This window comes from Petromyzon marinus, chromosome 58 (genome assembly GCF_048934315.1).
Source record: "Petromyzon marinus isolate PM22_M1 ecotype Great Lakes invasive population chromosome 58, UKy_Petmar_22M1.pri1.0, whole genome shotgun sequence".
Lineage (NCBI taxonomy): Eukaryota > Metazoa > Chordata > Hyperoartia > Petromyzontiformes > Petromyzontidae > Petromyzon > Petromyzon marinus.
In genome coordinates, this window is record NC_133724.1 from 1,251,598 (window position 1) to 1,522,500 (window position 270,903).

The 270,903-nt window shown below is 55.7% G+C and overlaps 6 protein-coding genes across 17 annotated transcripts; 3 read left to right on the forward strand and 3 right to left on the reverse strand.

The window, feature by feature from the left end:
* Positions 1-12,353: 12,353 nt before the first annotated feature.
* On the forward strand, positions 12,354-37,718 carry LOC116955090 (eukaryotic peptide chain release factor GTP-binding subunit ERF3A-like). The gene is made up of 14 exons (XM_032976062.2): positions 12,354-12,627; positions 18,528-18,599; positions 20,215-20,562; positions 22,334-22,367; positions 23,636-23,713; positions 25,023-25,203; positions 25,971-26,125; positions 27,182-27,325; positions 29,879-29,972; positions 30,263-30,343; positions 31,777-31,950; positions 33,363-33,452; positions 34,013-34,181; positions 34,608-37,718. Exons 1-14 carry the CDS (start codon positions 12,498-12,500, stop codon positions 34,658-34,660), a joined length of 1,803 nt encoding a protein of 600 aa, XP_032831953.1. The 5' UTR covers positions 12,354-12,497; the 3' UTR covers positions 34,661-37,718.
* Positions 37,719-71,457: 33,739 nt separating this feature from the next.
* Positions 71,458-102,659, reverse strand: DGKE (diacylglycerol kinase epsilon). The gene is made up of 15 exons (XM_032976211.2): positions 102,521-102,659; positions 101,988-102,100; positions 97,237-97,336; positions 96,855-97,108; positions 96,101-96,379; positions 93,470-93,770; positions 91,604-91,729; positions 90,352-90,495; positions 86,915-87,072; positions 86,417-86,471; positions 84,105-84,218; positions 80,157-80,228; positions 79,727-79,854; positions 78,809-78,920; positions 71,458-77,801 (listed from the first exon to the last, which is right to left on the reverse strand). The coding sequence occupies exons 4-15, from the start codon at positions 97,058-97,060 to the stop codon at positions 77,508-77,510; spliced, it is 1,989 nt and encodes a 662-aa protein (XP_032832102.1). The 5' UTR covers positions 97,061-97,108; positions 97,237-97,336; positions 101,988-102,100; positions 102,521-102,659; the 3' UTR covers positions 71,458-77,507.
* On the forward strand, positions 102,603-127,201 carry LOC116955072 (uncharacterized). 3 transcript variants are annotated; one of them, XM_032976029.2, is made up of 15 exons: positions 102,603-102,619; positions 110,573-110,827; positions 113,654-113,788; positions 114,802-115,061; positions 115,323-115,443; positions 116,177-116,335; positions 116,620-116,732; positions 117,780-118,166; positions 118,998-119,112; positions 120,213-120,472; positions 121,719-121,917; positions 123,618-123,832; positions 124,888-124,938; positions 125,336-125,515; positions 126,078-127,201. In XM_032976029.2, exons 2-15 carry the CDS (start codon positions 110,776-110,778, stop codon positions 126,447-126,449), a joined length of 2,619 nt encoding a protein of 872 aa, XP_032831920.1. In that variant the 5' UTR covers positions 102,603-102,619; positions 110,573-110,775; the 3' UTR covers positions 126,450-127,201. The 3 variants fall into 3 exon arrangements, with proteins under 3 accessions (XP_032831920.1, XP_075908937.1, XP_075908935.1); XM_076052820.1 differs by lacking the exon at positions 102,603-102,619 and adding an exon at positions 113,043-113,142 and having other exon boundaries at positions 110,566-110,827; XM_076052822.1 differs by lacking the exon at positions 102,603-102,619 and having other exon boundaries at positions 110,553-110,827.
* Positions 126,642-194,301, reverse strand: LOC116955079 (rho GTPase-activating protein 44-like). Of its 6 annotated transcripts, XR_004404800.2 has the most exons (22): positions 193,274-194,301; positions 163,444-163,483; positions 161,097-161,201; positions 158,940-159,013; positions 154,282-154,393; positions 152,671-152,747; positions 152,089-152,203; positions 150,070-150,138; positions 148,544-148,625; positions 147,999-148,123; positions 147,124-147,232; positions 145,444-145,525; positions 145,209-145,289; positions 144,281-144,394; positions 143,831-143,919; positions 143,007-143,214; positions 136,415-136,609; positions 135,419-135,495; positions 133,899-134,345; positions 133,217-133,265; positions 130,573-130,607; positions 126,642-128,938 (listed from the first exon to the last, which is right to left on the reverse strand). XR_004404800.2 is itself a non-coding variant. In XM_032976042.2 (21 exons), exons 1-20 carry the CDS (start codon positions 193,327-193,329, stop codon positions 130,600-130,602), a joined length of 2,265 nt encoding a protein of 754 aa, XP_032831933.1. In that variant the 5' UTR covers positions 193,330-194,301; the 3' UTR covers positions 126,642-128,938; positions 130,573-130,599. The 6 variants fall into 6 exon arrangements, 4 of the variants coding, with proteins under 4 accessions (XP_032831933.1, XP_032831932.1, XP_032831934.1 ...); XR_012929748.1 differs by having other exon boundaries at positions 130,573-133,265; XM_032976042.2 differs by lacking the exon at positions 133,217-133,265.
* Positions 194,302-199,625: 5,324 nt separating this feature from the next.
* On the forward strand, positions 199,626-214,200 carry PIGA (phosphatidylinositol glycan anchor biosynthesis class A). 5 transcript variants are annotated; one of them, XM_076052824.1, is made up of 8 exons: positions 199,626-199,718; positions 204,270-204,739; positions 205,794-206,292; positions 206,976-207,108; positions 208,703-208,835; positions 210,023-210,229; positions 210,664-211,001; positions 211,068-214,200. In XM_076052824.1, the coding sequence occupies exons 1-8, from the start codon at positions 199,676-199,678 to the stop codon at positions 211,072-211,074; spliced, it is 1,830 nt and encodes a 609-aa protein (XP_075908939.1). In that variant the 5' UTR covers positions 199,626-199,675; the 3' UTR covers positions 211,075-214,200. The 5 variants fall into 5 exon arrangements, with proteins under 5 accessions (XP_075908939.1, XP_032832101.2, XP_075908940.1 ...); XM_032976210.2 differs by having other exon boundaries at positions 210,664-214,200; XM_076052825.1 differs by lacking the exon at positions 199,626-199,718 and adding an exon at positions 199,770-200,177 and having other exon boundaries at positions 210,664-214,200.
* A 2,319-nt stretch (positions 214,201-216,519) lies between these two features.
* On the reverse strand, positions 216,520-243,202 carry LOC116955196 (uncharacterized). Its single transcript, XM_076052785.1, has 6 exons — positions 242,966-243,202; positions 239,781-240,083; positions 238,819-238,983; positions 238,021-238,145; positions 236,301-237,153; positions 216,520-219,253 (listed from the first exon to the last, which is right to left on the reverse strand). The coding sequence occupies exons 1-6, from the start codon at positions 243,200-243,202 to the stop codon at positions 216,611-216,613; spliced, it is 4,326 nt and encodes a 1,441-aa protein (XP_075908900.1). The 3' UTR covers positions 216,520-216,610.
* Between the last annotated feature and the right edge of the window lie 27,701 nt (positions 243,203-270,903).

Consider the following 270,903-nt stretch of genomic DNA (forward strand, 5'->3'; position numbering starts at 1 on the left):
TGAGCGTCGCTCCTCCGCCCTCCGTTGTTGTTGGAGGGCGACTGCTTCCAACTGCTCAGTAGCGTCCTTCACGAGCCTCCTCCACAGAGGCCGATCTTGACACCGCTGGTACCAGTCATCGGCAAGTCCACTCAGCTCCACATCCCCCTGTACCACGTCACTCCATCTCTTCTCTAGCCCGTGCCGCGCCCGTTTAGTCCCCTCGATCTGGCCGGGCTACGTGAACCACCTTCTCAAACACCTTGATTGATAACCACACTCACCCTCTCTCACTCACGCACCCATTCACTCACCGTCTCTCACTAACCCACCCACTCACTCATTCACCCACTCACCCACCCACTAACCCACTCACCACCCACCCACCCACTCACCACCCACCTGCCCTACCCACTCACCACGCACCCACCCACCCATTCACTCACTTACCCACTCACCCACTCACCACCCACCTGCCCTACCCACTCACCACTCACCCACCCATTCACTCACTTACCCACTCACTCACTCACCCACCCACCAACTCACCCACTCACTCACTCACTCACCCACTCACTCACCCACCCACCCACTCACTCACCCACTCACTCATTCACCCACCTACCCACCCACTCACCACCCACCCACCCACCCATTCACTCACTTACCCACTCACTCACCCACCCACCAACTAACTCACTCACTCACCCACCCACTCACTCACTCACCCACCCACTCACTCAGTCACTCACCCACTCACTCATTCACCCACCTACCCACCCACTCACCACCCACCCACCCATTCACTCACTTACCCACTCACTCACTCACCCACCCAGTCAACCACCCACCCAATCACTCACTCACCCACCAACCCACCCACTCACTCGCTCACCCACTCACTCACTCACCCACCCACTCACCCACCCACCCACTCACCCACTCACTCACCCACCCACTCACCCACCCACCCCCTCACTCACCCACTCACCCACTCACCCACTCACCCACCCACTCACCCACCCACCCACGTGAAGTCTGTCGTCTTCCTCCACCTCTGTGCCCTCTCCGCTCTCCTCGGGGGCCCCACGGCTCCGCGCAAGGTAGCGCAGAAAGCCAAAAAGCACCGCTCCCCTCCTCCCCTGCCCGTGTCGCCCTCCACCCCACCGCCTCCTCCTCGCGTCACCACAGCCACCTGCAGCAGCAGCAGCCCGAGAGAGGTTCTGCGCTCTCTGCGGAGGGAGGCAGAGCGGTGGTGGTGGTGGAAGAGAGGTGACGAGGAGGGGTGGAGGAGTGGCCATGGGTGGGGGGTGGGGGGGTCCCTTAATTGAAGGGGCGAGTGGTGGTGGTACCAACGAAAGCTGCTACTGATGATGGTCTCTGTGTGTGTGTAACAGCACTTGCCCCAACAACCTGTTAAGGCTATAGAGGGATCTTTGTCTTTGTGTAAACCTATGGGGAGCGGTGGTCTAGTGGTTAGCGTTTTGCGCTACGAACCCGGCGACCTGAGTTCGATTCCCGCTCACCGCCACAAATATCGGTGACGATTATCTGAAGCTGTCCTGAGCCTCCTCCCCTAGGTCGACCCGGCCTCGAATGAGTACCTGGTGCGGTGTGTAGTAAACATCGTCACTGGGGAGACAAAGGCGGTCGGGGCGTGGTGCTGGCCACCCATCCCCTCGTGCGCCGTGCCGGCCTTTATAGGTGCTGCTAACAGCACTTGCCCCTACAGTCTGTTAAGGCTACACGGGGGATCTTTGTCGCTGGCTGGGTCACCGCATGCCCAGCCACCGCATGCCCGAGCAGCTCCTATTTGGCGGCATAGAGGGGGCTAAACGGGCTGGAGAAGAGATGGAGTGATGTGGTACAGGAGGACGTGGAGCTGAGTGGACTTGCCGATGACTGGTACCAGCGGTGTCAAGATCGGCCTCTGTGGAGGAGGCTCGTGAAGGACGCTACTGGGCAGTTGGAGGCAGTCGCCCTCCAACAACAACGGAGGGCGGAGGAGCGACGCTCACAACAACGAGCGGAGCGCCTGGTGCGGTGTGCAAACATCGCCACTGGAGAGACAAAGGCGGCCGGGCGTCTCCCCAGTGTTGCCGGCTGCAATCTGTGATTGACGTGGCCGGGTGGGTGGTTCAGGAGGGGGCTTGAGTCGTACAATAGCCGAGTGGGTGGGGTACACCGAGCCGGCAGCACTGAGAGTCTGGGTTCAAGCCCTGGGTCTGGGTGTCTCTCTCTCAAGGGGTTCACAGTGGCCGTGTCAGAGACACTGAGAGTCTGGGTTCAAGCCCTGGATCTGGGTGTCTCTCTCTCAAGGGGTTCATAGTGGCCGTGTCAGAGACACTGGCCTGGCAGCACTGAGGACCTGGGTTCAAGCCCTGGGTCTGGGTCTCTCTCTCTCAAGGCGTTCACAGTGGCCGTGTCAGGGACACTGAGGACCTGGGTTCAAGCCCTGGGTCTGGGTCTCTCTCTCAAGAGGTTCACAGTGGCCGTGTCAGAGACACTGTCCTGGCAGCACTGAGGACCTGGGTTCAAGTCCTGGGTCTGGGTCTCTCTCTCTCTCAAGGGGGTTCACAGTGGCCGTGTCAGAGACACTGACGACCTGGGTTCAAGCCCTGGGTCTGGGTGTCTCTCTCTCAAGGCGTTCACAGTGGCCGTGTCAGAGACACTGAGAGTCTGGGTTCAAGCCCTGGGTCTGGGTGTCTCTCTCTCAAGGGGTTCACAGTGGCCGTGTCAGAGACACTGGCCTGGCAGCACTGAGGACCTGGGTTCAAGCCCTGGGTTTGGGTCTCTCTCTCTCTCAAGGGGTTCACAGTGGCCGTGTCAGAGACACTGACGACCTGGGTTCAAGCCCTGGGTCTGGGTGTCTCTCAAGGGCGTTCACAATCGCAGCACTTGCCTCAGCAGTCTGCTGAAGGCCACGCTTGGTCTTGGGTGCGCCTCCGCTGGGCACGGTTCGGCTGGCGCACGGTGCCGAGAGAAACTTCCAGCGCTCTCACGGACACGCCGCACATCCTTCACACCGACCACAGCCCAGCGAGCGAACAAAATAAACCTCCAATTACGGAAGGGCGTCAATGGGGGGCAGGGGGGCCGGGGAGCAGGGGGGGAGGGGAGCAGGGGGGGAGGGGGGGAGGGGGGGCAGGGGGTTGGTGCCCATTCCAATTACGGGATGCCTGACGCGTGGATGCAATCCGCGCTCCCCCGGACCAAGCGGTCCCCGTGTCTCCCGAGTCAAGGGCTGATCGAGGGCGTGATTTAATTACGGGACTACAAAGGGGGGGTGGGGGTGAGAGGTGGGGGGGGGTGAGAGGTGTGGGTTGGGGGGTGAGAGGTGGGGGTGATAGGTGGGGGTGGGGGTGAGAGGTGGGGGTGATCGCAGCTGCAATCTGTGATTGACGTGGATGGGTGGGTGGGTCAGGAGGGGGCTTGAGTCGTACAATAGCCGAGTGGGTGGGGTACACCGAGCCGGCAGCACTGAGGACCTGGGTTCAAGCCCTGGGTCTGGGTGTCTCTCTCTCAAGGGGGTTCACAGTGGCCGTGTCAGAGACACTGAGAGCCTGGGTTCAAGCCCTGGGTCTGGGTGTCTCTCTCTCAAGGCGTTCACAGTGGCCGTGTCAGAGACACTGAGAGTCTGGGTTCAAGCCCTGGGTCTGGGTGTCTCTCTCTCAAGGGGTTCACAGTGGCCGTGTCAGAGACACTGAGGGTCTGGGTTCAAGCCCTGGGTCTGGGTGTCTCTCTCTCAAGGGGGTTCACAGTGGCCGTGTCAGAGACACTGAGAGTCTGGGTTCAAGCCCTGGGTCTGGGTGTCTCTCTCAAGGGGTTCACAGTGGCCGTATCAGAGACACTGAGAGTCTGGATTCAAGCCCTGGGTCTGGGTGTCTCTCTCAAGGGGTTCACAGTGGCCGTGTCAGAGACACTGAGAGTCTGGGTTCAAGCCCTGGGTCTGGGTGTCTCTCTCAAGGGGTTCACAGTGGCCGTGTCAGAGACACTGAGAGTCTGGGTTCAAGCCCTGGGTCTGGGTCTCTCTTTCAAGGGGGTTCACAATGGCCGTGTCAGAGACACTGAGAGTCTGGGTTCAAGCCCTGGGTCTGGGTCTCTCTCTCTCAAGGGGTTCACAGTGGCCGTGTCAGAGACACTGAGAGTCTGGATTCAAGCCCTGGGTCTGGGTGTCTCTCTCAAGGGGTTCACAGTGGCCGTGTCAGAGACACTGAGAGTCTGAGTTCAAGCCCTGGGTCTGGGTGTCTCTCTCTCAAGGGGTTCACAATCGCCGTGTCAGAGACACTGGCCTGGCACCACTGAGGACCTGGGTTCAAGCCCTGGGTCTGGGTGTCTCTCTCTCAAGGGGTTCACAGTGGCCGTGTCAGAGACACTGAGAGTCTGGGTTCAAGCCCTGGGTCTGGGTGTCTCTCTCTCAAAGGGGTTCACGGTGGCCGTGTCAGAGACACTGAGAGTCTGGGTTCTAGCCCTGGGTCTGGGTGTCTCTCTCTCTCAAGGGGTTCACAATCGCCGTGCCAGGGACACTGAGAGTCTGGGTTCTAGCCCTGGGTCTGGGTCTCTCTCAAGGGGTTCACAGTGGCCGTGTCAGGGACACTGAGAGTCTGGGTTCAAGCCCTGAGTCTGGGTGTCTCTCTCTCAGGGGGTTCACAGTGGCCGTGCCAGGGACACTGAGGACCTGGGTTCTAGCTCTGGGTCTGGGTGTCTCTCTCTCTCAAAGGGGTTCACGGTGGCCGTGTCAGAGACACTGAGAGTCTGGGTTCTAGCCCTGGGTCTGGGTGTCTCTCTCTCTTAAGGGGTTCACAATCGCCGTGCCAGGGACACTGAGAGTCTGGGTTCTAGCCCTGGGTCTGGGTCTCTCTCAAGGGGTTCACAGTGGCCGTGTCAGGGACACTGAGAGTCTGGGTTCAAGCCCTGAGTCTGGGTGTCTCTCTCTCAGGGGGTTCACAGTGGCCGTGCCAGGGACACTGAGGACCTGGGTTCTAGCCCTGGGTCTGGGTGTCTCTCTCTCTCAAGGGGTTCACAGTGGCCGTGTCAGAGACACTGAGAGTCTGGATTCAAGCCCTGGGTCTGGGTGTCTCTCTCAAGGGGTTCACAATCGTCGTGTCGCCACTGTCGTTGGCCATGGCCGGGGGGGGGGGTTAAACTCAGGTGGCCGGGTTGGTAGCGCGGTGCACTCACCGCTGCACCAGGCAGGGACGTTGACACCCGCGCACAAAGACAAAGATCCCCAGTGTAGCCTTACCATGCTATTGGGCCAAGTGCTGTTAGCGAGTCGTGGCGCCTATGAAGGCCGGCATGGCACACGACGGGGTGGGTGGCCAGCACCACGCCCGACCGCCTTTGTCTTACCAGTGCTGATGTCTACACATCGCACCAGGCAAGGCTGAGTCGACCTAGGGGAGGCCCATTTGAGACCATCACGGGTGTTGGTGGGCCGTGAGCGGGACTCGAACTCGGGTCGCTAGTTTCCGTAGCGCAGTGCGCTAACCGCTGCGCCACCGCTCGCCACACACACACAAAACACGTGAATGCACATAAAGACAAAGATCCCCCGTATAGCCTTAACAGACTGTTGGGGCAAGTGGGAGGCCCAGGACCGGTTCAAATAATATAATCGTCACTGGTGTTGGCCGTGAGCAGCGTAGCCCTAACCGCTGCACCACCGCTCCCCCCCCCACCCGCCCACACGGACAGACACAGCAGACAATGATCACCCATTTAGCCTTACAAACCGTCGGGGCAAGTGCACTTCACATGCACACAATTACCGCAAGACAAACACAAGCACACACACGCGGACACACATACGCACACACACACACAGATGCCCTGTATAGCCTTAACAGACTGTAGGGGCAAGCGCTGTTAGTGAGCACCTATGAAGGCCGACACGGCACACGAGGGGGTTGGGTCGCCAGCACTACGCCCGGCCGCCTTTGTCTCCCCAGCGGTGATATTTCCACACCGCACCAGGTACTCGTTTTAGGCTGAGTCGACCTAGGGGGAGGGCCAGGACCGGTTCACACAATATAATCGTCACCGGTGTTGACTGTGAGCGAGAATCGAACCCGGGTCGCCAGTTTTGGTAGCGCACCGTAGCGCTAACCACTACACCACCGCTCCCCTCCCATGTTCAGAAAGGGGGTTGGGGCCACTCCCACCGATGAGACATCAGCAGCGTGACCAGGGCCTCCACGCCATTTGAAACCACTGGGCTTTGACAGCAGCACGATCATGATGGGGGGGGGGGGGGGGTGTTTTCACTTGTGTATTGTCGGGGGCCTCACCAAAGGCCACCAGGGGCCGCACTACAGGCCACCAGGGGCCTCACTAAAGGCCAACAGGGGCCTCACTAAGGCCGCCAGGTGCCTCACTAAAGGCCACCAGGGGCCGCACCAAAGGCCACCAGGGGCCGCACTAAAGGCCGCCAGGTGCCTCACTAAAGGCCAACAGGGGCCTCACTAAAGGCCACCAGGGACCTCACTACAGGCCAACAGGGGCCTCACTAAAGGCCAACAGGGGCCTCACTAAGGCCGCCAGGTGCCTCACTAAAGGCCACCAGGGGCCGCACTAAAGGCCACCAGGGGCCGCACTACAGGCCGCCAGGTGCCTCACTAAAGGCCACCAGGGGCCTCACTAAAGGCCACCAGGGGCCTCACTAAAGGCCAACAGGGGCCTCACTAAAGGCCAACAGGGGCCTCACTAAGGCCGCCAGGTGCCTCACTAAAGGCCACCAGGGGCCGCACTAAAGGCCACCAGGGGCCTCACTAAAGGCCAACAGGGGCCTCACTAAAGGCCAACAGGGGCCTCACTAAGGCCGCCAGGTGCCTCACTAAAGGCCAACAGGGGCCTCACTAAAGGCCAACAGGGGCCTCACTAAAGGCCAACAGAGGCCTCACTAAAGGCCAACAGGGGCCTCACTAAAGGCCGCCAGGTGCCTCACTAAAGGCCGCCAGATGCCTCACTAAAGGCCACCAGGGATCTCACTAAAGGCCACCAGGTCCCGCACCAAAGGCCACCAGGGGCCTCACTAAAGGCCACCAGGGGCCACACTAAAAGCCACCAGGGGCCTCACTAAAGGCCACCAGGGGCCTCACTAAAGGCCAACAGGGGCCTCACTAAAGACCGCCAGGTGCTGCCAGTGTCCCGCGAGGCCTTGCAATGAGGAACACTGAGCTCTGGAGCAAAGCTTGTCTTATTTTCTTTTCGCTGGCTATGACGTCCTGGATTTGTGAGGCGTTGGATCTGCCTGGAACGGTGCAAGCAACACAATGTTGCCGTGGTGTGAACTCATTCGTAGATGCATCGAATATAACCAACGCATGAACACGCAGCCACACTGGCCATCTGCGAACGCTCCTGGACATCTGTGGAAAAGAGCTTTGTAGCTCATCGGATTCCTCCTGCAGTACAAATAATTATTCTGATCTGATATTCACAACGCGCGGACAAAACGCGCACACCGCGTACACGTACACAAACTAAACTATCTTCTGATTTACCAGGTGAACTGTGAGATCTTGTTCGGAGACGATCCTGCCACCCGCGATGATAGCTCATCACGATCGCAGTGGCTGATATCATCGTCGTCATCATCACCACCACCACGTGGGGCTTTATAGCAACAGCAGGAGCAGCCGAATAACCCAGACGCGTGTTGATTCTAAATGTGGTGGTGGAGGAGGAGGGCAAAAATTGGAGTGGAACTCCGGAGAAGGATCCAGGCTACGACCACCACGGGGAAGAGAGAGAGAGAGAACACACGGACTCCAAATATACAACGGCAGGCATCGATCGCCAGGGTCCGGCATCGAACTGGCGTTGTGTCCTGCGAGGCAGGCGAGGGGGGCTTAGCGTCTCTTCGCCACCACAACGCAGGCACGCGCACCAACAACCACCCGACAATCACCATTCATTCACTCAAACAACCACCCACCCACGAACATTCACCTACAACCACAACTCACACACCCACCATTCACTCGAAGAGCCAGTCACCCACTATTACCTCCACTCACACAACCACCCAGCAAACACCACTCACCCACAGACCACCAAAATACCCACAGCTCAACCTAACTACCCACCAGTCACTCAACCACCAACAAAGCACACGCAAACACCACTCGTTCACTCGAACGGCCAAACAACGAACCCACCCACCCAGAGCCACCCGTACACCCAGCCACCTCCACCCCTACACCCAGCCACCTCCACCCCTACACCCAGCCACCTCCACCCCTACACCCAGCCACCTCCACCCCTACACCCAGCCACCTCCACCCCTACACCCAGCCACCTCCACCCCTACACCCAGCCACCTCCCGTCAATTATGTGGCGAGTTCTGGCGACGGCCAATTAGGGATCGTTTTGTGCAGCCAGCGATAGCGCGCAGAGGAGACAAAGGGGCAATTATGGATGCGTTTGCGCCTTAAATGGCAATTTGTGGGGCATTTGTTAAGCATCGTCAGGCCTTGTGAGCAAGCCGTGTGTGTGTGTCTGTGTGTACACCACATATCGGTGCTTGCTAACAGCTGCGCTACGAACCCGGCGACCCGAGTTCGACTGTGTGAACCGGCGCTGGGCCTCCCCTCGGTCGATTGAGCCTCCAATGAGTACCCGGTGCGATGTGTAAAACATCGCCAGTGGGGAGACAAAGGCGGCCGTGCGTGGTGCTGGCCACCCACCCCCTCGTGTGCCGTACCGGCCTTCATAGGTGCTGTTTGCCTTTGTGTACACCTAGCCTGGCACAACCGCCGCGGTGCTGTGTGCGATGGGTTTGTGTGTATTGAGAGCGACGGGTGGCATTCGTGGTGAGCATACTTGCGAAACGAACGATCCGAGTTCGATTCGTGCTCACGACCAACGCCGGTGGCGTCAATCGGAACCTGTTCTGGACATCCCCGAGGTCGACTCGGCCTCAAATGACGACACCTGGTGCGGTGTGTAACAACGGGAGAGATAAAGGCGGCCGGGCGTAGTGCTTACGACCCATCCTCTCCCCCTCGTGTGTACCCGTGCCAGCCTCCGTAGGTTGCTCCTCGCCACTAACGGCACTTGCCCCGACGGTCAGCTAAGGCTGTACGGGAAGATATTTATTTTGCCTTTGGTGTCACTGTGAGAGGTGACGAGGCATCTCTATGGTGTCACGGTGGGTTTGACCCTGACGACGCCTGCTGCTGGATATTTGGAGTTTGCGGGTCTCTCTCTCTCTCTCCCAGTGGCCGCGTGGATTGTTCTCCGGGTCCCCCGGTGTTTCCCTCCCACATTTAGAATCAACATCGCCACGCTGTGATCAATTTCCACGTGGCGATAAGCCAACTGCGTTGGAGCCATCATTTGTGATGGCCTGGTCGCTTCTGAAAAAGAGCTGAAAAAAAAGGGCTCAGTGTCCACGTGATGATCAGCCACTTCTTTGAACGATCATTTGAGACCAGGTCGCTTCACAGCCCAGCGGGGGCCTTAACCTGGTAAAATATTTAAAATAAAAGGGTTTTTTGTTTATTCCCATGACTAATTAAACTTCCTCTCTGCTGGTTGGCACTCGGGCTCAGGTGAAAGGAAATCGTGGGAGGACCCAGGTGTGGCCGACGCAGTTGAGCCTCGGAGCCAAACTCCACCAGAATGTCGTTCGATCGCCACGTGCGAAATATAGTGAGGGCCTGCAAGGGCTCTACTACGCATTTGCACGCTATTGAGTCGCGACGTAGCTCAACACGGCGGCGTGCAGCGTCGTATCGACAAGGCTCGGTCATTGCAACTCGCCGCTCTACGGGACGTCTGGCAAGAACATGAACAAGCTGCAGCGCGTACACAACTCTCTTCTGGCACGTGTCGTGACGGGTACTCCAAGATCCCACCACGTGGTATTGATCCACCACCACCACGTGATGATGATCCACCACCACCACGTGATGATGATCCACCACCACCACGTGGTGATGATCCACCACCACATGATGATGATCCACCACCACGTGGTGATGATCCACCACCACGTGATGATGATCCACCACCACGTGGTGATGATCCACAAACCACCACCACGTGATGATGATCCACCACCACGTGATGATGATCCACCACCACGTGGTGATGATCCACAAACCACCACCACCACCACCACGTGATGATGATCCACCACCACGTGATGATGATCCACCACGTGATGATCCACCACCACGTGATGATGATCCACCACCACGTGATGATGATCCACCACCACCACGTGATGATGAACCACCACGTGATGATGATCCACCACCACCACGTGATGATGATCCACCACCACGTGGTGATGATCCACCACCACCACGTGATGATCCACCACCACCAAGTCGAAACGGTTTGCTGACGCTGCTACCACTGCTGCGTTGGCAGTGGTGCCACGGACACAGTCAACTACAATCTCGCTTTTATTGGCACAATGTTTACTTTTTTTGTTAGATGTGAACATGTACAATACTTGTATAACATAAGAAATATAAATCGCTTATAACTATAAAGTTGGCTGGATCTGGTCTTCACGTAAGCAACGAGCTTGCTCCATAATAGAGGTTTTTTTTTGTTAAATCGCGTAAGTATATCAATGTGTCGTTAAACCCGCCACCACCCGACACAGCCAACGAGTAAGGGGCCGTCCATAAATGACGTCACGCACCTGGGGGGGGGAGGGTCAGACATTTGTGACGATGTATGACGAGGGGGGGGTTTGAGAAATGTGACGTCACATCAAAATGCGCAACTTTAAATACATATAGGCGACACGTTCTACTTAATTAAATATACTTTTTAATAAATGTTTCTCCTACAACATCAGAGTACAGCGCCACATTAAATACGCACTACAATGACAATAGTTTAAAGCGATTTGAAGCATGGTTTATTTTTTTTTGGGGGGGGGGGGCAGATCTTTGTTACGTCATATTTGAGAGGGGGGGGGGGTCAAAAAATCGTCCAAAATCGCGTGACGTCATTTATGGACGGCCCCTAAGGGTTGTCACTTAAACAGAACGTGGCCAATTCGTCACTAGTACAGCACACCGGTTGTGTGTTGGAGCCAGACCACAACATTTACAGTCTGAGTACGACGTTTCGCCAGTAATTAGGGATGACATTGGTCGCGGAAGTCTGCTGCGTGTTACACTAACGAGGTAGCTGTTCAGAACGCGGAGAGCGCACGAGTGACATTTGTTGTGCATGACGTCATCTCCAGCGTGACGTATTTTTAACCATCTCAGAACGCAACCGGTCCCTCAGTTGCGCGTGAAGTCCGCCCAGTTATATGACGTCATGTTCCGATAGCAACGTGACGTCCCCACGTTTGTGACGTCGCTACGGTGGGCACGTCATTATGTAAACATCACCTCATGCTCATGTTCTGACGTCATTTCACAAGCCCAGTTGGCCTCAAGACGCAAAACTACACCCCCCCGTTAATGATGTCACGCCGCAAGCACCGCCTTTTCTGATGTCATTACGCATTACAACTTTTCTTAATGACGTCACGATGCCCCACTGTGATATGACGTTTCGACGTAAAAACCTCCGTCTCCCCAAATGACGTTTCTCAATGTTGCAAATGACGTTACAACATACGCGTTCCACCTTGCCGTGACGTCACGACGTAACGTTTTCTTCTCATCCGTGACAAGTACGCAAGCATCCCCGTTTCCGACGTCACGCCGCAAGAAAATTGTATATTAAGAACGTCACAACGCACCGTTGAGCGCACGCCCGTGACGTCACGACGCACCGATGAGCGCTCGCCCGTGACGTCACGACGCACCGATGAGCGCTCGCGCGTGACGTAACGACGCACCGATGAGCAATCGCGCGTGACGTAACGACAATCCATTTACCGCTTGCGCGTGACGTAATGCCGCACCGTCGAGCGCTCGTCCGTGACGTCGTGACGCAACCGTTGCCCGTTCTCGCGCCGACGTCACGAGCGCGCCATTCACTGCTGCACGCGTGACGTCATGTCCGCTCTCGCGTGACGTCACGACGCAAAGGCCTCGTCCACCTCCTCGCGCCTCCATTCCGGGCGCCCCACGCGGCCTCCTCGCTTCAGCTGCCCGCGAAACCCTCGCCTGGGACGACGACGACGACGAGGAGGAGGAGACGAGGAGGGTAGAGGGGGAGACGAGGAGGGTAGAGGGGGAGACGAGGAGGGTAGAGGGGGAGACGAGGAGGGTAGAGGGGGAGACGAGGAGGGTAGAGGGGGAGACGAGGAGGGTAGAGGGGGAGACGAGGAGGGTAGAGGGGGAAGACGAGGAGGGCTAGAGGGGCGAAGACGAGGAGGGTTGGAGGGGTGAAGACGAGGAGGGCTAGAGGGGTGAAGACGAGGAGGGTAGAGGGGGAGACGAGGAGGGTAGAGGGGGAAGACGAGGAGGGCTAGAGGGGTGAAGACGAGGAGGGCTAGAAGGGGGGAGACGAGGAGGGCTAGAGGGGTTGACGAGGAGGGTAGAGGGGTGAAGACGAGGAGGGCTAGAGGGGGGGGAGAGACGACCGCATGGAGAAGGCGATGGAGACGCAGGACTCTGCTCCCGACTGCTGGGACCAGGACGCGGAGTCCATGAACGCCGCGGTGACGAACCTCAACGTGAACGCAGCCGTCTTCGTGCCCTCCTTCCTCATGAGCGGTGCGCGCCTCTGTCCACTCGAGCCGGCACTTCGCGCTCCTCGCCCGCCGCGTTCCTCTCCCACGCGACGGGCCCCTGTGTCGTAGTTTAACGACGCGCACGGCCTTGTTCTAATCAACGACAATAACGAAGAACGGTACAAACAATACGCGTCGTTGCAACTTGGAGAGTGCCGTTTGGCGCCGGGCACACTCGGCGCTGGAGTCTTTGAACCCTCTCGGGGCATCTTCTGCACGGCAGCTGTTGTGTGTAGCGGTAGTAGTTGTTGTTGTAGTTGTTGTTGTTTAAACCCCGCCACGTTGAGCGATAGGAACGCGCAGCCAGCGAGGATAAAGGAGCCGATGAGCGTCGCCTCGCAACATTGCAACATTTGGGGGTTGGAATTCATCCAGCGGTGGATTGGCCGCTGGCTGATGATTGTAGTAACCGGCGTCCGAGGCGAGGAGCGGCAGCCGGGGGGAGATGGAGCGGTGGAAGTCGTGGCTGGAGAGCGCGGAGGGAAGGAGGGCGGCGGCCTTCATCCAGCAGTGGATAAGAAAGACGTGGTGGGGGGGTGGTTACAACGCGAACCCCGTCGTATGTAATCGGTAGTCCGCTTAGGCGCGCTCTCGCCCGTGATTGGCCTTCCGATGTCATGTGAGCCCCCTCCGAACCAATAGAGGCTCGCGCCGCGCCTAAGCGGACTGGGGAATGCAAACGGGCGTGTCGCAAGGCCGCAGGCTTTTTCCAAAAACGCGATCGCGTCTTTTAAAGTTTAAAACCTTTAGAAAGGTTAAACGCGCAGTACCGTGTGTGAGCGTGCGCGTTCACACGCTTGCACGAAAACGCCGTGAACGAGACTCTGAAGCTGTAGTTTTAAAAAAGTCACCAGCCGGCACGCGACTCGAATCCCCACGTGCAGCCCCCGGGGGATTCCAGGCTCTGTCCACTGCTCGTTTTTGGTTGATGCCTCTTGCCGTGTAGGGTCGGAGGTGCCTGTTAAAGGGGAGCGCACATTAAGGATGCACGTCCGGCCGCCTTTGTCTCCCCCGCGCGCCGTGCCGAGTCGACCGGCACTCGTTTAAGGCTGAGTCGACCTAAGAGTCGCGCTGGACTGAGCCGGACAACACGTGGCCGTGGTGAACGCGGACATTTGTTTAACTAGTGGGGGGGTTGGGGGGGGGCGCGGTCGTGAACCGTGGCCTGTCGTGGTACCATCACGTGTCCCACGTGATGGTGGCACCACGGACACACGCGTGCGAGCCTCTTGACTAAACCGTCGGGAATGCCCCCCACACCCCCACACATCAATCTCGCCTCAGGCGCACATTGGGGGGGGGGGGCCCTGCGTGGTGCAGCAATCATTCTGTGGGACCCCCGCTAACAAGGGCGCCACGGTGGCGAGGAGATGTTCACGACTTCGCTTGCTGTGCAGGAGGCTCGTGGGTTCGATCCCGACCCCGACGCCTCCTGTATATGTCTGGAGTTTGGATGTTCCCTCTCTTTACCCAGAGCCACGAGGATTTCTCTCCGGGTCCTCCGGTTTTTTTTTTCACCTCCGCATTTAGAATCAACATCACCACGCGTTTTCGAGTTTTTGGCCGCGATACGTTTCCACGTCGTGTGAAGTCGCTTGGTCGAGCGATGATTTGTGATGACCAGGTCGCTGCTGAAAAGGCCTTCTATTTCGATTGAAAGCTTTCGTGACTGCAAGGATTCATCTTCTTTGGTTCTTTCGGTAAAGTCACGTAGAATGAGAATAAAATAATAAATTGATAAAATAACACAATAAAATTCTCACGACGTTTCGGAGGACAGTGCTGTCCTACCAGACAGTCTCGTCCCTTCACCTGATGAAGGCCGCTTGTGTTGTGGCCGAAACGTCGTGAGAATATTGTGTTATTTTAGTTTATCAATTTATTATTTTATTCTCATTCTACGTGACTTTACCGAAAGAACCAAAGAAGATGAAGGCCTTCTATGTAGCTCGGTGGGGCCTAACCCGGTAAAATAAAAATCCATTGCAATCAGAAGGTGTTTTATCCTGGCCGATAAAGCTCTTTTTTTCACAGATGTCCAGGAGGGGCACGGGGTCAGAACGTTACAACAACGAACAATACAAAAAAACACGATAGGCGTGCAAAGTATACGAAGGGTAAACAAATCATTCGAGTTTTGTGTATATATTTTGAAAAACAATTTTTATCTTACCAGGTGTAGAACCCCCTTAGCTACGAACTTTTTTCTCAGCAGCGACTTGGCCACAAATGATAGCTCAACGAAGTGGCTTATCGTCGTACGTGGAAATGTGAAGCAGCCAAAACAAATTGAAGTAATCTCCACGTGCTGAAGGCATCACTGTGCCTGCTAACAAAGGTAAATGGGCTTGGGTAGGCTCCGTCAAGAGTAATTAGCACGGTTGGCTACGCACGGTGCGAAATAAGTTCTACATACAAAGCTACTAGACTACACAGTTATACACAACTATACACGCTACTATACACCACACTACTATACGCTACACAAAACACTTTATAACAAAACTCTACAGCACTACACTTTTACGCAACTAAACACTTCACTACTATACACCACGCTACTATATGCTACATTAAACACTATACACTGAACGACTATACACTACACTACTACACACTACTATACTACACACTACTATACACCACACTACTATATGCTACATTAAACACTATACACTGCACGACTATACACTACACTACTACACGCTACACTACTATACTACACACTACTATACACCACACTACTATATGCTACATTAAACACTATACACTGCACGACTATCTACTACACACTACACTACTATACTACACACTACTATACACCACACTACTATATGCTGTGCTAAATACTTTACACTACACTATACACCACTACTATACACCACACTACTGTACACCACACTACTGTACGCCATTAGCACGTTTGCCTACCCACTCCATCACCGTGTATGTTGAACTTCTTCTGCACCCTACATAGCCAACCCCGCTAAGCGGAGGGGCAGGGGCGAGGGTAACAAACGAAACAGAGGAAGCAGCTCTACAAGAAACGAGCTCGTCAATCTAGATGATGACGATTTAAAAGTGCACAGCTCCCAGCGGCATCCTAATATCGGACGGGAAGAGCGCTCCGTGGCTTGGGAGGGAGGGGGAGGCCACACTTCATCTAGCTGTGGATAAATCATGGTTGATGAGGCCGAACCGTGCACTCCCTTGCTGGCAACAAGCAGCCTAGCAGTCTGATAATTGTTTTTTTACCCTTTTATCTGGCAACAAAACTGACACCTTTTTTTTTGCAAGGAGTCATGTTTACATTGACCACAATACCTGCGGTCGGAACGCAAACAAAAAACAACAACTCTGATAATGTATGTGGCACTGTCCTTGAAATTGATTGGTCCACACCCGAGACAGCTTTCTTTAGAGCCTCGTCTCACACGTTGGTGTTGGACCAGAAGACGCCAAAAGGCGCACAACTCAAAGACAATGCACCATCATTGCGTTCCGACCGCAGGTTTTGTGGTCAATGTAAACATGACTCCTTGTAAAAAAAAAGGTGTCAGTTTTATTGCCAGATAAAAGGGTAAAAAAAAAACAATTATCATATTTTGTTACTGACAAATGAGGTTTCCAAGAGTCTAGCAGCCTGCCCAGCGGGACGCAAGACGGCCTGGACGGGCAGCACAGAGTGAGGGCGGCTGGCGGCGCCGGCGTGTTTACGCACAGCCCCCCGCGAACGTGTTGTGGTTGTTCCCACAATGACCCGCCTCTCGCGGCCCCCCCCCCCCGCCTCAATACTCTGCGGTGGTTATTTGTGGCGCTCGACTCGGCAAAGTGCGTGGGGTCAAGGTTGCCTTCGGGGGGGGGAGCCAAACGGACGCGAGTTGCGCGGGGCGGGCGGGCCGGGGCCGCGTGTCCGTCCACTGCTGGATGAGGGCCTGCCCACGCCGTGCCGGGGGCCGCGTGGTTCGTACTTGCGCGGGCTGCACAGCGCGGGGGGGGGGGAGGGGCTTCGTTGTTGGCCCGAGGGCGTAGCGGCAACGCGGTGCGGTCCGACGGTGCCGTCCCCTCGGTGCTGCCCAACACGTCGCCCCGCGGTAGCACCCTGTAGCAAGAGCATGGCGTGCGTGGCCATCGCCCGTCCGGGGACTGCCCGGGCTCAGGCCCTGCTGCTTGGCTTCTGAGATGTGGGCACGTTCAGGCGCGTTGGGGTGATTTGGTCGGGTCGAGTGGCGTTCAATTTTATCAACCTCGGAGGGCTAAGTATGATGGTATTGTAATCGTGATGATAATGATTATGAAGGTATTTTAACCATGATAATGATTATGAAGGTATTTTAATCATGATAATGATTATGAAGGTATTTTAACCATGATAATGATTATGAAGGTATTTTAATCATGATAATGATTATGAAGGTATTTTAATCATGATAATGATCATGCGATGATGATGGTGGTAATGGATATCATAATTACTTTCAGAAGAGAGAGTGGTAGTCATAGCTTGGGATTGAACCTATGGCGATGGTACCTCGGAGAGCACCACTGCCGTGACGACTCTCCGCACCCATCAAAAGCCGCAGCGGCCAACAAGTAACCTGCTTGATGTACTGTAAACAGCGGTAACTTTCACGTAACCACATTTAAACGTTCTGAGTCGCCCTCTGTCTCCCTGGCAGGGCACAAGGCGGTTGCTGTTGCAATAGAATTCCGTCGCGACGCTTCCAAGTTTGTTTGGTGGTGGCGGCGCGCACGTCGCTTGCGCAGAGCGCACGTCGAAGTGACGCTGGCGGGCCTGCGTGTAACATGCGCATAATCGCCCTGCGCCGAGTTTTGCAACCGGCGGCAAAACATTTCAGCATCGAGCGGTTGGCCAACGTTTTTACTCGGGAAGCGAAATCTCGGATCACACGTCGGTAGCACTCGGTCTTCTAGCTCTTCCGGGGACTCGCCCCCTGCCTGCCTCTCCCCTCTCATCTCACTTCACTCTCCTACCTCTCCCCTCTCATCTCACTTCACTCTCCTACCTCCCCTATAATCTCACTCCACTCCCCTCCACTCACTCTCCTACCTCTCCCCTCTCATCTCACTTCACTCCCCCTACCTCTCCCCTCTCCTACCTCTCCCCTCACTCTACTCCCCTCCACTCACTCTCCTACCTCTCCCCTCTTATCTCACTTCACTCCCCCTACCTCTCCCCTTTCATCTCACTTCTCTCCTACCTCCCCTATAATCTCACTCCACTCCCCTCCACTCACTCTCCTACCTCTCTCATCTCACTTCACTCTCCTACCTCTCCCCTCATTCTACTCCCCTCTACGCACTCTCCTACCTTTCCCCTCTCATCTCACTTCACTCTCCTACCTCTCCCCTCTCATCTCACTTCACTCTCTTACCTCTCCCCTCTCATCTCACTTCACTCTCCTACCTCTCCCCTCTCATCTCACTTCTCTCCTACCTCCCCTATAATCTCACTCCACTCCCCTCCACTCACTCTCCTACCTCTCCCCTCTCATCTCACTCTACTCCACTCTGTCTCTGCTCCCATCAAACCAAGGATTTCCATCGAATCTCTCGGTCGCTTCTTCTCCTCTGCTGCCCCCCAAAGTCTGGAAATCCCTTCCCCCCCCCCCCAGCCACCCGTGCTGTCGACTCCCCTGCCCCCTGTTCAAGTCCGAGACTCAACACCTTCCCTTGTCCTCTGCCCGTGGCCGAGACTCCGCCTCTCGTGGCCACACACTGCGTGTGCGGCCGGCTGGCCGGGCCGCTTGGTGCGTCTCGCACGTGTACGTCTGTACGTCGGGCTTGTTTGGCGCCGCGCGTAGCCAACTGTAGCTGCATGGGAGGTGTGACGAGCGCGTGATGACCGCGTGTGTCCTGCAGAGCCCTCGTCCGCGCCGCTCGTGGACAGCAAACCCAGAGCGCCCGAGCTGGACTCCAGCACAAAGACAGGAGGTGTCCACGCTCTCTCCCATTGTCATCCACGTATGCACGCTAATGATGATGATGCTGTTTATAATGCAGCTGCTAATACAGCTTGCTTCTACTACTGCTGCTGCTTACTGATACTGCTGTTTCTAATGCTGCTGCAGATGCCCTCCCATTGTCACCACGCATGCACGCTAATGATGATGCTGTTTATAATGCTGCTGCTGATACAGCTGCTTCTACTACTGCTGCTGCTTACTGATACTGCTGTTTCTAATACTGCTGCAGATGCGCTCCTATTGTCACCACGCATGCACGCTAATGATGATGCTCTTTATAATGCTGCTGATACAGCTGCTTCTACTACTACTACTGCTGCTGCTTACTGATACTGCTGTTTCTAATGCTGCTGCAGATGCGCTCCCATTGTCACTCCATACACATTCTGCTGATGATGCCGTTTCTACTGCTGCTGATACTGCCGTTTGCAATGCTGCTGCTGATGCAGATTCTACAGCACTCCCATTGTCACTGCACGCACTCTGATGATGATGATGATTCGACTGTTGCTGCCACTACGACGACTTGCTACTCTTGCAGCTGATGTTACTCTTTTTGCCGATGCTACTGCTGTTCTCTGCTGATGCTACTGTTTCCACTTTTGCTGATAATGCTGCTGATGCTCTTGCATGCTGATGCTGCTGCTCCTGCTGTTCTTACTGCTGTTGCGGTTGCTAATACTACTGCTGCCGATGTTGATAGCCATAATGTTGATGCCTCTGATGCACACGATGCCTCTGCTGCTGATGATGGCTTGGATGCTGATGCTTCTGCCTTTGCCACCGCTGTTGATGCTGTTGCTGACGATCGCTTTTACTACGAGTAATGCTTAGATGATCAGGAAACCAAGAAAAGAGTTACACTCACCGGGTCTTTAACGTCTCGCGAGTTCAAATGGCGCGTTCGACCCCCTTAGGCGACGAGCTGTCACAGAACCAGAATATTTAGTTACACCGGAAGAATCGATGGGCTACGAAGCTCTTTTTCACAGATGTCACAGGAGGAGAGAATGAGGCAAGAGAAGGGGGGCGGCTGTGTGCCTCAACGGAGTGATTGTACGTTTGTACGTTTTCTCAACAGTACGTAGCCAACAGTAGCCAATCGGAGATGCGCCGGTGCGGGGGAAGGACAGCAAACAAGACGCATCAATGACAATGAGTTCTAAAGAAACGAGTTTGTTAGTCTAGATTATGATGGTGGTGGTGATTTAAAAGTGTGCAGCTCCAGTGGCTCGCTCACGTCGGAAGGAAAGAGCCTTCCAGATACGGTGACCGTGAAACTTCTCTCGCACCGGCCTACGCGAGGCCCGAGAAGAAGCCCAGCGTCACGACCATTATTTAAAAGTGCACGGCTCCAGCAGTTTGAGCTTCCTCATTATCGGAAGGGGGAGCGTTCCAGACGGCCTGCGGAAACCGCAGTTGGCACGACGGTTTTTTTTACGCTCCTCGGCGAGGTCATCGTCACCACGCTTCGTGCCGGTGGAGGGCGGAGGAGATGTCCCCCCCCCCCCCCCCGGGGCCCGGCGCCGCTTGACCCCTCACGCGCGCGTCTGTGTGCCGACATTGCCGTGCGGCGTTCCCAGCGCCGCTGGAGAACGGAGAGCCCGAGTCTGCCGAGAGTTGGGAGGAGCGCGGCGAGCCGGAGCGACCGGACGGAGGAGGCGGCGGAGGAGGCGGCGGAGGGGGGGGCGGCCCCCCCTCGGACGAGCCCCCTCCTCCTCCTCCCCCCCAGGACGTGGGGGGGGGCGGCGAGGACGCGGGGGGGGCGGCACCCCCTCCGAGCGAGAGCCCGGGGGGCCCAGGGGGGGCGGAGGAGACCCCCGAGGAGGAGGAGGGGGACGGGGAGGGGGTCCCCGTCCCTGCGCCGGCGCCCAAGCCCTCGGAGGGGCCGCGCAAAGACCACGTGAACGTGGTGTTCATCGGCCACGTGGGTGAGTGGCGCGCACGGCTCCGCCCCGCCCACACCCCGCCGGGGCCGCCGCCGCCGGGGCGAGGGCGGTCGTCCCCGCTCGCTCAGTCCGCCGACTCGCGACGCGGCCTGGCCGAGCCGGGCCTTGGCACCGTCGCGGAGCCCCCCCTAGCCTGTTGATGATCTCGTGCTACGCTACTGAGCCCCACCCGGCCAAACACACAGAGACACATACACACACACATACACACGCATACACACGCATACACACGCATGCACACACATGCACACACGCATACACACACACGCATACGCACACACACGCATACACACACGCATACACGTATACACACGCATACGCACGCATACACACACATACACACACACGCATACACACGCATACACACAAAGACAAAGATCCCTCTATTGCCTTAACAGACTGTAGGGGCAAGTGCCGTTAGCGAGCACCTATGAAGGCCGGAACGGTACACGAGGGGGTGGGTGGTCAACACCGCGCCCGACCGCCTTACACATACACACACATACAGACACACATACATACACACCTATACACACATACACATACATACACATACAGACACACATACAGACACACCTATACAGACACACATACAGACATACAGACACACATACATACACACATACAGACACACATACACACATACAGACATACATACAGACACACATACAGACACACATACAGACACATACAGACATATACAGACACCTATACAGACACCTATACAGACACACATACATACACACACACACATACAGACACACATACAGACACACATACACATACAGACACACATACAGACACACATACAGACACACATACAGACACACATACATACAGACATACATACAGACACATATACAGACACGCATACAGAAACATACAGACACATATACAGACACACATACAGACACACATACAGACACACAGACACACATACACACATACACAGACACACATACACAGACACATACACAGACACACATACACAGACACACATACACAGACACACATAGATGCACACATACATACGCACATACATACGCACATACAGACGCACATACAGACGCACATACAGACGCACATACACGCACATATACAGACACACATACAGACACACATATACAGACACATACAGACACACATACAGACACACATACATGGACACATACAGACACACACAGACACACACACAGACACACACACACAGACACACACACAGACACACACACACACAGACACACAGACGCACACACAGACGCACACACATACGCTCACACATACGCACACACAGACGCACACACAGACGCACATACAGACGCACATACAGACGCACATACAGACGCACATACAGACGCACATACAGACGCACATACATGCACATACATGCACATATACATACACACATACAGACACATACAGACACACATACAGACACACATACACACACACATACACACACACAGACACACACACAGACACACACACACACACAGACACACACACACACAGACACACACACACACAGACACACACACAGACACACAGACACACACACAGACACACACACAGACACACATACATAAACACAAACAAACACATACATGCACACATACATACACGCATACTGATACGCGCGCGTATCAGTAATGAGTGGAAGCACACCGCCGGGTCGCAGGGGATGCGCTGTCACAGCTGCAGCGGCACCGCGCGTAACGTCACACCGCGTCGTGTCGTCCCCTCCCTTCCGTAGATGCTGGCAAGTCAACAATCGGAGGGCAGATCATGTGAGCGACCTTTTTTTTTTACTCTCTTTGTTTGTATTCAAGCAGGTTAAAGAAGCAACCAGGCGGTCACATGGATAGCCCAATGAGAAGCGGCTTATCACGTGGACATTGCTAGGGACCAAATACCCTGAACACGTGACAGTCATTCTAAATATGGAGGGGAAAACCCGGAGAAAAATCCACACAACCACAGGGAGAGAGAGAGAGAGAGAGACGCGCAAACTCCAAATATACAGCAGGTGTCAGGGTCAGGATGGAACCCACGACCTCCTGTGTAACCAGGCGAGATAGTTAACATCTCCTAGCCACCGTGATGATGATGAGAGAGAGACACGCAAACTCCAAATATACAGCAGGTGTCAGGGTCAGGATGGAATCCACGACCTCCTGTGTACCAGGCGAGGTAGTTAACATCTCCTAGCCACCATGATGATGATGATGAGAGACACTCAGACTCCAAATATACAGCAGCAGCAGAGTCGAACCCACGACCTCCTGTGTACCAGGCGAGGTAGTTAACATCTCCTAGCCACCGTGATGATGATGAGAGAGAGAGACACGCAAACTCCAAATATACAGCAGGTGTCAGGGTCAGGATGGAACCCACGACCTCCTGTGTACCAGGCGAGATAGTTAACATCTCCTAGCCACCACGGCGCCCTATGTAGATCGGCTTGTCCACTCGCACGTCGACAGGAGCGATATCGTGAGACTGAGGGATCGCCGTTGGCGTCCAGCAGTGGATAGGCCATGCTATACGTGGCTCATGTTGTATGCACCGTACGTAGCCAGCCGCACTAATCGGAGGTGGTGGGGGAAGGGCAACAAACTCAACACATAAAGCAGTTCCCAACAAACGAGTTTATCAATCTAGATGATGATGATGATTTTAAAGTGCACAGCTCCAGTGGCTTCCTAATATCGGAAGGGAAGAGCGTTCCGGACGGCCGCAGAAACGCTTCTGAAAACGCCGCGCGACTATGATGCGGTGACCGCCATCTTTGCTCGACGGTTGGTCAAATGCCGCTGCTGCGAGGGCGATCGGAGTCCGCGTGGCGACGGTTCATGCCGCCTAACGAGATCAGCAGCGAGGCGTCGTGGTTCAGTTGTGTCGAGCACTTTGTGTGTAATGAGTGCGACCTCGTAATGTATTCGTTCGCTGAGTGGAGAAGCCAGTGCAACCGGGGGGGGGGGGGTTTCCCGGAGGGCAGGATGTGGATGCCGATGGCGCTGTTAACGGTCGCCGCCGTGCTGCCCGCTCCGCGCAGGTACCTGACGGGCATGGTGGACAAGAGGACGCTGGAGAAGTACGAGCGGGAAGCGAAAGAGAAGAGCAGGGAGAGCTGGTGAGCTCTCGCTCCGCTGCACAACGACAACAGCAGCAGCAGCAGCAGCAACAGAATCGAACACGCGCACACACAGATACGCACGCCCGCGGACATGCAGACAGCGCACACGGACGCAGCAGACACAGATAGACACGACAGACACGCACACGACACACAGACGCACACACAGACGCACACACAGACGCACACACAGACGCAGCAGACACAACAGACACGCACACGACACACACACAACACAGACGCACACACACAGACGCACACACGCACACAACGCACAGATAAACACGCGCACACTCAAGGATACACTGGAACACAACAACAACCACCATTCGCCACTCAGTGGCAGTGGGACGTCACCACGCCGCTTGCGCCAGGCTAGGTGCACTCCGAGGCTACGTGGCCTCCGCAGCGAAGACAAAGGCAGAGATAGCCTTAACAGACTGTAGGGGCAAGTGCTGCTAGCGAGTCGCAGCACCTATGACAGCCAGCACGGCACACGAGGGGGTGGGTGGCCAGCACCACGCCCAGCCGCCTTTGTCTCCCGAGTGGAGATGTTTACACACCGCACCAGGTACTCATTTGAGGAGTTGACCTAGGGGAGGCGCTGGACTGGTTCAGATAATTATCAGTCGTGTTGGCCATGAGCGGTAATCGAATTTGAAGTGCAGCGTGCTAACCGCTACACCACTGAATAGCACGGTCGGTTACGTATGATGCGAAAGAGGTTCAACTTACATAAACGTTCGTGCGTGTGTTCGTGTCACCGCAGAAGTTAGCGCACCGTGCTACGAACCCACCGGCCGCGGGTTCGAATCCCACTGACGGCCAACAACAAGTGGCAAATGTGAACCGGTCGTGAGACCCTTAGATTGATTCGCCTGTAAATTAGTACCTGGTACCTGGTGCGCAAACAAAGACGGCCGGGAGCGGTTTCTGGCCACACCACTCCCTCGTGCGTCACGGTGGGGAGTCGGTCGACAGCGCTTATCTCGGCTACACGGGGAAGGAATCTATTCACTTATTTTCCACTGCACAACCGAGCCGTGCCGAGCCGAGGCCAGGAGGCACCGGGGTTGGTTGTTTTTGTCCACTGCAGTAGCCTAGCCGTGCCCGCTGCCGGCACGCGAGTCGTTAGCCGGGTGGCCTTTTGCGGCAAACGCATCGCGGGTTGGCTCCGGCCTCGGCTCTCCAAATCACCAGTGGGGAGAAATGAATCGCCACGTGTACGGCGAGGTGGCCTTGGCGCTGGCTCGGCTCGGACGTGCCGGTGGAAAAAAAAAAAAAAGTGTTCCCACGCGCGTGCCAGGTACCTGTCGTGGGCCCTGGACACGAACGTGGAGGAGCGCGAGAAGGGCAAGACGGTGGAGGTGGGGCGCGCCTACTTCGAGACGTCAAACAAACATTTCACGATCCTGGACGCGCCCGGCCACAAGAGCTTCGTGCCCAACATGATCGGCGGAGCGTCGCAGGCCGACCTCGCCGTGCTGGTACGCGAGAGAGAGGCCGGCGGCGGCGGCGGCCCTCGCTGGCTCTGTCCGCGGTTGCCCAGCGCGGGGCACCGAACGGGTTGAGGGATATCACCGGACACGAACCATGCCCGACCCACACCTGACCCGAACCAGATTCGAACCCACCCCGAACACGCCCCAAACCCAACCTAAACACGACCCAAACCCTACACAAACCCAACCTAAACCCACCTCGAACCCACCCCAAACCCAACCTAAACCCACCTCGAACCCACCCCAAGCCCAACCCAAACCCAACCTAAACCCAACCTAAACACGACCCAAACCCACCCCAAACCCAACCCAAACCCAACCTAAACCCAACCTAAACCCACCTCGAACCCACCCCAAACCCAACCCAAACCCAACCTAAACCCAACCTAAACACGACCCAAACCCGACACAAACCCAACCTAAACCCACCTCGAACCCACCCCAAACCCAACCCAAACCCAACCTAAACCCACCTCGAACCCACCCCAAACCCAACCCAAACCCAACCTAAACCCACCTCGAACACGCCCCAAACCCAACCTAAACCCAACCTAAACACGATCCGGACGCGAACCTAACCGGGAAATCAATCGGGCTGTCTTCCCTGTAATCCGGCGTAATCGATTCGCGAAAAATTACCACGGGGCAAATCGCCGACGGTCTGTGTGGTCCCTGTTGGTGACGAGCTCCCAACTCCTCCAACTCCCCCCCCCGCCCGCGCGTTGCTGCTGTACGCGTGACCCCACCCCCAGGTGATCTCGGCGCGGAAGGGAGAGTTTGAGACGGGCTTCGAGCGGGGCGGGCAGACGCGCGAGCACGCCATGCTCGCCAAGACGGCAGGCGTCAAACACCTTGTGGTGCTCATCAACAAGATGGACGACCCCACGGTGCACTGGAGCCAGGAGAGGTGAGTCGCAGTGCCTTGAGACTCGGCTGCAGGAGACCGTGTCTCGCAGTATTGAGACTCGATAGGAGTGTGTGTGATGTGGTGTGTGTGTGATGTGTGTGTGTGTGATGTGTGTGTGTGATGGGGAGCGATAGTGTAGCGGTTAGCGCGCAGCGCTATGTACCTGGCGACCCGGGTTCGATTCCCGCTCACGGCCAACACCAGTGACGATTATCTGAACCGGTCCCGGGCCTCCCCTAGGTCGACTCAGCCTCAAATGAGTACCTGGTGCGGTGTGTAAACATTGCCACTAGGGAGACAAAGGCGGTCGGGCGTGGTGCTGGCCACCCACCCCCTCGTGTACCGTTCCGGCCTTCATAGGTGCTCGCTAACAGCACTTGCCCCTACAGTCTGTTAAGGCTATACGGGGGATCTTTGTCTTTATTTTTGTTGTGTGTGTGATGTGGTGTGTGTGATGTGTGTGTGTGTGATGTGGTGTGTGTGATGTGGTTGGTGTGTGATGTGTGTGTGTGATGTGGTGTGTGTATGATGTGTGTGTGTGATGTGTGGTGGTGTGTGTATGATGTGTGTGTGTATAATGTAACGTGTGTATGGTGTGTGTGTATGATGTGGTGTGTGTATGGTGTGGTGTGTGTGTGATGTGGTGTGGTGGTGTGTGTATGGTGTGGTTTGTGTGTATGATGTGGTTTGTGTGTATGATGTGTGCATGTATTGTGTGTGTATGATGTGTGTGTATGGTGTGGTGTGTGTGTGATGTGTGTGTGTATGATGTGATGTGGTGTGTGTATGATGCGTGTGTGTATAATGTGATATATTTCATGTGCATGTATTGTGTGTGTGTGTATAATGTAACGTGTGTATGATGTGGTGTGTGTGTGATGTGGTGTGGTGGTTTGTTAATGGTGTGGTTTGTGTGTATGATGTGTGTGTGTATAATGTGATATGTTTCATGTGCATGTATTGTGTGTGTGGATAATGTAACATGTGTATGATGTGTGTGTGTATAATGTAATGCGTATAATGTGCATGTATTGTGTGTGTGTGCCGAGTGTCCAGGTATGAGGAGTGCAAGGAGAAGTTGGTTCCCTTCCTGCGCAAGGTCGGCTTCAACCCCAAGAAGGACATTCACTTCATGCCGTGCTCAGGCCTCACGGGGGCCAACCTCCGTGAGGCCTGCTCCTCCGTGTGCCCCTGGTACAGGTGAGGTCCTCACCACTCACTTCGGATTTGCACGATAGACTACGCACGGTGTGAAAGAAGTTGAACATACGTGCATACACTTAAGCGATTCGCTCACCCACCCACTCGTTCATTAATTCACTCGCTCACTCACTCACCCACCCACTCACGCATGAATTAATTCACTCGCTCACCCACTCACGCATGAATTAATTCACTCGCGCACCCACCAACTCACTCACGCATGAATTAAGTCACTCGCGCACCCACCCACTCACGCATGAATTAATTCACTCGCTCACTCACCCACTCACTCACGCATGAATTAATTCACTTGCTCACCCACCCACTCACTCGCGCATGAATTAATTCACTCGCTCACTCACCCACCCACTCACTCGCGCATTAATTAATTCAGAAATCAGAATCAGAATATTTATTTATCCTGGAGGAATCATGAGAGCCGTGAATCTCTTCACAGATGGTCCAGTGGCGGGCACGGGGTCAGAACGTCACAACAACTAACAGTACAAAAACACAATAGCAGTGCAAAGTATAGGAAATGTAAATAGATCACTTTAAAAAAATATACACACACAAATAAAACTCAACTTTATATTACCATATTTGGTAAGTCACGTACACAAGTTCAAAGAAAATAACAAAAACCTACGACGTTTCGATCGCAACACGAGCGGTCATCATCATCATCATCTTCTCTCTCTCTTATTCCAGCTTGATGACGACTGCTTACGTTGCGATGGAAACGTCGTCGTTTTTTTTGTTATTTTCTCTGAACCTATGTACGTGACGAAAGACCCAAGGAGTATGAATTCCTGCAGTCACGGAAGCATTAAATCGAGATTTTGGTTATGTCCAGCTAAAGCCAACTGAGCTATAAGCTTCTCATTCATAAGCGACATGGACACAAACATTGATAGCTCAACGAAGTGGCAAGTAATCTTAAACGTATACTCCAAACACGTGTTTCACATATTCACTCACTCACCTAGTCGCCCACTCGTTCACTCGTTCACTCACTCGTTCACCCACTCACCTAGTCGCCCACTCGTTCACTCATTCACTCACTCGTTCACTCACTCATTCACTCGTTTACCCACTCACCTAGTCGCCCACTCGTTCACTCATTCACTCACTCGTTCACTCACTCGTTCACTCACTCGTTCACTCACTCGTTCGCTCGTTCACCCACTCAGTTGCCCACTCGTTCACTCATTCACTCACTCGTTCACCCACTCACCTAGTCGCCCACTCGTTCACTCACTCACTCGTTCACTCGTTGACTCACTCGTTCACCCACTGACCTAGTCGCCCACTCGTTCACTCACTCGTTCACTCACTCATTCACTCGTTCGCTCGTTCACCCACTCACCTAGTTGCCCATTCACTCACTCGTTCACCCACTCACCTAGTCGCCTGTTCACTCACTCGTTCATTCACTCGTTCATTCACTCGTTCACTCATTCGTTCACTCACTCACTCATTCAGTGGTTTTCTTACCCCGTGCCCCTTCTGGACATCTGTTGCAAAAGAGCTTCATCGCACATCGGATTCCTCCTCCTGCAGTCGAAATCAAGATTCTGATTTGCGCACTCACCCCCCTCGCTCGCTCATTAATTCACTCAATCACTCACCCACCCATTAATTCACTCATTCAGTGATTGGCTCATACATTCACCTATTCACTCACTGCACGCACTTGGTGAGATCCTCGGCGCTCACTCGCTCATTCAATGATTTGCTTACTTGGTTTACTCATCAATTCATTATTCGCTCGCTATTCTCATTCACTCGTGCATTCATTCACTAATTCACATGAGGGGGCAATCAAACCACCTCCATTCACTTCATTAATTTGCTCAATTAATTTACTCATTCACTTCATCAGGGACACATTCCAACCTCCACACCATTCATTCACGCATTCAGTCCTTCGCGCATTCACTTGTTAGCATGTGCTGTGGTTATGGGGCCAACACCGGTGACGATCGTCTGAACCGGTCCAAAAGTATCTGTGTATGTATCGGAGGTGCGGGGGAGGCGAGTGAGTGGGCGGTCGTGGACCTCCCCGAGGTCGACTCGGCCTCAAATGAATAGCCTGGTGTAGCGGTGTGTAGTAGTAAACGTCGCCACTGGGGAGGCAAAGACGGCCGGGCGTGGTTGCTGTTCACCCACCCCCCTCGTGTGCCACAGCGCCGGCCTTCGTAGGTGCTACTCGCTTAACGGCCCTTGCCCCATCGGTCTGTTCAGGCTACACGGGGGTTCTTTGTATGTATGTATACTCTTTGGTTCTATTCGGTAAAGTCACATAGGTAACAAATAAAACAACAAAAATCACGACGTTTCGGCCACAACACAAGCGGCCTTCATCAGGTGAAGGGACCAGCGCTGTCCTCGAGATTTTTGTTGTTTTATTTTTTTACCTACGTGACTTTACCGAATAGAACCAAAGAGTACGGATCCTTGCAGTCACGAAAGCTTTAAATCTAGAATGCATGTATGTATGCGAGTGCGTGTGTATGACTAAGTGTGTGAGCGTGTTCCACACTGCAGCGGGCTGCCCTTCATCCCCTACCTGGAGAGCCTACCGTGCATGTACCGCTCGCCAGACGGACTCATCCGCATCCCCATCGTCGACAAGTACAAGGTAGCTACTACCTCACCAGTACCACCGCTGCCACCAACACCACGACCACCACCTGCAACACCAGTATGGCTGCCGCCACCAACACCACTACCGCCGCTGCCACAAACACCACGACCATCTCCACTACTACCACGACCACCGCAGCCGCCACCAGAACCACTGGCACCACCACCACGACCGCTACCACCAAGACCACCACTGCCGCGACCACCACCACCCGCTCTCGCTTGGCTCTGTTCTTCTGCCCACGAACGTCGAGACACCTCATGACGTCTCTCCTCGTCCCGCAGGACATGGGCACAGTGGTGCTGGGGAAGCTGGAGTCGGGCAGCATCGTCAAGGGGCAGCATCTCGTCATGATGCCCAATAAGGTGAGGCTCCTAAGATGAACAAAGACAAAGATCCCCCGTGTAGCCTGTAACAGACTGTTGGGGCAAGTGCTGTTAGCGAGTAGCACCTACAAAGACAAAGATCCCCCGTGTAGCCTGTAACAGACTGTTGGGGCAAGTGCTGTTAGCGAGTAGCACCCGTGAAGGCCGGCACGGCACACGAGGGGGTGGTGTGGCCTGGACCATGCCCGCGCACACACAAGGGATGCCACGGTGGCTATGAGATGTTAACTCCCTCGCCTGGTATACAGGAGGTTGTGGGTTTGATCGTGACCCTTTGACGCCTGCTGTATGTTTGGAGTTTGCGTGTCTCCCTGTGGGGGCGTGGATTATTCTCCAGGTCCTTCGGTTTTTCCCTCCACATTTAGAATCGATGTCACCACGCGCTCAGAGTATTTGACAGCGATACATGTTCACGTGATGAGCAGCCCACTTTCTTGAGCTATTGCTTGTGGCCAGGTCATCGCTGAGAAAGAGTGACGCAGCCCAGCGGGACTTGTTGGGTAAAATAAAAATAGTTTATAGTTTAGTTTTGAAGATGTACACACACACACACATATCTGTAAGTATATACGCACATGTACACCTTTAAACGCACACTCGTACAAACGCAAACACATATACACATGTGCAGTGTGCATATACACACACATGTAAACAAAGATCCACGGTATAGCCTTAACAGATCGTTGTGGCAAGTGCTGTTAGCGAAGAAGCACCTATGAAGGCCGGCACGGTACACGAGGGGGCGGGCGGTGATGTTTGTGCACCGCACCAGATACTCGTTTGAGGCCGACGTGACCTCAGCGAGGCCCAGGACATTTTCACTCAACTCCCACATCACTCTCTCCCTCTCTCTCACCATCTCCCCCCCCCCTTTCTCTCTGTGGCAGCACAACGTGGAGGTGCTGTCACCACTGTGAAATGATGTCACTCCCTCCCCCTCCATCTCCCTCTCTCTCTGTGACAGGACAACGTGAGGTGCTATCACCACTGTGGAATGATGTCACTCCCTCCCCCTCCATCTCCCTCTCTCTCTGTGACAGGACAACGTGGAGGTGCTGTCTACTGCACTGTGAAATGATGTCACTCCCTCCCCCTCCATCTCCCTCTCTCTCTGTGGCAGCACAACGTGGAGGTGCTGTCACCACTGTGGAATGATGTCACTCCCTCCCCCTCCATCTCCCTCTGTCTCTGACAGCACAACGTGGAGGTGCTGTCACCACTGTGGAATGATGTCACTCCCTCCCCCTCCATCTCCCTCTTTCTCTGGCAGCACAACGTGGAGGTGCTGTCACCACTGTGAAATGATGTCACTCCCTCCCCCTCCATCTCCCTCTCTCTGTGACAGCACAACGTGAGGTGCTGTCACCACTGTGAAATGATGTCACTCCCTCCCTCTCTCTCTCTGACAGCACAACGTGGAGGTGCTGTCCCTCCTATCGGACGAGGTGGAGACGGAGGCGGCGGGGCCCGGCGAGAACCTGAAGCTGAGGCTGAAAGGCATCGAGGAGGAGGAGATCCTGCCGGGCTTTGTGCTCTGCGACGCCGCCAACCTGTGTCACACGGGCTGCACCTTCGACGCGCAGGTGGGGTGGTCCACCTAGCCTGGCACGAGCGCCTGTTGAGGCGGCCCCCCGGCTGCCTCCGTCTCCCCAGCGGCGGTGTTCAAAGACCGCAGCGCTGGGTGCTCACGTTGAGGCTGAGTCACACACCGCCACTGGGTGCTCACGTTGAGGCTGAGTCACACACTGCTGGGCTCTTGCGTTGAGGCTGAGTCACACACTGCCACTGGGTGCTCACGTTGAGGCTGAGTCACACACCGCCACTGGGCTCTCGCGTTGAGGCTGAGTCACACACCGCCACTGGGTGCTCACGTTGAGGCTGAGTCACACACTGCTGGGCTCTTGCGTTGAGGCTGAGTCACACACTGCCACTGGGTGCTCACGTTGAGGCTGAGTCACACACCGCCACTGGGCTCTCGCGTTGAGGCTGAGTCACACACCGCCACTGGGTGCTCACGTTGAGGCTGAGTCACACACCACCACTGGGTGTTCGCGTTGAGGCTGAGTCACACACCGCCACTGGGTGCTCACGTTGAGGCTGAGTCACACACCGCCACTGGGCTCTCACGTTGAGGCTGAGTCACACACCGCCACTGGGTGCTCACGTTGAGGCTGAGTCACACACCGCCACTGGGCTCTCACGTTGAGGCTGAGTCACACACCGCCACTGGGTGCTCACGTTGAGGCTGAGTCACACACCGCCACTGGGCTCTCACGTTGAGGCTGAGTCACACCGCCACTGGGTGCTCACGTTGAGGCTGAGTCACACACCGCCACTGGGCTCTCACGTTGAGGCTGAGTCACACCGCCACTGGGTGCTCACGTTGAGGCTGAGTCACACACCGCTGGGTGCTCACGTTGAGGCTGAGTCACACCGCCACTGGGCGCTCACTTTGAGGCTGAGTCACACACTGCCACTGGGCGCTCGCGTTGAGGCCGAGTCGACCTAGGGGGCGACCGAGGACCGGTTCAGATCACCATCGCTCGTGGTGGCCGTGAGCCGAGGACCGGTTCGGTCCCGTGCCGTATTTATTTGCCGTTTGTACCAAGTGCCGTACCTCTCTGCGGAGTGCCGTGTACTGGCTTGTCTCGGCGTGCTGTCCCCTATTAGGTGGTCTGTGTGTGTCGGTGTGTGTCTTTACTTGTCTGTGTCAGAGCGGTAGCGGTTAGCGCACTGCGCTACGATCCCGGCGATCCGAGTTCGATCCCCTCCTCAAGGCCACCATCGGTGACGATTATCTGAACCGGTCCTGGGCCTCCCCTAGGTTGACCGAGCCTCAAACGAGTACCCGGTGCGGTGTGCAAACACTTCAGTGTCGGCCACCCATCCCGTGCCGGCCTTCATGGGCGGCGCTACCCGCTAACGGCACTTGCCGCAGCAGTTTTTCAAGTCTATACGGAGGATCTTTGTCTCTGTTGTGCTTCTTTGCCCACAGATCGTGATCATTGAACACAAGTCGATTATCTGCCCCGGCTACAACGCTGTCCTGCACATCCACACGTGCGTGGAGGAAGTACAGATCAAGGTGCGTGGGCGGGAGTGCGCGTCCACACAGCCGCGGGGCTGACACACAGCGGCAGACGCGGCAAGACGCAGGGGAGACGGGAACATTGCGGAAATGGCACTCGGTTTCGCTGCGCTCGGCCAGCCAGTCGCACTCCTCGTGAGCGAGCGGATGGGTGGGGGGAGCAGGCGCGCGGGTCGGTGGCGGTGGAGCGGGTGAGTGAGCGGGTTGGCGCACCAGCGGTTGAGCGAGTGAGTGAGCGGGTTGGGGCACCAGCGGTTGAGCGGGTGAGCTCGTGGATGGGAGAGCAGGAGGGTGGATTGGCGATTTAATGGTTCGGTGAGGGAGTGAGCGGTCGAGTAAGCGAGTAGTAGGTGGTCGAGTGGGCGGGTTGTCGCACGAGCGGTTGGTCGAGCGAGTGGGTCGAGCGGGGTCGGCGCGCGAGCGGGTTGGGTGAGCGAGTGAGCAAGCCTAGTGGGGGACAGTGAGCGGACGAGCGGGCGGGCGGGCGGGCGAGCCTCGTGGGACGGTGAGCGAGCGAGCGAGCGAGCGGCTATCGCTGTGCCCGCTGCGTGCCGCAGGCGTTGCTGTGCCTGGTGGACAAGAAGAGCGGTGAGAAGAGCCAGACGCGGCCGCGCTTCGTGAAGCAGGACCAGGTGTGCATCGCACGCCTCCGTGCCGTCGGTGCCATCTGCCTCGAGACCTTTAAGGACTTCCCCCAGATGGGGCGCTTCACCCTGCGTGACGAAGGTACCCGCCCATACCACCCCCACCCACCCACGCATCCACCCATACCACCCCACCCCCACCCACCCACGCACCCACCCAAGTACCCACCCACGCAGGGTGTTGGGAAGCGGTAGTGCAGCGGTTGGCACGCTGTGCCGCAAACCCGACAACCCGCATTTGATTCCCGCTCACGGCCATCACCAGCGCCAATTATCTTTACCGGTCCCCGGGGCCTCCCCCCTCGGTCGATTCGGCCCCAGACGAGCACCCGGTGCGGTGTGTCAACATCGCCGTGCCGGCCTCCGCAGGTGGCGAAACTCGCTCACAGCACTTGCCCCGACGGGATGTTGGGGCTTCAGGGGGATCTCCTCGCCTCCCTCCCCTCCTCCGTATCTCGCGTCTCCACCCGACATCTCCGCCCGCCCCCCCCCCCCCTCCACCACACAGGAAAAACCATCGCTATCGGCAAGGTCCTGAAGCTGGTGCAGGACAAGGAGTGACGAGCGGCCCTGGACGACGCCGACTTGCGCACACGACGGAGACAAAGCGACCGTACAACTCGACGCCGAAGCGGCCCGCACGGGCAGCCACGCTGGAGCGGCACGCTGGCGGCCCCGCCGTGGAGAAACCCCGACGCGCTCCAGCGCACGCTACACACCAGCTCCACACTCGCACGCTACACACCAGCTCCACACTCGCACGCTACACACCAGCTCCACACTCACACGCTACACACCAGCTCCACACTCACACGCTACACACCAGCTCCACACTCACACGCTACACACCAGCTCCACACGCACACATGGCACAGACAACCTGTGGGGGGTGGGGGGAGGGTGGGGGGGTGGGGGTGGAGGAATTAAATAAACGAGTGAAGGAGTGAATGTTCAGTCCCGCCTGCGAATCCCACGGCTGCTTGACCCGAGCTGGGTCGCATGCAACTCTCTGCGTAGCTTCGCGCGTGGACGTCTCTCTGCAACCGGGTCGCTTCCTGTCGGCGTGGAGGCACGGACTCGGCTCGCGGCGGATTGTACCGGTGAGGGGGGGGGGGGGGAGACCCCCCCCCCCCAGTCGCTCAACTGCGTGCTCGGACGCGGACAAAGCGGCCGCTGGGGACGAGAGCGAGTCGCCCGGCGATTACGAGAGGAGCGAACCGAGCCGTCGCCCGTGGGCTCGGCGGAGGAGTTGGGGCGGCGTGTCGGCTGTTGCCCGTGAATGTGGTCGAGACGACGCCACCTCCCCCCCCCCGCCTCGCTCCTCCCACCGCGGTCGACGCGGCGTGGGGAGGAGCGGGGGGGACGGGCCTTCATCCAGCAGCGGATTGACCCAAACAGGGCTGCGAAACGAATTCCTCGTCGGCGGTTCGTGCGGTCAAACAGAGGAGGCGCGAGAGCTTCGTCGACGCCGGTTACTGCCGCCAGCCGCAGCTACTCGTGCGGGGCGTCGGCGCGTTCCGCCTGCTCCCGGTCCCCCCCCGGTTCATCCGGCGAGCGACGCCGCCTTGGACGTCCGACGCTCGCCGTGACCGACGAGCTCCCGGCGGCGTCGCACGAAAGTGGCGACGGCGTGTGGGCGTCTCGACGGGCACGGCACAATCCGGGGGGCTCCCACCGCCACCCCCCCCCCCCCCCACCACGCCGATGAGCTTCTAAACGATTGCCCTGGAGCGCTGCTGAGGAGCCATAACGGGAGCGAACCCACGTGAGAGAGGCCAACTTGAATCTCGAGTCTGGCTCCCGGCTTCACGGCCTGAGTCAAAGCCGCCCCCACCCCCCCCCCCCTTTTTCCCACTGCACAACTGGGCCGTGCCGAGCCAAGCTGGCACGGGTCAGGGAGGCTCTGGTTTTTTTTTTGTTCCCCCACTGCAGAACCAGAGGCAAAGGTCACCATGGATCTGACTATTCAAGTTGGTGGGGAGGGCAGGTGGCTGTGGAAAGTCTCGGTAACCCGCGAAGCTCAACACATCGTGTTAGTTCAACACGTAGCAGCCTGTCGCGACCAATATCCATAATCGAGGTTTTTTGGGTTGGATCGCGTAAATATATAAACGTGTCGTTAAACCCGCCACCACCCGACACAGCCAACTAGTAAGGGTTGTGTCTTGGCTCTTCCCACACACAACCGGTTAGTGCTGTACTAGTGACGACTTGGCCACGTTCTGTTGACGTGACAACCCTTTACGAGTTGGCCGTGTCGGGTGGTGGCGGGCTTAACGACACAACTTTTACGCGACCTCACCCAAAACCCTTGATTATGAATACATTGCGGTTTTGACCCGCCTCTGCAGACTGGGACCGGACAATACAATTATTTTCAGTGGAACCAGCGTGCCGTGTTCGTCTCACCGTGTGCGTGCGTCCGTTCAACTTCGTTGGCACCGTACGTAGCCGGCCGTGCCGTGGGGAGGCGCTGCGGGACGGACGGCAAACCAAACGCAAAAAAAAGCAGTTCTCGGTCTCGGCGACGAGTTAAAAGTGCACATCTCTCCAGCGGCTCCTCATACCGTAGGGAAAAGAGCGTTCCAGACGGCCGCAGGGGCGCTTGTGACGCCGCCGCGTGACGATGCGCCGTCTCGTGGAGTACGAGACTATAGTACCGGGACTATATAGTACCGGGACTATATAGTGACGGCACTATATAGCTCCTGAACTATATAGTGACGGGACTATATAGTGCCGGGACTATATAGTGCCGGGAATATATAGTACCGGGACTATATAGCTCCTGAACTATATAGTGCCGGGACTATATAGTGACGGCACTATATAGTGCCGGGACTATATAGTGCCGGGAATATATAGTACCTGGACTATATAGTACGAGATGCACAAATCGATCCTACGCACAGATTTGAATCTAATCGATTCGGGCACCGCACCCCATGGAGCACGTGTTGTCAATCGTCATGGGCCCCGTGGTCTATCCACTGCTGGATGAAGACCACCACCCAGGGTCTATCCACTGCTGGATGAAGACCACCACCCAGGGTCTATCCACTGCTGGATGAAGACCACCACCCAGGGTCTATCCACTGCTGGATGAAGACCACCACCCAGGGTCTATCCACTGCTGGATGAAGGGCTCCACCACCCAGGGTCTATCCACTGCTGGATGAAGACCACCACCACCCAGGGTCTATCCACTGCTGGATGAAGACCACCACCACCCAGGGTCTATCCACTGCTGGATGAAGACCACCACCACCCAGGGTCTATCCACTGTTGGATGAAGACCACCACCCAGGGTCTATCCACTGCTGGATGAAGGGCTCCCCAAGCTACTGTGGTGGACAAACCTCACCTTGACGCACAGACGCGCACGACAGTAACGCGCGCCCTCTCCACCCACGCTGCGTGAGGAGTGGGGGTGAACCATCCCTGTAGATTCATGGGGAGGGGTTTCCACTGCACGACCGAGGCGTGCCAAGCCGGCTCGGCTCTGTAGATGCCAGATTGGTCCCCACTTTTCGCGCTGTAGAACCAAATCCGTGCCGCGAGAGAATCGGGAACAACGTTTGCTGGACGTTAATAAACCTGGGCTCCTGCTTGAACCCGATCCCGCAAGTCGGCTGTCTCCATCGGGGGGGGGGGGGGGGGCAGCCAGTGTCACCGCCTGGCTCGGCTCGGCAAATCGGGCAGCACGGGGCACCACGTGATGCCGGTGTCGCTTTGGGTTGAAGCGTCTTACTCTCTCCCTCTGCCCAGCCTCCCCTCAACCCACCTCCCTCCTCACCACCCTCCTCACCACCCTCCCCTCAACCCACCTCCCTCCTCACCACCCTCCCCTCCCCAGCCTCCTCTCAACCCTCCTCCATCCTCACCACCCTCCTCACCACCCTCCCCTCTCCCCACCTCCATCTCCCCTCCCTCCTCACCACCCTCTCCTCTCCCCACCCTCACCACCTACCTCTCCCCACCCTCCACTCTCCCCACCCTCCCCTCGACCCACCTCACCCTCCTCACCACCCTCCCCTCCCTCCTTACCACCCACCTCACCACCCTCCACTCTCCCCACCCTCCCCTCTCCCCACCCTCCTCACCACCCTCCCCTCCCCACCTCTCCCCTCCCCACCGCCGCGATGCCTTCCGTCAAGTCGCGTTGCTCCCAGGGCCACGGCCGCGGCACTCGACAGCATCCGGAACGCAGCACACAGATCTTAGTTGACGATACTAATTGTTGATGTTCATTTGGTGGTGGTGGTGATGAGGACATTGATACTCGCTCAGAAGCGCTCTCAAGTTTCATTTCTGTCCCCAGCCTCTTGCGGTTCCACGCGTTGCCAGCTGACCCCGTTGTTAAGATGACGGAATCGAGTGACTCGCACGACTCCAGCGAGTTGTCACCCACCTTGTTGTTATTGTTGTTGTCAGGGCAAAGACAAAAGATCCCCCACCCCCCGTGTAGCCTTGAACAGACCGTGGGGCAAGTGCTGTGAGTGGGAGCCAGCGATGCACACGACGGGGTGGGTATGCCAGCACCACGGCCACCCACCCACCCGCCTTTGTCTCCCCTGTGCTCTCGTTCTACAGACACCGCACCGGGTACTCGTTTAAGGCTCAGTCGACCTGGGGGGGAGGAGGCACACGACCGGTTCGAATATTCGCTGTCCGCTGTTTGGTTCGTGAGCGGGAATCGCAGTCGGGGCGTGCCGGGTTGGTAGCGCGCGGTGCGATCGCCTCCACCACGGCTCCCCACGATCATTCCGGCACTCACCTGCACACACACACACAGGATGCGTGTGCAGCGTTTCATGAATTCAGCCGTCCTCCGTGGTGCTGGTGGTGGTAGAGTGTGCGGGGAGCGGTGGTGCAGCGGTTAGCGCCACGAACCCGCCGCCACCCGAGTTCGATTCCCGCTCACGGCCAACGCCGGTGACGATTATCTACACCGGTCCTGGGCCTCCCCTAGGTCGGCTCGGCCTCAAATGAGTACCCGGAGCGGTGTACACAAAGATTGTCACTTGGGAGACAAAGGCGGCCGGGCGTGGTGCTGGGCCACCCACCCCCTCGCGTGCCGTGCCGGCCTTCACAGGTGCTGCTCGCTAACAGCACTTGCCCCAACAGTCTGTTACAGGCTACACGGGGGATCCTTGTGGCTTCCTTCGTGACGCAGAGGGCTACGTGACCACGTGGTGGTTGCTGCTCTGTGTGCACGTGACCCCTTCTCCCCAAGCGCCCCTCCCCCCCCCGGACTATGTGGGCCGACTTGCAAAGGTGTGGGGGGGTGGCGATGTGTGGGCGGGGGGGGGGGGGGGCTCACGTTCAATTTCATCGAAGGATCATTCCTGTAAAGGATTAAAAAAAACCCGAGCGTTGACCGAGGAATTAAACTTTGCTTTGTCGTTAAACCCGCCACCACTTTCGTGTTGGGCAACTGCCACGTGCACGTGACGTGCACGTGACGTGAACGTGACGTGCACGTCACGTGCAGGGCCGTCCATGGGCGGGTGCAGGCGGGGCCGCCCACTCCCTCGTGTGCCGTTCTGGCCTTCAAAGGTCGCCGCGCACTGCACTTGCCCCAACAGCCCGTTAAGGTTACACGGGGTATCTCTGTCTTTGGTGTGGTGAGGCCCCACTGAGCCCTTTGTCAGAAGCGACCTGCCTCTGGGACACTGAGACACCGGGACACTGAGACACTGCTAAGGATGTCCACGTGATAAGGCAACTTATCACGTGGACATCCTTAGCAGCAGGCACATAACTAAACGCGTGGTGAGGTCGATTGTAAATGTTGGGAGGGAAACACCACGCAACCACGAGGAGAGAGAGACACGAAAACTCCAAATATACAGCAGCAGCAGCAGGCGTCAATGGGTCTGGATCGAACCCACGACCTTCTGTGTACCAGGCGAGGTAGTTAACATCTCACCACGGAGAGAGACGCAAACTCCAAATATACAGCAGCAGCAGGCGTCAATGGGTCTGGATCGAACCCACGACCTTCGGTGTACCAGGCGAGGTAGTTAACATCTCACCACGGAGAGAGACGCAAACTTCAGATATACAGCAGGCGTCAGGGTCAGGATGGAACCCATGACCTCATGTGTACCAGGCGAGGTAGTTAACATCTAGCCACCGTGATGATGATGAGAGAGAGAGACGCAAACTCCAGATATACAGCAGGCGTCAATGGGTCTGGATCGAACCCACGACCTTCTGTGTACCAGGCGAGGTAGTTAACATCTCACCACGGAGAGAGACGCAAACTCCAAATATACAGCAGCAGCAGGCGTCAATGGGTCTGGATCGAACCCACGACCTTCGGTGTACCAGGCGAGGTAGTTAACATCTCACCACGGAGAGAGACGCAAACTTCAGATATACAGCAGGCGTCAGGGTCAGGATGGAACCCATGACCTCATGTGTACCAGGCGAGGTAGTTAACATCTAGCCACCGTGATGATGATGAGAGAGAGAGACGCAAACTCCAGATATACAGCAGGCGTCAATGGGTCAGGATCGAACCCACGACCTCGTGTGTACCAGGCGAGGTAGTTAACATCTCCTAGCCACCGTGATGATGATGATGAGAGAGAGACACTCAGACTCCAAATATACAGCAGGCGTCAGTGTCAGGATCGAACCCACGACCCCGTGTGTACCAGGCGAGGTAATTAACATCTCCTAGCCACCGTGATGATGATGAGAGAAAGACACTCAGACTCCAGATATACAGCAGCAGGCGTCAGTGTCAGGATCGAACCCACGACCTCCTGTGTACCAGGCGAGGTAGTCAACATCTCCTCGCCTTCCCCCCGTGTCTCCGCCCTGCAGGGCTTCTCTCTCGCGGCTGCCCCACGGCTGCCATGAATCTTTCATGATCCGGGCGGGGGCAGCTGACACCGAGAGGGGGGCGTGGGGGGGTGAGGGGGGGTGAGGGGGGGACGACACCGATAGCCGCACGCACGCGGCGTCTCTCTCGCTGTTGGACGTCAGTCGGGGTGCTCGTCGGGAGCTCCCGGGCGAAGTGGGGAGTGGGGAGGGAGGGAGGGAGACACCGATAGCGGCGCCCGCGGAGTCGGGGGGCTCCTGGGCGAGGGAGCAGCAGGAGGAGGAGGAGGTGGAAGCAGGAGGAGGTGGAAGCAGCAGCAGGAGGAGGTGGAAGCAGGAGGAGGGAGCAGCAGGAGGAGGTGGAGGAGGTGGAAGCAGCAGCAGCAGCAGGAGCATCATCATCATCCTCATCATCATCAGGAGGTGTCACCGCTCCGGGCCGCGCCGCGACAGGAGGCGAGCTGCGGGCAGCGGGACGCGGAGGAGGAGGACTGACACGGGGTTGTTGTTGTTGTGAGTGTTGTTGTGAGTGTTGTTGTTGTGTGTGTTGTTGTGTGTGTTGTTGTGTGTGTTGTTGTGAGTGTTGTGTTGTTGTGTGTGTTGTTGTGAGTGTTGTTGTTGTGAGTGTTGTGTGTGTTGTGTTGTTGTTGTGAGTGTTGTTGTGAGTGTTGTTGTTGTGAGTGTTGTGTGTGTTGTGAGTGTTATTGTGAGTGTTATAATTGTTGTTGTGAGTGTTGTTGTGAGTGTTGTGTGTGTTATTGTGAGTGTTGTTGTTGTGAGTGTTGTGTGTGTTGTTGTGTGTGTTGTGTTGTTGTGAGTGTTGTGTGTGTTGTTGTGTGTGTTGTTGTTGTGAGTGTTGTGTTGTGTGTGTTGTTGTTGTGAGTGTTGTGAGTGTTGTTGTTGTGTTGTGAGTGTTGTGTTGTGTGTGTTGTTGTTGTGAGTGTTGTTGTTGTGAGTGTTATTGTGTTGTGTGTGTTGTTGTGAGTGTTATAATTGTTGTTGTGAGTGTTGTTGTGTGTGTTGTTGTGTGTGTTGTGTGTGTTATAAGTGTTGTGAGTGTTGTTGTTTGTGAGTGTTGTGTGTTATAATTGTGAGTGTTGTGTTATAATTGTTGTTGTGAGTGTTGTTGTGAGTGTTGTTGTGTGTGTTGTGAGTGTTGTGTGTGTTGTGAGTGTTGTTGTGAGTGTTGTGTGTGTTGTGAGTGTTGTTGTGAGTGTTGTGTGTGTTGTTGTTGTGAGTGTTGTGTGTGTTATAAGTGTTGTTGTGAGTGGTGTTGTGAGTGTTGTTGTGTGTGTTGTGTGTGTTTTTGTTGTGAGTGTTGTTGTGTGTGTTGCTGTGTGCGTTGTGAGTGTTGTGTGTGTTATAAGTGTTGTTGTGAGTGTTGTGTTATAAGCGTTGTTGTTGTGAGTGTTGTTGTGTGTGTTGTGTGTTATAAGTGTTGTTGTGAGTTGTTGTGAGTGTTGTGTGTGTTATAAGTGTTGTTGTGAGTGTTGTTGTGTGTGTTGTTGTTGTGAGTGTTGTGTGTTATAATTGTTGTGAGTTGTTGTGAGTGTTGTTGTTGAGAGTGTTGTGTGTGTTGTTGTGAGTGTTGTGTTATAATTGTTGTGAGTGTTGTTGTTATGAGTGTTGTTGTGAGTGTTGTTGTGTGTTGTAAGTGTTGTTGTGAGTGTTGTGTGTTATAAGTGTTGTTGTTGTGAGTGTTGTTGTGTGTGTTATAAGTGTTGTTGTTGTAAGTGTTGTGCGTTATAAGTGTTGTTGTGAGTGTTGTTGTGTGTGTTGTTGTTGTGAGTGTTGTGTGTTATAATTGTTATGAGTTGTTGTGAGTGTTGTTGTTGAGAGTGTTGTGTGTGTTGTTGTTGTGAGTGTTGTGTTATAATTGTTGTGAGTGTTGTTGTTATGAGTGTTGTTGTGAGTGTTGTTGTGTGTTGTAAGTGTTGTTGTGAGTGTTCTGTGTGTTATAAGTGTTGTTGTGAGTGTTGTTGTATTATAAGTGTTGTTGTTGTTAGTGTTGTTGTGTGTGTTATAAGTGTTGTTGTTGTGAGTGTTGTTGTGTGTGTTATAAGTGTTGTTGTGTGTGTTATAAGTGTTGTTGTGAGTGTTGTTGTTGAGAGTGTTGTGTGTGTTGTTGTTGTGAGTGTTGTGTTATAATTGTTGTGAGTGTTGTTGTTATGAGTGTTGTTGTGAGTGTTTTTGTGTGTTGTAAGTGTTGTTGTGAGTGTTGTTGTGTGTTGTAAGTGTTGTTGTGAGTGTTGTTGTGTGTTGTAAGTGTTGTTGTGAGTGTTGCGTGTTATAAGTGTTGTTGTTGTGAGTGTTGTTGTGTGTGTTATAAGTGTTGTTGTGTGTGTTATAAGTGTTGTTGTGAGTGTTGTTGTTGAGAGTGTTGTGTGTGTTGTTGTTGTGAGTGTTGTGTTATAATTGTTGTGAGTGTTGTTGTTATGAGTGTTGTTGTGAGTGTTTTTGTGTGTTGTAAGTGTTGTTGTGAGTGTTGTTGTGTGTTGTAAGTGTTGTTGTGAGTGTTGTTGTGTGTTGTAAGTGTTGTTGTGAGTGTTGCGTGTTATAAGTGTTGTTGTTGTGAGTGTTGTTGTGTGTGTTATAAGTGTTGTTGTGTGTGTTATAAGTGTTGTTGTGAGTGTTGTTGTTGAGAGTGTTGTGTGTGTTGTTGTTGTGAGTGTTGTGTTATAATTGTTGTGAGTGTTGTTGTTATGAGTGTTGTTGTGAGTGTTTTTGTGTGTTGTAAGTGTTGTTGTGAGTGTTGTTGTGTGTTGTAAGTGTTGTTGTGAGTGTTGTTGTGTGTTGTAAGTGTTGTTGTGAGTGTTGCGTGTTATAAGTGTTGTTGTTGTGAGTGTTGTTGTGTGTGTTATAAGTGTTGTTGTGAGTGTTGTTGTTGAGAGTGTTGTGTGTGTTGTTGTTGTGAGTGTTGTGTTATAATTGTTGTGAGTGTTGTTGTTATGAGTGTTGTTGTGAGTGTTGTTGTGTGTGTTATAAGTGTTGTTGTGAGTGTTGTTGTTGAGAGTGTTGTGTGTGTTGTTGTTGTGAGTGTTGTGTTATAATTGTTGTGAGTGTTGTTGTTATGAGTGTTGTTGTGAGTGTTGTTGTGTGTTGTAAGTGTTGTTGTGAGTGTTGTTGTGTGTTGTAAGTGTTGTTGTGAGTGTTGTGTGTTATAAGTGTTGTTGTTGTTGTTGTGTGTTATAAGTGTTGTTGTTGTGAGTGTTGTTGTTGTGTGCACCGAGCATAGCACAAGCGCCGTGGTGATGTCACCGCCGCTTAGTGTCTCAGTGTCCCAGTGTCTCAGTGTCCCAGTGTGTCAGTGTCTCAGTGTGTCAGTGTCCCAGTGTCTCAGTGTCTCAGTGTGTCAGTGTCTCAGTGTGTCAGTGTCCCAGTGTCTCAGTGTCTCAGTGTGTCAGTGTCTCAGTGTGTCAGTGTGTCAGTGTGTCAGTGTCTCAGTGTCCCAGTGTCTCAGTGTCCCAGTGTGTCAATGTCCCAGTGTCTCAGTGTGTCAGTGTCCCAGTGTCTCAGTGTCCCAGTGTGTCAGTGTGTCAGTGTCTCAGTGTGTCAGTGTCCCAGTGTGTCAGTGTCCCAGTGTGTCAGTGTCCCAGTGTCCCAGTGTCTCAATGTGTCAGTGTCCTAGTGTGTCAGTGTCCCAGTGTCCCAGTGTCTCAATGTGTCAGTGTCCCAGTGTGTCAGTGTCCCAGTGTCCCAGTGTGTCAGTGTCCCAGTGTGTCAGTGTGTCAGTGTGTCAGTGTCTCAGTGTCTCAGTGTCCCAGTGTCCCAGTGTGTCAGTGTCCCAGTGTGTCAGTGTCCCAGTGTCCCAGTGTCTCAGTGTCCCTGTGTCTCAGTGTCTCAGTGTCCCAGTGTCCCAGTGTGTCAGTGTCCCAGTGTGTCAGTGTCCCAGTGTCCCAGTGTGTCAGTGTCCCAGTGTGTCAGTGTCCCAGTGTCCCAGTGTCTCAGTGTCTCAGTGTCCCAGTGTCTCAGTGTCCCAGTGTCCCAGTGTCTCAATGTGTCAGTGTCCCAGTGTGTCAGTGTCCCAGTGTCCCAGTGTGTCAGTGTCCCAGTGTGTCAGTGTGTCAGTGTGTCAGTGTCTCAGTGTCCCAGTGTCCCAGTGTGTCAGTGTCCCAGTGTGTCAGTGTCCCAGTGTCCCAGTGTCTCAGTGTCCCTGTGTCTCAGTGTCTCAGTGTCCCAGTGTCCCAGTGTGTCAGTGTCCCAGTGTCCCAGTGTCTCAGTGTCTCAGTGTCCCAGTGTCTCAGTGTCCCAGTGTGTCAGTGTCCCAGTGTGTCAGTGTGTCAGTGTCCCAGTGTGTCAGTGTCCCAGTGTCCCTGTGTCTCAGTGTCCCAGTGTCTCAGTGTGTCAGTGTCCCAGTGTCCCAGTGTCCCAGTGTGTCAGTGTCCCAGTGTCCCTGTGTCTCAGTGTCCAGGTGTCCCAGTGTCTCAATGTCCCAGTGTGTCAGTGTGTCAGTGTCCCAGTGTGTCAGTGTCCCAGTGTCCCAGTGTCTCAATGTGTCAGTGTCCCAGTGTGTCAGTGTGTCAGTGTCCCAGTGTGTCAGTGTCCCAGTGTCCCAGTGTCTCATTGTCTCAGTGTCCCAGTGTGTCAGTGTCTCAGTGTCCCAGTGTCTCAGTGTCCCAGTGTCCCAGTGTGTCAGTGTCCCAGTGTCCCAGTGTGTCAGTGTCTCAGTGTCCCAGTGTCTCAGTGTGTCAGTGTCCCAGTGTCCCAGTGTGTCAGTGTCTCAGTGTCCCAGTGTCCCAGTGTGTCAGTGTCCCAGTGTCCCAGTGTGTCAGTGTCCCAGTGTCCCAGTGTCTCAGTGTCTCAGTGTCCCAGTGTCTCAGTGTGAGTGTCCCAGTGTCTCAGTGTCCCAGTGTCTCAGTGTGTCAGTGTCCCAGTGTATCAGTGTCTCAGTGTCCCAATGTGTCAGTCTCCCAGTGTCTAAGTGTATCAGTGCCCCAGTGTGTCAGTGTCCCAGTGTGTCAGTGTCCCAGTGTGTCAGTGTGTCAGTGTCCCAGTGTGTCAGTGTCCCAGTGTCCCTGTGTCTCAGTGTCCAGGTGTCCCAGTGTCTCAATGTCCCAGTGTGTCAGTGTGTCAGTGTCCCAGTGTGTCAGTGTCCCAGTGTCCCAGTGTCTCAATGTGTCAGTGTCCCAGTGTGTCAGTGTCCCAGTGTGTCAGTGTCCCAGTGTGTCAGTGTCCCAGTGTGTCAGTGTCCCAGTGTGTCAGTGTCCCAGTGTGTCAGTGTGTCAGTGTCTCATTGTCTCAGTGTCCCAGTGTGTCAGTGTCTCAGTGTCCCAGTGTCTCAGTGTCTCAGTGTCCCAGTGTCCCAGTGTGTCAGTGTCCCAGTGTCCCAGTGTGTCAGTGTCTCAGTGTCCCAGTGTCTCAGTGTGTCAGTGTCCCAGTGTCCCAGTGTGTCAGTGTCTCAGTGTCCCAGTGTCTCAGTGTCTCAGTGTCCCAGTGTCCCAGTGTGTCAGTGTCCCAGTGTCCCAGTGTGTCAGTGTCCCAGTGTCCCAGTGTCTCAGTGTCTCAGTGTCCCAGTGTCTCAGTGTCTCATTGTCTCAGTGTCCCAGTGTGTCAGTGTCTCAGTGTCCCAGTGTCCCAGTGTGTCAGTGTCCCAGTGTCCCAGTGTCTCAGTGTCCCAGTGTCCCAGTGTCTCAGTGTGTCAGTATCCCAGTGTATCAGTGTCTCAGTGTCCCAATGTGTCAGTCTCCCAGTGTCTAAGTGTATCAGTGTCTAAGTGTATCAGTGCCCCAGTGTGTCAGTGTCCCAGTGTGTCAGTGTCCCAGTGTGTCAGTGTCCCAGTGTGTCAGTGTCCCAGTGTGTCAGTGTGTCAGTATGTCAGTGTCCCAGTGTGTCAGTGTCCCAGTGTGTCAGTGTCCCAGTGTCCCAGTGTGTCAGTGTCCCAGTGTGTCAGTGTCCCAGTGTGTCAGTGTGACAGTGTCTCAGTGTCCCAGTGTGTCAGTGTCCCAGTGTGTCAGTGTCTCAGTGTCCCAGTGTCTCAGTGTCTCAGTGTCCCAGTGTGTCAGTGTCTCAGTGTCCCAGTGTCTCAGTGTCCAAGTGTCTCAGTGTCCAGGCGACGCACCGACGCGTGGTGGAGGCTCACGACACATTTATAATTCATGCGATCCAACCCAAAAACCTTGACCATTAATAGCATTGGCCGCAAACGCCTGCTGCGTGTTAAACACAACAAAACGTCGATTCGCGTGTGTCTGTCCCCTGTGATGGGACTTTGTGGGATGAACGTTGAGATTTATAAGGGGCATCAGTGCCCTGCCTTATTAGACACCAACTCAGAGCTTAGTGGTCACCCCGTGCCCCTTGAAAATCTCAACGTCCATCCTAGAAAGTCTCATCGTGAAACGGCTGTAACGCTGTATGGACCCGAAGACTCTGTACAACAATACTGGGTAAAGCGTGTGTGTTGACACCGATGGTATAGTAGTGTATAGTGTAGTGTGTATAGTAGTGTAGTGTATAGTAGTGTATAGTGTAGTGTATAGTGTAGTGTGTATAGTGTCGTGTGTATAGTAGTGTATAGTGTAGTGTGTATAGTAGTGTAGTGTATAGTAGTGTATAGTGTAGTGTGTATAGTAGTGTAGTGTATAGTAGTGTATAGTGTAGTGTGTATAGTAGTGTATAGTGTAGTGTATAGTGTAGTGTGTATAGTAGTGTAGTGTATAGTAGTGTATAGTGTAGTGTATAGTAGTGTATAGTGGTGTAGTGTATAGTGTAGTGTATAGTAGTGTATAGTGTAGTGTATAGTAGTGTATAGTGGTGTAGTGTATAGTGGTGTAGTGTATAGTGTAGTGTATAGTGGTGTAGTGTATAGTAGTGTATAGTGTAGTGTATAGTGTAGTATATAGTAGTGTATAGTGATGTAGTGTATAGTGTAGCGTATAGTAGTGTCGTGTGTAGTAGTGTGGTGTGTAGTAGTGTAGTGTATAGTAGTGTAGTGTATAGTAGTGTAGTGTATAGTAGTGTAGTGTATAGTAGTGTAGTGTATAGTGGTGTAGTGTATAGTGTAGTGTATAGTGTAGTGTATAGTGTAGTGTATAGTAGTGTAGTGTTTGTGATAGCCATCACCGTGGTGAAGACCAGAGGGGTATGTTAATGTCGTCATTTTAGTTACAACGGATCACGTCAATCTGAGAGTTTGCAGGATGTACCTTGCTGCTGTTGTTGTTTGGGCTATTCACGCACAACCTCACGGTGACCCCGCCCCCCCCCGTGTCCACACAACCCACGGGTGCCCCCCCCCCCGTCCGTGTCCGTCCTCTGAAGGCATCGCGAGAGGTCAGTAGCCCAGGGGGTTGCTGACCTTCGAGTGGGGCAGGCGACGAGCCAGATGGCGGCGTGGTGGTGGTGGTGAGAGTGGTGGTGGTGGTGAGGGTGGTGGTGAGAGTGGTGGTGGTGAGAGTGGTGGTGGTGAGAGTGGTGGTGGTGGTGGTGGTGGTGAGAGTGGTGGTGAGAGTGGTGGTGGTGAGAGTGGTGGTGGTGAGAGTGGTGGTGGTGGTGAGGGTGGTGGTGAGAGTGGTGGTGGTGAGAGTGGTGGTGGTGGTGGTGGTGAGAGTGGTGGTGAGAGTGGTGGTGGTGGTGGTGGTGAGAGTGGTGGTGGTGAGAGTGGTGGTGGTGGTGAGGGTGGTGGTGAGAGTGGTGGTGGTGAGAGTGGTGGTGGTGGTGGTGGTGAGAGTGGTGGTGAGAGTGGTGGTGGTGGTGGTGGTGAGAGTGGTGGTGGTGAGAGTGGTGGTGGTGGTGAGGGTGGTGGTGAGAGTGGTGGTGAGAGTGGTGGTGGTGAGAGTGGTGGTGGTGGTGGTGAGAGTGGTGGTGGTGGTGAGAGTGGTGGTGGTGAGAGTGGTGGTGAGAGTGGTGGTGGTGAGGGTGGTGGTGAGAGTGGTGGTGGTGAGAGTGGTGGTGGTGAGGGTGGTGGTGGTGAGAGTGGTGGTGGTGGTGAGGGTGGTGGTGAGAGTGGTGGTGGTGAGAGTGGTGGTGGTGAGAGTGGTGGTGGTGGTGAGAGTGGTGGTGAGAGTGGTGGTGGTGGTGGTGGTGAGAGTGGTGGTGGTGAGAGTGGTGGTGGTGGTGAGGGTGGTGGTGAGAGTGGTGGTGAGAGTGGTGGTGGTGAGAGTGGTGGTGGTGGTGAGAGTGGTGGTGGTGAGAGTGGTGGTGAGAGTGGTGGTGGTGAGGGTGGTGGTGAGAGTGGTGGTGGTGAGAGTGGTGGTGGTGAGGGTGGTGGTGGTGAGAGTGGTGGTGGTGGTGAGGGTGGTGGTGAGGGTGGTGGTGGTGGTGAGGGTGGTGGTGAGGGTGGTGGTGGTGGTGGTGAGAGTGGTGGTGGTGGTGGTGAGGGTGGTGGTGGTGAGGGGTTCACCCACGATGGAGCCGGACGAGGCCCGCCGCTCTCCGGGCCTCCCTGCCCAGCGCCGTCTCCGCAGCCGCTCGGGCAGCGTCGCCTCCTCGGCCTGCGGCGGCGGCGGCGGCGGCCGCCCCGGCGGCAGCGCCAGGCCGGGCGGGGACGGCGGCCGGTGCCGGTCGGAGGCCGGCGGAAAAGAGATGTCGGGGTTTGAGGGTGGCGGCGGTCCGGTGGAGGGGGTCTCCGTGTCCCCGCGCGTAGCCCCCCACGCGCGAGTGGGGGGCTACGCGGCGCTGTCCGCGGTGCCGCCGGCGCGCCGCATCTCGCACGAGGAGGCGTTCGCGGTGGAACGCCGCCGGGAGGAGCGCCGCCGGCGAGTCAAGAGTCCTGCACGCGACGAACTCGAGAGGATGTTCGGCCGTGAGCGCAGGTGAGGTGGACACACACACACCTACATACACACACACACACCTACATACACACACACACACCTACATACACACACACACACACCTACATACACACACACACACACCTACATATACACACACACCTACATACACACACACACACCTACATACACACACACACCTACATACACACACACACACCTACATACACACACACACCTACATACACACACACACCTACATACACACAACAACAACAACCGCCATTCGCCACTAAGTGGTGGTGACGTCACCACGACGCTTGTGCCAGGCTATGTGCACCCTGAGGCCACGTGAAGTGTCGAACGCCCGCTGGCAGGAGGTCACGGGGCAGACCCAGCAGGTGCCACGGGTCGACTGACTGAGATGACTGGCTGATGCACCACCTGTGCCCCCTACTGTGCCAACCTGCTGTGCTTTAGCCACCCGGCGCTCCGCTCGCTGTTGTGAGCGTCGCTCCTCCGCCCTCCGTTGTTGTTGGAGGGCGACTGCCTCCAACTGCCCAGTAGCGTCCTTCACGAGCCTCCTGCACAGAGGCCGATCTTGACACCGCTGGTACCAGTCATTGGCAAGTCCACTCAGCTCCACGTCCTCCTGTACCACATCACTCCATCTCTTCTCTAGCCCGTGCCACGCCCGCTTAGCCCCCTCAATCCGGCCAAACAAAAGCTGTTTCGGCATGCGGTGGCTGGGCATGCGGGCTACATGACCCAGCCATCGCAGCCTTGCCTGCCGGAGGAGCTCACCGATGGGACCCTGCCCAGATCTTTCAAGAATTTGTGAGCTCCTCACACAATCCAGTCTGGTTAAACCCAGGATGGATCGTAGGCAGGCCAGCCTAAATGTTTCTAACCGGCGAAGATGTTCCATTAGGGGGGTCCACGTTTCGCAAGCGTAGAGAAGGGAGGGAATGACCGTGGCCGAAAAGACCTGAAGCTTAGTGCGGAGCGACAGACCAGGTAGCTTCCACACAGCGTTACGCAACCGATGAAAAGATATTGCCGCTCGGCTGATTCGGAGTGAGACCTCTGCTGTTAAACTGGAGCCAGTCATAAGCACACTGCCCAGGTATGGGAAACTCTCCACTCTCTCCACAACTGCCCCATCACCGATTTGGAGTTGTGGGGGTCGAGTGTCCGATGGTACAAAATACCCAGGCAGGTGCTTAGTTTTGGTGGGGCTGATGGTAAGGCCCCACCCCTTAGTGGCACGCTCCAGTCTCAGCAGCAGCGTCTCCAACTCCTCCTCTGACTGAGCAGCTATTACCAAATCATCAGCGTACATAACGTGGTTGAGCAATAGGGAGCCATCCCTTGACCGCACCCGGGCGTCGATCAGCCTCCCATTATATCTGTACCATATGGAGATTCCCCCGGTACAGCTATTGAAGGCTTCACGAACTACGTGGTCAAAATAAATGTTAAATAATGTGGGAGCCAGAGGACATCCCTGTCGCACCCCAAGGTTAACAGGGAATGGCTCTGACTCCCGGCCACGTAGTTTTACCCGGGCCCGCTCACCATCATGAAGGTCCTTAATGATCGTGAGCAGAGGGTCAGGTACTCCAAAAGCACGAAGAACAATCCAGAGCCCAGGCCTACTGATGGTATCATAGGCCTTGAGCAGGTCAATAAAGCAGAGATGTAAGTCTTCTTGGATTTCCCTATACCTCTGCTGTAGCAGACGGACATAACATATTACATCTGTGCAGGACCGCCCTTTCCTGAAACCGCATTGGGGCTCCACAAGCCTCTCCTTAGCGTGCTTGGTATGGCGAAGTTGAATAATCCTTGCCAGGACCTTTCCTGGCACACTGAGGAGTGAGATGCCCCTGTAGTTGTTACAGTCTGTGCGGTTCACCAGGTCATCCTTCCAATCCTGCGGAACCCATCCAGTGGTCCAGACTGTTGTTATGATGTCATGTAGGGCAGTCTGTGCACAAACGCCACCCTCCCTCAGCATTTCGCTTGGGGGATCATCTCTGCCCGGTGCCTTTCCTGGTCTCAGGCTCTGGATGGCCTTCAGTACTTCCTCAACAGATGGCACCTCAGCCAGCCACTCACAAGAGGTGACTTCTTCTTCCAATATTTGAGGCACCGCAGCCTCAGCAGGGTCATCCCCACTTTGTCCCACGATGTTTTCCAGGCTGAGGGATTTCCCCTCCCCCAAGACCTCATATAAATACTCAGCAAATCTGCAAACCTGTTCCTGGGGTCAGAGATTTGATCACTGTTCTTTCCTCTAATGATGGTAATAGGTGTTGGGCTGCAAGTTACTTTTTTGATGGAGTTAAATAGGGATTTGTGATCGCGGGCCACTGAGGCAGATTCCATCTCCTCAGCAATCCGCGACCACCACCCATCCTTGCAGCGCCTCACGACTCTCTGAACCTTCGAGCGAGGCTGCGGTAAGCCTCCTCATTCTCTGACGTGGCATGCTGTAGACGATTAGAGTGGGCCTGTTGCTTTTTCTCAGCCAGCCTGAACACCTCCTCTGTCAGCCAGGGTCTCTGGGGACGTCTGGACTATGTACCCAAAGCAGCCATTGCAGCTGCATGAGTCACAGTCCTAAACCTCGCCCATTCCCACTCGGCATCAGGAGGAGTGGGGGACGATGCCAACCCCAGCTGCAAGCGATGATGAAATTCTCGCTTGCAACTTTCATCAGCTAGCTGAGACCAGGCCACTGTGGGTTTGAATGGGATCCTGGGCGTACACCTACGCAAAGATCCCACGTATAGCCTTGAACAGACTGTTTGGGGCAAGTGCTGTTAGTGAGCGCCAATGGAGGCCGGAACGGTACACGAGGGGGCAAGTGTGGGGGCTACCGTCCCCCGCCATCACCGAATTGTCGGGGCCGTTGCCCCCCGACTCCCCCGTACCGTTCGTCCCACCACCCCGCGGCTGTTCTGTGGGTTCCGGGCTACCGGCGTCCACTTGCTCGCCCCCCTGTGCCCCTGACTGTGTTGTTGACCGCGTGAGCGTGACTCGATGAGTGGCTCGTACGCTAAGCGCTTGCGGCGCGCTACGCGAGACCGGCGGCGTGCTGCGGTGAGCGAGCCAAGACTCCGCCCCGCCCGTGAACAAACGGGTGCGGCGCGCCGACGCGGGATTCCCGTACGTAAACCGATGGGTACGGTACGCCGACGCGTGACTCCCTCGTACACACGCTCTACGAGCCCCGGCAATAACAAACACGACGCTGCCGCCTGCCGAGCCCGCCCGCGTGCCAATCACCGAGCGGGCGCGCGACCGCAACGCCTTCACACAGGCGCGCGAGCGCTAAGCCCTGCTGCAAACAATCGCACCGGAGCGCGAGCGCTCAACGCCACCGAAACCGGCCGCGTAGGCACCGCGCAACGCTGAACACTCCGCTTCGTGGAAACACAAGCGCACCTGCACGCGAACACCCAGCGCGCTCCAGCCTCCTCTACGCACTCCCAGAGACCACGCGACGCAGTTTATCCTCCTACTAGTTATTTTATTTACCGCTAGCAACCCGTCGAACTACGCGTGATTGCGTGGGTCAGTGGATGCCAGCCTATTCCCCCCCCCCCACACCCTGGGCTCCCAGGCTCAATTTATCCTGCCTATCGTTCTGCTCTCTACCATCGGTTAAATAGCTCAAACTCCCACCCCCCCTCTCTCATCTCGCTTATGCTTATGTCCACTCTGCCGCTGCGCTGGAAGCTGTGGACGGGCGAGGCTGTGGGTCGTCTCCCTAGAGGGTTGAGCCTGCCGGCGCTGAAGCTCGTCGCACGGACGTCTCGAGCGGCTGACTCTCCTGCTCCGTGTGACCCTGACCGCCCCTGGCCCTAGGCGCTCGCTCGTGGCCGACAAGTGGGAGGCCCAGGAGCAGGCCAAGCTGCGGCGGGCGGCCGCGGAGGCCGCCGCCTTCCCGCGGCAGCGCCGCTCGTCGCTTCCCAGGATGCACTGCAAGGTGTAGCGCGCGGAGGGAGAGGAGAGCGGTCCACGTTAGAGCGGTGCTTGCATGTTGTGTGCGTGTTGTGTGTTGTGTTCATGTTGTGTGCATGTTGTGTGCATGTTGTGTGTTGTGTGCATGTTGTGTGCATGTTGTGTGCATGTTGTGTGTTGTGTGCATGTTGTGTGTATGTTGTGTGTATGTTGTGTGGTATGTGTATGGTGTGTGCATGTTGTGTGCATGTTGTGTGCATGTTGTGTGTATGTTGTGTGTTGTGTGCATGTTGTGTGTATGTTGTGTGCATGTTGTGTGTATGTTGTGTGTTGTGTGCATGTTGTGTGCATGTTGTGTGTATGTTGTGTGTATGTTGTGTGTTGTGTGTATGTTGTGTGCATGTTGTGTGCATGTTGTGTGTATGTTGTGTGCATGTTGTGTGCATGTTGTGTGTTGTGTGTATGTTGTGTGTTGTGTGCATGTTGTGTGTATGTTGTGTGTATGTTGTGTGCATGTTGTATGTTGTGTGTATGTTGTGTGCATGTTGTGTGCATGTTGTGTGTATGTTGTGTGCATGTTGTGTGCATGTTGTGTGCATGTTGTATGTTGTGTGCGTGTTGTGTGCATGTTGTGTGTATGTTGTGTGTATGTTGTGTGCATGTTGTGTGTATGTTGTGTGCATGTTGTGTGTTGTGTGCATGTTGTGTGTATGTTGTGTGTATGTTGTGTGTTGTGTGCATGTTGTGTGTATGTTGTGTGCATGTTGTGTGCATGTTGTGTGCATGTTGTGTGTATGTTGTGTGTATGTTGTGTGCATGTTGTGTGTATGTTGTGTGCATGTTGTGTGCATGTTGTGTTCATGTTGTGTGTATGTTGTGTGTATGTTGTGTGCATGTTGTGTGCATGTTGTGTTCATGTTGTGTGCATGTTGTGTGTATGTTGTGTGTATGTTGTGTGCATGTTGTGTGCATGTTGTGTGTATGTTGTGTGTATGTTGTGTGCATGTTGTGTTCATGTTGTGTGCATGTTGTGTGCATGTTAGACTTCTTTCACAGCGTATGCAGGCAACCATGCTAATCAGAGTGTGGTGAGATGTTAACAACCTCGCCTGGTGTACAGGAGGTCGTGGGTTCGATCCCGACCCCGACGCCTGCTGCTGCTGCTGCTGTTTATTTGGAGTCTGCGTCTCTCTCCCCCGTGGTCGCGTGGATTTTTCTCCGGCTCCTCGGGGTTTTCCTTCCACATGTAGAATCAACGTCGCCAGGCGTTCAGAGCGTTTGGCTGCCGCCGCCGCTGTCGATGTCCACGTGATGAGCCAACTTCGTTGAGCAGCGACCATTCGTGGGCGGCCAGGTCGCTTCTGAGAAAGAGCATCACAGCTCAGTGGGCCTTAGCTGGGGAACAGTAAACATTGTTTTTAGTTTTAGTATAATAATGCGGTGTATAGCAGTACAGAAGTGTATAGTAGTGTAGTGTATCGTAGTGTAGTGTATAGTAGAGAGTATAGTAGTAATCTCTATATATAAAAGGAAAATTTGTGATTATGTGTGTCTGTTCAAAATGTTTAGCGTACTTCCCGGCATGCAACAAACTTGAAATTTGCCATGTGGGTACTTTCCAGACGGTACACCATGCAACAATTATAACAAAATCACTTTTGTGTTTTTTTTTTGGGGGGGGGGAGCTCAATAATGCATTTATTTTTTGCACGGCAAGTGAGCTGTGACGTCAAATCTGTCACGTGACCCGCGCACGTGGAAGCGTAACGCATTGTAGTGTAGCGGTTAGCGCGCTGTGTATGTGTGTCTGTGTGTGTGTGTCTGTGTGTGTGTGTCTGTGTGTCTGTCTGTGTGTCTGTCTGTGTGTCTATGTGTGTGTCTATGTGTGTGTGTGTGTGTGTCTGTCTGTGTGTCTGTCTGTGTGTGTGTCTGTGTGTGTGTGTGTCTGTGTGTGTCTGTGTGTCTGTGTGTGTGTCTCTGTGTGTGTGTCTATGTGTGTATCTGTGTGTCTGTGTGTGTATGGAAGCGTAACGCATTGTAGTGTAGTGGTTAGCGCTACGCCGCGCTACGAACCCGGCTACCCGAGTTCGATTCCCGCTCACGGCCACCACCGGTGACGATTATTTGAACCGGTCCTGAGCCTTCCCTAGGTCGACTCAGCCTCAAACGAGTAACTGGTGTGCTGTGTTTTTTTTGTTTGTTGTTGTTGTTTGTTGATGTTTGTTGATGTTTGTTGATGTTTGTTGTTTGTTGATGTTTGTTGATGTTTGTTGATGTTTGTTGTTTGTTTGTTGTTTGTTGATGTTTGTTTTTTTGTTGATGTTTGTTGTTTGTTGTTGTTTGTTGATGTTTGTTGATGTTTGTTTGTTGATGTTTGTTGTTGTTTGTTGATGTTTGTTGATGTTTGTTTGTTGTTTGTTCGCTGTTCGTGCATGCAGGATGCCAGCGCCGGAGCCCCCACGTCCTGGCCACTGCTGCATGCACACAAGCCCCTTCCCCGGGCTCACTCGCTGGATGACAAACACGCTACGGTAAGGACGCGCGGTAAGGACGTGCGGTAAGGACGTGCGGTAAGGACGCGTGGTAAGGACGCGTGGTAAGGACGCACGCTACGGTAAGGACGTGCGGTAAGGACGCGCGGTAAGGACGCGCGGTAAGGACGTGCGGTAAGGACGCGCGGTAAGGACGCGCGGTAAGGACGTGCGGTAAGGACGCATGCTACAGTAAGGACGTGCGGTAAGGACGTGCGGTAAGGACGCATGCTACGGTAAGGACGTGCGGTAAGGACGTGCGGTAAGGATGTGCGGTAAGGACGCGCGGTAAGAACGCACGCTACGGTACTAATCAGCCTTTACTCCTCATGTCACCCGCTGAAACTTCTACCAATGTGGTGGCGCCGTGGTGTCGTGGAGGTGTTACACGTCTCCCTCCTCGCCTGCCACGCAGGAGTGCGTGGGTTCGATCCCGGCCCCCCTGGCGATCGATGCCTGCTGTTGTATATTTGGGGCCCGCGTGTTCTCTCTCTCTCCTCCTCGTGGTGGTCGTAGCGGGGATCCGCCTCTGGGGTTCCTCCTGCCGTTTTTGCCCTCCTCCACATTTAGAAATGAAGCGTGTCGAGATTGTTTGGCCGCTGCCACCGCTGCTATGAATTCCCACGTGTGGTGGTGGTGGTGGTGGTGATGATGATAACGATGATCCATAATAGAGGTTTTTTTGGGTCAGATCGCGTAAATATATAAATGTTGTGTCGTTAAACCTGTCACCACCCGACACAGCCAATCAGTAAGGTTTGTCACGTGAACAGAACGTGCAAATTCGTTACTAGTACAGCACTCGTGTATAGTGTAGTGTATAGTGTAGTATACTAGTACAACACTAGTGTATAGTGTAGTGTATAGTATAGTATACTAGTACAGCACTAGTGTATAGTGTAGTGTATAGTGTAGTATACTAGTACAGCACTAGTGTATAGTGTAGTGTATAGTGTAGTATACTAGTACAGCACTCGTTTATAGTATAGTGTAGTGTATAGTGTAGTATACTAGTAGAGCACAAGTGTATAGTGTAGTGTATAGTGTACTATACTAGTACAGCAGTAGTGTATCGTGTAGTATACTAGTACAGCACTAGTGTATAGTGTAGTGTATAGTGTAGTGTATAGTGTAGTATACTAGTACAGCACTAGTGTATAGTGTAGTGTATAGTGTAGTATACTAGTACAGCACTAGTGTATAGTGTAGTGTATTGTGTAGTATACTAGTACAGCACTAGTGTATAGTGTAGTGTATAGTGTAGTATACTAGTATAGCACTAGTGTATAGTGTAGTGCATAGTGTAGTGTATAGTGTAGTATACTAGTACAGCACTAGTGTATAGTGTAGTGTATAGTGTAGTATACTAGTACAGCACTAGTGTGTAGTGTAGTATACTAGTACAGCACTAGTGTATAGTGTAGTGTATAGTGTAGTGTATAGTGTAGTGTACTAGTACAGCACTAGTGTATAGTGGAGCGTATAGTGTAGTATACTAGTACAGCACTAGTGTATAGTGTAGTGTATAGTGTAGTATACTAGCAGAGCACTAGTGTATAGTGTAGTGCATAGTGTAGTGTATAGTGTAGTATACTAGTACAGCACTAGTGTATAGTGTAGTGTATAGTGTAGTATACTAGTACAGCACTAGTGTATAGTGTAGTGTATAGTGTAGTGTATAGTGTAATGTATAGTGTAGTATATAGTGTAGTGTATAGTATAGTGTAGTGTATTGGATAGTGTAGTGTATAGTGTAGTGTATAGTGTAGTTTACTAGTACAGCACTAGTGTATTGTGTAGTATACTAGTACAGCACTAGTGTATAGTGTAGTGTGAAGTGTAGTGTATAGTGTAGTATACTAGTACAGCACTAGTGTATAGTGTAGTGTATAGTGTAGTATACTAGTACAGCAGTAGTGTATAGTGTAGTGTATAGTGTAGTATACTAGTACAGCACTAGTGTATAGTGTAGTGTATAGTGTAGTATACTAGTACAGCACTAGTGTATAGTGTAGTGTATAGTGTAGTATACTAGTACAGCACTAGTGTATAGTGTAGTGTATAGTGTAGTGTACTAGTACAGCACTAGTGTATAGTGTAGTGTATAGTGTAGTATACTAGTACAGCACTAGTGTATAGTGTAGTGTAGTATACTAGTACGGCACTCGTGTATAGTGTAGTGAGTATACTAGTACAGCACTAGTGTATATTGTAGTGTATAGTGTAGTATACTAGTACAGCACTAGTGTATAGTGTAGTGTATTGTGTAGTATACTAGTACAGCACTAGTGTATAGTGTAGTGTATAGTGTAGTGTATAGTGTAGTGTATAGTGTAGTGTATATTGTAGTATATAGTGTAGTATACTAGTACAGCATTAGTTAGTGTATAGCGTAGTGTATAGTGTAGTATATAGTGTAGTATACTAATGCAGCACTAGTGTATATTGTAGTGTATAGTGTAGTATACTAGTACAGCACTAGTGTATAGTGTAGTGTATAGTGTAGTGTACTAGTACAGCACTAGTGTATAGTGTAGTGTATAGTGTAGTATACTAGTAGAGCACACCGATTGTGTGTTGGAGAGCAAAGCCACACCATTTACAGTGTGAGTACGACGTTGCTATTGGCCACTGCGATCTTGATGAGCTACGGTCACGTGTGGCCAGGTCGCCCCTGAGCAAGAGCTCGTAGCTCAGCGGGCTGCACCTGGTCAACAATGACGCAGCTGAGGTCGTGTAAGTGCACGCGGCTCGCTCGCATTCATCGGTGGGCTTTGCCTGACCAAATAAAACAAAATCAGTTGATCAGTTTGACTTTAAAAAATCCACGACGGCGAGTTTAGCCACGGCCTGTGGCGGGCGGGCGGGTGGGGGTGTGTGGGGCGGCAGTCGTGGGTGGACGCGGGGGTCGGAGGTCGGAGGTCCGACAGCGCCGTTCGTAACTCGAGCCCTGGGGGGGTGGGGGTGAGTTGGGAACCGAGTCGGAGCGAGGAGTGAATTATTGACGCCGCCGTTCCCGCTACGGCGCACGGTTGTGCGGGCGCCGGGCGGGTCGGGTGACGGCGGCGATGCGACCGTAGCCGTCGCGGCGATGTCCACCGCCTCCTTCGCCATCCCCGGCGGTAACGCGACCGCCTCCTTCGCCGCCGCGGTAATGCGACCGCCGGCGTCGCCGTCACGGTGATGCGACCGCCGCCGTCGCCACGTTCCTCCGACCTCGCGACAACGAAACCGGGGTTCTCGCTCCGTCCCCACGCGCGCGGCAACGGCGGCGCTTACAGCGGTGGTGGTGCCACCGCGGTGAGCCGTGCGGTGAGCCGTGCGGTGAGCCGTGCGGTGAGCCGTGCGGTGAGCCGTCCCCCCTTCGCGACGCCGGGAATTGGGTATGCCGCCCTCGGCGCCCACTCACCCCGTCGCTCCGTCTCGGTGAGTTCCCGGGAGGGCGGCACGAGACGGAGACTTGGCATCGGTGACCGCCCCGGCCCCCAGGGGTCGCGACCTCCGTGGATTTTAACCGATCGCGGTGCCGAGGCGGCTGTCTTGGTCGGGCGCCGTCGTGGCTACGAGCCGTCACCGCGATCGCTCTCGTCCCGCAGGCCCCAGGCACCTCCAGGCACTCGCAGGCACCTGTGGAGTCGTCTAGACACCCCCAGTCACCTGTAGAGTCATCTAGACACCCCCAGTCACCTGTAGAGTCATCTAGACACCCCCAGTCACACACAGAGTCGTCTAGACACCCCCAGTCACCTGTAGAGTCATCTAGACACCTCCAGTCACCTGTAGAGTCATCTAGACACCTCCAGTCACACACAGAGACATCTAGACACCTCCAGTCACACACAGAGATATCTAGACACCTCCAGTCACCTGTAGAGTCATCTAGACACCTCCAGTCACCTGTAGAGTCATCTAGATACCTCCAGTCACCTGTAGAGTTATCTAGACATCTCCAGTCACCTGTAGAGTCATACAGACACCCGCAATCACACGAAGAGTCATACAGACACCTACAACATCTGCAGTCACCCGCAGAGTCATACAGACACCCGCAGTCACCCGTGGAGTCATACAGACACCCGCAGTCACGCGTCGGGTCATTCAGACACCTGCAGTCACCTGTAGAGTCATCTAGACACCTCCAGTCACACACAGAGTCATCTAGACACCCCCAGTCACCTGTAGAGTCATCTAGACACCTCCAGTCACCTTTAGAGTCATCTAGACACCTCCAGTCACACACAGAGTCATCTAGACACCTCCAGTCACCTTTAGAGTCATCTAGACACCTCCAGTCACACACAGAGTCATCTAGACACCTACAGTCACCTGTAGAGTTATCTAGACACCTCCAGTCACCTTTAGAGTCATCTAGACACCTCCAGTCACACACAGAGTCATCTAGACACCTCCAGTCACACACAGAGTCATCTAGACACCTACAGTCACCTGTAGAGTCATCTAGACACCTCCAGTCACACACAGAGTCATCTAGACACCTCCAGTCACCTGTAGAGTCATCTAGACACCCCCAGTCACCTGTAGAGTCATCTAGACACCTCCAGTCACCTATAGAGTCATCTAGACACCTCCAGTCACCTGTAGAGTCATCTAGATACCTCCAGTCACACACAGAGTCATCTAGACACCCCCAGTCACCTGTAGAGTCATCTAGACACCCCCAGTCACCTGTAGAGTCATCTAGACACCCCCAGTCACACACAGAGTCGTCTAGACACCCCCAGTCACCTGTAGAGTCATCTAGACACCTCCAGTCACACACAGAGTCATCTAGACACCTCCAGTCACCCGTAGAGTCATCTAGACACCTCCAGTCACCTGTAGAGTCATCTAGACACCTCCAGTCACACACAGAGTCATGTAGACACCTCCAGTCACCTGTAGAGTTATCTAGACACCTCCAGTCACCTGTAGAGTCATCTAGACACCTCCAGTCACACACAGAGTCATCTAGATACCCCCAGTCACCTGCAGAGTCATATAGACACCTCCAGTCACCTGTAGAGTTATCTGGACACCTCCAGTCACCTGTAGAGTCATCTAGACACCTCCAGTCACACACAGAGTCATCTAGATACCCCCAGTCACCTGTAGAGTCATCTAGACACCTCCAGTCACACACAGAGTCATCTAGACACCTCCAGTCACCCGTAGAGTCATCTAGACACCTCCAGTCACCCGTAGAGTCATCTAGACACCTCCAGTCACCTGTAGAGTCATCTAGACACCTCCAGTCACCTGTAGCGTTATCTAGACACCTCCAGTCACCTGTAGAGTCATCTAGACACCTCCAGTCACCTGTAGAGTCATCTAGACACCTCCAGTCACACACAGAGTCATCTAGACACCTCCAGTCACACACAGAGTCATCTAGACACCTACAGTCACCTGTAGAGTCATCTAGACACCTCCAGTCACCTTTAGAGTCATCTAGACACCTCCAGTCACACACAGAGTCATCTAGACACCTCCAGTCACCTGTAGAGTCATCTAGACACCCCCAGTCACCTGTAGAGTCATCTAGACACCTCCAGTCACCTATGGAGTCATCTAGATACCTCCAGTCACCTTTAGAGTCATCTAGACACCTTCAGTCACCCATAGAGTCATCTAGACACCTACAGACACCTGTAGGGTCACCTAGACACGTCCAGTCACATGTAGGGTCACCTAGACAACTCCAGTCACCCGTAGAGTCATCTAGACACCTCCAGTCACCTGTAGAGTCATCTAGACACTTCCAGTCACACACGGAGTCATCTAGACACCTCCAGTCACACACAGAGTCACCTACACACCTTAAGTCACCTGTAGGGTCACCTAGACACCTCCAGTCACCTGTAGGGTCACCTACACACCTTCAGTCACCAGCAGGGTCACCTAGACACCTCCAGTCACCTGTAGAGTTATCTAGTCACCTCCAGTCACCTGTAGGGTCACCTACACACCTTCAGTCACCAGCAGGGTCACCTAGACACCTCCAGTCACCTGTAGAGTTATCTAGTCACCTCCAGTCACCTGTAGGGTCACCTAGACACCTCCAGTCACCCGTAGGGTCACCTGCAGGGTCACTCGTGCACGTCCAGTCATGCGTGGAGGCGCCCTGGCGCGCAGGCGACCGGGAGCCGCCAGGGACGGGACCCCCTCAGACTCCCACCGCCGCTCCGCCCTGGGGGGACGGGCGGCCCAAGACGCTGGACTGGGCCGAGTTCCGCACCGTGGAGCAGGCCCTGGAGCGCGCCGGCGTGGCCCGCCCGCCGGCGGGGCGGGAGACGCCGGGGGAGACGCCGGGGGAGGCGGCGGGCGGCCTCGGCTTTGCCGACGGCGCCGGCGAAGCCGGGGCCGCCGGGACGCCCCGCGGCCGTCGCGGCCCGCGGCCCGGCCTCTCCGAGGGGGTCGGCGGTGCCGAGGCCGCGGCGCCGGCGCTGGAGGAGGAACGGAGGAGGCGGAGCGAGGAGCGGCGCGCGTTCTTCCATTCGGCGGCGGCCGAGGAAGGCCGGGCGGCCGCCCGGCCGGACGGCGGCCGGGCGGCCGCGGAGGAGGGGCGCCGGCGCCGCCCCCGGGTTGGACGGCCGCCGCGGAGGGACGGCGGCGGCGGCTCCCCGGGCGACGCCGGGGGCGGCGCCCGGCTCAACGGCCACGGGGCCGAGGGGACGCCGGACGGCGGCCCGCGACTCGGCGGCCGCGGCTCTCGCCGGGCGGAGGAGGGGAGGCCCGGCCGCGGAGGTCGGCACGGGCCGGAGGAGGAGGAGGAGGAGGACGTGGAGGAGGAGGTGGAGGCGGTGGGGCCCTGGGCCCCGGGCGAGGAGATCGAGCGGCGCTGGCGGCAGGTGGAGGCGACGCCGGTGCGGGAGCGCCGCATGGTGCCCATCGCGTCCGTGAGGCCCGCGGCGCCGCAGCCGGACGCCGAACGGCGGCTCCAGGCGCAGGTCGGTGGCCGCAATCGACGACGGTGACGGTGGCGTGCAAGTTGTGGCGTGGGTTTCGTTTGCTCTCGGAGACAGACAGGGAGGGGGTGGTGTTTGTGTGCGGTGGTGAGGCAGCGAGGATCGACGCCAACAATTGCCCAAGCTCTGTCATCCTACGTTGAAATGTGTCGCCAACGCTTCGCGGCGAGAAAATGCACCCGAAATGCGCAACTACCTCGCCGTTAACTAACTTATCGTTAACTAACTTATCGTTAACTAACTTGTCATTAATTAACTTGTCGGTAACTAACTCGTCGTTAACTAACTTGTCGTGGGTAAAGGGGGTGGGGGGGGTAAAGGAACCAGTGGTCACGATTGGGTCGTGGGGAAACCGCCGGGGCTGGTGGGACGGCGGTCGCGCTGCAAGTGGGTCCAGCCCCTTCCACTCCTCACGTGGGTCCAGCCCCTTCCACTCCTCACGTGGGTCCAGCCCCTTCCACTCCTCACGTGGGTCCAGCCCCTTCCACTCCTCACGTGGGTCCAGCCCCTTCCACTCCTCACGTGGGTCCAGCCCCTTCCACTCCTCACGTGGGTCCAGCCCCTTCCACTCCTCACGTGGGTCCAGCCCCTTCCACTCCTCACGTGGGTCCAGCCCCTTCCACTCCTCACGTGGGTCCAGCCCCTTCCACTCCTCACGTGGGTCCAGCCCCTTCCACTCCTCACGTGGGTCCAGCCCCTTCCACTCCTCACGTGGGTCCAGCCCCTTCCACTCCTCACGTGGGTCCAGCCCCTTCCACTCCTCACGTGGGTCCAGCCCCTTCCACTCCTCACGTGGGTCCAGCCCCTTCCACTCCTCACGTGGGTCCAGCCCCTTCCACTCCTCACGTGGGTCCAGCCCCTTCCACTCCTCACGTGGGTCCAGCCCCTTCCACTCCTCACGTGGGTCCAGCCCCTTCCACTCCTCACGTGGGTCCAGCCCCTTCCACTCCTCACGTGGGTCCAGCCCCTTCCACTCCTCACGTGGGTCCAGCCCCTTCCACTCCTCACGTGGGTCCAGCCCCTTCCACTCCTCACGTGGGTCCAGCCCCTTCCACTCCTCACGTGGGTCCAGCCCCTTCCACTCCTCACGTGGGTCCAGCCCCTTCCACTCCTCACGTGGGTCCAGCCCCTTCCACTCCTCACGTGGGTCCAGCCCCTTCCACTCCTCACGTGGGTCCAGCCCCTTCCACTCCTCACGTGGGTCCAGCCCCTTCCACTCCTCACGTGGGTCCAGCCCCTTCCACTCCTCACGTGGGTCCAGCCCCTTCCACTCCTCACGTGGGTCCAGCCCCTTCCACTCCTCACGTGGGTCCAGCCCCTTCCACTCCTCACGTGGGTCCAGCCCCTTCCACTCCTCACGTGGGTCCAGCCCCTTCCACTCCTCACGTGGGTCCAGCCCCTTCCACTCCTCACGTGGGTCCAGCCCCTTCCACTCCTCACGTGGGTCCAGCCCCTTCCACTCCTCACGTGGGTCCAGCCCCTTCCACTCCTCACGTGGGTCCAGCCCCTTCCACTCCGCACGTGGGTCCAGCCCCTTCCACTCCTCACGTGGGTCCAGCCCCTTCCACTCCTCACGTGGGTCCAGCCCCTTCCACTCCTCACGTGCGTCGAGATTCTTCCACTCCGCACGTCTTCCAGGGCTCGCCCCCCCCCGTGCCCCCCAGGTGGAGGCGCTGGCGCTGCAACTGCACGAGGCCCGGCGGGAAGCGACGCGGCCGCTCCGTCGGCTGCAGGCGGCGGCGGAGCGGCCGGCGGGCACGGCGGGCACGACGGAGCGGCCGGCGGGCACGGCGGAGCGGCCGGTGGGCACGGCGGGCACGACGGAGCGGCCCGCGGGCACGGCGGGCACGACGGCCGGCGCGGGAGACGATGTCGCGAGAGGTACGGGGCGGGGTGGGGGGGGGGGGTACCACTCGTCTTAGTGACCCACCGGACAATAACGAGGAGGACGAAGATGACGAGGATGATGATGATGTAGCCACAAGCGGTTTTATGTTGGGTCCGGTCGCGATGATCTGAACCGGTCCCAAGCTTCCCCTAGGTCGACTCGGCCTCAAATAAGCACCCCGTGCGGTGTGCAAACGTCGCCACTGGGGAGACAAAGGCGGCCGGGCGTGGTGCTGGCCACCCACCTCCTCGTGTGCCGTGCCGGCCTTCGTAGGTGCCGCTACTCGCTAACATCACGTAGGAGGCTTTCGCGACCAATATTATTATTCATAGGTGTGTGCTGAACTAGTACACGACACTATACTACACACTACACTACACACTACACTATACACTACACACTACACTATACACTACACTACACACTACACTACACTATACACGGCATTATACACTACACACTACACTACACTACACACTACACTACACACTACACTATACACTACACTACACTATACACTACACACTACACTATACACTACACACTACACTATACACGACACTATACACTACACTATACACTACACTACACACTACACTACACACTACACTACACTATACACTACACACTACACTATACACTACACACTACACTACACTACACACTACACTATACACTACACTATACACTACACTATACACTATACACTACACTATACACTACACTATACACTACACTATACACTACACTATACACTACACTATACACGACACTACACTATACACTATACACTACACTATACACTACACTATACACTACACTATACACTACACTACACACTACACTATACACTACACTATACGTTATGTTCACGTGACAAACCTGACTGATTGGCCGTGTCGGGTGGTGCTGGGTTTAACGACACAACATTTATAAACTTACGCGATCTGACCCAACGACGACGATGTCGGCTTGTGGCCGCCACCGCCGCCCACCCCCCCCACCACCACGGCATCATCGCTCATCGCTCGCCGCGTACAGAGCGAGAGCGGTCGGAGGCGCGAAGAGGAAGCGCTGACGAGGTACGGGAAGGCCGCCTCGCGATGAGCCGGCGTGACCAGCAACTTCGCCAAGCTCTGCAGTCCTCTCTATGTGAAGATGTCACGCGCAGAGCGTTTTACGTGCGGGATGAGAACGGGGTGCGTTGAGGGGCTCCGTCGACGGGAACGAGAGGAGCGCAATGAGAGGGGCGTGCCTCGCGTAGCGTGGTCAGGGCGTCTGTGCCACGCCGTGGACACACACACTCGGCGTGGACACGCGCGTGGACACACGTGTGGACACACGCGTGGACACACGTGGCTGCGTGGACACACGTGTGGACACACGCGTGGACACACGTGGCTGCGTGGACACACGTGTGGACACACGCGTGGACACACGTGGCTGCGTGGACACACGTGTGGACACACGCGTGGACACACGTGGCTGCGTGGACACACGTGTGGACACACGCGTGGACACACGTGGCTGCGTGGACACACGTGTGGACGCTCGCGTGGCCGTGGCCGCTCGCGTGACCACGTGGCCGTGGCCGCTCACGTGACCACGTGGCCGTGGCCGCTCACGTGACCACGTGGCCGTGGCCGCTCACGTGACCACGTGGCCGTGGCCGCTCGCGTGACCACGTGACCGTGGCCGCTCACGTGACCTCGTGGCCGCGTGCGAGCAGACAGGCGGAGGGAGGGCCGAGCGACGGAGCGTGCGGACCGCGTGGGGCGGGCGGAGCGGCGGGGGGCCGGCGTGGAGGAGCGCGGTAGCGGAGAGGAGGGGGAGGAGGAGGGGGAGGGGGTGGTGGGGGAGAGGGAGGGGGTGGTGATGGTGGGGGAGGCTCCGCGGGCGACGAGGACCCGGGACCGGCGACGCAGCCCCCGGGCACGGCCGCCAGAGGCGCGGCACGAGCGGCGGAGCGAGCGGTCGTCCCCTCTCACCCAGGTGGGACCCCACCAACACCACCGCCACCACCACCTACACTACCACCAACACCACCACCACCACCTACACTACCACCACCACCACCTACACTACCACCACCACCTACACTGCCACCACCAACACCACCACCACCTACACTACCACCACCACCAACACCACCACCTACACTACCACCTACACTACCACCACCTACACTACCACCTACACTACCACCTACACTACCACCACCTACACTACCACCACCAACACCACCACCACCTACACTACCACCACCACCACCAACACCACCACCTACACTACCACCACCACCAACACCACCACCTACACTACCACCACCACCAACATCACCACCTACACTACCACCACCACCACCTACACTACCACCTAAACTACCACCACCACCTACACTACCACCACCACCTACACTACCACCACCACCTACACTACCACCACCACCACCTACACTACCACCACCTACACTACCACCACCACCACCTACACTACCACCACCACCACCACCTACACTACCACCACCACCTACACTACCACCACCACCACCTACACTACCACCACCACCTACACTACCACCACCACCACCACCTACACTACCACCACCACCTACACTACCACCACCACCACCTACACTACCACCACCACCTACACAACCACCACTACCACCACCACCACCTACACTACCAACACCACCACCTACACTACCAACACCACCACCTACACTACCACCACCACCTACACTACCACCACCAACACCACCACCTACACTACCACCACCACCACTAAGTGGCGGTGACGTCACCACGACGCTTGTGCCAGGCTATGTGCACCCTGAGGCCACGTGAAGTGTCGAACGCCTGCTGGCAGGAGGTCACGGGGCAGACCCAGGTGCCACGGGTCGACTGACTGAGATGACTGGCTGATGCACCACCTGTGCCCCCTACTGTGCCAACCTGCTGTGCTTTAGCCACCCGGCGCTCCGCTCGCTGTTGTGAGCGTCGCTCCTCCGCCCTCCGTTGTTGTTGGAGGGCGACTGCCTCCAACTGCCCAGTAGCATCCTTCACGAGCCTCCTCCACAGAGGCCAATCTTGACACCGCTGGTACCAGTCATTGGCAAGTCATCTCAGCTCCACGTCCTCCTGTACCACATCACTCCATCTCTTCTCTGGCCCGTGCCGCGCCCGTTTAGCCCCCTTGATCCGGCTGAACAAAAGCTGTTTCGGCATGCGGTGGCTGGGCATGTGGGCTACATGACCCAGCCAACGCAGCCTTGCCTGCCGGAAGAGCTCACCGATGGGACCTTGCCCAGATCTTTCAAGGATTTGTGAGCTCCTCACACAATCCAACCTGGTTAAACCCAGGATGGATCGTAGGCAGGCCAGCCTAAATGTTTCTAACCGGCGAAGATGTTCCATTAGGGGGGTCCACGTTTCTCAAGCGTAGAGAAGGGAGGGAATGACCGTGGCCGAAAAGACCTGAAGCTTAGTGCGGAGCGACAGACCAGGTAGCTTCCACACGGCGTTACGCAATCGATGAAAAGATATTGCCGCTCGACTGATTCGGAGTGAGCCCTCTGCTGTCAAACTGGAGCCGGTCATAAGCACACTGCCCAGGTATGGGAAACTCTCCACTCTCTCCACAACTGCCCCATCACCGATTGGGAGTTGTGGGGGTGGAGTGTCCGATGGTACAAAATACCCAGGCAGGTGCTTAGTTTTGGTGGGGCCGATGGTAAGGCCCCATCTCTTAGTGGCACGCTCACCAACAACACATACACCACCACCACGCGGGAGCTGAGAGCGTGCGAGGTCACGTGATCGCGTGACGAGGTGACCGCGTCACGGCTGTGACGCAGGAGCTGCTTGAGGCTGCACGGCGCCCGGACTCCCGGACCCAGCTGAGGGCTCTGGACACGGAAGTCTACGAGCTGCAGGCGAGAACCCTCGCTCACTCACCACTTACTCACCACTTACTCACCACTCACTCACTCATCACTCACTCACCACTCACTCACCACTTATTCACCACTCACTCACCTCTCACTCACCACTCACTCACCACTCACTCACCACTCACTCACCACTTACTCACCACTCACTCACCACTTACTCACCACTCACTCACCACTTACTCACCTCTCACTCACCACTCACTCACCACTTACTCACCACTCACTCACCACTTACTCACCACTCACTCACTCATCACTCACTCACCACTCACTCACCCACCACTCACTCACCACTCACTCACTCATCACTCACTCACCACTCACTCACCACTTACCACTCACTCACCTCTCACTCACCTCTTACTCACCACTCACTCACCACTCAATCACCACTCACTCACTCACCTCTTACTCACCACTTACTCACCTCTCACTCACCACTCACTCACTCCCCACTCACTCACCACTCACTCATCACTCACTCACCACTTACTCACCACTCACTCACTCACTTCTTACTCACTCACCACTCACTCACCATTCACTCACTCACTCACTCACCTCTCACTCACCACTCACTCACCACTCACCACTTACCACTCACTCACCACTCACTCACCTCTCACTCACCACTTACTCACCACTCACTCACCACTTACCACTCACTCACCACTTACTCAACTCTCACTCACCTCTCACTCACCACTCACTCACCTTTTACTCACCTCTCACTCACCGGCACCCCCCTCACCTCCCCCCTCACCTCTGCCACCACCGTGCTAGGTGAGCGTGCGAGTCAAGGATTCTGTCATCGCCTACCTGGAGCAGGAGGTCGCCTGCCTCAGGCAGGAGCTGCACCTCGCACACGTGGTGAGTGGCAGCGAGGCCGTGGCCCGGGGGCGGAGCGTCCGGGGCACGCCGTCGTGACCGGGGCACCGACCCCCCCCCCCATCCCCCCCCCCATCCCCCCCCCCTATCCGCCCCCCCCCCCCACCGAGCGCGCAGGCCCAGCGGCTGGCGCTGGACGAGCACCGGCTGCTGCGTGCCGAGCCGAGCCCGGCACGCGCCAGGGACCACGCGGACTACCGGCGCCTGCACCGCGAGCCGCCGTGCCGCCGGGGGTCGGCGGCCCCCCTCGGTGAGCGCCGCGCGGGGCCGGGGGGGGGGGGGGGGGGCTGCCGCGGGGTCGCCGGAATGCCTTAGTGGGCCCGTGGGTCCCGGGGGGCCGAGCCGCCCGGTGCCACCCGGGGCCGGCCGCCGCCGCCGCCGCCGCCGCCGCCTCGTCGTCGTCGGGTTTTTGTTTTGAGAACTTTGCGGCCGGTTCGCGGTGACGCGACCGCCGGTCGGTGGCGAACGGCGGCCGCCGCTGTTAGTCGTTGTCGCAGCCGTGCACGTGCCAGCGCGGAGCGAGCGTTGTGCCCGTCTCCCCGTCTCCACGTCTCCCCGTCTCCCCGTCTCCCCGTCTCCACGTCTCCCCGTCTCCACGTCTCCCCGTCTCCACGTCTCCCCGTCTCCCCGTCTCCCCGTCTCCCCGTCTCCACGTCTCCCCGTCTCCCCGTCTCCCCGTCTCCCCGTCTCCACGTCTCCACGTCTCCCCGTCTCCACGTCTCCCCGTCTCCCCGTCTCCCCGTCTCCACGTCTCCACGTCTCCACGTCTCCACGTCTCCCCGTCTCCACGTCTCCCCGTCTCCCCGTCTCCACGTCTCCACGTCTCCCCGTCTCCACGTCTCCCCGTCTCCCCGTCTCCCCGTCTCCACGTCTCCACGTCTCCACGTCTCCACGTCTCCCCGTCTCCACGTCTCCCCGTCTCCACGTCTCCCCGTCTCCCCGTCTCCACGTCTCCCCGTCTCCCCGTCTCCCCGTCTCCCCGTCTCCCCGTCTCCACGTCTCCCCGTCTCCCCGTCTCCCCGTCTCCCCGTCTCCACGTCTCCCCGTCTCCCCGTCTCCCCGTCTCCCCGTCTCCCCGTCTCCACGTCTCCCCGTCTCCCCGTCTCCCCGTCTCCCCGTCTCCACGTCTCCCCGTCTCCCCGTCTCCCCGTCTCCCCGTCTCCCCGTCTCCACGTCTCCCCGTCTCCCCGTCTCCCCGTCTCCCCCCGACAGTGATGCGTCGCTGTCGGAGCGAGCCGATCCTGTGAACGTCGCCGGTGCCGCCGGTCTCTCCTTGCCGCTTGCACCGCGGTCCGCCGGGGCGGCAGCTGGCGCCGGGAGCGAACCCGCGGGCGACGAGAAGAGCCGCGGGCACCACCACCACCGCCATCTTCACCGTCTTCACCGTCCTCACCGTCCTCACCATCTTCACCGTCGTCACGGCGGGAGAAGGCGCCGCCGTGCCGGCACCGCCGTGCCGGGGGGGCCGGCGCCACTCCCAACCCGCGCGCCTCGCGGGCCACGTGACCACCACGCTGCTCGCAGCCTTGCCCAGACCACCAACTCAAGAGAGGGCCGAACGTTTGCCCCGCATTCGTGTCGAGATCCGAATCGATGGAGATTCAGCCTGGGGACGTTCCCGTCGTTTATTTACACGTGTCACACACGTCACACACGTGTCACACACGTCACACACGTGTCACACACGTGTCACACACGCGTCACACACGCGTCACGCACGTGTCACGCGCGCGTCACACGCGCGTCACACGCGTGTCACACACGTGTCGCACGCGTTCACAAAATAAAGTTAAAACCACACGACCCGAACCCAACGACCCCACGCTCAATAATAAATACGATTAAAATCGAGGGCACTGGAAAACACGGCACAGAGGTGCGGAGACGGCACCACACGAGACGTAAAAACTTGGACCCTCGCCTCCCCCGCCCCCCCTCCACCTCCCCCTCTTTTATAAAGAAACGTCAAACAAACATTCAGGCCTGGCACCCTGCCACCTACGCTCCACCCGTCAATAACATCCACCCCCTGGCTTTCTACCGGGGCCTTGCGGGAGTCCGAGCCTTGGCTTAGACTGCAGGAGGGGAATCCGGCGAGCGACGAAGCTCTTTTGACGTGCAGGCGTCCAGTCGGGTCACGGGCCCAGCGATCCAGGCGGGGTCGCTGGGCCCCGCCGCTCGGCGAGTTCATCCGGCGGCGGCGGCGACGGGGCCCCTGTGGGCCGGATCGCCGGCTGTCTGCGCCGGAATCGGACGGGCACGGGACACGGTGCCACGCGCTGTGCGTCGAGATGATTCCTCGCGGCACGCGGGAGAAAGGAGAATAAATCATGATCGTGACTAACGTCGTGCATTCGTGTACGGCGGCGGCGGCGCGGGCTGCGTCCGCGAAGGCCGCGTGGTGCACACGCGGGGTAACACACCACGGGGTAACACACCACGGGGTAACACACCACGGGGTAACACACCACGGGGTAACACACCACGAGGTAACACACCACGGGGTAACACACCACGGGGTAACACACCACGGGGTAACACACCACGGGGTAACACACCGCGGGGTAACACACCGCGGGGTAACACACCGTGGGGTAACACACCACGGGGTAACGCACCGCGGGGTAACACACCACGGGGTAACACACCGCTGGGTAACACACCGTGGGGTAACACACCGTGGGGTAACACACCGTGGGGTAACACATCGCGGGGTAACACACCGCGGGGTAACACACCGCGGGGTAACACACCGCGGGGTAACACACCACGGGGTAACACACCACGGGGTAACACACCGTGGGGTAACACACCGTGGGGTAACACACCGTGGGGTAACACACCACGAGGTAACACACCGTGGGGTAACACACCGCGGGGTAACACACCACGGGGTAACACACCACGGGGTAACACACCGCGGGGTAACACACCGCGGGGTAACACACCGTGGGGTAACACACCGCGGGGTAACACACCGCGGGGTAACACACCGCGGGGTAACACACCGTGGGGTAACACACCGTGGGGTAACACACCGTGGGGTAACACACCGTGGGGTAACACACCACGGGGTAACACACCACGGGGTAACACACCGTGGGGTAACACACCGCGGGGTAACACACCGTGGGGTAACACACCACGGGGTAACACACCACGGGGTAACACCACCAGGTAACACACCGCGGGGTAACACACCGTGGGGTAACACACCACGGGGTAACACACCGCGGGGTAACACACCGCGGGGTAACACACCGCGGGGTAACACACCGTGGGGTAACACACCACGGGGTAACACACCACGGGGTAACACCACCAGGTAACACACCGCGGGGTAACACACCGTGGGGTAACACACCACGGGGTAACACACCGCGGGGTAACACACCGCGGGGTAACACACCGTGGGGTAACACACCGTGGGGTAACACACCGTGGGGTAACACACCGCGAGGTAACACACCGCGGGGTAACACACCGCGGGGTAACACACCGCGGGGTAACACACCGCCGACAAAGAGGTGGAGCCGCCAGGACCGGCCCCACCAGCAACGCAGGGCCCAACAGGCCGGGCGGTCCCACACGGGAGGGAGGTCTGCCCAGCTCCGTGGACGAGTGCTTACTGGTGGTGGCAGTGCTGGTGGTCGTGACGATCACGACGACGATCACGACGATGGTGACGATGACGACGATCACGACGATGGTGACGATGACGACGATCACGACGATCACGGCGATGGTGATGATGACGATGGTAATGATCACGACGATGGTGATGATGACGATGGTGACGATGACGATGGTAATGATCACGACGATGGTGATGATGACGATGGTGACGATGACGATGGTGATGATCACGACGACGATGCTCTGTACCAGTCTCACGCTAGGGCGCCCTGCCTGCCTGCACTGCACCCTGCCTGCACCCTGCCTACACCCTGCACTACACCCTGCACTGCACTCTGCCTACACCCTGCACTGCACTCTGCACTGCACCCTCCGGACGGAGAAGCGGGCATCGCTACTGCACCAGTAGCGCCAGCTGTGACAGCAGCAGCAGCAGTAGTAATTGTATCTGTAGTCACTACTACTGTCACCAGCTGTGACAACAGTAGTAATTGTATCTGTAGTCACTACTACTGTCACCAGCTGTAACAGTAGTAATTGTATCTGTAGTCACTACTACTGTCACCAGCTGTAACAGTAGTAATTGTATCTATATTCACTACTACTGTCACCAGCTGTGACAACAGTAGTAATTGTATCTGTAGTCACTACTACTGTCACCAGCTGTAACAGTAGTAATTGTATCTATATTCACTACTACTGTCACCAGCTGTAACAACAGTAGTAATTGTATCTATATTCACTACTACTGTCACCAGCTGTGACAACAGTAGTAATTGTATCTGTAGTCACTACTACTGTCACCAGCTGTAACAGTAGTAATTGTATCTATATTCACTACTACTGTCACCAGCTGTGACAACAGTAGTAATTGTATCTGTAGTCACTACTACTGTCACCAGCTGTAACAGTAGTAATTGTATCTATATTCACTACTACTGTCACCAGCTGTAACAACAGTAGTAATTGTATCTATATTCACTACTACTGTCACCAGCTGTGACAGTAGTAATTGTATCTGTAGTCACTACTACTGTCACCAGCTGTGACAACAGTAGTAATTGTATCTATGTTCACTACTACTGTCACCAGCTGTGACAACAGTAGTAATTGTATCTGTAGTCACTACTACTGTCACCATCTGTAACAACAGTAGTAATTGTATCTATATTCACTACTACTGTCACCAGCTGTAACAGTAGTAATTGTATCTGTAGTCACTACTACTGTCACCATCTGTAACAACAGTAGTAATTGTATCTATGTTCACTACTACTGTCACCAGCTGTGACAACAGTAGTAATTGTATCTGTAGTCACTACTACTGTCACCAGCTGTAACAGTAGTAATTGTATCTGTAGTCACTACTACTGTCACCAGCTGTAACAACAGTAGTAATTGTATCTATGTTCACTACTACTGTCACCAGCTGTAACAGTAGTAATTGTATCTATATTCACTACTACTGTCACCAGCTGTAACAGTAGTAATTGTATCTGTAGTCACTACTACTGTCACCAGCTGTAACAACAGTAGTAATTGTATCTATATTCACTACTACTGTCACCAGCTGTAACAGTAGTAATTGTATCTGTAGTCACTACTACTGTCACCAGCTGTAACAGTAGTAGTTGTATCTGTAGTCACTACTACTGTCACCAGCTGTAACAGTAGTAATTGTATCTATGGTCACTGCTACTGTCACCAGCTGTAACAGTAGTAATTGTATCTATAGTCACTACTACTGTCACCAGCTGTAACAGTAGTAATTGTATCTATAGTCACTACTACTGTCACCAGCTGTAACAGTAGTAATTGTATCTATGTTCACTACTACTGTCACCAGCTGTAACAGTAGTAATTGTATCTATGTTCACTACTACTGTCACCAGCTGTGACAACAGTAGTAATTGTATCTATAGTCACTACTACTGTCACCAGCTGTAACAGTAGTAATTGTATCTATGTTCACTACTACTGTGACCAGCTGTGACAGTAGTAATTGTATCTGTGGTCACTACTACTGTCACCAGCTGTGACAACAGTAGTAATTGTATCTATAGTCACTGCTACTGTCACCAGATGTGACAGTAGTAATTGTATCTATGGTCACTACTACTGTCACCAGCTGTGACAGTAGTAGTAATTGTATCTATGTTCACTACTACTGTCACCAGCTGTAACAGTAGTAATTGTATCTGTAGTCACTACTACTGTCACCAGCTGTGACAGTAGTAATTGTATCTGTAGTCACTACTACTGTCACCAGCTGTGACAACAGTAGTAATTGTATCTGTAGTCACTGCTACTGTCACCAGCTGTGACAGTAGTAATTGTATCTGTAGTCACTACTACTGTCACCAGATGTGACAGTAGTAATTGTATCTGTGGTCACTACTACTGTCACCAGCTGTGACAGTAGTAATTGTATCTATGTTCACTGCTACTGTCACCAGCTGTGACAACAGTAGTAATTGTATCTGTAGTCACTGCTACTGTCACCAGCTGTGACAGTAGTAATTGTATCTATGTTCACTACTACTGTCACCAGCTGTGACAACAGTAGTGATTGTATCTATGTTCACTGCTACTGTCACCAGCTGTGACAGTAGTAATTGTATCTGTGGTCACTACTACTGTCACCAGCTGTGACAGTAGTAATTGTATCTGTAGTCACTGCTACTGTCACCAGCTGTGACAGTAGTAATTGTATCTATGTTCACTGCTACTGTCACCAGCTGTGACAACAGTAGTAATTGTATCTGTAGTCACTACTACTGTCACCAGTTGTGACAGTAACAGTAGTAATTGTATCTATAGTCACCGCTACTGTCACCAGCTGTGACAGTAGTAATTGTATCTATAGTCACCGCTACTGTCACCAGCTGTGACAGTAGTAATTGTATCTGTAGTCACTGCTACTGTCACCAGCTGTGACAGTAGTAGTGATTGTATCTATAGTCACTACTACTGTCACCAGCTGTAACAGCAGTAGTAATTGTATCTATAGTCACTACTACTGTCACCAGCTGTAACAGCAGTAGTAATTGTATCTGTGGTCACTACTACTGTCACCAGCTGTAACAGTAGTAATTGTATCTGTAGTCACTGCTACTGTCACCAGCTGTAACAGTAGTAATTGTATCTGTAGTCACTACTACTGTCACCAGCTGTAACAGTAGTAATTGTATCTGTAGTCACTACTACTGTCACCAGCTGTAACAGTAGTAGTAGTGATTGTATCTATAGTCACTACTACTGTCACCAGCTGTGACAACAGTAGTAATTGTATCTGTAGTCACTACTACTGTCACCAGCTGTAACAGTAGTAGTAGTGATTGTATCTATGGCCACTACTACTGTCACCAGCTGTAACAGTAGTAATTGTATCTGTAGTCACTGCTACTGTCACCAGCTGTGACAACAGTAGTAATTGTATCTATGTTCACTACTACTGTCACCAGCTGTGACAACAGTAGTAATTGTATCTATGGTCACTACTACTGTCACCAGCTGTGACAGTAGTAATTGTATCTATATTCACTACTACTGTCACCAGCTGTGACAACAGTAGTAATTGTATCTATGGTCACTGCTACTGTCACCAGCAGTGGTAGATCACAGTAACGGTAGTGCAGGCATGAGCCCAAGCAACCGGTACCCGTCACCGGCTCGTGGTGGTGGTGGCCACGCTTGCTCCTCCACATTCTGTCGTCTTGGTTGGTCGTCCGCCACTCGCTCCGTCCGACCGTCACTCTGTCACCCCTTCTGTCCGTCACCCCTTCTGTCCGTCACCCCTTCTGTCCGTCACCCCTTCTCTCCGTCACCCCTTCTCTCCGTCACCCCTTCTGTCCGTCACCCCTACTGTCCGTCACCCCTTCTCTCTGTCACCCCTACTCTCCCTCACCCCTACTGTCCGTCACCCCTTCTGTCCGTCACCCCTTCTGTCCGTCACCCCTTCTGTCCGTCACCCTGCACGTCCGAGCCAGTCAATTCGCAGGTACAGGCCGTGGCGTTGGGTGGCTTCACTGGCTGTCGGTTTCCCTGCCGGGCTCCGTGCCGGGCTCCGTCCCGGGCTCCGTGCCGGGCTCCGTGCCGGGCTCCGTGCCGGGCTCCGTGCCGGGCTCCGTGCCGGGCTCCGTGCCGGGCTCCGTGCCGGGCTCCGTGCCGGGCTCCGTGCCGGGCTCCGTGCCGGGCTCCGTGCCGGGCCGCGCCAGCACCAGCGCGCCGGTCTTGTAGGTGATGAGGACCGAGCAGGGGCCCTGTGACCAGGGCTCCCCGTCCACCTGCATCGGCATCTGCCCCTCGTGCAGCGTCAGCTGGATGGGGGGGGGAAGGGGGAGGGCTCATCGCGCACGTGCAGAGACAAAGGTCCCCCGTGTAGCCTCTAACAGACTGTAGGGGCAAGTGCTGTTAGCGATTAGCACCTACAAAGACAAAGGTCCCCCGTGTAGCCTCTAACAGACTGTAGGGGCAAGTGCTGTTAGCGAGCTCCTGTGAAGGCCGGCGCTGCACTACGAGGGGGTGGGTGGCCAGCACCACGCCCCGGCCGCCTTTGTCTCCCCAGTGGCGATGTTTACTACACACCGCACCGGGCTATTCATTTGAGGCTCAGTCGACCTAAGGGAGGCCCAGGACCGGTTCGGATAATCGTCACCGGTGTTGGCCACGAACGGGAATCGAATTTGTGTCACCGCGTTTGTAGCGTGGCGTAGCGCTAACCGCTGCGCCACCACTCCCCACTGCCTCAACAACAACAGCCGTCATGACGGTGACATGACCCCGGCACCTGTGCCAGGCTAGGTGCACGTTGAAGTGTCGGAGGCTCGCTGCTGGCGGGAGGAGGTCGCGAGTCGACTGACTGAGACGAGCGGCCGATGCACCACACTGCCAAAGGTTCCCCCGTGGTAGCCTTAGCAGACCGTTGGGGCAAGTGCTGTTAGCGAGCACACACGCACGTACACACGCACGCACACACACACACTAACTCGCGCACACACGCACGTACACACGCACGTACACACGCACACACGCACGTACACACACACACGCACACACACACACCCACGTGCACACGCACGTACATACACACGCATGCACACACGCACCCACACACGCCCGTACAAACGCACGCACACGCGCACGTACACACGCACGCACACACGCACGCATGTACACACGCACGCACACGCACACACACACACGCACACACACCCACGTGCACATGCACACACGCACGTACACACGCACGTACACACGCACACACACGCACGTACACACGCACACATACGCACACACACGCACGCACACGCCGTGCGTATTGTACCTTGACGCTGTGCGCCTGCCCCAGGCGCAGGGGGTTGGCCAACTTCACCTGCAGCTGCGCCAGGTGGAAGGAGCCATAGACACCCACCACCTCCAGCTTACCGTCGTCCTGCCTGCACCGCACCACACCGGTGTTACCACACCACACCACACCGGTGTTACCACACCACACCACACCGGTGTTACCACACCACACCGGTGTTACCACACCACACTGGTGTTACTACACCGGTGTTACCACACCACACCGGTGTTACCACACCACACCGGTGTTACCGCGCCACACCGGTGTTGCCACACCTCACCCCGCACACCGCAGCTTACAGCACCTCTTTCTGCACCGTACCACTCCCCACCAGCAGTCACCATCACTCGCCGTACCACACCATGTACGGCGCTCCGGCATTACCACCACCGCACCGCGACTGTGTGACGAGGTGTGACGAGGTGTGACGACGGCTGTGCGAAGCGACGACGATGGTGCGGCTGGGCGATGAAGCAGTGAAGATGACGGCGGCGTGGCGGTGACGACGAGGTGTGTGGCGGTGACTACGGTGACGAGGTGTGTGGCGGTGACTACGGTGACGAGGTGTGTGGCGGTGACTACGGTGACGAGGTGTGTGGCGGTGACTACGGTGACGAGGTGTGTGGCGGTGACTACGGTGACGAGGTGTGTGGCGGTGACTACGGTGACGAGGTGTGTGGTGGTGACTACGGTGACTACGGTAACGAGGTGCGTGGTGGTGACTAGGTGTGTGGGGGTGACGAGGTGTGTGGCGGTGACGAGGTGTGTGGGGGTGACGAGGTGTGTGGCATTGACGAGGTGACTACGGTGACGAGGTGTGTGGCGATGACTACAGCGACGAGGTGTGTGGTGGTGACGAGGGTGACGAGGATGATGAGGATGATGAGCGGGCACCGTGCGGGTGGGCAGGGTGGGTCCCCGGTGCCCTCCCAGAGGCGGCAGCCGCCCCCCCAGTGAGCGATGTTGAGGACGATGACTCCCTCCAGCGGGGGCAGGGACACACGCCGCCCGTCCAGCTCCAGCTGCAGAAACACGGGGGGGGGAGGGTGGGTAGGTGGGGGGCTGGGTGGGTAAGGGGGGCTGGGTGGGTGGGTGGGGCTGGGTGGGTGGGGGGGGGGCTGGGTGGGTGGGTGGGGGGGGCTGGGTGGGTGGGTGGGGGGGGGCTGGGTGGGTGGGTGGGGGGGCTGGGTGGGTGGGGGGGGGGGCTGGGTGGGTGGGTGGGGGGCTGGGTGGGTGGGTGGGGGGGTCTTGGTGGGTGGGAGGGTGGGGGGGCTGGGTGGGTGGGGCTGGGTGGGTGGGTGCGGAGGGTGGGTGGGGGTGGCACCTCGATCATCTTGTCCAGGTTCCTGCACTCCTGCACCAGGCAGTCCTTGGTCCCATAAAAGAAGTAAACAGCCTGCAGAGACAGATAACACAGTAGTCTTTGTGTGTCTTTGTGAGTCTTTGTGTGTCTTTGTGAGACTTTGTGAGTCTTTGTGAGTCTTTGTGAGTCTGAGTCTTTGTGTGTCTTTGTGAGTCTTTGTGTGTCTTTGTGAGTCTTTGTGAGTCTTTGTGAGTCTTTGTGAGTCTTTGTGTGTCTTTGTGAGTCTTTGTGTGTCTTTGTGTGTCTTTGTGAGTCTTTGTGAGACTTTGTGTGTCTTTGTGAGTCTTTGTGTGTCTTTGTGAGTCTTTGTGTGTCTTTGTGAGTCTTTGTGAGTCTTTGTGAGTCTGAGTCTTTGTGTGTCTTTGTGTGTCTTTGTGAGTCTTTGTGTGTCTTTGTGAGTCTTTGTGAGTCTTTGTGTGTCTTTGTGAGTCTTTGTGTGTCTTTGTGTGTCTTTGTGAGTCTTTGTGAGTCTTTGTGAGACTTTGTGTGTCTCTGTGAGTCTTTGTGTGTCTTTGTGAGTCTTTGTGTGTCTTTGTGAGTCTTTGTGAGTCTTTGTGTGTCTTTGTGTGTCTTTGTGTGTCTTTGTGAGTCTTTGTGTCTTTGTGAGTCTTTTTGAGTCGTTGTGAGTCTTTCTGTGTCTTTGTGAGTCTGTGTGAGTCTTTGTGTGTCTTTGTGAGTCTTTGTGAGTCTTTGTGTGTCTTTGTGTGTCTTTGTGTGTCTTTGTGAGTCTTTGTGTGTCTTTGTGAGTCTTTGTGTGTCTTTGTGAGTCTTTGTGAGTCGTTGTGAGTCTTTGTGTGTCTTTGTGTGTCTTTGTGAGTCTTTGTGTGTCTTTGTGAGTCTTTGTGAGTCTTTGTGTGTCTTTGTGTGTCTTTGTGAGTCTTTGTGTGTCTTTGTGAGTCTTTGTGAGTCTTTGTGTGTCTTTGTGAGTCTTTATGAGTCTTTGTGTGTCTTTGTGAGTCTTTGTGTGTCTTTGTGTGTCTTTGTGAGTCTTTGTGTGTCTTTGTGAGTCTTTGTGAGTCTTTGTGTGTCTTTGTGAGTCTTTGTGAGTCTGTCTTTGTGAGTCTGAGTCTTTGCGAGTCTGAGTCTTTGTGAGTCTTTGTGAGTCTTTTTGAGTCTTTGTGAGTCTTTGTGAGTCTGTCTTTGTGAGTCTGAGTCTTTGGGAGTCTGAGTCTTTGTGAGTCGTTGTGAGTCTTTGTGAGTCTGTGTGAGTCTTTGTGAGTCTTTGTGAGTCTTTGTGAGACTTTGTGAGTCTTTGTGAGTCTTTGTGTGTCTTTGTGAGTCTTTGTGAGTCTTTCTGAGTCGTTGTGTGTCTTTGTGAGTCTTTGTGAGTCTTTGTGAGACTTTGTGAGTCTTTGTGAGACTTTGTGAGTCTTTGTGTGTCTTTGTGTGTCTTTGTGAGTCTTTGTGAGTCTTTGTGAGGCTTTGTGTGTCTTTGTGTGTCTTTGTGAGACTTTGTGAGTCTTTGTGAGTCTTTGTGAGTCTTTGTTAGTCTTTGTGAGTCTTTGTGAGTCTGAGTCTTTGTGAGTCTGAGTCTTTGTGAGTCTGTCTTTGTGAGTCTTTGTGAGTCTGTCTGAGTCTGTGTGAGTCTTTGTGAGTCTGTGTCTTTGTGAGAGTTTGTGAGTCTTTGTAAGTCTGTGTGAGTCTGTGTGAGTCTGTGTGTGTCTTTGTGAGTCTTTGTGAGTCTTTGTGAGTCTGAGTCTTTGTGTGTCTTTGTGAGTCTGAGTCTTTGTGAGTCTTTGTGAGTCTTTGTGAGTCTGTCTTTGTGAGTCTGAGTCTTTGTGAGTCTGAGTCTTTGGGAGTCTTTGTGAGTCTTTGTGAGTCTGTGGCTTTGTGAGTCTGAGTCTTTGTGTCTGAGTCTTTGTGTGTCTTTGTGAGTCTGAGTCTTTGTGAGTCTGTGTCTATGTGAGTCTGAGTCTTTGTGAGTCTTTGTGAGTCTGAGTCTTTGTGAGTCTATGTCTTTGTGAGTCTTTGTGAGTCTTTGTGAGTCTGAGTCTTTGTGAGTCTTTGCACTTGCCCCAACAGTCTGTTACAGGCTACACGGGGGATCTTTGTCTTTGTAGGTGCTGCTCGCTAACAGCACTTGCCCCTACAGTCTGTGAAGGCTGTACAGGGATCTTTGTCTTTTTTTCGTGTGGCTTTGTGTCACGGCATGTCACGGCGTGTGACTGTGTGACACGGTGTGTCACGGCGTGTGACTGTGTGTCACGGCGTGTGACTGTGTGTGACTGTGTGTGACTGTGTGTCACTGTGTGTGACGGCGTGTGACTGTGTGTGACTGTGTGTCACTGTGTGTGACGGCGTGTGACTGTGTCACTGTGTGTCATGGCGTGTGACTGTGTGTCACTGTGTGTGACGGCGTGTGACTGTGTGACTGTGTGTCACTGTGTGTTACTGTGTGTGACGGCGTGTCACTGTGTGTGACGGCGTGTGACTGTGTGTCACTGTGTGTCACTGTGTGTGACTGTGTGTGACTGTGTGTCACTGTGTGTGACGGCGTGTCACGGCGTGTGACTGTGTGTGACGGCGTGTGACTGTGTGTGACTGTGTCACTGTGTGTCATGGTGTGTGACTGTGTGTGACTGTGTATGACTGTGTGTGACTGTGTGTGACGGCGTGTCACTGTGTGTCACTGTGTGTCACGGTGTGTGACTGTGTGTGACTGTGTGTGACTGTGTGTCACGGCATGTCCCTGTGCGTCTCCGTGTGACTGTGTCCACGTGTTTCCGTGTGTCTGTCTCTGTGTGTCTGTCTCTGTGTGTCTGTCTCTGTGTGACTGTCTCTGTGTGTGTCTCTGTGTGTCTCTGTGTGTCTCTGTGTGTCTGTCTCTGTGTGTCTGTCTCTGTGTGTCTGTCTCTGTGTGTCTCTGTGTGTCTCTGTGTGTCTGTCTCTGTGTGAGTGTCTCTGTGTGTCTGTCTCTATGTCTGTCTCTGTGTGTCTGTCTCTGTGTGTCTCTGTCTGTCTCTGTGTGTCTGTCTCTGTGTGTCTGTCTCTGTGTGTCTGTCTCTGTGTGTCTCTGTGTGTCTGTCTCTGTGTGAGTGTCTCTGTGTGTCTGTCTCTATGTCTGTCTCTGTGTGTCTGTCTCTGTGTGTCTCTGTCTGTCTCTGTGTGAGTGTCTCTGTGTGTCTGTCTCTGTGTGTCTGTCTCTGTGTGTCTCTGTGTGTCTGTCTCTGTGTGTGTGTCTCTGTGTGTCTGTCTCTGTGTGTCTGTCTCTGTGTGTCTCTGTGTGTCTGTCTCTGTGTGAGTGTCTCTGTGTGTCTGTCTCTATGTCTGTCTCTGTGTGTCTGTCTCTGTGTGTCTCTGTGTGTCTCTGTGTGAGTGTCTCTGTGTGTCTCTGTGTGAGTGTCTCTGTGTGTCTGTCTCTGTGTGTCTGTCTCTGTGTGTCTGTGTGTGTCTGCCTCTGTGTGTGTGTCTCTGTGTGTCTGTCTCTGTGTGAGTGTCTCTGTGTGAGTGTCTCTGTGTGTCTGTCTCTGTGTGTCTGTCTCTGTGTGTCTCTGTCTGTCTCTGTGTGTCTGTCTCTGTGTGTCTGTCTCTGTGTGTCTGTCTCTGTGTGTCTCTGTGTGTCTGTCTCTGTGTGAGTGTCTCTGTGTGTCTGTCTCTATGTCTGTCTCTGTGTGTCTGTCTCTGTGTGTCTCTGTGTGTCTCTGTGTGAGTGTCTCTGTGTGTCTCTGTGTGAGTGTCTCTGTGTGTCTGTCTCTGTGTGTCTGTCTCTGTGTGTCTGTCTCTGTGTGTCTGTGTGTGTCTGCCTCTGTGTGTGTGTCTCTGTGTGTCTGTCTCTGTGTGAGTGTCTCTGTGTGAGTGTCTCTGTGTGTCTGTCTCTGTGTGTCTGTCTCTGTGTGTCTCTGTGTGTCTCTGTGTGTCTGTCTCTGTGTGTCTGTCTCTGTGTGTCTGTCTCTGTGTGTCTGTCCCCACCTTGTTGACGTGGCGACTGGTGAAGAGAGCCGGCTTGCTCTCACGGTGCCGGTGGAAATTCAGCGCCATGAGAGCATCTGGTCCCACCGAGAAGTAGTTGTTCATGGACAGGCTCTGTGCACCGTCGCCGAACACACAAAGGCAAAGGTCCCCCGTGTAGCCTCCCCACAGACCCATGGGGAGGCTGGGCCCTGCACCAGGTACTCATCTCATGTTTAACACGTCCTACACCAGGCACTCATCTGATGTTTAACACGTCCTGCACCAGTCACTCATCTGATGAATAACACGTCCAGCACCAGGCACTCATCTGATGTTTAACACGTCCTACACCAAGCACTCATCTGATGTTTAACACGTCCTGCACCAGTCACTCATCTGATGTTTAACACGTCCTGCACCAGTCACTCATCTGATGTTTAACACGTCCTGCCATAGTCACTCATCTGATGTTTAACACGACCTGCACCAGTCACTCTTCTGATGTTTAACACGTCCTGTACCAGGCACTCATGTGATGTTTAACACGTCCTGCACCAGTCACTCATCTGATGTTTAACACGTCCTGCACCAGGTACTCATCTGATGTTTAACACGTCCTGCACCAGTCACTCATCTGATGAATAACACGTCCTGCACCAGTCACTCATCTGATGTTTAACACGTCCTGTACCAGGTACTCATCTGATGTTTAACACGTCCTGCCATAGTCACTCATCTGATGTTTAACACGACCTGCACCAGTCACTCATCTGATGTTTAACACGTCCTGCACCAGGTACTCATCTGATGAATAACACGTCCTGCACCAGTCACTCATCTGATGTTTAACACGTCCTGCACCAGGTACTCATCTGATGTTTAACACGTCCTGTACCAGTCACTCATCTGATGTTTAACACGTCCTGCACCAGGTACTCATCTGATGTTTAACACGTCCTGTACCAGTCACTCATCTGATGTTTAACACGTCCTGCACCAGTCACTCATCTGATGTTTAACACGTCCTGCACCAGTCACTCATCTGATGTTTAACACGTCCTGCCATAGTCACTCATCTGATGTTTAACACGACCTGCACCAGTCACTCTTCTGATGTTTAACACGTCCTGTACCAGGCACTCATGTGATGTTTAACACGTCCTGCACCAGTCACTCATCTGATGTTTAACACGTCCTGCACCAGGTACTCATCTGATGTTTAACACGTCCTGCACCAGTCACTCATCTGATGAATAACACGTCCTGCACCAGTCACTCATCTGATGTTTAACACGTCCTGTACCAGGTACTCATCTGATGTTTAACACGACCTGCACCAGTCACTCATCTGATGTTTAACACGTCCTGCACCAGGTACTCATCTGATGAATAACACGTCCTGCACCAGTCACTCATCTGATGTTTAACACGTCCTGCACCAGGTACTCATCTGATGTTTAACACGTCCTGTACCAGTCACTCATCTGATGTTTAACACGTCCTACACCAGGTACTCATCTGATGTTTAACACGTCCTGTACCAGTCACTCATCTGATGTTTAACACGTCCTGCACCAGGTACTCATCTGATGTTTAACACGTCCTGTACCATTCACTCATCTGATGTTTAACACGTCCTACACCAGGTACTCATCTGATGTTTAACACGTCCTGTACCAGGCACTCATGTGATGTTTAACACGGCAGCACCAGGCACTCATGTGATGTTTAACACGTCCTGCACCAAGCACTCATCTGATGTTTAACACGTCCTACACCAGGGTTGGTCTAAGACCGGTTCGAATATTGACGCCTGATGTTGGCCGTGAGCGGGAATCGAACCCAGGTGTCCAGTCACGTAGCGCAGCGCTGAAGCATCAGCACAACGTGTAGGTGAGTGGTTCAGAGTGGTGAGTGGTTCAGCGTGGTGAGTGGTTCAGCGTGGTGAGTGGTTCAGCGTGGTGAGTGGTTCAGAATGGTGAGTGGTTCAGAGTGGTGAGTGGCTCAGCGTGGTGAGTGGTTCAGCGTGGTGAGTGGTTCAGAGTGGTGAGTGGTTCAGAGTGGTGAGTGGTTCAGAGTGGTGAGTGGTTCAGCGTGGTGAGTGGTTCAGAGTGGTGAGTGGTTCAGAGTGGTGAGTGGCTCAGCATGGTGAGTGGTTCAGCGTGGTGAGTGGTTCAGCGTGGTGAGTGGTTCAGCGTGGTGAGTGGCTCAGCGTGGTGAGTGGTTCAGCGTGGTGGTGAGTGGTTCAGAGTGGTGAGTGGCTCAGCGTGGTGAGTGGTTCAGCGTGGTGAGTGGCTCAGCGTGGTGGTGAGCGTGCATGGCGAGGTCACCTTGGTGAGCTTGCGGAACACCTTGTAGCCACGATTCGTGACCTGGACCCTCCACCTGAACATGGGGGACACGGAGTGAGCACGGGGTGAGCACGGGGTGAGCACGGAGGACACGGGGTGAGCACAGGGTGAGTACGGGGTGAGCACGGGGTGAGTACGCGGTGAGCGTGGAGTGAGTACGGGGTGAGTACGGAGGACACGGGGTGAGCACGGGACAGCGGCTGAACACAGATGCTCAACCACGCGGCGTAGCAGGTCGTGTCCAGGCCGTGTCCAGGTCGTGTCCAAGTCGTGTCCAAGTCGTGTCCAGGACGTGTCCGAGTCCTGTCCAGGTCCTGTCCAAGTCGTGTCCAAGTCGTGTCCAGGACGTGTCCGAGTCCTGTCCAGGTCCTGTCCAAGTCGTGTCCAGGACGTGTCCGAGTCCTGTCCAGGTCGTGTCCAAGTCGTGTCCAGGTCCTGTCCAAGTCTCGTCCAGGTCGTGTCCAGGTCGTGTCGCACCTGTCCAGCGTGCGCGTCTCAGCTCTCCGCACGTCTCCGAGCCGCTCCTCCAGGGCGCCGTCCCCCGGGAATCCCTCGCGCCAGCCCAGCGAGCGTGCCAGGTCGTTGCCGGTGCCCAGCGGCAGCACCGCCACGGGGGGGCGCGCCACCCGCTCGTCCTGCGGCGGCACCGCTCGTTACACGCGGCGCCCGCCGCGGCCGTCTGGAACGTTCTTCTTCCCTTCCCATGTTATAGGCAGCCGCTGGAGCTGTGCACCTTGTAAATCATCGTCTGAAGTGACGAACTGGTTTGTTTAGTGTTGTTGTTGTGTTTAGTGTTGTTGTGTTTAGTGTTGTTGTTGTGTTTAGTGTTGTTGTGTTTAGTGTTGTTGTTGTGTTTAGTGTTGTTGTGTTTAGTGTTGTTGTGTTTAGTGTTGTTGTGTTTAGTGTTGTTGTTGTGTTTGGTGTTGTTGTTGTGTCTAGTGTTGTTGTGTTTAGTGTTGTTGTGTTTAGTGTTGTTGTGTTTAGTGTTGTTGTGTTTAGTGTTGTTGTTGTGTTTAGTGTTGTTGTGTTTAGTGTTGTTGTTGTGTTTAGTGTTGTTGTGTTTAGTGTTGTTGTTGTGTTTAGTGTTGTTGTTGTGTTTAGTGTTGTTGTGTCTGGTGTTGTTGTGTTTAATGTTGTGTGTTGTTGTGTTTAGTGTTGTGTTTAGTGTTGTTGTTGTTGTTGTGTTTAGTGTGTTTAGTGTTGTTGTGTTTAGTATTGTTGTTGTGTTTAGTGTTGTTGTGTCTAGTGTTGTTGTGTTTCATGTTGTTGTGTTTAGTGTTGTTGTGTTTGGTGTTGTTGTTGTGTTGTTGTTGTGTTTAGTGTTGTTGTGTTTAGTGTTGTTGTTGTGTTTAGTGTTGTTGTGTTTAGTGTTGTTGTTGTGTTTAGTGTTGTTGTTGTGTTTAGTGTTGTTGTGTTTAGTGTTGTTGTGTTTAGTGTTGTTGTGTTTAGTGTTGTTGTGTTTAGTGTTGTTGTTGTGTTTAGTGTTGTTGTTGTGTTTAGTGTTGTTGTTGTTGTGTTTAGTGTTGTTGTTGTTGTGTTTAGTGTTGTTGTGTTTAGTGTTGTTGTTGTGTTTAGTGTTGTTGTTGTTGTTGTGTTTAGTGTTGTTGTGTTTAGTGTTGTTGTGTTTAGTGTTGTTGTTGTTGTGTTTAGTGTTGTTGTTGTGTTTAGTGTTGTTGTTGTGTTTAGTGTTGTTGTTGTTGTTGTGTTTAGTGTTGTTGTTGTGTTTAGTGTTGTTGTTGTGTTAAGTGTTGTTGTTGTGTTTGGTGTTGTTGTTGTTGTTGTGTTAAGTGTTGTTGTTGTGTTTAGTGTTGTTGTTGTGTTTGGTGGTGTTGTTGTTGTTGTTGTTGTGTTTAGTGTTGTTGTCCTTCCCCCCGCATCTCCGATTAGCGTGTTTGGCTACATACGGTGCGAAAGAAGTTCAACACTGGCACACTCATCCACAATCACCAACATCGCCACAACCATCACCACCATAGCCACCATCACCACATCCACCACCATCCACTATGTCCAATATCACTGCCACTACCCTAACCACTCTCACCACATTCACCGTGACCCACGGTAACCACTGTCACCGCCACTACTACTGCTTCTACCGTAGCCGTTATCACCACTATAATCACCACCACCATCACCACCACCATCACCACCACCAACAACAACAACGATCGCCATTCGCCACTAAGTGGCGGTGACGTCACCACGACGCTCGTGCCAGGCCATGTGCACCTTGAGGCCACGTCAAGTGTCGAACGCCCGCTGGCAGGAGGTCACGGGGCAGACCCAGCAGGTGCCACTGCCACCACATGCGTGGCGTGGCGAGCGTTCGTCCAGCGGTTAGCGCCACGCTGCGCCACGAACCTCGCTGCTCGGTCAGGGCCACCGAACGGCTCCTGGGCCTCACTTAGGTCGACTCGGCCTCAAACGAGTAACCCGGTGTGGTGTGTGAACACCAGCAGTGGACTGACAAACGACTTAAACACATTGTTTGCTCATTTTAAGCAGGCAAGGCCCCAACTGAGCTCCTGGAAATTTTCTTTCCAAGGCGACCCGTGGCCACCGCGGACGATAGCGCGACCAAAGTGGCGCATCACGTGGACAAAGTGGCACATCACGTGGACAAAGTGGCCCATCACGTGGACAAAGTGGCCCATCACGTGGACAAAGTGGCACATCACGTGGACAAAGTGGCCCATCACGTGGACAAAGTGGCACATCACGTGGACAAAGTGGCCCATCACGCGGACAAAGTGGCACATCACGTGGACAAAGTGGCCCATCACGTGGACAAAGTGGCACATCACGTGGACAAAGTGGCCCATCACGTGGACAAAGTGGCCCATCACGTGGACAAAGTGGCCCATCACGTGGACAAAGTGGCACATCACGTGGACAAAGTGGCACATCACGTGGACAAAGTGGCCCATCACGTGGACAAAGTGGCACATCACGTGGACAAAGTGGCCCATCACGTGGACAAAGTGGCACATCACGTGGACAAAGTGGCCCATCACGTGGACAAAGTGGCCAATCACGTGGACAAAGTGGCCCATCACGTGGACAAAGTGGCCCATCACGTGGACAAAGTGGCACATCACGTGGACAAAGTGGCCCATCACGTGGACAAAGTGGCCCATCACGTGGACAAAGTGGCCCATCACGCAGACAAAGTGGCCCATCACGTGGACAAAGTGGCCCATCACGTGGACAAAGTGGCCCATCACGTGGACAAAGTGGCCCATCACGTGAACAAAGTGGCCCATCACGTGGACAAAGTGGCCCATCACGTGGACAAAGTGGCCCATCACGTGGACAAAGTGGCCCATCACGCGGAGAAAGTGGCCCATCACGCGGACAAAGTGGCCCATCACGTGGACAAAGTGGCCCATCACGTGGACAAAGTGGCCCATCACGTGGACAAAGTGGCCCATCACGCGGACAAAGTGGCCCATCACGTGAACAAAGTGGCCCATCACGTGGACAAAGTGGCCCATCACGTGGACAAAGTGGCCCATCACGCGGACAAAGTGGCCCATCACGTGAACAAAGTGGCCCATCACGTGGACAAAGTGGCCCATCACGTGGACAAAGTGGCCCATCACGTGGACAAAGTGGCCCATCACGCGGACAAAGTGGCCCATCACGTGGACAAAGTGGCCCATCACGCGGACAAAGTGGCCCATCACGTGGACAAAGTGGCCCATCACGTGGACAAAGTGGCCCATCACGTGGACAAAGTGGCCCATCACGTGGACAAAGTGGCCCATCACGTGGACAAAGTGGCCCATCACGCGGACAAAGTGGCCCATCACGTGGACAAAGTGGCCCATCACGTGGACAAAGTGGCCCATCACGAGCCTCCTCCCCCCGCCCCCACCCTCCCCCCGCCCCCACCCTCCCCCCGCCCCCACCTGCTCCAGGAGGCGGTCGATGGCGTCGAGCGCCCAGCCGACGGTGCCGTCCCCACCGCACACGAGCACACGCGGGGAGTGCTTGGGGAAGAGCGCACACAGCGCCAGCGCCTCCTCCGGTGACTCCTCGCTCATGTCCACCACCTGGGTGGGTGGGTGGGTGAGTGAGTGAGTGGGTAGGTGGGTTAGTGGGTGGGTGGGTGAGTAGGTGGGTGGGTGGGTTAGTGAGTGAGTGAGTGAGTAAAGTGGGCTAGTGAGTTAGTCAGTGAGTGAGTGGGTGGGTGAGTGAGTGGGTGAGTAAAGTGAGCTAGTGAGTTAGTCAGTGAGTGAGTGGGTGGGTGGGTTAGTGAGTGAGTGAGTAAAGTGGGCTAGTGAGTTAGTCAGTGAGTGGGTGGGTGAGTGAGTGGGTGAGTAAAGTGAGCTAGTGAGTTAGTCAGTGAGTGAGTGGGTGGGTGGGTTAGTGAGTGAGTAAAGTGAGCTAGTGAGTTAGTCAGTGAGTGAGTGGGTGGGTGGGTTAGTGAGTGAGTGAGTAAAGTGAGCTAGTGAGTTAGTCAGTGAGTGAGTGGGTGGGTTAGTGAGTGAGTAAAGTGAGCTAGTGAGTTAGTCAGTGAGTGAGTGGGTGGGTGGGTTAGTGAGTGAGTGAGTAAAGTGAGCTAGTGAGTTAGTCAGTGAGTGAGTGAGCGGGTGGGTGAGTGGGTGGGTGAGTAAAGTGGGCTAGTGAGTTAGTGAGTGAGTGAGTAAAGTGAGCTAGTGAGTTAGTGAGTGAGTGGGTGGGTGAGTGAGTGAGTGGGTGTGTGAGTGAGTAAAGTGAGCTAGTGAGTTAGTGAGTGAGTGGGTGGGTGAGTGGGTGGGTGGGTGTGTGAGTGAGTGAGTGGGTGAGTGAGTGAGTAAAGTGAGCTAGTGGGTTAGTGAGCTAGTGAGTGAGTAAAGTGAGCTAGTGAGTTAGTGAGTGGGTAGGTGGGTGAGTGAGTGAGTAAAGTGAGCTAGTGGGTTAGTGAGCTAGTGAGTTAGTGAGTGAGTGAGTGGGTGGGTGAGTGAGTGAGTAAAGTGAGCTAGTGAGTGAGTGAGTGAGTAAAGTGAGCTAGTGAGTTAGTGAGTGAGTGGGTGGGTGTGTGAGTGAGTGAGTAAAGTGAGCTGGTGAGTGAGTGAGTGGGTTGCTTGAGTGAGTGGGTGTGTGAGTAAAGTGAGCTAGTGAGTGAGTCGCCAGTGAGCGTGACAAGAGCCCAGGCAGCGAACAGCGGGCGGCCCCCACCTGCACGGGGTTGAGGAGGCCACGCAGCTGGCGCAGGAGGAGCTGAGCGGCGCCGTCACCGCTGCGCCGGTTGACGAGCACCAGCAGCGGGGTCCAGGTGGCGTCCACGCACGGCAGGGCGGCGGCCTACGGCGGCGGCGGGGGGGGGTCAAGCGCTGGCGCTGCCGGGCGAGCGTCGGACAAACGCGTCGCGGGCGACGCCGAGGATGGCGCTTGCTCCCCGGCGGGGCCGCTAACTTTTACGGGAATGTTTATTTAGGCCGCGGGAGGTAATCCGACGAGCCACGAAGCTCTTGTTCACGGACGTTGGGTAAAGGTGGCCGCGGGGGTTTAGAACGTTGCAACAACAACAATAACAACAAGGCAATACGCAAAACAGTGGGCGCCACGGTGGCGAGCAGATGTTAACTACCTCGCCTGGTACACAGGAGGTCGTGGGTTCGATCCCGACCCTGACGCCTGCTGCTGTATATGTAGAGTCTGTGTGTCTCTCTCCTCGTGGTGAGATGTTAACAACCTCACCTGGTACACAGGAGGTCGTGGGTTCGATCCCGATCCTGACGATACCTGCTGTATAATATTTAGAGTTTGCGTGTCTCTCTCTCTGTGGTGAGATGTTAACTACCTCGCCTGGTACACAGGAGGTCGTGGGTTTGATCCCGACCCTGACGATGCCTGCTGCTGCTGCTGTATATTTGGAGTCTGCGTGTCTCTCTCCTCGTGGCCGCGTGGATTTTTCTCTGGGTCACCTGCGGTGTTTTCCTCCACATTTGGAGTATTTGGCTGCTGCTATGAATGTCCACGTGGTGACGACGATGAGCCACTTCATTGAGTTATCATTTGTGGCCAGGTCGCTTCTATACACCTCAGTGGGCCTTACCTGGTAAATTAAAAATAGTTCTTCGTAAAACTATTTTTGACTCGCAATAAACATTGTTTAGTTTATAGGAAACGTTAACATATCACTTTAAAAAGAGACACAAATATTATCGTAGCAGGTGAAGCCCACGAAGTGATTAGCCTCTTCTTCAGAAGAGACCTGGCCACAAAATGATAACCCAATGAAGTGGCTCATCGTCGTCACCACGTGGACATTTATAGCAGCAGCCAAATACTCTAAAAGCGTGAGCGAGCGAGAGAGCGAGTGAGACAGAGCGTGAGAGAGCGAGTGGGAGAGAGCGTGAGAGAGAGAGCAATAGCGAGAGTGAGCGAGTGAGCGAGTGAGTGAGCGAGCGGTAGAGCGAGAGTGAGTGAGAGAGTGGGCGAGGGTTCGAGTGAGAGAGTGAGTGAGAGAGTGAGCGAGAGAGTGAGCGAGCGTTCGAGTGAGCGAGTGAGCGAGAGAGTAAGTGAGTGAGAGAGAGAGTGAGAGAGTGAGAGAGTGAGCGAGAGAGTAAGTGAGTGAGAGAGAGAGTGAGAGAGTGAGCGAGAGAGTAAGTGAGTGCGAGAGAGTAAGTGAGTGAGAGAGAGAGTGAGAGAGTGAGCGAGAGAGTAAGTGAGTGCGAGAGAGTAAGTGAGTGAGAGAGAGAGTGAGAGAGTGAGTGAGTGAGTGAGAGAGTGAGAGAGAGAGCGTGAGAGAGAGAGCGAGTGAGAGAGTGAGCGAGTGAGAGAGTGAGCGAGAGAGTAAGTGAGTGAGAGAGAGAGTGAGAGAGAGAGTGAGAGAGTGAGTGAGTGAGAGAGAGAGTGAGAGAGAGAGTGAGAGAGTGAGTGAGCGAGTGAGCGAGCGAGTGGTAGAGCGACAGCGAGTGAGTGAGTGAGCGAGTGAGCGAGTGGTAGAGCGACAGTGAGTGAGTGAGTGAGCGAGCGAGCGAGTGGTAGAGCGACAGTGAGTGAGTGAGTGAGCGGTGCGTCCTTGACAGGCGCCCCCACCTGCCGTAGCGCCGCGTGTAGGGTCGGTGGCGGGATGATGACTCCGCGTAGCGGACCCAGGTCGCACACATCGTCATCCTCCTCGTCGCCCTCCTCGTCGCCCTCCTCGTCGCCCTCCTCGTCGCCCTCGCCGCGTGGCCGGCAAGCGTCGTGCACGCAGCGCTGGCACCAGGCACAGCGAGCGTCGCACAGCCGCGGCTCGGCGCCGCACGGCGCGCCGCACACGGAGCACGCGGAGCACAGCGGCACCGAGCCACACACCCACAGGTGGTGCATGCGGCCACCGGGAGCCGGGGAGCACCTGGGCACGGGCGCGGTCAGAGAGAGGTCACAGTGAGAGAGGTCACAGAGACACGGCGGGAGAGAGGTCACAGTGAGAGAGGTCACAGAGACACGGCGACAGAGGTCACAGTGAGAGAGGTCACAGAGACACGGCGGGAGAGAGGTCACAGTGAGAGAGGTCACAGAGACACGGCGGGAGAGAGGTCACAGTGAGAGAGGTCACAGAGACACGGCGGGAGAGAGGTCACAGTGAGAGAGGTCACAGAGACACGGCGACAGAGGTCACAGTGAGAGAGGTCACAGAGACACGGCGAGAGAGGTCACAGTGAGAGAGGTCACAGAGACACGGCGAGAGAGGTCACAGTGAGAGAGGTCACAGAGACACGGCGAGAGAGGTCACAGTGAGAGAGGTCACAGAGACACGGCAAGAGAGAGGTCAGAGACACGGCCAGAGAGGCATGGTCAGGGACACTGTGTGTTGTTGACACGGTGTGAACACACACCGTGTCAACAACACACACCGTGTGAACTCACACCGTGTGAACACACTGTGTGTGTTCACACGGTGTGAGTTCACACGGTGTGTGTTCACACAGTGTGAACACACACCGTGTGAACACACACACACACCTTGTGAACACACACACACACCGTGTCAACACACACCGTGTGAACACACACACACCGTGTGAACACACACGGTCTAGCCCGTATTCCTGTACAGGGAAATCGAGTTTTCAGGTCCATACGGCGTTACAGCCGTCCATAAATGACGTCACGCACCTAGGGGGGGTCAGACATTTGTGACGATGTTTGACGAGGGGGGGGGGTTGAGAATGTGACGTCACATCAAAATGCGCAACTTTAAATAAATATAGACAACGCGTTCTACTTAATTAAATATACTTTGTAATAAATGTTTTCTCCTACAACATCAGAGTGCAGCGATTTGAAGCATGTTTTATTTATTTATTTGGGGGGGGGGGGGGCAGAGCTTTGTGACGTCATATTTGAGGAGGGGGGTCTGACTTTTTGTGACGCCGTGTGATGAGGGGGGGGGTCCAAAAACCGTCCAAAATCGCGTGACGTCATTTATGGACGGCCCCTTCCTCCCTTGCGATGGGACTTTGTAGGATGAACGTTGAGATTTACAAGGGGCACGGGGTGACCAATAAGGTCTGAGTTGGTCTGTAATGAGGTAGGGCTCTGGTAAGGGGTTGACAGGTTTGTGTGGACCACCCTGCAGAGTACACTACACCACCACCTCTACCACCTCACTCCTCCATTCACCTCATCACCTCTCACTCAACCTCCTCACAGCTTTCACCTCAGCACTTTCCGCTCCACCTCCTCCACCCCATCATCCTCCGTCATCTCGTCGCGTACGCACGGAGGCGCGACTAGCAAGCTCCTCCTCACCAACCTCCTCACCCACCTCCTCACCCACCGACTCACCCACCTCCTCACCCACCTCCTCATCCACATCACCCACCTCCTCACCCACCTCCTCACCCAGATCCTCACCCAGATCCTCACCCACCTCCTCACTCACCTCCTCACCCACCTCCTCACCCACCTCCTCACCCACCTCCTCACCCAGATCCTCACCCACCTCCTCACTCACCTCCTCACCCACCTCCTCGCCCACCTCCTCAACCACCTCGTCACCCACCTCGTCACCCACCTCCTCACTCACCTCCTCACCCACCTCCTCACCCACCTCCTCACCCACCTCCTCACCCAGATCCTCACCCACCTCCTCACCCACCTCCTCGCCCACCTCCTCAACCACCTCGTCACCTACCTCGTCACCCACCTCCTCACCCACCTCCTCACCCACCGACTCACTCACCTCCTCACCCACCTCCTCACCCACCTCCTCACCCACCACCTCACCCACCTCCTCGCCCACCTCCTCGCCCACCTCCTCGCCCACCTCCTCGCCCACATCCTCACCCACCTCCTCACCCACCTCCTCGCCCACCTCCTCACCCACCTCGTCACCCACCTCGTCACCCACCTCGTCACCCACCTCGTCACCCACCTCGTCACCCACCGACTCACTCACCTCCTCACCCACCTCCTCACCCACCTCCTCACCCACCTCCTCGCCCACCTCCTCGCCCACCTCCTCGCCCACCGACTCACCCACCTACTCACCCACCTCCTCACCCACCTCCTCGCCCACCTCCTCGCCCACCTCCTCACCCACCGACTCACCCACCTCCTCACCCACCTCCTCACCCACATCTTCACCCACCTCACCCACCTCCTCACCCACCTTCTCACCCACCTCCTCACCCACCTCCTCACCCACCTCCTCGCCCACCTCCTCGCCCACCTCCTCACCTCGCCTTGCAGCGCAGGGTGGCCTCGGCCGTGGCCACGCAGGGTCCGTGGGCACAGAGTCCACAGGTGTGGCAGCAGGAGACGTGCAGCAGGGCGGACTGCGTGCACACGCAGCAGAAGGCCGGGCGGCCAAACAGCTCCACCTCGTCCCACGAGTGCCGACAGTCCTCGTCCTCCTCCTCCTCTTCCCACGCCTCCTCCTCCGTCGTCGCCGGCTTCTCCCCCTCATCCTTCTCCTTGCCTCCCACCGCCGGCGGCGATGGCGGCCGTCGCCTCCACCTGCCGTGGCGGAGACGGTGAGTTTGGTGAGCGAGGGGAGGGCGAGCGGGAGACGTGACGGTGAGTTTGGTGAGCAGGGGAGGGCGAGCGGGAGACGTGACGGTGAGTTTGGTGAGCAAGCGGGAGACGTGACGGTGAGTTTGGTGAGCGAGGGAGGGCGAGCGGGAGACGTGACGGTGAGTTTGGTGAGCGAGGGAGGGAGAGCGGGAGACGTGACGGTGAGTTTGGTGAGCGAGGGAGGGCGAGCGGGAGACGAGACGGTGAGTTTGGTGAGCAGGGGAGGGCGAGCGGGAGACGAGACGGTGAGTTTGGTGAGCGAGGCAGGGCGAGCGGGAGACGTGACGGTGAGTTTGGTGAGCAAGCGGGAGACGTGACGGTGAGTTTGGTGAGCGAGCGGGAGACGTGACGGTGAGTTTGGTGAGCGAGGGAGGGCGAGCGGGAGACGAGGGGGGAGTACCGGGTGGGCCGTGCCCACCTCGGCTGTTGCCGCCGCCGCCGCGGTGCCGCGTGGAGGCCCGCGTGTCCCCGCGGGGGCCAGCGGCTGCGGTAGAGGCGGTAGAGGCGGTAGAGGAGCGTGAGCAGGACGGGAGACGCGACGGCCACGCACGTCCACAGCGCCACGGCCGACACCCCTGGCGCGGGGGGAGCCTCCGGAGGGGAGGAACTGGGGGGGTCGTCCATGGCGACCGCGAGGAGTGAAGAGGAGGGACCGCGGAGCGACGAGGTGACCTGGAGGATGTGGGGGGGGGGGGAGAGGTCAGAGTGAGTGGAGATGATCTTGGAGAGAATACAGCAGTGGTTGGAGTCACCACACGTTCACCATAGACACCACGCATACACCACGCTCGCGTACACACCTTACCGACGTACGGCAAGTGGCGGGCGGCGACGTCACCACGGCGCCCGTGCCAGGCTAGGTGCACTTCGAGGCTGCCACGTGAAGTGTCGGGAGGCTCGCTGCCGGCAGGAAGAGGAGGTCACGGGACGGACCCAGCGGATGCCGCGGGTGGCCCGAGCGAGATGGCCGGCAGAGACACAGATCCACCACCATCACCACCGCCACCATCACCACCATCACCACCACCATCACCACCGCCACCATCACCACCATCACCACCACCATCACCACCGCCACCATCACCACCATCACCACCATCACCATCACCACCGCCACCACCACCATTACCACCATCACCACCACCACCATCACCACCACCACCATTACCACCGCCACCATCACCACCATCACCACCGCCACCATCACCACCATCACCACCATCACCACCACCATCACCACCGCCACCATCACCACCATCACCACCACCACCATCACCACCGCCACCACCACCATTACCACCATCACCACCACCACCATCACCACCACCACCATTACCACCGCCACCATCACCACCATCACCACCACCATCACCACCATCACCACCATCACCACCACCACCATCACCTGAGGCCCCCTTCTGTTGCCAAACCCGCTGCGTTTCAGCAGCGCAACCCCCACGGCATCCCGACAACACAACCCCAAACACCACCAACACAACCCCGCACACCACCACCAACAACACAACCCCGCACACCACCACCATAACCCCGCACACCACCACCACCACCACCAACAACACAACCCTGCACACCACCACCAACAGCACAACCCCGCACACCACCACCACCAACAACACAACCCCGCACACCACCACCAACACAACCCCGCACACCACCACCAACAACAACACAACCCCGCACACCACCACCACCAACACAACCCCACACACCACCACCAACACAACCCCGCACACCACCACCACCACAACACCGCACACCACCAACACCACCACCACCACAACCCCACACACACCACACACACCACACACTCCACACACACCACACCACACACACCACAACAACCGCCGTTCGCCACTAAGTGGCGGTGACGTCACCACGACGCTTGTGCCAGGCCATGTGCACCTTGAGGCCACGTGAAGTGTCGAACGCCCGCTGGCAGGAGGTCACGGGGCAGACCCAGGTGCCAAGGGTCGACTGACTGAGATGACTGGCTGATGCACCACCTGTGCCCCCTACTGTGCCAACCTGCTGTGCTTTAGCCACCCGGCGCTCCGCTCGTTGTTGTGAGCGTCGCTCCTGCGCCCTCCGTTGTTGTTGGAGGGCGACTGCCTCCAACTGCCCAGTAGCGTCCTTCACGAGCCTCCTCCACAGAGGCCGATCTTGACACCGCTGGTACCAGTCATCGGCAAGTCCACTCAGCTCCACGTCCTCCTGTACCACATCACTCCAACTCTTCTCTAGCCCGTGCCGCGCCTGTTTAGCCCCCTCGATCCGGCTGAACAAAAGCTGTTTCGGCATGCGGTGGCTGGGCATGCGGGCTACATGACCCAGCCATCGCAGCCTTGCCCGCCGGAGGAGCTCACCGATGGGACCTTGTCCAGATCTTTCAAGAATTTGTGAGGTCCTCACACAATCCAGTCTGGTTGAACCCAGGATGGATCGTAGGCAGGCTAGCCTAAATGTTTCTAACCGGCAAAGATGTTCCATTAGGGGGGTCCACGTTTCGCAAGCGTAGAGAAGGGAGGGAATGACCGTGGCCGAGAAGACCTGAAGCTTAGTGCGGAGCGACAGATCAGGTAGCTTCCACGCAGCGTTACGCAACCGATGAAAAGATATTGCCACTCGACTGATTCGGAGTGAGACCTCTGCTGTTAAACTGGAGTCGGTCATAAGCACACTGCCCAGGTATGGGAAACTCTCCACTCTCTCCACAACTGCCCCATCACCAATTGGGAGTTGTGGGGATGGAGTGTCTGATGGTACAAAATACCCAGGCAGGTGCTTAGTTTTGGTGGGGCTGATGGTAAGGCCCCATCTCTTAGTGGCACGCTCCAGTCCCAGCAGCAGCGTCTCCAAATCCTCCTCTGAATGAGCAGCTATTACCAAATCATCGGCATACATAACGTGGTTGAGCAATAGAGAGCCATCCCTTGACAGCACCCGGGCATCGATCAGCCTCCCATTATATCTGTACCATATGGACAGTCCCCCGGTACTGCTATTGAAGGCTTCACGAACTACGTGGTCAAAATAGATGTTAAATAATGTGGGAGCCAGAGGACATCCCTGTCGCACCCCAAGGTGTACAGGGAATGGCTCTGACTCCCGACCACGTAGTTTTACCCGGGCCCGCTCACCATCATGAAGGTCCTTAATGATCGTGAGCAGAGGGTCAGGGACTCCAAAGAAGAACAACCCAGAGCCCAGGCCTACTGATGGTATCATAGGCCTTGACCAGGTCAATAAAGCAGAGATGTAGGTCCTGTTGGAATTCCCTACACCTCTGCTGTAGCAGACGGACAGAAAATATGGCATCTGTGCAGGACCGTCCTTTCCTGAAACCGCATTGGGGCTCCGCAAGCCTCTCCTCAGCGTGCCTGGCAAGGCGATGTTAAATAATCCTTGCCAGGACCTTTTCCGGCACACTGAGGAGTGAGATGCCCCTGTAGTTGTTACAGTCTGTGCGGTCCCCCTTCTTAAAGAGGGGGACCACCAGGGCATCCTTCCAATCCTGTGAAACCCGTCCAGTGGTCCAGATTGTTGTTATGATGTCATATAGGACAGTCTGTGCACAAACGCCACCCTCCCTCAGCATTTCGCTTGGGAGATCGTCTCTACCCGGTGCCTTTCCTGGTCTCAGACTCCGGATCGCCTTCAGTACTTCCTCAACAGATGGCACCTCAGCCAGCCACTCCCAGGGGTGACTTCGTCCAATAATTGAGGCACCGCAGCCTCAGCAGGGTCATCCCCACTTAGTGCCACGATGTTTTCCTGGCTAAGGGATTTCCCTTCCCCCAGGACCTCACAGAAATGCTCAGCAAATCTGCAAAACCTGTTCCTGGGGGTCGGAGATTGGATCACCGTTTTTTCGCCTAATGCTGGTAATAGGTGTGGCGCTGCAGGTTACTTTTTTGATGGAGTTAAATAGAGATTTGTGATCACGGGCCACTGAGGCAGACTCCATCTCCTCAGAAACCCGCGACCACCACCCATCCTTGCAGCGCCTGATGGCTCTCCGAACTTCTGAGCGAAGGCTGCGGTAAGCCTCCTCATTCTCTGATGTGGGATTCTGTAGCCGATGACAGTGGGCCTGTTGCTTTTTCTCAACCATCCTAAACACTTCCTCTGTCAGCCAGGGTCTCTCGGGAGGTCTGGACCGCGTACCCAAAGCAGCCATTGCAGCTGCATGAGTCACAGTCCTAAACCTCGCCCATTTACCCTCTACATCTGGAGGAGTGGGGGACGATGCCAACCCCAGCCGCAAGCGATGATGAAATTCTCGCTTGCAACTTTCATCAGATAACTGAGACCATGCCACTTTAGGTTGGAATGGGGTCCTGGGTGTACACCCACCACCGGAGTGGAAGAATGGCAGGCGCATCTTACAGATGACTAGTCGATGGTCAGAGGGCAGATCAGCTCCACGGTAGGTCCTAGTGTCAAGGACATGGGCTCGCATCCGCTGGTCCGTCACTGTGTAGTCCAGCAGATTGTTCTTGCTTGGACCCGGCATGCATCCATGATGTTGTGTGGATGCGCCGATGCCAGAACAGCATGTTGGTAATTACAAGCCCATGGGCTGCACAAAAATCTAGCAGCCTCCTACCGTTGTTATTGAGCTGATCTGGCCCATGCCCTCCAATCACTCCAGACCAGGTGCCAGCATCATGACCAACTCGGGCATTGAAGTCACCCAACAAGATGACTCTATCCCGAGGGGCCACTTTAGCCAGCACCTATGACAGGAGGTCATAGAAGGCATCTGACTCATCGGCTTTGCCTGCATCCCTCCACGGATGTTCGTCTTCGGTGGGGGCATAAGTAACCACGACCACCACTCCTCGCCTCCGGTTGATGGGAAGGCGAGCCCAAAGTAGCCTGGGGTTTACAGCTTCCCACACCTCACCGCCACACTCCCACGCACTCTTCATTCTTTTGTTCAAAAGAAGAGCCACACCCTGTTGTTTGACAGTCTGCTGCCCCGAGTAGAGGAATGTCCATCCCTCATGGTGGCAGGAGCCAGAACCGGTCCACCGGACCACCATACCACACACACCATACCACACACACCCACCACACACCACACACACCCACCACACACCACATCCACCACACACCACACCACACACACCACATACACCACACACACACCACACCATACACACCACATACACACACCACACACCACATACACACCACATAACACACCACTCACCACATACACACCACATCACACACACACACACCACACAACACACACACACAAACACACCACACACACACCACACACACCACACACACACACTACACACACTCAACACACACACACCACACACACAACACACACACAACACACCACACACCACACTACACACACATCACACACCACACACACACACACCACACACACCACACCACACACCACACACACACCACACACACATCACACACCACACACACCACACACACACCACACACACACACCACACACACGCTAAGAAACGAGCCCACCTCCCTGTTCGATGCTCACCGCGAGGAGACGGACGAGGCGGTGCAGGCGACGGTGGAGAGAGAATCCGGATTGGGATCGGAGCAGCACGCACGCGCACACAGACAAAGGTCCCCCGTGTAGCCTCGAGCAGACTGTAGGGGCAAGTGCTGTTAGTAGCGAGTAGCAGCGCCAATACACAGACAAAGGTCCCCCGTGTAGCCTCTAGCAGGCTGCAGGGGCAAGTGCTGTTAGCGAGCAGCGGCACCTGTGAAGGCTACCGGTACTGTGGCACACGAGGGGGTGGGTGGCCAGCACCACGCCCGGCCGCCTTTGTCTCCCCCCAGTGGCGATGTTTACTACACACAGCGCCGGGTACTCATTTTAGGCTGAGTCGACCTAGGGGAGGCCCAGGTTCGGTTCAGATTAAATCGTCACTGGTATTGGTGACCATGAGCGGGAATCGAACTAGGGTTCGCAGCGTAGCGCTAACCGCTGCGCCACCGCTCCTGCCGGTGAGACTGCCTGACACAGAGACACACAGACACACAGACACTGACACACGCGAGACACACGCGGGGAGTGAAGGCGGTGGGTGGCTGCAGGCTCCCGCGATGGCTGGAGCCGTGGCCGCGACCCGGATCCACATCGTGGGCTCTGTCGGTAGAGGCTCGGTATGCACTCGTGGTGGTGTGGCATTGATTGGTGGGTGGTGTGGCATTGATTAGTGGGTGGTGGTGGCATTGATTGGTGGGTCGTGGTGGCATTGATTGGTGGGTCGTGGTGGCATTGATTGGTGGGTCGTGGTGTGGCATTGATTAGTGGGTGGTGGTGGCATTGATTGGTGGGTGGTGGTGGCATTGATTGGTGGGTGGTGGTGGCATTGATCGGTGGGTCGTGGTGTGGCATTGATTAGTGGGTGGTGGTGACATTGATTGGTGGGTGGTGGTGGCATGGATTGGTGGGTGGTGGTGGCATTGATTGGTGGGTGGTGGTGGCATTGATTGGTGGGTGGTGGTGGCATTGATTGGTGGGTGGTGGTGTGACATTGATTAGTGAGTGGTGGTGGCATTGATTGGTGGGTCGTGGTGGCATTGATTGGTGGGTCGTGGTGGCATTGATTGGTGGGTCGTGCTGGCATTGATTGGTAGGTCGTGGTGTGGCATTGATTAATGGGTTGTGGTGTGGCATTGATTGGTGGGTGGTGGTGGCATTGATTGGTGGGTGGTGGTGTGGCATTGGTTGGTGGGTGGTGGTGTGGCATTGATTGGTGGGTGGTGGTGTGGCATTGATTAGTGGGTGGTGGTGGCATTGATTGGTGGGTCGTGGTGGCATTGATTGGTGGGTCGTGGTGGCATTGATTGGTGGGTCGTGGTGTGGCATTGATTAGTGGGTGGTGGTGGCATTAATTGGTGGGTGGTGGTGGCATTGATTGGTGGGTGGTGGTGGCATTGATTGGTGGGTGGTGGTGTGGCATTGATTAGTGGGTTGTGGTGTGGCATTGATTGGTGGGTCGTGGTGGCATTGATTGGTGGGTGGTGGTGTGGCATTGATTGGTGGGTGGTGGTGTGGCATTGATTGGTGGGTGGTGGTGGCATTGATTGGTGGGTGGTGGTGTGGCATTGATTGGTGGGTGGTGGTGGCATTGATGGGTGGGTGGTGGTGTGGCATTGATTAGTGAGTGGTGGTGGCATTGATTGGTGGGTCGTGGTGGCATTGATTGGTGGGTCGTGGTGGCATTGATTGGTAGGTCGTGGTGTGACATTGATTGGTGGGTGGTTGTGGCATTGATTGGTGGGTGGTGGTGGCATTGATTGGTGGGTGGTGTGGCATTGATTGGTAGGTGGTGGTGGCATTGATTGGTGGGTGGTGGTGTGACATTGATTAGTGAGTGGTGGTGGCATTGATTGGTGGGTCGTGGTGGCATTGATTGGTGCGTCGTGCTGGCATTGATTGGTAGGTCGTGGTGTGGCATTGATTAATGGGTTGTGGTGTGGCATTGATTGGTGGGTGGTGGCATTGATTGGTGGGTGGTGGTGTGGCATTGGTTGGTGGGTGGTGGTGGCATTGATTGGTGGGTGGTGGTGTGGCATTGATTAGTGGGTGGTGGTGGCATTGATTGGTGGGTCGTGGTGGCATTGATTGGTGGGTCGTGGTGGCATTGATTGGTGGGTCGTGGTGTGGCATTGATTAGTGGGTGGTGGTGGCATTGATTGGTGGGTGGTGGTGGCATTGATTGGTGGGTGGTGGTGGCATTGATTGGTGGGTGGTGGTGTGGCATTGATTAGTGGGTTGTGGTGTGGCATTGATTGGTGGGTCGTGGTGGCATTGATTGGTGGGTGGTGGTGTGGCATTGATTGGTGGGTGGTGGTGTGGCATTGATTGGTGGGTGGTGGTGGCATTGATTGGTGGGTGGTGGTGTGGCATTGATTGGTGGGTGGTAGTGGCATTGATGGGTGGGTGGTGGTGTGGCATTGATTAGTGAGTGGTGGTGGCATTGATTGGTGGGTGGTGGTGTGGCATTGATTGGTGGGTGGTGGTGGCATTGATGGGTGGGTGGTGGTGTGGCATTGATTAGTGAGTGGTGGTGGCATTGATTGGTGGGTCGTGGTGGCATTGATTGGTGGGTCGTGGTGGCATTGATTGGTAGGTCGTGGTGTGGCATTGATTGGTGGGTGGTTGTGGCATTGATTGGTGGGTGGTGGTGGCATTGATTGGTGGGTGGTGTGGCATTGATTGGTAGGTGGTGGTGGCATTGATTGGTGGGTGGTGGTGTGACATTGATTAGTGAGTGGTGGTGGCATTGATTGGTGGGTCGTGGTGGCATTGATTGGTGCGTCGTGCTGGCATTGATTGGTAGGTCGTGGTGTGGCATTGATTAATGGGTTGTGGTGTGGCATTGATTGGTGGGTGGTGGCATTGATTGGTGGGTGGTGGTGTGGCATTGGTTGGTGGGTGGTGGTGGCATTGATTGGTGGGTGGTGGTGTGGCATTGATTAGTGGGTGGTGGTGGCATTGATTGGTGGGTCGTGGTGGCATTGATTGGTGGGTCGTGGTGGCATTGATTGGTGGGTCGTGGTGTGGCATTGATTAGTGGGTGGTGGTGGCATTGATTGGTGGGTGGTGGTGGCATTGATTGGTGGGTGGTGGTGGCATTGATTGGTGGGTGGTGGTGTGGCATTGATTAGTGGGTTGTGGTGTGGCATTGATTGGTGGGTCGTGGTGGCATTGATTGGTGGGTGGTGGTGTGGCATTGATTGGTGGGTGGTGGTGTGGCATTGATTGGTGGGTGGTGGTGGCATTGATTGGTGGGTGGTGGTGTGGCATTGATTGGTGGGTGGTGGTGGCATTGATGGGTGGGTGGTGGTGTGGCATTGATTAGTGAGTGGTGGTGGCATTGATTGGTAGGTCGTGGTGGCATTGATTGGTGGGTCGTGGTGGCATTGGTTGGTGTGTGGTGGTGTGGCATTGATTGGTGGGTGGTGGTGGCATTGATTGGTGGGTGGTGTGGCATTGATTGGTAGGTGATGTGGCATTGATTGGTGGGTGGTGGTGGCATTGATTGGTGGTTGGTGGTGGCATTGATTGGTGGGTGGTGGTGGCATTAATTGGTGGGTGGTTGTGGCATTTATTGGTGGGTGGTCGTGGCATTGATTGGTGGGTGGTTGTGGCATTGATTGGTGGGTGGTGGTGGCATTGATTGGTGGGTGGTGTGGCATTGATTGGTAGGTGGTGTGGCATTGATTGGTGGGTGGTGGTGGCATTGATTGGTGGGTCGTGGTGACATTGATTGGTGGGTGGTGGTGGCATTGATTGGTGGGTCATGGTGGCATTGATTGGTGGGTGGTGGTGTGGCATTGATTGGTGGGTGGTGGTGGCATTGATTGGTGGGTGGTGGTGTGACATTGATTGGTGGGTGGTGGTGTGGCATTGATTGGTGGGTGGTGGTGTGGCATTGATTGGTGGGTGGTGGTGTGGCATTGATTGGTGGGTGGTGGTGTGGCATTGATTGGTGGGTGGTGGTGTGGCATTGATTGGTGGGTGGTGGTGTGGCATTGATTGGTGGGTCGTGGTGGCATTGATTGGTGGGTGGTGGTGGCATTGATTGGTGGGTGGTGGTGGCATTGATTGGTGGGTGGTAGTGTGGCATTGATTGGTGGGTGGTTGTGGCATTGATTGGTGGGTCGTGGTGGCATTGATTGGTGGGTGGTGGTGTGGCATTGATTGGTGGGTGGTGGTGTGGCATTTATTGGTGGGTGGTGGTGTGGCATTGATTGGTGGGTGGTGGTGTGGCATTGATTGGTGGGTGGTTGTGGCATTGATTGGTGGGTGGTGGTGTGGCATTGATTGGTGGGTCGTGGTGGCATTGATTGGTGGGTGGTGGTGTGGCATTGATTGGTGGGTGGTTGTGGCATTGATTGGTGGGTGGTGGTGTGGCATTGATTGGTGGGTGGTTGTGGCATTGATTGGTGGGTGGTGGTGTGGCATTGATTGGTGGGTGGTTGTGGCATTGATTAGTGGGTGGTGGTGTGGCATTGATTAGTGGGTCGTGGTGGCATTGATTGGTGGGTGGTGGTGTGGCATTGATTGGTGGGTGGTGGTGTGGCATTGATTGGTGGGTGGTTGTGGCATTGATTGGTGGGTGGTGGTGTGGCATTGATTGGTGGGTGGTTGTGGCATTGATTGGTGGGTGGTGGTGTGGCATTGATTAGTGGGTCGTGGTGTCATTGATTGGTGGGTGGTGGTGGCATTGATTGGTGGGTGGTTGTGTGGCATTGATTGGTGGGTGGTGGTGGCATTGATTGGTGGTTGGTGGTGACATTGATTGGTGGGTGGTGGTGGCATTAATTGGTGGGTTGTTGTGGCATTGATTGGTGGGTGGTGGTGTGGCATTGATTGGTGGGTGGTTGTGGCATTGATTGGTGGGTGGTGGTGGCATTGATTGGTGGGTGGTGTGGCATTGATTGGTAGGTGGTGTGGAATTGATTGGTGGGTGGTGTGGCATTGATTGGTGGGTGGTGGTGGCATTGATTGGTGGGTCGTGGTGGCATTGATTGGTGGGTGGTGGTGTGGCATTGATTGGTGGGTGGTGGTGTGGCATTGATTGGTGGGTGGTTGTGGCATTGATTGGTGGGTGGTAGTGTGGCATTGATTAGTGGGTGGTGGTGTGGCATTGATTGGTGGGTCGTGGTGGCATTGATTGGTGGGTGGTGGTGTGGCATTGATTGGTGGGTGGTGGTGTGGCATTGATTGGTGGGTAGTGTGGCATTGATTGGTGGGTGGTTGTGGCATTGATTGGTGGGTGGTGGTGTGGCATTGATTGGTGGGTCGTGGTGGCATTGATTGGTGGGTGGTGTGGCATTGATTGGTGGGTGGTGGTGTGGCATTTATTGGTGGGTGGTTGTGGCATTGATTGGTGGTGGTGTGGCATTGATTGGTGGGTGGTTGTGGCATTGATTGGTGGGTGGTGGTGTGGCTTTGATTGGTGGGTGGTTGTGGCATTGATTGGTGGGTGGTGGTGTGGCATTGATTGGTGGGTGGTTGTGGCATTGATTGGTGGGTGGTGGTGTGGCATTGATTGGTGGGTGGTTGTGGCATTGATTGGTGGGTGGTGGTGTGGCATTGATTAGTGGGTCGTGGTGGAATTGATTGGTGGGTGGTGGTGGCATTGATTGGTGGGTGGTGGTGTGGCATTGATTGGTGGGTGGTGGTGGCATTGATTGGTGGTTGGTGGTGGCATTGATTGGTGGGTGGTGGTGGCATTAATTGGTGGGTGGTTGTGGCATTGATTGGTGGGTGGTGGTGGCATTGATTGGTGGGTGGTTGTGGCATTGATTGGTGGGTGGTGGTGGCATTGATTGGTGGGTGGTGTGGCATTGATTGGTAGGTGGTGTGGCATTGATTGGTGGGTGGTGTGGCATTGATTGGTGGGTGGTGGCATTGATTGGTGGGTCGTGATGGCATTGATTGGTGCGTGGTGGTGTGGCATTGATTGGTGGGTGGTGGTGTGGCATTTATTGATGGGTGGTGGTGTGGCATTGATTGGTGGGTGGTGGTGTGGCATTGATTGGTGGGTGGTTGTGGCATTGATTGGTGGGTGGTGTGGCATTGATTGGTGGGTCGTGGTGGCATTGATTGGTGGGTGGTGGTGTGGCATTGATTGGTGGGTGGTGGTGTGGCATTGATTGGTGGGTGGTTGTGGCATTGATTGGTGGGTGGTGGTGTGGCATTGATTGGTGGGTGGTTGTGGCATTGATTGGTGGGTGGTGGTGTGGAATTGATTGGTGGGTGGTTGTGGCATTGATTGGTGGGTGGTGGTGTGGCATTGATTAGTGGGTCGTGGTGGCATTGATTGGTGGGTGGTGGTGTGGCATTGATTGGTGGGTGGTGGTGGGGCATTGATTGGTGGGTGGTTGTGGCATTGATTGGTGGGTGGTGGTGTGGCATTGATTGGTGGGTGGTTGTGGCATTGATTGGTGGGTGGTGGTGTGGCATTGATTAGTGGGTCGTGGTGGCATTGATTGGTGGGTGGTGGTGGCATTGATTGGTGGGTGGCATTGATTGGTGGGTGGTGGTGGCATTGATTGGTGGTTGGTGGTGGCATTGATTGGTGGTTGGTGGTGGCATTAATTGGTGGGTGGTTGTGGCATTGATTGGTGGGTGGTGGTGGCATTGATTGGTGGGTGGTTGTGGCATTGATTGGTGGGTGGTGGTGGCATTGATTGGTGGGTGGTGTGGCATTGATTGGTAGGTGGTGTGGCATTGATTGGTGGGTGGTGTGGCATTGATTGGTGGGTGGTGGTGGCATTGATTGGTGGGTCGTGGTGGCATTGATTGGTCGGTGGTGGTGGCATTGATTGGTGGGTCGTGGTGGCATTTATTGGTGGGTGGTGGTGGCATTGATTGGTGGGTGGCATTGATTGATGGGTGGTGGTAGCATTGATTGGTGGGTGGTGGAGGCATTGATTGTTGGGTCGTGGTGACATTGATTGGTGGGTGGATATGAAATTGATTGGTGGTGGTGTGGCATTGATTGGTGGGTGGTTGTGGCATTGATTGGTGGGTGGTGGTGTGGCATTGATTGGTGGGTGGTTGTGGCATTGATTGGTGGGTGGTGGTGTGGAATTGATTGGTGGGTGGTTGTGGCATTGATTGGTGGGTGGTGGTGTGGCATTGATTAGTGGGTCGTGGTGGCATTGATTGATGGGTGATGGTGTGGCATTGATTGGTGGGTGGTGGTGTGGCATTGATTGGTGGGTGGTTGTGGCATTGATTGGTGGGTGGTGGTGTGGCATTGATTGGTGGGTGGTTGTGGCATTGATTGGTGGGTGGTGGTGTGGCATTGATTAGTGGGTCGTGGTGGCATTGATTGGTGGGTGGTGGTGGCATTGATTGGTGGGTGGTGGTATGGCATTGATTGGTGGATGGTGGTGGCATTGATTGGTGGTTGGTGGTGGCATTGATTGGTGGGTGGTGGTGGCATTAATTGGTGGGTGGTTGTGGCATTGATTGGTGGGTGGTGGTGGCATTGATTGGTAGGTGGTTGTGGCATTGATTGGTGGGTGGTGGTGGCATTGATTGGTGGGTGGTGTGGCATTGATTGGTAGGTGGTGTGGCATTGATTGGTGGGTGGTGTGGCATTGATTGGTGGGTGGTGGTGGCATTGATTGGTGGGTCGTGGTGGCATTGATTGGTGGGTGGTGGTGGCATTTATTGGTGGGTCGTGGTGGCATTTATTGGTGGGTGGTTGTGGCATTGATTGGTGGGTGGTGGTGGCATTGATTGATGGGTGGTGGTAGCATTGATTGGTGGGTGGTGGTGGCATTGATTGTTGGGTCGTGGTGACATTGATTGGTGGGTGGATATGAAATTGATTGGTGAGTGGTGATGGGATTTATTGGTCAGTGGTGGTGGTGGCATTGATTGGTGGGTGGAAACATTGGTGGGTGGTGGTGTCATTGGTTGGTGCTGATGCCATTGATTGATGGGTGGTGATGGCATTGATTGGTGGGTGCTGATGGCATTGATTGGAGGTGGTGATGGCATTTATTGGTTGGTGGTGATGAAATTGATTGGTGGGTGGTGATGGCATTGATTGCTAGGTGGTGATGGCATTTATTGGTGGGTGGTGGTGGCATTGATTGGTGGTGATGGCATTGTTTGGTGGGTGGTGATGCAATTGATTGGTGGGTGGTGATGCCATTGATTGGTGAGTGGTGATGCCATTGATTGGGAGGTGGTGGTGGCATTGGTTGGTAGGTGGTGATGGTAGCATTGATCGATGCTCCGGATCTAAAGAGACGATTTGTGGATCGCACCATGATGATCTGGATCTAAAGAGACGATTTGTGGATCGCACCATGATGATTTGGATCTAATGAAACGATTTGTGGATCGCACCATGATAATTTGGATCTAAAGAGACGATTTATAGATCGCACCATGATGATTTGGATCTAAAGAGACGATTTATGAACCGCGCCATGATAATCCGAATCTAAAGAGACGATTTGTGCATCGATAAAGCCCCCGTGTTAGGCCCCGCCCCTTGAAGCTGATTGGTTTTCTTATACATTAACATAATCTATGATTCATTCTGTCGCGGATTCGTTTCATCCCTGTCACAGCGCGAGCGGGTGGTTTTCGCGGGAAAGGCGCCGATTGGTCCGATTCGCCACCGGTGGGCGCGGTCTCGGCCGACGGGAGCCAATCACGGGGCCGTGGGGTTGGGGGCGCCTTGAGCGGTTGTAACCAAGGAGGAGGCCGAGGCTTCGTCTGGCGGGAGGCCTCAGGAGGCCTCAGGAGGGCCCCTTCGCGGGCCGCCCCAGGGATGAGCGACGCGGCGGCGTTCGACGGAGGAGGCGGAGCCCTCCACGAGGAGGGTAGGCGACGCGGTGTCTCGGTGGTGGTGGTGGTGGTGGGAGGCGGGGATCCGGGGGAGACGCGGGGTGGTTTTTGATGTTTTTCGCGAGCGACTCGTCAGGCCTCGGCTCGCCTAGGCAGCCCCGCGGGCTTCGCGGTGGCTGCAGCGCCGGCGCCGCGAGGGTGGAGGAGTTAATTCTGTGTTCAACATTTTCCTCAACTCTGCACTCCAGCCGTGGTTTTCTTTATGCATTGTTGGTGCAACGTTCTCACCCGCGTGCCCCTACTGGACATCGGCAGTCTAAAGATTCTGTCTACGAGGGTTGAGACTGGGTGGGTGATTTCGCGTCTCTTGGCGCGGCCGTCTGAAACATCGCCCACGATTGCTGGCACGCCGTGTCACTCGCTCGTGTCTGTTGTTATTCACGGACACGCCATGCCACGAACGCAAAGTCACTGACACGCGATGCCACTCGCTGGCAATGTGACTCACTGACACAATCACACACTCAATGTCACTGACACACCATGCTACTCACTGACACCATCCCACTCACTGACACCATGCCACTCACTGACACAATCACACTCAATGTCACTCACTGACACAATCACACACTCAATGTCACTCACTGACACACCATGCTACTCACTGACACCATGCCACTCACTGACACAATCACACACTCAATGTTACTCACTGACACACCATGCCACTCACTGACACACCATCCCACTCACTGACACAATCACACACTCAATGTTACTCACTGACACAATCGCACACTCAATGTTACTCACTGACACACCATGCCACTCACTGACACAATCACACACTCAATGTCACTCACTGACACACCATGTCACTCACTGACACAATCACACACTCAATGTCACTCACTGATACACCATGTCACTCACTGTCACACCATCCCACTCACTGACACAATCACACACTCAATGTCACTCACTGACACACCATCCCACTCACTGACACAATCACAAACTTCATTTCACTCACTGACACACCATGCCACTGACACACCATGCCACTGACACACTAAGCCACTCACAGACAATCACACACACCATGCCACTCACTGACACTGACTCACTGACACAATCACAAACTCAATGTCACTCACTGACACACTAAGCCACTCGCAGACAATCACACACTCAATATCACTCACTGACACAATCACTGATGTGTCACTCACCTCGTCAGGGACACGCGTGTATGCCACTGACTCACCATGTCACTGACATAAAATGCAATTCACCGACACAACATGCCACTTGCTGACATACAGTCGGCTGACTTGTGACTGGATTCCGAGGTGGGAATGTGAGGATTGATGATGATGTGATGGTGGGCACGTGGACATCGAGGTAACAAGAACCCCTCCGTGTTAAACTCGGGCTAATGTGTGCCTGTGGTGCGGCGCGTTTTGCAGCGGAGGTCCCACAGCCATTGAGAGCGAGGGTCAAAAGGTTAAGTCGATTTGTTTAACCCACGTGTGGGGCCGTCCATAAATGACGTCACGCGATTTTTGACCCCCCCCCCCACCTCGTCACGGCGTCTCAAAACTTCAGACCCCTCCCCTCAAATATGACGTCACAAAGCTCTGCCCCACCCCCCCAAAAAATCAAACATGCTTCAAATCGCTTTAAACTATCGTCATTGTAGTGCGTATTTAATGTGGCGCTGCACTCTGATGTTGTAGGAGACAGAGGTTCTTTGTAAGCCATCTGGCTACCATGAGAGATTCGTTCATGAGGCTATCCACATATACAAGCACAGAGACAATTTCAACCGAGAAGATGGATTCTGGCTTAGCAATCATTGGAAAGATTTGATTAACCATTTCAGGGCTTAATTGATTGTTCACGCTTACAGTGGCTTTCAGACAGCATACATTAATTTTTCGTCTCCCCGCTCCTCTTTTCAGAACATAGATGGACTCGTCCTTCTAAACAAACTGCCAAATCGCTGCGCGTGGCGCTGACGGTTTTTAATAAATAAGTAAAGTCGCCGCTTGAAAATAAATAAATTAATGCGGACCGACACACCTGATGACGACCGTTTGTGTTATGGTCGAAACGTCGTGAGAATTTTTATTGTTTTATATATATTTTATTATTTTATTGTTTCCCTTCAACGTCACTTTGCCGAAAAAGCTAACAGTATCATTATTATTATTACCATCATTATTATGGTTATGCCACCCGCAGAAATAAGCACGGCGGCCGCTGGATTCTACACGCAAACTCCAAATGTACAGCAGGCGTCATGGTCGTGATCGAACCCACGACCTCCTGCATACCAGGCGAGGTAGTTAACATCGCATGGCCACCGTGGTCACCTGCCCGCGGGCGCTCACTGCGGTGGAGCGCGGTGACGTGGAGGAGTTTTGGTCAAACGCCCACGGGCCAAAGTTCAAAGGCCGTCCAATCAGCGGAGGGATGGGACGGACACTCCCCCACCCCCGTTATGGAACCAATTGGAGAGGAGCTGGGAAGCAGCCCCCCCCCGCCCCCGTCTCCGGTTTTTCCCTGCACATTTTGAAACAACGTTGCGTTTAAAGTATTTGGATGCTATTGATGCCCACGTGATGAGAAGCCACTAAAATCAGCCGTCGTTTGTGGCCAGGTCGCTTGTGTGAAAGAGAGCTACACAGCTCAGTGGACCCTCTCCCCCACACTCCCCCACCCAGCCCCTCTCCCCACCCCTCTCCCCACCTTCCACTCTCCCTGTCCCCCTTTTGTCCCCTCTCCCCACGGGCCTGCTCCCCGTGACCCGTGCGTGCCCCGTGGCTCTGCGTGGGTGGTGGGGGGGTGAACAGACGATGATGTGCACAAGTGCGGGCGCTGCCAGGAGGAGTTCAACAGCCTGGAGGCGTTCATCCAGCACCGGCTGCAGCAGGCGTGCTCGCGGGCGTCAGCCGGCGCTCCGCTACCGCAGCCCTCTGCCAATGAAGGTGGGCGGGCCGTGCTGCGAGGAAGCAGCAGGGCGGGAGACGCCGGGGGGGGGGGAGGGGAGGGGATGAGGATGGTGTGGGTGATGATATTGGCGATGAGTTGGTGGGTGATGGTGATGGTGGTTATGTAAGTGATGGTGTGGGGAATTAGGAGGTGGGTGATGGTGTGGGTGATCAGGAGGTGGATTGTGGGTGATGGTCTGGGGTGATGAGTAGGTGGGTGATGGTGATGATGATAATGTGGGTGATGAGGTGGTGGCTGATGATGATGTGGGTTATGAGGATGAGAATTATGCGAGTGATAATGGTGTGGGTGATAGGAGGCGAGTGATGATGTGGATGGTGATGATGGTTATATTTGTGATGGGGATTGTGGGTGATAAAATGAATGAGTGATGAGAATGATGGAGGTGGTAATGATGTGTGCTGAGACTAATTTAGAGGAAAATGTTAGTGATGTGGGTGATGTTGATGATCGGACAATGGTGAAGTCTTTAGAAGGATATTCTCCAGTTCCTAGGCATGCAAGATTGCGTGTGTGAAGTTGTACGTGTGTGTGTTTATTGTTTTATGACTGTGTGTACGTTTATCTATGTGCGTGACTGTGTAAGTGTATCTGTACGTCTGTGTGTGATTGCATATAGCGGTAGTGTAGTGGTTAGCACGCTGCACTACGAACCCGGCGACCCGAGATCGATTCCCGCTCACGGCCAAGACCAGTGATGATTATCTGAACCGGTACTGGGCCTCCCCTAGGTTGAGTCGGCCTCAAATGAGTACCTGGTGCGATGTGTAAACATCGCCACTGGGGAGACAAAGGCGGCCGGGTGCGGTGCTGGCCACCCACCCCCTCGTGTGCCGTGCCGGCTTGCATAGGTGCTGCTACTCGCTAACAGCATTGCCCCAACAGGCTACACGGGGGATCTTTGTTCACCTTCGTCTTTGTTGCTGTATACGGGCGTCTGCGTATATTCAACCGCGCGCGCGTGAATGTCCCGCGTGCGTCACGCCAGGAAGCGTCGCACCGCCCGCGAGCGGCGCCGTCGACGGAGCCGCCGGAGACGGAGACGGAGACGGAGACGTTGTGCCGCGGGCGACGCGCAGGAGGGCCCGCGCCTCCTCGCCCGGCGACCGGCATCCACCCGACTCGGGGGCTGCCGCCCCCCCACCGGGGCCGGCGCTGCCTGGCTCCCTGGCGAGCCCCAGGCCCAGGCTGGCCGCGCGCGACGGCGCCCGCTTCGCGTGCAGCCTGTGCCCCAAGCAGTTCAAGACGGTGAGAGGCGGGCGGGTGGGCAGTCGGGCAAGCGGGCAGGCGAGCAGGCGGGCAGTCGTGGGGTTGGTCGGGCGGTCGAGCGGGCGGGCGGGCGAGCAGGAGTCTTAACTCGGATCGCCGGGTTCGTAGCACAGCGCGCTAACCGCTTGCACTACCGTCATGATAATGGGAAAGGAGGTCTCATGACGCTTACACTACCGCTCCCCATAAGACTCACCAACCCGCACGCACGCACGCACACACTGCTGCTATCACCCGCAGGCCGTGATCCTGAAGGCCCACATGGTGACTCACAGCTCCAGCAAGCAGTTCCGCTGCACCGTCTGCGCCACGCAGTTCCACACCAAGGGCTCGCTGGTCCGGCACGCGCGGCGCCACACCGGTATGCCAGTGCCGGGGAGCGGTGGGGTGGGGGAGCGGTGGTGGTTTTGGTGGTGGTGCTGTCATCTCGTGTAGCCCGCATGCCCAGCCCACCGCATGCCCAAGCAGCTTCTGTTTGGCCGGATAGAGGGGGCTAAACGCGAGCAGCACGGTATCGAGAAGAGATGGAGCTGATGCGGTATGGGAGCATGTGTAGCTGAGTGGACTTGCCGATGACCGGTGCCAGCGGTGTCAAGATCGGCCTCTGTTGAGGAGGCTCGTGAAGGATGCTGCTGGGCAGTTAGCAGGCGGTCGCCCTCCAACAACAACGGAGGGCGGAGGAGCGACGCTCGCAACAACGAGCAGAGTGCCGGGTGGATAAAACTCAGAAAGTTGGCACAGCAGGGGGGCACAGTGCATCTGCCAGTCATCTCGATCTGTTAACCCATGGCACCTGCTGGGTCTGTCCCGTGACCTCCTGTCAGCGAGCCTTCGACACTTCACGTGGCCTCAAAGTGCCGTGGTGATGTCGCCGCCGCTTGGTGTGGAATGGCGATACAGTTCCACGTGATAAGCCACTCCGTTAAGCAGTCATTTGTGATGGTTCGGTCGCTTCTGAAATTTGTTTTACTCAGTGGGCCTTACCCGGTAAAAATAAATAACAAAATGCGCAATATTCTCTAATAACAGCACTTGCCCCAGCACCCCACGAGGGACTACACGGGGGATCTTTGTCTCCACGTTTGCCGTGCCAGGCGAGCGTCCGTACGTGTGCAAGGAGTGCGGGCAGGGGTTCCGGGAGTCGGGCGCGCTCAGCCGCCACCTCAAGTCTCTCACGCCGTGCACGGACCGGGCCGTGTACGCGGGGGCGCAGGCCAGGGCCGCCTGTCGGCCTGCGCACACCGTAGCCCAGGGTGAGGAGGAGCAAGCGGGCAGGCAGGCGCGTACACCCGCGCATCCGCTCGCTCGCTCGCTCGACGCCCACGCGTTGGCTCACCCACTCGCTAACCCACTCATCCGCTCAACCCTCGCCCGCTCCCTCAACACTCGCCCGCCCGCCCGCTCGCTCGCCTACCCACCCACCCGCTCCCTCACTAACCCACCCATCTACTCGCCCACCCACTCAAGTGCGCTTGCTATACACTCGCCCACCCTGCTCACCCACCCTTCTCACCGTCTCCCGTTTGCCCGCTGGCAGCCGAGAAAGCCGCGGAGATGCCCGAGTCCGGCGCCACTGGCACCGATGGCGCCGTGGCGAGCGCTGGCGACACCTTCGTCTTGCTGATAACCCCGGTGACGCACGACGAGAAGGTGGGGGAGGGGTCGCCATCCGAGTGGCGTGGCGCGTGTGGTCCGGTTGGCCCGCCCTGGTTAATACTGCAGGTGTCCCTTCATCGTCGTCATAATCATGCACTGCATGGTCGTGACTGATGATAGTGACGATGACTCTGTATTGTGTGTGTGTAGTGTGTATATACTGTGTTTCACAAGCATAGAGAAAGGAGGGCATGACTGTGGCCGACAACAGCCGAAGCTTCAGAACAGGTGGCTTCCACACAGCGTTACGCAGCCGATGGAAAGATAATGCCGCCTGACTGATTCGGGAGTGAGGCCTCTGCTGTCAAACCAGAGCTGGTCATAAGGAAACATGGACCCCTCTAATGGAACACCTGCACCAGTTAGAAACATTCAGGCTGGCCTGCCTACAGTCCATCCTGGATTTAACCAGACTGGATTGTGTGAGGAGCTCACAAATCCCTGAAAGATCTCTGGCGGGCAAGGCCGCGTTGGCTGGGCCATGTAGCCTGCATGCCAGCCACCGCATGCCCAAGCAGCTTCTGTTTGGCCGGATAGAGGGGGCTAAATGGGCATGACAGGGGCTAGAAAACAGATGGACTGATGAGGTTAAGGAGGATGAGTCAAGATCGGCCTCTGTCAAGAAGGCTCTTGTAGGACGCTCCTGGGCAGTCGCCCTCCAACAACAGTGGAGGGCAGAGGAGCGACGCTCACAACAATGAGTGGCGTGCCGGGCGGCTAAAATGCAGCAAGTTGGCACAGTAGGGGGCACATCTGTCATCTCAATCAACCCATGGCATCTGTGTCTGTGCCGTGACCTTTTGCCAGCCGCGAGCCTTCGACCACTTCACGTGGCCTCAAAGTGCACCTCGCCTGGCACTGGCGCCGTGGTGACATCACCACCACTAAGTGGAGAATGGCGGCTGTTGTTGTAGTGCGTATGTTGACAGTGTGGATGTAGTGTGTGTAATTATAGTATGTGTGTGTATGATGGCACAGTGTGTGTGTGATTATGAGCCCGATGATGAGAGACGTCCCCTCCGCCTATCGCCTCGTCTGTAGGGAGGCAGCGGCTGTGGCGATGACAAGGAAGGGAGCTCTTCCATTGGCCAGGGCGGCTCTGCCGCTGCAGACGCCACGATTGGTCAGAATCGTCCGGAGGAGCCCAACCTGATTGGCCGAGCAATGAAGAACTCTGGCATCCAGGAGGCGAGGACGGCGCCCCGTCTACCGGACTCTGCTCGGCCAATAGAAACGGAAGATTTGGCTGGAAATGAGGGGGCGGGGCCTCGAGATGGGGTGGGGCCTCGGGAGGGGGCGGAGCCAGAGGAAGGGGCGGAGCTCGCTCCGGAGGCTCGACCAATGGAGACGCAGACGCCTGCCGACGTCGTGGGGTCCGCGGAGGAGGAGGTGCGGCAACGGGAAGAGGCGAGCGACGATTTGAACTCGGCAAGTAGTCCGGCAGTGCCGCCACCGGTTGTGCAAAGCACCTGGTCAGCTGCTCACAGCCACTCGCCTTACCGCCCACTCACACACCATACCACAAACACGCCCTGTCACACACCCACTCGCACATCCTGCCACAAACACGCCCTGTCACACACCCACTCACACCATACCACAAACACACCCTGTCACACACCCACTCACACACCATACCACAAACACGCCCTGTCACACACCCACTCACACCATACCACAAACACGCCCTGTCACACACCCACTCGCACATCCTGCCAGCCACTCACACACCATACCACTAACACACCCTGTCACCCACCCACTCACACACCATACCACTAACACGCCCTGTCACACACCCACTCACACACCATACCACTAACACACCCTGTCACCCACCCACTCACACACCATACCACTAACACGCCCTGTCACACACCCACTCCCACACCATACCACTAACAAACCCTACCACTCGCACACTCACACACCATGCCACAAACACGCCCTGTCACACACCCACTCGCACATCCTGCCACTAACACACTCTGTCACCCACCCACTCGCACACCATACCACAAACACACCCTGTCACCCACCCACTCACACACCATACCACTAACAAACCCTACCACTCGCACACTCACACACCATACCACTAACACACCCTGTCACCCACCCACTCACACACCATGCCACTAACAAACCCTACCACTCGCACACTCACACACCATGCCACTAACAAACCCTACCACTCGCACACTCACACGCGCGTGCACTCACTCGCCCCTCCGTGTGGCATGCGTGTGCCGAGCGCAGGGTGGGGGCGGTGACAGTGCCGGGCGGCTGTCCCGGCACACCGAGCCGTGCCCCTACTGCCACAAGCGCTTCCGCGGGCACCGCTACCTCCAGATGCACATCCACGGACACAGAGGTGCATCCCGCCACGCGCACACACACGCGCACAAAGACAAAGATCCCCCCGTTTGTAGCGCAGCGCGCTAACCGCTACACCAACAACAACAACAATAACCGCCATTCCCCACTAAGTGGCGGTGACGTCACCACGACGCTTGTGCCAGGCTATGTGCACCGTGAGGCCACTACCGCTACACCACCACTCCCCACACACACACATGCTCACCACACTGTGCACAACGACGCACACGCGCCTCACACGACACTCGCACCCCGCATACGCCTCGCACGCACCCCACACACACACACACACGACATACACACAACATACATGCACTCCCAAATACCAATACCCACCATTCGCCTACTAAGTGACGGTGACGTCACCACGGCACTTTGAGGCCACGTGGAGTATCGAAGGCTCGCTGACAGGAGGTCAAGGGACAGGCCTAGCAGGTGCCAAGGGTTGGCTGACTTAGATGACCGGCAGATGCACCACCAGCTGCTGTACCGCCCCCCCCCCCCCCCCCCACTGCCGACTTGCTGTATCGGCACTCACGCTCGCCCGTTTGTTGCACTACAAACACAAGCGGACACGCGTGCGTGCTTGTGCGTGCTTGTGCGTGCGTGAATGCGAGCGTTCGCCTGTACACGTGCGTGTTGTATGCGTATTTGGGGAGCGGTGGTGCAGTGGTTAGCGCACCGCGTTAACGAACCCGGCAACCCGAGTTTTATTTCCGCTCACGGCCACCAACACCAGCAATTATTATCTGAATCGGTCCTGGGCCTCCCCTAGGTCGACTCGGCCTCACGTGAGTACCCAGAGCGGTGTTCAAAGATTGTCACTATGAGAGACAAAGGCGGCCGGGCGTGGTGCTGGCCACCCACCCCCTCGTGCGCCGCCGCCTGCCTTCTAAGGTGGATGGGTCTTCAATTGCAAAAGGTCCCGCACGGCACACGGCGCGGGCCTGCCGCAAGTGGAAACCCGACGTCGGCTCCCGCCGGGCCGCTCGGGGCCGGCTCGGCACGGCGGCGCCAGCGGGCAGAGAGGCATCGGCGACTCGCGCTCGCCCCCTTCTCGCCCGCCCCCTGCCCCCTCCCCCGCCGGTGCGCCAGCGGCCCAGCGCGCCGAGGGCGGCCCCAGCGTCTGCACCGTGTGCGGCAAGTCGTTCGTGACGGCGTCCGTGCTGCGCAAGCACCTGGCGGTCCACGGCGGCGGCGGCGGCGGCGGCGGCGGCGGGGGGGAGCGGCGCTTCCGCTGCGGCGAGTGCGGCAAGCTGTACAAGTGCGTGGCGCACGTGCGCGACCACATGCGCGCCCACTCCGAGTCGCGGCCGTTCCCCTGCGCCGCCTGCGGCAAGAACTTCAAGACCAAGGTGGGGGGAGGGGCGCGGGGGGAGATGGAGCGAGGGAGGGCAGGGAGTTGGGGGGAGGGATGGAGCGAGGGAGGGCAGGGAGAGAAGTGGAGGCAGGGAGGTACAGGGAGGTGGAATGAGGGGAGTGGAACGAGGTCAGAGTGAGGTCAGAGTGAGGTCAGAGTGAGGTCAGAGTGAGGTCAGAGTGAGGTCAGAGTGAGGTCAGAGGGAGGTCAGAGGGAGGTCAGAGGGAGGTCAGAGGGAGGTCAGAGGGAGGTCAGAGGGAGGTCAGAGGGAGGTCAGAGGGAGGTCAGAGGGAGGTCAGAGGGAGGTCAGAGGGAGGTCAGAGGGAGGTCAGAGCGAGGTCAGAGCGAGGTCAGAGCGAGGTCAGAGCGAGGTCAGAGCGAGGTCAGAGCGAGGTCAGAGCGAGGTCAGAGCGAGGTCAGAGCGAGGTCAGAGCGAGGTCCAGGAAACTTGGGAAGATGGAAATGGAGGGGAGGGGCAAGGGGAGGGAGACGTCGGGATGGAGGGGAGGGTGCAAGAGGGCGGGGTGACGCGGGTGGCATGGGAAGTCCCTGGTGACGTGTGCGGCGCATGGTGCAGCGGTGTGGCACCCACGTGGGACACCCTCGGTGGTGGTGTGGCAGTGGTGACGCCCCGCATGACGCCCTGTGTGTGGTGGTGTGCTTGTGTGGGTGGCGCCGTGGCGCTGTGGTGTGGTCGGCGTGTGTGTGTGTGATGGTGTGTGTGTGATGGTGTGTGTGTGTGATGGTGTGTGTGTGTGTGATGGTGTGTGTGTGTGATGGTGTGTGTGTGTGATGGTGTGTGTGTGTGATGGTGTGTGTGTGATGGTGTGTGTGTGTGTGATGGTGTGTGTGTGTGATGGTGTGTGTGTGTGATGGTGTGTGTGTGTGATGGTGTGTGTGTGTGTGATGGTGTGTGTGTGTGTGATGGTGTGTGTGTGTGTGATGGTGTGTGTGTGTGTGATGGTGTGTGTGTGTGTGATGGTGTGTGTGTGTGTGATGGTGTGTGTGTGTGTGATGGTGTGTGTGTGTGATGGTGTGTGCGTGGTGACGGCGCTGCGTACCCCGTGCCCCCCCCCCCATGTGACGTTGTGTCCGATGGTGCCCCCCCCCCCCCCGTGTGACCCCACGCGACCCCACGCGACCTCACGTGACCCCACGCAACACCTCGACCACCGCCCGCACGTGTGCGACGCCCCCCCGCGTGACTCCCCCTCTCCCCTCCCTCCTCGCGCGTACGTCAGCACGCGCTGCAGGTGCACGAGCGCACGCACGGCCAGGTGAAGCCTCACGCGTGCCCCGACTGCCCTGCGCGCTTCCGTGAGCGTGCGTCGCTGGTGCGCCACCGGCGGCAGCACACGGGCGAGCGGCCCTTCCCGTGCCCACGCTGCTCGCGCTCCTTCGCCGAGCACGGCACCCTCAACCGGCACCTCCGTGCCAAAGGTGGGGACCCGGAGAACTCGGCGCCAGCCAAAAGCAGAAGCCACACACCCACTGGCTCACTCACGGCTCACCCACCCACACACTAGCTCACTCACCCACCCACTAGCTCACTCACGGCTCACCCACCCACTAGCTCACTCACAGCTCACCCACCCACACACTAGCTCACCCACCCACTAGCTCACTCACAGCTCACCCACCCACACACTAGCTCACTCACCCACCCACTAGCTCACTCACGGCTCACCCACCCACTAGCTCACTCACAGCTCACCCACCCACACACTAGCTCACTCACCCACCCACTAGCTCACGGCTCACCCACCCACTAGCTCACTCACAGCTCACCCACCCACACACTAGCTCACCCACCCACCCACTAGCTCACTCACAGCTCACCCACCCACACACTAGCTCACTCACCCACCCACTAGCTCACTCACCCACCCACTAGCTCACTCACCCACCCACTAGCTCACTCACGGCTCACCCACCCACTAGCTCACTCACAGCTCACCCACCCACACACTAGCTCACCCACCCACCCACTAGCTCACTCACAGCTCACCCACCCACACACTAGCTCACTCACCCACCCACTAGCTCACTCACCCACCCACTAGCTCACTCACGGCTCACCCACCCACTAGCTCACTCACACACCCACTAGCTCACTCACCCACCCACTAGCTCACTCACGGCTCACTCACCCACCCACTAGCTCACTCACGGCTCACCCACCCACCCACTGGCTCACTCACGGCTCACCCACCCACTAGCTCACCCACCCACTGGCTCACTTACGGCTCACCCACCCACTAGCTCACTCACCCACCCACTAGCTCACTCACGGCTCACCTACCCACTAGCTCACTCACACACCCACTAGCTCACTCACGGCTCACCCACCCACTAGCTCACTCACGGCTCATCCACCCACTCACTAGTTCACTCACGGCTCACCCACCCACTAGCTCACTCACGGCTCACCCACCCACTAGCTCACTCACCCACCCACTAGCTCACTCACGGCTCACCCACCCACTAGCTCACTCACCCACCCACTAGCTCACTCACCCACCCACTAGCTCACTCACGGCTCACCCACCCACTAGCTCACTCACCCACCCACTAGCTCACTCACGGCTCACCCACCCACTAGCTCACCCACCCACTGGCTCACTTACGGCTCACCCACCCACTAGCTCACTCACGGCTCACCCACCCACTGGCTCACTCACGGCTCACCCACCCACTAGCTCACTCACCCACCCACTAGCTCACTCACGGCTCACCCACCCACTAGCTCACTCACGGCTCACCCACCCACAAGCTCACTCACCCACCCACAAGCTCACTCATGGCTCACCCACCCACCCACTAGCTCACTCACGGCTCATCCACCCACCCACTCACCCATCCACCCACAACACACCCACAACTCAACCACCCACCCACAACTCAACCACCCACCCACTCACGCACCGACCCACTACTGATGATGACGGTGTTGATGATTTTGATCATGATGAGGGATGCTGGTGATGATGACTAAGAGGATGATGATGACGGTGGTGATGATGATGACGATTACTAGGATGTTGATGACGACAATGGTTATGATGACAATGGTTATGACGATGGTTATGACGACAACGATGATGGTGTTGAACCCAGCTGTGATTGCCCCTCTCCCCTAGGCGGTTGCTCTTTTGGCCCCAGTGCCCCTCCCCAGGGCGCCCCCTCCAGGGCCCCCCCCCTCCCGCTGGGCCCCCCCACGGAGGTGAAGGAGGGCGCCCAGGGGAGCGGGCACGCGGGGAACGCCGCGGACGACCCCCTGCTGGGCGAGGACCCCACGGCCGTGCTGGTGGAGTTCTCCTCCGTGGTGGCCGACACGCAGGAGTACATCATACACGTGCGTCACACACACACGTGCGTCACACACACACGTGCGTCACACATACGTGCGTCACACATACGCGGAGTACATCACACACGTGCGTCACACACAAACGTGCGTCACACACACACACACACGTGCGTCACACATACGCGGAGTACATCATACACGTGCGACACACACATGCATCACACACACACGCAGGAGTACATCATACACGTGCGTCACACACACACGTGCGTCACACACACACACGTGCGTCACACACACACGTGCGTCACACATACGTGCGTCACACATACGTGCGTCACACATTCGCGGAGTACATCACACACGTGCGTCACACACAAACGTGCGTCTCACACACACACACGTGCGTCACACATACGCGGAGTACATCATATACGTGCGTCACACACACACACGTCACACATACGCAGAGTACATCATACACGTGCGACACACATGCATCACACACACACGCAGGAGTACATCATACACGTGCGTCACACACACACACGAGTGTCACACACACACACGGAGTACATCATACACGTGCGTCACACACACATGCGTCACACACGCAGGAGTATATCATACACGTGCGTCACACACGAGTGTCACACACACACACACGAGTGTCACACACACACGTGCGTCACACATACGCGGAGTACATTATACACGTGCGACACACACACATGCGTCACACATACGCGGAGTACATCATACACGTGCGTCACACACGCGCAGTACATCATACACGTGCGTCACATACACACTAGCCAGCACCGCGCCCGGCCGCCTTTGTCTCCCCAGTGTTGACGTTTACATAACGCACCAGGCGTCCACCGAGGGGAGGCCTGGGACCAGTTCAGATGTTTGCCGCTGTTATTGTTTGTGAGCGAGAATTGAACTCGGGTCGCCGGGTTCGTAGCGCAGTGACCACTGCACCACGCGTACTAATGTACTGTACGAATACTGTACGTGCACGCGTGCGTGCCTAACCCCGACCCCGACATGACCCCGACCTGACCCCGACCCTGACATGACCCCGTGCTGTCACGCAGGCAGGGCAGGCGGAGGAGAGGGAGGACAGCCCCAGCTTCATGCAGAGGATGGTGAGAGACGCTTTCCCAGCCTCACCACCACCACCACAGGCTCACCATCTCCACCACCACAGGCTCACCACCACCACAGGCTCACCATCTCCACCACCACAGGCTCACCACCACCACAGGCTCACCATCTCCACCACCACAGGCTCACCACCACCACCACAGGCTCACCACAGGCTCACCACCACCACCACAGGCTCACCACCACCACCACAGGCTCACCACCACCACCACAGGCTCACCACCACCACCACAGGCTCACCACCACCACCACAGGCTCACCACCACCACCAAGGCTCACCACCACCACAGCCTCACCACCACCACTCCTCGCCACGCTGGCCCCACCACCCCCCGGTCACCACCCCCTGCTCACCACCCCCCCCTCTCGCCCCCCCAGGAGGTGCCAGCTGAGCTGGTGCAGATGGTGCAGCACATAGTGAGGGAGAGCCGGGGCAGCGGGCACCACCGCTTCATCCTGCACAACGTTGGGGTGGGCGAGGCGGCAGAAGCGGTGGGGGAGCCGGGGCCCCCCCCGCCCCCACACGGCCCGGCACCCAGCGACGACTCCGACAGCACGGTACCTGCACGCCAAAGATGCCCCCCCCCCCCCCCCGGGCTGTGGGTGGCCTGGCAGCACCACGCCCGGCCGCCTTTGTCTCCCCAGCTGCGACGTTTACGACGCGCACCGCACCATGTGCTCGTTTTGAGGCCGAGTCGACCTACGTGGGAGGCACCGGGACCGATTAATCGTCACCGGTGGCCGCGAGCGGGAATCAAACTCGGCCCGCCGGGTTCGGCGCGCGGCTCGCTAACCCCGTGTATAGACAAAGATCCCCCATGTAGCCTTCAGCAGACTGCTGGGGCAAGTGCTGTTGGCGAGCACCTATGAAGGCCGGCACGATAACATAAGGGGGTGGGTGTTTACAAACCACACCAGGTACTCATTTGAGGTTGAGTTGACCTACAGGAGGCCCAGGACCGATTTGGATAATCGTCACCGGTGTTGGCCGTGAGCAGGAATCAAACTCTGGCTTCCGGGTTGGGAGCACAGCGCACTAACCGCTGCGTCGCCGCTTCCCGTGTATATACGCGCACGCGCTGATCCAGGCTGTGCGCGTCCCTCCCTCCCCCCTGCCCAGGAGGTTGCCATGGCGAGGGACGGCGCAGGGACGGCACCGGCGGTGTCCGGCGACGGCGGTGGCACCATCATCTTGGTGACCGTGCGGAACGAGGCGGGCGCGGAGGAGCAGGAGGACGTTACCGTGATGGTGGACGCCACGGGACTGGAGCAAGTCGACGCGGTAACCGACCGCACCATCGAGGAGACGGTCGGCGTTGCCAAGCAGCCGGTCATCTCCGTGGCGACGACGGAGAGGGCCGACGTTGGCGAGGAGTGCGTCGCCATGGTGACGGACAGCGTCGGAGAAGAGTGGACGGTCTCCGTGGGGAAGGACGCCGTTGGCGTGGCGACGGTCTCCATTGGGGGAGAGGAACCGGTTTCGCCGCGGTGATGGGGAAAATCGCAACGCGGTGGTGACCACCCCCGTGGGAGGTTGGCCGTGAGCGGGAATCGAACTCGGGTGGCCGCGTTCCTAGCGCGCACCTGCGCGGTTAAAAGGCTCAAGGCGGAGAGGCCCCCAGGTAAGGCCCTGACGACACGAAGCAGCCCACACACACATACAGAGGCGTGGCCAAGCAACCCGCCGGTTTCCTCCAATCGCATGGGACTTTTATTTTGACAGGTCGCCCGTCCTCACGTCATGCAGCCCTCCCCCCAGCCCTCCCAACCTCGGGGTGCCAGAGGTGGGCGAGGGGGGGGTGGAGTGGACCGTACCATCTGTACACGCGCAGAGGAGAGGGGGGGGAGGGTGCTCTCTGGGAAGGGAGATATTCAATAGATTCTCTATTTACAGTTTACCCCCCCCCACCACCCTAGGCATCCTGCACTCAAGCTTGAGCCATGGACTGTTCCATTCAACATCACAAGGGGGGTGGGGGAGGATTGGGGGAGAAGCCACAATCATAAACCCGCATGCACCCCGCCCGCCTCAGGGGTGGGAACACCACAGCCCCCTTTGCCGGGGGGCTGTGGTGGTACAGGCCATCTACTGGCTCCAGGAGTTGGGGGGGGGGTGTGAGAGGAGTGTCAGTACATTGCCATCTGTGATCATTATGAACTCTTGTTATAAAAACTTAAAACATCCTCAATAAAAATGTAAAATTCTATATAAAAACAAAAATTAAAAGGCAGTGGGTGATGATGCGTGGCCTCTACACTGAAGGCAGCTACACTGAGAGGACAGTGGTTGTGTTGATTAAGCTTGGATGAGTGTTGGTGATGGTTGTGGTGGTGGTGGTAGCATTAATTGGGGTCGTGCAATGTCAGCTGGTGGTGGTTGCGATGGAGATATTGCGTCGCTGGGTGTCATGCAATGTCAGCTGGTGGTGGTTGTGTTGATTAGGATCGTGCAGCGCAAGCGTGGGATGAGTGTTGCGAGTTACAGTGGCGGTGGTTGCCACGGAGATGCAATGGCGGCGTGTTACGAGCCTTGTGATGGCCGTAATGCAGATGGTGGTTTTATTTATTCGGATTGAGCGATGGTTGCGGTGCAGTAGTCGTGTTGGTGGTGCAATGACGGTGATGCGGTGGCGATGAGCGGTAACGACACGCCCGGTTACATTCTCTTTACGCCGTTACAACGTCCAGTGTGGGACAACTTCCGACGCCGCTTCTCCATCACAAATGAAAGGAGGGGGGGGGGAGGACAATCACCGTGCACCTACACAAATCATCCGCGCCACGCGCTCGTACCGCGATTACACACCCTGCACGGCCGCGCAGCTGTACCAGCTACCTGTAAAAACGTACGAGACTAAAACTATTGTTTTTGTTTATCTTACCGGGGTAAGGCCACCCGCCCACTGAGCCACGTGGCTCTCTTTCAGAAGCGACCTGGCCGTCACGAATGACGGCAGCTCAACGAAAGTTGACTCGTCGTCGTCACGCGGAAATTTACAAGCAGCCAGATACCTGAAACGCGCGACAAATAAATTCTAAATGTGGGTGGGGGGGACCCGGAGAAAAATCCACGTGACCACGGGGAGAACATGCAAAACTCCAAATATACAGCAGGCGTCAAGGGGTCGGGATCGAACCCACGACCTCCTGTATACCAGGCGAGGTAGTTAACATCTCGCCACCGCGGCGCCCCCACAGTACACCTGCACTACACGTGTACAGCAACGCACCAATAAGGAACAACACCCACACCACCGGTCACTCGCACGGATACGCGCCTCATCCCGTACTGACGAATAATAATGATGATCATCTTTTTAAATCAAGTTTTTTTTTTGCGGCAATTGGAAGGGGAGGGGAAGAGGAAAATAAAAATACAACCGTGAGCGTGTGAAGATCACACGGTGGGGAAACAGCGGAGAGCAAGAAAATGACCAAATCAGCTTTAAGAATCACCGAGCCGCATACATTGTTGGCTTTGTGTGGCTGGTTAGTGCCCTCATCTGGTCTTGTTTTAAACGATCGTTAGAGCCGCCCCGACCCCCTGGCTCCCCCTCTTGCCTTTGCCACCTTACCATTAATTAGTCACACCCCCCCCCCCCTCTCCAACCGGACGATTAATTGCTTTGAATGGCGCTCGGCCACAACAACTTACAACACTCGCAACGACGCGCGGAGAGCCTTGCACGCAGGTGGGGTGAGTGTAAACAAGAGTTAATGCTGCTGCTGCTGTCATGGCCGCCACAGGACGACGATGGAGGGGGGGGGGGAGGTCGCCCGCACGCGGCCAGGGTCACCGGGCGAGGTGGGCCCGTTGCGGGCTTTGCCGGGGTCGTGGGGGTCGAGGGGAGCGGGCGGTGCTGCTGAAGGTCGTGGGGTCGGAGAGAGCGGGCGGAGAGCGCTACAGGGCGGTGCTCTCGTCCTCCTCCGCCGGAGGGTCGCTCGTCGGGAGCGGAGGCGGCTCCGTCGCGCTCGCAGGGCCTGGACACGCACAGACAGCGTACACAGAGACGTACAGGCACCCAGGTGGACACTCGCACGCACGCACGCACGGACACGTGCAGGGACATGGACGGACGCAGCACGCAGACGTCGTCAGCGCGCACGCACAGCAACGTACGGGCGGAGAACGCGCCGGCAGATGGCACGCATGCACGGTCAAAACCAGCCACCGTGACCTCTAACCCCATTCCCATTCGGGAGTAAAAGGCCACGGGGGAGGGCGCGTGGCACGGTGTTGGTGCCAGCCGTGGTAGAGTGGCGGCGCTCGGCTCTCCACGGTGAGTAACGACGTCTTTAAAAACGGCGGCGCTGCTGATATTGCCGCGCCCCCCCACCACCCTGCAACTCGCAAGACATCTCGGAACGGGAGAGGGTTTAGTAAAGTACGCGTCGGCGCAAGGCCCCGCGCGGCAGCGGCCTCTGCCGGTGCCTCCAGGCGATTGCTGCCGAGGCACCCGCAGCTCTCTCTCAACTCCAAATCTCTCAACTCCAAATCTCTCAACTCCAAATCTCTCAACTCCAAATCTCTCAACTCCAAATCTCTCAACTCCAAATCTCTCAACTCCAAATCTCTCAACTCCAAATCTCTCAACTCCAAATCTCTCAACTCCAAATCTCTCAAAATCCAAATCTCTCAAAATCCAAATCTCTCAAAATCCAAATCTCTCAAAATTCAAATCTCTCAAAATCCAAATCTCTGCCACTCCGTCATCAGTGCCACCCCCGCACCCCCCGCCATCGTCTGACGGCCTAGTTGCGTGGATTCGCGATTCGACCCAGCGGGCCGCCCAGGTCAACGCCGCGGGGCGCGGAGTAACCGGGAAAAATACGCCCCCGTAAACGAGAACTCCCTCCGTCTCTGTGGGATTACAACCCTACCGGGGGGCAGACCGACGCCTGCTTGCAGGGCGGACCGGTGTGCTGTGTACAACTTGTGTCGCCATGGGAAGGGTCCCCCTAGGGTCCCAAAAAGAAATGTAAATGTATTTCTCGCGGGCTTCGAGACATTTTTTGGGCGCGATATCGATGCCAAGTTTGTTGTTGTCGGTTTTAAATTTGTGGAGTTTGAGAGGCTCTGTCGTGCGGTGGAGGGAGCCCCGCAGTAGAGACAAGCGGAGCGGTTATCAGCAGAGCGGTTATCAGCAGAGCGGTTATCAGCAGAGGCGATGGACATGGCGGGGGGGGGGGGGCCTTCGTGCTGACCTGCTGGTGAATCTACAGGGGCTGGAGTTAGGGGGGGGGTCAAGGCAGCGGGGGAGGGGGGGTTAGTACATGCCCACCACCGCGCTGACGGCACTGACGGGCAATGGTCCCCGCTTGAACTACGCACGCATGCACTACACGCACACCACACCACACACGCGCATGATAAACACGCACAGGTCACACTACCCACACACCCCCACATGCACACTTTATGCACACTCGCACGACACACACACACATGACACGCCACGATGGGAAGCGCAGGCTGTTAAGTCGGGTGCACCAAGGTGCGGGGTCGGGGGGGGGGGCGGTAGTTTAGTGACAGACGCAACATCAATGATCTCAGGGGGGGGGCAGCAGTTAGTGGGGGGTCGCGATGGGGGGGGAGGGGGGCGGCGGTGTCTTACCGTCCGGACTGCGGCTCCGAGCGAACCCTACACCGCTGCACCGCACACGCCACACCGCACACACCACAACGTGAGCACGGGGAGGAGGACGAGAGAGCGGAGGGGGGGGGGGGGGAGAGTTACAAGAAGTTGTCCAATCAGATCAGGTGCTCGGGGCAGACACGGCTGAGACATCGACCAGACACGGCTGAGACGGATCAGAGACACAGAGCAGACACGGCTGAGACGGATCAGAGACACACAGCAGACGCAGCTGAGGCACAGACCAGACGGGGACCATCAGTGCGAGGAGTTCCAGGCAAGGTCGAGGGTCACAGTGCGGAGGGTTGTGCGCGTCTGCCCACAGCCAGCAGGAAGGCACGACTCCCATCATGCTTTGCGTGCCGACGGTGTCCAACATGCAATGCGTTGGTCACATGACATGCACACTGGGCGCGTGGGCAGCAGTGGTGCCTTTCTGCTCACCCACAAACTCACCAGACCACATCATACTCGCCCACCTACGATGGAGTGATTGGCTGGCCGCCTTTGTCTCCCCCCAGTGCTGGTGTTTACAAACCACACAAGGTACTCATTTAAGGTCGAGCCAACCTAGACGAGGCTCGGGACTGGTTCGGATAATCGTCACCAACGCTGGCCGGGAACCAAGTGGGGGGTTGGCGGGTTTTGCAGCGCAGTGCGCTAACCGCTGTCGCCTGTTCGGATCGAGAGTGTTCGGATCGAGAGTCGTAAGTTCAACCGCCGGCACAATAGATGGCGGTGGTGGCATCTACATCTGCAGAACGTGAAGAACCAGTGGCATCTACATCTACAGAACGTGAAGAACCAGCGGCATCTACATCTACAGAACGTGAAGAGCCAGTGGCATCTATAGAACGTGAAGAACCAGTGGCATCTACATCTGCAGAACGTGAAGATGTAGTGGCATCTACATCTACAGGAGATTATACAACTTTTAAAGCCATTCCCCGTGTTTAGCGTACACGCCGTACAACACGTTTGGAATCGACAGCAGTAAAGTTGGACTTACGAACAGGCCTCTGGAACTTTACTAGTTCGTAAGTCGAGGAGTCCATGTAGAGGACCACAGAGCTTGGACAGCAGCAGCAGAAAGCCCTTGGCTGACCGCTCCGTGCATTTCATCTCTCGACCTCTGGCCACCGTCGTCGCTTCACACCGTGGCTACGCGCCCAGCCCAAGCCCCCCGGGGCTCACCGCTCTCGACAGCCATGGGGCTACGATTAGCCAGGTACGGTGCGAAAGAAGTTCAACGTGCACACACACGTGTCTCCATCTCTACTGCATGCTGCTATCATCCACTGCCGGATGGAGACCAATGTGATGTCAACGACGGCGTCTCGCTCACAGACCGGGCCACGGCACGCGCCGCTTGGCTGAACACCGCGGCGCTCGGACAGCCGACGAATGAGAGCCGAGCAGCCTTGGTCTGATGGGCTCTGTGTCAACGGGTGGAAGCGGCGGCGGTGATTGCACCGCGTGGTGACAGCAAACACGTGGCGATGGAGCACCGCGTGGCGATGGAGCACCGCGTGGCGATGGCACACGTAGCGATAGCCACGTGTGGCGATGGCGCACTGCGTGGCGATGGAGCACTGCGTGGCTATGGAGCACTGCGTGGCTATGGAGCACTGCGTGGCGATGGCCACGCGTGGCGATGGAGCACCGCGTGGCGATGGAGCACACGTGGCGATGGCCACGCGTGGCGATGGCGCACGTAGCGATGGCGCACTGCGTGGCGATGGCACACGTAGCGATGGCACACGTAGCGATGGCCACGCGTGGCGATGGCTGCGGCGGCTGAAGGCGCATGCGGGGAGCAGTGGCGCAGCGGTTCAGCGCGCCGCACTGCTCTACGGGACCCGGTGACCCCAGATTGACTCTCGCTCACGACCACCAACACCGGTGACGATTATAATCGTAATAATTAGATAATTATCTGAGCAGACCCTGGGCCTCCTCCCTAGGTGGTGGCGACGGTCGCCCATGGCTAGCCATGGCGGTGACAGCGATGGCAGTGACCGTTAGCGACGGTGATGATGACCGTGATGAGATTGCGATGGGCAGTGACAGCGGTGATGGGTAATCTTGGCTGTGGCGGTGGCGACGGTGCTGATGGGTTAGTGATTGTGATGACAACAGCGATGGTGGTGATTGCGGTCACAGCAGATGTGGTAGTGGTGGCGGTGATGGTCGTGATGTTTGTGATGGTGGTGGTAGTGATGATGGTGATGATTGTGGTGACAGCAGTGGTGGTGGTGGTGATGGTGTTTCAGCAGCAGAGTCTCTTGCCAGAGCGTCTGTGCTGCTGAATGGAGATGCCTGGATGGGGTCAAAGGTCAATCGCACCACTAGGCAAATGATTAAGCCGAGGAGGCGATACTTTTCCCATGATCCTCTGGGCCAACGCACAGGGGGCGGCCAACCGCTCCGTTTAAAAGGAAAAATAACCAGGCTCCGGTTCTCACACGGAGCCCGGCGTGAAAACCACGAACCAGGCATCAGTGCATCATGGGAAAGCAGCGTCACGTGATCCCGTCGCCCCCCCACCCCTGGGGGGTGCGGCCTCTCGGGGGGCGGCGGGGTCAAAGGTGAGGGGCCGGCGCGTGCCCGTGTGTCACTGTACCTCGAGCGAAAGCGGGCAGGCCACAACGCAAGCCATCAGAGAGACAGCACTGGGGACAGACGGACAGAGACAGGGACAGACAGGGACAGAGGAGGAGGAGGAGGCGGGAGACGAGACAGGAGGAGGAGGAAGGCATCTTTACGTCGAGAGCGGCGTGAGGTGGCAGCCACCACCATCAAACACCTCCACCCACCGTCAGCCACCATCAGCCATCAGCCACCATCATCAACCACCAGCAGCAGCACAACGCACGACAGACAACGCAAACAAGCAGTGACATCTCGCTGTGCGATGCACAGACAGCTCACAAAGCGCAGAGCACACACAGCACGTGCACAACGCCATCGACGAAGTGCACAAATCTAGAGTGGAACACGCAATGGGCACGTACGCACGACTCGGACACACACGAGGTACCCGAACAACACACAATACACACGACACACACACGCGGTACCCGAACAACACACAATACACACGACACACACACGACACACACGAGGTACCCGAACAACACACAATACACACGACACACACACGACAAACATACAGGCGGCAGCGTTACACGCTCATCGCTCACGCTTCCCACGTCCACCGCAGCCAAACCAGCGACCGCCCGGCCTGCACGGCCCATTGTCTCTCATCACGCAGCCCCCGCCCCCCCCCCCCCCCGTGTACATACCCGTGGACATCTCCTCGAGCCCATCGTCCGACGAGTCGGTCTGCGCCGTCTCCCCGGCGTGCCCCCCTAGGCCGCCCAACGGCGGCTGCGGCGGCGGCGGCATCGCCGGCCTGGCGCGGGGCTTGGGCACCGGCGGCTTCCCCGACGCCGCGGCGGCGCCGTGCGGCGCTCCTCCTCCTCCGGCGTCAGCCGCGGGCGCCGCGGCGGCGGCGGCGTTCCGCAGCGAGGCGGAGGGCGAGGGGGAGGAGGAGGAGGAGAGGACGGAGGACTGCGAGGCGCTGCGGCTGTGCGTGCCGGCGCGCGGCGGCGTGCCGGGCGGCGTGTCTTCGGCGCCGGGGCCGCCCGTCTCCGAGCCGCCCGGCGCCGAGCCCATCTCCGAGAGGCCAGCCTGCGTGCCCTGCACCAGGCTGGCCACCGCCTTGGGCGGCGCCGGCGCCGGCTTCTTGGCTGCGGGGGAAGAGACGGAGGAGGGCGGCGCGGCTCAGCGGTGGCGCCGATCGGTCCAAGTCCGTGGTGAAACCGCGACGGGGGCTGAGCGGGGGCCGTGAGCGCCGTCTGGGACGGCGGCGGCGATCGTTTCATCCCTACGGCTTCGCTGGCTGTGGTGTCCACTCAAGAACCAGCCAAGCTGTGGGCAGTGTTGAGTCTGTGGGTAGTGCTGAGTCTATGGGCAGTGTTGAGTCTGTGGGCAGTGTTGAGTCTGTGGGTAGTGCTGAGTCTATGGGCAGTGTTGAGTCTATGGGCAGTGTTGAGTCTGTGGGTAGTGCTGAGTCTATGGGCAGTGTTGAGTCTATGGTGCAGTGTTGAGTCTATGGGCAGTGTTGAGTCTATGGGTAGTGTTGAGTCTATAGGCAGTGTTGAGTCCATGCGCTGTGTTGAGTCTATTGGCAGTGTTGAGTCTACGGGTAGTGTTGAGTCTATGGGCAGTGTGGAGTCTATGGGCTGTGTTGAGTCTGTGGGTAGTGCTGAGTCTAGGGGCAGTGCTGAGTCTAGGGGCAGTGTTGAGTCTATGGGTAGTGTTTAGTCTATGGGCCAGTGTTGAGTCTATGGTGCAGTGTTGAGTCTATGGGCAGTGTTGAGTCTATGGGCAGTGTTGAGTCTATGGGCAGTGTTGAGTCTATGGGCAGTGTTGAGTCTATGGATAGTGTTGAGTCTATGGATAGTGTTGAGTCTATGGGTAGCAGTGTTAATGAACATGGCGTTATTCTAAACGGACTAGAGGTGAGTTATTTTAGTAATTTCGTAATATAATAATTCATCGGCAAGTATTGACTACTTTTCCAATTTGTACTACGTGTATACTTAATTTATATTGAGTGACTCGCTTGCCTTGCCCTCCTATCGTGTTTTTGCATTGTGTTTGCTGTCGTAACTCTGACCCCGTGCCCCTTACTGGACATCTGTGCAAAAGAGCTTCATAGCTCATCGGATTCCTCCCGCAGCCTAAATAAAGATTCTGAATATTTCAGCGGCTCTTGGTGGTCACGGGGGTCGCGGTGGTCCCTGTAGGCCGCTCGCACCTTTGTGTTGGGGGTTCACGCTGCCCTGCCCCGACTTTCGGCCGAACGTCGGTGACACCTGGGGCAGCTTGAGGGCGCTGAGCACGGGGAGACAGGGGACACGCAGGGAGACAGGGGACACGCGGGGAGACAGGGGACACGCGGGGAGACAGGGGACACGCGGGGAGACAGGGGACACGCACGGAGACAGGGGACACGCGGGGAGACAGGGGACACGCGGGGAGACAGGGGACACGCACGGAGACAGGGGACACGCGGGGAGACAGGGGACACGCGGGGAGACAGGGGACACACGGGGAGACACACGGCGGACACGCGGGGGCGGACACGCGGGGGGACACAGGGAGACGCACGGGTTAAAGCACGCGGGGGGTCGGCGTGCGGCAGCACGACACTGCCGCACGGCTACACCCGCACAAAGACAAGCGCGCGTACGCACACGCGCGCACGCATGGGCACACGCGCACATACGTGGATTCGCACTCGCAGAAAGACAAAAGATCCACCGTGTAGCCTTCACGAGCTCTCGGGGCAAGCGCTGTTAGCGAGCAGCCCCTATGAAGGCCGGCACGGCACACGAGGGGGTGGGTGGCCAGCACCACCCCCCGACCGCCTTTGTCTCCCCAGTGGCGATGTTTACTACACACCGCAGCAGGTACTCATTTGAGGTTTAGTCGACCTAGGGGAGGCCCAGGACCGGTTCAGATAATCGTCACTGGCGGTGTTGGCTGTGAATGGGAATGGAACCCGGATCGCCGGGTTCGTAGCGCTAACTTGCTACACTACCGCTCCCCACACACACACACACGTACACGCACACACGTACACACACATGCGTACACACACACACGTACGTACACACACGCACACGTACACACACACACACGTACGCACACACACACGTACGCACACACACGTACACACACACACGTACACACACACACACACGTACGTACACACATGTACACACACACGCGTGTGCGTGCCCACCCTCACCTCTTATCCACCACCACTGGCGGCGTGCTGGGGGCCGTGCACAGGGAGGGGGTGTTGGGGCAGGAGAGGGCGGCGTGGGAGGACCCCCCCTCGCCCCCACCCCCCGCGCCCCCCATGACCCCCACCACGTGGTTCTGCTTCCTAACGGTGGTGACGGCGCGGTAGAAGCTGCCGGGCTCCTTGGGGCGCGTTGCCCTGCAGCGCCCAACGGGGGGGCGGCGGCGGCCAGCCGGGGGGGATCAGCGACGGGATCCAATCGGGGGTCGCCCGCGTTACGATTGGCCGGGGACCGTGGGACGAGGTTCATTGGTTTGATTGATCCGTCGGTTGATTGGAAGCGGTCGTGTTGGTGGTGGAGGTCGTGTTGGTGGTGGAGGTCGTGTTGGTGGTGGAGGTCGTGTTGGAGGTGGAGGTCGTGTTGGAGGTGTAAGTTGTGTTGGAGGTGGTGGTGGTGGTGGTGGTGGTGTTGGAGGTGGTGTTGGAGGTGGTGGCAATGGCGAGGATAGTTGTGGTGGTGGTGGCGACAGTGGAGGCAATGGTAGAGGTGGCGTACGTGGTGGTGGTGATGGTAGTGGTGTTGGTGTTGATGATAATGGTGGTGGCCGTGATGGTGGTGGCAGCGGTGATGATAGCCGTGTTAGTGTTGGTGGTGGTGTTGGTACCGGTGGTGTCGGTAACAGGTCATGGTGGGAATCGACGAGAGTGAGTACACATCGTCGCGTGCGATCGTCGGAAGAGGAACGGTGCAGATTCCCCAGCAACAATTCCGCAATTCCGTCGTGATAATTAGCAGAGAAATCGGCAGCAGGAGACTCGGCCGTGCCCCATCGATTGGTGACAGCCAATCCCAGCGGTGACACCAGGAGTGGTGGTGTGAGTGTGCGCGATTATTCGAGAATCAATCAATCGTAAGCGGCAGGCGGTTAATCGAAAGGGCATGCGGGGAGACAGGCGGACAGGCGGACAAACGACAACAACAACAACGCCACCGTTAGGAGCAACAACGACAACAACAACGCCACGTCAACCATGCACGTTCAAAATAACTTGCAGGGGAAGAGGTAACTCTGACTGGCAAAATGTTGGATGTCCACGTTTGGTCTCCCTGTGTCCCTGGCCTCCCTGTGTCTTCCCGCATCTCGTGAGCTCCCCACGTGCCTCTACGTGTCTCCTTGTGTCTCTACGTGTCTCCTTATGTCTCTACGTGTCTCCTTGTGTCTCTACGTGTCTCCTTGTGTCTCTACGTGTCTCCTTGTGTCTCTACGTGTCTCCTTGTGTCTCCTTAAGTCTCTACGTGTCTCCTTGTGTCTCTACGTGTCTCCTTGTGTCTCCACGTGTCTCCTTGTGTCTCTACGTGTCTCCTTGTGTCTCTACGTGTCTCCTTGTGTCTCTACGTGTCTCCTTACGTCTCTACGTGTCTCCTTGTGTCTCTACGTGTCTCCTTACGTCTCTACGTGTCTCTTTATGTCTCTACGTGTCTCCTTGTGTCTCTACGTGTCTCCTTGTGTCTCTACGTGTCTCCTTGTGTCTCTACGTGTCTCCTTGTGTCTCTACGTGTCTCCTTGTGTCTCTACATCTCTCCTTGTGTCTCTACGTGTCTCCCTGTGTCTCTACGTGTCTCCTTGTGTCTCTACGTGTCTCCTTGTGTCTCTACGTGTCTCTTTATGTCTCTAAGCGTCTCCTTGTGTCTCTACGTGTCTCCTTGTGTCTCTACGTGTCTCCTTGTGTCTCTACGTGTCTCCTTGTGTCTCTACGTGTCTCCTTGTGTCTCTACGTGTCTCCTTGTGTCTCTACGTGTCTCTTTATGTCTCTACGCGTCTCCTTGTGTCTCTACGTGTCTCCTTGTGTCTCTACGTATCTCCTTGTGTCTCTACGTGTCTCCTTGTGTCTCTACGTGTCTCCTTGTGTCTCTACGTGTCTCCTTGTGTCTCTACGTGTCTCTTTATGTCTCTACGCGTCTCCTTGTGTCTCTACGTGTCTCCTTGTGTCTCTACGTGTCTCTTTATGTCTCTACGTGTCTCCTTGTGTCTCTACGTGTCTCCTTGTGTCTCTACGTGTCTCCTTGTGTCTCTACGTGTCTCCTTGTGTCTCTACGTGTCTCCTTGTGTCTCTACGTGTCTCTTTATGTCTCTACGCGTCTCCTTGTGTCTCTACGTGTCTCCTTGTGTCTCTACGTGTCTCTTTATGTCTCTACGTGTCTCCTTGTGTCTCTACGTGTCTCCTTGTGTCTCTACGTGTCTCCTTGTGTCTCTACGTATCTCTTTATGTCTCTACGCATCTCCTTCTGTCTCTATGTGTCTCCTTGTGTCTCTACGTGTCTCTTTATGTCTCTACGTGTGTCTCTACGTGTCTCCTTATGTCTCTACGTGTCTCATGTCTCTACGTGTCTCCTTGTGTCTCCTTGCCTCTCCGGTTCTCCCGGCGTCTCTCTGCTGCATCTATCTCAGTGGTTCTTAACCTTGTTGGAGGTACCGAACCCCACCAGTTTCATATGCGCATTCACCGAACCCCTCTTTAGTGAAAAATAAAATGTGATTTTTTTCAAATTCAAGACAGATATGTTTTTTACTGGTACACAAAATGAGCCGTGCATGAACATTACCTTGTTCAAAGAATAAAACCAACACAATGCATAAACTCACAACAAATTACATACCTGGAAATCAATGTGACTTCTGCTGTTGCCTTTGAGAGATCAGTTCAGATATGCGTGGCTTCACCTTGGCAAGTGCCACTCTCATGTCATTTTCACAGCAAAGTCTGTTCCTTTTCTTCGTTTTTATGTCCAGCATCCTCGAAAAGGATTGCTCACAAAGATATGTTGTAACAAATGGTATAAAAAAATTCAGGGCTTTCTTAGCAATAACTGGATACTTGTTCATTTGTCGACACCAAAACGTTGAGAGCGTTGTTGTTCTGAAGAGTTGCTGTTGAACCTGGCTCTGCTGAATTTCAATGATTTCGTCGAGGAATTAATCATTGACATCTGCTGTTTCAACAGCAAACGTGAACGGCTGTCTCACCCATGCTGGATATGACTCTCTTGTAGGGAAATATCCGTCGAGAGACTTTGCAAGCTCATCTAAGTGCGTGGCAATTGTTTGCTTCAGTTCCGTGGATACAGAAATATCTCCGATTCCAGACACATCTTCGATCTTACTTGCACAGTCGTCCAGAAGCGGGAAGTTTGCGAAGTTATTGTTCTCTGTTCGTCGTTTCCATAACGGTAGCTTTTTTTGAAAAGCCTTCAGGTGTTCTTCCGCTTCCATGATATTGACTCCACCACCCTGCATCTGCTGATTGAGATGATTGAGAGCTGCGAATATATCAGCCATGTACGCTAAAATGAGAATGAACTCAGGATTTTTGAAGCAATCTGCATGGCAGTGTTGGTGCTCTTGCAAAAACAGGGCTAATTCCACACGCATGGCAAAAACACGGTTCAGCACCTGTCCCCGGGATAACCACCGAATATTAGAATGGAGCAGAAGTACCTCAAATTCAGAGCCCATTTCTTTACACAGCTCACTGAAGATGCGGTGCCTCAGAGCACTTTTTCGCACATAGTTCACACATTCCACCACAGTTTTTAATACTTCTGCCATTTTTGGAGGTAAGGTTTTTGTTGCCAACGCATGCCTGTGCAGAATACAATGCGTCACAATGATGTGTGGTGCATCGGCCTTTACTAGCGCACCAAAACCAAACTTTCTTCCCAGCATGACTGGAGCTCCGTCCGTACAAACTGCAGAAACCATATCCCATGAAAGATTGTTGTCTCTGAAGAAGTCATCCACAAGCTTCTTCACATTGGCTGTCTTCGTTGTTGTTGTAAGAGGCTTACAAAATAAAAACTCTTCTTTTGTCATGTCGTCTTTCACATAGCGTACAAAAACAGCAAGCTGGCTTAGATCAGAAACGTCTGTGGTTTCGTCGAGTTGAAGGCTGAATTTTGCCGGGCTTGAAATCAGATCCGCGACTACTTGAGCCAAGATGTCTTTACTCATGTCTTCTATTCTGTCACTGACGGTGTCATTTGAAAGGGGAATTGGGGGTAATTTGCCTTCGGCCGCTGTTCCGAGTATCAGATTCGCCATCTTTAATGCAGCTGGTTTCACAAGTGTTTCACCAATGGTGTGTGGCTTGCCCTGCTTTGCGATCAGGTAAGCAACTTCGTACGATGCTGTCAGGATCGGTTTGTTAACAGGTACAAATCCAAGAGCAGGCAGAGTGGCCCTTTCATCGAATCTGGCTCTCTTCACCCTGAATTCAGCAAGTGTTGTGTTCTTGTATTCCCCGTCTCCATGCAACTTCAAGAAGTGTTCCTTTAGTTTTGCCGGTGCAAGACTAGAGTTGCTCAACTTGGCGTTGCAAATCATGCAGATAGGACGCTCACTCCCATCACGTTCCGTGATACATGAGAATCCATGTTGTACATATTCGTCCGACCACTTTCTTCTTTTGCCCGACATAGTTAGTATGGATAAAATATTAAAGAAATCACACGACGTACGACAACAACAGTCACACGTTGACTACTGAGTACGCACTAAATTCCCCGCAGCGCTGATTGGCCAAGCAGTGTAGCATGATCATCTGCAGCCAGTGATGGCCAAGCGGGCCGTGTGTGTCATCACAAATTTACACAATAATTCAAGTGTGTCCGGACCTCCGTGGCGGGGGCTCTGCCGAACCCCTGAGATCGACTCACCGAACCCCTGGGGTTCGATCGAACCCAGGTTAAGAACCACTGATCTATCTGTTGCGTCTCTCTATATGTACCTCTGTCTCCTCGGCGTCTCCCTGCTGCATCTCTCTGCTGCGTCTCTCTGCTGCGTCTCCCTGCTGCGTCTCTCTGCTGCGTCTCCCTGCTGTGTCTCCTCGGCGTCTCCCTGCTGCATCTCCCTGCTGCGTCTCCCTGCTGCGTCTCTCTATATGTCCCTGTGTCTCCTCGGCGTCTCCCAGTGTCTCACCGACTCCTCGCGGACGACTCGACCCCCCCCGGGTCTCGCGGTGCGTCTCTCCCTCCGTCTCCTAACGTAGGACCCCCTCTGGTTAATGATGAGTGGGATGAGTGGTTAAGTGGGGGGAGGTGGCCAGGCAAGGCGTGAGACGGGGAGGGGAAGGGTTACCTTTGTATTTTCCGAAAGCTGAGCGCGGGGGTGGCAACGGGGAAGACAGACAGGAGTGGGTTAACCCTGCCCTGGTAGCCCCCCTCTCCCCGCCCCCCCGCTAGCTGTGCGCGTGGGGGATGTGCGGTTAGTGCGGTGAGACCGGCAGCGGCAGCGGCAGGCGGTAACGGGACGCAGCACACGCAGCGTCACCCGGGCAGGTCAAGAGAGCAGCTGTCTGCGTGTGTGTGACTCAATAAGGGCGTGAGTTGTGTGTGTAGGTGCGTGTTGTGTGTGTTGTGTGTGTCGTGTGTGTTGTGTGTGTTGTGTGTGTCGTGCGTGTTGTGTGTGTTGTGCGTGAGTTGTGTGTGTCGTGCGGTGTGTTGTGTGTGTTGTGCGTGTGTTGTGCGTGTTGTGTGTGTTGTGTGTGTTGTGTGTGTTGTGTGTCGTGCGTGCAGTGTGTTGTGTGTTGTGTGTGTTGTGCGTGCGTTGTGTGTGTTGTGTGTGTTGTGCGTGCGGTGTGTTGTGCGTGTTGTGTGTGTTGTGTGTGTTGTGTGTGTCGTGCATGTGTTGTGCGTGTTGTGTGTGTTGTGTGTGTTGTGTGTGTCGTGCGTGCGGTGTGTCGTGCGGTGTGTTGTGTGTGTCGTGTGTGTTGTGCGTGCGTTGTGTGAGTTGTGTGTGTCGTGCGTGCGGTGTGTGTTGTGTGTGTTGTGCGTGTTGTGCGTGTTGTGCGTGTTGTGCGTGTTGTGTGTGTTGTGCGTGTTGTGTGTGTTGTGCGTGTTGTGTGTGTTGTGTGTGTTGTGCGTGCGTTGTGTGTGTTGTGTGTGTTGTGTGTGTTGTGTGTGTTGTGTGTGTTGTGTGTGTTGTGCGTGAGTTGTGTGTGTTGCGTGTGTTGTGTGTGTCGTGTGTGTCGTGTGTGTCGTGTGTGTTGTGTGTGTTGTGTGTGTCGTGTGTGTTGTGTGTGTTGTGTGTGTTGTGTGTGTTGTGCGTGTTGTGTGTGTTGTGTGTGTTGTGTGTGTCGTGCGTGTCGTGTGTGTTGTGTGTGTTGTGTGTGTTGTGTGTGTCGTGCGTGTTGTGCGTGCGGTGTGTGTGTTGTGTGTGTTGTGTGTGTCGTGCGTGTTGTGCGTGGGGTGTGTTGTGCGTGCGTTGTGTGTGTCGTGCGTGCGGTGTGTTGTGTGTGTTGTGTGTGTTGTGTGTGTTGTGCGTGTTGTGCGTGCGTTGTGTGTGTTGTGTGTGTTGTGTGTGTTGTGCGTGCGTTGTGTGTGTTGTGTGTGTTGTGCGTGCGTTGTGTGTGTTGTGTGTGTTGTGCGTGCGTTGTGCGTGCGGTGTGTGTGTTGTGTGTGTTGTGTGTGTTGTGCGTGCGTTGTGTGTGTTGTGTGTGTTGTGTGTGTGTTGTGTGTGTCGTGCGTTGTGTGTGTTGTGTGTGTTGTGCGTGTTGTGCGTGCGTTGTGCGTGTGCGTTGTGTCCGCGTGCGAGCTCACCCGTCCTTCTTGTGCAGCTCGCGCGCCAGGTCGTTGTCGGTCGCCACGCTGAGCGGCCGGGCGCGGCTCCCCTCGGCGCCTCCTCCTCGCCTCTCCCCGTTGACACCAGGCGCCAGCAGGTGACCCCCCCCCGCCGGCGCTCCCCCCGGCCCCTCCGCCGGCAGCTGCGACGCCGCCGCAAAGATTCCCGTCTGGTCGAACTCCACCTCTAGCGACGGAGGAGGGAGGTGGTGAGGACAGGGGGCGGGAGTCGAACTCAATCACTCAATCACTCAAGCACTCGCACACAAACAAAGGGTGGATTGGCCGAGACCACAGCCATCCGGCACTCAAATGATCCCCCGTGTAGCCTTAACAGGCTGTAGGGGCAAGTGCTGTTAGCGAGCACCTATGGAAGCCGGCACAGCACACGAGGGGGTGGGTGGCCAGCACCACGCCCGGCCGCCTTTGTCTCCCCAGTGGCGATGTTACTACACACCACACCAGGTACTCATTTGAGGCCCAGTCGACCTAGGAGAGGCCCAGGACCGGTTCAGATAATCGTCACTGGTGTCGGCTGCGCACACAAAGACAAAGATTTCTCCGTACAGCCTTAACAGACTAGGAGCACGTGCTGTTAGCGAGCACCTGCGAAGGCCAGCATGACAGACGCACGTACACGCACGCAGGCAGACGCACGCAGGCACACGCACGCAGGCACACGCAGGCACACACGCAGGCACACGTACACGCACACGCAGGCACACAGGCACACAGGCACACGCAGGCACACGCAGGCACACGCAGGCACACGCGAGTGCACGCACACGCAGTGGGGTACCGACCGTCAGGGAAGAACCATTCCGAGTACTGCAGCATCATCTCCACTATGCCGACCACCTGGATAGAGACGCTGGACATCGCGTCCACGGAGCTGCGGCACGCAGGGGAACACGGGGGGGGGGGGGGGGGCAGGACACGGGGGGGGGGGGGACACGGGGGGGAGGGGGCAGGACACGGGGTGGGGGGGAGGACACAGGGGGGGGGAGGACACGGGGGAGGGGGGGAAGGACACGGGGGAGGGGGGGGTGTACACGGGGAGACATGATTGTGAGCTGTTGTGCATACAAGGGCCTTGTGTGTACTATAACTGGTTGATGTTTAGTGTTTTATACAACGTGGTTAATCCATTCGGGAACACTTTTCACACAACGCCGGGCGCCCCCCCGCCGCCCCCCCCCCCCCGTTATAACGCGGAGAGGCGGAGGAGCGAGCGGTGGTTGCGAGTCGCCCACCTGGAGGTGGGGGCCCACAGCAGGTTGGGCCCCAGCACGATGGCGATGTTGCTGGGAGTCATCTTGTTAAACTCCTGCTGCTCCGCGAGCCGCGCCAGGAACTTCATCAGGTACCTGCGGCGGGGCCACAGCAACACAACAACGCGCCGGCGCTGGCGGCCAGCCGGAGGCAAAGCTCCCCCCACGTAGCCGGCGCACGGCCGTCGGGGCGAGCGCCTGCGAAGGCCGGAGCGGCGCGTTGATGGAGGGGGGGTGGAGCACCGGGGATGCCTTCGCCTCCCCGGTGCCGATGTTCATGCACACCGCGTTGGGTACTCGATGTTCATGCACACCGCGTTGGGTACTCGATGTTCATGCACACCGCGTTGGGTACTCGATGTGTGCACACCGCGTTGGGTACTCGATGTTCATGCACACCGCGTTGGGTACTCGATGTGTGCACACCGCGTTGGGTACTCGATGTGTGCACACCACGTTGGGTACTCGCTCAAAGCCGAGGTTGCAGCGGCGCGCCAACCGCAGCGCCACCACTCCCCACACAGGCACGCAGACAAAGCAACGCATATCAAAGCCTGCACGCAGACGCACAGACACCCACCACCCGCAGCGTGGCCCACTGGGCGAGGTCAAGGCTCCAGCGTGGCCTGCTGGGCGAGGTCAAGGCTAGAGCGTGGCCTGCTGGGCGAGGTCAAGGCTTTAGCGTGGCCTGCTGGGCGAGGTCAAGGCTTTAGCGTGGCCTGCTGGGCGAGGTCAAGGCTAGAGCGTGGCCTGCTGGGCGAGGTCAAGGCTTTAGCGTGGCCTGCTGGGCGAGGTCAAGGCTCTAGCGTGGCCTGCTGTGCGAGGTCAAGGCTCTAGCGTGGCCTGCTGGGCGAGGTCGAGATGGGGTCGTAGTTTGCTGAGCGAGGTCACTGCGAGGTCGTCTCCTCACCGGAAGTTGGCCTTGTTCTCCTTGGGCAGCAGGTCGCACACCGACCACAGCGCCTGCAGCCTCTCCTGCTGATCGGGCATGCTGCAGGAGAGACACGGGGGGGTCACGGGGGGGTCACGGGGGGGTCACGGGGGGGTCACGGTGACACGGCGGGAGGGGGTGTTGGTGAGAACACAACAGGCGAGCGTGCAACAGAGGCGAGTGTACGAGAGGTGAGTGTGCCCCCCCCCCCCACCTGAACGCCTTGCTCCAGTCTGTGAAGAGGTGGAAGGTCATGAGAGGCTCGGGCAGCTCACGGATATAGGACTTGAGAGCCCCTACAGCCACGGCGGGGACGTAACGGGGGGGGGGAGGGAGAGTGACGTTGTAAAGGGGGGAAGAGGGAGAGAGTCCGTGAAGGGAGGGCAGGGGTGGCGGTAGTCCTCGTGCCTGTTCCTGTCCGTGTATCCGTGTGTCTCTCTGCGCGTCCACGTGGCTTGGCACAGGCGCCGTGGCGACGTCACCGTCACTTGGTGGCGAATGGCGGGTGTTGGTATTGGAGTCTGTGTGTGTGTGCTGGAGAAGAGATGGAGTGACGTGGTACAGGAGGACGTGGAGCTGAGTGGACTTGCCGATGACTGGTACCAGCGGTGTCAAGATCGGCCTCTGTGGAGGAGGCTCGTGAAGGACGCTACTGGGCAGTTGGAGGCAGTCGCCCTCCAACAACAACGGAGGGCGGAGGAGCGACGCTCACAACAACGAGCGGAACGCCGGGTGGCTAAAGCACAGCAGGTTGGCACAGTAGGGGGCACAGGTGGTGCATCAGCCAGTCATCTCAGTCAGTCGACCCGTGGCACCTGGGTCTGAGACTGGAGCGTGCCACTAAGAGATGGGGCCTTACCATCAGCCCCACCAAAACTAAGCACCTGCCTGGGTATTTTGTACCATCGGACACTCCACCCCCACAACTCCCAATCGGTGATGGGGCAGTTGTGGAGAGAGTGGAGAGTTTCCCATACCTGGGCAGTGTGCTTATGACCGGCTCCAGTTTAACAGCAGAGGTCTCACTCCGAATCAGTCGAGCGGCAATATCTTTTCATCGGTTGCGTAACGCTGTGTGGAAGCTACCTGGTCTGTCGCTCCGCACTAAGCTTCAGGTCTTCTCGGCCACGGTCATTCCCTCCCTTCTCTACGTTTGCGAAACGTGGACGCCCCCTAATGGAACATCTTCGCCGGTTAGAAACATTTAGGCTAGCCTGCCTACGATCCATCCTGGGTTTAACCAGGCTGGATCGTAGGCAGGCCCGCTCACCGGGCGGGCGTTCGACACTTCACGTGGCCTCAGGGTGCACATAGCCTGGCACAAGCGTCGTGGTGACGTCACCGCCACTTAGTGGCGAATGGCGGTTGTTGTTGTTGTGTATCTGTGTGTATCTGTGTGTATCTGTGTGTGTGTAGGTGTGTGTATCTGTGTGTGTGTAGGTGTGTGTGTAGGTGTGTGTGTATCTGTGTGTGTGTATCTGTGTGTGTGTATCTGTGTGTGTGTATCTGTGTGTGTGTATCTGTGTGTGTAGGTGTGTGTATCTGTGTGTGTGTAGGTGTGTGTGTAGGTGTGTGTATCTGTGTGTGTGTATATCTGTGTGTGTGTATCTGTGTGTGTGTGTATCTGTGTGTATCTGTGTGTGTGTGTAGGTGTGTGTATCTGTGTGTGTGTAGGTGTGTGTGTAGGTGTGTGTGTATCTGTGTGTGTGTATGTGTGTAGGTGTGTGTGTGTAGGTGTGTGTGTATGTGTGTAGGCGTGTGTGTATCTGTGTGTGTGTATCTGTGTGTGTGTATGTGTGTGTAGGTGTGTGTATGTGTATGTGTGTAGGTGTGTGTATGTGTGTAGGTGTGTGTGTGTATCTGTGTGTGTGTATCTGTGTGTGTGCGTAGTGACCGGCGATGGCGTGGGGGTCGGGGGAGAAGTCCGACTCCACGATGCAGCAGTCAAGCGACGCTTTCAGCTTCTTCAGCTTCGAGTTGGCAGCCGCGATCCGGAACAGACCCTGCACACACACACACACACGTGCATACACACACACCGTGTCAACACACACACACATGTGCATACACACACACACGTGCATACACACACCGTGTCAACACACACACACACGTGCATACACATACACCGTGTCAACACACACACACACGTGCATACACACACACACACGTGCATACACACACACACGTGCATACACACACACACGTGCATACACACACACACGCGTATACACACACACACCGTGTCAACACACACACACACGTGCATACACACACACACACCGTGTCAACACACACACGTGCATACACACACACCGTGTCAACACACACACACACGTGCATACACACACACGTACACACACACACGTGCATACACACACACACACCGTGTCAACACACACGATTTACCCCATATTCTTGTACAGGGAAATCGAGTTTTCAGGTCCATACGACGTTACAGCCATTTCAATGCGGGCGAATTTTTTTTTTAATGTTTGTTTGTGTTTCTCCTTTGTGATGGGACTTTGTAGGATGAATGTTGAGATTTATCAGGGTACGGGGTGACCAATAAGGTCTGAGTTGGTCTCTAATCAGATAGGGCACTAATAAGGGGTTGACGGGTATGGATACATAGTCAAACACACACGTACACACACCGTGGTACATAGTAAACACACACACACACGCACATTCATCACCTCGCACACACACCTCACCCATCGCTCGCCCATCGCTCACCATCGCCCGCTGCCCGCACTGGGCTCTCACCTCCTCCTGCAGGCCGGTGTCCATGAGTGCCACGACGCAGGCCTCGATGGGAAAGGCGATGTCCCGTCGGCTCAGCTGCAGGTGCTCCTCCAGCGGCTGCCCGTAGCAGGGACGCACGCAGTGCTCTGAGACACACACACACGCAAAGGCAAACATCCCCCGTGTAGCCTTAACAGACTGTAGGGGCAAGTGCTGTAAGCGAATAACAGAACCTGTGAAGGCCGGCACTGTGGCACGCTAGGGGATGGGTGGCCAGCACCACGCCCGGCCGCCTTTGTCTCCCCAGTGGCGATGTTTACTACACACCGCACCGGGTACTCATTTGAGGCTGAATCGACCTAGGGGAGGCCCAGGACCGGGTTCTGATGATCTTCACCAGTGTTGGCTGTGATTGGGGATCGAACCCGGGATGCCGGGTTCGTAGCGCAGCGTAGCGTTAACTGCTACACCACCGCTCCCCACGTCAAAAGACAATCACAACCACACACGGTCACACACACACACAATCCAAGGGCTGGAAGAGGGAGGTAGTGAGGGAGCTTCACCTCTCTCGGCTGTGATCTTGGGCAGGAGAGTCTCGATGACAGCCAAGGACCTCTTGTGGAAGTCGGCCTGCGTCTCCAGGAGCTGCACAGAGACACGGGGACATGAACACACACGTCAGCACGTCACACACCGCCACCATTGTGCGTGTCCTCGTTGTGCGCGTGTGTTCGTGTATGTGCGTGCGTGTGTGTATGTTGTGCGTATGCGTAACCGGCAGCGCCACACCTAGTACCATCATTAGGGGAAAGAACGGTGATCCAATCTCCGACCCCCAGGAACATGTTTGCAGATTTGCTGAGCATATCTGTGAGGTCCTGGGGGAGGGGAAATCCCTCAGCCAGGAAAACGTGGGACAAAGTGGGGATGTGACCCTGCTGAGGCTGCGGTGCCTCAAATATTGGAGGAAGTCAACCCCTGTGAGTGGCCAGCTGAGGTGCCATCTGTTGAGGAAGTACTGAAGGTGATACAGAGTCTGAGACCAGGAAAGGCACCGGGCAGAGATGATCTCCCAAGCGAAATGCTGAGAGAGGGTGGCGTTTGTGCACACACTGCACTACAAGACATCATAACAGTCTGGACCACTGGACGGGTTCCGCAAGATTGGAAGGATGCCCTGGTGGTCCCCCTCCTCTTTAAGAAGGGGGACCGCACAGACTGTAACAACTACAGGGGCATCTCACTCTTTAGTGTGCCAGGAAAGGTCTTGGCAAGGATTATTCAACTTTGCCATGCCAAGCACGCTGAGGAGAGGCTTGCGGAGCCCCAATGCGGTTTCAGGAAAGGGTGGTCCTGCACAGATGCCATATTTTCTGTCCATCTGCTACAGCAGAGGTATAGGGAATTCCAACAAGACCTACATCTCTGCTTTATTGACCTCGTCAAGGCCTATGATACCATCAGCAGGCCTGGGCTCTGGGTTGTTCTTCGTGCTTTTGGAGTCCCTGACCCTCTGCTCACGATCATTAAGGACCTTCATGATGGTGAGCGGGCCCGGGTAAAACTACGTGGCCGGGAGTCGGAGCCATTCCCTGTTCACTTTGGGGTGCGACAGGGATGCCCTCTGGCTCCCACATTGACATCTATTTCAACCACGTAGTTCGTGAAGCCTTCAATAGCTGTACCTGAGGAATTTCCATCTGGTTGTTGTTGTGCGTGTGTGTAGCGGTTAGCGCGCTGCGCTATGAACCTGGCGACCCGGGTTCGATTCCCGCTCACGGCCAACACCAGTGGCGATCATTTGAAGCGGTCCTAGACCTCGCCTAGGTCGACTCAGCCTGAAATGAGTACCCGGTGCGGTGTGTAAACACCGCTACTCGGGAGACCAAGGCGGCCGGGCGTGATGTTGGCCTCCCACCCCCTCGTGTGCCGTGCCGGCCTTCATAGGTGCTCGCTAACAGCACCCAACAGTCTGTTAAGGCTATACTGGGGGATGTTGTCTTTATCTCTGTGTGCACACACGTGTGTGTGTGTGTGCGTGTGTGTGTGCGTGTGTGCGTGCGAGCGTGCGTGTGCGTGCGGCGCTCACCTTGACAAAGTAGTCGGCAAAGCCTTTCTCCTTGGCCACGAACTGGTAGAGCTCCGTGGCATACTGGTCCTAGCCACCCACACAGAACACCAAGACAAAGAACCTTAACAGACTGTTGGGGCAAGTGCTTTCAGCGAGCACCTATGAAGGCCGGCACGGCACACGAGGGGGTGGGTGGCCAGCACCACGCTCGGCCGCCTTTGTCTCCCCAGTGGCGACGTTTACTACACACCGCACCAGGCACTCATTTGAGGCTGAGTCGACCTAGGGGAGGCCCAGGACCGCTTCAAATAATCGTCACTGGTGGTGGCGTAGTAGTTATCGCAGCACGGGGGACACAGAGGCAGAGAGAGACAGAGACAGACAGAGAGAGACAGAGAGAAAAGGGGGTGTAGGCAGACAGCAGGAGTAGGGAAGGCAAGTCACAAGCATCAAGCGCGTTTGGTGCGACCGGGCGAACGCGCGAGAGACGACAAGGGCGGAGGGGCTGGTGGGTCATGCTCGCGGCTCACGGCAAGAGGGGCCTGGGTTCGCTTCCTCACCCAAGCGGCTTTCTGCGCGTGCGTCGGGGTGCAACCAGACGCGCAGCACATGGGGAGAAAGGCCTCGGGCTGTCTGGGGTCTTCCCCTCCTCTCCACGTCGTTACTTCCTCTGCACAAGTCAAGAGCTGAGAACCTCCTTGGACTCTCGGTTCCTCTGCACGGCCGCTCCGCGTCTCCCCCCTCCCTCCTCCTCCACTCCGTGTCTATGCCTCCACACCGTGACTCTGTGTGTGTCGAGTGGCACCCTACTACTCGCCTCCTTACTGACTCAACTACTCACTCAACTACTTACCTACTCACCTGCTCACCCACACACCTGTCCACTCAACTCCTCGCTCAGGGTCCACATCTCCTCTTCTCTGTCTCTACTCTGTGATTCTAATCAGTGGCACCCTACTACTCGCCTCCTTACTGACTCACCTACTCACTCAACTACTTACTTACCCACTCAACTACTCACTAGCATACCTACTCACCTCCTTACTGACTCACCTACTCACTCAACTACTTACTTACCCACTCACCTGCTCACTAGCATACCTACTCACCTACCCACTCAATCAACTACTCACCGACTCATTCACTTCACTTAACTATTCACCTACTCACTCACCTACCCACCAGTTTACCTACTCATTCACCTACCCCACAGTGTCTCTCGGGAGGGAATCACCCACGACCTGGGGCTGTGGCGGTGAGGCGGGGGGGGTGAGGGGGCAACACTCCAAGGAGGGCGGCGGTGCGCACGAGGGAGGGGGGTCAAGGGTCGCGTGGCGAGCCGGCAGGCCGTAACCACTGGGGCGGACTTTGTACCGGGAGCGGTCTCCGCACGAGCGTTCAGTACGGTGGCAGCCGGCGTCTGTGAGACGCAGCGGCGGCGGCGGCGTCGCCTCCCCGCGTGATGATTCACACTTCTGCCGCACAGGGACGGCTGTCACTGGGGGTGCCTCCTAGGGCGGGCCAGACAGCAGCCACGACGCCCCCCCCCCCCCCGCCTACTGTGAAACTACCGCGTGAGGCTGTGTCTGCTGCTGTTGAGGCTGTGTCTGCTGCTGTGTCTCACAGACACAGCCACACAGGGACAGCTGGAGGGAGGCAGGGGGGAGGGACCGGGTAGAGGGGGGAGGTGGGAGCTAGGGCAGGAGACGGCAGCTGATGGGACAACTTGCTGACCCCCGTGCCCCTGCTGAACCTCCGCGAAAAAGAGCTTCATAGCTCATCGGATTCCTCCTCGAGTCTAAATACAGACTCCGACGGGTAGATTTGCGAGCGGGCGAGAGTTGGTGACGGGGTAGAGGGGAGGGAGAGGGGAGGGAGAGGGAGGCCCCTCCCCAGACGGGCCCCCACCTCCTCCCCTCCCTCCCCCTCGGGGAAGGCCCTGGGGGCGTGCCTCCCCTCCGTGACGCGGGGCACGCTGCTGCTTATGGGAGGGGAGGGGTAGCAGCGCGGCGATGCTGCCGAGGGAGGGCACGGCACCTTCATGATCTCCACTTTGTTCTCCTCCTCCTCCATCTCCTCGCGCAGCGCCTCCAGCTTGCTGGGCGTCATTGCCCCCACGTTGCCCTGCAGCACCTTGGAGGCCTGCTGGTACCTGCAGGGAGGGAGGGGGGGCGGGGAGAGGGAGGGAGAGGGAGGGGAAGGAGGGAGAAGTCCGTCAATCATGCCCGTACGTACACACTCGCGCACACAAAGACAAAGATCCCCCAGATAGCCTGTTGGGGCAAGTGCTGTCAGCGAGCACCAATGAAGGCCGGCACAGCACACGAGGGGGTGGGGGGCGATGTTGATTACACCACGCCAGGAAGAACCGGTTGGGACATCTGCGCTCCAGGACTGGTTCAGATGTCTGTCATTGATATTGAACGCGATCAGGAATCGAACTCGGGTTGCCGGGTTCATAGTGCAGCGCGCCAAGGGCGACGTTACCGCTCCCAACGCACACACACACACACACGTGCACACACACACACACACACGTGCACACACACGCACACACACACACGCACACACACATGCACACACGCGTGTGGAGGTGGGTCGCGTGTCACTGGGTCCCACCTGGACTTGGCGCCCTCCATGTCCAGCACCATCTTGCTGAGATGTTTCCTCTGCTTCTGGATGTTGGGGATGTGCTCCTGCGGGGTCAGAGGGCACGGGGGAGAGAGGAGGAGGCTCAGCGTGGCTCAGAGGCGCAGAGCAACCGGCGCCATCGACATCGCGGGTTCCAGTCCCAACCACAGCGTTTACACCGGGGGGGGGGTCTCATAGACTCACACAGAGACCCATAGACTCACGCAGAGACCCATAGACTCACACAGAGACCCATAGACTCCCATAGAGACTCATAGACTCACGCAGAGACCCATAGACTCACACAGGGACCCATAGACTCACGCAGAGACCCATAGACTCACACAGAGACCCATAGACTCCCATAGAGACTCGTAGACTCACATAGAGACCATAGACTCACAGAGGGACCCATAGACTCACAGAGGGACCCATAGACTCACATAGAGACCCATAGACTCACAGAGGGACCCATAGACTCACAGAGACTCGAAGACTCACGCAGAGACCCATAGACTCACACAGGGACCCATAGACTCACAGAGGGACCCATATACTCACATAGAGACCCATAGACTCACGTAGAGACCCATAGACTCACAAAGGGACCCATAGACTGACACAGGGACCCATAGACTCACATAGAGACCCATAGACTCACACAGAGACCCATATACTAACAGAGGGACCCATAGACTCACACAGAGACCCATAGACTCACACAGAGACCCATAGACTCAGACTCACAGAGGGACCCATATACTCACATAGAGACTCGTAGGCTCACACAGAGACCCATAGACTCACAGAGGGACCCATAGACTCACGCAGAGACCCGTAGACTCACAGAGAGACTCATAGACTCACACAGAGACCCATAGACTCACAGAGGGACCCATAGACTCGCACAGAGACCCATAGACTCGCATAGAGACCCATAGACACACACAGAGACCCATATACTCACATAGAGACTCGTAGACTCACGCAGAGACCCATAGACTCACAGAGGGACCCATATACTCACATAGAGACCCATAGACTCACATAGAGACCCATAGACTCACAGAGGGACCCATATACTCACACAGAGACCCATAGACTCACAGAGGGACCCATATACTCACATAGAGACTCGTAGACTCACACAGACCCATTGACTCGCACAATGATCCATAGACTCCCATAGAAACTCACAGACTCACACGGAGACCCATAGACCCCCATAGATACCCATAGTGGTAGAGATGGAAACCTTTCTATTAAATCCGCGGGGGGTCTGTGGGGGGTGCATGGGGGTACATAGGGGTCGGAGAGGGTCCGTGGGGGGGGGGGGGGGGGTGGGAGGGGGTCCGTAGCGGTCGGTGGGGTTCCTTGTGTGGTCCACAGGGGTCCGTGGGGTCTAGGGATCTCTGGCGGTCGGGAATGTCCTCAAGAGTCGGGAGGGATCCGTGGGGGGGGGGGGGGTATCGAGGGGTTGCCTGGGTAGTCAGTGGGGGTCCGCGAGAATCCGTGGGGGTGTATATGGGGGGGGGGTCCGTGGGGGGTCCGTGGGGGGTCCGTGGGGGAAGGAAGGAGGGCGGTGGGGGGGGCCGTCACCTCGGCCAAGAGGTTGATGGGCTCCAGGACGTTGGTCTCCACGTTGGTCTCCATGTTGCACACCTCCATCGCCAGGTTCAGCTGCGCCTCCCCGCACTGCTGCAGCACCTTGCTGTGGGCCGCGACGCAACAGCAGCGGGAGGAGAAGCAGCAATGATAGCAGCAGCATTAGAAGCAGCAGTATCATCAACAGCAGTAGCCGCACAAACAGCAGTAGCAGCAATAGTAGCACCAACAACAGTAGCAAGAGCAGTAGCAGCAGCAGTTATAGCACCAACAGCGGTAGCAGCAGTGGCAGCAGCAGTAGTAGCAGTAGCAACACCAACAGCGGTACCAGCAGCAGTAGTAGCAGCAGCAGTAGTAGTATTAGCAACAGTGGTAGCAGCAGCAGTAGCAGCATCAACAGCGGTACCAGCAGCAGTAGTAGTATTAGCAGCAGTGGTAGCAGCAGCAGTAGTAGCAGCACCAACAGCGGTACCAGCAGCAGTAGTATTAGCAGCAGTGGTAGCAGCAGTAGCAGCATCAACAGCGGTAACAGCGGTATCAGCAGCAGTAGTAGTAGCAGCAGCAGTAGCAGCAGTAACAGCGGTACCAGCAGCAGTAGTAGTAGCAGCAGTAGTAGCAGTAGCAGCAGTAGTAGCAGCATCAACAGCGGTACCAGCAGCAGTAGTAGCAGCAGCAGTAGCAGCAGTAACAGCGGTACCAGCAGCAGTAGTAGCAGCAGCAGTAGTAGCAGCAGCAGTGGTAGCAGCAGTGTTATCGGAGTAGCTGAGTGAGTCGGGCTCCACACAGGGCAGCAATGTGCCACCCGCCCTGCCAGTGCATGGGTAGTCCCTCGGTTAATGGTGACATCGGTTCACGGTTTTTCAGTTAACGTTTCGCCTCCCACAGTGACCCCATCGTGTCGACTGACGTTAACGTGTTGACTGACGTTAACGTGTTGACTGACGTTTACGTGTTGACTGACGTTAACGTGTTGACTGACGTTAACGTGTTGACTGACGGCGTGTTAACGTGTAGACTGACGGTGCGTTAACGTGTTGACTGACGGCGCGTTAACGTGTTGACTGACGTTAACGTGTTGACTGACGTTAACGTGTTGACTGACGTTAACGTGTAGACTGACGTTAACGTGTTGACTGACGTTAACGTGTTGACTGACGGCGCGTTAACGTGTTGACTGACGTTAACGTGTTGACTGACGTTTACGTGTTGACTGACGTTAACGTGTAGACTGACGGCGCGTTAACGTGTTGACTGACGTTAACGTGTTGACTGACGTTTACGTGTTGACTGACGTTAACGTGTAGACTGACGGCGCGTTAACGTGTTGACTGACGTTAACGTGTTGACTGACGTTAACGTGTTGACTGACGTTAACGTGTTGACTGACGTTAACGTGTTGACTGACGTTAACGTGTTGACTGACGTTAACGTGTTGACTGACGTTAACGTGTTGACTGACGTTAACGTGTTGACTGACGTTTACGTGTTGACTGACGTTAACGTGTTGACTGACGTTAACGTGTTGACTGACGTTAACGTGTTGACTGACGTTAACGTGTTGACTGACGGCGCGTTTACGCTGTGCACGCGGGGCGCCAGATTTCGGCCAATCCGAGCGCTCGTTAGTGGGGCTGAGTCCACGCCCTCGGCCAATCGGCGACGCCCATTTACGAGCGTTGAGACCTCGACTGTGGCTCCGCTGACATTGTAGGCCGTCTGTTTTGGCAGCGGAAACGGCTCTCCTGCCGACTCGGTGATTTTGATGTTTTCGATGAACAGCCATTTCGGTTAACAATTAGTTTTCGTGGAAGGGATAACAGAAACTCGTGAGCCGAGGGACGACTGCAATTGCTTCTCCCGTGGCAGTCAACCGGCTCTCTGCTAACTTTCTCGGAGCTGGAATAAAGTGCAGAACAACATTTTTGACGAGACAGGGTTTTTTGTGCACTCATTGGTGACTGGGCCAAGAGCCTCAACTCACTGCACTTGAGAACCCCGTTTAATCACTGCTCAGTCTGTGTCAGTCCATGGGTCTCGAGTGAGTCTATGGGTCTGTGTGTGAGTGTATGAGTCTATATGTCTCTATCAGTCCGTGGGTCTCTACGTGAGTCAATGGGTCTGTGTGCGAGTCTATGGGTCTCTATGTGAGTCTATATGTCTCTATCAGTCTATGGGTCTCTGTGTAAGTATATGTGTCTCTGTGTGAGTCTATAGGTCTCTGTGTAAGTATATATGTCTCTGTGTGAGTCTATTGGTCTCTGTGTGAGTCTATGGGTCTCTGTGTGAATCTATGGGTCTCTGTGCGAGTCCATGGGTCTCTGTGTGAGCAGGGGCGGAGCCAGGATTTCAGGCCGGGGTGACATTCAACAAATTTTAATTTCAAGAATGATTAGAGAGTCGGGCTGTTGAACTAGACGCCATCGGTTGGCGACACACTGACAATGCAGTTGCACGGAGTCCACCAGACCGAGTGTCGTACACTTATACTCAGAATGTCACCCCTGTCACCCCCCCTGGCTCCGCCCCTGTGTGTGAGTCTATGGGTCTCTGTGCGAGTCTATGGGTCTCTGTGCGAGTCTATGGGTCTCTGTGTGAGTCTATGGGTCTCTGAGCGAGTATATGGGTCTCTGTGTGAGTCTATGGGTCTCTGTGTGAGTCTATGGGTCTCTGAGCGAGTCTATGGGTCTCTGTGCGAGTCTATGGGTCTCTGTGTGAGTGTATGGGTCTATGTGTGAGTCTATGGGTCTATGTGTGAGTCTATGGGTCTCTGTGCGAGTCTATGGGTCTCTGTGCGAGTCTATGGCTCCCTGAGTGAGTCTATGGGTCTTTGTGTGAGTCTATGTGTCTCTGTGTGAGTCTATGGGTCTTTGTGTGAGTCGATGTGTCTCTGTGCGAGTCTGTGGGTCTCTGTGTGAGTCTATGTGTCTCTGTGTGAGTCTATGGGTCTTTGTGTGAGTCTATGTGTCTCTGTGCGAGTCTATGGCTCCCTGAGTGAGTCTATGGGTCTTTGTGTGAGTCTATGTGTCTCTGTGTGAGTCTATGGGTCTCTGTGCGAGTCTATGGCTCCCTGAGTGAGTCTATGGGTCTTTGTGTGAGTCTATGTGTCTCTGTGTGAGTCTATGGGTCTTTGTGTGAGTCTATGGGTCTCTGTGTGATTCTATGTGTCTCTGTGTGAGTCTGTGGGTCTCACTGTCAACTGCACTTGAGAACCCAGTTTACGCTAGGGCAGGGCCACGCCCCCTCACCCCCCATCCCCCGCCCCCACCCCCTCCTCCATGAGACGTGAATTCTGTCTCTACCTTCAGCTCCGGTAAATGTTTAACGTTTCTCATTTTATTTACCGCTTGCGGGCGACTCGGGGAAGGATTGGCACACTCCTGTGGTGATGACGTCACGGGGCCCTAGAGGTCACGGATGGAGGGGAGTGGAGAGGGCTCGCGTACGAAGGGCGTGAGCGAGCGAGCGTGTGTGTGTGTGTGGTGCATGTTGGTTGTGTGTGTGTGGTGCATGTCGGTTGTGTGTGTGTGTGTGTGGTGCATGTTGGTTGTGTGTGTGTGTGTGTGGTGCATGTCGGTTGTGTGTGTGTGTGTGTGGTGCATGTCGGTTGTGTGTGTGTGTGTGTGGTGCATGTCAGTTGTGTGTGTGTGTGTGGTGCATGTCGGTTGTGTGTGTGTGTGTGTGGTGCATGTCGGTTGTGTGTGTGTGTGTGTGGTGCATGTCGGTTGTGTGTGTGTGTGTGTGGTGCATGTCGGTTGTGTGTGTGTGGTGCATGTCGGTTGTGTGTGTGTGTGTGTGGTGCATGTCGGTTGTGTGTGTGTGTGTGTGGTGCATGTCGGTTGTGTGTGTGTGTGTGTGGTGCATGTCGGTTGTGTGTGTGTGTGTGTGGTGCATGTCGGTTGTGTGTGTGTGTGGTGCATGTCGGTTGTGTGTGTGTGTGTGTGGTGCATGTTGGTTGTGTGTGTGTGTGTGTGGTGCATGTCGCTTGTGTGTGTGTGGTGCATGTTGGTTGTGTGTGTGTGTGTGTCTGTGTGTGTGTGGGGAGCGGTGGCGTGGCGGTTAGCGCTACGCCGCGCTACGAACCCGGCAAGAGACCCGGGTTCGATTCCCCACTCACGGCCGACACCAGTGACGATTATCCAAACCGGTCCTGGAACCTCCCCTAGGTTGACTCGGCCTCAAATGAGTACCCAGTGTGGTGAGTAAACATCGCCACTGGGGAGACAAAGGCGGCCGGGCGCGGTGCTGGCTACCCACCCCCTCGTGCGCCGTGCCGGCCTTCATAGGTGCTGCTCGCTAACAGCACTTGCCCCTACAGTCTGTTAAGGCTACACGGGGTATATTTGTGTGTAGCTGTGTGTGTGTGTGTGTCACTATATATGTGTGTGTATAGCTATGTGTGTGTAGCTATGTGTGTGTAGCTGTGTGTGTGTAGCTATGTGTGTGTAGCTGTGTGTGTGTAGCTATGTGTGTGTAGCTGTGTGTGTGTAGCTATGTGTGTGTAGCTGTGTGTGTGTAGCTATGTGTGTGTAGCTGTGTGTGTGTAACTATGTGTGTGTAGCTGTGTGTGTGTAGCTATGTGTGTGTGTAGCTGTGTGTGTGTAGCTATGTGTGTAGCTATGTGTGTGTAGCTATGTGTGTGCGTGCGGGCTCACCCAAAGGGCATGTCCTCGAGTGTGCGGTAGCTGTCCGACAAATCCACGGCGAGCACCGCCACTGGCACCCTCTTCTGTACCGCACACAAGGCACACACGCACACACGCGTTAACACACGCACACCTTAACACACACACGTCAACACACACACGTCAACACACACACGTTAACACACGCACGCGTTAACACGCACAAGTCAACACACACGGCACACACACGTTAACACACACACGTCAACACACACGGCACACACACGTTAAAACACACACGCGTTAACACACGCACGCGTTAACACACACACACGTCAACACACACGGCACACACACGTTAACACACGCACGCGTTAAAAACACGCACGTGTTAACACACACACGTCAACACACACGGCAGACACGCGTTAACACACGCACGCGTTAACACACATACACGTCAACACACACGGCACACACACGTTAACACACACACGTTAACACACACGTTAACACACGCGCACGTCAACACACGCACACACACGTTAACACACGCACACACATGTTAAAACACACGACACAACAACAACACGCGCCTTTGCCACTAAGTGCCAGTGACGTCACCACGGTGCCTGTGCCAGGCCAGGTCCACTTTGAGACCACGTGAACATAAAGCAAAGACAAAGGATCCCCCATAAAGCCTTCACGGACTTTGTGGGGCAAGTTGCTGTTAGCGAGCAGCGCCTATGAAGGCCGGCACGGCACACAAGGGGTTGGGTGGCCAGCACCACGCCCGGCCGCCTTTGTCTCCCAAGCGGCGATGTTTACACACCGCACCGGGTACTCATTTGAGGCTTAGTCGATCTAGGGGAGGCCCAGGACCAATAATCGTCACTGGTGTTGGTGGCCGTGAGCGGGAATCGAACTCGGGTCGGCCGGTTCGCAGCGCAGCGCGCTAAACGCTACACAACCGCTCCCCACACTCACCACACACACGCACACACACCCGGGCACGTACAGGCACGTACAGGCACGTACAGGCACGTACAGGCATGCCGCAACGCCTGTTAAACTAGCAAGGGCTTACACAGAGGTAGATATATACAGACACATTGATAAACAACTGTTTACAAATGACACTATCACAACAGCTCTGACTCAGCCCTCGGCACGGTTTGCCACTCGCGCAGACGCTCACACGCAAAGACGAAGACCCCCCGTGTAGCCTTTAACAGACTGCTGGGGCAAGTGCTGCGTGTGTAAAAACATCGCCACTGGGGAGACAAAGGCGGCAGGACGTGGCGCTGGAAAACCCACCCCCTTGTGTGTCGTGACGGCCTTCATAGGCGCTATTCGCTAACAGCACGTGCCCCAACAGTCTATCAAAGGCTATACGGGGGATCTTTGGCTTTGTGTTTCTGTGAGGGGCGGTAGTGTAGCACGCTCTCTACACGCAGCAGAGGGCAGCACTGTCCCAGCCGCTCTGCCATTTGAGAGTGATGCTCACCTTGTGACAGTCAAACCGCTTTCTTTTCATTTTCGGTGCCGGAAAGTCCCCAAATTAAATGCAGAACCAAATGTAACGTGATTTTTTTTTGGTGTACAGCTCAGTTTGTGTGAGCCATTGGGTCTCTGTGTGAGGCAATGGGTCTCTGTGCCAGTCATTGGGTCTCTGTGCCAGTCTACGTATCTCCATGTGAGAATTTTGGGTCTCTCCGTGTGAGTCTATGGGGTAAAGCTGTAGGCCTCCTGAAGGCTATGGGTCTCCGTGTGAGTCTACAGGGTAAGGCTGTAGGCCTCCTGAAGGCTATGGGTCTCCGTGTGAGTCTACGGGGTAAGGGTGTAGGTCTGCTTAAGGCTACGGGGTAAGGCTGTAGGCCTACCTAAGGCTATGGTTCTCGGTGTGAGTCTACGGGGTAAAGCTGTAGGCCTCCTGAAGGCTATGGGTCTTCCATGTGAGTCTACGGGGTAAAGCTGTAGGCCTCCTGAAGGCTATAGGTCTCCGTGTGAATCTATGGGGTAAGGCTGTAGGCCTCCTGAAGTCTATGTGTCTCCATGTGAGTCTACGGGGTAAGGCTGTAGGCCTACCTAAGGCTATGGTTCTCCGTGTGAGTCTACAGGGTTAAGGCTGTAGGCCTGCTGAAGGTTCTGGGCATCTCCGCGTGTGGAGGTGGAGTCAGCATTCACCAATCTCTTATCGAGTTCGAGCCCCGGGGTTCCGTGGAGGCAGCCGCTCAGCTTCTTGTGCGCGTGGTTGAAAACCATCTTGAGGCTCTCCAGCCTCTTCTCCACCTACGCAGGCACACAGACAAAGGTCCCCCGCGTAGCCTTTAACAGACTGTTGGGGCAAGTGCCGTTAGCGAGCAGCAGCAACTAGTAAGGCAAGCACGGCGCACAAGCAGGTGGGTGGACCAGCACCACGGCCGGCCGCCTTTGTCTCCCCAGTGGCGATGTTTACACACCGCACCAGGTACTCATTTGAGGCTGAGTCGACCTAGGGGAGGCCCAGGACAGGTTCAGATAATCGTCACTGGTGTTGGACGCGAGCGAGAATCGAACTTAGACCGCAGGGTTCATAGCGCAGTGAGCTTACTGCTGCACTTCCACATACACACACAGTCAAGTTAAAGTCATTTCCTGCTCAAATGAACATTTACACAGTGACACACAGACACACATACACAGAGCGACACAGTCAGTTAGAAACTCAGAGTGACATAAGCACACAGACTGTCAGATCGAGACACAAAGACAAAGATCCCCATGTAGCCTTAACAAACTGTAGGGGCAAGTGCTGTTAGCGAGTAGCACCTATGAAGGCCGGCACGGCACACGAGGGGGTGGGTGGCCAGTACCACGCCCGGCCGCCTTTGTCTCCCGAGTGCCGATGTTTACACATCGCACCAGCTACTCATTTGAGGATGAGTCTACCTAGGAGATGCCCAGGACTGGTTCAGATAATCTTCGCTGGTGTTGGCCGTGAGCGGGAATTGAACTCGGGTTGCACAGCTATGAACCTAACCGCTACACTACCGCGACACACAGACACAGTGACACACACACAGAGACCCATAGACTCACAGAGACAGACCCACAGACTCGCACATAGACCCAAAGACCCAAAGACTCAGAGACCCACAGCCTCACACAGAGACCTAGAGACTCACAAAGGCTCATAGACTCACACAGAGACTCGCAGACTTACACGGAGACCCATAGACTCACGCAAAGACTCACAGACTCGCACAGTGACCCACAGACTCACACAGAGACCTATAGACTCACAGAGAGAGGCTCATAGACTCACACAGAGACTCACAGACTTACACGGAGACCCATAGACTCACGCAAAGACTCACAGACTCGCACAGAGACCCACAGACTCACACAGAGACCCACAGACTCACACAGACATCCACACTCACACGGAGACCCACAGACTCACATGAAGACCCATATACTCACATAGAGACCCACAGACTCACACAGAGACTCACAGACTCACACAGACTCACATGGAGACCCACAGACTCACCCAGAGACTCACAGACTCACACAGACTCACATGGAGACCCATATACTCACAGAGACCCGCAGACTCACACAGAGACCCGCAGACTCACACAGAGACTCACAGACTCACACGGAGACCAATAGACTCACACAGAGACTCAAAGACTCACACAGAGACCCACAGGCTCACACAGAGACCCACAGACTCACACAGAGAGCCATAGACTCACACAGAGACTGGCAGACTTTCTGTGTACACATAACCAACTTGGAGATAAATCTAAAATCAGTCATTTCCTGCTTAACTGAGAACTGAACTTGTGCTCTGGGCCAGCAGCGGAAATGAAACATTCATATGGGGGGCGAGACTCGAGTCTATCCATAGCACAGCCACTGTTAACTTCCCCACAAAGCGGTACTCATTTTAACGACCCCCCGCCCAGAGATGATGGGCTGAATCATCACCACCCCCTCCACCGCCCCCCCCCCTACCAGGATTTGACCACGCGATCTACCGCAGAAGGGGACTCTGTTTCGTGTACTGTACCGCACTGTAGTTCAAGTGAGTGAATTGTGGTGACGTTTGTAAGATTTGGCAAAATTTGGACGGTGTTCTGAGTTTGTGATAATGGGTGATGGTGTGTGATGGTGTGTGTGTGATGATGGGTAACGGTGTGCGTGTGATGATGGGTGATGGTGTGCGTGTGTGATGATGTGCGTGTGATGATGGGTGATGGTGTGTGTGTGGTGATGGGTGATGGTGTGCATGTGGTGATTGGTCATGGTGTGTGTGTGGTGATGGGTAATGGTGTGTGTGTGGTGATGGGTAATGGCGTGCGTGTGATGATGGGTGATGGTGTGCGTGTGATGATGGGTGATGGTGTGTGTGTGGTGATGGGTGATGGTGTGCATGTGGTGATGGGTGATGGTGTGCATGTGGTGATTGGTCATGGTGTGTGTGTGGTGATGGGTAATGGTGTGCGTGTGATGATGGGTAATGGTGTGTGTAGATGAACCCTACCTTGAGGAGTTCATCGCTAAGAACCTCTGTCTTCTCAGTCCTGCACACGCACATACAAAGACAAAGATCCCCCATGTAGCCTTAACAGACTGTTGGGGCAAATGCTGTTAGCGAGTAGCACCTGTGAAGGCCGGCACGGCACACGTGGGGGGTGGGTGGCCAGCACCACGCCCGGACGCCTTTGTCTCCCCAGTGGCGATGTTTACACCTCGCACCAGGTACTCATTTGAGGCTGCGTCAACATACAGGAGGCCCAGGACCGATTCAGATAATCGCCACTGGTGTTCGCCTTGAGTGCGAATTAAACTTGGGTCGCCAGGTTCACAGCGCAGCGTGATAACTGCTACACTACCGCTTCCTACCCCATATACACACACACACACGTACACACGCGTACACACGCACGGGCTGAAAAGTAGCAATACTGTCGTAAAAACCGGAATATGTGGCGCTGTACGGATCGTAAACCCACCCCTGCACTCACGCACATGCGTGGCACATCCAGCCAAACACCTTCGCTTCCTCTGCCCCAGGCCCCATTCACTCGGGGACACGGAATCAAGCACCACCAGCGCCGGTGCCTACAGCGCCTGCTGTTAGAGCCCCACACCAAGCAAGCCCCCCTTCACAGCCGCCCGTCCTGGCAACCAGGAACCAGGGCAGCAGCTATAGAAGAGTGGTAATGAGGCGCCTGAACCGTCGGTGAGTGAGCGGTGCCACTCCCGAGCGGTGGATCATCGGTCACCCCGACTGCTGCTTCACTCTGACTCCTATCGGTGAATGAGTGGATGAGCGAGTGGGTGGGTGAGCGACTGTGTCGGTGAATGAGCGAGCGACTGGCTGATTGAGCGACTTGGTCGGTGAATGAGCGAGTGACTGGGTGAGTGACTGGGCGAGTGACTGGGCGAGTGACTGGGCGAGTGACTGGGTGAGTGAATGACTGGGTGAGTCAGTGGGTGGATGAATGAGTGAGAGGGTAAATGAGTGGGTGAATAAATGAGTGACTGGGTAAGTGAGAGGCTGAGCGCCAGGTTGAGTGAGTGGGCGAGTGAGTGGGCGAGTGAGTGGGCGAGTGAATGAGTGAGTGGGCGAGTGACTGGGCGAGTGACTGGGTGAGTGAATGACTGGGTGAGTCAGTGGGTGGATGAATGAGTGAGAGGGTAAATGAGTGGGTGAACGAATGAGTGACTGGGTAAGTGAAAGGCTGAGTACCAGGTTGAGTGAGTGGGCGAGTGAATGAGTGAGTGGGTGGGTGGCTGGGGAGACCCGGCAAGTGCTGGATCATCAGTAAGCCGACTGCCGCTTGACTCTGACATCAGGTGCAGCAGTGGACGGGGACGGCTCTGAAACTGCACCCCACATGCAGGCAGCAGCAGCAGCAGCAGGGTTCCGACGTAGGCCGCGTCTCTGCTTGTACAGCAGCAGCCCTAGTTCGTACTATAGGTTCTTTGGGTTGGATCGCGTAAGTACATAAATGTTGTGTCGTTAAACCCGCCACCACCCGACACAGCCAATTCGTAAGGGTTGTCACGTAAACGGAACGCGCCAATTCGTTACGAGCAAAGCGCACCGCTGTGTCGGGAGAGCCAATCAACAACATTTACAATCTACTAACTGGCTGTGCCGCGTGGTGGCGGGTTTAACGACACATTTATATTTGCACGACCTAACCAAACAAACCCACAATGTTACGGGTGACATTGGTCGCGAAAGCCGACGTGTTAAACAAGAGTCCTCCTTGTTGGGTGTTCACGAAGGATTTGGCAAGGAAGAGAACACCCCACCACGCTCGCTTCACGCGGCAATTAGCCACACGATAAACGCAGCTGTCCCGCGGCAGCTCCGACGGGACCGCTGTGCCAAGCGGATTCGTGTCTTCGCTGTGACTGAGAAGACCATTGTTGGATATGATGCTGAGGTCAGAGCAGGTGGAGCTGCGTGGCCCCATCTGGAGGGAAAGTGCCGGGGAAGTGCGAGAATCGGAGTGAGCGGCCGTGCGGTCACCCCACTCCCATGCTTCTCCCTTGGAACCAAAGGCAACGATAACTACCCCCCCAGCCTTGTATAGCCTTAACAGACTGTTGGGGCAAGTGCTGTTAGCGAGCGGCACCTACGAAGGCCGGGTGTGTGGCCAGCACCCGTGCCTTTTGTCTCCCCAGTGGCAATGTTTACTACACACCCCAAAAGGTACTCATTTAGCGGCTGAGTCGACCTAAGGGAGGCCCAGGACAAGTTCAGATATTCGTCACGGGTGTTGGTGGCCGCGAGCGGGAATCAAACCCGGGTCGCCAGGTTCATAGCGCAGCGTAGCGCTAACCGCTACACTACCGCTGCTCCCCACACACACACACCAAACATTGCCCAGGCTCATAATGGCAGGGCGCTGGTGGATATAATCCCATGATCCTCTGGGGGAGCAGTATCCCATGGTGCTCTGGGAGAAGCAGTATCCCATGATCCTCTGGGGGAGCAGTATCCCATGATGCTCTGGGAGAGGCAGTATCCCATGATCCTCTGGGAGAGGCAGTATCCCATGGTGCTCTGGGAGAGCCAGTATCCCATGATCCTCTGGGAGAGGCAGTATCCCATGATGCTCTGGGAGAAGCAGTATCCCATGATCCTCTGGGAGAGGCAGTATCCCATGATCCTCTGGGAGAGGCAGTATCCCATGATGCTCTGGGAGAGGCAGTATCCCATGATGCTCTGGGGGAGCAGTATCCCATGATGCTCTGGGAGAGGCAGTATCCCATGATGCACTGGGAGAGGCAGTATCCCATGATGCTCTGGGGGAGCAGTATCCCATGATGCTCTGGGAGAGGCAGTATCCCATGATGCACTGGGAGAGGCAGTATCCCATGATGCTCTGGGGGAGCAGTATCCCATGATGCTCTGGGAGAGCAGTATCCCATGATGCTCTGGGAGAGTCAGTATCCCATGATGCTCTGGGGGAGCAGTATCCCATGATGTAGTGGCCAGACTGCCACCACCACCACCACCACGTGCTGCGTCCAGCTGCTTCCGGTGCCTCTCACACGGTCGCACCCCCCCCCCCCCCCCATTCAAACCGCGGTGGCGTCAAAACTTCTATTTTTGGGGGGGGGGGAGGGGGGATGGTTGGGGGAGGGGGGCGGTGCCAGGGCAAGGGGGTGGGGGCGTTGACCCATCCTATCATCATTTACACCACCGCTGGAGCGAGCCGCTCGCAAACGAAAAGTCGCGAGGTCAAATCCTGATTGGGGGGCGGGTGACTAAGCCCATCATCCCCCGGTCCAGGGGGGGGGGTCGATAAAAAATGCGCACTACTTTATCGGAAAAGTCACCAGGAGTTGCCCTGTGTATATATCCTTACCCTCGCGATAAGAGCGTGGAATTACCGCCACCGGCTCTGCGGGGCTGCGAACGCGTGACGAACACCTGTGGCTCGACGCTCGATCGAATGGCTAAACTAAACCAAAACACCGTGTTTTTTTTATTTTACCGGGTGTAAGGCCCCAACCGAGCTACGTAGCTCCTTTCACGGACGTGACCTGGCCACCGCACCCGATAGCATCTCAACAAAGTGGCTGATATCACCGTCGTTGCGTGGAAATTTACAGCAGCAGCAGCAGCAGCCAAATGTTCGCTGCGACGAGTTTGACGGTCGGCTTCCCGGGGCGGGAAATGCGAGAGGGGAGGGCGCCGGGGGGTAGGGGGGGGGGCAGCTACGGGGCAGGGGGTCCACCCGGCGAAACCCGAGTTCGATCCCCGCCCACGGTGCCACCAACACCACCGGCGACGATTATCTGAACCGGTCCTGGGCCTCCCCTAGGTCGACTCCGTCTCAAATCAGCACCTGGTGCCGAGTGTAAAAAACATCGCCGCTGTTGGAGGCAAAAGGCAGCCGGGCGTTGTGCTTGGCCATACCTCCCTTAACTCCTTTAGGACTGCTTCTTGTGTTTAGTTTGTCCTTCCCCGCACCTCCGATTAGCAACGCTAGCTACGTACGGTGCGAAGGAAGTTCTACATATATACATACTTAGGCGCTACTCACGAATAGCACTCGCCCCAACAGTCTGTTAAAGCTACACAGGGCATGTCTTTGGTGGTGGTGGTGGTGGTGGCGGTAGGAGCGAGGTCCGCTTAAGGAAATAACGAAGGTGACTCCACTCTACCACCCACACGATGACAGCAGCAGCACCTCAGATTAGCACGGTTGGCTACGTACGGTGCGAAAGAAGTTCAACATGCACACGTACAGCTCTGTGGCGCAGTAGCTCGATGCAGATGTGGCGGTCTCCTGCTGCTGCTGCTGCTCCTGCTCGCCACGACGAGAGGGCTTCAGCAGAGACAGAGACAGAGTTCGTGTCGTGTCGCTGTTCCTCCTCCGTCGAAGGAGCGTGCAGACCACAGTGGGGTTACTGCACTGTGCACTAGACTCGCATTGCCTACACACTGCCACTGCACACAGACTTACTAAACCCACACGCTCCCTCCTGCCTCTCCCCTCTCATCTCACTCCACTCCCCTCCACGCTCTCTCCTGCCTCTCATCTCACTCCACTCCACTCACTCTCCTACCTCTCCCTCTCATCTCACTCCACTCCCCTCCACGCACTATCCTGCCTCTCCCCTCTCATTTCCCTCTACTCCCCTACCTCTCACCTCCCATCTCACTCTACTCCCCTCCACCACGCACTATCCTGCCTCTCCCCTCTCATCTCACTCCACTCCCCTCCACGCACTATCCTGCCTCTCCCCTCCCATCTCACTCCACTCCCCTCCACCATGCACTCTCCTGCCTCTCCCCTCCAGGTTAAGTCATAACTGGCTGTGATGTTCAGTAGTTATTTTCGACTCTCTAGTGTTACATTAACAGGTTAAATGTCTTTACATTAACAGGTTAAATGTCTCACTAACACAGCCACCGTTGCTCGTTTTCCTTGATGTGGCGGTGGCTCTCCGATCTTACATTGACATCCTAATCACAAGACAATGGCCACCTCCGCAGCTTCGTCATCGTGAAGGTGGCTCAGCACTCCGATCTTACATCGACATGCAAATGTCTTCACTAGCCCTGCCCACTTCGCTTATGACCCTTGGGCTACACCCATCTCAAACCTTTATAACATCCTGCCTCAGCAGCTCTCTCGCTATTTTTTCACCTGATGACGATTGCGATCGAAACGTCGTGAGTTTTTTTTTCTATCTATGTGGCTTTACCGAAAGACCCAACGAATATGAATTCCTGCAGTCACGAAAGCTTTAAGTCACGAGTCAGTCCAGTTCACTCCCAGCTAGAAGGAGCCCGGGTTGGATTCCGGACACGGGCACCTCCCTTTGTGGAGTCTGAATGTTCTCCCCCTGTTCTGCCGCAGTATGCAGGAAGTCGTGGGTTCGATCCTGACCCTGACGCCTGCTGTATATATTGACGAGCGCCAATGCCTCAATGCGGCTCGTTTGAGTAGCAGCAGCAGCAAATCACTTTTGACTTCTGACTATTAACCAGTGCGGCCTACCGGATTCGAACCGGGCGCCTCCGCAACGGGCCCTCACTGCCGCCGGGCTCGGTCAGAGGCCATCCCCAGCGCAGCAAGACGCTCGCGGCAAGGGGCGCGGGGAGCGCGGTGAGGACCTGCTCCACTGTGACGGTGGACGTGTGGGTGCGGCGCTGGTGGCTGACGAGTGCTGCGCCGACGCACGCGCAATGCAGGCAGCGCGCACACACACACACACAGCACACTCGCAGCATACGCACTACGCAGCACACTCACAGCACACACACACAGGCAGCACACTCGCAACATACGCACTACGCGGCACACTCGCAACATACGCACTACGCAGTACACATACAGCACACGAGTGCACACACACACACGCAGCACACTCGCAACATACGCACTACGCAGCACACGAGTGCACGCGGCACACACGCAGCACACTCGCAACATACGCACTACGCGGCACACTCGCAACAAACGCACTATGCGGCACACACACATATCCGCAGCACACAACAGACAGACGCGCGCGCACCACACCGCTCTGTCTCTGCCCTGTCTCTCCACATCACCCCAGGGCTAATTCTTCTGTCCATACCAGTTGAACCTGTATGGCAGGCGGCTCCCAGCCCCATACGCATATCTATGGCATAAATATACACACAGACATAGATACACACATAGATACACACACATAGATACAGACACAGATACACACACAGACACACACACACATAGAGACACACATAGAAACATAGATACACACACGATGATGATGACAGTGATGGTTATAAAAATGATGATGGTGATGATGATGATGACAAAGGAGGTAATAACGATGGTGATGATTGTGATGATGCTGACAAAGGTGCTAATAATGATGGTGGTGGTGATGGTTATGATGATGGTGGTAGCGATGACGATGATGATGGTGCCTAATTGCCTGTGGATATAAACCCGCCATCATCACCACCAATGCCAGCACCACCACCACCACGGGACAATGAGTTTCTGTTTGATCAGTTGAGCTGGGCAACTTATGAACTATATAACTAGGGCTGAACATAATTTTTTTTATTACGTTTTATTATTTTATTTCCATTCTACGTGACTTTACCGAAAGAACCAAGAAGATCAGCCGTAAAATCTATCACCACACAGACACACAGACACAGAGACACAGCCAAACAACAAGACAAAGACCCCCTGTGTAGCCTCAACAGGCTGGTTGGGGCAAGTGTCGCTCGCGAGCAGCAGCTATGAAGGCCGGCAAGGCAAACGAGGGGGTGGGTGGTCAACACCACGCCCGGCCGCCTTTGTCTCCCCGGTTCTGATGCCTGCACATCGCACCAGGTAAGGCCGAGTCGACCTAGGGGAGGCCCATTTTTAGAAACTCGTCACTGGTGTTGGTGAACCGTGAGCAGGAATCGGGACGCCAGGCTCGTAGTGCAGCGCGCTAACCGCTGCGCAACCGCTCCCCCACTACAGCAACAAAGACAAAGATGCCCCATATAGCCGGAGGACACTTGTGGAACAAGTGCCCACACACACAAAGACAAAGATCCCCCGTGTAGCCGTAACAGACAGTTGGGGCAAGTGCCCACACACACAAAGACAAAGATCCCCCGTGTAGCCGTAACAGACAGTTGGGGCAAGTGCCCACACACACAAAGACAAAGATCCCCCGTGTAGCCGTAACAGACAGTTGGGGCAAGTGCCCAAACACAAAGACAAAGATCCCCCGTGTAGCAGTAACAGACGGTTGGGGCAAGTGCCCACACACAAAGACAAAGATCCCCCGTGTAGCCGTAACAGACAGTTGGGGCAAGTGCCCACACACAAAGACAAAGATCCCCCGTGTAGCCGTAACAGACAGTTGGGGCAAGTGCCTACACACAAAGACAAAGATCCCCCGTGTAGCCGTAACAGACAGTTGGGGCAAGTGCCTACACACAAAGACAAAGATCCCCCGTGTAGCCGTAACCGACAGTTGGGGCAAGTGCCCACACGCACAAAGACAAAGATCCCCCGTGTAGCCGTAACAGACAGTTGGGGCAAGTGCCCACACACACAAAGACAAAGATCCCCCGTGTAGCCGTAAGAGACAGTTGGGGCAAGTGCCCACACACAAAGACAAAGATCCCCCGTACACCCGTAACAGACAGTTGGGGCAAGTGCCCACACACAAAGACAAAGATCCCCCGTGTAGCCGTAACAGACAGTTGGGGCAAGTGCCCACACACACAAAGACAAAGATCCCCCGTACAGCCGTAACAGACAGTTGGGGCAAGTGCCCACACACAAAGATCCCCCGTACAGCCGTAACAGACAGTTGGGGCAAGTGCCCACACACACAAAGACAAAGATCCCCCGTGTAGCCGTAACAGACACTTGGGGCAAGTGCCCACACACAAAGACAAAGATCCCCCGTACAGCCGTAACAGACAGTTGGGGCAAGTGCCCACACACAAAGACAAAGATCCCCCGTGTAGCCGTAACAGACAGTTGGGGCAAGTGCCTACACACAAAGACAAAGATCCCCCGTGTAGCCGTAACAGACAGTTGGGGCAAGTGGCCACACACACAAAGACAAAGATCCCCCGTGTAGCCGTAACAGACAGTTGGGGCAAGTGCCTACACACACAAAGACAAAGATCCCCCGTGTAGCCGTAACGGACAGTTGGGGCAAGTGCCTACACACAAAGACAAAGATCCCCCGTGTAGCCGTAACCGACAGTTGGGGCAAGTGCCCACACGTACAAAGACAAAGATCCCCCGTGTAGCCGTAACAGACAGTTGGGGCAAGTGCCCACACACAAAGACAAAGATCCCCCGTACAGCCGTAACAGACAGTTGGGGCAAGTGCCCACACACAAAGACAAAGATCCCCCGTGTAGCCGTAACAGACAGTTGGGGCAAGTGCCCACACACACAAAGACAAAGATCCCCCGTACAGCCGTAACAGACAGTTGGGGCAAGTGCCTACACACACACAAAGATCCCCCATACAGCCGTAACAGACAGTTGGGGCAAGTGCCCACACGCACAAAGACAAAGATCCCCCGTGTAGCCGTAACAGACAGTTGGGGAAAGTGCCCACACAAAGACAAAGATCCCCCGTGTAGCCGTAACAGACAGTTGGGGCAAGTGCCTACACACACAAAGACAAAGATCCCCCGTACAGCCGTAACAGACAGTTGGGGCAAGTGCCTACACACACAAAGACAAAGATCCCCCGTACAGCCGTAACAGACAGTTGGGGCAAGTGCCCACACACAAAGACAAAGATCCCCCCGTGTAGCCTTAACCGACAGTTGGGGCAAGTGCCCACACACAAAGACAAAGATCCCCCATGTAGCCGTAACCGACAGTTGGGGCAAGTGCCCACACACACAAAGACAAAGATCCCCCGTGTAGCCGTAACAGACAGTTGGGGCAAGTGCCCACACACACAAAGACAAAGATCCCCCGTGTAGCCGTAACCGACAGCTGGGGCAAGTGCCTACACACACAAAGATCCCCCGTGTAGCCGTAACAGACAGTTGGGGCAAGTGGCCACACGCACAAAGACAAAGATCCCCCGTGTAGCCGTAACAGACAGTTGGGGCAAGTGGCCACACACAAAGACAAAGATCCCCCGTGTAGCCGTAACCGACAGTTGGGGCAAGTGCCCACACACAAAGACAAAGATCCCCCGTGTAGCCGTAACCGACAGCTGGGGCAGGTGCCCACACACACAAAGACAAAGGTCCCCCGTGTAGCCGTAACCGACAGCTGGGGCAAGTGCCCACACGCGCACGCCACTCTCGCGTTATCACAAGAGACGACCCTGGGTTTGTGTTGCGGACAAAATAAGCTTTTGTGTTAAGGCCCTCTGGGTAAAAACAAACGACTCTGCCGTGATTGCCGTTAATTATTAAGTGTGGGGAAGATGCAATAGCGATCCGCTCACCACAATACTGATGCCCACCACAATACTGATGCTCACCATAACACTGATGCTCATCACAATACTGATGCCCACCACAATACTGATGCTCACCACAATACTGATGCTCACCACAATACTGATGCTCACCACAATACTGATGCTCACCATAACACTCACGTGGGATTGCCCACCACAATACTGATGCTCACCACAATACTGATGCTCACCACAATACTGATGCCCACCACAATACTGATGCCCACCACAATACTGATGCCCACCACAATACTGATGCTCACCACAACACGTTGACCAGCGGGGACTGCTGTCCCACGTTACCACGAGGGGGGGATGGCGAGGTGGGGTGGGGGGGTGGCGAGGTGGGGGGGTGGTGGCGAGGTGGGGGGGTGGCGAGGTGGGGGTAGCGAGGGGGCACACAGGTGCAGAATGGAGCAGACCGGCGCGAGCCATCGCCAGGGTCACGTGGCACGTGGGGGCGAGTGGTGTTGGGTTGGGGAGGCAACCGTTCTGACCGGGGCGCTCGCTCGTGACTCCGACAATTGGATCGACCCTTGACCCCACAGCGCAGCGGCCGCACTCCCGGGAGATTGGGGCCGGCCGCCTGGCGAGGCGACGGGGGGTGGGGGGTCAGGGTTCGGATCGCAAAGACGCTCCGGGGAGATTCTCAGAGGGCGAAACGTCGTTCGGGGTGGAGAGGCGGCGGGCCCCGGCGTGAACGGCACGGCCGCAGCTGCCCGGACCACGCAGCAGCAGCTGCCGCAGTGGCAGCAGCATCGCCCCCTTTCCACTGTGAATCTACCGCACGAGGCTGCGTCTGTGAGACAGCAGCAGCGCGGCTGTGGGAAGGATAGCGCCAGCACCACTTTTGCTTATTTACTCATACAAATATAACAACACGAGTTTGTGTGTGTGTGTGCGTATATAAATATATATTAATAATCTCCTTCCTCCTCTCACCGCGCTGGACCGGTGCCCGCCTGGGAGGTCAGGCCGCCGTGTCGCGAAACGCGATAAAAATAACCGAGGAATGCTCGGCAATGTTTGGAGAGGAGGAGGCGGCGGTGGTCGTGGTGGTGGTCGTGGCGGCGATGGTGGTGGTGGTCGTGGCGGTAGCGTTGGCGGTAGTGGTGGTGGTGGCTGTGGTGATTGTGGTAGTGGCGGTGGCAGCGGTGGTGGCGGTGAGAGTGGCGGTGGTGGTCGTGGAAGTGGTGGCGGTGGTCGTGGTAACATTGGAGGTGGTGGTGATTGTGGCAGTGATGGTGGTGGCGGTGGTGGCGAGAGTGGCGGTGGTGGTCGTGGCGGTGGTGGTCGTGGCAGTGGTGGTGGTGGTGGTGGTTGCGGTGGTGGACGTGGTGGTGGTTGTTGTGGTGATTATGATAGCGGTGGCGGCGGTGACGGCGGTGTTAGTGGCAGCGTTGGCGGCGGTGACCGTGCCCGGTCGTAAACCTCCGCTGTCGAAATAATTCCCAATCTGACTGGTGAGAGTACAGCAGTCGTCATAAGACTTCTCACCAGAGTGATCCTACTATAAAACTAGCAGTCGTAATAAGACTTCTCACCAGAGTGATCCTACTATAAAACCAGCAGTCGTAATAAGACTTCTCACCAGAGTGATCCTACTATAAAACCAGCAGTCGTCATAAGACTTCTCACCAGAGTGATCCTACTATAAAACCAGCAGTCGTAATAAGACTTCTCACCAGAGTGATCCTACTATAAAACCAGCAGTCGTAATAAGACTTCTCACCAGAGTGATCCTACTATAAAACCAGCAGTCGTAATAAGACTTCTCACCAGAGTGATCCTACTATAAAACCAGCAGTCGTAATAAGACTTCTCACCAGAGTGATCCTACTATAAAACCAGCAGTCGTCATAAGACTTCTCACCAGAGTGATCCTACTATAAAACCAGCAGTCGTAATAAGACTTCTCACCAGAGTGATCCTACTATAAAACCAGCAGTCGTCATAAGACTTCTCACCAGAATGATCCTACTATAAAACCAGCAGTCGTAATAAGACTTCTCACCAGAGTGATCCTACTATAAAACCAGCAGTCGTAATAAGACTTCTCACCAGAGTGATCCTACTATAAAACCAGCAGTCGTAATAAGACTTCTCACCAGAGTGATCCTACTATAAAACCAGCAGTCGTCATAAGACTTCTCACCAGAGTGATCCTACTATAAAACCAGCAGTCGTAATAAGACTTCTCACCAGAGTGATCCTACTATAAAACCAGCAGTCGTAATAAGACTTCTCACCAGAGTGATCCTACTATAAAACCAGCAGTCGTAATAAGACTTCTCACCAGAGTGATCCTACTATAAAACCAGCAGTCGTCATAAGACTGCTGGTGTTAGAGTACACACTAGTGCTGTACTAGTATACACTATACACTACACTATACACTACATTATACACTAGTGCTGTACTAGTATACACTATACACTAGTGCTGTACTAGTATACTACACTATACACTACACTATACACTAGTGCTGTACTAGTATACTACACTATACACTACACTATACACTAGTGCTGTACTAGTATACTACACTATACACTACACTATACACTAGTGCTGTACTAGTATACACTATACACTACATTATACACTACACTATACACTAGTGCTGTACTAGTATACACTATACACTACACTATACACTAGTGCTGTACTAGTATACTACGCTATACACTACACTATACACTAGTGCTGTACTAGTATACTACACTATACACTACACTATACACTAATGCTGTACTAGTGTCCTACACTATATACTACACTATACACTACACTATACACTAGTGCTGTACTACTATACTACACGATACACTACACTATACACTAGTGCTGTACTAGTATACTACACAATACACTACACTATACACTACACTATACACTAGTGCTGTACTAGTATACTACACTGTACACTACACTATACACTAGTGCTGTACTAGTATACTACACTATACACTACACTATACACGAGTGCTGTACTAGTAACGAATTGGCACGTTCTGTTTACGTGACAAACCTTACTGATTGGCTGTGTCGGGTGGTGACAGGTTTAACGACACAACATTTCTATATTTACGCGATCTGACCCAAAAAACCTCTATTATGGATCATCGTTATCATCATCACCACCACCACCACCACACGTGGGAATTCATAGCAGCGGTGGCAGCGGCCAAACAATCTCGACACGCTTCATTTCTAAATGTGGAGGAGGGCAAAAACGGCAGGAGGAACCCCAGAGGCGGATCCCCGCTACGACCACCACGGGGAGGAGAGAGAGAGAACACGCGGGCCCCAAATATACAACAGCAGGCATCGATCGCCAGGGGGGCCGGGATCGAACCCACGCACTCCTGCGTGGCAGGCGAGGAGGGAGACGTGTAACACCTCCACGCCTCGACGCGGCACGAGACCGTGTTCATGGATCGAAAACCGCAGCACTTCAACCAACTCCGTCTCCATCGGCCCAAAACGGAACCCCGCTGTACACACGCGGCACAAGCCAGTCGCTTGCTCACGATGACTGCTGCTGGCAACGACTGCCCTGGAGTGGGAGCTACGGACCACCCACGGGTTGCACCACGGCGGATGTAGGGCAGCAGCGAATCTGTCACCGGCCAACGCAACTCGGTTACGGAAATAGCGCAGATGATGGCCGAGGTTTGGAATGTTGCATCGCATGAGTGGTGGCAGCGGCTTAAGGAGGCTGATGATGATGGTGGTGGTGGTAGTGGTGGCTAATGTTTGTCGCATCGCAGGATGGTCAGAGGTGGTGGTGACTTGACGGAGGCCTTCATCCAGCAGTGGATTTAACGGAGGATGACGACGACGACGACGACGACGATGAAGGTGGCAGAATTCTGTCCAGCCAATCGCAGCTAGGGTCGTTAGCCAGTAAGCGGTAACCGGGTTGAGAACCGGTTACCGGTTCGGCAAGTCAAGAGCCGCTCACCGATTCCGGTGGAGCTGGAGTAACGGACGCACCGATTGGCGCGGTTAAAAAGGTTTAAAAAAATAAAATGGTTAATAAAACTGGGACCCTTTTTAGCCGGTATCAAAGTAGGAAAAAATGCTAATCGGCGTTTTACCCTTTCTGCTAATGAACCAGGAGTTGTCTTAAGATGTTCAACCACTGGACAGAAACTTTTTTGCGAGGAATCAAGTCCGCATTAAACACACGCAAAGGAAGGCTGTTTTTATTCATTTAGTAACGCATCTTGGGAGTTGGTGGGGGGGGGGGGTATTTGAACCTTATGGCAGGACCCCAGGGTCTCATAAGCCCACGGCTCCCGCATAAACTGCGTTGCGACGTCATTTTATGTCCGTTGAAGGCGAACGACGCGGCGATCTGTTCCTCTCGACGAGCCCTACACGGCGCGCTAATCAAAGTTTTGTTTCTCCTGCGCATTCGTCCTCGCCGCTGCGCTTGGACGACGCGACAACAGAATGGTCCGCCCAAGGCGGGTCGCGGTGGGACGGAGTCGCCAAAAATCGCATCAATTAATTAATTAATTGATGACGATTTCGACTTCCGCTTATTCCGGACCCCGGGGTCCCGCCATAAGGTTCAAATTGTACCTGTGGCTAAATCACGAGCCTGAATGCGAAGATGAGGTTTTAGACAAACGTGGGTTATTTGACTCGCTTGCTTTTAGCTCTGTCCAGCGCCTTGCTACCTCTGGGTGAAACGCGCTTTATAAGTGTAAAGTATCATTAAATTATTCTTATCATTGCCAGAAAGGGTAAGACCTGGTCTTGGTTTGTCATGCCGTGTCTCGACAGCGGCGGTCGCAGTCCGACGCGGGACCCCCCCCCCCCCACGAGTTCTAAAAATAGCGAGTGGACCGACGGGGGAGGATGGGGGGGGGCACATCGTCCAAAAAATAAATCCAGCGGGGTCACACGGAACTCCGTGGCTCCCAGGGCATCCCCTTACCCTTGCCAGGGTCCCACTCCTCAGGTTACAAAGGGCCCCAGGAGACACCCAGAGACGCTGAGGAGACCCTCGGAGACATTCAGAGCCCCTCGGAGAGACCCGGAGACCCCCAGATGTACCCGGAGGCTCCCAGAGACGGACAGACACCAAGAGCCGGCATTCGACCTGCCAGAAGCTGCTATGAGCAGCTCCTTCCCCTCACCTGCAACATCGAAGCTGGATTCCAGCGAAAGTAAAAAACCGGTACCGCCACGATAGATCTCTCATCTGCCTACGACACCGTCTTGGGACGATGGGGCTCCTGATCAGGGCTCCTGATCAGGGCTCCTGCTCAGGGTTCCTGCTCAGGGCTCCTGCTCAGGGCTCCTGCTCAGGGCTCCTGCTCAGGGCTCCTGCTCAGGGCTCCAGCTCAGGGCTCCAGCTCAGGGCTCCAGCTCAGGGCTCCAGCTCAGGGCTCCAGCTCAGGGCTCCAGCTCAGGGCTCCAGCTCAGGGCTCCTGATCAGGGCTCCTAATCAGGGCTCCTAATCAGGGCTCCTAATCAGGGCTGCTAATCAGGGCTCCTAGTCAGGGCTCCTAATCAGGGTTCCTGCTCAGGGTTCCTGCTCAGGGCAACATGCGTCATCATCAAGTGCCATTCAGCACCGAATCTGCTGAACACGATGCTCAGCAACCGAAAATTCCGGTCGCACCTTTGCGGTAACACAAGCCGTACAAAAAATGTCAACGACGGCTCACCTCGGGGATCGGTACAGCCTCCGATCCTGTTTTAAACATTCTTCACAAGCGACCTGCCAAAGGCATCATCCGGTAAAATGTGTCACTGCGGACGACAGGGCAAGGGCTACTCGGGGCACAAACCTGAAGTCCATTCGTGACACGCGAAGACTACTTCCGAAGGTGGAGACTGCGGCCAAAGCCATCCAAAACAACCGTCTCAATCCACCGCCTCAATAACCGTGGCACGGACGCCCGGTTGGAAACGACTCTCCGCAGTGACCCTGTCAAACAACGAAGCCATATCCCAAGCACGTGGGGCACAGCGTTGGACAGATGCCTCGCATTCAAAAGCCACATTGAAAAGGTGCGCGGGGACAAAAAAAAAACATAAAGCCGCGTGGCTCTGATGCGCAACGTGGCCGCGCTGCCACGCGGGGAGCCGCCACCAAAACCTCTCTCCGCACGGCCACCCACGCCCCCCCACGTACTCCGGTGCCGAGTACCGCGGCGCCAGTCCGGGCATCGAGCGCACCGCACAGAGAAGTTGGACGTTCGGATCGACGGCGCGCTTCGAGCAGCAACGGGCACGGCTAAAATGCGCTCCCGCATGGGGCGGCAACCGGTTCTGGCCAACGTCACAGCGGCAAACCTCCGCCGCCGGGACGCGGGGCGACGGCAAACCGGCTGTGACAAATCCGAGGAAGCGTCACGTCTTGCCGTTACACCAAGACCCGCTCGAGCCCCCGCGAACCCGTCTGGGATCCCGGAGGGCATTCTGGGATCGCGCGAGACAATTGGACGACGCTGGGAGGCGGGGGTTCAACTAGAGACCGCTGGCGAATGCTACACGGGGTTCTGCGGAGGTTCCAGAAAAAAGGCCTCATCGACGACCCCACCATTGCTCCGAGCGGCTTTGGTCTGCCAAAACTACGGTGGCCCCATCAACCGCTTCAGAACAGCAACTGGTCCGCTCACTCCTCCCTCCACGTGTGGAGAATTAAAGGCAACCACGAAGTGACTGCGGCCACCCGAACGAGACGACGGAGCCACCGCAGCGTCAACAACTTCATCCTGTGCCCGCTCTCTGCCGGACTGAGCGGTATTAGCGGCGCCAACTCACAGACTTAAACTTGGACGTGTGGCTTGCACAGACTTGCCATACGTTCGAGAGACAGAGACCCCCAGATATACCCAGAGACCCCCAGATATACCCAGAGACACGCAGAGACACCCATGCAAAGACTCCCAGATATAGCCAGAGACACACAGATACCCCCAGAGACCCCCAGAGACACGCAGTGACACCAAGAGACAATGCAGAGACTCCCAGATATACCCAGAGACCCCCAGATATACCCAGAGACACGCAGAGACACCCATGCAAAGACTCCCAGATATAGCCAGAGACACATAGAGATACACACAGAGACATACAGAGACACCCAGAGACACGGAGAGACACACAGATACCCCCAGAGACCCCCAGAGACACGCAGTGACACCAAGAGACAATGCAGAGACTCCCAGATATACCCAGAGACCCCCAGATATACCCATAGACACCCAGAGACTCCCAGAGACAGCCAGAGATCCACAGAGACACCCACAGCGTGTCTAGATGTGACTAAGAGACACCCGCAGCGTGTCTAGATGTGACTAAGAGACACCCACAGAGTGTCTAGATGTGACTGAGACACTCACAGCGTGTCTAGATGTGGCTAAGAGACACTCATAGCGTGTCTAGATGTGACTAAAAGACACTCACAACGTGTCTAGATGTGGCTAAGAGACACTCACAGCGTGTCTTGATGTGACTATGAGACACCCACAGTGTGTCTAGATGTGACTAAGAGACACTCACAGCGTGTCTAGATGTGACTAAGAGACACTCACAGCGTGTCTAGATGTGACTAAGAGACACCCACAGCGTGTCAAGATGTGACTAAGAGACACTCAGTGTGTCTAGAAGTGACTAAGAGACACCCACAGCGTGTCTAGATGTGACTAAGAGACACCCACAGCGTGTCTACAAGTGGCTAAGAGACACCCACAACGTGTCTAGATGTGACTAAGATACACTCACAGCCTGTCTAGATGTGACTAAGAGACACTCACAGCGTGTCTAGATGTGACTAAGAGAGACACCCACAGTGTGTCTAGATGTGACTAAGAGACACCCACAGAGTGTCTAGATGTGACTAAGAGACACCAACAGTGTGTCTAGATGTGACTAAGAGACACTCACAACGTGTCTAGATGTGGCTAAGAGACACCCACAGCGTGCCTAGATGTGACTAAGAGACACTCACAGTGTCTAGATGTGGCTAAGAGACACCCACAGAGTGTCTAGATGTGACTAAGAGACACCCACAGAGTATCTAGATGTGGCTAAGAGACACCAACAGTGTGTCTAGATGTGACTAAGAGACACTCACAACGTGTCTAGATGTGGCTAAGAGACACCCACAGCGTGTCTAGATGTGACTAAGAGACACCCACAGCGTGTCTAGATGTGACTAAGTGACACTCACAGCCTGTCTAGATGTGACTAAGAGACACTCACAGCGTGTCTAGATGTGACTAAGAGAGACACCCACAGTGTGTCTAGATGTGACTAAGAGACACCCACAGTGTGTCTAGATGTGACTAAGAGACACCCACAGAGTATCTAGATGTGGCTAAGAGACACCAACAGTGTGTCTAGATGTGACTAAGAGACACCCACAGTGTCTAGATGTGACTAAGAGACACCAACAGTGTGTCTAGATGTGACTAAGAGACACTCACAACGTGTCTAGATGTGGCTAAGAGACACCCACAGCGTGCCTAGATGTGACTAAGAGACACTCACAGCGTGTCTAGATGTGGCTAAGAGACACCCACAGAGTGTCTAGATGTGACTAAGAGACACCCACAGAGTATCTAGATGTGGCTAAGAGACACCAACAGTGTGTCTAGATGTGACTAAGAGACACTCACAACGTGTCTAGATGTGGCTAAGAGACACCCACAGCGTGTCTAGATGTGACTAAGAGACACCCACAGCGTGTCTAGATGTGACTAAGTGACACTCACAGCCTGTCTAGATGTGACTAAGAGACACTCACAGCGTGTCTAGATGTGACTAAGAGAGACACCCACAGTGTGTCTAGATGTGACTAAGAGACACCCACAGTGTGTCTAGATGTGACTAAGAGACACCCACAGAGTATCTAGATGTGGCTAAGAGACACCAACAGTGTCTAGATGTGACTAAGAGACACCCACAGAGTGTCTAGATGTGACTAAGAGACACCAACAGTGTGTCTAGATGTGACTAAGAGACACCAACAGTGTGTCTAGATGTGACTAAGAGACACTCACAACGTGTCTAGATGTGGCTAAGAGACACTCACAGCGTGTCTAGATGTGGCTAAGAGACACCCACAGCGTGTCTAGATGTGACTAAGAGACACCCACAGTGTGTCTAGATGTGGCTAAGAGACACCCACAGAGTGTCTAGATGTAACAAAGAGAGACACCCACAGAGTGTCTAGATGTGGTTAAGAGACACCCACAGCGTGTCTAGATGTGACTAAGAAAGGCACCCAGTGTGTTTAGATGTGACTAAGAGACACCCACAGTGTGTCTAGATGTGACTAAGAGACACCCACAGTGTGTCTAGATGTGACTAAGAGACACTCACAGAGTGTCTAGATGTGACTAAGAGACACCCACAGCATGTCTAGATGTGACTAAGAGACACTCACAGAGTGTCTAGATGTGACTAAGAGACACTCACAGAGTGTCTAGATGTGACTAAGAGACACCCACAGCGTGTCTAGATGTGACTAAGAGACACTCACAGAGTGTCTAGATGTGACTAAGATACACCCACAGCGTGTCTAGACGTGACTAAGAGACACTCACAGAGTGTCTAGATGTGACTAAGAAACACCCACAGCGTGTCTAGATGTGACTAAGAGACACCCACAGAGTGTCTAGATGTGACTAAGAGACACCCACAGTGTGTCTAGATGTGACTAAGAGACACCCACAGCGTGTCTAGATGTGACTAAGATACACTCACAGCGTGTCTAGATGTGGCTAAGAGACACCCACAGCGTGTCTAGATGTGACTAAGAGACACCCACAGAGTGTCTAGATGTGACTAAGAGACACTCACAGCGTGTCTAGATGTGACTAAGAGACACTCACAGCGTGTCTAGATGTGACTAAGAGACACTCACAGCGTGTCTAGATGTGACTAAGAGACACTCACAGCGTGTCTAGATGTGACTAAGAGACACCAACAGAGTGTCTAGAGATGTGACTACGAGACACTCACAGCGTGTCTAGATGTGGCTAGGAGACACCCACAGAGTGTCTAGATGTGACTAAGAGAACGCGTAATGGGATTGGCAATAGGAGTGGGGAGTGGGTAATGGGGCCTGGGCAATGAGTGGGTAATGGGACAGCGCAATATGAGTGGGGCGTAGGCAAAGCCCAAGGAGTCTCCTGTGCAATGTCAACATCAGCGGCCGTGCTGGGTGGGTGATATGCGTGGAATGCGGGGGGGGGAGGCGTGGTGGGAGTAGGGGGGGGGGCAGCACTCCTGAGCCATCGCGGGCGTGGGCACGCCGTCGTTCCACCTGCGTCGGGGCCGTGCCGCCACAGCATCCGGCAGCGGTGAGGGCCGGAGCTTAGCCACGGTGGAGGAGGCAGGGTGAGAGGGAGGTGACTTTCAATACCTGCTGCTGCTGCTGCTCCAGGCACTAATCTCAGCCAGTCAGCAGAACCCACGCAGCCGGTACAAACAAACCCAGAACCACTCACCCAGCACCACTCACCTACCCAACACACACCCACCCACCACACCCCACCCACCCAACACACCCCACTCACCCCCACCCACCAAACACACCCCCACCCATCCACCCAACACCCATCCACCCAACACGCATCCACCCAACACACACCCACCACACCCAACACACCCAACACACCCACCCACCCACCCAAAACAACCCACCCACCCCCACCCACCCACCCAACACACAAACACACCCCCACCCACTCAACACACCCCCACCCACCCACCACACCCCCACCCACCCACCACACCCCCACCCACCCACCACACCCCCACCCACCCACCACACCCCCACCCACCCACCACACCCCCACCCACCCAACACACCCCCACCCACCCACCACACCCCCACCCACCCAACACACCCCCACCCACCCAACACACCCCCACCCACCTAACACACCCCCACCCACCCAACACACCCCCACCCACCTAACACACCCCCACCCACCCAACACACCCCACTCACCCCCACCCACCCAACACACACCCACCCAACCAACACACCCCACTCACCCCCACCCACCCACCCAAAACACCCCACCCATCCCCACCCACCCACCCAACACACAAACACACCCCCACCCACCCACCCACCACACCCCCACCCGCCCACCACACCCCCACCCACCCAACACACCCCCACCCACCCACCACACCCCCACCCACCACACCCCCACCCACCCACCACACCCCCACCCACCCAACACACCCCCACCCACCCAACACACCCCCACCCACCCAACATACTCCCACCCACCGAACACACCCCACCCACGCACCCAACACACCGCCACCCACCGAACACACCCCACCCACCCACCACACCCCCACCCACCACACCCCCACCCACCCAACATACTCCCACCAACCGAACACACCCCACCCACCAACCCAACACACCCCCACCCACCCGAAACACACCCCACCCACCCACCACACCCCCCACCCACCCAAGACACCCCCACCCACCACCAGCAGCAGCACGCTCACCCCACAATAGTAACGGAGCTATCGTCATGCACCCACTCACCCTAGCGACACTAAATATAGACACTGCACGGTCCACACGTCACACCCTGCCTCTGTTTGACCACGTGACAAACCACGACACACCAACACACCATACCACACAACTCATCACGGAACCGCACTTGCACACCATACACACACTACACACCATACAACACACCATACAACACACTACACCACAAAAACAATTTCCCCCCTATAGCCTTAAGACTGTTGGGGCAAGTGCTGTTAGTGAGTAGCACCTATAAAGGCCGGCACGGCACACGAGGGAGAGGATGGCAAGCACCACGCCCGGCCGCCTTTGTCTCCCCAGCGTTGATGTTTACACACCGCACCGGGAACTCTTGAGGCTGAGTCGACCTTGGGGAGGCCCATGACCGGTTCAGATGAACGTCAACTGGTGTCGCCGGGTTCGTAGCGCAGCGCAGTGACAACTACACTACCGATCCCTACACACACCCACACACACCTACACACACACGCACCTACACACACACACCTACACACACACACACACCTACACACACACACCTACACAACAACAACAACAACCGCCATTCGCCATTAAGTGGCGGTGACGTCACCACGACGCTTGTGCCAGGCCATGTGCACCTTGAGGCCACGTGAAGTGTCGAACGCCCGCTGGCAGGAGGTCACGGGGCAGACCCAGGTGCCACGGGTCGACTAAGATGACTGGCTGATGCACCACCTGTGCCCCTACTGTGCCAACCTGCTGTGCTTTAGCCACCCGGCGCTCCGCTGGTTGTTGTGAGCGTCGCTCCTCCACCCTCCGTTGTTGTTGGAGGGCGACTGCCTCCAACTGCCCAGTAGCGTCCTTCACGAGCCTCCTCCTCAGAGGCCGATCTTGACACCGCTGGTACCAGTCATCGGCAAGTCCACTCAGCTCCACGTCCTCCTGTACCACATCACTCCATCTCTTCTCTAGCCCGTGCCGCGCCCATTTAGCCCCCTCGATCCGGCCGAACAAAAGCTTTTTCGGCATGCGGTGGCTGGGCATGCGGGCTACATGACCCAGCCAACGCAGCCTTTCCTGCCGGAGGAGCTCACCGATGGGACCTTGCCCAGATCTTTCAAGGATTTGTGAGCTCCTCACACGATCCCGCCTGGTTAAACCCAGGATGGATCGTAGGCAGGCCAGCCTAAATGTTTCTAACCGGCGAAGATGTTCCATTAAGGGGGTCTCACATTTCGCAAGCGTAGAGAAGGGAGGGAATGACCGTGGCCGAGAAGACCTGAAGCTTAGTGCGGAGCGACAGACCAGGTAGCTTCCACACAGCGTTACGCAACCGATGAAAAGATATTGCCGCTCGACTGATTCGGAGTAAGACCTCTGCTGTTAAACTGGAGCCGGTCATAAGCACACTGCCCAGGTATAGGAAACTCTCCACTCTCTCCACAACTGCCCCATCACCGATTGGGAGTTGTGGGGGTGGAGTGTCCGATGGTACAAAATATCCAGGCAGGTGCTTAATTTTGGTGGGGCTGATGGTAAGGCCCCATCTCTTAGTGGCACGCTCCAGTCTCAGCAGCAGCGTCTCCAACTCCTGCTCTGAATGAGCAGCTATTACCAAATCATCGGCATACATAACGTGGTTGAGCAATAGGAAGCCATCCCTTGACCGCACCCGGGCATCGATCAGCCTCCCATTATATCTGTACCAAATAGAGATTCCCCCGGTACAGCTATTGAAGGCTTCATGAACTACGTGGTCAAAATAGATGTTAAATAATGTGGGAGCCAGAGGACATCCCTGTCGCACCCCAAGGTGTACAGGGAATGGCTCTGACTCCCGGCCAAGTAGTTTTACCCGGGCCCGCTCAACATCATGAAGGTCCTTAATGATCGTGAGCAAGGGGTCAGGGACTCCAAAAGCACGAAGAACAACCCAGAGCCCAGGCCTACTGATGGTATCATAGGCCTTGACCAGGTCAATAAAGCAGAGATGTAGATCTTGTTGGAATTCCCTACACCTCTGCTGTAGCAGGCGGACAGAAAATATGGCATCTGTGCAGGACCGCCCTTTCCTGAAACCGCATTGGGGCTCTGCAAGCCTCTCCTCAGCGTGCCTGGCAAGGCGATGTTGAATAACCCTTGCCGACACACACACCTACACACACACACCTACACACACACCCACACATACCTACACATACACGATTAGTACGGTTGGCTACGTACAGTGCGAAAGAAGTTCAACATACACACACCGCACACATTATACCACACACCACACACATTATACCACGCACATTATACCACAAACCACACCACAATCACACCACACCCCAATACAATCGCACTACACCGCAGGGCTCACCCCACACGCTACCAACTCCACACACACACACCACACCCTACTACAACACACTGGGGCACAGTAGCGGGCTGGTTGTTGTAACACGTTATAGCTTAAGATATGTTTGAACACGTGGCCAGCTGTGTGTGTGTGCTATGTGCGGTGGCCAACACCAGTGCCGATTATCCGAACCGGTCCTGGGCCTCCCCAAGGTCGACTCAGCCTCAAATGAGTACCTGGTGTGCGGTGTGTAGTAAGCATCGCCACCGGGGAAATAAAGGCGGCCGGGCGTGGTGCTGGCCACCCACCCACCCCCTCGTGTGCCGTGTCCGCCTTCACAGGTGCTGCTACTCACTAACAGCATTTGCCCCAACAGTCTATTACAGGCTACACGGGGGATCTTTGTCTTTGCTTTGTGTGGTGTGTTCCAACGCTGCTCGCTCTAAACAGCACTTGCCCCAGCAGTCTGTGCAAGGCTACACGGGGGATCTTTGTCATTGTGTGTCACTCGACGAGGATGTTCCATCTCCAAAGGATTACCGAAATGAAGTTATGCTGTTTTAAAAAAACGAATTCGACCAAACACCACACTCTCTACACCAGCCACCGTACCCGATTAAGTGGGGGTGACGTCACCACAGCACCTGTGCCAGGCTAGGTGCACCTTGCACGTATGCACTGTATGTTGAACTTACTTAGCACCGTACGTAGCCAACCGTGCTTTGAAGCTATCATCGCGTGAAGTGTCGAAGGCTCGCTGCTGGCAGGAGGTCACGGGACAGACCCAGGTGGTGTGGGTTGACCGAGTGAGATGACTGGCAGATGCCAGCGCACAACACAGACCCCACGTGTAGCCTGGCCGTCTTTGTCTCCCCAGTGGCGATGTTTACACAGTGCACCAGGTACTCATTTGAGGCCGAGTCAACCTAGGAGGAGGCCCAGGAGCGGTTCGGATAATCGTCACTTGGTGTTGGCCGTGAGCGGGAATCGAACCTGGGTCGCCGGGTTCGTAGCGCAGCGTAGCACTAACCACTGCGCCACCGCTCCCAGACACACACCCCCACGACACACGCACAAGCAACTTCACATCAAAAGCCAAAGGTCCCCCGTGTAGCCCTTAACAGACTGTTGGGGCCAAGTGCTACAATGAGGCAGCAACACCCCCCCCACACTCCGTTACCCCCCCCCCCCACACTCCGTCACACCCCGACACACACACACACCCACACAGTCACACCCCGACACACACACACCCACACAGTCACACCCCGACACACACACACCCCATCACTCCTGATCCCCACTCCCCCCAACACTCCGTCACACCCCCCCACACTCCGTCACACCCCGACACACACCCCCCCCCACACTCCATCACACCCCGACACACACACACACACCCATCACTCCTGACCCCCACCCCCCCAACACTCCGTCACACCCTGACACACCCTGACACACACACACAACCCCCCACACACCGTCACACCCCGACACACACACACACACACCCATCACTCCTGACCCCACCCCCCCCAACACTCCGTCACACCCTGACACACACACACAACACCCACACTCCATCACACCCCGACACACACACACCCCATCACTCCTGATCCCCACTCCCCCCAACACTCCGTCACACCCTGACACACACACACAACCCCCCACACACCGTCACACCCTGACACACACACCCATCACTCCTGACCCCCACCCCCCAAACACTCCGTCACACCCTGACACACACACACAACCCCCCACACACCGTCACACCCTGACACACACACACACACACATCACTCCTGACCCACACCCCCCCAAACACTCCGTCACACCCTGACACACACACACAACCCCCCACACACCGTCACACCCTGACACACACACACCCATCACTCCTGACCCCCCCCCCCCCCCACACACCGTCACACCCCGACACACACACACAACCCCCCACACACCGTCACACCCTGACACACACACACCCATCACTCCTGACCCCCACCCCCCCCAACACTCCGTCACACCCTGACACACACACACAACCCCCCACACACCGTCACACCCTGACACACACACACCCATCACTCCTGACCCCCACACCCCCCCCCCCAAACACTCCGTCACACCCCGACACTCCATCACACACCCCCATCACTCCTGACCCCCACCCCCCGCCATGAACCCTGTAGTGGTCACTACAGTAGTCGTGTTACTATCAGCTCGGGTTGGCACGGTGTGGCCATCACCCACACCGTCCCTGTGGACCCCCACGCGGCTTATAGCCCTCCAGCCGTAGTCTTACACAGGGACATGGGAGTTTTCGAGTCCACACGACGTACAGCCGTTTCAATACAGCGCAACAAGACAAATGAGTGTCTATTTATGTGCGTTTCTCCCTTGTGATGGGACTTGGTGGGATGAACGTTGAGATTTAGAAGGCCCACGAGGTGATCAATAAGCTCTGGATTGCTCTGTAAATAAGTTAGAACAATTGATAAGGGGTTGACAGGTATGTAGTGGTGAGTGTAGTGATGAGTGTACTAGTGGTGAGTGTAGTGATTGGTGTACTAGTGGTGAGTGTACTAGTGGTGAGTGTAGTGGTGAGTGTATTAGTTGTGAGTGTACTAGCGGTGAGTGTACTAGTGGTGAGTGTACAAGTGGTGAGCGCAGTGGTGAGTGTACTAGCGGTGAGTGTAGTGGTGGTGATTGTCTATTTGTGTGTTTCTCCCTTGTGATAGGACTTTGTGGGATGAACGTTGAGATTTAGAAGGCCCACGAGGTGATCAATAAGCTCTGGATTGCTCTGGAAATAAGTTAGAACAATTGATAAGGGGTTGACAGGTTTGTAGTGGTGAGTGTAGTGATGAGTGTACTAGTGGTGAGTGTAGTGGTGAGTGTATTAGTTGTGAGTGTACTAGTGGTGAGTGTACTAGTGGTGAGTGTACAAGTGGTGAGCGCAGTGGTGAGTGTACTAGCGGTGAGTGTAGTGGTGGTGATTGTCTATTTGTGTGCGTTTCTCCCTTGTGATGGGACTTTGTGGGATGAACGTTGAGATTTAGAAGGCCCACGAGGTGATCAATAAGCTCTGGATTGCTCTGTAATAAGTTAGAGCACCAAACAGGACAAGGGGGTTGACAGGTTTGCAATCGGTCAGGTGGGGTCCCCCTAATATTTGATTTGTCTCGCTGTACAGTGGCACTCTCGAGGCGATCGTCGTCATCATCATCATCATCACAGATCGCGGACTCCTCTTTGCCCGAGACCACCCACACATCGCCGTGTCGCTTGTGGTCTCGGACATTTAACGCCGCGGGGGCGGAGGCTCCGGTCGTCGAGAGAACAAATCTCCTGCGGTGGTGGTCAAAGGGGGGGCCCGGCCCCCCAACTCGTAGCTTGGGGGAGGGGGGCAAGGGACCCCCCCCCCTAGCCACCTCGCTCTTGAAGCGACTGCACGAACTCCAAAGCCACTCGGCCCTGCCCCAAGTTCCCCCCCCCCCCAAACCCTTCCATTAAGTAGCTACAAGCATACAACATTTTTTTAGGAAGTTAACTTAACTCGCTTGTCAACTCAATCAACCACCCACTGCACCACAACTCGCCCGACTCGCTCACTCGAACCCATTTCACGCGATTTAGCCACTCCTTCACTCCACCAATTCACTCCCCTGAAAAAAATACTCAGCCATGCCATCATTCACTCACTCGCACAACTCACAACAACTCACTCCTTAAACTGATCGGCCACTCATTCCCTTAATCGCTGACTTACTAACGAACTCATTCAACCATTCACTCACTCATTCACTCAAGTGCCCAATCACTCACCCCATCGCTCATTCAATTAAAAACAGACTCACTCAATCATTCACCCACTCAGTGACTCATTCAGTAACTCAACCAACCACTCACCCACCAATCCACTCACTCAGGCATATCACTCGCTCAGCCACTCACCAATGTATTCACTCTGCACCTCCGATTAACACGGTTGGTTACGAAAGTTCAACACATACACACTCACCCAGTCACTCACTCACCCGGTCACTCACTCACCCAGTCACTCACTCACCCAGTCACTCACTCACCCGGTCACTCACTCACCCGGTCACTCACCAAGCCACTCACTCACCCAGTCACTCACTCACCCGGCCACTCACTCACCCAGTTACTCACTCACCCGGCCACTCACTCACCCGGTCACTCACTCACCCAGTCACTCACTCACCCGGTCACTCACTCACCCAGTCACTCACTCACCCGGCCAGTCACTCATCCGGCCACTCACTCACCCAGTCACTCACTCACCCGGCCACTCACTCACCCGGTCACTCACTCACCCAGCTACTCACTCACCCACTCACTCACTCACGCGGCCACTCACTCACCCGGCCACTCAGTCACCCGGCCACTCAGTCACCCGGCTACTCACTCACCTGGCCACTCACTCTACCGGCCACTCACTCACCTGGTCACTCACTCACCCGGCTACTCACTCACTCACCCAATCACTCACTCTCCCGGTCACTCACTCATCCCGCTACTCACTCACCCACTCACTCAAGCGGCCACTCACTCACCTGGACACTCACTCACCTGGTCACTCACTCACCGAGCCACTAACTCATCTGGTTACTCACCTAGCCACTCACTTACCTAGCCACTCACTCACCTGGTCACTCACCTAGCCACTCATTCCCGGCCACTTACTCACCCGGCCACTCACTCACCCGGTCACTCACCTAGCCACTCACTCACCTAGCCACTCACTCACCTGGCCACTCACTGACCCGGTCACTCACTCACCCAGTCACTCACTCACCCAGTCACTCACTCACCCGGCCACTCACTCACCCGGCCACTCACTCACCCGGTCACTCCCTCACCCGGTCACTCACCCGGTCACTCCCTCACCCCGTCACTCCCTCACCCTGTCACTCCCTCACCCGGTCTCATCACTCACCCGGTCACTCACTCACCCGGTCACTCACTCACCCGGTCACTCACTCACCCGGTCACTCACTCACCCAGTCACTCACTCACCCGGTCACTCACCCAGTCACTCACCCACTCAGTCACCCAGTCACTCACTCACCCGGTCACTCACTCACCAAGTCACTCACTCACCCAATCACTCACCCAGTCACTCACTCACCCAGTCACTCACTCACCCAGTCACTCACTCACCCAGTCACTCACTCACCCACTCAATCACCTCGTCAGTAACTGAACCTAAACCCCCCATAATCCTTCCCCCACAACTCCCCCCACACCCACACGGCACTTGTCAATGACCACTCAAGACCCCCTTGCAGGAGAGGGGGTCCCTGCAATGGGGTCTGAGTCGGCCAGCCAGTCGGCCAGGGCAGGGTCGGGATAAGGGGCTTGGGTTTGTGGTTGGGGTTAAGTCACAGGAGTTGGTATTTGCGCAGTACTATTGCGGGTCAGGATATAGGAGTCAGCGTTCGTGTTAGGGGGGGTTAAGGTTAGGGTTAGAGTCGAGGCTTTGCGATGTATGAGGGGGTCAGCGTTGAGGGCTAGGGGGTCAGCGTTGAGGGCTAGGGGGTTAGCGTTGAGGGCTAGGGGGTCAGCGTTGAGGGCTAGGGGGTCAGCGTTGAGGGCTAGGGGGTCAACGTTGAGGGTTAGGGGGTCAGGGTTGATGGTTAAGGGGTCAGCGTTGAGGGTTAGGGGGTCAGCGTTGAGGGTCAGGGGGTCAGCGTTGAGGGTTAGGGGGTCAGCGTTGAGGGCTAGGGGGTCAGCGTTGTGGGGGCTAGGGGATCAGCGTTGGGGGCTAGGGGGTCAGCGTTGAGGGTTAGGGGGTCAGCGTTGAGGGCTAGGAGGTCAGCGTTGAGGGCTAGGGGGTCAGCGTTGAGGGCTAGGAGGTCAGCGTTGAGGGCTAGGGGGTCAGCGTTGAGGGCTAGGGGGTCAACGTTGAGGGCTAGGGGGTCAGCGTTGAGGGCTAGGGGGTCAGCGTTGAGGGCTAGGGGGTCAGCGTTGAGGGCTAGGGGGTCAGCGTTGAGGGTTAGGGGGTCAGCGTTGAGGGTCAGGGGGTCAGCGTTGAGGGTTAGGGGGTCAGCGTTGAGGGCTAGGGGGTCAGCGTTGAGGGCTAGGGGGTCAGCGTTGAGGGCTAGGGGGTCAGCGTTGAGGGCTAGGGGGTCAGCGTTGAGGGCTAGGGGGTCAGCGTTGAGGGCTAGGGGGTTAGCGTTGAGGGTTAGGGGGTCAGCGTTGAGGGCTAGGGGGTCAGCGTTGAGGGCTAGGGGGTTAGCGTTGAGGGTTAGGGGGTCAGCGTTGAGGGCTAGGGGGTCAGCGTTGAGGGTTAGGGGGTCAGCGTTGAGGGCTAGGGGGTCAGCGTTGAGGGTTAGGGGGTCAGCGTTGAGGGCTAGGGGGTCAGCGTTGAGGGTTAGGGGGTCAGCGTTGAGGGCTAGGGGGTCAGCGTTGAGGGCTAGGGGGTCAGCGTTGAGGGCTAGGGGGTCAGCGTTGAGGGGCCTAGACATTCGCGACCCTCACCTGAACATCGTCTGGTTGGCCCGGAGGCGCATCCTGTTCAACTGCTTCTTCATCATGTCGACGGCGGGAGGTTTCGACGAGGTGCAGACGACAACGACGAGGAGGCGGAGGAAGTTGAGGACGAGGAGGAAGATCGGAAAGAGGAGGAGGAGGATGAGGTGGTGGTGGTGGCGGCTATCGTCGCAAGAGACGCGGAGTCTTCGCGATCAACTCCACCGAAGTCGCTCTACAGCCGCAGAGGCCATCACCTCATCATCGTCGTCGCCGTCATCGCCGTCTCTCTGTCTCTCTCTCTCTCGCTGTCCCCGAGTCTCACTGTGAGCCGTGTCCCTTGATCTCTCCGACCTGTCCCACCTCCTTGTCTCCCCGTGGGCGACTCTCTCCCCTCTCTCTCTCTCACTGTCCCCGTGTCTCTCTCATTGTCTCTGGGCACCCGAGTCTCACTGTCAGCCGTGTCTCTGTTTCACTGTGTCTCCTTGTATCTCTCAATGTCCCTGTATTCGTGTCTCCACTAGTCTCGCCGTGTCTCCCCCCCCCTCTCCCCCCACCCACCGCTCTATATCTTCCCGTCTCCCCCTGGTCTCCACTAGTCTCTACCTCTCTCCTCGTGTCACACTCTGTCTCCCCGTGTCTCCCTCCGTGTTCCCGTGTCTCCTTCTGTCTCTGTCTCCCCGTGTCCCCCGCCGGGTCCCCGTATCTTCCGCCGGGTCCCCGTGTCTCCCTCCGTGTCTCTGTCTCACTCCGTGTCTCTGTCTCCCCGTGTCTCTGTCTCCCCGTGTCTCTGTCTCGCCGTGTCTCTGTCTCGCCGTGTCTCCCTCCGTGTCTCTGTCTCCCCGTGTCTCTGTCTCGCCGTGTCTCCGTCTCCCCGTGTCTCTGTCTCGCCGTGTCTCCGTCTCCCCGTGTCTCCCTCCGTGTCTCTGTCTCGCCGTGTCTCTGTTTCCCCGTGTCTCCCTCCGTGTCTCTGTCTCGCCGTGTCTCCGTCTCCCCGTGTCTCCCTCCGTGTCTCCGTCTCCCCGTGTCTCCCTCCGTGTCTCCCCCCTCCCCCCACCTTGCACCTCCCCCCACCACCCCGGACGTAGCCAGTGCGGCCCTGACGTCATCCCCGCTCGCCCTCCATCAAACTCCGCCGCCATCTTGCTAAGGGGGGGAACACAATGGAGGCGGGGGGAGGAGCCACCGCACGCCCCGCCCCTCTATAGGCCTCACGGAGTGACGCGCGATGACGTCGCCAGTAACGCCACGGAACTCAACGGCGGCGGCAGCTCCCCCCACACCCCCTGAGTAAGATGGCCGCCGCCTGCGTCAACTGTAAATGTACAAGCGGCGGCGCGCGATCGTCTAAAACAATACTTTATAAAGAAATCGATTTAAAGACAAAGACAAAGGTCCCCTCACACCCTCGCCACCACAACTCCCCCCGCCGGGTAGCCTTCGACAGACCGTGGGACAAGTGCTGTGTTTAGTGAGGTTGCGGCGCCTGCAAAGGCCGTAGCGAGGGAGGGGTGGGGTGCGTGGGAGGGGCGGGGTGCGTGGGAGGGGCGGGGTGCGTGGGAGGGGCGGGGTGCGTGGGAGGGGTGGGTGGGAGGGGTGGGCGGGGTGCGTGGGAGGGGTGCGTGGGTGGGGTGCGTGGGAGGGGTGGGTGGGAGGGGTGCGTGGGTGGGGTGGGAGGGGTGGGTGGGAGGCGTGGGCGGGGTGCGTGGGAGGGGCGGGGTGGCTCAGCACCACGCCCGGTCGCCTTTTCTTCACCCCCCCCCCACCCCCGTCGACGTTTCCGCATCGCTCCGGCCACTCGTTTTGAAGGCCGAGTCGACCTAGGGGAGACCCAGGACCGGTTCGGACACTCGCCACTGACGGCGTTTGTGGCCGTGGGCGGGGAATCAAACTCGGGCCATAGCCGGGGATGCGGGGCGCGAACCGCCGCCAACAGTTTTAAGGACAAAAGTATGGGAAGGTTCGACGTTTCGGGTGATGGACCCATTCCGTTTGTGCGACGCAACAACACTAAACACAACACTAAACACAACAACATGAAACACAACAACACTAAACACAACAATACTAGACACAACAACACTAAACACAACAACACTAAACACAACATTAAACGTAACAACACTAAACACAACACGAAACACAACAACACACAACACTAAACACAACAACACTAAACACAACAACACTAAACACAACAACATTAAACGTAACAACACTAAACACAACACGAAACACAAATATCCTGAGATACACAAATATCCCGAGATACACAAATATCCTGAGATACACAAATATATATATCCTGAGATACACAAATATATCCTGATATACACAAAGAGACCTCCACACTCAGAAACCTGTGAACCCACACAAACCCAGAGACTCGCACAGAGACCCAATAGACCTACATAGCGAGACCCATAAACTACCTAGAGACCAATTTTTGATTTAAAGCTTTCGTGACTGCAGGGATTCATATTCTTGTTTCTTTCGGTAAAGTCACCACGTAGAAGGGAAACAATAAAATAATACAAATATAAAACTATTTTCAAACTTTCTTGCTGTGGTTTTCACACCTGATGACGATTGCTTGTGTTGCAGTCGAAACGTCGTGAGAATTTTATTGTTTTATATATTTTTTTATGATTTTATTGTTTCCCTTCTACGTGGTGACTTTACCGAAAGAACCAAGCACATGAAAACCTAGAGAAGACCCTTAAACTCCCGTAGAGACCCGTGGTCTCATACAGCACTCCATAAGCTCACGTTGGGTACCAGTGGCTCAGCCATGGTTGGCATGGGCCCCGATGCAAGGAGTCAAATGCCATCCCAACAGCCCTCGTGTGCAGTTGCACCGCCCTGCGCTCTCGCTGACTGCACCGTTGGACCTGGCGCCCAACAGAAGCTGTAAACGGCTATCGCGTCTCCGGCCATAAAGGCTCCGTCGCGCGGGGCAATCGACGGGGTTGACCTTCACTCCCACAGGCACAGACGATTTCCACAGCATCCACGCCTCCCTCGTTATTGCGACGACGACGTTGTCAAAGGTCACGTTGCTCAGCAGCAGCGGCGGCGGCAGCAGCAGCAGCATCATCATCCGCAGGAGTTTCACGATCATCATCAGCAGCAGCAGCGGCAACAGCATCATCACACTCGCTAGCGTCTGTAATACGCAATGAGTTTTGGCATTCGTTGCTACACTCTTACGAATCTCTGAGCTTATGGATCTCTGTACGAGACCGCTGGTCTCTATGCGAGCTTAAAGGTCCCTCGGTATATGGTTTGTGTGGATTAACGGGTCTTTTGAGTGTGGGTCTCTATGTGTATCTCAGTATATGTATTATGTGAGCCTATGGGCCTCTGTGGTTGAGTGTATGAGTTGGTAGACTAAGCCACGTGGAACACGGAGTAAAAACCGCTGTGGTTTGCGCTCCTCAACAGAGGAGGAATAGGCTAACGACACGAACTCTCTCTGCTGAAGCACTCTGGTCGCGGATAGCAAACTTCGACATCGGCATTGAGAGCCTGAAGATGTTGCTGGCATACGCAACAAGAAGATATACGTAGGGACACGTAGAGATATATTAAGACTCATAGCGATATAGGTATAGTACATGAAAGACAAGCCACATGAGTGTGATTGTGGCCGTGAAATCTAAACTATGGACCACATAGTACGTATAGTACATTAAAGTGTGTGATTGTGACCGTGCAATCTAAACTATGGGCCACATAGTACACCTACAGGGACCCACAGAGATTCGTATAGAGACCCATAGAGATAGCACATTAAAGACAAGCCATAGCAGTGTGATTGTGGCCGTGAAATCTAAACTATGGGCCACAGAGTACACCTACAGGGACCCATAGAGATTCGTATAGAGACCCATAGAGATAGCACATTAAAGACAAGCCATAGCAGTGTGATTGTGGCCGTGAAATCTAAACTATGGGCCACATAGTACACCTACAGGGACCGACAGAGATGCGTATAGACACCCATAGAGATAGCACATTAAAGACAAGCCATAGCAGTGTGATTGTGGCCGTGAAATCTAAACTATGGGCCACATTGTACACCTACAGGGACCCACAGAGATGCGTATAGAGACCCATAGAGATAGCACATTAAAGACAAGCCATAGCAGTGTGATTGTGGCCGTGTAAGCCATGCAGTAAACCAGTGTAGTCAAACGCCCCTTCAGTGGAGAAACGGCAAAGCTGAACTCTCTCTCTGCTGAAGCCCTCTCTGATCGTGGATAGCAAACATTGACATCGGCATTTGGCTCCTGAAGATGTTGCTGGCATACGCAAGAAGAAGATATACGTAGGGACACGTGGAGACTCATAGAGATACATTAAGACCCATAAAGATACATATAGTGCATTCAAGATAAGCCACAGAAGTGTGATTCATGACCATGCAATGTAACCTATGGACCACATAGTAAACACACAGAGACCCGTAGAGATACACAGAGATAGCACATTAAAGACAAGGGGCTGTCCATAAATGACGTCACGTCATTTATTTCCCTTCTACGTGGTCACTTTACCGAAAGAACCAAGAATATGAATCCCTGCAGTTACGAAAGTTTTAAATCAAAACGTTCTACTTAATTAAATAGACGTTTTAATAAATGTTTTCTTCTACAACATCAGAGTGCAGCGCCACATTAAATACGCACTACAATGACAATAGTTTAAAGCGATTTGAAGCATGTTTTATATTTTTTTTTTTTGGGGGGGGCAGAGCTTTGTGACGTCATATTTGAGGGGAGGGTCTGACTTTTTGTGACGCCGTGTGATGAGGGGGGGGGGGTCAAAAATCGTCTAAAATCGCGTGACGTCATTTATGGACGACCCCTATGGGCAATGCACGTCGCTGGGCAATGTGAAGCTATGACTAATGGGTAAAGTTAGTTTATGGGTAAAGTGCATCAATGACGTAATGATGACGGTGGCCGGTGGGTAACGCTGCGGCGGCTGCGAGCACTGCCACGTGGAGATGAGGCTAAGCGGCTGTTGCCTTCGTTGCCATGGCAACAGCCAACGGTGATAAAGGGGCGTGGTGGTGCGAGGGGCTGGTGACCCCCTCCACCTTCAATTCTAATTACAAACAAAAAAACTCCCCCCCCCACTCCCATTGTTATCCCCACCCTCGTCACTCCTCACCCAGTCTCCCCCCCTCACCATCTCCCTTGTCTCTCTCTCTCTCTCCCCCTAAACGCTCTCCTCGTTAGTCACGTGGGCACGAACGGAGCCGGCTCGACGCTGTGGCAGGCAAGTGGCGTCATCGCGCAGGATGCGCACGGTGACGTCATCGCGCAGGAGAGCGCGGGTAACAGAGACGCGCGCGGTGACGTCATCGCTAAGGTAACGCAGAAGCACGCGGTGACGTCTTCGCGAAGGTAACGCAGGCGCACGCGGTGACGTCATCGCGCAGGAGAGCGCGAGTTACGCAGTCGCGCGCGTGACGTCATTGTCGGGCATTTGCGCGCGAGCTAGCCAGAAGCCAGCCCGCAAAGAATTGTATCTTTCGGTAAAGTCACGCAGGTTAGTAAAATAAAGCAAAATAAAAATAAGATATTATTTATTATATGTTATTAAATAAAATAAAGCAAAATAAAAACAAGACATTATTTAATATATATTATTAAATAAAATATATTAGTAATATATTATTTTTATTTTGTTTTATTTTTCTACCCACGTGGCTTTACCGAAATAACCAAAGAGTATGGATTCCTGCAGTCACGAAAGCTTCAAATCAAGATTAAAACTTGTATCGTAGTATAATGATTATGTACCTGTAAGTTATGCGTTGAGTATAACTCTACAGGGTGGTCCAGATGTCGCGTGGCACACATTTAATTATCTAAAACTTAAATAGACATTTAAGGTTTATTTAAAACATAAACGAACGTTGTAGAGCGAATAAACAAATGTTACGGATCAATTAATTGGGGGGGTCACAAGACATCTGGAGCGCCCTGTACACTACATGATAAGCTACTTCGCTGGCCAGCTCGCTTCTAAAAAATTGAAGTGAAAGCTCAGTGGACTACTTTACCTGCTAAGACAAATAGTTTAGTTGCATTTGTGTATCTGTTTACCTTTCCTAGACATTGCACTCCCATCGTGTGTTTCGTATTGCTGGTTGTTGTCACGTTCTCACCCGCCCATATTCAACACAAATAGCTTTATAGCTCATTCGATGCCTCCAGTATTAATAAATGCTGATTTAAAAAAAAAAAAAAACTAGTTTATTTGTATGTTTACCTTTCCTATACTTAGATCGTGTTTTTGTATTGTTTGTTGTAGCGTTCTAACCCCCCCCCCCCCCCCCCCTTTACTGGACATCAGTGCAAAAAGAGCTTTACAGCTCACCGGATTCCTCCGCAACCCATGCAAAGATGGCGGCCGCCTCGCGACTCCACTCGCCATCTTGGTACGGGCTAAGCGAGAGACGGGGGGGAGGAGAGGGGAGGAGGGGTGGAGTGTTCTCGTGACGTCACGCTTACGGCGAGTCGCGAGGGACTAAAACGCGAAACGCGTTTCCGCGTCGCACGCATGAACGCGGAAGACCCCTCCGATCACGTTTCATCCCCTACCAAAAGCGTTGCCTCCTTAAATTTTGACTTTAAATTTTCGTGACTGCAGGAATTAATATAAATAGAAAACAAAAGAATTTAAATAAAATAAAAATGATTAAATAAAAATACAATATCTCTATTTTATTTTTCTATTTACGTAACTTTACCGAAAGAACCAAGAATACGTTGCGCAACCTCCCTCTCCATCAACGTCTCGGGGGCGTCTCCGACGAAGCCCCTCCCCCCCCCCGTGTGAGTGGTTGAGCCGACGGCTCACTGTGGACTCGGGGCGCGCGAGGCGGTGCTGGTGAGGGGTGAGTGGTGAGGGGTGAGTGGTGCTGGTGAGGAGGGAGTGGTGCTGGTGAGTGGTGCTGGTGAGTGGTGCTGGTGAGGGGTGAGTGGTGAGGGGTGAGTGGTGCTGGTGAGGAGGGAGTGGTGCTGGTGAGTGGTGCTGGTGAGGGGTGAGTGGTGAGGGGTGAGTGGTGCTGGTGAGGGGTGAGTGGTGAGGGGTGAGTGGTGAGGGGTGAGTGGTGCTGGTGAGGAGGGAGTGGTACTGGTGAGTGGTGCTGGTGAGTGGTGCTGGTGAGGGGTGAGTGGTGAGGGGTGAGTGGTGCTGGTGAGGGGTGAGTGGTGAGTGGTGCTGGTGAGGGGTGAGTGGTGCTGGTGAGTGGTGAGTGGTGCTGGTGAGGGGTGAGTGGTGAGGAGTGAGTGGTGCTGGTGAGGGGTGAGTGGTGCTGGTGAGGGGTGAGTGGTGGTGGTGAGGGGTGAGTGGTGCTGGTGAGGGGTGAGTGGTGCTGGTGAGGTGTGAGTGGTGCTGGTGAGGTGTGAGTGGTGAGTGGTGCTGGTGAGGGGTGAGTGGTGCTGGTGAGTGGTGCTGGTGATTGGTGCTGGTGAGGGGTGAGTGGTGCTGGTGAGTGGTGCTGGTGAGGGGTGAGTGGTGCTGGTGAGGGGTGAGTGGTGAGGGGTGAGTGGTGCTGGTGAGGGGTGAGTGGTGCCTGTGAGGGGTGAGTGGTGCTGGTGAGGAGTGAGTGGTGCTGGTGAGGGGTGAGTGGCGCTGGTGAGGGGTGAGTGGCGCTGGTGAGGGGTGAGTGGTGCTGGTGAGGGGTGAGTGGTGCTGGTGAGGGGTGAGTGGCGCTGGTGAGGAGTGAGTGGTGCTGGTGAGGGGTGAGTGGTGCTGGTGAGGTGTGAGTGGTGCTGGTGAGGTGTGAGTGGTGAGTGGTGCTGGTGAGGGGTGAGTGGTGAGTGGTGCTGGTGAGGGGTGAGTGGTGAGGAGTGAGTGGTGCTGGTGAGGGGTGAGTGGTGCTGGTGAGTGGTGCTGGTGAGGGGTGAGTGGTGCTGGTGAGGGGTGAGTGGTGCTGGTGAGGGGTGAGTGGTGCTGGTGAGGGGTGAGTGGTGCTGGTGAGGGGTGAGTGGTGCTGGTGAGGTGTGAGTGGTGCTGGTGAGGTGTGAGTGGTGCTGGTGAGTGGTGCTGGTGAGTGGTGCTGGTGAGGGGTGAGTGGTGCTGGTGAGTGGTGCTGGTGAGGGGTGAGTGGTGCTGGTGAGGGGTGAGTGGTGCTGGTGAGGTGTGAGTGGTGCTGGTGAGGTGTGAGTGGTGCTGGTGAGTGGTGCTGGTGAGTGGTGCTGGTGAGGAGTGAGTGGTGCTGGTGAGTGGTGCTGGTGAGGGGTGAGTGTTGCTGGTGAGGAGTGAGTGGTGCTGGTGAGGAGTGAGTGGTGCTGGTGAGTGGTGCTGGTGAGGGGTGAGTGGTGCTGGTGAGGGGTGAGTGGTGCTGGTGAGGAGTGAGTGGTGCTGGTGAGGAGTGAGTGGTGCTGGTGAGTGGTGGTGGTGAGTGGTGCTGGTGAGGGGTGAGTGTTGCTGGTGAGGGGTGAGTGGTGCTGGTGAGGGATGAGTGGTGAGTGGTGCTGGTGAGTGGTGCTGGTGAGAGGTGAGTGGTGCTGGTGAGGGGTGAGTGGTGCTGGTGAGTGGTGCTGGTGAGGGGTGAGTGGTGGTGGTGAGGGGTGAGTGGTGGTGGTGAGGGGTGAGTGGTGCTGGTGAGGGGTGAGTGGTGTTCGCGAGCACGCGACACGTGGGTGGCGGTGGGCGGGCAGCACCACGCCCGGCCGTCTTTGTCTCCCCCCAGTGCTAGCGATGTTTGCTGATCACCGCGCCGGGTACTCATTTGAGGCCGAGTCGACCTAGGGGGAGGCCCAGGACCGGTTCAGAGAATAGTCACAGGTGGTGGTGGTCAGTTCCCCAGTACGAGTGGAACTAACAGTGTGACTGACAGTGTGACAGTGTAACTTACAGTGTGACTAACAGTGTGACAGTGTGACAGTGTAACTGACAGTGTGACAGTGTGACTGACAGTGCGACAGTGTGACAGTGTGACTTGACAGTGTGACAGTGTGACTAACAGTGTGACAGTGTAACTTACAGTGTGACTAACAGTGTGACAGTGTGACAGTGTAACTGACAGTGTGACAGTGTGACTGACAGTGCGACAGTGTGACAGTGTGACTGACAGTGTGACAGTGTGACTTGACAGTGTGACAGTGTGACTAACAGTGTGACAGTGTAACTTACAGTGTGACTAACAGTGTGACAGTGTGACAGTGTAACTTACAGTGTGACTAACAGTGTGACAGTGTAACTTACAGTGTGACTAAAAGTGTGACAGTGTAACTGACAGTGTGACAGTGTGACTGACAGTGCGACAGTGTGACAGTGTAACTGACAGTGTGACAGTGTAACTGACAGTGTGACAGTGTAACTGACAGTGTGACAGTGTAACAAACAGTGTGACAGTGTAACTGACAGTGTGACAGTGTAACTGACAGTGTGACAGTGTAACTGACAGTGTGACAGTGTAATTGACAGTGTGACTGTGTGACAGTGTAACTGACAGTGTGACAGTGTAACTGACAGTATGACAGTGTAACTGACAGTGTGACAGTGTAACTGACAGTATGACAGTGTAACTGACAGTGTGACATTGTAACTGACAGTGTGACAGTGTAACTGACAGTGTGACATTGTAACTGACAGTGTGACATTGTAACTGACAGTGTGACAGTGTGACAGTGTAACTGACAGTGTGACAGTGTAACTGACAGTGTGACAGTGTAACTGACAGTGTGACAGTGTGACAGTGTAACTGACAGTGTGACAGTGTAAATGACAGTGTGACAGTGTAACTGACAGTGTGACAGTGTGACTGACAGTGCGACAGTGTGACAGTGTAACTGACAGTGTGACAGTGTAACTGACAGTGTGACAGTGTAACTGACAGTGTGACAGTGTAACAAACAGTGTGACAGTGTAACTGACAGTGTGACAGTGTAACTGACAGTGTGACAGTGTAACTGACAGTGTGACAGTGTAATTGACAGTGTGACTGTGTGACAGTGTAACTGACAGTGTGACAGTGTAACTGACAGTATGACAGTGTAACTGACAGTGTGACAGTGTAACTGACAGTGTGACATTGTAACTGACAGTGTGACAGTGTAACTGACAGTGTGACATTGTAACTGACAGTGTGACATTGTAACTGACAGTGTGACAGTGTAACTGACAGTGTGACAGTGTAACTGACAGTGTGACAGTGTAACTGACAGTGTGACAGTGTGACAGTGTAACTGACAGTGTGACAGTGTAAATGACAGTGTGACAGTGTAACTGACAGTGTGACAGTGTGACAGTGTAACTGACAGTGTGACAGTGTAACTGACAGTGTGACAGTGTAACTGACAGTATGACAGTGTGACAGTGTAACTGACAGTGTGACAGTGTGACAGTTTAACTGACAGTGTGACAGTGTAACTGACAGTGTGACAGTGTAACTGACAGTGTGACAGTGTAACTGACAGTGTGACAGTGTAACTGACAGTGTGACTGTGTAACTGACAGTGTGACAGTGTAACAAACAGTGTGACAGTGTAACTGACAGTGTGACAGTGTAACTGACAGTGTGACAGTGTAACTGACAGTGTGACTGTGTAACTGACAGTGTGACAGTGTAACTGACAGTGTGACAGTGTAACTGACAGTGTGACAGTGTAATTGACAGTGTGACAGTGTGACAGTGTAACTGACAGTGTGACAGTGTAACTGACAGTGTGACTGTGTAACTGACAGTGTGACAGTGTAACTGACAGTGTGACAGTGTAACTGACAGTGTGACAGTGTAATTGACAGTGTGACAGTGTAACTGACAGTGTGACAGTGTGACAGTGTAACTGACAGTGTGACAGTGTAACTGACAGTGTGACTGTGTAACTGACAGTGTAACTGACAGTGTGACAGTGTAATTGACAGTGTGACAGTGTAACTGACAGTGTAACTGACAGTGTAACTGACAGTGTGACATTGTAACTGACAGCGGTGTGAGGGTTAAGACGCCGTTGCGTTCCTTTTGTGCGTCCGGTAGCCGAGCGCTCTCGGCTATACGGGCCGGGGGAAGGAGACACCGAGCCTGATCCGACGGAGATAGAGAGAGGGTCGGAGCCTGAGGAGATGGAGCGAGGGACGGATCCGGTGGAGATGGAGCGAGGGACGGATCCGGTGGAGATGGAGCGAGGGAAGGAGCCGGAGGAGATGGAGCGAGGGACGGATCCGGAGGAGATGGAGCGCGGGACGGATCCGGCGGAGATGGAGCGAGGGACGGATCCGGCGGAGATGGAGCAGCGGCGGGAGGAGGATCCGGCGGGGGAATGGGGCGTGCGGCCGCGTCACCGCGTGTGCATGGTGTCCGACTTCTTCTACCCCAACATGGGTGGCGTGGAGACCCACGTGTACCAGCTGGCTCAGTGCCTCCTGCAGCGTGGCCACAGCGTCACCGTGGTCACGCACGCCTACGGGGATCGCACCGGCGTGCGCCTGCTCACTGGCGGCCTCAAGGTGGATCGTCACGTCCCGGATTCATGGCCTGCCCGGCTGGCTTCTCCGTTGGCCGCCGCTCGTCCCTCTCGCCGCCCCCTCCACCGCTTCCCATCCCTCCCGACGTAGCCCCCTCCCGTGATCCCAGCGTGCCCCTCCATCGCCGTCATTCGTTCCTCAACACCTTGCGTGGCCGGCCGGGCCAATCGGAGGCGCGGGGGTTTGGCAGGGCAGCAAACTAAGCACAACGACAAGCGGTCCTGAAGAAATGAGTTTGTCCGTCTAGATGATGATGATGATTTAAAAGTTGCGCAGCTCCAGTGGCTTCCTAATCTCGGAAGGGAAGAGCGTTCCAGACGGCCGCATGCTCACGGCCATGTGAATCACTCTTTTTGTCAGCCGTGTCGTGCGCCGCAAGTGAAGGCTGCTCCGCCTGTACAAGGGCTGAGGAGGGCTGAGTGGGGGTCACTGCCTCGCAGTGTGTGCGCGGTAACAGCTCCTTCTCGACGCCCCCACGTATCATCTCCCCACGTATCATCTCCCCACGTATCATCTCCCCACGTATCATCTCCCCACGCATCCCCACGTATCTCCCCCGCGTATCTCCCCCACGTATCATCTCCCCACGTATCATCTCCCCGCGTATCATCTCCCCACGCATCCCCACGTATCTCCCCCGCGTATCTCCCCCACGTATCTCCCCCACGTATCATCTCCCCACGTATCATCTCCCCCCGTATCATCTCCCCACGCATCCCCACGTATCTCCCCACGCATCCCCGCGTATCTCCCCCGCGTATCTCCCCCACGTATCTCCCCCGCGTATCATCTCCCCACGTATCATCTCCCCGCGTATCATCTCCCCACGCATCCCCGCGTATCTCCCCCGCGTATATCCCCCACATTTCATCTCCCGCGTATCATCTCCCCACGTATCATCTCCCCACGCATCCCCGCGTATCTCCCCCGCGTATCCCCCCCCCCACCGCGTATCGTCTCCCCCGTGCATCGCTCTCCCCGCGCACCTCCCCCGCCTATCACCTGCCTCCCCCCACCTCCCCGGCTGAACCCACAGGTGTACTACCTGCCCCTGCGGCCGTTCTACAACGAGGCCACCCCTCCCGCCATCTACCTGAGCCTGCCGCTGCTGCGCTGCGTGTTCGTGCGCGAGCGTGTCACGCTGGTGCACGCCCACTCGGCCTTCTCGTGCCTGGCGCACGACGCCCTCTTCCACGCCAAGGCCATGGGCCTCCGCACCGTCTTCACCGACCACTCGCTCTTCGGCTTCGCCGACGCGAGCTCGGTGCTCACCAACAAGCTGCTGTGCGTGTCGCTGTGCGACGTGACACGTGCCGTCTGCGTGTCGCACACGGGCCGCGAGAACACGGCGCTGCGGGCGGGCCTGGCGCCACACCGCGTCTCCGTGGTGCCCAACGCCGTCGACACCACGAGGTTCCGCCCGCCCGAGTGGCCCAGGAGGGCGGCCGCCGGTGGACGGGGGCCGGGCACCGTGGGCAGCCGCAGGCCCGGACGCATCACCGTGGTGGTGGTCAGCCGATTGGTTTACCGCAAAGGTGGGTGGGGGGTGGGGGGAAGGGACGTTGGGATTTGGCCGAGAGGAAACGTTCGGAGAGTTGGGAGGTGTCCGCTGGTTCATGAATGAAAATCAGTGACGTTGATTCGAGTCGTGGGAATTCTTTGCGAAGGGTCCTGCTGCCGCCGCCGCCGCCGCCGCTGCTGCGTGGAGTTTTTTTTTATTTTAAGAAGTTTTCCGTCAATTGATGATGAGTTGTGTTTTTTTTTAATCTATTTTTATTGTACACGTGGCAAATATATGGACCGGTTCTGGGCCTCCCCTAGGTCCACTCAGGCTTAAAAAAGTAGTACCTGGTGCAGAACCGGGGGAGACAAAGGCGGCCGGGTGTGGCACATAAGTGCCGCTCACTAGCAGCACTTGCCCCCACAGTCTGTTAAAGGCTATACGGGGGACCTTTGTCCTTGTGCAGGGAGCGGTAGTGCAGCGGTTCAATTCCCTCTCACGGCCAACACCGGTGACGGCGATCTGAACCGGTCTTGGACCTCCCCTAGGTCGACTCGGCCTCAAACGAGCTCCCGGTGCGGTGTGTAAACATCGCCACTCGGGGGAGACAGAGGCGGGCGGGCCTGCGTGGCGCTGGCCGCTGGTGAGCAGCGCTTGCCCCGGCGGTCCGTGGAAGGCCACGCGGGTCGGGGACGCCGTTTGTCTCTTGCGCGGCAGGGATCGATCTGCTGGCCGGCATCATCCCGGAATTGACGGCGCTCCACCCGGACCTCCACTTCCTGGTGGGCGGAGAGGGCCCCAAGCGGCTCGTGCTGGAGGAGCTGCGGGAGCACTACCGCCTCCACGACAGGCAACCGGCTCGCGCAGAGACAAAGACGGCCCACCCTCCCCGTGGTAGCCTTAACGGACTGTTGGGGCGAGCGCTGTTGTTAGCGGGCAGCAGCAGCAGCAGCAGCAGTGAAGGCCGGCACGGTGCATGAGGGGCGGTTGGTGGCGGGCAGCGCCGTGCCCGGCCGCGTCCCTTTGTCACCCCGGTTTGGTTTTCGTTTCCTACACACCGCACCGGGTCTTCGTTATTGGCTGAGTCGACCTAGGGGAGGCACAGGGTCCGATTCGGATAATCGTCACCGGTGTTGGTGGTGGGCGTGAGCGGGAGTCGAACTCGGGTCGCCGGGTTCGTAGGGCAGCGCTAAGCGCTCCAGCTCGTGGTGACCATCTGAGATTTGAACCTCGCAGCTCTGCGGTCTGTGGTCCATCGGCCTAGAACTCGCCTACCCACTCACTCGCTCACCTATTCACTCACCCACCCACTCACCTACTCAGCGGTCCGTGAGCCTGGAACTCACCTACCCACTCACCTACTCACTCGCTCTCCCACCCACTCACCTACTCAGCGGTCCGTCAGCCTAGAAATCACCTACCCACTCACTCACCTACCCACTCACCTACTCACTCGCTCACCCACCCACTCACCTGCTCAGCTGTCCATCAGCCTAGAAATCACCTACCCACTCACTCACCTGCTCACTCGCTCACCTATTCACTCACCCACTCACCTACTCAGTGGTCCGCCAGCCTGGAACTCACCTACCCACTCACTCACCTACCCACTCACTCACCTACCCACTCACTCACCTACCCACTCACTCACCTACCCACTCACCTACTCACTCACTCACCTACCCAACACCTACTCACTCGCTCACCATTTGTGATGGCCAGGTCGCTTCTGACAAAGAGCTGCGTAGTGGGGCCTTACCTGGTGAAATAATTTCTGTTTTAGATTGATCAGAGTTGCACATTTTACTTCAGAATCAGCATCTCTATTTATACTGGAGGAATCCGATGAGCTATAAAGCTAGATGTCGCCCCCCATCCATACGTATATCAGAAGTGGACCTTACCTGCTAAGTTAAAACAATAGTTTAGTTTGAGTTGAGACGAAAATTCATAGTTTAATCCATCACAGATGTGATGTCACCGCTCACTTGCTGTGCAATAGATTATATCCATTATCCCCCCCCCCCCCCCAAAATATAAAAGTCTATTTTTATACATTTTACATTGTGTGCACTATGGAAGCTACCCACATGCCAAATTTAAAGTTTGTTGCATGTTGGGAAGTATGTTAAACATTTTGAACAGACACACATATTCACAAATTTCCCTTATATAGATTAATCGGAGTGATCAGAGTTGAATCATTGTACTTCCTGCCGCTCCCCACCCATACACGTACACCCACTGAGCTCTATAGCTCAGTGGGCCTTACCCTGGCAGGCAGAAAGTTAATGAATGGTTTTAAAAATAGTCTCGTTTAGTTTTCTTCGAGTTACAAGAGTTGCACATTGTACTTAAGAATCTGAATCTTTGTTTCCACTGGAGGTATCCGACGAGCTATAAAGCTCTTTTTCACGTGGACTTCCACCCCCGTGCTGCTGCAGGGTGCAGCTGCTGGGTGCGCTGAAGCACGGGCAGGTGCGTGATGTCATGGTGCAGGGAGACATCTTCCTGAACCCCTCGCTCACGGAGGCCTTCTGCATGGCCATCGTGGAGGCCGCCAGCTGTGGCCTGCAGGTGGGGCTCGCCGCTCGCCGCTCGCCGCTCGCCGCTCGCCAAACAAACACTCCCACTTGCGTACGGTCGCTCAGAAATATTTGTGCTCGTCCCTCACACGCACACTCACACCGTCGCTCGCACGCTCACCGCTCACACGCACACTCACACCCTCACACTCACCGCTCACACGCACACTCACCGCTCACACTCACACCGTCGCTCGCACGCTCACCGCTCACACGCACACACACACCCTCACACTCACCGCTCACACGCACACTCACACCCTCACACGCACACCGTCGCTCGCACGCTCACCGCTCACGCGCACACTCACACCCTCACACTCACCGCTCACACGCACACTCACACCCTCACACACACACTCACACCCTCACACTCACCGCTCACACTCACCGCTCACACGCACACTCACCGCTCACACATACACTCACCGTTCACACTCACACCCTCACACTCACCGCTCACATGCACACACACACCCTCACACTCACCACTCACACGCACGCTAACCGCTCACACGCACACACACACCCTCACACTCACCGCTCACACGCATGCTAACCGCTCACACGCACACTCACACCCTCACACTCACCGCTCACACGTACAGTCACACCCTCACACTCACCGCTCACACGTACACTCACACCCTCACACTCACCGCACACTCACCGCTCACACGCACACTCACACCCTCACACTCACTGCTCACTCGCACACTCACACCCTCACAGTCACCGCTCACTAAACTCACCCTCAACTCTCACCCTCGAACTAACTGAGCCGCGGACAAACCCGAGTTTCGGGTTTGTCGTCGGGACCTCATCCCAGGGTTACCGGGCCGCCCCTGTCCGTGTGACCCCACGTGACCCGGTGCCGCCCCTGTCCGTGTGACCCCACGTGACCCGGTGCCACCCCTGTCCATGTGACCCCACGTGACCCGGTGCCGCCCCTGTCCGTGTGACCCCACGTGACCCGGTGCCGCCCCTGTCCGTGTGACCCCACGTGACCCGGTGCCGCCCCTGTCCGTGTGACCCCACGTGACCCGGTGCCGCCCCTGTCCGTGTGACCCCACGTGACCCGGTGCCGCCCCTGTCCGTGTGACCCCACGTGACCCGGTGCCGCCCCTGTCCGTGTGACCCCACGTGACCCGGTGCCGCCCCCCCCCCCCCCGTGCCCAGGTGGTGAGCACGCGTGTCGGGGGGATTCCGGAGGTGATGCCGGAGGACCTGATGGTGCTCTGCGAGCCGAGCGTGCGGGCGCTGGCGCTGGGCGTGGAGCAGGCGGTGGAGCGGGTGCGTCGCGGCGCCGTGCCGCACCCGGCCACCACGCACGAGCGCGTGGCGCGGCTCTACGACTGGCGCGACGTGGCGCGTCGCACTGAGAAGGTGAGGTGGCGACGACGGTGGTGGTGGAGGTGGTGGAGGTGGTGGTGTCGATGCGGTGGAGCGGCGGTGGAGCAGGTTATTCCTTAACAGCTGCGCTACGAAACCCGGCAACCCGATTTCGATTCCCGCTCACGGTCAAAACCGGTGACGATTGTCCGAACCGATCTTGGGCTCTCCCCTGGCGCGGCGCGCAGTAAACATCGCCACTGGGGGGACAAAAAGCCGGCCGGGCGTGGGGCTGGCCACCCGCCTCCTCGCGCGCCGTGCCGGCCTTCGCGGGCCCTGCCGCTCGCCCCAACGGCGCTCGCCCCAACGCTCCGTTACGGTCCACGCGGTGGCGGGTGATCTTCGTGTTTCGGCGGTGTTGATGCGAACGGCGCACCGTGCTGCGCCTCCCCCTGACCCCTGACCCCTGACCTCCCGCTCCCCGCCAGGTGTACGACGCCGCGGCACGCGACGCGGCGCTGCCCCTGGGCGAGCGAGTGGAGCGGCTGCTGGCGCGGTGCGGCCCCTTCGCCGGCCTCGTCTTCGGCTTCATGGCGCTCCTCGACGTGGTGCTCCTCTTCCTGCTCGACCTCCTCTACCCGCGGCACCTCATCGACGCCGCGCCCGACACCGCGCCCCTCCGGACGGGGGGGGGAGGAGGAGGAGGGGTGGTGGCGGGGGGAGGGGGGGGGGAGGAGGGGAGGGGCCGCGGCGAGGGATCGCCGCCGCGGAACCGGCGGAGGGCGGCGAGAGGTCGTGACCCCCCCGGGGAGGGCGGCCGCGAGAGGTCGTGACCCCCCCGGGGAGGGCGGCGAGAGGTCGTGACCCCCCCCGGGGAGGGCGGCCGCGAGAGGTCGTGACCCTGGGCATGACCGGCGCGGGTTCGCCACTTGTGGTGGCGGCGGGGTTAAGTGCGGGTGCCCCCCACCCCCCCCCCCACCCCCTTCTTCTGAGCGGTCTGAGCCGGCGTGGAAGAATCGGAATGTTTATTCAGACTGGAAGAATCTGATGAGCTACGAAGCTCTTTGGCACGAATGTCAACGGTCGGCCAGTACGCGGCGCGCCCCGGCGGAGCGGCCTCTCTCTCCGGAGGGCCCTCGCTCCCTCGCTCCCTCCCACCAGCAGTGCGGTGAGCGGGCACTTGCAGGGCCGCGCCTGCAACCTTTAGGAACAAGGGGAGCTTTGTGTTTTGCACTCCGGGGTTAGTTTTTGTTGTTGTTGTTATGCAAATTATTACTTGACCAAATTCTCCGTACCCCTACCCCCCCCTCCCCCCCCCCCGTGATTTTCAGCAAAAGTTCGGGATACGTCGTCGTATATTCAGGTCGCAGTGCGTGTGTGGGCGTGTGTGAGCGTGTGGGCGTGTCAGCGTGTGTGTGGGCGTGTTTGTGAGCGTGTGGGCGTGTTTGTGGGCGTGTGTGTGGGCGTGTATGTGAGCGTGTGTGTGAGCTTATATGTGAGCGTGTCAGCGTGTATGTGAGCGTGTGTGTGAGCGTGTATGTGAGCGTGTGTGTGAGCGTGTATGTGAGCGTGTACGTGAGCGTGTGTGTGAGCGTGTATGTGAGCGTGTGTGTGAGCGTGTATGTGAGCGTGCGTGTGTGTGAGCGTGTCAGCGTGTATGTGAGCGTGTATGTGAGCGTGTCAGCATGTATGTGAGCGTGTATGTGAGCGTGTCAGCGTGTATGTGAGCGTGTATGTGAGCATGTGAGCATGTATGCGAGTGTGTGCGTGAGCGTGTGTGTGAGCGCGTGTGAGTGTATGTGTGACTGTGTGTGAGCGTGTGTGTGAGTGTGAGCGTGTGTGTGACCGTGTGTGTGAGCGTGACCGTGTGTGACTGTGTGAGAGTTTGGAGTGTGGCGGTTAACTACACTGAACACGCTGAGTGTGTGAGAGTGAGTGTGTGTTAGTGTGAGTGAGTGTGTGTTAGTGTGTTGCGCCTACAGTCTGTTAAGGCTATATGGGGGTCTTTGTTAGTGAGTGTTAGCGTGTGTGATTGACTGTGCGTGTTAGAGTGTGCGTGTGGAGCGGTGGCGTAGCAGTTAGCGCTACGAACCCTGGCCACCCGGGTTCGATTCCCGCTCAGGGCCAGTAACAGTGGCGAATATCTGAACCGGTCCTGGACCTCCCCTAGGTCGACTCAGCCTCAAATGAGTACCTCGTGCGGTGTGTAGTAAACATCGCCACTGGGGAGACAAAGGCGGCCGGGCGTGGTGCTGACCACCCACCCCCTCGTGGGTCGTGCCAGTCTTCATCGGTTCTCACTAACAGCACTTGCCCCAACAGTCTGGTGAAGGCTACAGGGGGGATCTTTGTCTTTGTGTGGGACATCTCCGTCGGTCAAGCCGTGGCACCTGCTGGGTCTGTTCCGCGACCTCCTGCCAGCACCTAGCCTGGCACAGGCGCCGTGATGACGTCGCCGGCACTTAGTGGCGAACGGCGGCTGCCGCTGCTGCCGCTGCCGTTGTGTTGGTGGAGAGCGGTGGCGCCGCGGTTAGCGCACCGTGCTACGAACCACTACCACCCGAGGACGTTTCCCAGGCGACGCGCCGAGCCCGCTCCCCCCCCCCCCTGCTCCGTTCCCTCGGGGTCACGCTCAGAATCGGAATCTTTTATTCATCCCGGAGAAATCCGATAAGCTACGAAGCTCTTTCTCGCGGACGCCCGAAGTTGCCGTCGGGGCGAGTTTGCCCGCGGTGCCGCGCGTGCAGTAACGGGCGTTCGTTATCGTTTCAGGGTTGTTGTTGTTGTTGTTGATTTCCAGAGTTGTTTATTTTGTATTTGTACCTCAACCAATCAAGACGAGCGGATATCCCACTCCCCGGTGGCTATGAGATGTTGAGTACCTCGCCTGGTGTGCAGGAGGTCGTGGGTTCGATCCCGACCCAGACGCAGTATATTTGGAGTTGGCGTGTCTCTATCATCATCATCACGGTGGCTATGAGATGTTGACTACCTCGCCTGGTATGCAGGAGGTCGTGGGTTCGATCCCGACCCTGACGCTTGCAGTATATTTGGAGTTAGCGTGTCTCTATCATCACGGTGGCTATGAGATGTTAACTACCGCGCCTGGTATGCAGGAGGTCGTGGGTTCGATCCCGACCCTGACGCTTGCAGTATATTTGGAGTTAGCGTGTCTCTATCATCACGGTGGCTATGAGATTTTAACTACCGCGCCTGGTATGCAGGAGGTCGTGGGTTCGATCCCGACCCTGACGCCTGCTGCTGCTGCTGTATATTTGGGGTCTGCGTCTCTCTCCCCGTGGTCGCGTGTATGGCGGTGATGACCCCTCTCTCCCATCTCGTCCGCCCTCGTCCGTCCCCGGGACTCGCTCGCACGTTCCGAGACGCGGATACCAACGTTCCGTGAGCAGCCCCCATCAAACCCCTCCCTCCTGCCGTGTGCCAGTGGGCGTGTCAGTGTATTGTGGGCACTGGAGAGACAAAGGCGGCCGGGTGTGGTGCTGGCCACCCACCCCCTCAATCCGGCTTTCGTAGTAGATGCTACTTGCCCGCCCACGTTAAAGGCTATACGGGGGATCCTTGTCTTTGTGAGTTGGCACAGTGGGGAGCACAGGTGGTGCGTCTCGCCAGCCATCTCGGGCAGTCAACCCAAGACTTTGACACTTCACGTGCTGGCCTCAAAGTGCACATAGCCTGGCACAGGCGCTGTGGTGACGTCCCCGCGCCAATTAGTGGCCAACGGGGGTTGTTAATTTTGATGTTGGTTGTGATGGTGGTGGTGATGGCGGTGCGAGGCTAAGTGCATCTTGCATTGGAATGTCTGTAGAGGTGGGGTCACAACATCACGATTAACATCACCACCATCAACATCACCCTCTTCGAGTGAGAGGTGCTGATGATACAGTATTCCATACAATTACCTATGATACATACTGAATGGTTAAAACCACTTTCAGAGTTTTACTCCAATTGAACCGATGGGATTTATGCGAAGAAAGAATAATAAAAAAATATGTACTCTGTGATTTCCTCGGTGGCTGCGATATTTCGAGGTGTCTCTCAGCTCTGCCGGGCGCCCTCCGGGAGTTGTTGGCAAGATGTCCGACGTTCCATTCCACCCGTGATTAGGACCTTCTGCGGAGAACTGTCATTTTTCTTGGTCGAGTCAAACCAAATCAGTCGAGTTGAGACGAACACAATCCGACTCCGCGCGCTCGTCAACAATGCCGTGCGTGCGTGCGTGACATTAGTGGACAAATATAACAGGAGACGTTTCGGACGATCACCCTTCTTCATGTGGTATGAAGAAGCGGGATTGGCCACTTTAATGAAACGAATATAAACGTGTTGAGTGCAGTAACCACTGCACCACCGCTCCAACCGAACCAATCCTGTCAATAATCCTAGAGCCACAGGACGTAACACTGCAAACTCCAGCCCCAAACCTAACCCCGGCCACAACCCCAACCCTGACCTCAACTCTGACCTCAACTCTGACCTCAAGCTTGGTTCTAGACCTAACCATGACCCTTGACCACAACCCCAACCCTGACCTCAACCCTGACCTCAAGCTTGGTTCTAGACCTAACCATGACCCCGGCCACAACCCCAACCCTGACCTCCACCCTGACCTCAACCCTGACCTCAAGCTTGGTTCTAGACCCAACCCTGACCTCAAGCTTGGTTCTAGACCTAACCATGACCCCGGCCACAACCCCAACCCTGACCTCAACTCTGGCCTCAAGTTTGGTTCTAGACCCAACCCTTGACCACAACCCCAACCCTGACCCCAACCCTGACCTCAAGCTTGGTTCTAGACCTAACCATGACCCTTGACCACAACCCCAACCCTGACCTCAGCCCTGACCTCAAGCTTGGTTCTAGACCTAACCATGACCCCGGCCACAACCCTAACCCTGACCTCAACTCTGACCTCAAGCTTGGTTCTAGACCCAACCCTGACCCTTGACCACAACCCTAACCCTGACCTCAACTCTGACCTCAAGCTTGGTTCTAGACCTAACCATGACCCCGCCACAACCCTAACCCCGACCCAAAACCCTGACCTCAACAATGACCTCCCCCATGGCTCCAGGCCCAACCCTCACCCTGGCCCCAACCCAGCCCTGACCCGGACTCGTCTTGGGTTTCTCGCGCCAATCACCCCGAGCAGACACCTTCACATAATGTACAGAGACAAAAAAAAACACAAAGATCCCACGTGTAGCCACACGGATTTGTAGGGGAAAAGTGCCGTTTAGAGAGCACCCATTAAGACTAGCACGGCTCATTCTGGGGTGGTGTGGTCGGCACCACACCTCGGCCGCCTTTGACTCCCCAGTGCCAATGCTTCACACCGTAACAGGAAAACATGTTCAGTTGAGTTGATCTACGGGAGGCCCAGGCCAGGTTCATATTGCACTGAATTGCGAGTGCGGGAACCGCTGCTTCGCGCACTCGCACACACAAAGTCAAAGGTTCCCCCGTGTAGCCTTTTAACGGAATGATGGGGCGAGTGCTGTTAGCGAGCGCCCATCAAGGCCGGCACGGCGCACGATGGGGTCGGTGTTCACGAGTCGACGTAGGGGAGACCCAGGACCGCATCCGATTTTCGTCACCGATGTTGGCTGTGCAGCGGGAATCGAACTCAGGTCGCCGGGTTCCTCGCCCTAACCATTGTGCCACCGCTCCCCATGTACACACAGATTCCCACATTTACAGACCCACACACACGTAGCCACACACGTAGCTACACACATTCACGCGTGAACACACATTTACGCTCGCGCTCACACCCACTCGCTCACAAACTCACCCACCCATCCACACACTCGTGCACGCACCCACTCACTCACCCACCCACTCACTACCCCATCCACCCACGCACCCACTCACCCACCGACTCACACACCCACTCACTCACCCAATCAATCACAAACTCGCCCACTCACAAACTCGCCCACCCACACACACCCACTCACTCCCCCACCCACACACCCACTCACACACTCGCCCACCCACCCACATACACCCAATCACTCCCGCACCCACACACCCACCCACTCACGCACTCGCCCACTCACACACTGGCCCATCCACCCACTCACACACCCACCCACACGCCTACCCACTCATGCACTCGCCCACCCACCCACCCACTCACACACTGGCCCACCCACTCACTCACGCACCCACTCACCCACCCACTCACCCACCCACTCACCCACCCACTCACCCACTCACCCGCCCGCTCGCCCACTCACCCGCCCGCTCGCCCACTCACCCGCCCGCCCGCCCGCCCACTCACCCACCCGCCCACACACCCACCCACTCACCCACCCACTTATGAACACCCCCGCAGCACAGCCACTCGCATCACGCATCCCTTCCCGACGCCTCCACGCCGCTGCCTCTCGCTGGGTGGGGGGTTCGGCTCTACCGGGGACCCCCGTCCCGGGCACCCCCTTCGCGGACGCTCCCGTCGCGGCCACCCGGCGCCGCTCCACCGCCCGAGTCCGTGTCGTCGCTCGGCGCCGACGACAGCGGCCGGGCCCGGCGTGCGGGCCGTGAGAGGCCCTCGAACATCGTGGCGATGCTCCTCACCGTGCCCCGCGAGCCCCGCCTGTCGTGGCCGCACCCCGCGCTCTCCTCCCCGCTGCCGCCCGTCGAGTCGGCGGGCGGCTCCGCCGTCTGACACCGCCGCCTCCTCCTGCCGGCTTCCCAGACGCGCTCGCCTCCTCCTCCTCCTCCCCCTCCTTCTTCTTCGTCTTCTCCTGCGTCACCTCCTCCTCCTCCTCCTCCTCGTCGCCGTCGTCGTCGTACCGAGTCATCCTCCCCCTCCTCGCTCTCCCTGCGCGCGGCCCTCGCCGCGAGCCGCTCCCTCGGGCCCCGGGGCGCCGCGGGCCGAGTGGAGGCGCTGTCCAGGCCGCTGCGGGACCCGGCGCCGGCCCGGACGCGGGACGCCCCTGCCCTGTCCGTCCTGGGGCTGTCCACGGCGCTGCTCATGGCCCCTGCCCTGTCCGTCCTGGGGCTGTCCACGGCGCTGCTCATGGCCCCTGCCCTGTCCGTCCTGGGGCTGTCCACGGCGCTGCTCATGGTCCATGTCCTGTCCGTCCTGGAGCTGCCCACGGTGCTCAGTGTCCATGTCCTGTCCGTCCTGGGGCTGTCCACGGTGCTGAAACTCCGGGCGCTGTCCACGGTGCTGAAGTTGACGGCGCCGAGGAGGAGGCTCGGAACCCTTGCGGCCTCCGCCCTGGGCCCGCAGGCGCCGCCCTCCCCGTCGGGCCCCTCCGCCGGCCCGGCCCCTTCCCGCTGGGCGCCCGCCGTGCCCCGCCTCTCCAGCGACGCCCTCTCGTAGCGCTGTTTGGTGCGCCTGATGGCCTGGTGCACCATGCCGGCAGTGAGCACGGCGGAGCCCGCCGCACGCGCCTCCTCGGCCTCTCGGCTCCACCGCGAGGAAGCCGCCGGCTCCTCCTCCTCCTCCGGTCCCCCGCGGCCGCCCCGGGCCCACGCGGCCGAGGGAGGCTCCGCGCTCCCGGCCGCCGGGTGGCGCCGTGCGGCGGGGCCCTCCCGGACGCTGCCGCCCTCCCGGGCGAGGCGAGAGGCGGCCCCGTGTCCGTCCAGGAGGTTGGGATCGGAGAGCACCTTGGTGAGCAGCGTGGAGGCGCGCCGGCGCCGCGACTGCACGGACGAGCGCACGAGGCCCTCGTAGTAGAGGTCGGCCGCCGACTGGCGGCGCGGGAAGGCGCCGGGCCTCTCGGGCGCGCCGCCGCCGCCGCCGCCCCGCACGAACTCCTCGTCCGACTCGCACAGCGTCCCCTCGCTGCGCGCCGCCTGCAGCCGCGGGGTCCTGGAGCTCGGCGCGTCCCCGCGGGACCCCGCCGGGGTCCCCGCGGTCCCGCGCCCGGCGGCGCAACGCGGCGCGAAGCGCGAGCGGGTCTCCGTGTGGCGCGGCCTCGTGGCGGCGGTCGTGGCCTCCTCGTGCCGCTGCTGCTGCTGCTGCTGCTGCTGCTGCGGCGGCCTCGCTGGGGCCAGGGGAGCCGGGCCGGCCACCTCCGTGGGAGAGCGCAGCTCGCCGAGGCTCCGCGACAGTTTGGGGTCCTTGGGAGGGGCGGCGGCCGCCTCGGTCTCGATCCAGCGGCCCGTGTCGTGGGCGCGCAGCGCGCGCCGCTGCCGCTCCACCAGCGCCGCCGCGCCGCGCCTCTGGCCGACGGGGGCGAGGGGCAACGCCGCGTGCTGCTGATGAGGACCCTGCTGGTGGTGATGATGGTGGTGGTCACGTGGTTCCTCGTCCTCCTGCCGCTCATCCTGGGTCGTGGCTTCCTCCCCGTGTAGCTGCCGCTGATGATGATGGTCACGTGGTTCTTCCTCCTGCTCATCCTCATTTGCAACTTGTCGCTGCTGCTGATTTGGAACTTGTTGCTGATTTGGAACTTGCTGCTGCTGCTGCTGATTTGGAACTTGCTGCTGCTGATTTGGAACTTGTTGCTGCTGATTTGTAACTTGTTGCTGATTTGGAACTTGTTGCTGCTGCTGCTGATTTGGAACTTGCTGCTGCTGATTTGGAACTTGCTGCTGCTTATTTGGAACTTGTTGCTGCTGTTGCTGATTTGGAACTTGCTGCTGCTGCTGATTTGGAACTGGTTGCTGCTGTTGCTGATTTGGAACTTGCTGCTGCTGATTTGGAACTTGCTGCTGCTGATTTGGAACTTGCTGCTGCTGATTTGGAACTTGTTGCTGCTGTTGCTGATTTGGAACTTGCTGCTGCTGATTTGGAACTTGTTGCTGCTGTTGCTGATTTGGAACTTGCTGCTGCTGCTGATTTGGAACTGGTTGCTGCTGTTGCTGATTTGGAACTTGCTGCTGCTGATTTGGAACTTGCTGCTGCTGATTTGGAACTTGCTGTTGCTGCTGCTGTGGTGCTGGCTGATTTACCACCTGTTGTTGATTCAGCTGCTGATCCTTCTGCTGCTGCTGATCCTTCTGCTGCTGCTGATCCTTCTGCTGCTGCTGATTCTGCTGCTGCTGATTCTGCTGCTGATTCTGTTGTCTCGCCAAGGGGGTCCCGTCCAGGCGATCCTGGGGGGGGGGGAGGGGCGAGGCACGGACCCCGTTAGCCACTGCCCTCCTCGCCCCCCCCCGCTCCCCTACAGCCCCACCCCCAATCACCCACCCCACCCACCACCCACCCACCACCCCACCCACCACCCCACCCACCCCACCCCACACACCACTCCCACCCAACACCACCGCCGGCCTTAATGGGTGCTCGCTAACAGCGCTTGTCCCTCCTGTCTGTCAAAGCTATACGGAGGATCTTTGTCTTTGTGTGTGGTGTGTGTGCGGTGTGTGTGGTGTGTGTGGTGTGTGTGTGGTGTGTGTGGTGTGTGTGTGTGGTGTGTGTGGTGTGTGTGTGGTGTGTGTGCGGTGTGTGTGCGGTGTGTGTGTGGTGTGTGTGTGGTGTGTGTGGTGTGTGCGGTGTGTGTGTGGTGTGTGTGGTGTGTGTGGTGTGTGTGTGGCGTGTGTGTGTGGTGTGTGTGTGATGTGTGCGGTGTGTGTGGTGTGTGCAGTGTGTGTGCGGTGTGTGTGTGGTGTGTGTGTATGGTGTGTGTGGTGTGTGTGGTGTGTGCGGTGTGTGTGTGATGTGTGTGTGGTGTGTGTGGTGTGTGTGGTGTGTGTGTGGTGTGTGTGTGTGGTGTGTGTGTGTGGTGTGTGGTGTTTGTGTGTGGTGTGTGGTGTTTGTGTGTGGTGTTTGTGTGTGGTGTGGTGTTTGTGTGTGGTGTGGTGTTTGTGTGTGCTGTTCGGAGTTGGCACGGTAGGGGGCGCAGGTGGTGCATTTGTGCGGCCACAACCGATGGCACCGGCCGGGTGAGCCTCGGGACCTCCTCCTGCCAGCCACGAGCCTGGTGTGCCTTTTCGTGTGTGTGTGTAGTGTATGGTGTGTGTAGTGTGTATATATGATGTGTGTGTGTGGTGTGCGTATGGTGTGTATGTATCGTGTGTATATATGATGTGTGTATGTTGTGTGTGTGTATGTATGGTGTGTATATGTGGTGTTGTGTGTGTATGGTGTGTGTAGTGTTATTGCGCGTGTGTGGTGTGCCGTGTGTGGTATGCCGTGTGGTGTGTGTGGGGTGTGTAAACCACTCGGCACACACACCCCACACACCACACACACCACATACACCACATACACCACACATACCACACACACCACATACACCACACACACCACATACAACAAACACCACATACACACCACACACACCACACACACCACACACACCACATACACCACATACACCACACACACACTACACACACACACCACATACACACTACACACACCCCACACACACACTACACACACCCCACACCTCACAACAACACCACCACACACACACCACATACACCACGCACACCACATACACCACACACACACACACCACATACACACCACACACACACTACACACACCCCACAAGAACACCACCACACATACCACATACACCACACACGCCACACACACCACATACACCACACACGCACTACACACACACACCACATACACACTACACACACCCCACACACACACTACACACACCCCACAACAACACCACCACACACACCACATACACCACATACACCACGCACACCACATACACCACGCACACCACATACATCACACACTACACACACACACCACATACACACCACACACACACTACACACACCCCACACCCCACAAGAACACCACCACACATACCACATACACCACACACGCCACACACACCACATACACCACACACGCCACACACACCACATACACCACACACGCCACATACACCACACACACCACATACACCACACGCACACTACACACACACACCACATACACCACACACCAAATACACCACATACACCACACACACACTACACACACACACACCACATACACTCCACACACACCACCACACACACCACCGCCACATACTACCACACACACCACAACAACACCACCACACACCCCAACAACACCACCACCACACACACCACCACACACACCACAACAACACCACCACCACACACCACAACAACACCACCACCACACACACTACACACACACAACAACACCACCACACACACACTACACACACCACAACAACACCACCACACATACCACAACAACACCACCACACACACTATACACACCACCATACACACCACACACACCACAACAACACCACACACACACTATACACCACAACAACACCACCACACACCCCACAACACCACCACCACACACCACCACACACCACCACACACACCACACACCACCACACACCCTCGATCCGGCCGAACAAAAGCTGTTTCGGCATGCGGTGGCTGGGCATGCGGGCTACATGACCCAGCCAACGCAGCCTTACCCGCCGGAGGGGCTCACCGATGGGACCGTGCTCAGATCTTTCAAGGATTTGTGAGCTCCTCACACAATCCAGCCTGGTTAAACCCAGGATGGGTCGTAGGCAGGCCAGCCTAAATGTTTCCACCACACACCACCACACACACCACCACACCACCACACACATCACACACCACCACACACCACCACACACACCACACACCATCACACATCACACACATCACACACCACCATACACACCACACACACACACACACCACCACCACACCACCACCACACACACCACACACCACCACACACATCACACATCACACACACACACACATCACACACACCACACACACCATAACAACACCACCACCACACACACCACCACACACATCACACACCACCACACACACCACACACACTACACACCACCACACACCACCACACACCACCACCACCACACACACCACACCACCACACACATCACACATACTACACACCACACACACCACCACACACCACCACACCCCACACCCACCCACACCCACACACACACACAACACACACCACACACACCACACACCACACACACACACACACACACACACCACACACACACCACCAACCACACACACCACACACACCACACACACACCACACACCACCACACACACACCACACACCCCACACACCACACACACACACCACACACATCACACCACACCACCATACACACACCACACACACCACACACATCACACACCACCACACACACCACACACACACCACACACATCACACACACACCACCACACACACCACCACACACACCACACACATCACACACACCACACACCACCACACACACCACACACACCACACACACCACACACACACCACCACACACACCACACACACCACCACACACACACCACACACCACACACACACACACACACACACCACACACACCACACACACACACACCACACACACCACACACACACACACCACCACACACCACCACACCACACACCACACACACACCACACACCACACACACCACACACACCACACACCACACACACTACCACACCACCACACACCACAAACACACCACACCACCACACACACCACACACCACACACACACCACACAATCCACACACACCACACACTACCACACCACCACACACCACACACCACACACACCACACACACTACCACACCACCACACACCACACACACCACACACCACACACCACACACACCACCACACCACACACACCACACACACCACACACACCACATACTACACACACCACACACCACCACACACCACACACCACACACCACCACACACACCACACACACACCACACACACCACATACTACACACACACCACACACACCACACACCACACACACACCACACACACACCACACACACCACCACACACCATCACACACACCACACACACCACACACACACCACACACACCACACATACTACACACCACACACCACCACACACACACCACACACCACACACACCACCACACACACCACACACACCACACACACACCACACACACACACCACACACACCACACACACACCACACACACACACCACACACACACACCACACACACCACACACACATCACCACACACACACACCACACACACCACCACACACACACACCACACACCACACACACCACACACACCACACACACTACCACACCACCACACACCACACACACACCACACACACCACACACCCCACACACCACACACCACACACCACACACACCACACACACCACACACCACACATACTACACACACACCACACACACCACACACACCACACCACACACACCACACGCGATGGAGCGAGTGTCTGCGAGACTTTAATTGGAAAGCAATCGGCGGGCGTGCGTCACAATCGGGGGGGGGTGGGGCCGCGTCACAATCAGCGTTCGGAAATATTCCTTGAGTGCAAAAAACTGGGAAGTCGAAACACAACACAGGTAGACAGGTAGACGAGTAGACAGGTAGACAGGTAGACGGGTAGACAGGTAGACAGGTAGACGAGTAGACAGATAACGATAGTGACAGAGGTAGACAGGGTAGGACGATAGACGGGTAGACTGGTAGGTACGAGGTAGACAGGTAGACAAGAGTAGACAGGTAGACAGGTAGAAGAGTAGACAGGTAGACAGTAGACAGGGAGACAGTAGTAGACAGGTAGACAGGTAGACGAGTAGACAGGTAGACGAGTAGACAGGTAGACAGGTAGACGAGTAGACAGGTAGAGAGTAGACAGGTAGACAGTAGACGGGTAGACAGGTAGACGAGTAGACAGGTAGACGAGTAGACAGGTAGACGAGTAGACAGGTAGATGAGTAGACGAGTAGACAGGTAGACGAGTAGACAGGTAGACAGGTAGACAGGTAGACGAGTAGACAGGTAGACAGGTAGACGAGTAGACAGGTAGACGAGTAGACAGGTAGACAGGTAGACGAGTAGACAGGTAGACAGGTAGACAGGTAGATGAGTAGACAGGTAGACGAGCAGACAGGTAGACAGGTAGACGAGTAGACAGGTAGACAGGTAGACGGGTAGACGAGTAGACGAGTAGACAGGTAGACTGGTAGACAGGTAGACGGGTAGACAGGTAGACAGGTAGACGAGTAGACAGGTAGACGAGTAGACAGGTAGACAGGTAGACGAGCAGACAGGTAGACAGGTAGACGAGTAGACAGGTAGACGAGTAGACTGTGTGAGTCTATGGGCCTCTCTGTGAGTCTATGGGTCTCTGTGTGAATCTCTGGGTCTCCGTGTGAGTCTATGGGCCTCCGTGTGAGTCTATGGGTCTCTGTGCGAGTCTATGGGTCTCTGTGCGAGTCTATGGGCCTCTCTGTGTGTGTCTATGGGTCTCCGTGTGAGTAAAACCTCAACTGAGTCTCAAGGCTCGCTTCTCAGGAGGGTCCCGGCTACGTCGCGATGTTTGGCCCACGAGTTCCGTGACCTGTGACTTTGTGTGGGTGCGACTGGACGACACTTCACCACCCTAGTCTATTAACTCCACCCCCACCCCCCTGCTACGTCAATTGAGTTTCGCTTCGTGTGGTGGACAATTAAACGTTGAGAACCTCGAGTAAAAGAGAAACAACCCAGCACAGCGCTTCTGTACAGATAGATTCAAGAATCCGTTGCTGTACTGCCATCCCCCCGAACACCTCCCGGCCAGCCTGTAGCACCTGGTATCCCCCACGGGGGCCTCCCATTCATTCAAGGACTTGCCGGGACCATCCACACAAAGACAAAGACCTCCCCCTCCCCCCCCCCGGTGTAGGCTTTAACAGAATGTCGGGGCAAGTGCTGTTAGCGAGTAACAGCACCTATGATAGCCGTCACTGTCGCACACGAGGGGGGCCGGTGTCCAACACCACGCCCGGCCGCCTTTGTCTCCCCGGTGGCGATGTTTAAACACCGCACCAGGTACTCATTTGAGACTGAGTCGACCTAGGGGAGGCCCAGGTCGGGTTTAGATAATCGTCACTGGTGGTGTTGGTGGCCGTGAGTGGATTCGTAGCGCAGCGCGGTCACAACTCACTACACCCCTCGCTCTCTTTCCCTGCACTCTCCCTCTCTCTAACACTCTATGTCCAACACTCTAACACTCTCTCTCTAACACTCTCTCTCTCACACTCTCTAACACTCTCACTCTAACACTCTCTAACACTCTCTCTCTAACACTCTCTCTCTCCCTCTCTCTAACACTCTCTCTCTAACACTCGCTCTCTAACACTCTCTCTAACACTCTCTAACACTCTCTCTCTAACACTCTCTCTCTAACACTCTCTAACACTCTCTCTCTCACACTCTCTAACACTCTCACTCTAACACTCTCTAACACTCTCTCTAACACTCTCTCTCTAACACTTTCCCTGCACTCTCCCTCTCTCTAACACTCTCTCTCTAAAACTCTCTCTAACACTCTCTCTCTCTAACACTCTCTAACACTCTCTCTAACACTCTCTCTCTAACACTCCCTCTCTCTCTAACACTCTCTCTCTCTAACACTAACACTCTCTCTCTAACACTCTCTCTCTCTAACACTCTCTAACACTCTCTCTAACACTCTCTCTCTAACACTGCTACGCCACCTGAGACGAAATCTGTCTGGCCTCAAGGTCCCGGGACCTGAGAACGCGGTCGTCAAGCTCTCGGCTTACACAGACGACGACGCATCACGTCATCCTCAACGACGTGACGCGTCGTGCTCAACGACGTCCGTGACGTCTCCCCGCTCTGCCAGGCGGTTGCAGCGTACGAGAGGGCCTCCTCCGCCAGGGCCAACTGGGCCAAGTGCGAGGCCCCCCCCACTGTGTTTGGGGTCGCGAGGCGGCGTTCGCTCTGTGCTCCTCCCAGGAGGAGTCAGTTGGCAGGACGACGGCGTCAAGTGCCTGGGGGTTTACCTGGGGAAACCACGTGATGTCGCTCTGAACAACTGGACCGGGCTGGCCGACACAATGGAGGCTAAGTTACTGACATGGGCACCACGCCTCACTCCGCAGATGTCATTCAGGGGCCGAGTGCTCGTCGCTAATAATCTGGCAGCATCCGTGCTGTGGCACAAGACCAAGGCCCTCCAGCCTCCTGCTTGGCTACTCACCAGAGTCGACCGCTCACTCGCGCGCTTCGTCTGGCACGGGAAAGCAGCGGCTCAGGCCGGGCGTTCTCTGCCTGCCGGTGGGCGAGGGCGGCCAGGGTCTGGTGGACATCGCTGCCAGGGTCGTGAGCTTCAGGCTCGTGGCCGTCAGGCGGCCGCTGTACGACCGGGAGGAGCTACCCTGGAAGTCGCCGGCCCTCGCCCTGCTGAGGAATGCGGGGGGGTGCCTGGGGTACGGAGAGGAGCTCTTCCTGACGGACCTGAGCCTGGTCGACTACACGAGGCTGCCAGGTTATCACCAGAACCTCTTGGACGCGTGGCGGAGCTTCGAGTGGAGCAGAACGCGCGCGCCCTACGACCTCGCGCGGTTCCTGAACGAGCCCCTTGTTCTGCAACGGCCTCTTCCAGGGAATCAGAGGAGAGAGGACCCTGGCTCAACGCCTCACATCAGCAGGGCTGCGGACAGTCTTCCACCTCGTGCAGGCCCCCACCAGCCCGAGTGGACGACCGCGGCTGAGATCGCCAGCACCGCTAGGGGACTCGGCTCCACGCTCGCCGGGGAGAAGCCGCTGCGGGACGTCGCTCCACGCCACGAAAGAGCTGCGCCTGAAGCTGGAGGCACCGGGGGATGGTGGCGGCCCTCCCCCTCCTCCTGTGCTTCTCCTGCGCCACAGCGACTCCGGCAAGCTACTGAAGCTCCGAGGCTGCAGGAACTTGCCCCTGAAGAGTGCCCCAAACACAGCGCTCTGCACGTGGCTGTGTCAAGGCGCTCTACACGTAGCTGTGTCAAGGCGCTCTACACGTGCTGTGTCAAGGCGCTCTGCACGTGCTGTGTCAAGGCGCTCCACACGTGGCTGTGTCAAGGCGCTCTACACGTGGCTGTGTCAAGGCGCTCTGCACGTGCTGTGTCAAGGCGCTCTACACGTGCTGTGTCAAGGCGCTCTACACGTGCTGTGTCAAGGCGCTCTACACGTGCTGTGTCAAGGCGCTCTACACGTGGCTGTGTCAAGGCGCTCTACACGTGGCTGTGTCAAGGCGCTCTACACGTGGCTGTGTCAAGGCGCTCTACACGTGCTGTGTCAAGGCGCTCCACACGTGGCTGTGTCAAGGCGCTCTACACGTGGCTGTGTCAAGGCGCTCCACACGTGGCTGTGTCAAGGCGCTCTACACGTGCTGTGTCAAGGCGCTCTGCACGTGCTGTGTCAAGGCGCTCTACACGTGCTGTGTCAAGGCGCTCTACACGTGGCTGTGTCAAGGCGCTCTACACGTGGCTGTGTCAAGGCGCTCTACACGTGGCTGTGTCAAGGCGCTCTACACGTGGCTGTGTCAAGGCGCTCCACACGTGGCTGTGTCAAGGCGCTCTGCACGTGGCTGTGTCAAGGCGCTCTACACGTGCTGTGTCAAGGCGCTCTACACGTGGCTGTGTCAAGGCGCTCTACACGTGGCTGTGTCAAGGCGCTCCACACGTGGCTGTGTCAAGGCGCTCTACACGTGCTGTGTCAAGGCGCTCTGCACGTGCTGTGTCAAGGCGCTCTACACGTGCTGTGTCAAGGCGCTCTACACGTGCTGTGTCAAGGCGCTCTACACGTGCTGTGTCAAGGCGCTCTACACGTGGCTGTGTCAAGGCGCTGCATTCCCGGGACCTGGCCGACCTACCGGACATAAAACGGAGAGACCATTTCTCTCCCCTCATTGTGGCCGCCCCCCAGTGGAAACAAATGTACAAGTCTCCCGTTAGCCAAACGCTGCGGTGACCTCCGGTGGAGGTTGGCACGCCGCACGTTGCCATCGGCCGTGTGGCTTAGCCGAATCTCGCCAGGGGTACCAGACTTGGTGCATTTCCTGCGGTGCCAGGGAGGATCTTGCCCCACCGGTACTTACGCTGCCAGCGGCTCAAACCAATGTTCCGCCTTTTGGGGGACATCTTCAGGAAACTGGGGGTGCCCTTCTGCAACAGCAGCTTCGTATATGGGGTGGTGCCTTACCTGGCTAACAAGCGCCATGACCTCGCCAACTTCGCCTGTGCTCAGGCGAAGATGGCGGTGTACAGAACGAGGAGGAAGAAGCTGCAAGGTGACACTGACGGCTGCTCTGTGCTGCTTCCAGTGTTCAGGTTCCTGCTCAAGGCGCGGCTCCGGCTGGAGCACGCCACGTACCACACACACGTGTCGGTGATGTGCAGCGCGTCTTCTTCGAACGCTGGGGAGCAGGACAAGCCCCTCTCTGTACCAGCGTGGACGGCACCCCCCACGTGTTCACCTTCTGAAGCACTCGCTCGTCAACGTGGCGTGCGCGATGAACCCCACCACCACTACCACGTGGCTTTTATTTCGTGTTGTGCGCGGTGCATTTAGCGCTACAGCGCGTGGATTTATCGCTTTTGTTATTTGTGTTGCTGGTGACTTTGTGTATTTTGTATCGGAATCGCCTCCAGTGCTGTTGCTGCTGGCGGCAATAAAAGTTGTGTAAAGTCAAGTCTGTACAGCTCTATCTAATTCTCTCTCCTGCACCCATCTCTCTCTCTACACCCCCCTCTCTCTCTCTACACCCCTCTCTCTCTCTCTACACCCCCCTCTCTCTCTCTACACCCCCCTCTCTCTCTACACCCCTCTCTCTCTCTCTACACCCCCCTCTCTCTCTCTACACCCATCTCTCTCCTGCACCCATCTCTCTCTCTACACCTCTCTCTCTACACCTCTCTCTCTACCCCTCTCTCTCTCTACACCTCTCTCTCTCTACACCCCCCTCTCTCTCTCTACACCCCCCTCTCTCTCCCTACCCCCCCCTCTCTCTCTACACCCCCCCCTCTCTCTCTCCTGTACCCATCTCTCTCTACACCCCCCTCTCTCTCCCTCTGGAATCCCCACCACGAGCTTAAAGACCGCAGACGCAGAGCGGCCCGCGACTCCGCCTAGCAGCAGCAGCAGCTCACAGGGAGTCCCATTCAGAGTCTGTATCCATGACCCCCCCACACCCCCACACCCCCAATGATAGCTCAGCGAAGTGGATCTCTAGCCCAGGGGGTTGGTGGATCACACGGGACGGAGTGGTGAAGTATGGACAGAGTGGTGAAGTATGTCCGGAGTGGTGACGTATGGAGTGATAAAGCGCCAGTGGGAGGGGAGTGTGTCCGGGCTGCCACTCACTGCCAGAGTCCCAGGGTGGTTGGAGAAACGGGTTCACCACGTTCACGCGTACAGTGCTGGTGTGTGCGTGTGTGTAGGTGCGTGTGTAGGTGTGTGGCTGTGTGTGTTTGTGGCTGTGTGTGTGTGTATAGCTGTGTGTGTGTGTGGCTGTGTGTGTGTCTGTGTGTGTGGCTGTGTGTGTGTCTAGGTGTGTGTGTGTAGGTGTGTGTGCCTGTTTGTGTGTGTGGCTGTGTGTGTGTCTGTGTGTGTGTCTAGGTGTGTGTGTGTAGGTGTGTGTGTGTTCCTGTGTGTGTGGCTGTGTGTGTGTCTAGGTGTGTGTGTAGGTGTGTGTGTGTAGGTGTGTGTGTGTGTGTGGCTGTGTGTGTGTGTGGCTGTGTGTGTGTGTGGCTGGGTGCGTGTGTGTATGTGGCTGTGTGTGTGTCTAGGTGTGTGTGTAGGTGTGTGTATGTGGCTGTGTGTGTGTATGTGGCTGTGCATGTGACTTTGTGTATGTGGCTGTGCATGTGACTGGGTGTGTGTAGCTGTGTGTGTGTCTGTGTGCGTGTGTGTCTGTGTGCGTGTGTGTCTATGTGTGTGTCTGTGTGTGTGTGTCTGTGTGTGTCTGTGTGTGGCTGTGTGTGTGTGGCTGTGCGTGTGTATGTGTAGGTGTGGGTGTGTGTGGACGGGAGCGGTGGTGTAGCGGTTAGCGCTACGCTGCGCTACGAACCTGGCGACCCAGGTTCGATTCCCGCTCACGGCCAACATCAACCGGTCCTGGGCCTCCTCCCTTAGGTCGACTCAGCCTCAAATCAGTACTTGATGCGGTGTGTAAAAACATCGCCACTAGGGAAACAAAGGCGGCCGGGCGTGGTGGTGGCCACCCACCCCCTCGTGTGCCGTGACGGCCTTCGTAGGTGCTGCTACTCGTTAAACAGCACTTGCCCCAACAGTCTGTCAAGGCTACACGGGGGACCTTCGTCTTTGGATTTCATAGGTGCCCGCGAGCAGCACTTGCCCCTACAGTCTGTTGAAGCTATACGGGGCATCTTTGTCTTGTGTGTGTTGGGAGCGGTCGTTGAGTGGTTACAGCGCTGCGCTACGAACCCGGCTACCCGTGTTCGATTCCCGCTCACGGCCACCACCAACACCAGTTGACGAATCGTGTGAACCGGTCCTGGACCACTCCTAGGTTGACTCAGCCTCAAAGGAGACAAAGGCGAACGGCTGTGGTGCTGGCTGGCCACTCGCCCTCGTCATAGGTGCTGCTCGCTCACGGCACTTGCCCCAATAGTCTGGTAAATACTACAGGGGGAACTTTGTCTTTGTCGTGGTGTGGCCGTGTGATGAGTGGACTTGCCGATGTCAAGAGGGGCCTCTGTGGAGGAGGCTCGTGAAGGACGCTGCTGCTGCAGCTGCTACTGGGCAGTTGGAGGCAGTCGCCCTCCAGCAACAGCGCAGAGGAGCGACGCTCACAACAACGAGCGGAGCGCCGGGCGGATAAAGCGCAACGGGGTTGGCACAGCAGGGGGTACAGGTGGTGGTGCAGACATCTCAGTCAGTCAATCCATGGCACCTGCTGGGTCTGTCACGTGACCTCCTTCTCCTCCTGCCAGCAGCGAGCCTCCTGACACTTCACGTGGCAGCCTCAAAGCGCACCTAACCTGGCACAGGCGCCGTGGTGACGCGTTCCCTGCAGCCCGTGCGAGTCCTGGCACGGCGGATAAATGCGGTACTAATCCGTGGGGTTGTGAGCCAGGCGGAGCACGTTTCGCTCGCAACGCGCGGACATTCCAAACCGCGCTCACTCAGGACAGAGACAAAGGTCCCCCGCGTAGCCTTTGACAGACCTGTGGGGCAAGTGCTGTGAGCGAGAGGGGGTGGGCGGGCAGCGCCGCGCCCGGCCGCCTTTGTCTCCTGAATGACGATGTTTACACGGCACGTGTGTGTGCCGTGTTGGCCCGAGTTGGTTGTGCTCGCCGGCAGCACTTGCCCCACGAAACTGTGTGGGCTAGACGGGGGACCTTTATATGTGGGCGTGTGACTACTCACACACACAGTGCCACTGACCTTTGAACGCTACTCTCCTCGTCTCACTACCAAACTCTCCCACCCGTCTCTCCCTCTCCCTCCCTCTCTCCTCTCCTCCTTTCTCCCTCTGTCTGCCTCTTGCCATCTCTCCCTCTACCCCTGTGTCTCTCTGTCCCTCTCTTTGTATTTCTCTCTGTCTCTCTCTCGCTGTCTCTCTGTCTCTCTCTGTGTCTCTCTCCCTCTACCCCTGTGTCTCTCTGTCCCTCTCTTTGTATTTCTCTGTCTCTCGCTGTCTCTCTCTCCCTCTACCCCTGTGTTTCTCTGTCCCTCTCTTTGTATTTCTCTCTGTCTCTCTCTCGCTGTCTCTCTGTCTCTCTGTCTCCGTGTCTCTCTCCCTCTACCCCTGTGTCTCTGTCTCTCTCTCTCTGTGTCTCTCTGTCTCTGTGTCTCTCTCTGTGTCTCTCTGTCTCTCTCTGTGTCTCTCTGTCTCTGTGTCTCTCTGTCTCTCTCTGTCTCTGTGTCTCTCTCTGTGTCTCTCTGTCTCTGTGTCTCTCTGTCTCTCTCTCTGTATCTCTGTATCTCTCTCGCTGTCTCTCTCTGTCTCTCTCTGTGTCTCTCTCTCTGTCTCTCTCTGTCTCTCCCTGTCTCTCCCTGTCTCTCTGTGTCTCTTTGTCTCTGTCTCTGTCTCTCTCTCTGTCTCTCTCTCTCTCTGTCTCCCTGTCTCTCTCTCTGTCTCTCTGTGTCTCTCTCTGCCTCTTGTGTCTCTCTGTGTGTCTCTCTCTCTGTCTCTCTCCGTCTCTCTGTGTCTCTCTCTGCCTCTTGTGTCTCTCTGTCTCTCTCTGCCTCTTGTGTCTCTCTGTGTCTCTCTCTCTCTCCGTCTCTCTCTCTAACAGCCACATCGCCACGGATTTCTACTGGCAACTTTTCGCCGCCGAAACCATACACCACGAGGCTGTCCAGGAGCTACTAGAGGGGGCTACCTTAGGAGTCCCCCAGCGAGATCGTCTGGACAGCTCCGTCACCCTGCAGCAGGAGCTCCACACCACTGTGAAAGGACTTGCAGCTGGTAAAGCCCCGGGGATTGATGGCCTGCCGGTTGAGTTTTACGCGGCCTTCTGGGATGAGCTTGGCCCTCCACGACTACAATTGTTGACGGAGAGGCCTGCGGAAGGGGGAACTCCCACAGAGCTGCAGGAGAGCCGTGGTCTCCCTGCTACCCAAGAAGGGGGACCTGCGCCTCCTCGTGAACTGGCGACCCGTGTCCCTCTTTGTGCGCCGACTACAAAATCTTCTCCAAGGTGCTGGCAAACCGTCTCAAGACGGTGCTGGGTCAGCTGATCCTGCCGGAACAGTCGTATTGCATCCCCGGACGGTGCATATAACGACAACATCAGTACGGTCAGAGACGTAATCTCCCTTGCAGAAGCGCACAACATGGACTTAGGCCTCCTCTTCTTAGATCAGGAGAAGGCCTTTGACAGGGTGAGCCACGAGTACTTGGACAAACTCCTAACGTCGCTCGGCTTCGGCCAGGCCTTCATCTCGCACGTGAGGCTCCCGTACACGGGGGGCACATCCAGCCTCTTGAAGATAAACCAGCGGCTCGGCGTCCCCGTTCCCTGTGACGAGGGGGGTCAGACAGGGATGCCCTCTCTCGGGGCTGCTGTACCACCCTGTCCATTGAGCCACTGCTACGCCACCTGAGACGAAATCTGTCTGGCCTCAAGGTCCCGGGACCTGAGAACGCGGTCATCAAGCTCTCGGCTTACACAGACGACGACGTGACGCGTCATCCTCAACGACGTGTTGCGTCATCCTCAACGACGTGTTGCGTCGTGCTCAATGACGTCCGTGACGTCTCCGCGCTCTGCCAGGCGGTTGCAGCGTACGAGAGGGCCTCCTCCGCCAGGGCCAACTGGGCCAAGTGCGAGGCCCCCCACTGTGTTTGGGGTCGCGAGGCGGCGTTCGCTCTGTGCTCCTCGCAGGAGGAGTCAGTCGGCGGGACGACGGAGTCAAGTACCTGGGGGTTTACCTGGGGAAACCACGTGACGTCGCTCTGAACAACTGGACCGGGCTGGCCGACACGATCGAGGCTAAGTTACTGACATGGGCACCACGCCTCGCTCCGCAGATGTCATTCAGGGGCCGAGTGCTCGTCGCTAATAATCTGGCAGCATCCGTGCTGTGGCACAAGACCAAGGCCCTCCAGCCTCCTGCTTGGCTACTCACCAGAGTCGACCGCTCACTCGCGCACTTCGTCTGGCACGGGAAAGCAGCGGCTCAGGCCGGGCGTTCTCTGCCTGCCGGTGGGCGAGGGCGGCCAGGGTCTGGTGGACGTCGCCGCCAGGGTCACGAGCTTCAGGCTCGTGGCGGTCAGGCGGCTGCTGTACGACCGGGAGGAGCTACCCTGGAAGTCGCCGGCTGCTCTGTGCTGCTTACAGTGCTCAGGGGCCTGCTCAAGGCGCGGCTCTGGCTGGAGCACGCCATGTACCACACACGCACGTGTCGGTGATGTGCAGCGCGTCTTCTTCGAACGCTGGGGAGCCGGACAAGCCCCTCTCTGTACCAGCGTGGACGGCACCACCCCACGTGTTCACCTTCTGAAGCGCTCGCTCGTCAACGTGGCGTGCGCGATGAACACCACCACCACTACCACGTGACTTTTCTTTCGCGTTGTGCGCGGCGCCTTTAGCGCCACAGCGCGTGGATTGATCGCTTTTGTTATTTGTGTTGCTGGTGACTTTGTGTGTTTCGTATTGGAATCGCCTCCAGTGCTGTTGCTGCTGTGGAATAAAAGTTGTTTAAAAGTAAACACAAAGTCTGTCTCTCCCTGTGTATCTCTCGCGCTCCCTCCTCCATCCCACCTGCGTCGCGTGAGAAGCGGGCAGCAATCAGCGCCCCACCCCCCACGCCCTACCCCCATCCTCCATCCCCCACCCCCCTCATCCTCCTTGCCCCCCACGCCCTACCCCCATCCCCCACCCCCCTCACCCCACTTGCCCCCCACGCCCTACCCCCATCCCCCACCCCCCTCACCCCACTTGCCCCCCACGCCCTACCCCCATCCTCCATCCCCCACCCACAGTGGCGGCGGGGGGAGGTCACGGGGTCACTCCCCGCTACAGCCTTGGCTGGCTACTGCTACTATTTCTACTACTGCTTCTACTAATGCTACTGCTACTACTTCTACTAATGCTACTACTTCTACTACTGCTACTGCTTCTACTAATGCTACTGCTACTACTTCTACTAATGCTACTGCTTCTACTAATGCTACTGCTTCTACTAATGCTACTGCTACTACTACTAATGCTACTGCTTCTACTAATGCTACTGCTTCTACTAATGCTACTGCTACTACTTCTACTAATGCTACTGCTTCTACTAATGCTACTGCTACTACTTCTACTAATGCTACTGCTTCTACTAATGCTACTGCTTCTACTAATGCTACTGCTACTGCTTCTACTAATGCTACTGCTACTACTAATGCTATTGCTACTTCTTCTACTAATGCTACTGCTTCTACTACTGCTACTACTAATGCTACTGCTACTTCTTCTACTAATGCTACTGCTACTAATAATACTACTGCTACTACTAATTCTACTGCTTCTAGTAATGCTACCGGTTGGAGTCCGGACTCGGGATATCATACAAGGCCTGGAGCCCTGACAGACCAGCAAGAGCAGGTAAGGCCATATAGCTTGGTCAACACGAGCGTTCGCAATTACAGACAAGGATGATTGAATCCATCTGTGTGGAGCTTAGAGTACCCCCCCCCCCCCACCCGCTTCTCCCTCGTACGCGATGCTGGGTGTTTTTTGTTTGTTCTTTAGAGTTTCTTCCACGTGAAGGCAAACTCTCACTGATTGAATCATCAGAGACCCATAGACTCACATTGAGGCCCATAGACTCGCATAGAGACCCATAGACTCTCATAGAGGCCCGTAGACTCGCATAGAGGCCCATAGACTCGCATAGAGACCCACAGGTTCGCATAGAGACACATAAACTCGTATAGACACCCATAGACTCGCATAGAGGCCCATAGACTCGCATAGAGGCCCATAGACTCGCATAGAGGCCCATAGACTCGCATAGAGGCCCATAGACTCGCATAGAGACCCATAGACTCACATAGAGACCCATATACTCACATAAGAGACCCACAGGTTCGCATAGAGACACATAGACTCGCATAGAGTCCCATAGACTCACTTAAGAGATCTACAGGTTCGCATAGAGAAACAGACTCATATAGGGATCCATAGATTCACATAAGAGGCCCACAGACTCACAGAGAGGCTCCAATTCATTCATGGCATTTATGGGTGAAGAGGTGAGTGGAAAGGTGAGCACGTGGGTGGAGGGGTAAGTGGAGAGGTGATCACGTGGATGGAGAGGTGAGCACGTGGGTGGAGGCATACGAGGGGGTGGGTGGCCAACACCACGCCCGGCCACCTTTGTCTCCACAGTGGCGATGTTTACACATCGCACCAGGTACTCATTTGAGGCTGAGTCGACATAGGGGAGGCCCCGGACCGGTTTAGATCATCGTCACTGGTGTTGGCCATGAGTGGAAATCGAACCTGGGTTGCCAGGTTCATAGCGCAGCACGCTGTCTGCTACACCACCGCTTCCCCCACACACACACACACGTGAACACACACACACAGGTGAACTCACACACATGCACACGTGAACCCCACACACACACACACACGGGACACGCGTGACCTCCTCTCAGGCGGTCACGCCGGCCTTGCCTCTGGAGCCCTTCTTCACTCCGGACTTCTGAGGGCTGCGCTTGAGGAAGCTCCTCACCCTGTCCATCAGTCCACCACCACCACCACCACCCCTCTCGCGACCTCCATTTACCTGCGATCTCGTCTCACCATCCTCCTCCCCGTCGTCCTTCCCGACAGGGCGCAGGTCCAGGGCCGACTTGGCAAAGGCGGCCCGCATCCCTGCGGCCGAGGTGGCCAGGGGGTCGCGCGTCGCCTCGCCGGCCGAGCTGAGCGCCTGGGACGGAAGACGCGGAACGGGAGGGGCCGGACGAGGAGGGGGGCGGCCCGGGGTCGCCGCGGCAACCGCGGCGTCCCGGGAGAGGCTCGCGGCGTCGGCGCTCTCCTTCTCCGCCTCGAAGGAGACGCACGCCTCCATCTTGTGGCGCTCCACGCAGTCCGGGATGCCCAGGTGGTCCGTGACGTCCTGGCCGCGGCCTCCGCCGTTCACCTCCGTCATCTTCTGCTGATGATGCTGCTGCTGCTGATGATGCTGCTGCTGATGATGCTGCTGCTGCTGATGATGCTGATGGTGTTGGTCCCTCCGCGCGTCCTTCTGCTCCAGCAGACGCTTCCCCGGCGAGTCCTTCGCGTCGGCGGCCGCCGTTCCGGCACCGGCCGCCGCGGCGGCGGCCGCGGCGGCCGCGGCCTCCCGATTGGCCGCCCCGGCCTTGACGAGCGCGTACAGCGGGCTGGCCGCCGAGCGCATGGGCAGGTTGATGGCCTTCGGCGTGATGGGGTAGACGGGCCGCGTGCCGGGCCCCGGTCGGCCGTTGTCGTTGGTGGTGGTGGCGGCGGCGGCGGCGGCGGTGGGACGCGAGTCGGTGCCGAACACGGGCCGTGACTGCGCGTACAGAGTGCGGAACTCGACATCGAAGGCCTCCACCACCTGGCCCGAGAGCACGGTGAGGAGGTGGCGGTCGAGGTGCGATGAGGACCACGTGTAGCTGGGGTGGGGGTGGGGGGGGCATGGGCGGGGGGTTGATTGCTGGGCTGCTCGTGGTGGTGGTGCTTGGGGGAGCGCTAGAGTCGCGGTTAGCGCTACGCTGCGCTACGAACCCGGCTACCCGAGTTCGATTCCCGCTCACTGCCAATACCGGTGACGATTATCTGAACCGGTCCTGGGCCTCCCCTAAGTCGACTTAACCTCAAAATGAGCACCTGGTGCGGTGTGTAGTAAACATCGCCACTGGGGAGACAAAGGCGGCCGGACGTGGTTTTGGCCACCCACCCCCTCGTGTGCCGTGCCGGCCTTCATCGGCGCTCGCTAACAGCACTTGCCCCTACAGTCTGTCACAGGCTACACTGGGGGATCTTTGTATTTTGTCTTTGGTGCTGCTTGTAGGCCGGCTCACGTAGCCAGCATGCCCGGACGACGCCTCATGCCGCCCGAGCAGTTTCTGTTTGGCCGGATCGAGGTGGGGAGGGGGGGGGGGAGCTAATGGGGCACGGCGCGGAGCCGATGCGGGGTACGGGAGGATGTGGAGCTGAGTGGGACTTGCCGGAGACCGGCCCCAGCGGTGTCGAGGTCGGCCTCTGTGGAAGGGGGCCAGGAGGGTGACCGTGCTCTGGCACACGTCAGGGTCAGGGCCGGTGTGGTGGTCTAGGTCGGGGGTCAAGGTCAGGGTCAATGACAAGGGCATGGTCGAGGTCATTGTCTAGGTCAGAGCCAATGACAAGGCCGAGGTCGGGGTCACGGTCAGTGTCTAGGTCGGGGTCTAGGTCGGGGTCAGGACCAAGGTTGGTATCAAGGTCGGGGGGTCGGGGGTCAGAGTGGGGGTCAGGGTGGGGGTCAGGGTGGGGGTGAGGCTCACCTGTAGGTGCCCGTGGCGGCCTTGTCCCCGTCCACGAGGATGACCCTGTGGGCCATGCGCCCGGGGAGGCGCGCGCCGGAGCGCGAGCAGAACTCCAGCCCGCCCAGTGAGCGCACGCGCACCTTCTGGGTCACGCGGGGGTCACGCGGGGTCACGCGGGGGTCACGCGGGGGACAGGGGAAAAGAAGAGGGGGAGACACGGGGACAGAGGAGGGGACAGGGAGACAGAGGGGGAGACACCAGTGGGATGCTCTGTTAGTCACGGGGGTTGTGTGACCATACTTCACCACGCTGGTCAGTGCTGGTGGGTGAAGCGCGTGCAAGATCCACTGGTGTCTCACTCGCCACTCGTGTTGACCGTGACAGGTCACCAAGTTCAAGCGGCATGCATCGGGAATACCTGAACCGGTCCTGGGCCTCCCCTCGGTCGACTCAGCCTGAAGTTAATACCCGGTGCGGTGTGCAGACATGGGCATTGGGGAGACAAAGGCGGCAGGGCGTGGTGGTGCTGGCCACCCACCACCCCCTCGTGTGCCACAGTGCCGGTAGCCTTCACAGTGCTGCTGCTGCTGCTCGCTCACAGCACTTGCCCCGACAGTCTGTGAAGGCTACACGGGTGGGGGGGGGGGGGGTCTTTGTGTACCTGTGTAGCGGTGTGTGGTGTCATGACGCGATCCGCAGGCCACCTCATCAGCCCCCCCCAACCCCCACTCCTGTGAGCCCCCCTGCCCCCACTGACCCCCCCCCCCACTGTGTGACCCCCCCCCCACTGAGCCCCCCACCGTGCGAGCCCCCCACCCTCTGCGTGCTCAAGTCCACCCCGAGGGCGCGGCTCGTGTTCAGCAGGGGCTCCACGCCGCCGGCGTCCAGCAGCAGATAGACGGCGACACCACGGGACGCCGCCTGTAGCAGGTCCCCCAGCACGTCCGCGTCCGTCAGCTCGTCCACGGCCAGCGCCACCAGCTGGGGGGGGGGGGGGCACGGTCCTCGTCAGTGGCGCTCGCCCGCTCGCTCGTTCACTCACTCAGTCACTCGCTCGGTCACTCGCTCGCCCGCTCAGTCGCTCGCCCGCTCGCCCGCTCGCTCGCTTGCCCGCTCGCCCGCTCACTCGCTCGCTCGCTCGCTCACTCACTCACTCGCTCACTCACTCACTCGCTCACTCACTCACTCGCCCGTTCAGTCACTCGCTCGCTCGCTCACTCACTCGCTCACTCACTCGCTCACTCACTCGCCCGTTCACTCACTCGCTCGCTCACTCAGTCACTCGCTCACTCACTCGCCCGAGCGCTCGCTCGCTCAATCACTCGCTCACTCGCCCGCCCAGTCACTCGCCCGCTCGCTCACTCGCCCGCTCACTCACTCGCTCACTCGCTCAGTCACTCGCTCGCTCACTCACTCACTCACTCGCCCGCTCACTCACTCGCTCGCTCGCTCTCTCACTCGCTCACTCACTCACTCGCCCGTTCAGTCACTCGCTCGCTCACTCGCCCGAGCGCTCGCTCGCTCGCTCAATCACACGCGCGCGGAACGGTGCCACTGAAGCGGACACCACAGAGCTACCTCTGAGATGTCTTATTAATCACGTGACACCCTGGTCCACACACACGCACGGAACGGCCCCACAGAAGCGGACACCACAGAGCTACCTCCGAGATGTCTTATTAATCACGTGACACCCTGGTCCACACACACGCACGGAACGGCCCCACAGAAGCGGACACCACAGAGCCGCCTCCGAGCTCCCCAACGCGCTCGCCTACCTGCTTGGCGCCCTGCACGAGCTCCCGCACCGTCTCCTTGGGGCTCGGCGCGCCGTCGTCGGCGCCCGGGTGGGCGCTCACGGTGACGCGCGTCGCCCCGCGGTACGCGCTCGAGCCGGGCCAGCCCAGGTCGAGGTCGGGGGCGTCGCGCTCCGAGCGCTCGGGCCAGTAGGTGAGGGAGCCCGTCGAAGCGCCGCCGCCGCCGACTCCATCGCCGGCGTCGGCCGTCACGTTGGCCCCGGCCGACGGCCTCTTCCGGAGTCCCGGGTCGCCGTGCCGCGCCGACCGCAGCAGGGCGCGCACCTGCGGTGGCGCGGGCGAGAAGCCGCGGTGGGCGGAGCGGGGGGTGGCGACGTCGCCGCTGTGCGGTGTGGCCTAGGGGGCACCCCCGGCGGCAGCTGCCCCTGCGTGCCGCGAGGCTGTTATATCATCACGCAGGGGGAAGGCGACGCTGCTGTTGGGGACCGGCCACATTTTCTCAACCACTTTTGAGCGCCGTGGTGGCTAGGAGATGTTAACTGCCTCGCCTGGTGTACAGGAGGTCGTGGGTTTGATCCCGGGCCTGACGCCTGCTGCTGCTGCTGTATATTTGGAGTCTGCGTGTCTCTCTCTCTTTCTACCCATGGTCGCGTGGATTTTTCTCCGAGTCCTCCGGTTTTTTTCCCCTCCACATTTAAAATCAACATCGCCGCCCGTTTAGAGTATTTGCCTACTGCTATAAATATCCACGTGATGATGATGATGATCAAGAACCAACTTCGTTGGGCTATCATTTGTGGCCAGCTCGCTTCCGAAAACAGATCTTTAGAGCTCAGTGGGGCCTCACCTGGTAAAATAAAAGAATACTTTATTATGGTTTGTGTTATGCTCGCAACAGCGGCAGCGGCTTTTTGCTCGGCCATCGAGCAAAGGCGGTTGTCGCTGCATCGTCACGCGGCACTTTCTGCGGCCGTCTGGAACGCTCTCGCTTCCCAATACTAGGAAGCCACTGGAGCTGTGCACTTTTAAATCATCGTCATCATCATCGAGACTGCCAAACTCATTTCTTTAGAGCTGCTTTTTTGTGTTTAGTCTGTTGTCCTTCCCCCGCACCCCCGATTAGCGCGGTTGGCTACGCACAGTGAAAACTACTGCACACTACAATATACACTACATTACTATAGACTACACTATACACTACTATACACTACACACTTCAATTAGCGCGGTTGGCTACGCACGGTGCCAAAGTTCAATATACACACACGTACACACCAATACCAATCATACCAATACAGCCGTCATTCGCCACTAAGTGGCGGTGACGTCACCACGGCACCTGTGCCAGGCCAGGTGCACGTTGAGGCCACGTGAAGTGTAGAAGGCTCGCTGCTGACAGGAGGTCACGGGACAGACCCAGCAGGTGCCATGGGTTGACTGAGATGATCGGTAGATGCACCACCAGCTGTACCCCCTACTGTGTTTTATCTGCCCGTTGTTGTGAGCGTCGCTCCTCTGCCCTCCGTTGGTTGCTGGAGGGCGACTGCCTCCAACTGCCCAGTAGCGTCCTTCACGAGCCTCTTCCTCCACAGAGGCCGATCTTGACACCGCTGATACCGGTCATCGGCAAGTCCACTCAGCTCCACATCCTCCTGTACCACATCACTCCATCTCTTCTCTAGCCCGTGCCGCGCCCGTTTAGCCCCCTCTATGCGGCCAAACAGAAGCTGTATAGGCATGCGGTGGCTGGGCATGCAGACTACATGACTCAGCCAGCGCAGCCTCGCCTGCCGGAAGAGCTCACTGATCGGAATGTGTCCAGATCTTTCAAGGATTTGTGAGCTACTCACACAATCCAGTCTGCTTAAACCCAGGGTTGATCGTAGGCAGGCCAGCCTAAATGTTTCTAACCGGCGAAGATGTTCCATTAGGGGGGTCCACGTTTCGCAAGGGTAGAGCAGGGAGGGAATGACTGTGGCTGAGAAGACCCGAAGCTTCGTGCGGAGCGACAGACCAGGTAGCTTCCACACAGCAGCAGCATTGCGCAGCCGATGAAACGATAATGCCGCTCGACTGATTTGGAGTGAGACCTCTGCTGTCAAACCGGAGTTGATCATGAGCACACTGCCCAGATCGGGGAAACTCTGCACTCTCTCCACAACTCTCGTACTCACACAAAGACAAAGATCCCCCGTATAGCCTTGAACAGACTGTTGGGGCAAGTGCTGTTAGCGAGCACCTATGGAGGCCGGCACGGCACACGAGGGGGTGGGTGGCCAGCACCACGCCCGGCCGCCTTTGCCTCCCCAGTGGCGATGTTTACACACCGCACCAGGTACTCGTTTGAGGCTGAGTCGACCTAGGGGAGGCCCAGGACCGGTTCAGATAATCGTAACTGGGTGTTGGCCGTGAGCGGGGATCGAACTCGGGTCGCCGGGTTCATAGCGCAGCGTAGCACTAACCACTATACCACCGCTCCCCACAGTGCACACAACAACAACCGCCACCACGACGCTTGTGCCAGGCCATGTGCACCCTGAGGCCACGTGAAGTGTCGAACGCCCACTGGCAGGAGGTCACGGGGCAGACCCAGGTGCCACGGGTCGACTGACTGAGATGACTGGCTGATGCACCACCTGTGCCCCCTACTGTGCCAACCTGCTGTGCTTTAGCCACCCGGCGCTCTGCTCGTTGTTGTGAGCGTTGCTCCTCCGCCCTCCATTGTTGTTGGAGGGCGACTGCCTCCAACTGCCCAATAGCGTCCTTCACGAGCCTCCTCCACAGAGGCCGATCTTGACACCGCTGGTACCAGTCATCGGCAAGTCCACTCAGCTCCACGTCCTCCTGTACCACACCACTCCATCTCTTCTCTAGCCCGTGCCGCGCCCGTTTAGCCCCCTCGATCCGGCCGAACAAAAGCTGTTTCGGCATGCGGTGGCTGGGCATGCGGGCTACATGACCCAGCCATCGCAGCCTTGCCCGCCGGAGGAGCTCACCGATGGGACCTTGCCCAGATCTTTCAAGGATTTGTGAGCTCCTCACACAATCCAGTCTGGTTAAACCCAGGATGGATCGTAGGTCAGTGCACACACACACACGTACACACACACACACACACGTGCACACACACACACGTGCACACACACGTGCACACACACACGTGCACACACACACGTACACACACACACACACGTGCGCGCGCGTACCTCGCCTTCGGAGAGAAAGGCGCGCAGGTTCTCCTTGCTCGCCAGCTCGCCGTACGCCCGCTCGCCCCCCTGCAGCAGCGCCTCGAGCGCCAGGCGCTGCGCCTCGGAGAGCCGCGAGCGGCCGCGCCGCCTCGCGGAGGCCCCCCCGAGGGCCCCCGGCCCCCCAGGCCCCCCACCGCCGAAGCCCCCCAGGACCCCCACGTCGCCGTCGAGGCATTCCAGCTGGGAGGCGGCCATTCCTCACCCGTGGAGGTAGGAGCCAGGATTTGAGAGGTGGGTGGGTGGGTGGTGGGTGGGGTGGTGGGTGGGATGGTGTGTGGGTTAGTGGTGGGTTAGTGGTGGGTTAGTGGGTTGGTGGTGGGGTGGGTGAGTGGTGGGTGGGTTAGTGGGTGGGTGGTGGGGTGGTGGGTGGGTTGTTTCTGGATTGGGAGAGAAGGTGGGGGGAGGGTGCAGTGGTTAAGTCTCAGAATTACATTCACGGGATGATGTTGTATTCATTCATGAATTTCCCTGCGCGCACGGTCGCTTAATCAAGGGCAGTCACCAACTCGGATCGTCCACTCGCGTACCTCTGCCGGCCTCGCTATCCACGTGCTATGAACAAGGGTCATCGCCCGAAACGTCGAGGAGGAGGGCGTGATCCAGGGAGGGGCGCGGGGGGCGGGGTGGTTCGCGCTACACTGCGCTGCGTAAAAACATCGCCACTGGGGAGACAAAGGCGGCCGGGCGTGGTGCTGGCCACCCACCCCCTCGTGTGTCGTGCCGGCCTTCATAGGCGCTGCTCGTCCCGTTTGACCAATCGTGATCGTCCTGGAACAGCGACGTCACAGAGCTACCTATCTTACTCGTCACGTGACACCCTAGTCCACACACACACAGAACGGCCCCACAGAAGCGAGTACCAGGGAACTACATCTGAGATATCTTACTCGTCACGTGACTTTGCGGACACGACACAAGTGGCAGCACTGTACCACCCATGCGCCCTGCGCCACGCGAGTCAATGCTTGTGGCGTGACAGTCAAACCGGTATTTTAATTCTCAGAGCTGAACTTTAAACAATTTAAATGCGAAACTAAATTTGATGCGAGGTCACTGCACTTGAGAGCCCGGTTGAATCACAACTCAGCCTGTGATTCTGTTGGTGTCTCTGTGAGTCTATGGGTCTATATAGGAGTCGATGGGTCTATGTGTGAGTCTATGGGTTTTATGTGCGAGTCTATGGCTCTATGTGTGAGTCTATGGGTTTATGTGCGAGTCTATGGGTCTCTATGTAAGTCTATGGGTTTATGTGTGAGTGTATGGGTCTATGTGTGAGTCAATGGGTCTCTGTGTGAGTCTATGGGTATCTGTGTGAGACTAAGGGCCTATATATGCGTCTATGGGTCTCTATGTGAATCTGTGGGTTTATGTGTAAGTCTATGGGTCTCTGTGTGAGTCAATGGGTCTTTGTATGAGTATATGGGTCTCTATGTTAGTCTATGGGTCTCTATGTGAGTCTATGGGTCTCTATGTGAGTCTATGGGTCTCTATGTGAGTATATGGGTCTCTTTGTGAGTCTATGGGTCCCTATGTGAGTATATGGGTCTCTCTGTGAGTCTATGGGTCTCTGTGTGAGTCTACGGGTCTCTGTGTGAGTCTATGGGTCTCTATGTGAGTCTATGGGTACTCTGTGTGAGTCTATGGGTCTCTATGTGAGTCTATGGGTCTCTGTGTGAGTCTATGGGTACTCTGTGTGAGTCTATGGGTATCTGTGTGAGTCTATGGGGCTCTGTGTGAGTCTACGGGTCTCTGTATGAGTCTATGGGTCTCTGTGTGAGTCTATGGGTCTCTGTGTGAGTCTATGGGTCTCTATGTGAGTCTATGGGTCTCTGTGTGAGTCTATGGGTACTCTGTGTGAGTCTATGGGTACTCTGTGTGAGTCTATGGGTCTCTGTGTGAGTCTATGGGTCTCTGTGTGAGTCTATGGGTCTCTGTGTGAGTCTATGGGTCTCTATGTGAGTCTGGCCACAATCCTCGCTGCGTCTTGACCCAACTGAGTCATTGGCAGCGAACAAAGGTGGCCCCCGCGTCACGTGTCCCACCTGTGGAGGTGGGGGGGAGTGGGGGGGGGGGATTTGGTTTCAAGCCCCCTCCCCTTGGGGGCGGTTGGTGCTCCAGGTGGGGGGGGGGGGCGGTGGTGGGGGGTTAAAGGGGGAATGCCGACGGACGCAGCCTCCGCCCCGATTTGAATTCGCACGTGAATTTACATTGGGTGGGGGGGTCCGTATTTGCATGTCAATGATTGCTGGTGTCAGGTGAGGATGGGGAGCGGTAGGGGAAGTGGTTATCGCGCAGCGCCACGAACCCGGCTAACCGAATTCGAGCCCCGCTCCACGGTTCGACCTCAGGTGACGACTGTCCGAACCGGTCCTGGGCCCCCCCGAGGTCGACTCAGCCTCAAAACGAGTAGCCGGCGCGGTGCATAAACATCGCCGCTGGGGGAGACAAAGGCGGCCGGGCGTGGTGCTGGCCACCCACCGCCCTTCGTGAGCAGTGCCGGTAGCCTTCATAGGGGTTGCTACTCGCCAACAGCACTTGCCCATACAGTCTGCCACAGGCTACGCGGGGGATCTTTGCCTGTGGTGTCGGTAAGCGGTGGTGGTGGTGGCCGGGGCCGGGAATCGAACCGGGACGCCACCCACTGCGCCACCCACACGTAAAGTTCAACGCACGCACGCACACAAATACAGCATCATCGACGACGACGATGATGATGATGGTGATGATGATGGTGATGATGATGATGGTGATGATGATGACGATGATGGTTGTGGTGGTGATGATGATGGTGGTGATGATGGTGATGATGATGGTGGTGATGACGATGATGATGATGGTGGTGGTGATGATGATGGTGGTGATGATGGTGATGATGATGATGGTGGTGATGATGATGATGGTGGTGATGATGATGGTGGTGGTGGTGATGACGATGATGATGGTGATGATGGTGATGATGATGGTGATGATGATGGTGGTGATGATGGTGGTGGTGATTCCCCGTCGCTTGGGATGACCTCATTGGGCTGTTTACCTCTCGCCTGTCTCTGTGACCTTTACGCGGCGTGCTGCGATCGAACGTCTTGAGTGTGACGGGGTGAAGCGGTGGTGGTGATGGTGGTGATGGTGGTGGTGATGGTGGTGATGGTGGTGGTGATGATGGCGGTGATGGTGTTGATGATGGTGATGACGGTGATGACGGTGATGATGGTGGTGATGGTGATGATGGTGGTGATGGCGGTGATGATGACGGTGATGATGATGGTGGTGATGATGGTAATGATGATGATGGTGGTGATGGTAATGATGGTGGTGATGGTGGTGATGGTAATGGTGGTGTTGCTCCCATGAAGAGTTCAAGTGTCACTGACGATGTTGTACTACACACCTACACACCGACACACCTACACACACCTACACACACACCTACACACACCTACACACACACCTACACACCTACACACACACCTACACACACCTACACACACACCTACACACCTACCTACACACACACCGACACACCTACACACCTACACACACACATACACACACACCTACACACCTACACACACACCTACACACACACCTACACACACACCTACACACACACACACCTACACACACACACCTACACACACACACCTACACACACCTACACACACACACCTACACACACCTACACACACCCCGTATCAACCCACACGGTTTATGTCCCCCGTACTCTTGTACAGGGAAATGGGAGTTTTCTGGTCCATGCGATGTCTATTTGTGTTTCTCCCTTGTGATGGGACTTTGTAGGATGAACGTTGAGATTTATAAGGGGCACGGGGTGACCAATAAGATCTGAGTTGGTCTGTAATCAGGTAGGGCACTGATAAGGGGCTGACAGGTTTGACTACACACCGCGCCAGGTGCTCGATTGTTCAGGCTGAGTCGACCTAGGGGAGGCCCCGGGACCGGTTCAGATAATCGTCACTGGTGTTGGCCGTGAGCGGGAATCGAACGCTGGACGCCGGGTTCGTAGCGCAGCGTAGCGCTAACCACTACACACACACCTACACACACACACCTACACACACACCTACACACACACACACCTACACACACACCTACACACACACACCTACACATACACCTACACACACACACCTACACACACACCTACACACACACCTACACACACACACACCTACACACACACCTACACACACACACACCTACAGGCACAGACACCTACACACACACACCTACACACACACACCTACACACACACAGACACCCACACACACACACACACCTACACACACACACACACCTACACACACACAGACACCCACACACCCACACACACAATCATTCACCCACCCATCCCCATCCACCTCTTCTCTGTTCCGCACGGCTGCTGATGTAGACAATTTACAACTCCACATTCAAGGTGGTCGAGCCCAGACAAGCCACGTCAAGAGCAGCGGAGTAGCAGTGGAGTAGCATCATCATCATCATCACCATCATCATCATCACCATCATCATCATCACCATCATCACCATCATCATCATCACCATCATCACCATCATCATCACCATCATCATCACCATCATCATCATCACCATCATCACCATCATCATCATCACCATCATCACCATCATCATCATCACCATCATCATCACCATCATCATCACCATCATCATCACCATCATCGTCATCATCATCACCATCATCACCATCATCATCATCACCATCACCATCATCGTCATCATCATCACCATCATCACCATCATCATCACCATCATCATCATCACCATCATCATCGTCATCATCATCACCATCATCACCATCATCATCACCATCATCATCACCATCATCATCACCATCATCACCATCATCATCATCATCACCATCATCACCATCATCACCATCATCACCATCACCATCATCACCATCATCACCATCATCATCATCACCATCATCATCACCATCATCACCATCATCATCACCATCATCATCATCACCATCATCATCACCACCACCATCATCACCACCATCATCACCATCGTCACCATCATAATCATCACCATCATAATCATCACCATCATCACCATCATCATCACCATCATCACCATCATCACCATCATCACCATCATCACCATCACCATCATCACCATCACCATCATCACCATCCCCATCATCACCATCATCATCACCACCATCATCATCACCATCATCACCATCACCACCATAATCATCATCATCACCATCACCATCATCACCATCATCATCACCATCATCATCACCATCATCATAATCATCATCACCATCATCATCACCATCATCATCACCATCATCATCATAATCATCATCACCATCATCACCATCATCACCATCACCATCATCACCATCATCACCATCATCATCACCATCATCATCACCATAATCATCACCATCATAATCATCACCATCATCACCATCATCATCACCATCATCATCATCACCGTGCTTTGTGCAGTGGGCGACGCAGCTTGGGGTAGGGACCGTGAGCAGCTTCGTGGGAGATCAAACCCCAGGGCATCTTCTGCGTTGCGGGGTCAGACCGCGTAAAAATATATAAATGTTGTGTCGTCAAACCCGCCACCACCCGACACGGCCATTGAGTAAGGGTTGTCACGTGAACAGAACGTGTCAATTCGTTATTAGTACAGCACTAGTGTATAGTGTAGTGTATAGTGTAGTATACTAGTACAGCATTAGTGTATAGTGTAGTATACTAGTACAGCAGTAGTGTGTAGTGTAGTGTATAGTGTCGTGAATGATGTAGTATACTAGTACAGCACTAGTGTATAGTGTAGTGTATAGTGTAGTATATAGTGTAGTGTATAGTGTAGTGTATAGTGTAGTGTATAGTGTAGTATAGAGTGTAGTGTATAGTGTAGTGTATATTGTAGTGTATAGTGTAGTATACTAGTACAGCACTAGTGTATAGTGTAGTATATAGTCTAGTATACTAGTACAGCACTAGTGTATTGTGTAGTGTATAGTGTAGTGTATAGTGTAGTGTATAGTGTAGTATACTAGTACAGCACTAGTGTATAGTGTAGTGTATAGTGTAGTATACTGGTACAGCACTAGTGTATAGTGTAGTGTATAGTGTAGTGTATAGTGTAGTGTATAGTGTAGTATATAGTGTAGTGTATAGTGTAGTGTATAATGTAGTATACTAGTACAGCACTAGTGTATAGTGTAGTGTATAGTGTAGTATACTAGTACAGCACTAGTGTATAGTGTAGTGTATAGTGTAGTGTATAGTGTAGTGTATAGTGTAGTATATAGTGTAGTGTATAGTGTAGTGTATAATGTAGTATACTAGTACAGCACTAGTGTATAGTGTAGTGTATAGTGTAGTATACTAGTACAGCACTAGTGTATAGTGTAGTGTATAGTGTAGTATATTAGTCCAGCACTAGTATATAGTGTAGTGTATAGCGTAGTATACTAGTACAGCACTAGTGTATAGTGTAGTGTATAGTGTAGTGTATAGTGTAGTATACTAGTACAGCACTAGTGTTTAGTGTAGTGTATAGTGGTGTATACTAGTACAGCACTAGTGTATAGTGTAATGTATAGTGTAGTATACTAGTTCAGCACTAGTGTATAGTGTAGTGTATAGTGTAGTATACTAGTACAACACTAGTGTATAGTGTAGTATATAGTGTAGTATATAGTGTAGTATATAGTGTAGTGTATAGTGTAGTATACTAGTACAGCACTAGTGTATAGTGTAGTATATAGTGTAGTGCATAGTGTAGTATATAGTGTAGTGTATAGTGTAGTAAACTAGTACAGCACTAGTGTATAGTGTAGTATATAGTGTAGTGTATAGTGTAGTATATAGTGTAGTGTATAGTGTAGTATATAGTGTAGTGTATAGTGTAGTATACTAGTACAGCACTAGTGTATAGTGTAGTGTATAGTGTAGTATACTAGTACAGCACTAGTGTATAGTGTAGTGTATAGTGTAGTGTATAGTGTAGTATACTAGTACAGCACTAGTGTATAGTGTAGTGTATAGTGTAGTATATAGTGTAGTGTATAGTGTAGTAAACTAGTACAGCACTAACCGGTTGTGTTGGAGAGCCAAGCCAGAACGTTTACAATCTGAGTACGACGTTTCACCAGTAATCACAACTGGCTTCATCAGGCGTGATCTAACCCCCCAAACAACAACAACAACAGCAACCTGTGGCATGGATGATATTGCTCTCGAAAGCCTCCTGCGTGTTACAACAGGCGGTGTTTGTCCGTGAGTCCTTTTGAACTCCGTTTCGGCTCTCCAAGCTTCATAGTGGGGAGGGGGGGTCCAACAACGGGGCCGTCACGTGGACTTCACGCGTCCGACGAGGGATTCGGGGGGGCTATTGGGGGGGGGGTCCCTGTCGATGAGGAGTGGGGGACCCGGCTCCCCCCGCTAATCACACAGCAGCGACTCCCCGGAGTCTGGCGTTGGGGGTGGGTGGCAGAGGGCACCAACTCTGTGCGAAGGCGACGTTGGGGGTGGGTGGCAGAGGGCACCAACTCTGTGCGAAGGCGACGAACCTTCCCGACGGGCGGTTGCCGATCACCGACGCAGCGCGTGCCCCGAATCGCCTCGCCGGAACGCCGGACGGCCGGCGACAAACAGCACTTTGGGGTGTGACGCCTTGATTCGAACGGAGCGACGTGACGCCGATGATTTGTTATCGTCGTCGTCGTCATCATCGTCGTCATCACGTGCAGCCCATGCGGCATTTGGACGTGGCTGTCCAGCCAGGCAGCCAAGCCCGTCAGCCAGCTAAACTTTGCTTTTTCGACTTTAGTGTGGCAAGCGCTTATGGGGAAACGAGGCGATCCATGGCGGTCAGGTGACCTGCGGTGTGGTGATTGAGTTGTGTGGTTGAGTGAGTGGGTGAATGGTTGACTGAGTCAATGAATACGTGAGTGGGTCTCTGTACGAGTCGGTGGGTCTCTATGGCATTCTGCGGGTCTATGTGTATGTGGGTATCTATGTGAGTCTATGGGTCTATATATGAGTCTATGTGTCTCCGTGTGAGTCTGTGGATCTATGTGTGAGTCTATGGGTATCTATGTGACTCTGTGGGTCTGTATGTGAGTCAATGGATCTCTATTTGTGAGTCTGTGTCTCTGTGTGAGTCTATGGGTCTCTATGCTAGTCTATGGGTCTCTGTGTGAGTCTGTGTGTCTCTGTGTGAGTCTATGGGTATCTATGTGAGTCTATGGGTCTCTATGTGAGTCTATGTGTCTCTATGTGAGTTTATCGTGTCTCTGTGTGAGTCTATGTGTCTCTGTGTGAGTCTATGGGTCTCTGTGTGAGTCTATGTATCTCTATGTGAGTCTATGGGTCTCTATGTGAGTCTATGTGTCTCTATGTGAGTTTATCGTGTCTCTGTGTGAGTCTATGTATCTCTGTGTGAGTCTATGGGTCTCTATGTGAGTCTGTGGGTATCTGTGTGAGTCTATGGGTCTCTGTGAGTCTATGGGTCTCTGTGTGAGTCTATGGGTCTCTGTGTGAGTCTATGGGTCTCTGTGTGAGTCTTTGGGTCTCTGTGTGAGTCTTTGGGTCTCTGTGTGAGTCAACAGGTCTCTATGTGAGTCTATGTGTCTCTATGTGAGTCTTTGGGTCTCTGTGTGAGTCTTTGGTTCTCTGTGTGAGTCAACAGGTCTCTATGTGAGTCTATGTGTCTCTGTGTGAGTCTTTGGGTCTCTGTGTGAGTCTTTGGTCTCTGTGTGAGTCAACAGGTCTCTATGTGAGTCTATGTGTCTCTATGTGAGTCTATGGGTCTCTATGTGAGTCTATGTGTCTCTGTGTGAGTCTGTGTCTCTGTGTGAGTCTATGTGTCTCTGTGTGAGTCTATGTATCTCTATGTGAGTCTATGTGTCTCTATGTGAGTCTATGTATCTCTATGTGAGTCTATGGGTCTCTGTGTGAGTCTATGTGTCTCTGGGTGAGTCTATGTATCTCTATGTGAGTCTATGGGTCTCTGTGTGAGTCTATGTGTCTCTGTGTGAGTCTATGTATCTCTATATGAGTCTATGTGTCTCTATGTGAGTCTATGTGTCTCTATGTGAGTCTATGGGTCTCTATGTGAGTCTATGTGTCTCTGTGTGAGTCTATGTATCTCTATATGAGTCTATGTGTCTCTATGTGAGTCTATGTATCTCTACGTGAGTCTATGGGTCTCTGTGTGAGTCTATGTGTCTCTGGGTGAGTCTATGTATCTCTATGTGAGTCTATGGGTCTCTGTGTGAGTCTATGTGTCTCTGTGTGAGTCTATGTATCTCTATATGAGTCTATGTGTCTCTATGTGAGTCTATGTGTCTCTATGTGAGTCTATGGGTCTCTATGTGAGTCTATGTGTCTCTGTGTGAGTCTATGTATCTCTATATGAGTCTATGTGTCTCTATGTGAGTCTATGTATCTCTATGTGAGTCTATGGGTCTCTGTGTGAGTCTATGTGTCTCTGGGTGAGTCTATGTATCTCTATGTGAGTCTATGGGTCTCTGTGTGAGTCTATGTGTCTCTGTGTGAGTCTATGTATCTCTATGTGAGTCTATGTGTCTCTATGTGAGTCTATGGGTCTCTATGTGAGTCTATGTATCTCTGTGTGAGTCTATGGGTCTCTATGTGAGTCTATGGGTCTATGTGTGAGTCTATGGGTCTCTATGTGAGTCTATGGGTCTCTGTGTGAGTCTATGTGTCTCTGTGTGAGTCTATGTATCTCTATATGAGTCTATGTGTCTCTATGTGAGTCTATGTGTCTCTATGTGAGTCTATGGGTCTCTATGTGAGTCTATGTGTCTCTGTGTGAGTCTATGTATCTCTATATGAGTCTATGTGTCTCTATGTGAGTCTATGTATCTTTATGTGAGTCTATGGGTCTCTGTGTGAGTCTATGTGTCTCTGGGTGAGTCTATGTATCTCTATGTGAGTCTATGGGTCTCTGTGTGAGTCTATGTGTCTCTGTGTGAGTCTATATATCTCTATGTGAGTCTATGTGTCTCTATGTGAGTCTATGGGTCTCTATGTGAGTCTATGTATCTCTGTGTGAGTCTATGGGTCTCTATGTGAGTCTATGGGTCTCTGTGTGAGTCTATGGGTCTCTATGTGAGTCTATGGGTCTCTGTGTGAGTCTTTGGGTCTCTGTGTGAGTCTTTGGTCTCTGTGTGAGTCAATAGATCTCTATGTGAGTCTATGTGTCTCTGTGTGAGTCTATGTGTCGCTGTGTGAGTCTATGTATCTCTATGTGAGTCTATGTGTCTCTATGTGAGTCTATGTATCTTTATGTGAGTCTATGGGTCTCTGTGTGAGTCTATGTGTCTCTGTGTGTGTCTATGTGTCTATATGTGAGTCTATGGGTCTCTATGTGAGTCTATGTATCTCTATGTGAGTCTATGGGTCTCTGTGTGAGTCTTTGTGTCTCTGTGTGAGTCTATGTGTCTCTATGTGAGTCTATGTGTCTCTATGTGAGTCTATGTATCTCTATGTGAGTCTATGTGTCTCTATGTGAGTCTATGTATCTCTATGTGAGTCTATGTGTCTCTATGTGAGTTTATGTATCTATGTGTGAGTCTATGTGTCTCTGTGTGAGTCTATGGGTCTCTATGTGAGTCTATGGGTCTCTGTGTCAGTCTATGGGTCTCTGTGTGAGTCTATGGGTCTCTGTGTCAGTCTATGGGTCTCTGTGTGAGTCTATGGGTCTCTGTGTGAGTCTTTGGGTCTCTGTGTGAGTCTATGGGTCTCTATGTCAGTCTATGTATCTCTGTGTGAGTCTATCGGTCACCACGCCGCGTGAGGGTTGTGGGCAGCCCTGAGGACACCAAGTCCCAGTTCGGGGATTGTCTTCGTCTCACACACTCGCCTGTTACTGCTGCTATTGCTGCTACTACTGCTGCTGCTACTGCTGCTACTGCTGTTACTGCTGCTGCTACTGCTGCTACTGCTGCTGCTACTGCTGCTACTGCTGCTACTACTGCTGCTGCTACTGCTGCTACTGCTGTTACTGCTGCTACTACTGCTGCTGCTGCTACTGCTGCTGCTACTGCTGCTGTTACTGCTGCTGATACTGCTGCTACTGCTGTTGCTGCTGCTGCTACTGCTCTTACTGCTGCTGTTACTGCTGCTGCTGCTACTACTTCTGCTACTGCTGCTGCTACTGCTGCTACTGCTGTTACTGCTGCTACTACTGCTGCTGCTGCTACTGCTGCTGCTACTGCTGCTACTACTACTGCTGCTACTGCTGCTACTGCTGCTGCTACTGCTGCTACTGCTGTTGCTGCTGTTACTGCTGCTGCTACTACTACTGCTACTGCTGTTACTGCTGCTGCTGTTGCTGCTGCTGTTACTGCTGCTGCTGATACTGCTGCTGCTGCTGTTGCTACTGCTGTTGCTGCTGCTGCTGCTACTGCTGCTCCTACTACTGCTACTACTGCTGCTGCTACTGCTGTTGCTGCTGTTACTGATGCTGCTGTTGCTGCTGCTGATAATGCTGCTACTGTTGCGAGAAACGATCTACACAGCTCAGCGGGGGCATTCTTACCTGGCGACATAACAACAAATAATTCTAGATTTGAAGCTTTCGTGACTGCAAGGATTCATACTCTTCGGTTTTATTCGGTAAAGTCACGTAGATAAAATAAAACAAAATAAAACAATTAATACTCTTTGGTTCTATTCGGTAAAGTCACGTGGGTGAAAATAAAGTAACAAAAATCACGACGTTTCGGCCACAACACAAGTGGCCTTCATCAGGTGAAGGGACCGTGCTGTCACGAGGACAGCGTTGGAGTGAAAACAGCCAAGCCCAGGTCGCGTCCTTTAAGCTGTGTGGGAGGAAGCATAACGCTTGACAAAGGAATTAGCTTGTGTCCATCATGGCCCATGCACCTCCTACGTACCGAATAAAACCAAAGAGTAAGGAACAAATCGTGGAATAACGCAGCTGAGGGAAGGAGCTGTCCATAAATGACGTCACGCGATTTTGACCCCCCTCAAATATGACGTCACAAAGCTCTGCCCCCCCCCCCAAAAAAATATATAAAACATGCTTCAAATCGCTTTAAACTATTGTCATTGTAGTGCGTATTTAATGTGGCGCTGCACTCTGATGATGTTGTAGGAGAAAACATTCATTAAAAAGTCTATTTAATTAAGTAGAACGTGTCGTCTATATTTATTTAAGTTGCGCATTTTGATGTGACGTCACATTTCTCACACACCCCCCCCCCCACCCCGTCACAAATATCTGACCCACCGCTCCCCCCCTCAGGTGAGTGACGTCATTTATGGCCGGCCCTAAAGGCCATCGGTGCGGTAATAATCGCGCCCACCGCTCCTGGCCCCTCGATGTCAGTGGCGAGATGTCTCCACCCCGCATCACCGGGCAACACGTGGACAATCAATAGACAATAGGTAGGCAATATCGATACATGTATCACTCACTTACTCACACTTACACTCACTCAGACTCTCTCACACGTGCTCACTCACACTCACTCACTCACACTCACTCACACTCTCTCACACTCACTCACTGACTCACACTCACACTCTCACTCAGACTCTCTCACACTCACTCACACTCACTGACTCACACTCACTCACACTCACTCACACTCTCACTCAGACTCTCACACTCACTCACTCTCTCACACTCACTCACACTCACACACACTCACTCACACGTACTCACTCACACTCACTGACTCACACTCACTCAAATGCTCTCACACTCACTCACACTCACTCACACACACTCACACACACTCACTCACACTCACTGATTCACACTCACTCACACTCATTCACACACACTCACTGACTCACACTCACTCACACTCACTCACTCACACGTACACACACTCACTCACACGTACTCACACTCATTCACACTCACTCACACTCACTCAAACTCTCTCACACTCACTTACACTCACACGTACTCACACTCACTCACATGTACTCAGATGCACTCACACTCACACACACTCACTCAAACTCTCTCACACGTACTCACTCACACTCACTGACTCACACTCACTCAAACTCTCCCACACGTGCTAACTCACACTCACTCACACGTACTCACTCACACTCACTCACACTCACTCACACTCACTCACTCACACTCACTCACACTCACTGACTCACACTCACTCAAACTCTCCCACACGTACTCACTCACACTCACTCACACGTACTCACTCACACTCACTCACTCACACTTACTCACTCACACTCACTCACACTCACTCACACTCACTCACTCACACTCACTCACACTCACTGACTCACACTCACTCAAACTCTCCCACACGTACTCACTCACACTCTCCCACACGTACTCACTCACACTCACTCACACTCACTCAAACCCTCTCACACGTACTCACTCACACTCTCTCACACGTACTCACTCACACTCACTCACACTCACTCAAACTCTCTCACACGTACTCACTCACACTCACTCACTCAAACTCTCTCACACGTAAATCTTGATTTAAAGCTTTCGTGACTGCAGGGATTAATATTCTTGGTTATTTCGGTAAAGTCACCACTACGTAGAAGGGAAACAATAAAATAATAAAAATACAAAACAATAATAATTTTCACGACGTTTCGACTGCAACACAAGCAATCATCATCAGGTGTGAATTTTGTTGTGGTTTTCACACCTGATGATGATTGCTTGTGTTGCAGTCGAAACGTCCTGATAATTTTATTGTTTTGTATTTTTATTATTTTATTGTTTCCCTTCTGCGTGTCTATCACACGTACTCACTCACTCTCACTCAAACTCTCTCACACGTACTCACACTCACTCACGCACACTCACTCACTCACACTCACTCACACTCACTCACACACGCACTCACACGTACTCACACTCACACACTCACACGTACTCACTCACTCACACTCACTCGCACTCACTCAAACTCTCTCACACGTACTGACACTCACTCACACGTACTCACTCACTTACTCACACTTACTCACACTCACTCAAACTCTCTCACACGTACTCACACTCACTCACACGTACTCACTCACTTACTCACACTTACTCACACTCACTCAAACGCTCTCACACGTACTCACACTCACTCACGCACACTCACCCTCTCACGTACTCACACACTCACTCACACACTCACTCACACGTACTCACACTCACTCACGCACACTCACACGCTCACGTACTCACACACTCACTCACACACTCACTCACACGTACTCACACTCACACACTCACTCACACACACTCACTCACACTTACACTCACTCACACTCACTCAAACTCACTCACACACGTACTCACACTCACACACACTCACACTCTCTCACACTCACTCCCACTTACACTCACTCACACGTACTCACACGTACCACACGGACTAGAGCCGGGGGCCATTGTAGATGTGGACTTTGATCAGGTGGGTCTTTACGGGGGTCTCGCAATGATGTCAGGCGTTTCACAGCCACGGTCCTTTGCCGGGAATGGGGAGACGAATCTCCTAGTCAAATTCTGGGCTACTGCCCCCAGCCCACCCACCCACTCACCCCACCCGCCACTCACCCACCACTCACCCACCCACGTAAACCATCAACATCATCATTATAACTTGTTTGTGAATTGTTCCACTCATCCCATCAGCGGCACGCACGGGATTCTGGGAGCGCGCGAGTTGAGCGGCAAGCGGCAGCGGCGGCGTCGACTCGAGACTCTGGGACCCCCCGATTCGACACGCGCGGTCCTCATCAGCTGCACAGTCAGCCGATTCGACACGCGTGGTCTTCATCAGCTGCACACTCAGCCGATTCGACACGCGCGGTCCTCATCAGCTGCACACTCAGCCGATTCGACACGCGTGGTCTTCATCAGCTGCACACTCAGCCGATTCGACACGCGCGGTCCTCATCAGCTGCACACTCAGCCGATTCGACACGCGTGGTCCTCATCAGCTGCACAGTCAGCCGATTCGACACGCGTTGTCCTCATCAGCTGCACACTCAGCCGATTCGACACGCGCGGTCGTCATCAGCTGCACGCTCAGCCGATTCGACACGCGTGGTCCTCATCAGCTGCACAGTCAGCCGATTCGACACGCGTGGTCCTCATCAGCTGCACAGTCAGCCGATTCGACACGCGTGGTCCTCATCAGCTGCACAGTCAGCCGATTCGACACGCGTGGTCCTCATCAGCTGCACAGTCAGCCGATTCGACACGCGTGGTCCTCATCAGCTGCACAGTCAGCCGATTCGACACGCGTGGTCCTCATCAGCTGCACAGTCAGCCGACTCGACACGCGGGGTCTTCATCAGCTGCACAGTCAGCCGATTCGACACGCGGGGTCCTCATCAGCTGCACAGTCAGCCGATTCGACACGCGCGGTCCTCATCAGCTGCACAGTCAGCCGATTCGACACGCGTGGTCCTCATCAGCTGCACAGCGCCAGGCTCGCCCGAACCGCGCGTTGAACACACGCTGGTCAGAGACCTCGCACAGATCTTCGTCCGGCAGTGGATACACCTTGGCAGGTGATATACACCACTCAGTACAAAGACAAAGATCCTCCGTGTAGCCTTCAACTAACTGCCGGGGCAAGTGCTGTTAGCCGTCTTTGTCTCCCCAGTGGCGATGTTTACACACCCAGGTAACCAGGTTCTCATTTGAGGCCGAGTTGACCTAGGGGAGGCCCAGGACCGGTTCAGAAAATCGTCACCGGTGTTAGCCGTGAGCGCGAATGGAACTCGGGTCGCCAGGTTCGTAGCGCAGTGCGCTAACCGCTTCGCCACCGCTCCCCCCCCCACACACATAGAGACGCGTTCTCACAAAGACAAAGATCCCCCGTGTAGCCTTTATCGGACTCTTAGGGGCAAGTGCTGTTAGCGAGTAGCAGCAGCTACGAACGGCGGCATTGTGGCACACGAGGTGGTGGGGGGTGTGGGGGGCCAGCACCACGCCCGGCCGCCTTTGTCTCCCCGGTGGCGTTGTTCACTACACGCAGCCCTGGGTACTTCTGTGAGGGCTAAACACACAAAGACGTGGCGGGCAGGTAACGGGGAACCTCGGTGTGCAAACACGCCTGCTGCTAGCCGCCTGTGTCAACACTCCTCACACGCTGACACACTCACACGCGCTGACACACTCACACACTCACACACTGACACACATGCTGACACACTCACACACTGACACACTGATACACTGACACACTGACACACTCACACACGCTGACACACTCACACATGCTGACACACTGTCACACATGCTGACACACTCACACATGCTGACACACTCACACACTGACACACATGCTGACACACTCACACACTGACACACTCACACACTGATACACTGACACACTGATACACTCACACACGCTGACACACTCACACATGCTGACACACTCACACATGCTGACACACTCACACACACTCACACACTGACACACATGCTGACACACTCACACACTGACACACTCACACACTCACACATGCTGACACACATGCTGACACACACACTGACACACTCACACACGCTGACACACTCACACATGCTGACACACTCACACACTGACACACTGACACACTCACATATGCTGACACACTCACACACTGACACACTCACACATGCTGACACACTGACACACTCACACACTTACACACTGACACACTCACACGCTGACACACTCACACGCTGACACACTCACACACTGACACACACACTGAAACACTCACACACTCACACACACTGACACACTCACACACACTCACACACTGACACACTCACACACTCACACATGCTGACACACATGCTGACACACTCACACACTGATACACTCACACACTGACACACTCACACACACTCACACAGGCAGACACACTGATACACTCACACACTGACACACTCACACATGCTGACACACTCACACACTCACACATGCTAACATACTGACACACTGATACACTCACACACTGACACACTCACACATGCTGACACACTCACACACACTGACACACTCACACACTCACACACTGACACACATGCTGACACACATGCTGACACACTCACACACTGATACACTCACACACAGACACACTGACACACTCACACACTGATATACTCACACACACTGACACACTGACACACTCACACACTCACACACACTGACACACTCACACACTGACACACACACACACTCACACACACACACATGCTGACACACTCTGACGCACTCACACACTGACACACTCACACACACTCACACACTGACACACTCACACACACTGATACACTCACACACACTCACACACTGACACACTCACACATGCTGACACACACACATGCTGACACAATCACACACTCACGCATGCTGACACACATGCTGACACACACACTCACACACGCTGACACACTCACACATGTTGACACACTCACACACTGACACACTCATACACTGACACACTGACACACTTACACACTGACACACTCACACATGCTGACACACTGACACAATCACACGCTGACACTCACACACACTCACACATGCTGACACACTGATACACTCACACACTAACACACTCACACACTCACACACGCTGACACACTCACACACTGACACACATGCTGACACACATGCTGACACACTCACACACTGATACACTTACACACTGACACACTCACACACTCACACACTGATACACTCACACACACTGACACACTCACACAAACTGACACACTCACGCACTCACACACACTGACACACTGACACACTCACACAAACTGACACACTCACACACTGGCACTCACACATGCTGACACACTGACACACTGATACACTCACACACGCTGACACACTGACACACTCACACACTGACACACATGATGACACACATGCTGACACACTCACACACTGATACACTCACACACTGACACACATGCTGACACATGCTGACACACTCACACACTGATACACTTACACACTGACACACTGACACACTCACACACTGATACACTCACACACACTGACACACTCACACACTCACACACACTCACACACGGTGAAACACTGACACACTGACACACACACATGCTGACACAATGATACACTCACACACTGACACACTCACACACTCACACATGCTGACACACTCACACACGCTGACACACTGACACACTGACACACACTCACACATGCTGACACACTGATACACTCACACACTGACACACTCACACACTCACACACACTCACACACGGTGAAACACTGACACACTGACACACTCACACACACATGCTGACACAATGATACACTCACACACTGACACACTCACACACTCACACATGCTGACACACTCACACACGCTGACACACTGACACACTGACACACACTCACACATGCTGACACACTGATACACTCACACACTGACACACTCACACACTCACACATGCTGACACACTCTGACGCACTCACACACTGACACACTCACACACTCACACACACTCACACACACTCACACACTCACACACACTCACACACTGACACACACACACTCACACACTCACACACTCACACACACTCACAGATGCTGACACACTCACACACACTGACGCACTCACACACACTGACACACTGACACACTCACACTTACACTGACAACACCAAAGATCCCCCTTATAGTCTTTCACAGACTGTCGGGGCAAGTGCTGTTAGCGAGCAACACGCCCACGGCCACAACACCCTGAAAGAAACACAACACCTGGTCGGGCTAACACAGGTAACATCTGTTCAGCCACAACACCTGTCAGCCACAACACATCTCAGCCACAACACCTTGCAGCCTCAACACCTGTCAGCCTCAACACCTGTCAGCCACAACACATCCCAGCCACAACACCTGTCAGCCACAACACCTGTTAGCCTCAACACCTGTTAGCTACAATACATACCGGCCACAACACGTGTCGGCCACAACACCTGGCAGCCTCAACACCTGTCAGCCTCAACACCTGTCAGCCTCAACACCTGTCAGCCACAACACCTGGTGGCCACAACACCTGTCAGCCTCAACACCTGTCAGCCTCAACACCTGTCAGCCTCAACACCTGTCAGCCACAACATCTGTCAGCCTCAACACCTGTCAGCCACAACACCTGTCAGCCTCAACACCTGTCAGCCTCAACACCTGTCAGCCTCGACCCACAGACAACCCCAACAATACCCACGCCTGCTGCACCACCACCACAGCACCCCCACCACCACTACCACCAGCACCACCACCATCAGCACCACCACCACTACCAGAACCAGCACCACCACCACCACCAGCACCACCACCACCACCAGCACCACCACCACCACCAGCACCACCACCACAGCACCACCACCACTACCAGCACCACCAGCACCACCAGCACCACCACCACAGCACCACCACCACTACCAGCACCACCAGCACCACCACCAGCAGCTGCTGCCCATCATCGTCATCTCCGCGCCGTGCAGCGTCTCGTCCCGCGCCTCTCCATCACCTCCTCACCTCCTCACCCGCTCACCGCCTCACCTGTTCACCTGGAGGGGGTTTCAGCCGTAGGGGGGGGGGGGGGTCCCGTCCGCCTGTCCTTCCTTGGGGACTCGGTTGGGGGTGGGGGGGCTTGGGGGGGGGGTGCCTCGCGTGCCCCCCCTTAGGAGTCGCGGGAGTCGGCAGCGAGAGGCGGAGAACGCCGAGAGTCGCCGCTCCCACCAGCGACGTCTCATCGGCTGTGCAGGGGAGGGGGGAGGAGATGAGGGGAGGGGGAGAGGGGGGTAGGGGCTGAGGGGAGGGGCAAGGAGGGAGGGGCAGGGGGGGAGGGGTAGGGGGGGAGGGGCGGGGTTGCCCCCCGGGGCCTCCAGGTACCGGATTTGAGCAGTGACCGCGTCGGAGGGGGGGGGGGGCGCGTCTCGAGCCGGTGGTGGAAATTCCACATTCCTATGCCCGAGGCGAGACCTCACGTGGGACATGGACGGTTTATGAGTATTTACGAAGGGGCGCTTCTCGCTTTACACGGCCCTGAAGGGCAGATGACGACGATGATGATGATGACGATTATGACGATGATGATGATGACGATTATGATGATGATCACGATGATGATGATCACGATGATGATGATCACGATGATGACGATGATGATGATGACGATTATGACGATGATGATGATGATGACGATTATGACGATGATGATGATCACGATGATGAAGATCACGATGATGATGATGACGATGACGATGATGACGACGACGATGACGATGATGATGACGATGATGATGATGACGATGATGATGATGACGATGATGATGATGACGACGATGATGATGATGACGATGATGATGATGACGATGATGATGACGACGATGATGATGACGACGATGATGATGACGACGATGATGATGATGACGATGATGATGACGACGATGATGATGATGATGACGATGATGACGATGACGACGATGATGATGACCACGATGATGATGACGACGACGATGATGACGACGACGATGATGACGACGATGATGACGATGATGATGATGACGACGATGATGATGACGACGATGATGATGATGACGACGATGATGATGATGATGACGATGATGATGACGATGATGATGATGACGATGATGATGATGATGATGACGACGATGATGACCACGATGATGATGAGTCTGAGTGAGTGTGAGTGAGTGAGTCTGAGTGAGTGAATGTGTGTGTGTGAGTGAGTGTGTGAGTGTATGAGTGAGTGAGTGAATGTGTGTGAGTGAGTTTTAGTGAGGTTGAGTGAGTTTGAGTGAGTGAGTGAGTCTGAGTGAGTGAGTGAATGTGTGTGCGTGAGTGTGAGTGAGTGTGAGTGAGTGAGTCTGAGTGATTGAGTGAATGTGTGTGAGTGAGTGTGAGTGAGTGTGAGTGAGTTTGAGTGAGTGAGTGAGTCTGAGTGAGTGAATGAATGTGTGTGAGTGTGAGTGAGTCTGAGTGAGTGAGTCTGAGTGAGTGAGTGAATGTGTGTGAGTGAGTATGAGTGAGTGTGAGTGAGTTTGAGTGAGTGAGTGAGTCTGAGTGAGTGAGTGAATGTGTGTGAGTGCGAGTGAGTGAGTCTGAGTGAGTGTGAGTGAGTGAGTCTGAGTGTGTCTGAGTGAGTGAATGTGTGTTTGAGTGAGTCTGAGTGAGTGAGTGAGTCTGAGTGAGTGAGTGAATGTGTGTGAGTGAGTGTGAGTGAGTGTGAGTGAGTTTGAGTGAGTGAGTCTGAGTGAGTGAGTGAATGTGTGTGAGTGAGTGCGAGTGAGTGAGTCTGAGTGAGTGAGTGAATGTGTGTGAGTGAGTGTGAGTAAGTGAGTCTGAGTGAGTCTGAGTGAGTGAGTAAATGTGTGTGTGAGTGAGTCTGAGTGAGTGAGGAGTCTGAGTGAGTGAGTGAATGTGTGTGAGTGAGTGAGTGTGAGTGAGTCTGAGTGAGTTAATGAATGTGTGTGAGTGATTCTGAGTGAGTGAGTCTGAGTGAGTGAGTGAATGTGTGTGAGTGAGTGCGAGTGAGTGAGTGTGAGTGAGTTTGAGTGAGTGAGTGAGTCTGAGTGAGTGAGTGTGAGTGAGTCTGAGTGAGTGAGTGAGTCTGAGTGAGTTAATGAATGTGTGTGAGTGATTCTGAGTGAGTGAGTCTGAGTGAGTGAGTGAATGTGTGTGAGTGAGTGCGAGTGAGTGAGTGTGAGTGAGTTTGAGTGAGTGAGTGAGTCTGAGTGAGTGAGTGTGAGTGAGTCTGAGTGAGTGAGTGAGTCTGAGTGAGTGAGTGAATGTGTGTGAGTGAGTGTGAGTGAGTGAGTCTGAGTGAGTCTGAGTGAGTGAGTAAATGTGTGTGTGAGTGAGTCTGAGTGAGTGAGGAGTCTGAGTGAGTGAGTGAATGTGTGTGAGTGAGTGTGAGTGAGTCTGAGTGAGTTAATGAATGTGTGTGAGTGATTCTGAGTGAGTGAGTCTGAGTGAGTGAGTGAATGTGTGTGAGTGAGTGTGAGTGAGTGTGTGTGAGTGAGTTTGAGTGAGTGAGTGAGTCTGAGTGAGTGAGTGAATGTGTGTGAGTGTGTGAGTGGGAGTGAGTCTGAGTGAGTGAGTCTGAGTGAGTGAATGTGTGTGAGTGAGTAAGTGTGAGTGAGTCTAAGTTAGTGAGTGAGTGCGTCTTAGTGAGTGTGAGTGAGTCTGAGTGAGTGAGTGAATGTGTGTGAGTGAGCGAGTGTGAGTCTGAGTGAGTGTGTGAGTGTATGAGTGAGTGAGTGAGTCTGAGTGAGTGAGTGAATGTGTGTGAGTGAGTGAGTGTGAGTGAGTCTGAGTGAGTGAGTCTGAGTGAGTGAGTGAATGTGTATGAGTGTGAGTGAGTGTGAGTGAGTCTGAGTGAGTGAGTAAGTCTGAGTGAGTGAGTGTGAGTGAGTCTGAGTGAGTGAGTCTGAGTGAGAGAGTGAATTTGTGTGAATGAGTGTGAGTGAGTGAGTGTGAGTGAGTCTGAGTGAGTGAGTGAGTCTGAGTGAGTGAGTGAGTCTGAGTGAGTGAGTGAGTCTGAGTGAGTGAGTGTGAGTGAGTCTGAGTGAGTGAGTCTGAGTGAGTGAGTGAATGTGTATGAATCCTCAACAGCACTTGTCCCACCAGTTTATCAAGGCTATACAGTGGGTCTTTGTCGTTTTTGCCTAACAAAACACAGCAACGGCGTTCGGACCTCAATAGGTGCTCACTAACAGCACTTATACGATCGGGTGACCTGGACTCAACTCAGCCCATCAACGCAAGCGGTCGCTAAAATACGCACCACTTTGCAGGCAGTCAACCTTTTCTTTCCGTCCTGCGGAACTACACTCTGTCTCCGGCCATGGTAACGTGGAAAGTCCAGTCTGGCTGCGCGCTGCCGTGTGGCAGGGAGGGAGGGAGAGAGAGCGAGGTGGTGACGTGGCGACTTGTGACGGTACCCTATTACTGTGAACTCAGTCAGCCATCACACACACACCCACCACACACACACACACAGTGACAAAGATCCCCCGTGTAGCCTCTGACAGGCGGCTGGGGCAAGTGCTGATAGCGAGCGGCAGCACGACGCACGGACGAGGGCGTTGGTGGCCAGCACCACGCTCGCCCGCCTTTGTCTCCCTAGGGGTGTACTCATTTGTGGCTGAGTCGACCTAGGGGAGGCCCACACACTCGAAGACCCTGGGTGGTAACCTCGTCTGCCAAAAAGAGCAGCAACCCACGTTGACATCGCGACGTAAACAGCAGATGACGAGACTCCCACACAGCCAGCGGGCACAGACAGCACACACACACAGACAGCACAAACAGCCAGCGGGCACAGACAGCACACACACACAGCCAGTACACACACAGCACACACACACAGACAGCACAAACAGCCAGCGGGCACAGACAGCACACACACACAGACAGCACACACACAGACAGCACACACACAGTACACTCACAGCACACACACACAGACAGTACACACACAGCACACACAGCACACACACACACAGCACACACACAGCACACACACACAGTACACTCACAGCACACACACACAGCACACACACACAGCACACACACAGCACACACACACACAGTACACACACAGCACACACACACAGCACACACACAGACAGCACACACACAGCCAGCACACACAGACAGCACACACACAGCACACACACAGCACACACACAGTACACACACAGCACACACAGACAGCACACACACAGCACACACACAGTACACACACAGCACACACAGACAGCACACACAGACAGCACACAGCCAGCAGACACAGCCAGCCAGCACACACAGCCAGCACACACAGCCAGCAGACACAGCCAGCACACACAGACAGCCAGCACACACAGACAGCCAGCACACAGCCAGCACACACAGCCAGCACACACACACAGCACACACACAGACAGCACACACACACAGCACACACACAGCCAGCACACACAGCCAGCACACACACACAGACAGCACACACAGCCAGCACACACACACAGACAGCACACACAGACAGCACACACACAGCACACACACAGCACACACACAGCACGCACACACAGCCAGTACACACACAGCACACACAGCACACACACACAGCACACACACAGCACACACACACAGTACACTCACAGCACACACACACAGCACACACACACAGCACACACACAGCACACACACACACAGTACACACACAGCACACACACACAGCACACACACAGACAGCACACACACAGCCAGCACACACAGACAGCACACACACAGCACACACACAGCACACACACAGTACACACACAGCACACACAGACAGCACACACACAGCACACACACAGTACACACACAGCACACACAGACAGCACACACAGACAGCACACAGCCAGCAGACACAGCCAGCCAGCACACACAGCCAGCACACACAGCCAGCAGACACAGCCAGCACACACAGACAGCCAGCACACACAGACAGCCAGCACACAGCCAGCACACACAGCCAGCACACACACACAGCCAGCACACACAGACAGCACACACAGACAGCACACAGACAGCCAGCACACACACAGACAGCACACACAGACAGCACGCACAGCCAGCAGACACAGCCAGCCAGCACACACAGACAGAACACACAGCCAGCACACACAGACAGCACACACAGACAGCACACACACACAGCACACACACAGCCAGCCAGCACACACAGCCAGCAGACACAGCCAGCCAGCACACACAGCACACACACACAGCACACACACACAGCCAGCAGACACAGACAGCCAGCACACACAGCACACACACACAGCACACACACACAGCACACACACAGCCAGCCAGCACACACAGCCAGCACACACAGCCAGCCAGCACACACAGCACACACAGCACACACACACACAGCACACACAGCCAGCCCAGCTAGTGGACTGGCTGTGTGTGGGACAGCTGACGCACGGGGCGAGAGACTGCGTCTTGCCCCCCGCAGCGCTTCCAGTAGCCGAGGAGCCGTGGCCGGTCCCCAGCGAGGAGCGGCGGTGGCTCCTGGCAGGGCCGGGTTGGGGGGCTTCAGGGCTACAGCCCAGGGGGGCTTCAGGGGCTGTAGCCCAGGGGGGCTTCAGGGGATCCCCCCAGGGGCTACAGCCCAGGGGATCCCCCCAGGGGCTACAGCCCAGGGGGCCTCCGCCAGCTGGGAGGGCCTCCAGAGATGAAGTGAAAAGTCATTTCAGTTGTGAATGCTGAATTCTGTTTGTTGTTAGCCTTGCAAAAACCTAAATCTGGCCCTGGGCACGACGACTCCTCCTCCCTGCGTGGCGACGCAGCCATGCGGCACGCAGGGACAGCTGCCGCTGGGGGTGCCCCTCAACGCTCGACACACAGCAGCAGTAGCGGCAAGTTGGGCCGTGTGGCTCAGCTTCGCCTGCGCGTTTCGACTGTTCGGCGTCTCATCAGCAGTGCTCGTGATCGCTGTTGACAGAGCGTTGCGCGCGCCCTACACACACCAACAAAGACAAAGCTGCCCCGTGTAGCCTGTGACAGACTGTAGGGGCAAGTGCTGTTAGCGAGCAGCACCTATGAAGGCCGGCACGGTACACGAGGGGGTGGGTGGCCAGCACCACGCCCGGCCGCCTTTGTCTCCCCAGTGGCGATGTTTACACACCGCACCAGCTACTCATTTGAGGCTGAGTCGACCTAGGGGAGGCCCAGGGCCAGTTCAGATAATCGTCACCGGTGTTGGCCGTGAGCGGGAATCGAACTCGGGTCGCCGGGTTCGTAGCGCAGCGTAGCACTAACCACTACACTACCGCTCCCCACACACACACACCAACACACACACCCCAACACACCCCCCAACACATACACCAACACACATACACACCAGCACACACACACCACCACACACACCAACACACACCAACACACACACACCACCACACACACACACCAACACACACACACACACCACCACACACACACCAACACACACACCACCACACACACCACACACACCAACACACACACACACCAACACACACACCACCACACACACACCACCACACACACCACACACACACCAACACACACACCACCACATACACCACACACACACCACCACACACACACACCACCACACACACCACCACACACACCAGCACACACACACCAACACACATACACAGACCACCACACACACCACCACACACACCACCACACACACCACCACACACACACCAACACACACCACCACACACACACCAACACATACACCAACACACACACCACCACACACTACACCACACACACCACCACACACACACCAACACACACCACCACACACACACCAACACATACACCACCACACACACCACCACACACACCACCACACACACACCACCACACACACACCACCACACACACCACCACACACACCACCACACACACACCACCACACACACACCACCACACACACACCAACACACACACCAACACACACCAACACACACACCACCACACACACCACCACACACACCACCACACACACACCAACACACACACACCACCACACACACCACCACACACACCACCACACACACCAACACACACGTCAACACGCACACGCTGGAGACCGGCATTGAACCTTGCCCCGTATGTCTCAAAGGGATCAGCAACGGCCGAGCGGCGTGGGGTGAGCGACTGTTTGCAGAGACGCCAGTTTCCCGGTTCGAACCCGACAGAGGGCCCCCCTAGTCAATACGGCCTTTGTTGCGCCTTCACCTGTGTGGAGAGTCCTCGCTGTGTACACGAGAGGGTGGAGAGTGGAGAGTCCTCGCTGTGTACACGAGAGAGAGAGAGTAGAGAGTCCTCGCTGTGTACACGAGAGAGAGAGTGGAGAGTCCTCGCTGTGTACACGAGAGAGAGAGAGTGGAGAGTCCTCGCTGTGTACACGAGAGAGTGGAGAGTCCTCGCTGTGTACACGAGAGGGTGGAGAGTCCTCGCTGTGTACACGAGAGAGAGAGAGTGGAGAGTCCTCGCTGTGTACACGAGAGAGTGGAGAGTCCTCGCTGTGTACACGAGAGGGTGGAGAGTCATCGTGGTGTACACGAGAGAGTGGAGAGTCATCGTGGTGTACACGAGAGAGTAGAGAGTCCTTGCTGTGTACACGAGAGAGTGGAGAGTCATCGTGGTGTACACGAGAGAGTAGAGAGTCCTTGCTGTGTACACGAGAGAGTGGAGAGTCCTCGCTGTGTACACGAGAGAGTGGAGAGTCATCGTGGTGTACACGAGAGGGTGGAGAGTCCTTGCTGTGTACACGAGAGAGAGTGGAGAGTCCTCGCTGTGTACACGAGAGAGTGGAGAGTCCTCGCTGTGTACACGAGAGAGTGAGTGAAGAGTCCTCGCTGTGTACACGAGAGAGAGAGTCCTCGCTGTGTACACGAGAGAGTGGAGAGTCCAGGCTGGACGCTGGGCGGTGTCGCCTCTACTCCAATTGGGGAACGCTCTTCAAGCAACGAGCAACGAGCGAGCTCCGTTGTTAGAACGCCGAACGAAGTCCTCGCTTGCGCTTAGCGGAGTGATGCAGCACACTCGGCAGCGCTCGCTTGTTCTGCCGTGGGAGGCTGGCGACACCGGCGGTGTAAACGCGACTCGCCGACTCGGGCGTTCCCCGCTTAACGCGCGTCTCGCTTAGCGCGGCACTCTGCCAGGAACGCGTCGAGCGCGTTGAGCGGGGAGTGACCGTGCAGGGTCCACGCTTCACGAGGGGGGGCGGGGGGAGTTGGTTTGGGCGCGGTGCAACGCATCGGGCG

Coding starts and splice junctions, on each gene's coding strand:
- DGKE (XM_032976211.2), bottom strand. CDS start 97,060: ATGGACGACCCCCCCAGTTCCTCCCCTCCGGAGGCTCCCCCCGCGCCA. Junction 80,229..84,104: donor CCAGTCGCCACGTCAACAAG/GTGGGGACAGAC, acceptor CTGTCTCTGCAG/GCTGTTTACTTCTTTTATGG. Junction 79,855..80,156: donor ACCTGGACAAGATGATCGAG/GTGCCACCCCCA, acceptor GTGTTTCTGCAG/CTGGAGCTGGACGGGCGGCG.
- LOC116955072 (XM_076052820.1), top strand. CDS start 113,085: ATGTACAGCAGGCGTCATGGTCGTGATCGAACCCACGACCTCCTGCAT. Junction 115,444..116,176: donor GCACGCGCGGCGCCACACCG/GTATGCCAGTGC, acceptor TTGCCGTGCCAG/GCGAGCGTCCGTACGTGTGC. Junction 120,473..121,718: donor GCAAGAACTTCAAGACCAAG/GTGGGGGGAGGG, acceptor CGCGTACGTCAG/CACGCGCTGCAGGTGCACGA.
- PIGA (XM_032976210.2), top strand. CDS start 199,676: ATGCAAAGATGGCGGCCGCCTCGCGACTCCACTCGCCATCTTG. Junction 204,740..205,793: donor TGCTCACTGGCGGCCTCAAG/GTGGATCGTCAC, acceptor CTGAACCCACAG/GTGTACTACCTGCCCCTGCG. Junction 208,836..210,022: donor CCGCCAGCTGTGGCCTGCAG/GTGGGGCTCGCC, acceptor CCCCGTGCCCAG/GTGGTGAGCACGCGTGTCGG.
- LOC116955079 (XM_032976041.2), bottom strand. CDS start 193,329: ATGATGAAGAAGCAGTTGAACAGGATGCGCCTCCGGGCCAACCAGACG. Junction 154,394..158,939: donor CTCGAGGACATGCCCTTTGG/GTGAGCCCGCAC, acceptor CGCGGCCCACAG/CAAGGTGCTGCAGCAGTGCG. Junction 145,290..145,443: donor GACTGGAGCAAGGCGTTCAG/GTGGGGGGGGGG, acceptor TCTCTCCTGCAG/CATGCCCGATCAGCAGGAGA.
- LOC116955090 (XM_032976062.2), top strand. CDS start 12,498: ATGGAGAAGGCGATGGAGACGCAGGACTCTGCTCCCGACTGCTGGGAC. Junction 12,628..18,527: donor GCCCTCCTTCCTCATGAGCG/GTGCGCGCCTCT, acceptor TGTGTCCTGCAG/AGCCCTCGTCCGCGCCGCTC. Junction 20,563..22,333: donor GGTGTTCATCGGCCACGTGG/GTGAGTGGCGCG, acceptor TCCCTTCCGTAG/ATGCTGGCAAGTCAACAATC.
- LOC116955196 (XM_076052785.1), bottom strand. CDS start 243,202: ATGGCCGCCTCCCAGCTGGAATGCCTCGACGGCGACGTGGGGGTCCTG. Junction 238,984..239,780: donor TCGTGCAGGGCGCCAAGCAG/GTAGGCGAGCGC, acceptor CCCCCCCCCCAG/CTGGTGGCGCTGGCCGTGGA. Junction 219,254..236,300: donor ATGGTGAGACGAGATCGCAG/GTAAATGGAGGT, acceptor CCCCCCCCCCAG/GATCGCCTGGACGGGACCCC.